Genomic DNA, 247,004 nt, shown 5'->3' on the forward strand with positions numbered 1-247,004 from the left:
TCCCGGTTCGAATGTTTACACGTTAATTAACATAAACTGTATTCATACGCGTCTTAAATAAACTATGGCGTTTTAGTCATTGTTTTGTCAGTTTTTGTTAAGTAAAAAATACAATTGTTAACTGTTTTCGTTAGTTGTTGTATATTAATAAAAGGAATATTACGCTAGTCAATTGTTCCAAGAGTTTGTATCACTCGAGTGATACAAACTCTTGGAACAATTGACTAGCGTAATATTCCGTATATATTTAGTAATAAAATTGACCGTTTGTTTTCGCGAATAACTGTTTAAATCTCGGTATTGAGCAAGAGTGCAAATAACCGGTTATTGGCACACTGTGCCAAAATTGGTTATTTGCAACCTTCCGGTTATCTCGCTCCTTTTGTCCATTAATGGCGGATCGTCGGCGCGCGTTGACGTTACGTAAATGGCGACCAGACCCTTTAAAACAAATGGCGTCCCAAACGGGTTTTAGAATCGCTTTTCTTCTCAAAACCGGCTCTCCGTACTTTTATTTTTCATGCAACTGATTAGCGCAATTTATGACGTATGTTTGTATGACCTAATTTCCTGACGAAACATACTAGTTTGAGTTAAACTATATGTATGTTAAGGGAATGTTGGACGTGTTGTTTTTAACAGTAAAATATTTGTTTAAAGCATCGAACAAATGCAAAACGTATTTCGCATTGCGTGTTTATCGCGCATAATTGTAAACTTTAATAGGAATACAATAAAATAGTGTGGTTAAAAATAGGTTTCGATAAAGAGATGAAATAATACAAAATGTAAGTGCAACTCGTTTTAATTTCATTGTTATAAATATTGATATAAAGTTGTCATTTAGGTAAGCGTGTCATTTATATATTTTTTTTATTTAAAATATTGATAATTAACTTTGATATAAAGTGTATACGATATTAATTTCGATAAACACGACATATGTTTACACACGATGAACATATGCTATAAACAGGTCATTATATGGAGGAAGTGTGCCTTTATTGGCTATTTGTACATTGAAAGTTAATAGATAACAGACCGGTTAAAAAGAACAATTGTTTCAATTTAAATTGACCATATGAAACACCACTGCAGGCATCCAACGCGAAAAAGAATAAACAAAATCAATGAAAGATAAATTCGCGCTTAAAGTTGAACCGAACCCAGAACAACATTAAATGTTATTGAAAACAATAGTGAACAACGCTTTTCAATTAAAATTGTTCTCAATGCAATAAAAACAAGAGATGATGATTGCAGAAACACACTGACCCCTACTGCGCCGCTTTGAAGCCATATATTTGGCTTTGACCTTGAATGATGACCTTGATTTGACCTTTTCACCCACTCAAATATGCAGCTGCATGAGATACACATGCATGGCAAATATCAAGTTGCTATCTTTAATATTGCAAAAGTTATTGCAAAACTTTAATCAAGGTTAAAGTTTTGCTACAGAATGACAGACAGACAGACAGGCCAAAAACAATATACTCCCGATCATTCGATCCGGGGGAATAAACATCTATAGAATGTAAACAAACCACGAACACTTTGGACGCTTCAAAGTGCTGGTGTTTATTGTATTGCTCAGACAAGCGTCTGCAGTGTTAATAATTTATTGAAATTGTATTATACAAGTAATTAATTACTAACACTTTAAACACAAGATAGAGATACACATTGACAATCGACATTTCGTACGTTGTTATGCAATACAAAAATATGCATCGATTCATTATAACAATACTAAAAATTCCAATTATATAAACATTTGAGATATATTTATGAGTGTTTTGAAATTGTCACTTGTGTTTAGATCGTTTCCTCTTTTTAAACGTGTGTGTGGAATATGTATCGCAAATAATATGAACATTATTATGTATCCGAATATTTTTAAGTTAAATTTGGTCTTTGAATTTCTGATTGTCAGTGCAATTTATTGTTTTATTTATATTGTAGCTGTTAGTATAACATAAATATAAAATATATTCTTTGTGTAAATACATTTGTTTCCGCAAGAAATAAATAGACCGTTGGGTTTCATCTCATCGAGATAAAACTCAGTACACCGTGTGTATCATCTTTTTGAATGAAAATGGAACAATATGCCGTTGACGACTTCTGAAATTGTGATTTTTCTGCTATTTTGTTCTGAAAAGATTGCTCTTTTATTTGTATACCGTGCATTCAAAAGTGGTAATTTGGTTGTTCTATGAAATATGAAACAAATAAATAGTAACATTATAATTCAATGTAACATTCTATTGCAATTTTTTAATGAACATAATTATTGAAGATAATAATAAACATAAAAACTAATGAAAACAAACATGCATGACTTCATACCTATAAATGTTAAATGTATTTATTGCGATGAACTTCTGATTTCATACAATTATGATGAAGTGCTTCTTTATTTTAGAAAATCAACATATATAAATACGGATCATAAGAAGGCCATAAATTATCGGTCCATAGGACTGTTACTTATAAGGTACCACATAGCATGCTGACAGGAAATCATGACGAGTTTATTACTGACAATATCCCTTCAATTTTACAACCAAAGAGAAATATTCTAGCATCTATTTCGCATCATCTTGTACTTAATAAGCCGACAGATACTAAGATATTAAAACTTTATAACCGCCATAAATAATTCTTAAATTATTGGGCCTTAAGCAAACGAATTGTAAAAATATTTTTTTTAAACGCAACGGTAGGGCGTTCAGTTCAGACGACCCTTCATGAAAGTTCGGAACATTTCTCGAACGTTACCTTACCGAACAGTCGTTTCGTGTAGAACGCTCACGATCAATACAAGATACAAGATACAAGAAAAATTATTTAACGTCGGACATGATAAACACAAACATAAGCTAATAGCTGTTTACCGACAATAAGTGAGCGCATTCAAGAGGATGTTCTCTGACGAAACCAATTCTCTACGTTGTTGCAGAATGAAATTATGGTATTATATTAACGTCTTTGTACATTCAACAACATCGTTTTTTCTATAACTTCTAAAATACTTTCCTCAAATTGCATATTAAAACGTAATTGCATATATTTATTAAGCAATATTCGATCCCGCAATGCGTGTCGCCTTCTTAAACATTCACGGCGAGCAAATAGTTAAATACGGTCATTGGCCGAAGGTTCGGTGTGACTGAACACACTGCAAAGCAGTATGTGATCTGAGTGGCCCATATTCGATCAACTTACGTGACGTTCGAAATATTTGCCGTATAGCAAACCGTATTAACACAATTAATATTGTCTCGCATAAGATCAGACACGTCATTTGACATTGGGATAACGTCATTAACATCTAGTACATCGCTATTCAAGTATTTCTAATTCTAGTCGAAATGATCGCGTTCCACTAGACACGATAAGCCGAGGTACAAGTAGACCTTAACCATCAATTGCTTAACACATATCAACACGCACGGGTTATGATTATTTCTTTTTCACAGATGATTTTTTCACGGGTCTGGACAAATGTAACGTGTACACAAGATTTACTATTTTTTATTTAAAATGTTGAAAACGTAACGTCATTTGATTAATTTTTCATTACAAAGTACTTTCACTGCTTATTGTAATGTTACACATAACACAATTACACATAACACAATTACACATAACACAATTACACATAACACAATTACACATAACACAACTACACATAACACAATTACACATAACACAATTACACATAACACAATTACACATAACACACTTACACATAACACACTTACACATAACACACTTACACAGAACACAATTACACATAACACAATTACAGAGTACACAAATTACACATAACACAATTACACATAACACAATTACACATAACACAATTACACATAACACAATTACACATAACACAATTACACTAAACACAATTACACATAACACAATTACACATAACACAATTACACATAACACAATTACACAAAACACAATTACACATAACACAATTACACATAACACAATTACACATAACACAATTACACATAACACAATTACACATAACACAATTATTATAACGAAATTAAAATATAGTTGTTGTTGTTTTTTTATGATTTAAACTAAAATTATTAAGTTTATTCTTTCTTTTACTAAGTTTTTATTCTTTTCTTAACTCTAAATATTGAATAATAACAGTTACTTCGAATAGCGTGTAAACTGTTATTACGATCTATTTTGGAATTGGCATTGTATAAAGTTTAAGTAACTTCAGTCATTAATTATTTTAGAGACTTCAATTATACATATTCATAGGACAAGAACGCGTCGTGAAGTACTTAAATAAATTAAAACTGTTATTTGTTCTATTGCCGTATTTTATGGTTGACACTTTAAGATATATTTGAAAAAACAATCTGTCTCGCTTATTTACGCTGCATCCGTTTTGCTATTACGATTTACCCAAACGATAGAACAAATACGATGCATTGGTAAGATGGAACATACCGAGTGTACTCTTTGATATTTCTTCCTAATGATATCAATTAAATCCAAGTCATTTTATAAATAACAATGTGTTGATATCTTTATGATCTAGGGTTTTGGTTTATAAATATGTCGTTTTATACAAACCTAACATCTTTAAGACTGGTTGTGTTAAGACATCGTGTATTGCTCCCCGAGTATTTGTCAACTGAAATTTGTTACACACGTGTTGACGGAATATAAAGGCACCCTTGATAATATAGGAGGCGATTGCTCTTGCTGATACATATTACGTAGAAAATGTATACACAAAAGTAGAATCATTGTGTTTTGTTTATAGTATTCAATACATAAGGCACAACAGAACATATGGGCAATCAAGTTGATAGTCGTGTATCATACTATACTACTATGCTTTGGTCCCAAAAAGTGAACATTGTACCTTATGGCACATATTAAACTTGACTCAATATTTATACGAATCATCGCTAACATTACATCATCGTCATCAATAATAACATACACAATTGTTGTTTATTTCGAATTCATAAAAAACGTATAAAGAAAATCTGGCAGTTAAAAATATGTACACAAACCCGTGATTTGGTTCTCTGGTTTAGGATTTTAAAACAACTACAGTTGCATATGTATTTCAATAAATGTCAATATACTAACATTCAAATATTTTTAATAAATGCTAATAGGTTACACGGTTTGCTTAAAGCTGACATCGCTTTCCTGCTTGACTGACTATTTAATACACAACTTCAAAAACAATACGTTGACGTAAATTATCCGATCTATGTAAATAATGTATTGAAACGCGCATTTTTGAAATATATAAGTAAACTCACACATGATCAATAAACTGTAAAGTTTAATTATTTTAATAAATATAGAACTCGTGATAGTCAACTTGACACGGTTGTGAACATGTATGTGCGATCAGATCTTGGTAACATTGCTTCTGAATCTTCATCGGATTCGATCCAGATAAAAAAATAGATTGAACAATAAGTGTGCACTTAAATATATGTTTTTAAATCTTCATATTTGTATAATTCTGCGATAAAAGAATGAATTTTTCAGCCGAACTGTTCAGCGCACACTTCTTCTTGGTCAACAAGAGAGTATTCGAATATATTACAAATTTAATTGTACATATTAACACACTGTTGAAACACTTTTGGTCTATCACACTTACAAGAATTTGCGTTATGCTTTTGCTATGTCTATACAAGGTAATATGACACAATGTTTATAGTTATCAGTCAATGGTAATACTATTTTATTAACCAATTCTTGTTTTATAATAACGATGGTCGCAAGCAATATATCCAGCACAATATAGCACATATTATCTACACACCTTCACAAATGCCAATAAGAAGCAGTCGGTTGCCATAACATTTAATTTGACTGAAAAACATTGGAAGAACGACCCATGTCAGAAAGTATTAGCTCAAACGACCTAGATCTGTATGCAAGCATCTTTACCTTTTCACTTGACGTTACATGATGTGTAAATATGTTTTGCAAAAATATATATTATACAGACAAAAGGTTATTATTTATGTTAAGCTACAGCGGATGACAAATCGATTCGTAATGTCTTCGGTCTTTACTCACCCGGTAAGAGTATATTGATTTATTTTAAAATAACATTCATATTGCGATATAGACAGACGTCAAATACTCTTGGAGACTTTTCTAACGCAACACGTATTCAAATCAATATTTCAACCCTATTTTTTTAACGGATGTTGTTTCAAATTTGGACTCAGAATAATTCCAACACATATATAACACTTCTTTCAAACTAATTTAATATTGATTAACATAAAAATATAAAACTTAAGAATAAGAAATTGAAAACATCATAATTACAAAAGTAAAAATTATCAAAATCATACAACGTAAAATAAAAACAATCTTAAAAGTAAAACGCATTAACTGGCATGTCTAATGTACTGACCGGCTTACATTATGCCAATTGATCGGTTGCGTTTCTTAATATTCATACGAGCGTTATTGCTTTTACGCCCCCGGTAGGGTGGCATATAGAAGTCGCACTGTTTGTCCGTCCGTCCATCCGAAATGCGTTTCCGGTGTTTTTTTCCGTAACGCATTCAGATGTGTACCTTAGTGTTGGTATGTCGGCCCGCCTGCATGACTAACAGTCCGATTTCAAGTTTCGTTTGGGTCTATTGACGTTTGACGAAGAAACGGGCCCTGGAGTTAACAATATTCTCTAAAATAGCTGCTGTGCGGCTTGAAAGCGCAGAAGGAGTCATTGCGTTTCACAAACACAGCTCTTGTTAGAATAAACCCACACATAATGTTCAAAAGTTGAAATTTAATTAGAATTATATCGCGTTTAACAATCTGCACGTGCATAAAGATGAAACCACACCCAGCCCTACTGCTCAAGTGTCCGATCATCATGGATTAATTATTTTATCGTGAGTAAGCACAAAATGTAGTCAAATGATCACATGTACAATTTTAAATCAAAATTTTTACAACTAACTTAAATATTCAAGCGTGAAAAAAGTTGCTTTAGAAAAGTCTCTAAGTGTAGTAACACATGGACGAACTTGTGCTCCCGAATTCAGGTCAATATAACTAATGCATTCTCCTTTAATATCATAATGCTACATATAAGTGTTTGTGCGTTACATATTAAACCACTAGCATATATAAAGAGAATGTTAATTCAATTGAGCAAGAATTCCGTAGCTCAATATTTCATTTGTTCAAGAGCAACAAAATTGCTTGTGGTAGAAGAAATGAAGTGAAGCAATTAAGCAAACATCAGCTAAATCAATTTTCTTTGATATTTTTTGAAGAACAAAATAAATCTTGATCGTCTTGCATCCCAAGCAGATGCCATTAGCAAAAGCAAAATTACAGCGCCTTAATAGAATATGTAATATTAAATGCTTTGATGTCAAGATTGGAAAAACAATATCGACATGCGCATGAACTAAGCTCCTTGTTAACACATTATCAGGCATTCATGTTTTAGCACAAACACCACACACCCATCGCATAATCAAATATTTGTTCGAGTGAAGGAATTCTCCCGTACTTTATGATTGAACGAAATGCACAGTGAGTGTTATAATTAACCGATTAATTCAATACCATAATGACATACTAATTTCAAAATTTCTACTTCTACTTATCTTGAACAAGACATGTCCTTAATTCAATGGTATATATAAATGCCACAAATATATAATGTAAACTTGAATTCAAAGTGATTCTGTGTTTTGTATTTCAAGTTGAAACATATTTTAAAAAGAAGTTATACTATATGCATTGACAACGACTCTACTTAAGTCAGACAAATAAAAACCATTTGAGTAAATAAATTCCATAACTCAGAGCAATATATGCTTAATCTCATATTTCGACTATATCACATAATTTATCAGCGATGTACTGGTCAGTTAAACGAGTCAAGTGGCGTAGGATGGTCACGTGACACGATGCGAGAATTGTACACAGGCGGAACAATAATAAATAACAACCAGTTGATTCGGTTGACAACACTGTTACGTTCTTTTGAAAGAGATGCAATTCCATGTGTGTTTATTCTTAGGATTAAGAAATGTAAAAAGCTACAAAGTGTTAATATTGTATAATCGGATTAATTGATTCAGGGATTCGAGTCTGAATTGAATTATTCATTAGTAGGTTAACGTATTAACGAAATTGTTTTCCTTATATGATGTTGTTTGAAATATGCAGCAGCATATTCAGTCACCCGAATGAATTAGTAATGTCGATATCATAAAATTAATAACATCGACCGAACTTTTTCTTAACTGACAATCGCCTGAACATGTTCATCTGTACAGCAACCGATCGTCTGTAAAGCAACAAATTACCGTTATAAAAGTTGATATTTATTATTGGTCGACGTTTACTTATCTCGAAATATGGAAAACGATTTGGAAATGCAACTTTTTTATGAAAAACGCATTAAAACCATCTCGTTCTAAATACCGTACTCAGAAACCAATATTTATGAACGCATAAAACAAACTCTCGGAAGAAAATTAAACGAAATGAATGACAAAATCCATTACTTTGTCAAATAAAGATGTCTTGCAAGCAATAAGAATTGTTTATATTGAATTCATCTAATATTGTCTATAAACGATCACATATTTTTTAATTTGTGTTTTGTTGTATACGAGGAAAGTATGAGAAAAACTTTTCGAGTTGTCTTGTGTTTTGCAAAATAGTTCAGATTTAAGAAGTATTTAAATCAAGACATGGAATTATTTTATATACATTGTATACTTTTGTTTCATATTTAATTTTATTTTGTTTATCATCAATGAAACGACACATTATTGTAAGATCTATTAGCGTTGTTAATATTACCAAAATAGTAGAAATATAACATTGTTTATAAGGCGATATCGAAATAAGCAAACAGATTAATTTTTATACAGAAGGATGAAGATCTTGCATAACTATTTAACAGATTGTATACAGGCTATGCAAAGTTAATTCTGTTAATAGATACGATTTCGTTTAATTACTAGACTTCTTTCACTGCGAATCGTGCTGGAAGAAATTTGTAACATTCATTTAAATAATAAAACTAAGGAACGTTATCAGAGGAAAATAGTCTCTTTACTATATATGTAAGCTAGTTTTTTAGGCAAGTGACCAATTGGCTGAAACAAAACAGAACAATACATAAAAAACGGATGATACAACAAACTAAAACTTGGGTCACCTTTTTGATAGGGCAATACAAAGAATCGCGATTTTAAACCGTTTTACGTCTAGTAAACATCAAACATCTTTAAAAAAAAAGAAAAGAAAAGAAACTTATAGCAGTTTTAATGTCACCAAACTTATAATATATAACGAACGGACATTTTATTTATAGGAAAAACATTATTAATTCGATATATTGACTCACCTTCAGTATTCGCATCGAACACTTGTACATGTAATTAAATAACCATTCCCAAACGGAAAGCAATGAAAAAGTCCTATCAAATCCCAAGTGATTATTGGATTAGATCTCTATTATTTGGGTAGCTTTTTACTTTTTAATCTGCGGTAGAGTAAATTATTAGGTTAGTGCATGCTTCCTTGTTTACTTTGATTAAGCGACATATTGCATATATTATTGCAGGGAATGAGAATAAACTACATTCATCATCATTTAACAAATAGACAGTTACAAAAAGCCTAACCTAAACGCTAACATTATTTTGATTTAAGTCATATTGATATTTTATGCAAAAATGTACATCAAGAACATCAGTTTTATACGTGGTTACCATTGTGTTGTTTTAATTTGGATAATATTTTTTATCCATTACACCACTTAACATTGACCATTGTTCCGCTTTTTTATTTAATGCTTTCTGGTGGTTTATAGAAAAATATCAGTGAATTAAAACTGATTATTTCACTGTTTTAAACAGTGAAAATTAACAGTGAAAACAATCGATAATTTGTGACTGTTTACTGTGAAGTGACGTTATTTTGTTTGCGAAATGACGTCATTATCCCAGCGAAATTCTTTAGTTTACATCTTTAACAATGTATATTAATTGTGAAAAAAGAATACAATTAAAAGAAAATTTGTTGGATTCGGTGGAATATCGCTTTTAATTCACTCGTGATCATAGAAAATATATTTGTTCCGCTATTTTATTTAATGCTTTCCGGTGGTTTATAGAGAAATATCAGTGAATTAAAACTGATTATTTCACTGTTTTAAACAGTGAAAATTAACAGAGAAAAGTATCGATAATTTTCACTGTTTACTGTGAAATGACATCATTTTGTTAACGAAATGACGTCATTATCTTAGCGAAAATCTTTAGTTAACATCTTTAACAATGTATATTAATTGTGAAAAAATAATAAAATTAAAAGAATATTTGTTGGATTCGGTGGAATATCGCTTTTAATTCACTCGTGATCATAGAAAATATATTTTGTTCACTCGTGGCTGCGCCACTCGTAAAAATATTATTTTCAATGATCACTCGTGGATAAAAACCGATAATCCACCGCATCCAACAAATATCCTCTATGTATTTAGGTGCATCCCCACCTACAAACGTGCCGCATGTGCAAATATTGTTTTAACACATTTACCTAAATTTTGTAATAATGATTGGTTTAAGGCAGTCTTACAAACAACACACATATGAATATGCGATTATTTTCAGGACAGTTTATTACCAAATTCCTCTCAAAAGTATTATTAGGTCAGTCAACAGCTTTGTTCAGAATACGGTGTTAATTGGAGACGTACACAGCTGAGCAAACATAAGAGGATTCCAATGTCAGTAGGAAAGCTGTGTACGAGTACAATCATATATCAGATCTCATTTTGGAAGGATGAATATATCATACTTATTGTTATGCTTAACATAAATTCTAACATGATATGAACACTGTTTAAATGTACTTTAAAAAGATGTCTGTCATTCTGTTCATTCTTAATGACTAGTGTTGTATCACTATATTAGCGAAGTGTATGTGTACATAAAAAGATGAACTAGTAACATTATATTTTATAATTTCGATTACACATATAATACCAGCGGCAAAAAAGATCCGTTTGATTCAGACACATAATAGTGGCGAATATGGATAACTTTTGTTTAACTTAAGATGGCGTCCTATTAAAATGGCATTTTAAATATTTTATCAAACAGAAGTGCTGCATTGCTTTGTTTTATTTTAAATTATTGAAAGTCACTTCCGTTAATAGTTTAACGAGACAATTTTGCGTATTAAAAAAATAGTGTAATGATAGAAGATCATGTTGTAGTAAATACACACACATATACAAGTTAATGTCGAGCATTTACTGTAATTAATATCAAATGAAACTGAAACTGATACTGATTTATTTGATTAAACGCCTATTAGTATGCGAGCATATTTAATGGCGTTGTACATGTAATTATAACATAAAATTCATAAAAGTTATGGGGTGAAAAGCTGACATCATACAAATATAAGTAGGAACTAAAATCTGATAAACATTTTAAAATAACAAAATTAAACAGATAAAACAAAACATTACGTAAATTAAATTAAAATAAATAAGTAGATAAATAAATAATGAATTAATGAATTACTGCATGGATTGTGGGGTTTAAAACGGACATTAAACGAGCACATTTAAAAGTTAAAACAGTTTAGAACAGTGTGTCGAACTTCCTAAATTAATTGATTCTTTAATCAAATAATACCACTTTAAATTAAATAACATCTACAAGTCATAAAATTCTACAATGCTGTCGTTTTTCCAAGACAGCGGAAACAAACTTGAATGCGGTAATAGAATCAGGACAATAACGGTGTCAGTCAAACAATCCCACGTAAAAGCTTTCAATTAGCTATTTTTTATATTGTTGACAGAACAGATTTCAAGTGCTTTGGGATTAACGAATCGCATACGTTTATATAACGTCAGTGAACCATCTCGAACACACAGAAACATTTAGGCATGCATATTAACACTTATTTAATTCCGTGAAAGAAATTAATGTGACTACAAAATACTGGACAATTAATATATTTAAATTAACTGAATTAAATCGATAACATTAATCACGAAATGTCATCATTTATATATCCACAGACCAATAAATGTATCGACATTACTAAAGACAATTCTCTAAATCAATAAAGCACGATGATATACCGATAACAAAACCCAATATTTGTTCAATAAACGTTTTGGATCCAAATTGTTTGTTTTGGCATCACGATCTCACAAGGTACACTGTACATGTAAGAAACCCGTTATTGTTTTAAAGAGCCAGTTTGCTTAGCGTATTGGCTTTGTGTTATGAACTTACTACATCAAGCTTTTACGTTTTGATCGTTTTGACCTTGCTAATTAATGAGCAATTCCCAGGGTATGTTTAATGATAAAATGTGGGTTATAAATGCGACCTAAAATAAATAAATAAATAACATAAATGTAAATAGATTCTAAATAGCATTTAGTTTGTTAAATAGCCATTATATAAAACCAGAAGAGTACGTTGTCTTATATGGTGATAGTGTTCATTAAAACACAATATATGTGCGTAAGTGGACATGCCATGTGCTACATTGATACGATAAGGTATGATATTTAAAAATCGACGCCTAGAATGTAAACGAATTCCGTTTTAATAAAGAAAGTTCAAATGTTTTGAGACATGTATATGAGGTTGTATTAAGAACACCATGGATCATGCAGTTGTTAACAATATATTAATAGTTTTCGTCAATTTAATACATTTAAACTAGTTTAAGTACTGCCTAAGTTTAAGTTTAAGTTTGAAGAATTTTCAAGTAATACACTCAACAAGAGATTTAACAAATGCACTTTCCAAACAGATGATTTTCTGTGTTTGTCAATAACATAGTATCCGGTATGTTTTGATAAGTTCAAGTTTTATCAAATTGAATGCCAATCAGCGACCATATTATACTTTAAACACGCTTCAACAACATTGTGAAGTTTTGCCTACAGCTTGTACATAACAAACGTTGCGCGAAATACTGCGCATACGCCGTGTTTCATTAACGTTTTTATAAATTTATTTTGTTTTTGACTAACTCAATTTTAACAAATGTTTCAATAATTAAATTACTGCATGCTTAAATTGTATCTATAGTCTTTATCATGCAAACTATTAAAAAATTGAAATAAATCAGTATCATGTATTCGCATTATAAGACTAACAATGTTCTAACAAATTCATAAACGGTAAAGCATACATTTTAAATGTAATTCTCTCTTCCATGAAGCAAGTAAATAGATTCATTCCAGCTTATAGTATAGTAAATATCAACAATATTTTTATACAACTGTAAGAAATTGTTAAGGGACGAAACAGTCTGAGTAATTGCTTCCCGTTGCGTTTCGTAAGCCATTACTATTGACATGTCTTTTCTGGAACGTTTGCAATATTAAAATGTGTATATTAAGGCCAGGAAAGTTTTTCTAATACCGATGCATGGTATCGGTATTAAATAAGATTACCACAATTAAAAATTAGTTAAATGATTCTTCCCAGTTTGCTTATATGAGACTATAGTATCTTCAAAGGCGTATCAAATGGCAACATGGCATCCGTGAAATACTGACGTGAAGGTATTTTTATTTCCGAATGAAGCGTCATTCAAGCAAGTAGCCTTTTGGAGGCTTAGGTGGGCGTCGTTGAGGTGAAAAACCTTTAAGAGGCATACTTGGATTTTGTTGAAGCCAGAAGCTTCTTAGACCAAGATCGTTCGTTGCATTAAGAGGCTTTATTAAGGAGCAAATGGTCTTCCCGAAAGTTAGGAGCCTCGTTGAGGCAAATTTCCATTACGTTAACGGCAGAAGCTTCCTTTTTGCAAAAATTGGCGTCGTGAAGTTAGAAGCCTCCTTAAGGAGCCTTTGGGATTCATTAAAGCCAGGAGCATGATTGAGTCATTGTTGAAGTTAGGAAGCTCATTCAGGCATATGGCGGCTTCGTTTACGTTAGGAGACTCCTTTCGGCATTGGTCGGCGTCAATGAAAGAGGGAGCCAAGTTCAGGATTAAGTAGCGTTATTAAAGAACGCGTGTCTCATTGAGTCATAGGTCGGCAACAAAAATTCAAAAAGCATCTTATTAGATACACAATATCAAACACAAATAAAACAGGAAATATTAAATACAGTTCAAAATAATAAAGATGCAAACCCAAACACCTTATGGGAAGTAATTAAAGGAAATATACGTAACACAACAATTAGATACACATCATTTAAACAAAAAGAAACATACAAACTTGAAACTGAAACCATCAAAACCATTGAAACCCTTGAAAAACAATTGCATCAAACAAACACAAATGATACCACCGACATTGAAAACGAAATAACATTAAAAAAACAAATATTAGATGGAATTTATCATACACATCTCAATGGAATAATACTAAGAGCGCGTGCACAGCATGTTGAACACAATAAATAAAAATACAAAATACTTCGCAAATATTGAAAAACGTAGAAGTGAACAAAAAACTGTACACAAATTAGTAGTCAATGGCAAAGATATAACAAACAGAACACAAATACTAGAAGAACAACGTTTATTTTTCGAAACCCTCTATAAACGAAAAAATGTTGAAAATAACACCCTTTTTAAAAATACACACCACGCTTTAAATCAAGAAGAAAAACTATTGTGTGACGGATTACTAAATGAATATGAATGTGGATTAGCACTAAAAGAAATGCAAAATAACAAAAGTCCAGGATCTGATGGCATCAGCATTGAGTTTTATAAAATTGTGTAATGATATCAAAACACATTTAATTAAATCACTAAACTATTCATATAATAATGGAAACCTAACTACGCTACAAAAACAAGGTATAATATCACTCATTCCAAAACCCGGAAAAAAATTAGAATCCTTATCGAACTGGCGCCCAATTAGTTTACTAAACAATGATTATAAAATTGCAACTAAAAGTATAGCAAACAGAATTAAAAAAATATTACCATCAATCATTTCACAATCTCAATCTGGTTTCATAAAAGGACGTTACATTGGTGAAAACGTTCGTCTTATCCAAGAATGCATAAACTATTTCAACAAATCAAATAATCCTGGTCTAATATTCTTTGCAGACTTCGAAAAGGCATTCGATTCGCTTGATCATTCATTTATGTTCTCTTGCTTAGAAAATATGAAATTTGGTAAAAGTCTCATTCAATGGGTCAAACTATTCTATACCGATATTAACAGTTTAATCATTAACAATGGCTTCTTTTCAAACAGTTTTAACATCGAACGAGGGGTTCGACAAGGATGTCCACTCTCATCATCGCTATTTATTATTTGCATCGAGTATCTATCACATCACATCCAATCAAATAAACACATAAAAGGCATATCACTAGAACCTGACGAAGAAATCAAACAGTCCCTATTTGCTGACGATGCAACTTATATTTTAAACGACAATTACGATTCTTTCCATAACCTAATAGAATCGCTAACACTTTACGGAATGACATCGGGTCTTAAACTAAACAAAAGTAAATGTACTGTGCTACGAGTAGGTAAATTAAAACAAAGTAATGTCCAATATAAAAAAGAAATGAAATTTCATTGGACATCCGATGAAGCCACAACGTTAGGAATTACTTTCACAAATAATGAAAAGGATACAGTTCTTAAAAACATACTACCTAAATTACAGAATTTTAAAAACTGCTTAAAATCATGGCATCACCGTAAACTTACACTAATCGGAAAAAACACAGTATTAAAAACGTTTGCACTCCCGAAATTAATTTATGTATTAACAGTCCTCCCAAATCCACCAAATGATGTTATTAACGATATAAAATCAGCAATATTTAATTTCATATGGGACGGTAAACCTGATAAAATAAAACGAACTCAGTTAATTCAATCTGTAGAAAATGGAGGTATCCAATTAACGAACATTGACTCATTCTTGAATGCAATCAAATGCAGCTGGGTTAAAAGATACCTAGATAATACCAATACGAGTAAATGGAAATTATTCTACCAGAAAATCCTAAAAAAATATGGTGACTCTTTACTCTTTGAATGTAACATCAACAATACTATCCTACATAAATTGCAAACGAAAACATATTTCTGTCTGATGTTCTATCAACATGGAGTGATGTCACTCATAACCTAGAAACCCAAACCAGCAGCAAAACTATTTTATGGAACAATAAAGACATAACTTCAAACAATAAGACGTTTTTCTATAAAGATTGGTTTGAACGAAGCATTAAATATGTCGACCAATTATATGACTACAGAATTAAGGATTTCTACTCTTTTGATGATATATGCTACATATACGGAATACCTTCAAATAATTTTCTGAAGTACTACACACTAATCAAAAGCATACCCATACATATTAAATCTGAAATCAATACAAATAATACACCATTTACTCAAACAACATTCGTAAAAAACATACTTGGAAGAAAAAACAAAACGAACAAAATATTTTACACATTACAAATTAGAAACCCTACAGAAAACTCCAAAACCCATAATAAATGGCAAGTTCTTTTCGAAGAACATGAACTTAATTGGAAACACATATTTACCATGCCATATAAAGCAACTATGAAAGCACACTGAGAAATTTTCAATATAAATACATACATAGAATTATAGCTACAAATAAATATCTCTTTAAATGCAAATTATCTGACTCAAATCTGTGTGACTTCTGCAGTGAAAACATCGAAACTATAGAACATCTTTTTTGGGAGTGCAAACACATCCAGCCTATTTGGAATCAACTAGTATCTTTTCTTGTACAACAGCAACTAAATGTTAAACTATCTTTCTTAAATGTAAGCTTCGGAATTTACTCATTGAAATCAATAGACTGTAATAATATTGTGAATTTTTTTCTTATAATGATGAAATATTTTATCTATAACATAAAGTACAAAAAACAAGTACCAAATTTTAATTGTTTTATCCATAGTCTTAAACTAAAAATCCAGATTGAGAAAGAAATAGCCCTCAGTAATAATACATTACAAATCTTTGAACAAAAGTGGAATCGGATTAAATTCTCATAATGTTTGTCCACTTATAAACATTTCACTCTAATGTTAGTTTATCTTTCTAAAATATTTTTGTATATTTTTTTCAATCTTATAAGATCATTGTGAATCTACAACAAAACACACAAATCCAGTATGCTTTCTTCCGACTTTATACAACTCATCATTTTTCATAACTATTCTTATGTTGTTCTTTTCTTTTCTCTTTAAAAAAAGATATATTAGCATATTTTGTATAACATGTCTGAACTTTATTGCTTTGTACAATCACTATGTTGTATGAACATATACATGTATACATTGTATGTATTATATTGAATTAAAAAAAATAAAATAAAAAAAAAAAATCAAAAAGCCTCATTGTACCACAGGTCATGGACATTGAAGCCTGAAGCCCCATTGAGGCATAGGTCGGCTCCGTTAAAGTTAGGATCCGCCTTAACCTATTGTCTAATTGAGACATTGGAGGGCGTCGGTGAGGCAGGTGCCTTTTTGAGACAAAGCTCGGCGTTATTTAAGCCAGAATCCTAATGGAGGCATAGGTCGGCGTCATTTACGCGAGTGATTTGATTGAGGTGTTTATGTCCTGTATATCGCACGGTCCGTGTCTAACAATATCCATTTTGTTTTAAAATTTAGTAATCAAATGGTAGGCATCTTAAGAAAAATCAATTTTACTGATTTAAATAATATTCCCTCCGAAATCATCGGTGATCACTCTAGTTTTGTATTGTACTATTCATAACGCTTGGTGGCTTTCCCAAAAAGCCGAACACGCCAAAATAACAACGTAAAGAAAAAGACAACGGTAAGAAAAAGCTTTTAAACAAACGGTGTATTTGCCTTACATAAACTTATTCTAAAAGTCGCTCACCTGTTTTCAATATTTTTATAAATAAATGTTGTCTGATTAAATATATCTATCCGAAGTGTTCGGAATATAGTGCGCGCCTTTACATAATTTGAGTGTTTTCATATGTAAGGTTTATTCATTTCTTCAAGGCAACAAATGCCACCATATCCACACCCATATTTACAAACGAACAAGTTGCTTTCGCTGTTTCAACTATTTGTATTTGTCAACTATTCCCTACTTTTGATAGTTTTCATTAAAGGAGCTAATTTTTACATAGGAAATGCTGAATAATACATTGAATACTAGTATAAATTATTGGAAAGGTAATAAGTTTAAATAACATGGCTTTAACACTCGGGAAAGCGTATCAAATACAATGTTCTATATAAAGAGCAAAAACTAAATCAATGTTGCTTTATTTGATTCACAATACTACTACACTTTCTATATAAAGAAGTGAAACTCCAGTTGCTGGAGCAGTATTGCAATCTCATTATATTCAATTAGTTGGTCCTTTATTTTAGGCAAGTGACCAATGCCAAAACAGTATAAAAAAAAACAATACAAAACAACATAAACACATATAATACTAAAGCTGGGGTCACAACCTTGGAAAGGGCAATGCAAAGAATTGGGGGTTTAAACCAGTTTTAGCGCTCAACCTCACACTTGGCCCAGCAATATTCATGATACATATCCGTGTAAATCAAATGTAACCTCAAATCATTGCAACTCAAATTAAACAATGATAAAGGGAATTAAAACGCAATCAATTTAATTACCATTTAATTAATTAGGTAACACCGTATCTAAAGGCGGTTGATTTATATACTTTTGTGTTCCGTTTTCAACAAAGACAGGATAAAGACATAACAATGCGATTATAATGCAACTGTTATGACAACGAACCGATTACACATGTCTTATATTTTTTTAGAAGACAGATTTATAAGTACAATCCGATAACGACCGATAACGCAAACTATTGGGTCGCCTTCCAAGAACACGATTTAAGCCGCACCCTCATTTGATATTAACATGCATATGTGCAGTTTTAACAGATTTTTAAGTTACAACCACTTGAAGCTAGCTTTGGTTTGAAGGAATGTTGTTGTTTTTTTTATCGATTTTCGTAAGATGCTCAAAAAGCTGAATAATAACGAGTGTTGTGACTACTCTGCACTTCTTACGAGAAAATAAGCTAACAGAACAATTATTAAACATGCGTAAAATAGTGCTTAAAAGAAAAAGGAAACGTCATAAAAAACATGTACAACTTCTAGTTCAGCAAGTGCATATTAACAGTATACGGTTAACACAATAAAAGGTACACGATTAAATGCATTGTTTAACATCTTTAAAATTAAAGAACCACAATCATCCATTGTGATAATTAACGAGTTAATCATTATCAGGTTTGTTGTGCTGGCAAAAGAGTAACACGTCTTGATACACTACACAATCATATTATCGATGTTGCTTACAGCAATACATTTCCGACACCTTTGGAGCTTGACCATATGCAATGCAACTTTACAGATTTCGCCATGGATTTCCTAAAAATCATTAGCGTTGCTTCATCAAAGGCGTTAATAATGGAAAATATAGTGCGTTTTCGGCTAATACGCCGAACAGCAGATGACCGAACCTAAATATAAACATTGCAACATGCTGAAGAAACCGAGTATTCCTCTTGAAAATGACAACAAAACGACCATATAATTATATAAAAAGTTGTATGATATTGATAAAAATGCTTGTTCTAGAAGTTTAACTTGCACTCGATTGGTAACGAGCAACTTCGGTAATTCTGTATATATATGTTTTAATATTCCCAAATCACGTTTGTTTGAAAATTTTGCTCAACGTAGTGCTGTAATAGTGAACAACGTAAACAGGTATATTTTCTTTTTTTGCATTTAGTTTCCTTATGCCTCCTTTTAAGATTTATTTTTGAAGAAGGAATTTTTATTTATTACATTTGGAGAAGCATGCTGCAGTTTAATCTAGTATAGTTCATTTGATAGCTAAACCTTTAACGACAATACACAGAACAAACCGTTTAAACAGCCGTGAAAACTATCTCAAAGTGATATTTTGCAGTGAATGATAAATATCACTGAAATGATTTACATTGTATGTCCTTTCTCTAGCAAAGTGCGATTTGTCACTGATTATATGTTTTTGAAAATCAATGTGCACGAATAAGTATTTGTATAAAAAATGTAAGCATGTTTCCTTTTGCTGCTATTATGACCACGCATGAGATTATGTCTAATGCATTAACTTGTGTATATGTTTCTTATTGAAACACATAACAAGGGTCCATTGGATATCTTATTTCATCCTATTTTCAACGCGACATTGACGGTATAACACCTTATGGAATATACTAGCCGGTATTCAACCTTGTGGGATATACCTGTCGCGTGCACGGACTACTTTTTACTTTACCACTGAATGATTTTTCATAAGAAATAAAGTCGAGAAACCTAAACTTTAGCTTCAAAATTATACGACCTTCAACCTTTAAATCTAATCATATGACATAATTTTCCGCCGTCCGTATAATGAATCAGCTGATTGATGGCGTCATAAAATGACATACATATTGCGTCATTTTTCCCAAAATTTGTTCATAAACGCGACTTATTTCACATGTACTTGTACTGTATATCGACATATTTGAATTGTCAATTTATCACATGTTCCTTATTTCGTGTAATATGCATTGTTTATAATCCATGCATATACTTTTGACATTTAAGAATGTACAACAAGCCATATAAATATCGCACAATTCATAAATAATCTGCAATATTTGCTTTCCTGCGAAACCCAACTTATTCAACTTGACGATGAACTGGCTCGCAACCTTGCAAATGGTCATCAAACGGATCTTATACTTCTAGACTTCAGCAAAGCTTTCGACAAAGTCAGCCACCTTAAATTACTTTTTAAATTACAGCAACATGGAGTGAACAAATCTACAATTTCCTGGATTAAGTCTTTTCTCATAGGCAGATCGCAAACAGTTGTTCTGGAAGGAGAATGCTCATCAGAAGTCCCTGTAACATCGGGCGTGCCACAAGGCTCAGTACTTGGTCCCTTACTCTTTCTTTTAAACATAAATGACCTTCCTAACTCTATCTCTTCTCAAGTTCGTTTGTTTGCAGATGACACTGCTGTATACTTGGCTATTAACAACTTGCAAGACTGTGCCTCTCTTCAAAATGATTAAGAAAAATTAGTACATTTGGAAAACCTGTGGGACATGGAGTTTAACCCTAGTAAATGTGTAGTCATTGTTATTTCTAAGAAAAAAACATAAATTCATCTTCAATTACAGGCTACATGGACAAATCCTTGAAGTCGTAGACAGTGCTAAATATTTAGGTGTTTCCATTTCAGATGATCTTTCTTGGAACAAACATATTACCAACATTTCAACGAATGCTAATAAATCTCTTGTTTTCATCCGCAGGAATATACAGACTAAAAATGAAAACATCAGAGGAGTAGCCTATAAGACCTTAGTTAGACCCCAGTTAGAATATGCGTCCTCTGTCTGGAGTCCACATACCAAACAAAATAGTGACAAAATAGAAAAAGTACAACGTAGAGCAGTCCGCTGGGTGAAAAATGACTTCTCATTCTACAGCAGTGTTACCGGTATGCAGACTGAACTTGGCTGGCAGACTTTGAAGGACCGACGAGACCTCTCCCGACTGACCCTTTTTTACAAAATTGTGTATGGTAGCCATTTCGCCGCCATCATATCTTGAGAGGCCTAAGAGGATGACTCGTCATATGCACCCACTCTCATTCAGACAAGTCCATACATCAGCCAACTACTTTAAATATTCCTTCTTTCCTTACACCATAGTTCTTTGGAACGGCCTACCAGCCTCAGTTGTACAGCAGGCAGACCTAGAGGGGTTCAAGCGTTGCCTTAGCCCCACTCTACTCCCCAGTCGTCCCTGAATGCACAAAACAGTGTTTTTAAACAACTTTTAACCTATAAATATGTTTCTTCTTGTTTAAAACTATCACACTTTTATCTTCACCTCACTTTCATGCTTTGAAGTCTCCCTTTCAATGCTTTTAAACCTTTTTATTCTTGCACTGACACCCGCACCTGCCAATAGTACCCGCAAGGGGGTTCCGGCAGTATTGAAAGATAGATAGAATACACGTTAGGCATAGAGCTGTGTAAAGTATAAGATGGTAAAAATAGCACCACACTGGATTTCGGAACGTCCCATTTTGTACACGGGTATTATGCACTAATTTATCTGTTGTGTAATGGAATGTTTTCCATTCTTTGTGTATTTATATATAAAATTATATTCTTGTACAATAAGGGCATTTACCATAGACATAGAAAATCTTGTGCAAGTTTAAAAATAATTATGTTTGTATGCAGAAATCTGCAAATGCAACCGAGTTTACCAACGGCTATTATTTGATAAACTGCTCCGATTCATTTTAACAGCAGTAATGTACATAGAGTAGGCTACATGACGTAGCGTGTGACGAAGAAGAACGTTTATTGAGTTCATAAACTCATTTGAATATAGTGATAGGATGGCATAAGGGTCTTTATTTAACTATGCTTACATAATTATTAAAGACCCTAGATGCAAAATCGTCAATTATTGAGTTAAATGGATTAAAATAATTATTAAAGACCCTAGATGCAAAATCTTCTATTATTGAGTAAAACGGATTATAAGATGGATTTTAAAGGATAATTAAAGGTAAGATACTAGTTCGAACGCGTTTTGGTTTTTGTTTGTACTTTTGTCGTTACCTGTTCTCGGGGAAATGATTTTAACATGGGCGCCATTGATGCATCGGATCACACACGGCATACCCATAACATAATATAAAACACGTCCTGCGCGTCCTTAAATTCGTCGCCCGAAATCGGAAAACGTAATACCCTATATATTAAGTCAAATAAAGTGTCAGTCGCTGCAATTGTCTGTTTACTCGTCGAAATTGTAAAGGTCGTCGATGGTGTGCATGTATGGTGCCATCGACATCATTTTGTCAGGAGCAATCGCCGCCATATTGAATTTTGATCATTTTCTTTCGAAAATAAAATGAATTATAGTAAAGTAAAATCTTCTTTTCGCGGTCGTAATGTGTTACAATTCGCATACTGCGTAAAATGGAATCGAGGCATATGGTAATATGTTAACTTGTTTTACAGTTTGTGTGTTAATTATTTTAAGACTATTTTGCGTACCAGAACAAATAAATTTATATCACTACGCATGGTTGCATTCGTTAGATTTAAGGCGCTTTTAAAACTGAATTAAAATGATTGTTACGGTCATTAGATCTATTTATGTTAAATGTCACGTTGAAAAAAATCAAATGGGATAAATAGAATACTAGGATAAGCGTTGAATATAGAGAAGTTTATGTTGCTCGGCTCGAACACCGAAAGCGCTCGCAAAGTTCGCGCTCCCGGCGTTCTAAGCCACGCAACATAAACCTCTCTGTCTTCAACGCTAACCTAGTATTCTCTATATCTTTAAAATGTGAAATTTAATAACGTTTAATCTGGACACATTTGGCTTACTTCTCACATCATACGCCAACTGTGGTCAAATAATATTATTTTGAAGTTTGTTATGTGCTACGGCTGTTCTGTGGAATACGGAGATGAATAACACATATCGTTTAAATCACACAACTAAAGTTGCTTTCTTTATTTCAGACTTAATAATGTTAAACAAAGAGGCACATGAGTACATAAAAGCCATTTGAAAAATAATATTATGTCTGCACGTGTCATTTATTGGATTTTTAATTGAGTATGGCATCTGTTTGAAATATATTGCAAATAGTAAATGCCATCAACAGTGATTATAAATCCTCTGTACAGGCCTATTTATCAATAAGTTATCTCCTAATATACTCGTCATGTACTTAACTATAATTTGTCGGACAATGTTGTTATTTGAACAATCGGGTTTGCGTTCCTAATAAGTGCCTGTTAATTTTCGAACCGTTTATTTTATTTTACCAGAGTTGTGCATTGTTTTCTTTGTCTGGTAAAACTTCGACGAAGCGATTTTACAACAGGATTGCGGTAAACAAACTGGCTCACAAATGCATTAAGGCCATGGACCATTACATTTATTCAAAATAGAAAAATACCTATGTATTCCGGAAAAAGACAATTGTTTCACCCAAAAGATTAACTAAAACATCTATACAAGTAGTTAATATTATACAATTTTTTTAGACAATTTTTAATCATTATGCGGTTACTCTTAATTGCCGAAAACCTGAATGTTTGTTATATATTTTGTATCTTTATTTTCTTACACGAATATAAATAATTATGGTTTATCCGAAAACTGATCCTAACGGTAATAACGATACTATTTAACGCACTTTCTTTTAGTAGTAGTATATGTCTTCTTCAAAAATGTAAAAAATATACGTAATGATTCAAGCTCATAAACTAAGCTTGAATGTCTCAAACATCTTTTGCAAACGTCTAAAAGCATTATATAAGAGCAATGATGGGCAACAAAAATATGCAGACCAAGATTTATATGGTTTTAAGAGCTTTTTATGCAGAAATAAATGTCTTTCTTACTGTTCAGATATCTTTTCCGTCTCGTTATCTCACATTATTTAGTTAAGTTTCTTAAAAACGGTAGGAAGTGATCGTTCAATCCATCGAAGGTACATCGGAAATACATTTACACTGAGAAAATCGAATTATCAGTTTCCGAAGAAGTCACGTTCTGGCTGGTTGTATCTGATTTCAAATTGTGTTGTCAGTTGATGTAAGACAAGAGAAATAAGAAACTTTCATATGTGTATCCTCCCTGCCCTATATTACCGGTCTAAGTCCTGAAATATAATATACGACTTGAAGAGTAAATTCATTGGTTACTATTTTTAATATATGTCTGTTCGCGGTTACTTTTAAAGCATGACCATCCGGATAATACATACCTGCTAAACTATAACGCATTTGTTATTCTACATAAAATATTGAAGCAACTTGCGCAGTGTCAATATTTAATGCCGCCAGTGACACTTGTGTCTGTCAAAAATGTATTTGATTTTAATAAAGTTATGATTAAGTAAAACACAATACTTCTTAATTTAAAGACATTCTTGATATTATTATAGTTCGAGAGAACTTGTCAAGTTTGGTGCTGCTTTAACCGATTATTCACAGTAACGATATTAAAATATCGGTACAATAAAAAACAATTAACACACCACTTTGGACCTAATTCCAAAATGCTGACTGGTCAGGCAGCCAAAACAGAATATGGTCATCTGTCTTCCACTACGGTCTATAATACAATAATAGCTGTCTGGATGGTCGTTATTCTGAAACAGGAACTTCATTGAACTGTCTGTGTCTTTTGTATGTTTATAAAGGCGCTGTTGTTTAATCACTATAAGGCAACTCGTAATGACCTGTCGTGGTCTCATGCCAAATCATATTACGTTTAATCGTGCTTAAGACAAAAATTCCTATATCTCATTTTTTTCAACGTGACATTTAAAATTAATAGATCTAATAACCTTAACAATATTTTTTAATTCATTCTTAAAAGAGCTTAAAATCTAACGAATGCAACCATGCGTAGTGATATACAATGTATTTGTTCTGGTACGCAAAATAGTCTTTTAAAAAATCACACAAAAACTGTACAACGAGAAAAAAACATCACCATATGCCTCGATTCAATTTTACGCAGCATGCACATTTTAATACATAACGACCGCGAAAAGAGGATTTTATTCATTTTATTTTCGAAAGAAAATTAACAAAATCAAATATGGCGGCGATTGCTCCTGACAAAATGATGTCAATGCCAACATACATGTACATGTAGATTTACACACAGAGTCGTTCTAAACATAAATTATCAAAAATACTACTCGCCTTATTTGTTCATGGACGCTGCAGATTTTGATGGCGTTTTGATCTAGTCTTCACATCCTTTAGTTTGCGATCCAAACACAAGATAATCCGTAAAACATATATTAAGCTTTGAAACACTTGTTGCAAACGGGTTATTCTTACTGAATAGACTTTCTTTGATAAAATCATAAAGACAAAGTTTATTCATCAAAGAAAATACCCTTACGTTTACTTACTACCAAAAGAAAAAAACAATTCGAATAGACTACTTAACCAAAATAGACACCCATCAGTATGCTCTACACACACAAATTCACATCAAAATAGGCACGCTTATTCTGAAAATCAATAACACGAATAAGCTAGATCTACATGTAGATCTAAATCTTTCGTCTCGCCGGTTCCATCCGAGGTAAGTAGTCCATAGAATATTTTCATAATTACATCCACGATACATAAACACGAAAAAAGCGAGTCTTCAATGTTTTATTCCCAGACATCGCATACTTGTTTCGTGTACACCTAAAGATGACATCACACAAATGACGCAATAAGTATGTCATTTTATGAGGCAATCAATCAGCTGATTCATTTTACGGATCGCGAAAAATTATGTCCCGCGACTAGATCTAAAGGTTGTAGGTTGTATTTATAATTTTAAAGCCAAAGTTTTCTCGACTCTAGAGATTTCTTTCGAAAAAATCATTCAGTGGTTGAATAAAAAGTAGTCCGTGCACGCGACAGGTATATCCCACAGTGTTGGAGACAGGCCAGTATATTCCGTAAGGTGTTATACCGTCAATGTCGCGGTGAAAATGGGATAAATTGAGAATACTAGGATAGCGATGAATACAGAGAAGTTTATGTTGCGAGGCTTAAAACACCGGGAGCGCGAGCCTTGGCGTTCTAGGCCTCGCAACATAAACTTCTCTGTATTCAACGCTAACCTAAGTATTTTCTATTTTTACGTGGTTGATCGGTAAGGTTAATCCTGTTTATGGTCATTTTCATATAAAGATTTGTACGACTAATTAATAGCGATTGATAGGTTTCATGACAGTTTTGTGTTGGTTATCGGTTTCACAGAAATGTTTATACCTGTTGTTGAATGTTGTATTATAGACCTCGTAAATGAGGTAAATTTAAAATGGTCTATTTTTTAAGCAGAATTTACCACGTCAAGAATGCATTGTAATTAGATTTAATTCTATTGACGAGCTTCTGCGAGTTTATTCAAACAGTAGTTGATCGTGAAAATAAATATGGAGATGTCTTTTTTTTAAAATATTTTCACTCTGATGGGTGTTCTTGTTTGATTCATTTTTATGCAGTCACATATACAACCAAGCTATGTTATATGGATCTTTTTCACCCATTACTGCTGCTTCTTCCTGTATATGCGCGATGATGATCTGAAATTTTACCTTTATGATGCTATATTTTTTAATCTTTTTCCAAAAAGAAGGGATGTAGTTGACATTCGTTCGTAGTTTCATTTCATCGTTCCTCAAAAAGTTGTTGCTCTGTTCTCTTTGCTACCATTGATGAATTAAATGGTAATTAAATTAAATGTGTTTTAATTCCCTTTTATTATTGTTAAATTTGAGTTGCAATGCTATGAGGTTAAATTTTATTTACACTTATATGTATCAAGAATATTGTTGGGCCAAGTGTGAGGTTGAGCGCTCTAAAACCGGTTTGAACCCCAAACGCTCTGCATTGGTCGTTCTTAGGCGGTGACCCCAGCTTTATTCTTATATGTGTTTATGTTGTTTTGTATTGTGTTGTTTTGTACTGTTTAGGCAATTGGGCACTTGCCTGAAACAAAGGACCAACTAATTGTGTAGCAGGGTTCGGTATTAGGAGAACTTATACTGCCTTGCTATATGAGCTAGCTTTTATAGCGACACGGTAGAGTGTCTGCCTGATTTGGAACCTGGAGGTCCCGGGTTCGATGCCCATGGTGGTCGGGGATTTTTGACCAGGAATGTCTTCAGAAGTAGAGCAATACGTGTATAAGTGTGACAGATGTTTAAGAAGGAAAACAGCAACTAACACAAGATCACCTCTGGTAAATGTACACACAACCTACCCACTAGAGCTTGTTTGTTTTGACTATCTCTCATTAGAACCAGCAAAAGGAGGATTCAACAGCATATTAGTTATTACAGATCACTTTACCAAGTACGCACTAGCTATTCCGACCAGAAACCAGACAGCCAAGACGACAGCAGAAGCTTTCTACAACAATTTTATCATTCATTACGGTATCCCAACAAGACTCCATTCTGATCAAGGCGCAAACTTTGAATCTGATTTAATCAAAGAACTTTGTAATATCACCAACATGAAGAAAACCAGCAGATCTGTGATAAATTGAAAATAATTCTTACATCTCCACCTATTTTAGCTTATTCTGATTTTCAGAAACCTTTTGAGCTTCACACAGATGCGTCAACACAAGGATTAGGGGCAGTATTATACCAACAACAAGATGACAAAAGGAAGAGAGTGATAGCATATGCCAGCCGTGACAACTAACAAAGTCAGAAAAGAATTATTCCGCATTTAAACTAGAATTTTTAGCGTTGAAGTGGGCCATTACGGAGAAATTTTCAGAATATTTATCACATAGTCATTTTACAGTGTACACTGATAATAATCCACTAACTTATGTTTTATCTTCAGCTAAATTAGATGCCACAGGTCAAAGATGGGCAGCAGCAATTGGAGAGAGTATAATTTTGATATTTTTTACAGACCATGCGTTCAAAACACAGATGCTGATGCTTTAAATGTAACCCAGTCAGAAAAATCCCCGACCACCATGGGCATCGAACCCGGGACCTCCCGGTTCCAAATCAGACAGACACTCTACCGCGTCGCTATAAAAGCTAGCTCATATAGCAAGGCAGTATAAGTTCTCCTTATACCGAACCCTGCTACAATTGTATATTATGAGAATGCAATACTGCTCCAGCAGCTGGAGTTTCACTTCTTTATATTAAGTTATGTAGATTATTGTGAATTTCATTTCAAACAGAACAGTACTTTTGCCAGTACAATTAAAGTGTGTTTAAACTAACAATGTGTGGATATAATCGTGTTACACATATTTGGGAATATTCTGACGTCTACAGATATTGAGTTACCTATGGAAATGAAATGTGCTTCAACGATAACACGACTTGGAGTTGTACGTTTGCACACAAAACTAGTGTTGTTTCCCGAAGCATGCACGTATTACCCCGATTGTACGATTGATTAGAATATTTAAAGGAATGTTCTTTTAGTTTACGAAAACATCTCTGTTACAAATGATGTGAAGCATAAGATAAACACACATATATGTAAATAACCATTCCTTACAGAAACTCCGTTGGAAAGATATTGATTTTCATCTACGTTTGCTATTTAATTGTTATCATGAATTAATTTTGACACAGTGGATGCATCAATATAAACTTACTTAAATTAATGACTTCTGGTGCAAATGAACATTTCGACCTACAGTAATGTATGTGTCCTCGTTTGTAATATAATATTGATAGTCCAAGAAATAAAATGTGTTAACATGTTGACAAATGGCCTTAAGTAAGATACATATTCTCAATTACCTTACATAGTTAACACAGCTGAAGGCTGTCCATTGTTTCACAGAAAAGTAAAACATATTGCTTAAACATAAACTTGTAAACTTATGTAGATTATTATGTTCGTAGTCATGTGTTTGTCTCCAGGAAAGCAATTGCATTAATCATGCACATGTATTTATCTAAACATACACTTGGACACAACTTATTATTTCTGTGTTTGTTTCCTAAATATTTTGTTATTAAATTTAGTACTACGCCTTATATCAGTTCGAGTATATAATAGGACTCTGATTCGTGTAAAACTTTCTATCTGTTAAAGTACATCTTTTACATGAACCTATCAAGTTTCAATGTATGGCTTATCTGCATATGAAAATGAACAAAATGATTATGACACACATTACAGACACGGGCATTTAACATTTGGAAAAATAATGCACACGTGAATTAATGTAAATTCACATAACACTTTATTTGCAACATTCCAAGAGGATGAATGAAACATATTGCAAATGATATTACTTTGGAGGTGCCAATTAAAAGAGAATCACAGGAAAGATAGACTCAATACATATAGATGGGATATGTTCCCCAATGAATTAATGCACCACAGGCGAGTCTAATGAAATGCCAATCAAAGGCAAGATTATTTATACAATAAACTGATAAAACTAAACACAGGTTGCACTATTCGGAATTTCACAGATTCATATCAATTTTTAATTAAAGAGTGATATTCAAGCCTGCAAGGGAAAATGCAAATGTTTATCAGCATAAATTGTAGGTGCATCTATGAAAGTTGTTTTTTACAATTCGTATGCACTGTGTGTCTGATTCAAAACTAATGAGATTCTTCGGTGCTTGTTTAACTTAATTACTACATTAACATATCAAAGCGATTTTAAAGACAGTTTCGTTTTAATAACTACTTGCCATTGAGGGAATTCAGTAAAACAAATGTAATAATTTTTTTTTATTTATAAAGTATTAAAGTTACAAAGGAAAAAATATGTTGTGAAAAAGTGAATGACCAAGGGTCGAACCCATGACCTCTAGAAGCTAAAACTTACGCACAATCACTAGAACACGACGGCTTTCGAATTATGATGGTAGTTTAAATGATAAACGCTACATTATCGACGATAAGCGTTACCGACTCTTTTTAAATTTGTTTAATTTCCATTAAAAATATTACCTTAGATATGCTAAGCATTTGTTTTAATTACGAGAATTATGTTGCTTCTGTGCAGACAATGCATACCTTATTAAGTGAATATATAACGATTTTTCTCATGAAAATTGTCATTTTGCATACCAGATAATAGATCACTTTTAACATAAAGTGTGTGGTCCCGTCGTTAATCATTTTATATTATACACTACTATTAAATTATTACATAAATCATATGCACATTCTTATATTTATAATATGAAGCATTTCGTTAAGTTAGCGTTACACAAATCGAATCAGAGCGATGGCTGAAAAGATATCACAATACAAAAATGCACATATTTTAACGTTAAAGACGAATTTCATTTTCATTCGAATTAAATTATTTATATCGTTTTATAATACTGTTTAGAAGCATGCTAATGTATAAAAACATATGGTTACATTTGTGTAACTAACAAATCGATTCCTCCGCTTGGATGGGAACTCACGACTACAAAAATAGCAAACATCCAAAAGGATTTTACTACAATATTTTACGGAATACCGTTAGTGCCATCGTGGTTACACATTAAAATCCAGAGGGCGACAATGCGATAGTGCGATAGTACGATGGCGACAATGCGATAGTACTATGGCGACAATGCAATAGTACGATGGCGACAATGCTACAATCCGACGGTACGATGACGACAATGCGACAGTGCGACAATACGATGTCGACAGAACGATAACGCGATAGTACGATGGCGACAATGCGATAGTCATATCGTACTGTCGTCATCGTATCATCGCATTGTCGCCATCGTACTATCGCGTTATCGTACTGTCGTCATCGTATTATCGCATTGTCGCAATCATACTATCGAACTGTCGCCATCGTATTGTCGCACTGTCGCATTGTCGTCATCGCACTATCGCATTGTCGCCCTCTGGATTTTAATGTGTTAAATTAAAATAAAATAAAGTCTGATAAATAGTTTGAAGTTTATAAAGTTTTTATGTCGTGTTTTATGTTTTTGTATCTTTTTACGATTAAGTCACTTGATTTTAACTCCTCGTTTGCCATTCATATAAATTGTAAAAAGTGACCGTAAGTTACAATTCAAAATATTATCCGATTATTTAATTATATAGTTATTATTTGTCACTTTATGATGTGTCTTCTAAATTTATGATGTGACTAATCAAGAAAATATCTTCAATATCTTAACTGTAATTGGCTGTTTGCATAAACCATTTTTCGCAGACTGTACTCTCTTTCCGTATTCGGTGAAGCATTTCCTATCTCTTCTAGAAAACTCTGTACAAGTGCAAATTATCACCTAACTCAGATTTATTAGACGATCATATTCATCAATGTTCAAGTACTGTCTGTCACTCAGCTTAAGGCTGTCTCGGTAAACCTTCAAATTACCAGAACGATCCCTGATTTGTAGATCAATTCACGATATTTCCGACGGAGAAAATCCTCAGTGCAAACTCCAAAACGCTAAGTAAGATTCAAAGGTACGGTGGCATAGAGATGACATTCACTCATCTTTTTTTTAATTGCACTCCTCTTTATTCTATCTCGTGGCCTCGACTTAGTAATTCGAGGCCACGGCTTACTAACTCGTGGTCACGAGTTAGCTATGTCGTGGACACGAGATAGAAAAATGAGGAGTGCAAAACTAAATAAAAGAGGAGTGCAATTAAAAAAGAGCGGTGCGGTAAATACAGGAGGGGTACATGAAACAAAAGAGGAGAGAATTTTAGCTATCTCGAGGGAAAGAGTTAGTCAGCCAATCAAATTTTGTCTTACATGTGCAAGTATTCTGTACGCATATATATAGCTGACTAACGCGGGCTTGTACTGTGATGATTACTTCCCCATTGTATAAAGATCACCATGGATGACCACATGAAACAATTTGATTGGCTTACTAATTCGTGACCACGAGTTAGCTAAGTCGGGAACTCGAGATAGCTAAAAAAGATGAGTGAATGTCACCTCTGTGCGATTTAGAACGAAAAAAATGTTTGACTGTGCTATTCTATGTTTTACCAACAAAACTGTTGTGTAAAAGGGATTAATCATTATATTAACAATGCAAAATAGATGATTGAAAAAAATAATGATTCAGGAGAAAAAGCAAACACGCTTCCACTCCACCTCACCGACTTGTATTTAAGTATGGATAAGAACAGAGGTAAAACCGCCTTATGTTTATGAAAAGAACGTGGTAGTTAAGTGCTGCCTAATTTTTATTTATCAAAGCTTGACATTTTGGCTAAAAAGATTTACTGCTAATCGACCCATTGTACTTATAATTAAAGAAACAATGTACTTTTGGCTCTTAATGAAGTGCAACTTATTCGTTATTTCTTTGATTTTCATTTCGATTTGCTCACGATCACAAGACCTAAATAGCCTTTGATGGTATGTGGTACGATATAACTTAAATAAGGGATATTCGCAAATTCCTAATATATGCTATTCTTGTTCGAATAAAAATACGCATGGATTATTTATCCACGACCAGATAGAGAAATCTCAACACTGTCTTTGATAAGTTGTCGTAAATCTAATTCTGTCACATTTTCCCAGGGCGCGAATCTCGCCTAGATGACACGGGTTCAATCTTAAATACCCCATCACGTGAGTTTGGTTGGGGATCATCATACCAGACAGATGCATTCTTTCTGGATACTCCGGTTTCCTTCCACAAGCGCACGGAAATATTGAATATCTGTTAGTAAATAAAAGCATAAAATGCAGCTTTAATTACCAAATTGGATGAGTCCTGTAAGAAAATTAAGAAGTATGACTGGGAAATACCCCCACTCCTCGCATAATGGAGCGTCATGTGCCGAATGACGTCATTAACCTCTAATTACACAAAACGGCACAACTCCGTAATTAATATTGGAATGAAACTTAATATGTACCTTAAACTTGTATATCGTATCAAAAATATAATAACAATTTGCTTACTTTATCTAATTTAAATAAAGGTGTGTGCTGCTATAGAAGATACATTTGTCGTTCACTAGTTACAAAGATTAATTTATATCGCAATAACGGTAACTAGATGGTGGCTGATTACATACGTACAGGCCGAAATTACGTACTTTGTCACCATCCATTATCACTCATGAAAATATTATTTTCTATGATCACTCGTGAAATAAAATCAATATTCCACCGAATCCAACAAATATCCTCTATGCCTTTATAAACTTTGGGAATAATGTATTTTATTGAAATGTAAACGAAATGAAAATTGCCCGTGCGAAATTAAGAGCATTCAAACATTCAATTACGTGTGATTTGCAAAGAAGTGATAATTATTTTATCAGATTTATTTGACCATGATTTGCATCAATGTTACAATTAGCGTCCGTCACCTGACGTAAGGCTGTCTCAGACAATATAATTATCATCACGAAATTCCTGCTGCAAATTATCTTGGATATGGAAAACATATTCATTCTGGAATAATCCATATAAGATTCACGTTAACATTTGAATATAAGCAGAATTATGCACTCAAAATATAGGATTATTAGAACACTCACATATGATTTATTTTTATTGGCACGTTCGTGTACTGTATTTGTATAATAAAATTAATGCACCATTTAAAAACTTTTTTAACAAATAAGTGGATATAATTGGCAAAGAAACTAACTGAAGCATATACGTAAACAAATAACAGAAACCCGCTATAAAACAAGAGCTGTCAGAGGACAGCGCGCTCGACTATTCGAGTGATTGACAGTATAACGTAAGACATTATGAGGAAATTGTTCAACTTATTCAATAAGGTCAAGGTCATAGTTCAGGTATATTTTTCACAATTTATTGAACATTTGTAAAGACATAAAACGCACTAATAAGATTTTATTTCACGTTTGATAGCAATAGCTTGGGTGGGAAGTTTGGACGGTCTTTTAAAAATAAAGTAAATAAATATTTTTTTTTAACCATGTTTCAAAGAAAAAAATATTCTTTTTGGATTGTGTAGGGGGTTGAGAGGGGTTATAATGTGGGGTTGGGTTATTTATAAGACGATCTTTCAAAATTAAAAAAGGACAAAAAAATATTGATTTATTTTTTATTTTATTTTTTTTGGGGAGGGGGGGGGGGGCAAGGATTCTGGGTTGGGGCGTGGGTTATTGTTTGGGTGGAATCCATTGTGGTATTCAGGTAAGTGTTGATTTGTCAAAGTATTAATAAAATATGATCATAAATAAAGAAGTTATGGCAATTAAACTAAAATGCATTCGTTTGACATTGAGAGTCAAGGTCATTCAAAGGTAAAGGTTAAACTGAACTTGCCAGGTACAGTACCCTCATGATATTAAGAAAATATTTGAAGTTCGAAAGCAATAGCTTTGATACTTTAGAAGTAAAGTGGATCTAAATACAAAATTTAACAAAATATTCAGTTACTTAGACTAAAAATGGCCATAATTCTTACAAAATGCTTGATACAGTTGTCTGCTCTTGTTTATAAATTGGGGTCATGTTGGTCAAGACGTTTGCACAATATGAAAGCAAAATGTAAAGGGACATTGACAATATTTGAGGTGGTGCGCAAACTTTAAAATAGATTTATCAATAATATGCATATTCTAAGTGAAAAATGGCCACAATTCTTACAAAATGCTTGATACAGTTGTCTGCTCTTGTTTATAGGTTGGGGTCATGTAGATTTATCAATAATATGCATATTCTAAGTGAAAAATGGCCACAATTCTTACAAAATGCTTGATACAGTTGTCTGCTCTTGTTTATATGTTGGGGTCATGTTGGTAAAGGAGTATGCAAAATATTTAAGCAATATGTCAAGGGACATAGCAAATGTTTGGGGTGGTACGCAAACTTTAACATTTGCACGCGCACACCGACGCCTGTGTGAGTAGGATAGCTCCACTATATATAGTTCATATATAATAGTCGAGCTAAAAATGTTCGTAAAAAATATTTAAAATATGTTTACCCGGCTCCATCCAAATTGATGCAGCTGGAGTTGTGCATTATAAATACAGCAATTATAAATACAGCCATTATTAATACAGTCGAAACTTCGAAGACTAACTAGTAGCCACTGGAGACTGCGGTGCGGTCGTACTACCGCGTTTGATCGTAATATCGCATTCTAAATGTGCAATGTTGTAGCATTTACAAACATATTTAATGTAATTCCACATAAAGGATATGACTTGACACTTCTCTCGTAATAACGCACCTCCTGTAGTAAAGCATAATAACATAATAAACATAATGTACATACAAGGACAAAACCGGCAGCTTTATTCGCACGTCCTGTTCTTCACTTGTAGCGCGATTTGAAAAATCGCTTTGGGCTGTTTTAATTAACATATCCATATTAAAGCATTACAAAACAAGATATTCATCTAAACTTGTAACAGCAACAGTGGTTCTAGTTTGATCATGTTAACTTGGTTTACAGTTTGTTACATGTTTTTGTTATAAAAAGACATACAATCTCAGAATAGTAGCCGCAAAGTCGGACAATAATGTATTCCCGCATTTCGTTTATGTTTAAATCCTGGTGCTCCATCTGACAAATAACAGATGTTACAATTGTGAAACAATGAACAATAGCGAATATTATAAAGAAACAATAGTTGTCATTTATGCCACCCAATGGGTAATTCTGAATAATAGGCTTTCCGCGAACTTGGGAATTTCTTCTCGAAGGCGTTTAAAAAGAGTTTGATATTGGAACTGAACGACCAATTTTTATTTTAATAGAGAGCAGTGAGTGGTTCCAATGTGCGAGATGCAAAGTGCAAACGATCGTTACTGGTAAATGTATTATCTTTGTTATATTTGGGAAGTTTCCACTGAATACATGTAGTAGAACAAGTGCATGATGCAAGTTTAAATTATCCAGAGCATTATAGACATAGATTTAGATTGGTAATACAGTTCGATCTTTTCAGTGCATAGTCGAGCTAAAAATTGCTGTCGTATATTTTGCCAACCATCATAAAAATGCGTCGATGCTTTATTAACTGCCACTGCGAGGATATTTCTATTTTCATTAATTGCTACGTAATGTAGTTAGGTTCTTCGTTGTAATTAGATATTATGTTCCCGTAATCAAATTTTCACTAATTAAATAGACGATTGTTGAAAACAACGACGGTATGAGCAATACTGGAATAATGATGAAATTAATAGATTTTTTTAATACTGGAAATTCATTAACCGGTCCAAGATTTTGCTCATGAGAAATACTTCTTCGTTGCAATAAACACTGCTCACTTTTATTTCATTGCATGTTCAAGAACGCAATCGACGCGAAGCCGTTTCTAGTTTAACAGTTTAAATTTCGACACAAACGATGTCATCATTTTTGTAGACATAGTTCGTGTTTCGATAAATAATAACATTTGTAAAAAGCGGGCAAAAACGCAAATGTGCATGTACGAGAGGCGCCCATATTATATTTTAACTAAATCTGTACACACATTAAACAGCACCCCATGATAAAAAGATGGAAATTGCTTTTATTTTATAAGGTACAATCGTAGTCTTGCTGTTTCAACAGTGCAAATCAATACATAGGAAACGTGGCGTCGAAAGATTAGTGCTAAAGTAGGGGTAGTAGTTTGACTTTTGAAGACTAAACACACGTATAGGAGTATTGCAAATAAGTGAAGAGTCATTTGATTTGCTTGTGCTCAATCAAGAACATTCATAATTATATTGGACATCAGCTCCAAAATATCAATTCCGGCTTTCATAAGACAAAGTTAAGATATCGTCGAAATGTGGGAATACTGGAAGTAAACAGAAAAATAAATTGTATGATCTCAACAGTTAATCCATCGACCCAACGTGGGATTTCGTCAAAGTAATGCATCAGTCACAAATAATTCGGTCGCCGACATCCGGAAGACTGGACACGTCGGAGCCGTCCGCCGTCCGATGAGTGACAGAGTTTAATACCTCAGTCACAATTAGAGACCGATCACCGTCCGATCAGCGGACGACGTATTTTTCCGATCATCGGGCAGGCGCCCAGCTAATGATCGTACGATCAGCGGCTCATTTCGTAGCATCGGGTGGCTTCTAGAGCTGTAACGATTCGGTTCGATGCATCGAAAAACCGGCTCAATGCCGCCGATTCGATTTCGATACCAATACGGCCAATTTCGATTCGATTCACTGCAATCCCGATTGATCCGCATTTTAAACCTTACTTTCCACATCCGTCGTCAAAACGTACTTGTCATTTTTATACGTCCTGTGATTGGTCAATAGCCAATCATAGGCGCTCGATGTCAATGACAATGTGTTTTTTTCAAATTTATTTATTTATTTTTTAGTTACCCGTTGTTTATTATAATGCATACACATACTAAATTAATAACAATCTTCCGACAAAACGTCTTCTTAAAAAAAGATAGTTCGACTATGTATGGTTTAGATATTGACAAGGTAAATCACTCGCCATTTTCTAAAGCAACGGAAGTTCGTCATTATGCATAATTAAGTTGCTGTCACCCCGCTCGCTTATTGAAATGCGGGCATTATAATAAACAACGGATAACTAAAAAAACAAATAAAGAAAGAAATAAATAAAACATTGTCATTGACATCGAGCGCCTATGTAGCCAATATGGCATCCAATGAATAAATGAATAGCATGCTGAGTATTAAATCAGCCGGTTAAATGGCTCCTTCAATCACGCAAAAAGACGCACCGTCAAAATTAAAATCAAAAGTTTGCGAACATTTCGGGTTTCGCGAAGGTTCTGATGCAAAGGTAACTTGCGAAACGTGTTTTGTTGACATAAGTTACCCATATGGTTTGTTTACTAAACTTTGTGCATTCTGTTAAGAAGTCAACTGGAAGTTGTTTATATATTTACATGTTTTTTTTTCTGTTAAATACAGGTGCTACATTGTGCATGTTATGTTATTTAAGAATAATTCAACAAGAAGTTTTGTTCAATAAATATGTAACTTCTAAAACAATTTTGCGTTTTTAAATTTTATTTCGAAATTAAACACTTTAAATGTACAACATAATAAGTTAATAACAAATACCAACTATACAAATTCATGCTCTGGACAAACCAAACATGAAATTGTTTGCAAAATAACCAGCAAATAGTTTAATTTGAATCGAATCGAAAATAATCGAATCGGACCATTTGGTATCGAAATCGAATCGAATGATCGGTGAATCGTTACAGCTCTAGTGGCTTCCGTAGTAATTTTAAGTCTCTCTTGAAATTTTACCCGACGTCGGTCCCGGGAAGGAATCGAGTTGAGATCTAAAGATAATCGGACGATCAACGCACGGTTATCGCCCGTTGTGTGAGCATAGGCTATTGTATTCCATTTAATATTTGTTAACATACAATACAGTTCAACTGATTTAAACAGTTTGAGTGTAAAGAACCTGGAAGGGGCAGCTGGAGGGAGCCAAATATGGGACCTTTCCCTGTATTATACATTTACATGTTCACTGTTTATTGATATATTGATCGCTAGTTGCGCCCAGAAAATTTCGATTCCGCTTAGAACATATATTGCCTTTTATACATGCAGATTGTTGACACCTCTAGAACTATTATTGCAGATTTTAATAACATTCCTTTTTAGCTTTAACCATTCACATTATTTATTTGGTACACATAATAATGATTAACTTGTTTTCTTCTAAGTCACTTAGTAAACAACAAATAAACATATACATGTATTCATATATTTTATTATTTTATTAATACAACGGTAGACAAAACAACACATGTTATTATGTTATGTATATAAACATAAGTAACCGATTTTACAAAACAAAATAAGCTTTTTTTAATATAAATATAACGTAATAAATCAATCCTTATCATAATTGCAGAACATTTTGACAGCTCTAATCAATTATCATGGACAGTAATCGATAACAAGATAAAATGCATCGAAAATTCTATTACTTTTACAACATTTCCAGGGGAGTGGAATAAACGGCATTTATCACACTGCTTTAGAAAATATAAACAGCGTAAATGAGTTGCCGCATAGCAATCTACACATTTTGACACATTACATGGAATTCACATTCTCGAATATATCGACAAACTTATCAAGTATCATCATAGCTATCTCTACATTTGACACATAACATGAAATGCCTGCTTCTTCAATGAGGAATGAATGTCAGGGGCAACAGGTTGTTGCCGATAATATCAATATTTAGTTTTTACGAGTAGAAACTAAAAGGAATTCAGGATTGACGAGTTAAACATGAAGAGAACTCAAGCAGGTTATCGCAGGCCGCTCCTCGAAATGTTGCTCAATTCCTTCACACAGAGCAAAGATCTATAAATATTCATGGTAACTTATATATCTTTGCACAGAGCGGACACTAAACATACATAACACATTCTATAGTATAACACCATGACATTAGCGGCGATTACCTGGATGTTGTCCCATGAAGGTGAACGTTTCTGCAAACCTATTTCCAAATCGATCTGGAAAATACTTGCATTAAATAACCATGCATGCCTTCTACAAATCCAATCTATAGTATATGTACCCCACGATACTGTCCATCTTCGCTGGCCAACACAGAAATGTTGAATATTGATTCGATACTGTCCATCTTCGCTGGCCAACACAGAAATGTTGAATATTGATGTAAGTTCCTAAATACTAACCTACACCCTAACAATAAATAACATACTAATAGCGTCTTTTTATAAACAATGATTAGAATCAGTTTTCTTAAACATTCTTGCAAAATCGTTTATTATTATCTTAAAATCTATCACAGGGCAGTATTTTTAATCGGCCCTTTTGTTGTTCTACATCTTTACAGAGACTTAGATAACATCTACGTCTCTGATCTTTAATACAGAGATATTCTACAGCAGCTATTGGCATAAATCTTGATTACTTTCGCCAATCCAAAAGATAACCTTTATTTGGATAAAGAAAACCGAATTCAAATACCTTGGTTAAATCTTAACGTAATCGAAAACGTAACCAAAACAGGCACCTGTTCGTATTTCTATTGTAATGTGCAATCGCTAAACAAAAAAGATCCTAAAATTGCTGTGTAACAGTTATCCAGATTCTTACCATTGGCTGCTTGACCATTTAAATATCATTAACAAGGTACATAACCATAACAACAATGAAAAGGAAACCATACAGTAAGATAAGATTATCTAAATGTGGAAAACAAACACACTTACATTATACCAATTAGCAAAATACGTATAAATAATATATTTATGTAAAAACAAAACATTCACTATATAACAACACTTCAACAATCAAACCAATAAATCAAAGTTCAATAAATGCGCTGCGCCGTGTGAAAATCAGGCTTAATGCATGTGCGTGAAGTCTCATCCTAGATTAGCATGTGCAGTCCACAAGGGGTGTATTTGGATGTGAAGTCTCATTCTAGATTAGCATGTACAGTCCACAAGGGGTGTATTTGGACGTGAAGTCTCATTCTAGATTAGCATGTACAGTCCACAAGGGGTGTATTTGGATGTGAAGTCTCATTCTAGATTAGCATGTACAGTCCACAAGGGGTGTATTTGGACGTGAAGTCTCATTCTAGATTAGCATGTACAGTCCACAAGGGGTGTATTTGGATGTGAAGTCTCATTCTAGATTAGCATGTGCAGTCCACAAGGGGTGTATTTGGACGATGCATAAAGCCCAGTTTACTCAGAGCAAAGATCAAATGTACATTTAACAAAAAACTTTCACATGATTTTTTAATTGACAGTCTATGGACAAACTAGACAATTTTACAAAGAAGGTTACATAGATTTAACAGGGTTTAACATTTGATTGTAGAATAAATAGCATACTTACATACATTTAATAAGTAAGTGAATCTGCCGATCCCTTATGTTCTAAATACTCTCATCAGTAACCAGTTTCAATATATGGACCATGCTCTGTGAAAAATGGGTTTAATGCATGTGTGAAGTCTGCACAGGCTAATCAGGGACGACACTTTCCGCCTTAACTAGATTTTTCTTTAAACAGAAAATATCATAAAAGCGGAAAGTGATGTCCCTGATAAGCCTGTGCCGACTGCACAGGCTAACTAGGACGACACTTTGTGCACATGCATTAAAATAGAGCATGGTCCAACTCTGCATCCCAGAAAAGCAACCTTTTAAAAAATACCCACTTATCTGCTGGTACAAATTCAGCTGACCAATATATAATCCTTTCAAAATCACACATCATATCAACCATTATTATTTTAATAAAGCTATAATTGGTTGATATAATTTACCAGCGTTGTTTGTACAGCGGGATTAGTGGGTTTTCCTTAACTCGAGCAAATTACGGGATCCAACTGTTACAATATGACACAATCACACAAGTGCATGAAACAATATTAAAAAACAACACACAAAAATAATGTCATGGATAAAGTATTGTTTTGAAGACTGTTTCAATAAACCCCTGTAAGTTAGTTATGTCTTGAAAACCAGTGGCAATGAATTTTGTAAAAGCAACTGTCTTACGAGTCATAACTTACAATAGCATATGAGCTTCGTTTTGGAAAAACTGTGCTTTCTGCACAACCAATAAAGGACGACACTTTCCACCTAAACTTCACTTTCGTTTAGAAGATACTTCCTTCATACACACAAATCAATAAAAGCCGAAAGTGTCATCCCTGATTAGCCTGTTTGGACTGCACAGGTTTATCTGGGACGACACTTTAGGCGCATACATTTTCTCAGAACGCAGCTCATACAGAAAGGGTCCCATATAATGGGTGATAACCAGACATGTTAAGGTCCACACAAATCTCTCTCCTGAGGAATATCACATTTCATGCAACACACTTGGTCCTTGGGCACCACATGTCATCCTTCAGACAGTCCCCAGTCCCATTACACTGATGTCTATGTTGCCTTCCCCATGCCTCATACATGGGCCCCGCCAGAGGGATGCAAGACTGACCCTTCCAGCACTGTGTCTAGACTGGCCAGCAGGTGACTGACCTCTGACCTCTGGGCCGGGGTCAACAACTGGGCCATCTGCATCACTGAGTCCATGGCAACATCCGGGTTACTTTCCAGCAACCTGTAACATTTGAATTCCTTGTTCTTTAACAAAAAAATTTTGGTAAAAAATGTCTCATTCCATATTTTATCAGAAATGTGATGTACACTATAAATCTTGCTTAAAATTGTGAATTATATCCAACCCATTTATCAGATCCCATCTCTTGAGTTTTTCATCAATTGTTAATTTGAAGTGCTAATCTGCAAGATCTATTTTCAAAAATTATGTTTCTATCAAAAGATTTTTGTGCAATTTGATTTGACATGTTTATTTATTCACTTAAGGATAAATCCCTGTCAAATTTTTTTTTCCCAAACATATTTAACTGTCTCAAAGTTCATTTCAAATAAATAAATCAAATTTAAATAAAATACAAAGCACAGTTAAAATAAACACATTGTACTTAAAGACATTTATATAGTCCCATTGCATTGTAATTTCACTAACAAATGTCTGAAATTGTGATTATTTATATCTATCATACTAACTTGGATTACTTATGTTTAATTTTATCTTTATTTCAGAGTATTATTCTTAGGTCTGGGCGACTTCTAACTTGCATTGGTTGTCTATATATTCATGTTTAATATTCTGCACATGTTCAAATACAGCCTCCAGTCATCACAGCTGAGTCTCCCAATGTGTGACCCACCTAGTGACCTGTCTGATCACATGGTCTCTCTGCAGACATCTGATGTTCTCCTGCAGCAGACTGGCACTGGGGCCCTGGGCCAGGTGACTGGACAGCCAGGACACCACGGCCTGGTCCTCCTCCCATTGGTAGGCCTAGAAGTGAGACATGGACGGGTTCAGTATGTTTTTTGTTTTGTGTTTTTTTCTGCTTAAGAAGCGTGGCTAACATGGACAGGAGACAGGAACTGGATCAGTGTGTTGTTTCACATGGACATAAGACAGTGACAGAGTAAGAATGATTGTAAACATAAATAATAACACAAGAAAATGGTAAGAATGGTGGTTACCATGGAAACAAGACAGCTATAGGGAAATAATGGTGTTTATCATAAAAAAAGCAACAGGGACAGGGATCAGTACTTTGGTAAGTGTAGAAATTAGACAGGGATTGCTTCAGAATGATGGTTACCATGGAAATGAGACAGGGATTGAGTCAGAATTAAGGTTACCATGGAAATGAGACCTAAAGAATGGTGATTATTATGGAAATGAGACAGACTTAGAATGCTGGTTAGCACAGATTGAGAAAGGTTCACAGGAAGAATGGTTGTTACCATGGAAATAAGAAAGGCATAGGATAAGAATGGTGGTTACTTTGACAATGAGACATGGAGCTGAGAAACCATGGAAATGAGACAGAGGTAGGGTAAAAAGTTCAAATAGTTTTGTTCATGTTTATTTTTTATAAATTATATTGCATAATTATAAACTTCTAAGGACTTTGTGCTTTTATTCTAATTATATTCTGAAATAAAAAATATAGCATTAAAAATAAATGAATTTATAAACAAAAATTATGCAATAACAGCCTGCTTTCCTTCTTATTATATTATCCCTGTCTACAAACATTAACTGTCCCCTTGCCTGCCCTTCCTCCTGTCTACATACATTGACAAGCCCTAGTCCTACACAAACCAGCAACTTAGCATAGAGTTGATCTCCCCCCTCTACATACATTGACCCCCCACCTGTCTACGTCCATTGACCCCCCACCTGTCTACGTCCATTGACCCCCCACCTGTCTACGTCCATTGACCCCCAACCTGTCTACGTCCATTGACCCCCAACCTGTCTACGTCCATTGACCCCCCACCTGTCTACGTCCAATGACCCCACCTGTCTACGTCCATTGACCCCCCCACCTGTCTACGTCCATTGACCCCCCACCTGTCTACGTCCATTGACCCCCCACCTGTCTACGTCCATTGACCCCCCACCTGTCTACGTCCATTGAACCCCCACCTGTCTACGTCCATTGACCCCACCTGTCTACGTCCATTGACCCCCCACCTGTCTACGTCAATTGACCCCCCACCTGTCTACGTCCATTGACCCCCCACCTGTCTACGTCCATTGACCCCCATATCTACGTACATTGACAGTGCCCTTGTCCTCCACAAACCAGCGACTCAGCATGGAGTTGATCTCCCCGTCTGTCTTCTCCTCTGTGTACTGGCGCAACTTCCTCTTTACACTCGACTCCAGCAGGCGACGACGGAGACGCCAGTAAAAGAACTTGCGACTCCTCCTCCACTCTAGAACACTCTGCAGATGGAATGATAACATTTTGTGACAAACATAATGACATTAAATACTGTGGCAAACCAAAGAAAATGTAAATACATTGCACCTAACATTTAACATATTGTCATGAATGCGATGTACAATGTACACGTGCTATATATGTTCTGCTGCTCAAGTTAGTTAACCAAACACTCTGGAAATAAAAGTGTTGTAAAATGCAAACCAATATATTTATTCCATTTATATTTTTATTTAATCATAACACTGTGGTTATGAAAGTGATGTAAAATTCAAACCAATATATATTCCATCTATACAACTATTTAACTAAAGAATGTGGTAATGATAGTGATGTAAAATGTAAACCTATATATTTCCCATCTGCACAATTATTTAACCAAACACTTTGGTAATGAAAGTCATGTAAAATGCAAACCAATATATATTCCATTAATTAATTAATTTAACCAAATACTATAGCAAACAAAAAATGCAAACCAATTTATATTGCATATATTTTAGATTTTCAAATTCAACCAAATTCCTTAGTAAATTGTGTCATTCAAAGTCCAGTACATGTTTAATATAAACAATTTTTTTACAATTCACAAGATATAAACTACAACTTAGTATATGCTGCTTATTCATAAATATTATTGAAAACAGAAAATTGAGAATTTTATACAGAGACTTTGATTTGAAATGTTAAACTATGTATTATTTATATTGGGCCTCATGAGTTTTGTGAAATACCCAACTAACCCTTAAAATATTCCTGCATTGATTTTTAGGGCTAATTTTGCACCTATATTGGTCCCATTCCCCTGCATAAAAGGCAAATATGTTTTCCTTATACTACCCTAAAAATTCTCCTAAGTTTTAAAAATATTATTGTAAAAATTTTAATCCAGATATTTCATAAGAAAACATCTGATCATAATCTCATTAGCGATTGTATTCAAGCATTTGATTAATGGTTTTTAATTAAGTACCATTAAAACTGTTAATCATGCTTATCTGAACAAGAGCTGTCACCATGGGGTGACATATGCCCCCTATAAACGCTTTGATAGAAATTATGAGCATTTTTCGAAACCTTAACGCAGATTTCAAACCTAAATGCGGACCCTAAGTTCAAGGTCAAGGTCACAGGGGTAAAAAATTTGTGTGCGTATGGAAAGGCCTTGTCCATATACAGATGCATACCAAATATGAAGGTTACATCTAAAGCGACATAGAAGTTATGAGCATTTTTCGAAACCTAAACACAAAGTTTGACAGACAGACAGATGGACAGACGGACGGACAAACAGTGTGATCACTATATGCCCTCCTTTTATGCCCCTTGTCATAAAATTTCTCATAAACAGTGCCCCAACCTTAAAGGTGAAAACAAAACACTCCTGAATAAGGAACAAAAAATTCCTGGAAGAATGAGATGCATATGTAGATACCCCTTCAGTTGTCATGATGCAGTAACTATTGGATTTCTCTTACACTTTATACAATATCTGTTGAAAATATCAATTTCCAAAATCTGTTTTAAGAGCGCAAGGTATGAGTACGTACCGAGATGACCGACATTTCCTCCATGCGCCCTGGCGTGTCGTGCAGATCAGCAAAGTATATGGCCACCTGGTGATACATGGGCATCAGGGATTCTTCACGTGCCTGTAATGGGGTAGAGAGAATAGGAAGCTTAAACCCTTTTACTGGTACACCCAGGTACACATTGGCATAACACTAAGAAACTGATGAGGAGCACACAGCTTAAAACCTGAACACACTGCGAGTCACTCGCAGGCTGGACTGATTTAACCCTTGACCATTTGGATACGTTATTAACCCTTTACCACTGAGATATGTATTTAACCCTTTACCACTTAGATATGTATTTAACCCTTTACCACTAAGATATGTATTTAACCCTTTACCACTTAGATATGTATTTAACCCTTTACCACTTAGATATGTATTTAACCCTTTACCACTTAGATATGTATTTAACCCTTTACCACTTGGGTACGTTATTAACCCTTTACCACTGAGATATGTATTTAACCCTTTACCACTTAGATACTTATTTAACCCTTTACCACTGAGATATGTATTTAACCCTTTACCACTGAGATATGTATTTAACCCTTTACCACTTAGATATGTATTTAACCCTTTACCACTGAGATATGTATTTAACCCTTTACCACTGAGATATGTATTTAACCCTTTACCACTGAGATGTGTATTTAACCCTTAACCACTTAGATATGTATTTAACCCTTTACCACTTAGATATGTATTTAACCCTTTACCACTTAGATACATATTTTGACGCATGTGTAGTCATTTAGAAAGAGAAATTTAATTAAATACCTTTCTTACTAGATTTTCAACCCATAGATACTGATGAGTAGCAATCAGCATAAAACCTGAACAGACTGCGAGTTACTCGCAGGCTGTTCTGGTTTTATGCTTTTTGCACTTAGCCATTTTCACTTTAGTTGAGTGGGAGAGGGTTATGCTTGTGGCATAATTTCCTTACAGCTCAGATAATGATAAATAGTCCATTCATATGCATCAACAAGTTCAATGATTACTTAGCAGTGATTTTTAACCTTCTTTATAAAGTACCTGTAAAAGGTACTTTTGCTAATGAGGAAAAACTACAAATTTCCCAATTGCGGTCTGAACAATTCCAACAATGAAGGAAATTTCGTATTATTTTTCCAAGATTGTATTATCTGCTTGTGAACTAATGAAATGATGCCTTGAGCTGAACATTTCAAGCCAAAATGCATGTAAACGAATATTTGAATTGGATTGTGCCATTTATACCAAGGTAAGACCCATAATTCCCAATCTGAAGATTTTATTGCGCTAATTGTCCTAGTTTTAGGGATTTTTTTGCAAATTTTTCCCAATTGCTACAGTACCAGTACTTTTCCCAAATTGGGCAAACAAAATCGCTGCTTACACGCAAAATTATTTGACTAGTAAAGGTGCAATATTCACAGATGACAGTTACACAATATGCAAATAAAATCAAAGCATAGGGCATGGATTTTATAAACAACATTCAAGTTTTACAAACAAAATAATTTCTAAAATTCTATAACAATACTCAATAGTTACTATGTAATCATCTTTGGACTGAAACCTCATCATCTTAATGCAGTTGTTATGTAAAAGCTTACCTTGAGCTCAGTTTCCAGCGCTGATTTCTCATCCAGGGTCAGCTGGGAGTTTGCTAGTTCCTCAGACAGCTGCCTGCAGGCCGGGTCCACACGCCGCATAGTCTTCTGTAGGTCTGGCTTACGGAACTTGATCTCTACTGTACCTTCCGGCTCCAACACTCCTCCCCTGAAATAGGAAACATGCGGTCAAGTATGGCTGCCGCACCAACATGCACATTTGAGCCTTGATCTTGGGGAAAATGGGCTTAATGAAGTCCGGGCAGGGTCATCAGGGATTACACATTCCACTTTTATGGTATTTGTCTTTTTAATTAAGTCTCTTCTAAGCAAATAGACAATTTTAGGTGAAAGTGGAATGCACAGGCTAATCTGGGACGACACTTCATGCATAGTTTCTCCAGAGCGAGGTTTCTTTTATTAACATCCAATAAAATATTGTTAATACTATTCATTTATAACAGCTATGTCCTACATTTTCTAACATCTCTGCAATCATTCATCTGCTCCATTCAAAGGGAAACAACCCAAGAACACTAGGCAGGAAAGTGTCTAGCACATTTTACGTTCATGGTGATAACATTTGAAAATTCATTCGCTTCACAAATTTGTAACATTTTATCTCACTGACCAACCAATAAACTTACGGGCAGAGTGACTTGAATATATATACCTTTAAACTTTGTTAGCGGGGATTTGATAAGTAGTTATTTTAATTATCAAATTATTTTAATTATCAAGTTAATCTACTCACAACCTTATTTCATTCACATAGAATCAAACTTTAATTGAACGTCCAGGAACAAACAACAAATGGAACACTTCAAACAAGGAGATAATCCTACCTCTGCTCAATAGCCTATTTCTAATTAGGTCTTGCCAGTATTAACCATGTTATACACATTTGCAGTTTAAAGGCAGGACCAAAGTTAAAAAGGGAAACATATCAAAACCCATATGAGCAAACCATGATGCAACAGCGTCTTAGCTTATTTAATTGAGTGACAATTAGTGATTAAACAATTTATATATCCATTCTTACCTGTCTCCAATTCAAGTAGGGTAGTTCTCAATTTCTGACCCTAAGAGCATGCACTTTATAGCTGTAACTTGCTTAGATTACCTGAGAACATGCACTTTATAGCTGTAACCTGCTTAGATCACCTGAGAACATGCACTTTATAGCTGTAACCTGCTTAGATCACCTGAGAACATGCACTTTATAGCTGTAACCTGCTTAGATCACCTGAGAACATGCACTTTATAGCTGTAACCTGCTTAGATCACCTGAGAACATGCACTTTATAGCTGTAACCTGCTTAGATCACCTAAGAACATGCACTTTATAGCTGTAACCTGCTTAGATCACCTGAGAACATGCACTTTATAGCTGTAACCTGCTTAGATCACCTAAGAACATGCACTTTATAGCTGTAACCTGCTTAGATCACCTGAGCTTTCCCATGAACATTTTGAGTACATTAACTGGCAGCAGTGAAATGACATGAAACTATGTTTAAAAGAAAATACACCCAATTAAATTTTGGCCAATGTAATGTAAATAGAATAGCACATCAATTTTAGTTGGACTTGATTTATCAACCTTCAAAAAAGCAAGAATAAAAATAACAACAACAAATCAATAATAAATAAAAGGTAACAGTAAGCGATGACGTAATTATGAACAATTCCAAGCCCATATCTATAATGTGTTACCTGCTGAGCTGATCTGCAAACATCTCCATGTGGTTTGGGTTGATGGTTGGATCCACAACCACCCAGGCCCCGCCCCTCAGTTCTCCGTACGGCGGGATGTAGATCATCACCGGCTGCTCGTACTCGCGCAGGGCGTCAACGATGTAAGCCCCAAACTTGAGCACCTGGTCATACATGTCTGTAAACAAAACAAACAGAAGAACAATGATTTGAGCAGGCTCTGTGAAAAGGGGGTTAAATTCATGTGTGAAAAGTGTTGTCCCAGGCTAATCAGGGACTACACTTTTTGCTATGAAGAGAATTTCTTTTTAGAAAAGTGGAAAGTGTCGTCCCTGATTAACGTGTGCAGACTGCCAGATTAATCTCAGAGGACTCTTTACGCACATGCATTAAACCCCTTTTTAACAGAGCACGGCCCAACACATTTCGCGGTTACCTGTTAACTAATGATAAATGTTTTTTAGCTGTTCAAATTGTCATAAATGGTTTGCAACAAAACAAACAGTGCATTTTATTAATGGCAATGAGAAACTCTCTAACCTATTAAAAATTTAATGTTTATTCTTGACCAAAACATACCTGGCAATATAACAATATGCTCATTATACATAGGAAAATAATGTTACCTGTAACAAATAGTGAATAAAATTTATGTTGTTCATTGGAATGATGGAATCAGTAACCAAAGGGGGTTTGAATCTTAGTTGTACACATGCTTATTACAAAATGTACATTATTTCCAAGAGCACATGAATATAATCTTGAGAAATGATTGCAAACATGTTAAAACAAATTCCAGCAAAGCAATCAACTGTAAGATTTCATAAATAGTGTTTTAAGAACAGTCAGTATTATAGCAAGTAAGACATTCATAGTAAAGTCAACATAGCAAAAATTAAGTACATATATTAATGCATACATTTTTATAAAAATACGCAAAATAATTTTTTTTTTTTTTTTTTTCAATGCCACTATTACGCTAGTGGATACTTCATTTTAACAGAGATACATATATTGGGTTTGTAAATCACTTTGCTGAATGCTAATTAACATATTATAAATCAAGGCAAAAACAAGAAAAAAATCAGAACAGGACTGTAGGCCACGTAAGAAGCATTAACTCGTATACAACTAGCGTGCTTTGTTACATTCAAGCATCACATTGCAACAGTTCCAGTCTAACTCTACTATACATTTCATGCCAACCAAGAACATATAAAGAAGTTTTTGTAGTTTCACATTTACCTGTCTCAGTGCCACTGTATCGTACCTTTCATGCCACCAGAGAAGCCTCTCCAGTTAGCAAACACAATGAGAGGGAGCTCCTCCTTGTTGAAGTCTTGTATGGCCTGAGCCGTCTTAAATGCTGAGTCAGGGAACCACACCTGCCCTGCCTGCTGGATCACCTGGGGAGGGGGGGAGGGGCAAAGGGTTTAGCATGAGGGCAGGGTACACATGAGCCGCGTTCTGGGAAAATGGGGCTTAATGCATATACGTAAAGCGTCGCCCTAGATTAGCTTTTGCAGCCTGCACAGGCTGATCAGGGACGACACTTTCTGCATTGACTTGATTTTCGTTTGGAAAATACTTCCTCTTAAGGAAAAAGTCCATAAAAGTTCAAAGTGTCATCCCTGATTAGCCTGTGCTAATTGCACTTTACGCATGTGCATTAAGCCCAATTTTCCCAGAGCGAGGCTCAAATAGTCATACACCTCATTATTGAATATTGATTCAGGCAGATGTTTGAAATTAAAAGCAATTTTGTAAGGATATATAAAAAAACTGAATGCACAAACAATGGTAAACACGGGCTGGCTTTAAAAAAACTCACTATAACTACATGGAAAACAAAGAGTAGAAAACAGAATCAATTGAATGCGCACACTGGATACAATACTATTACAATGCACAAGTAAATATATACCAACTGTTCTTCATTATTGACTTATTATATAGATAATTGACTTGTATTACATCTATAGAATACTTTATATGCTTGCATTAGATTATTGTCTTATTTTTCACATTGTATTTGTATTTGATTGAAATCTTGAAATAAAATGTAAAACAAAAAGTATTCTCCACAATAAATGTCTCCACACCTTTGCCTCGGAGTCAGAATTTGCCGGGTCAGCTGGCACCATCAGCTCTACGGTCCTGGTCTCCACGGCAACCACGCCCACAGGAACTCCCCCTAGACGCGCCCGTCCCACCACCACAGTCTGTGCCCAGGGCTGTAGGATCTCACAGAACGAGTCCTTGTCAAAGAAACCACTCTGCCACTCTCCCCGCCTCTCTGAAAATAGCAACAGTGAGAGCAGCTTTATTGGCAAACTTGGCATAATGCATGTGCATTACGTGTCGCCCCAGATTAGCCTGTGCAGTCCTTGCCAAAGAAACCGCTCTGCCACTTGTCCCGCCTCTCTGGAAAAAGCAGGCCCAACAGCCCTGTTATCAATTCTAGTCACTAGTAAATGACACTGTTACTGGAGGAAAAAGTTTTTGTGCAATAAGCAATAAACTGACATAAAACTGTTGCTGTTATTCAGTTCTTTGTTTTTTTGGAAAGGTTCAAGTTAGATAAAAGTAAACATGTAATTAAGTGATTCAAAGTGTCCACGAAATAATGCAGTACAAGTGGTATCTTAGTGATAAGAACAGCTTACAAATTAAAGCTTAAGACATGACGTTGAAGATCTTGAAATCTGTATAGGTTTTATCCATTTATAAAGTTTTAATACATGATGAAAACATCAACGTCAATCTTGTACTTGAAAGCCAAACACATATGGTTACCATGGTAACCCACCTGGCTGTGGTCTGCCATAAGAGCAGGGTTCTTGGAAAACTACCGTAGGCATAATGCATGTGCGTCCAGTGTTGTGCAGTCCGCAGAGGCAAACCTGGGACGACACTTTCCACTTGTATGGATTGTTTTGTTTATGGGAAGACTTGACATGGCAAATATCCAATTTGAGCAGAAAGTGTCGTGCTTTATTAGCCTTTTCTATCAATTCCAGTCACTTTTACAAACTTTTCAACTGAATGAATAAGTATTTTTAAGCAATAAGCAGCATTATTTTTATATATTGCTGTTTATCAGTTGTTTATTTTTTGGGAAGGTTCGGGTTAGAGGCTTCTACCCTCCTGGGTGTGGCCTGCCTGCCAGCCCCATAACATAAAGGGCTACTCACATGTGTGTGGTCCATAGACACAAGGGGTTACTAACCTGGGTGTGGTCTGCCAGCCAGCATCCATCGTGGGTCGTACGGAGCCTTGGTGGGCATGAAGTCCACATCTCTCTCTACGGGGTCACACATGGGCAGTATGGGCAAGGGACCTCCATGATGCTGTTGAATACAAAGGGGAAAGGTAGGTTACAAGCTGAGATAGGTGTGACAGATCATGCAACGAACATTTCATAGAATATGCCTTGTAAATTACAAAGCAGTGACAGATCAACGTAACATAATTTTGATTTAATTATACTTGGTTATACTTGAACATGTGCACTGGTAGTTTCCAGAGTTACTTGTTCAAAAGGCATTAAGCCAATGGACATGCATTTATAATTCCAGGTAAATAGGTGTGATAACAGTGACAGATCATGCAACAAGAATGTCATTGGATAGTCCTACTTAATGGCACAGATGTGTGTAAGATCATGCAAAAAATCTCAGCGAACTAAAAAAAAAGTTCATTTGCCGTCCAAAAAATTTCATCAACTTTGTTCCAAAAAAGCATTTTCTGAAAGTAAAGAAATAAAATTAGCACTGAAACTGAATATTTCAGCAACAAGGCATCTATTTTAATTGGGATAGTGCAATTAAGTACCAAACAATGAAACAAACAATTATTCCCAACCTGATTTTTCAGCGCAAATTAACTCATAGGTTTTTTGTGATAATTTTTCCCAATTGCGGCAATCATGTCAATTTTACCAACTGGGCGAATCAGGAATCACAGAATCTTACTTACAGCAGGTACATATGCCAGTGTAGACTGGTTTACTTACAGAAGGTACATATGCCAGCATAGACTGGTTTACTTACAGCAGGTACATATTCCAGGGTAGACTGGTTTACTTACAGCAGGTACATATGCCAGGATAGACTGGTATACTTAAAGCAGGTACATATGCAAGGGTAGACTGCTTTAATTACAGAAGGTACATATGCCAGCGTAGACTGGTTTACTTACAGAAGGTACATATGAAAGGGTGTGTAGTATCTTGTAGACCCCCTCCAAGTCATCGTGTGCCGTGGCATGGGAGACCCCGTTGTTGTGCATGATCTGGATGCCTCCCAGTTGGTTGTTACTGGTGTACACCTCACGTCCTAGCACCTGCAAGCAAAACAATGTTAGCTCATATACAGCAAGTGTTAAAACAAGAGCACCGCATAACGGGTGCCAACGCTCGGCTGCGAAAGCTTGTCAGAATTCATTTTTTTTAGAGGTCACAGTGACCTTGACCTTTGACTCAGTGACCCAAAATAGGGTGTCGCATGTAGAACTCATCAAGGTGCATCTACATATGAAGTTTCAAAGTTGTAGGTGGAAGCACTTTGATTTTAGAGCCAATGTTAAGGTTTTAGCAGGACGCCTACGAAGGACAGCTTACGCGGACGGTTAGCTGGCTATGACTATACCTCGGGTTTTCTCCGAAAACACCCGAGCTAATAACATTCTGGTTTAAATTTTACAGCAGTGATGCATTGAACAAGAAGAAATAATTTATAAACCAGAGGTAAAACAATATAAATTATTCTCTGCTCAAAAGTTTACAAAGATCAATAACATTTTACATTGAAATTTCATCAAGACATGTGGATTTATTCACAGCAAAACAAGCGGGTTGGGCATACCATGTTATCACTAGAGGTCCACAGATTGGGGCATAAAAAGTATAAAAAGCCAGAAAATTTGTTAAGTATTACCAAATAGTAGGTATTCATTAGCTTTCAAATAGAAGTCCATTATATGAATAGCTATTGACTTGACAACAAATGAATAGCTTTTGAAAAACTCTAAATTAGCTAAGGAAAGACCTAGTGGTTGATATTGAATGATGTGATTAGATTTTGGCCATCTTTCAAATAATTTTTTACATAAATGAATACCTATACACCAAATTCTGAATAGTTACTGCTACTTATGAATTGCCATTTATTAACTTATAACAAGCTAATGATTGACTTAATCACATATAACAAGCTAATGATTGACTTAATCACATATAACAAGCTAATGATTGACTTCACATATAACAAGCTAATGATTGACTTAATCACATATAACAAGCTAATGATTGACTTAATCACATATAACAAGCTAATGATTGACTTAATCACATATAACAAGCTAATTATTGACTTAATCACATATAACAAGCTAATGATTGACTTAATCACATATCCATTAAGCAGATTTGAGATAGCCTTATTAAGCCTCCAGACCAAGTTGATTGGCATTCTGGCAAAACTGGGCTTAATGCTTAAGCAAAGTGTCCACAAAGGCTAATCAGGGAGGATACTAAGCTTTTTTGGAATGTTTTGTTTAAAGGAATTTTCTATTTAACAAAAAACAATTCTAGGAGGAGAGTGTATTCCCTAATTAGCCTGCACAGGCTTATCTGGGAAGGTACTTACACATTTGCGTCTTGTTCTGAGAAACACTTTCCGCTTTTATGGTATTTTTAGTTTGAAGGAAGTCCCTTCTAACCGAAAACCAAGTTTAAGCAGAAAGTTTCGTCCCTGATTAGCCTGTGCTGACTGCACAGGCTAATCTGGGACGACACTTTACGCACATGAATAAAGCCCAGTTTTCTCAGAACAAGACACATTTACATTAAACAACATTTTTCCAGAACAAGGCTCAAATTAGTTTCTAGCCTGTACTTACCTTGTTAAGTGCTGCAGCTCCAGTGAGGATGATGTGAGAGTTTTCAACCTGAACAATACGCTGACCCAGTCTAACAAGGTATGCACCGATACCTATAGCACGGCATGTTACCTGGGAAACAGAAATGTATAATACAGTATAGATAGACAGATACTATGACCTTGTTGCACCAGGTACGCACCAATACCAATAACACGGCATGTTACCTGGCAAACAGAAATGTATAATACAGAATAGATACATAGATACGCTGCTCCACTTGCACCAGGTATACACCATACCTATAGCATGGCATGGATATATCTACGTAATTCTTTCGCATGACACACCGTCCAATGATTGTGAAAAAATGTACCGAGTAATTGTAAAGTCTCACAATAAATGAATAAGTTATGGCCCGGACAAGCTCATTTATGGGCAACTCCAAATGTGACCTTGACCTTGGAGATATCGACATACTTCTTTCGCATGAAACACCATCCCATTATGGTGAACAAATTTACCTTAGAGAAAAATGCCCCGCCCACTGGCGGCCATGTTTTTTCATCGATCCCGACCATTTTCAAACTCGTCCAAGATATCAATAAAACCAATGTTTTGACTAACTTCCATGATGATTGGGCAAAAATTGTGACTTCTAGAGTGTTTACAAGGTTTCTCTATAGCCAAATAGGGAAAACTGCCACTATATACATATATAGAAAAATGCTCCACCCACTGGCGGCCATGTTTTTTCACCGATCCTGACCATTTTTGAACTCGTCAGAGATATCAATAAAACCAATGTTTTGACCAACTTCCATGATGATTGGGCAAAAATTGTGACTTCTAGAGTGTTTACAAGGTTTCTCTATAGCCAAATAGGGAAAACTGCCACTACATACATATATAAAAAAATGCCCCGCCCACTTCAAATTATGAATCAAATCTGATCATAAATAAATAAGTTGTGGCAATTTAATTAAAATTTATTAATTTGACCTTGAGAGTCAAGGTCATTCGAAGGTCAAGGTCAAAGTCAACTTGCTAGGTACAGTACCCTCATGATAGTTAGAAAGTATTTGAAGTTTAAAAGCAATAGCCTTGATACTTTAGAAGTAAGGTGGATCTAAACACACAATTTAACAAAATATTCTTTGACATTCTAAGTTACTAAGACAAAATGGGCTATGATTCCATTATGCCAACCAGAGTTATGCAACTTGCCCTGTACAGTCCCCTTACGATAGTTAGCGAGTTTGAAAGCAATAGCTATGATACTTATGGAGTAAAATGGACCATAACACAAAACTTAACAAAATGTTAAATTATCTAAGTATAAAAGGGGCCATAATTCTGTCAAAATGCCAGTCAGAGATACATAACTTTGCCCGCAAAGTCCTCTTATGATAGTTAGTAAGTGTTGCAAGTATGAAAGCAATAGCTTTGATACTTTAGGAATATAGTGAACCTAAACACAAAACTTAACCGAATTTTCAATTTTTATAAGTATAGAAAGGGAACATTATTCTAACAAAATGCTTGATACAGTTGTCTGGTCTTGTTTATAGATTGGGGTCATGTTGGTAGAGAAGTATGCAAAATATAAAAGCAATATGACAAGGTACATAGAAAATATTTGAGGTGGTACGCAAACTTTAACATAGATTTATCAATAATATGCATATTCTAAGTGACAAAAGGGCCATAATTCTTACAAAATGCTTGATACATTTGCCTTCTCTTGTTTATAGGTTGGGGTCATGTTGGTAAAGAAGTATGCAAAATATAAAAGCAATATGTCAAATATTTTAGGCGGTACTCAAACTTTAACATTCCAATGCTCACGCTCACGCTAACACTCACACCGACGCCGGGGTGAGTAGGATAGCTCCACTATATATATTTAATATATAATAGTCACCCTAAAAATGAATGCTTTAAGAAAATGGTGCATGAAGGCTACCTTGAAAGACTGAAGCTTGTAAATTGCATCATTTATAATTTCCCAAACGTCTCCATCATTTCTGACAAATATGTCAGCATTTTAATGGACTTTAATCATCAAGCATATATTGTCTTTTAATAACCATAGCCACTCATCCCAGATCCACATACCATATGGTCTGCATCATACAAAAATGGGGCTTATGCCATGTGGGGCTAGAGAAACTAGAGCCTAGAGCCTGCCCAGTGAGTTTAAAGTGGACAGGGTGTGTGACTTAATAGCAGACAGGGTAGCTCCAGACCAGACTGCGCAACTGCACAGGCTTGTCTGGAAATGCACTGGCTGAATTTGAATAAGACCTATCTTTGTGTGACACGGCTTATATCACATGATATATCACATACCAGGTTGATGGTGACGATGTCGTTATATGCCTGTGAGGTCTCGCCCGCTATCATGCCTGAACCTCGCAGGTTCTCAACGCCCAGGCCTTCTTCCTTCCCTGAAAAACACAACTAGGTCGTATAGATTCATGTCAAAAGATAAATAATATATACATTCTGTAGAATTAGGAGTTGAAGGTTATGTTAACTGTGTTTCTTTACGCAATATTCCATATAAATATATCTACATTTGAACAATATGTGTTTGTCTCCTGAATGATAATGTTTCAGGATGTTTATTTATTGCCATATTTAAAATATTCATCTGATACGTCTGTTATTAAAACCAAACAGGTGAATTGTTTCCTATTTTATATACTGTTTAGTGAATAAGATTCATCCTCATTTGTAATGTACCTGTAACTTCTGTGTAATAATCTAACAAGAGATGTGTTCTTCAGAAACACAATGACCCCTATTGCGCCGCTTTGAAATAAAAATATTTTTTTGACCTTTGACCTTGAAGGATGACCTTGACCTTGAACTTCAACCACTCAAAATGTGCAGCTTCATGAGAACGCTGCTTTGAAGTTATTTTTTTGACCTTTGACCTTGAAGGATGACCTTGACCTTGAACTTCCACCACTCAAAATGTGCAGCTTCATGAGAATGCTGCTTTGAAATTATAATATTTTTTTGACCTTTGACCTTGAAGGATGACCTTGACCTTGAACTTCCACCACTCAAAATGTGCAGCTTCAGGAGATACACATGCATGCCAAATATCAAGTTGCTATCTTTAATATTGAAAAAATTATGGTCAATGTTAAAGTTTTCGGACAGACATACGCCATATATTTGACATTTGACCTTGAAGGATGACCTTGACCTTCACCTTTCACCACTCAAAATTTTCAGCTTCATGAGATACACATGCATGCCAAATATCAAGTTGCAACTTTCAATATTTAAAAATTTATGGCCAATGTTAAAGTTTTTGGACGGACGGACAGACGCCATATATTAGACATTTGACCTTAAAGGATGACCTTGACCTTCACCTTTCACCACTCAAAATGTGCAGCTCCTTTAGATGCACATGCATGCCAAATATCAAGTTGCTATCTTCAATATTGAAAAAGTTATGGCCAATAATAAAGTTTTCGGACCGACAGACGACATATATTTGACATTTGACCTTGAAGGATGACCTTGACCTTCACCTTTCACCACTCAAAAGGTTCAGCTCCATGAGATACACATGCATGCCAAATATCAAGTTGCTATCTTCAATTGTGAAATATTTATGGCAAATGTTAAAGTTTTTGGACGGACGGACAGACACCATATATTAGACATTTGACCTTGAAGGATGACCTTGACCTTCACCTTTCACCACTCAAAATATGCAACTCCGTGAGATGCACATGCATGCCAAATATCAAGTTTCTATCTTCAATAATGCAAAAGTTATGGCCAACGTTGAAGTTTTTTTCTGGACGGACGGACAGACTGACATACACACATCCACACATACTGACATACTGACTGACGGACAGTTCAACTGCTATATGCCACCCTACCGGAGGCATAACAAGAGATTGGACTCAAGTTCAGTACAGGAACTTCTGAATTATTCACCAATCATGGTCAGAGTCTGAGTAATTAGTCACGTCTTTCTTGGCATTGTAACCACCAGAACATGCAACCTATTAAAACCTTGTTATACATTAATTGGTCTTACGCCATACGCGGCTGTCATAGATTAAGACCAGCCTGAACAGTTGCACAGTCTGGTCAGGAGTTACCCTGTCAGCTATAAAATCACGCAATGTTCAGTGGTATCATAACAAACAGCGTAACTCCTGACCAGACTGAGCAACTCAAAGGCACGTCTGGAGCTTTAATAGCCAACTAGGGCATAAGACTCTGTTTTGGCACACAAAACACTACAGACTTTTCACCTATGATATCTGTTATGATACCTATGATATATGTGAGCTTGCATATGATGTCTGTGATCTTACCTATGATGTCAGTGATCTTATCTATGATAACTGTGATCTTAACTATGATGTCTGTGATCTTTTCAATGACAACTGTGATCTTACCTATGATGTCTGTGATCTTACCAATGATATATGTGATCTTACCTATAATATCTGTGATCTTACCAATGATATATGTGATCTTACCTGTGATATCTGTGATCTTATTTATGATATCTGTGATCTAATCTATGATGTCTGTGATCTTACCTATGATATATGTGTTCTTACCTATGATGTCTATGATCTTACCTATGATGTATGTGATCTTACATATGATATATTTGATGTAACCTATGATAGTTGTGATCTTACCTATGATATATGTGATCTAGCCTATGATATCTGTGATCTTACCTATGATATCTGTGATCTCACCTATGATATCTGTGATCTTCCCAATGATATCTGTGCTCTTACCTATGATATATGTGATCTTACCTATGATGTATGTTATCTTACCTATGATATCTCTGATCTAACCTATCATATCTGTGATCTTAGCTATGATGTCTGTGATCTTATTTATGATGTCTGTGATCTTGCCTATGATGTCTGTGATCTTACCTATGCTATCTGTGATATTAGCTATGATGTATGTGATCTTACCTATGATGTATGTGATCTTACCTATGATATGTGATCCTACCTAATATGTTTGTGATCTTACCAATGATATATGTGATCTTACCTGTGATATCTGTGATCTTATTTATGATATCTGTGATCTAATCTATGATGTCTGTGATCTTACCTATGATATATGTGATCTAACCTATGATGTCTATGATCTTACCTATGATGTCTATGATCTTACCTATGATGTATGTGATCTTACCTATGATATCTGTGATCTTACCTATGATATCTGTGATCTCACCTATGATATCTGTGATCTTACCTATGATATCTGTGATCTTACCAATGATGTATGTGATCTTACCTATGATATCTGTGATCTTACTGATGATACCTGTGATCTTATCAATGATGTCTGTGATATTGCCTATGATGTCTGTGATCTTACCAATGATGTCTGTCATCTTACCTATGGTGTATGTGATCTTACCCATGATATTTGTGATCTTACCAATGATGTCTGTGATCTAACCTATGATATCTGTTATCTTTACTATGATATCTGTGATCTTACCTATGCTATCTGTGATCTTACCAATGATGTCTGTCATCTTACCTATGATATCTCTGATCTTACCTAAGATGTCTGTGATCATACCTATGATATTTGTGATCTTACCTATGATATCTGTGATCTTGTATCGGGCCTCTCCCTCATCCTCTATCAGCACGGCTCTCACAGAGTTGAAGGCTGCAACCTTCTTGAAGTCATCTGGACGCAGGTACAGGTACGAGAATCCCTGCAAACAGGTACACCCAACGTGAGAAAAGGATTGTTAGGGGTAGGCAATCCTTAAAACAGGCTTACCCATTGTGCAAACAGGAGCCTCCTTTCTAAACAACCAGACTTAATGCTTGTGCGTAAAGGGACCTTCCAGATTAGCCTGTGCAGAGAGAACAGGCTAGTCAGGGACAACACTTTCTGCTTGAACTGGATTTTTGTTAAGAAGAGACTTTTATGAAATGGAAAATATCTCATACTGAAAGTTTTGTCCCTAATTATCCTGCGCGGGCTGCTGACCTAGGATGACACTAAAGGCACATGCATTAAGCTCAGTTTTCCAAGAAGAGGCTGAAAGGATTATAGGGAAAAACACAAAACATAACTAGAAAAGATCTCAAGTTTTTTTCTCATTAACTAATCTTGATCCTGTGGGTCATTCACTGCAACCCTGAAGCGGTGTTTCACCTTCTCAGCCAGTCCTATCCTGTCAACCTACCTTATCTGGGTCTTGTGGTTCATTCCATTCTACAGGAACAGGTATTTCACCTTTTCAGCCAATCCTATCCTGTTTTACCTACCTTATGTGGGTCGTGTTGATGATTCCATTCAACATGAGCAGGCATTTCACCTTCTCAGCTAGACCTATCCTGTTTTACCTACCTTATCTGGATCCTGTGGACCATTCCATTCAACAGGAGCAGGTATTTCACCTTCTCAGCGAGACCTATCCTGTTTTACCTACCTTATCTGGATCCTGTGGACCATTCAATTCTTCAGGAGCAGGCATTTCACCTTCTCAGCCAGACCTATCCTGTTTTACCTACCTTATCTGGATCTTGTGGACCATTCCATTCAACAGGAACTGGTATTTCACCTTCTCAGCCAGACCTATCCTGTTTTACCTACCTTATCTAGATCCTGTGGACCATTCCATTCAACAGGAACAGGTATTTTACCTTCTCAGCCAAACCTATCCTGTTTTACCTACCTTATCTAGGTCCTGTGGATCATTCCATGCCACTCTGAACAGGTGTTTCACCTCCTCAGCCAGTCCTATACGGGCCCCACTGTTGGCTGAGATGTAGACCCGAGGCAGCCCTCCAGCCCTTGCCAGCTCAGAGGCTTTCTGTATAATACATTACAAGAGAATATCTTAACTGAAGCTGGCTTCATTTGATATAACTTGTATTTTTTGTACAAAATGCATTCAATCAAATTACATGTGAAATTTGGTATTGAATTAAAGTATGTCTAATACCAATAATTTCTTTTTTATTTTAAATAAATGCTGAGTGACAAAGAGGTTCCTGATAAAATCGTCAATCATGAAGGGTTCTCAAGAGTCACCAAAACCCACAGAAAAACTAATTTAAGAGTGTCCCTGTACGTCCAAGTTTTTTATACATAAATCAAATCAACCGACCAACAGACAAACAAACAGTGTGAATCCTGTACACCCACTGTCAAAATTTACCTGTGGGTGATTCACAGAATATGAGCCATGAAAAGGGAGTTTAATGCATGCGCAAAAAGTGTCATCCTAGATTAGCCTGTGAAGTCTGCACAGGCTTATCAGGGATGACACTTTCCACTTTCATTGTGTTCTTCGTTTAAGGGTACACTCTTCTTGATGAAAATCCAGTTTAGGCAGAAAGTGTTATCCCTGATAAGCCTGTGATGCTGGCTCTACAAGCTTATCCGGGACGACACTTTATGAATTAAACCATCTTTACACAGAGGCTCATATATTTTCAGGCTCAACTAAAATCTTAGTTACCTTAAAGAGCATGTCCTCCTGGCATCCAAATGAGCCGATTCTGAAGGTGATGTCATTAGCAATCAGGATGATGTCCCGTCCGTGGGGGAACTCTGGGGTCTTCAAGGTCATGTTCCATGCAACCATACCTATCTGAAAAACGCAACCATAGCAACATACTTATCTGACATAAGCAATCAGAAAATATGCAAAACTCAAGTTATTAAGCAAAAAACATTTTCATATATCTAGTAACGGTGAGCTTGACACAACTGGCTCTAAATAAAACATTTTTTTTTAAGAAAAAGAGATGTGGTTGTCAGAAACACAATTCCCCCTACTGCGCAGCTTTAATTTATTTTTTTTACCTTTGACCTTGAAGGATGACCATGACCTTTCACCACTCAAAATGTGCAGCTCTATGAGATACACATGCATGACAAATATCAAGTTGCTATCATCAATATTGCAAAAGTTATGACAAATGTTAAAGTTTTGGACACACGCACCGTGACACAAACACACATACAATGAAAGACAGGCCAAAAACAATACAACCCCGATCATTTGATCCGGAGGCATAAAAATTAATTTTAATTAGTTAAATACTTACCTGCTATCTCCTAGCTACTACCTTCCAAGGTGGGTTTAGTATCCTTAATGATGTCTGGATGAAGCCATGAGTCACCACCTATATACTCAAAGTAAAATAGGTCGGAACATAGTATAATGTAACTTATGCAAACGACACCCTACAAAGAGAAATCCCACAAGTCAATATTCTTTCAATATATACAAAAATATTTAGTCGAATAGCGGGGTGGGAGGTGAGACTCACAGATAGCAGGTAAGTATTTAACTAATTCAAATGAATTTTACTTTAACAAGAGCTGTCACCATAGGATGACTTATGCCCCCTATAAACGCTTGATAGAATGAGCTTTTTTCTAAACCTAAACGCAGATTTCGAAACCTAAACGCGGACCCTAAGTTAAAGGTCAAGGTCACAGGGGTCAAAATTTGTGTGCCTATGGAAAGGCCTTGTCCATATACACATGCATACCAAATATAAAGATTATATCTCAAGGGACATAGAAGTTATGAGCATTTTTCAAAACCTAAACGCAGATTTCGAAACCTAAATAGTAAATACAGACCCTAAGTTCAAGGTCAAGGTCACAGGGGTAAAAATTTGTGGGTGTATGGAAAAGCCTTGTCCATATACACATGCATACCACATATGAAGGTTATATCTCAAGGGACATAGCAGTCATGAGCATTTTTTGAAACCTAAACACAGATTTCGAAACCTAAACTCGGACCCTAAGTTCAAGGTCAAGGTCACAGGGGTAAACATTTTTGTGCGTATGGAAAGGCCTTGTCCATATACACATGAAAACCAAATATGAAGGTTATATCTCAAGGGACATAGAAGTTATGAGCATTTTTCGAAACCTAATTGCAACAATGACGGAAAGACGGACAGACGAATGGACAGACAGACGGACAGTCCAATCACTATATGCCCCCTTTTCTTTGAAAGGGGGCATACAAATTTGTTTTTATAGCATAAATATGTTACCTGCTATCTCCTAGCTGAATTAGCAGCTGCGGCGGGATAGTTCGCATATCGCATATGAAGTTGACAGAGCTCGTAATTCATGCGGTCTGCTCTAAAACAAGGGATGAATCCCTAGATGAGAGAGAAGAGTAAGCCTTTCTTAGTGGAGGCTACCCAACAAGAAATAGAAGCCGCAGATACATCGCCCCTTTTTGGTGAATGAAGAGTCTCTAGCGAGAACCTCGAATGGATTTAAATCAGCTGAGATAGAACTTCAAGGCTCCGACTGGGCAAAGGAGTCTATCATCATCTTCATATCCACAAGTTCTAGAAAAACTTGGGACCTTGAAGGGTTAGAAGCCGTATAAGGGAGTTGATAATGAGCAAGGAATCCTTGCTGACACAACCAAATGACAGAGCCATCGGATCAAAACGAAGATGGCCGTCTTCGATAGACAGAGCATGAATTTCACTTCTCCGTTTGGCTGAAGCCATAGTAAGAAAGAAAACTTCCAGGTTAGGAACTGTAACGAAGCCTGCTGAAGGGGTTCATAGGAAGCCAAAATAAGAGACCGAAGAACGCAAGCCAAATCCCATTCAGAAGTAAGGGAGCGAGAAACAGGCGTTGAAGTTCCATGGCTCAGAACAGTTCCGAAAAAGATAGGTCAGCACAGACTTGTGATGATTTACGAAAAGCCAAGGTAAGTGAAAGCATAGTCTGTATCCATTGATGGAGATAAAGAAGTTTCTTATTATCAAAGAAATAGATGAGAAAATCGTCTAGCAGAGTGATTGATGGGATCAAATATTCTCGAATACACCAGTCAGAGAAGAGCTTCCAGAAAGCATCGTACACTGTTTTGGTGGACTTTCTCCTTGCAGAGGCAAGGGGGATTGAAGCCCTAACAGAAAAACATTCTTCTGTAGGTATTGTCAAATAATAATGGTCAGACATGTAGTGGACATGTCTGGATCCGTATGAAATCTGTCTCTCTGAGATAGGAGATATGACCTATGAGGGAGTTTCCAGGAACAGTCGTACAGGAGACTGAGAAGGTCGAAGAATCTCCTGGGCCACCAAGGAGAGACCAGGAAGATATGGCAAGAGCTCACCTATTTCTTCAAGATTAGGGGAATAGAATGGGTGAGATAAAGATGTAAGCTTCCAGTTGTTCTCAAGCAGACGAAAGCGCGACAATCGCCCATGCTGCTGAATCGTAAACTGGCCTCACGTACAGAGGAAGTCTGTAGTTGTCAATGGTCGCAACCAGGTCGATTAGTGGACAATCAAACGCGTTAATCCATAAATAATATAGATAAGCAATACATGAACAAGTTATAATATTTATCCAAATAATAACCCACGAGAACACTGTAGACCAATCAAAAAATTTATTTGATTTAACAACCAACAAAACGGAGTTGTTAACATGTGCCCTCTTGAATGAATATTGAATCGTGGGATTCCACTTTGTAGGGTGTCGTTTGCATAGGTTACATTATACTATGTTCCGACCTATTCTTCTTTGAGTATATAGGTGGTGGCTTCCGGCTTCATCCAGAAATCTTTCAAGATAAATAAACCCAACTTGGAAGGTAGTATCTAGGAGATAGCAGGTAACGTATTTATGCTATTAAAACTGCTTAAATATCTCCATATTTATATTAAGATACAACAACAAAGCGCAGTGCTTTGCATCAATACTTTATTTTCCTTCTTTAAGCTCATTTTTTACTTGATATCTCATTCTACCCATTTACACATCATTTGCCCTATTTTTAGCTCATTCTCATTCTTGATACAGAAAATTTCCTTCTTAATAGCCCATTCTTTCTCTTTATACTTTATTCCCATTATCAATACCTTAATCATCCCTCGTATTTATACCTTATTCTTGCTGATTTCAACTCATTCTTTTTTTATACCTACATTCTCCTTTTTTGTACATCATTCTCCCTCTTCATACATCATTCTCCTATATTTGTACACTATTCTCCATCTTTGTACATCATTCTTCATCTTTTTACATTATTTTCTCTCTTTGTACATCATTTTCTCTCTTTGTACATTATTCTCCATCTTTGAACATTATTCTCCATCTTTGAACATCATTCTTCATTTTTTACATCATTCTTCATTTTTTACATCATTCTGCCTCTTTGTCCATCATCTTCCTCCTTTAACATCATTCTTATTTTTTGTACATCATTCAACCTCTTCATACATCATGCTCCATCTCTGTATATTATTCTCCATCTTTGTACATCAGTCTCCTTCTTTGTACATCATTCTCCCTCTTTGTACCTCATACTACCTCCTTATACCTCATTCTCTCTCTACCTCATGGTCCTCCTTAATACCCAATCTCTACTCTTGAGGCATCATTCTACCTCACTAGGTCTCTTTCTACCTCATTCTCCCTCCTTATCATCATTCTCCTTTAAACCCTACTCTACCTTGTATACCGTATGTTCCCAGTGTACAGCACCATTCCCTCTCTTTATACATAATTCTACATTCTTTAAACAACACCCTCACCCCTTTGACTTATCCTCCCTATGACTGTACACCTCATTCTCTCCAGTCAGTTCATACCTCATTCTCTCCAGGCAGTCTATTCTGGGGATGTATATGTCCGTTCTTGTCCAGCACGAGTTCCCTACACATCACGCAGTCCTTGGGTATTGTGTCTGCTGACAGACCATACTGCTCAACATGGGACTTCCACAGCTTATCCACACCCTGCAACCAGCAGACTGTATATAGCCACAACGGTGGACAAACAGGACACAGTAGTCTCAGTAAAATATCATTATTGCATATTATCTTATTTAGCCACATTCTTGTTGTTCAAAGGATGATACAGAAAATAATTAATAAAACAAGTAACATATCAACAACATCAAACCAGGTCTTTAAGAATTAATATATTCATTTTATTTAATTATGATAATTAATGTGCAATCTCAATTTAGGTCAGCAGATCAGCTTTATAAAAACAAAATTTCATCATTTAAATTCCATGAATACTTAAGGAATTAAAAAGAAAAACTGTTTTTCTGTTAAAAAAACATTTACTTTGACCTTTATCATACTGACCCAAGATTCAATCCCAAGTTAGGTATACAATAAAGCAACCTACACACACAATTTCAGTGCACTACCTCCATCTAAATTCAAGTTATTAAGTGGAAACTGTCTTCGTATGTTTAATTAGTGATGCCTTACCAGCATCAAATGCATTATCATGCTAAGTAATCAATGTAAGCAATCTACATTTAAAATTGGAATGCAATATCTCCATCCAAACTCAAGTCATTGAGAGGACACTGTTTTTGAAAAGACCTTTAAATGGTACGTACCTGTGAGAACATCTCTGGGAAGTCATAGACATACGTGGTCCCATTGGACTGGGCCAGGGAGCGCTTCAGCTGCAGATGGTTCTTGGTCACGTAGGGCGTGGACGCCAGCAGCCCATCCATGGATCCCTTCTTGGTGCCGTACGCTTGCAGCATGGTCTGAAATACACCCATCAGTAGAATTGTTGGAGATGTAATAATCATTTAACATGTACCTGTAGATCTAATTAACAAATGGACTCCACCTAAACATTTCTAGCATTGATATATGATACTGTGAAACCATCATTATTTGTGGGACATTAATTTGTGTTGATGTGTGGGTTGACAGACCAATGAATTTAAGATTCCAACGTAATATATTGTCAGATGTTAAACTTTTAAGAATGAAAACTATAAATATGTAATATATACATATCCAACATAATTCACTCAAACAACCTTCATTTGTTTTGCAATCCTGATGAATACAGATACCTAACAGAGGTTAGTATATTACAATGTGTACTTAGCTGACACATCACATAACCTGTAAAACACTGATGCAGTAAAGCCATTGACATTTACATTTATTTTAAGATACAATAGTAAGAATAATGACTTGAAGTTTTATTGAAAACTAAGCAAAACAATCTGCTAAAATGTGATCAGTTTATTTTTCTCCATTTAGAACTGAAATGAACACATTGAGACAAGCAGGTGTTTGTCATCAAAATTAAAGGTCTGATCAGACAACAGGAAAGTATGCTAGCTTGGCAAACAATGCTCCTTCTTCATATAGGTTTACTTACCAGTCCTACTTCACATATGCTGATTTAGCAGTCCTACTTTACATACATGGAATTACCAGTCCTACTTCACATATGTTGATTTGCCAGTCCTACTTCACATATGTTGATTTACCAGTTCTACTTCACATATGTTGATTTACCAGTCCTACTTCACATATGTTAATTTACCAGTAATTATTCACAAATGTTGATTTACCAGTCCTACTTAACATATGGTGACACACCAGTCCTACTTCACATACGTTGATTTACCAGTCCTACTTCACATATGTTGACATACCAGTCCTACATCACATATGTTGATTTACCAGTCCTACTTCACATATGTTGACTTACCAGTCCTACTTCACATTCACTTACCAGTCTTACTTCATATAGGTTGATTTACCAGTCCTACTTGACATATGTTGACTTACTAGTCCTACTTCACATATGTTGACTTATCAGTCCTACTTTACATATGTTGACTTAACAGTCCTACTTCCCATATGCTGACATACAAGTCTTACTTCACATATGTTGACTTACCAGTCCTACTTCAAATACATTGATTTACCAGTCCTACTTCACATATGTTAACTTACCATTCCTACTTCACATATGTTGACTTACCAGTCCTACTTCAAATCCATGACTTACCATTCCCACTTCACATACATTGACTTACCAGTCCTACTTCACATATTTTGACATACCAGTCCTACTTCACACATGTTGACTTACCAGTCCTACTTCACAAATGTTGATTTACCAGTCCTACTTCACATATGTTGACATACCAGTCCTACTTCACATATGTTGACATACCAGTCCTACTTCACATATGATGACTTACCAGTCCTACTTCACATACAATGACTTACCAATCCAGTGCGTGGGTCAGTGACCTCCCTGTAGAGACTGATGTTCAGGTAGTAACCACTCTCGTTGGTCAGGTAGAACCGGATTGGAATTGTCTCACCGTCCACCCTGCCACAGACACAGATATTTTTTTAGCAAGTCAAAAATGCAGGAAGCATGGACAAATATTAATTATTGCAAGACCAAAATACTGCTACGTAAAGATTTCTGATTGCAAAAATCCTCCATGCAGATTTTTATCTTTCAGCTGGCGATTAAACTTAAAAATCTAAAAGAAAATTAATATTGTCACAAAATAGTTCTCTACTACAAGTCTCTATCATTATTTCCTAAAATTTAAAGGAGCTATCTGCACCTGCTTCAACATCTAACTACCGTAAATCTACGAATATAATACGCACTTTTTTACCTGCCAATTTTTTCTTCAAGTAGGGGGTGCGTATAATATACGAGTCTAAAGCAGAAATAAATTTTTCCTTTGAACTTAATCACTGTTATTCGCTTCGCGGCAGCCATTTTGAACTACACCATTACATCAAAGGGGTGCAACAGGGCTCGCGCTGTTGTTCGCCATTTGAGTCATTTGCGAAAATATTGAGAATTTGGCTCAATAAAAATTTTATTTGTTAAAATGCGAAAATCTAGTAAAATTTCATTGAAAACATCTGCCATTTATATCGGACTGGTTTTCTATATTTGTCTCTTTGTTTTAATAAAAATGTTTGCAATTCGAACAGTAAACGAAACCCGGTCTGTACCCGATTATGAGACATCGCTTGACCTTATTGTTACTGAAGTGCGCATGGTAGCTGGCCAATCAACATTGAGCTCGCTTACACATGAAATGAAGTTGTCGAATGAAACGTGAGAACGGGAGGAGCTATCGGATAATATTGGGTCATCCATGCGCAGACACTGTATACTTTGAATACACAGTTAATATCGTCGTCTGCCTACAAAATAGCGACTGGACGCTAAGTCGTATAAAGAGATTAGCAAATGAAAAAAACAACAACTGACAATACCCGTAAATAAATATTTCTTAGCTGACCACTATTTATCTTTCTACTGCATATTTACCATATCTGAAGTAAAGAGTGGTAATTAAATAATTAGTTTCATGATGCTAATAGAGTCTATTACACCTGTCTGCCGATTGCTCCCAAACTAGCCTTAATGAAAGCAGCGTATTTCTTTCTTTTGTAATTATGACTGCTTGACCCTGATGTCAGCAAGGGGCCCGTGTGTATCGGTAACAATCAATGGTAATACAAACAATAGACAGAGATATTTATTATGCAACTGTCATAACAACAGCACTATAACACATCCCAATCAATATACCGAGGTAACAGATAGTTGACAACACCAAATTGATTTGCTATTTTCACAGCACAAAAATATATTGACACATTTTTTCGGAAATGGCTGATTTCGGAAACTGATTTTTTTAGTGCGTATTTTACTCGGATTTTCAATTTTTACCGATAAATTTTGACCAAACTCGGGGGTGCGTATTATGCACGAGGGCGTATTATATTCTTGGATTTACGGTACTAACTATAAAGGCCACATGGGGTATTAGATAATCCACTGATAGGAGATAACATGACGTAGGTATCTAAAATTCAATCCACATTACACAGTCATGGACATGCATGCTGACACAGATGCAGCATGGGAATTCTCAGGTAATTTGTTTGTCCCAAAAGAATGATGTTAATTTCCAATTGGTCAAAAAACTGCTTAATAACGCTGGTCATGTGGCTACTTTGATAACAGATGACATTCAGTAACAAGGAAAATCAAAAGCCACTCGCAAAATCTATGTTCCTTTTTTCAGTTTTAAATTAATATCCTTAATATTAGTTTTTGAGACTATGTACATGGTGTAGTTGAAAAATGGTATATCATTATGTATAACAGTGTTTTGAAGAAAAAGTTTCAATGTGGAATGGTAGTTGTTTGCCCTTAAATGAGAAACATTCATCGGAACACAGCATAAACTGGATTAAAAGTACAAATTTCAACAAAATTAAAATACTTAGAAAAAAAGTGTAATACAGTGGTATCTGTCCGAGCATATAGAGTAATTACTGTGCTTCAAATACTGAAATTTTGATTGTACTCTATAATATATGAACACAGAGCATGTTTCAATAGGTGGTATGTATGATGTTGAGGGCACTCAGATATCTGAGTTTTATCTTCTCCTTGACATGCGTTTATTTATATTGTTACTATTCTTACGAAGATTCAGGCTATTCCAGCAAGTAGAGTAATCACTGTGATTAAAAAACTAAAATTTTGATAGTATTCAAGTAAATGTGAACAAAGATAGAGCATGTTATAATAGGTTATATTATGTAGGAAATGATCTGTTATAATAAATGTCTGTTATAACTTATGATTGTGTTAATTATATGTCTGTATTAAAAGTTTCTATTCAATTCGATTTGATTGATGGCCAAGGTGACACTGTTACTTTAAGATTGGTACAAATTATAGAATAATGTGACGTTTAAATTTTGTTAAAATATGGTTTGATAGATATTTTCATACAAGTGTTGTTGTTGACAATCAATTGATGATAATAATTCTGTTGTTACTTTGTTTGTTAGTCTCACACACACAGTGACTAGAAAACTCATTTATTATGTAAATTAGCTTCTGATGTGGGTCATTATTGTAGGCAGAAATTTGGGTACTACTTTTTCGTCCTTAGCGCAAACCTAGATACTCACAGTCTGTGTAAAAAACAAACATGCAAGGACAGTTCAAACAGGTGAATGCAGATTTTGAATAACAATTGCATTACTGTTATCCATAATATGATAAATTTGGACATGTCCAGAAGAAACTAGACATGATTCAGTAGGACACAGATGCCCCCAAATTAAACTTTTTAACGTATATTATGTCGAAAAAAATAAATTTACCATGGAAGTACAAAAAAAAACACAACAAAGGATGTGTTTGTCAGAAACACTATGCCCCCTATAGCGCTGCTTTGAAGCCATATATTTGACCTTTGACCTTGAAGAATGACCTTGACCTTTCACCACTCAAAATGTGCAGCTCCATGAGATACACATGCATGCCAAATATCAAGTTGCTATCTTCAATTATGCAAAAGTTCTTGCAAAACTTTAACCAAGGTTAAAGTTTTGGGACACGCACCATGAATGACTGACAGACAGACAGACAGACAAGCCAAAAACAATATACCCCCGATCTTTCGATCCGGGGGCATAAAAAACATAGGTGTGCAAATTCACATACTGATTAACATATTTGTAAATTTTCAGCTTTCTAGCAGCCATATCTTTTAAGTTACAAAAGATACAGGTTAAACAAGTTTGTTTTAACTAAAAAGGGACTCAACTCTGGTTGCGAGGTAAATATTTTTACAAAATATGGAGGAAGCAACTACCATGCTGTTTAACATGTTGTTAAAGAGTCATCTCTCTAGCATCAATACATTGTTAATTACAGCTGACACATGTTGAAAACTGCAATATTTTGTATACAAAGATGACTAAATGAAATGATTCAAAGCAAATCATGGAGGTTCCCATTTCAGGTGCCAAAGTTCAAATTTTGCCAAATAATGCAGAAAAAAATGTGCCCAAGCTCCTTGCTGATTAAAAGTGCAGTTTCAGCCCTCTTGTAGAAATATTTGTTGACTTACAGGCGACCCAAAAGTATTATGGACATAAAGAGTGCAGGACACAGTAGTCTCAGTAACGGCTGACCAACAAGGGCAATCCCTGACCATAAAGTGGAATAAACATGAATACCGTAATTACTCTATGTTTTCGGACACTTTAGATACAAAAAATATTCAAAAATTACGAGTGTCCGAAAATTTAGAGACATACATGTTATGGTAGTTTGACAATTATTGTAATGAAATAAAACCAATTATAAATGTGCAATAATTTTATTGAGTTGTACTCTCCTTTCCCTGCTTCAAATCAAGTACAACTTCACTTATTTGCAATCGCTTACCTGAAATGGTTTGTAAAAAACGTCATAAAAACAACCAAACTGCTTCCTGAATACTATAAAATTTCAAACGCTGTTGGGTGAAACCACTGTTTATTTTACAGGTATACATTGTAATCTACCCAATAACGCAATTGTAATGGTCCATTGCCCTCAGGGCATTCTATGCCAGGTTTTATTACGTTAATCCGATTGTAAAACTCCATGATCGAAGGGTCCCAGATAAGTGAAAACAGGACAGAAATCTAGTAAACTAGCGCTGTTAAATATACTGTCCGAAAAATTGGAGTCATTAATAATGGATGAAAATCCGTATGTCCGAAAATATAGTCACGAAAAATAATTATTTTGGCTAAAAAAGAGGGTGTCCGAAAACTTAATAGTAATTACGGTACATCTGGCGTCTATGTATAATGTACCATTGCTAAAGACCTAAAGCACTTCAAACATGTATACAATTTAAAGTCATGCAAAAACATCAACAACAACAAATCATCAAAATTAAGACTTAAAAGGTCTAACCTGATGGAAAATTTCAGCTCAGCACCCAGGACCCGCAGTTTCAGTAGTCGCATCCCATAGCGCATCACCATGCTGTGAACTGTCTCCTCGAGCTGGGAACCAGAATAGAAATATATAAAGAACAAGAGGGCCTGAAAGGCCTAAAGTCGCTCACCTGAGATTCAAAGGAACTGACCTGTTCCGTGCAGCCCAAGATGTCATTACAACAAATGTTCTAACCAACTTGCATGACTAGTGAACACCCTGGCAGCCACGTTTTTCAACAGACCAGAACCATTTTCATACACCTCCAAGATATCATTTAAAAAAATATTATGACAAAAGTTTCATAAGGATTCATGAAGCCATATAAGGAAAAATGCCCCGCCCCCTGGTGGCCATGTTTTTCAAGCAACTGGAACCATTTTCATATGTCCAAGATATCATTGGGACAAATCTTCTGACCAAGTTTAATAATGATCGGACAATAAATGTGGCTTCAAGAGTGTTAACAAGGTTTTACAACAGCTATATAAGGAACAAGAGGGCCAAGATGGCTATAGTTTGCTCACCTGAAAGGAGTCGATTCATTCAATCTTTACAAAACGTCCAACTTGGCCATGATATTGTCCAGACAAACATCGTAAAGTTTCATCATTATTAAACCAAAACTCTGGCGTATGGAGTTTTTGCAAGATTTGACCTGGTGACCTATATTCTGAGTTGACCCCCCCCTTACTGAACCTCAAACTTTGCTTACAAAAAATTAAATTTTGTATAATTTAAAGAAAATTTGGATGCTCATTATCAAACTCGACTGAGATCTTTCAGCAACTTTAATAAAGAATGCTTTAGAAATGTGAATGCTAGAATGTTTACAAACCAAATGTGGGCGGGCGGACGGCGGACAAAGACCAATCCTAAAACCTCACCTAACCAATCGGGTGAGCTAAAAAGTGTGTTCCACCGATCTGAGCCATTTTCCAACTTGTCCGATAAATATATAAAACCAATGTATTGACTATGATTAAGCAAAAAATGTGACTTATATAGTGTTTGATCACAAGGTTACTCTCTAGTCATATATGGAAAACTGCCCCCTCCCCCTGGCAGCCATGTTTTTTTACCGATCGGGACCATTTGTGAACTCATCTGAGATATATATAAAACCAATCTTTTCACCAAGTTTCATGATGATTGGGCAAAATCATGTGACTTCTAGAGTGTTCACAAGCTTTTTTTACCCCCCCCCCAAATGTTCTTACAATATTTCATGAAAATTGGGCCAAAAATGTGAGTTCTAAAGTGTTCACATGTTTTCACTATATACATATAGAGAAAAATGCCCCGCCCACTGGTGCTCATGTTTTTTCACCGATCTGGACCAATTTCGAACTTGTCCGAGATATCAATAAAACCAATGTTTTGACCAACTTTCATGATGATTGGGCAAACATTGTGACTTCTAAAGAGTTTACAAGGTTTCTCTAAAGCCAAATAAGGAAAACTGCCCCGCCCACTGGTGGCCATGTTTTTAAATGGACCGGAACCACTTTTGAACTCAACCAACATATCATTAAGACAAACATTTTGACAAAGTTAAATGAAGATTGGGCATGAAATGTGATTTCTACAGTGTTTATAAGTTTTTTCTTTTTTTTGACCTTGTGACCTAGTTTTTGACCCGACACGACCCAGTTTCGAACTCGACCGAGATTTCATTGTGACAAAGCTTCTGACCAAGTTTCATGAAGATCAGACAATAAATGTGGTGTCTAGAGTGTTTCCAAACCAAATGTGGACGACGGACGGACGGACAAAGACCGGTCACAAAAGCTCACCTGAGCAATCAGGTGAGCTAAAAATGCCTGGCCCCCCCCCCCCCTTGGCGGCCATTTTTTTCCACCAACCGGAAACATTTTTGAACTCATCTAAGATATCATTGGAGCAAATCATCTGGCCAAGTTTCATGATGATTGGACAATAAATGTGGCCTTTAGAGTCTTAATAAGGTATTACTCAAGCCATAAATAGCCATTTTTGGAAAAATGCCCCGCCCCCTGGTGGCCATGTTTTTGAAGCAACAAAAACCATTTTTGAACTCATCCAAGATATCATTGGGACAAATCTTCTGATTAAGTTTCATGAAGATTGAAAAATAAATGTGGCCTCTAGAGCGTTAACAAAGTTTTACTATAGCCATATAAGGAAAAATGCCCGCCCTCTGGCGGCCATGTTTTTCAACCAACCAGCATCATTTTTTATCTCGTCCAGAATATAATTGGGATGAATCTTCTGACCGAGTTTCATGAAGATCGGAAAATAAATGTGGCCTATAGAGTGTTAACAAGATTTTACTATAGCCATACAAGGAAAAAATCCCCACCCCTTGGCAGCCATGTTTTTCAAGCAAACGTAACCAATTTCAAACTCATCCAAGCTATCATTGAGACCAATCTTCTGACCAAATTTCAAGAAGATTGGACAATAAATGTGGCCTCTAGAGTGTTAACAAGAAAATTCATTGAATTGATATCCCCCGCCAATATGCTTCTGGACAAAAAAGTTTTCTGGACTTACGGACAACGCCATTTGACCTCAATGTGCGACCTTGACCTTAGCCCCTCGGATTATGGGTGTTGAATGTGAAGCACCCCCAGATGATTGAGAACAACTATGGCAAGTTTCATGGCATAGTAAAGGAATGACTTAATAACGAATAATTCATCAAATTTGTGACCTTTGACCTTAATGTGTGACCATCACCTTAGCTCCTAGGATTATGGGTGTTGAATGTGAAGCACACCCAGATGATTGATAACAACTATGGCAAGTTTCCTGGCTCTGGCTCATGTGTTAATGGAGATAGAGCTCTAAGCTTTTATTGAAACGCATTTTTTCAAGATAAAAAGGGCCATAACTCCATTATTAACAGATGGTGTACATTGCAATTTGGCGTGCATCATTCGCTTATCCACATATATACTCTTACCAAGTTTCAATGAAATCCGCCAAAGCACTTCCAAGATATGGCTCCAGACAGATGGACGGACGGGAAGACGGACAACGCCAAAACAATATCCCTCCGCCTATGGCGGGGGATAACAAGGTTTTATTATAGCCATATAAGGAAAAATGCCCCGACCTCTGGTGGACATGTTTTTCAACCAACCAGCATCATTTTTACACTCGTACAAGATATTATTGGGATGAATCGTCTGATCAAGTTTCATGAAGATCCGAAAATAAATGTGGCCTCTAGAGTGTTAACAAGATTTTACTATACCCCTATATAGCCATATAAGGAAAAATGCCCCGCCCCTTGGCAGCCATGTTTTTTAAGAAAACATAACCATTTTCGAACTCATCCAAGATATAATTGGGACTAATCTTCTAACCAAATTTCATAAAGATTGGAAAATAAATGTGGCCTCTAGAGTGTTAACAAGGTTTTACTATAGCAATATAAGGCAAAATGCCCTGCCCCCTGGCGGCCATGTTTTTCAACCAACCAGCATTATTTTTATACTCATCCAAGATATTATTGGGACAAATCTTCTAACCAAATTTCATAAAGATTGGAAAATAAATGTGGCCTCTAGAGTGTTAACAAGGTTTTACTATAGCCATATAAGGAAAAATGCCCTGCCCCTTGGCAGCCATGTTTTTTAAGAAAACATAACCATTTTCAAACTCATCCAAGATATCATTGGGACAAATCTTCTAACCAAATTTCATAATGATTGGACAATAAATGTGGCCTCTAGAGTGTTAACAAGATTTTACTATAGCCATATAAGGAAAAATGCCCCACCCCTTGGCAGCCATGTTTTTCTAGCAAGCATAACCATTTTCGAAGTCATCCAAGATATCATTGAGACCAATCTTCTGACCAAATTTCATGAAGATTGCACAATAAATGTGGCCTCTAGAGTGTTAACAGGGCAAATGTTGACGCCACATGACAGACGACCCACAAAAGGCGATCACAAAAGCTCACCATGAGCGCGTGAGCTAATAAAGAATTTGTGCCATGATGAAGAAAGTTTATAGGTGAAGCTTAGAAATTAAACAAAATAGGGTGAGAATAAGCAAGCCCTACCATATCTTCTTTTTTGGGCCAAACCGAATAAATTCAGTATTTTATTTAACCAGCAACTTGACCATTTTGAAAATGAATTAAAACATATTTAACCAATAACAAGAGCACCGCATAACGGGTGCCACGCTCGGCTGCGAAAGCTTGTCAGAATTTTTTTTTTTTTTAGAGGTCACATTGACCTTCACTTTTGACCTAGTGATCCAAAATGGGCGTGGCGTGTAGAACTCATCAAGGTGCATCGATATATGAAATTTCAAAGTTGTAGGTGGAAGCACTTTGATTTTAAAGCCAATGTAAAGGTTTTATCACGACCCCGGCGGACGTCGGACGGCGAGCAGGCTATGACAATACCTCGGGTTTTCTCCGAAAACAGCCTTGCTAAAAATAACTACAACCTTTTTATTATATTTTTAAAACAATTTGAATCAATCATATATTTGTACATTATGATCTGCACAAAATCTTCTCAATTAATAACTTATCCAAAACATATAAATAAGCCTATGGCTTTAGACACTAGACATGTGCTTAAAACAAGAACGTCCATACTAATGCGTACCTTTCCTAGCTCTGCCAATGTCAGAGAAGGCACAAAGTTCAGGAATATGTGGTTACAGTCTGTCTTTGAGGCCTGTAGGAGAAAAAACAAAGTTGAACTGACCTTAACCAATTCCCACTCCCAAGGAAAGTGTCAATGGCTTTATGCAACCAGCATAAAACCAGAACAGCCTGTGAGTAACTCACAGGCTGTTCAGGTTGTAAGCTGTTTGCTGCTCATAAGTATCTTTGGGTTTGAAATGAAGCCAATAAATTTAAACGTATTAGTAAAGGGTCTTTAATTTAATTTGTTTTTCGTAAGGGAGTACAAATGTTCAAAGTGGGTTTCTGAGTTGTAAAGCATTCAACTGCAGTTCTAACCTCCGTACCTTACACATATGTATATGTAATAATATGAAACATTATGATGGAAATGTCTATTAATTCAAGTGGGTAAAGTGTCCTCCTGGATAAGCCTGAGCAAACTGCACAGGCTAATCTGGGATGACACTTCATGCACATGCATTAAGCCCAATTTTCCCAGAACAAGACTCAACTCATTACGCACCACTGAGTGACTGAAGGCGACTTCCAGTGAGTCCATGGCCTCCATCAGAGTTTTCTCCCCTTCATTGTGCAGGTACTCAAACGAGGCTTCCTTAGTGATCAGGTCAGAGTGACGGATGATGCAGCGCACAAACAATCGGTAGTCTATAGCCTCCTTCTCCTGGGCAAGTTGCTAAAAGAAAGCAATACTTTATTTATTTTAAATGATAACCATACACATTTGATTACATTTGGTGAAATAGTGTTGAAAAATAATATGCAAGGATAAATGATGTATTAAGGGATCAAATTTTCATTCACCAACATAGGTTTTTCCTAAAAATATGAGATGCAATATAAATATGAGAGTTTTTTGGGCAAATTTTACAACATATAATGATTTGTGAGAAAATATCTTTATTAATTATGATGCACGTAAAACACATACACTGCGGGGAATCACGTGATCACAAATGCACATTGTACGCACAAAATGGTGGAAAAAGCTCTCGCTTAATGACGAAAATCAAGGTATTCTCATATTTTATAATATCTAAATTAATGACAACTATGCGCAAAGTACCCGCTTAGTCTCCTTATGTACTCTGGTAATTGTTTCATATTGAGAAATAGACAACAGTGAACAGAATGAAACAAGCTTCAGTAAGGGCAATTTTATAACTGCACTACCATGACCACAAATATTTGTGCGTAGGTACAGCTGGCTTAGTTTGGAAACGTCACTGGGCACGAATCTCTGTGCAAGACTATTATCCAAGGCGCATTATAGGGAGGTCGACGCCGAGGCCGTCAGAAGAAAAGCTGGATGGATAATGTAAGAGTGGACATCCCTTTCTATGGATGAATTACTCTAAGCAGCACACAACAGACCTGACTGGAGAAGGATTTCTGTATTGTTGCCCCTCATTTCCCCAAACAGCCGAACTGGTCAAGTGATTGATGAGAAAATTATCACCGTGATATGACTTTAATAAATCTTGAGAATGACTGTGATAAAGAATTTATTTAATCTAACAGTCATATATTTGAATTTGTGAACATGCCAATCTATGTTCTGCATATGAGCATAATCTTTACCTCTCTGACTATGACATAACCCATACAAAGCACTGGAAATTTAGTATAGTGCAAATAAAAATTACATTTGTTGTTATGATACATCGGCTTAATTCGAAAATTGTTACGGTCCGTTGAAAAACATGGCCATTAGAAAGCTTTTACAGTTTACCGTACATGGCTATAGCAAAACCTTGTTAACACTATCGTTTATAAAAATAATATTGCTGCACTGATGTTGTCTATTGGAACTTATATTTGACAATGAAGAAAATACACAAAACACTAGTTGCAATGCACCACATGCTGAAGTGTACAAATGCATAATTTCAACATTGCGATCGACTATCAACAGCAGTATTTTCTGATAGGAAGACATTCATGTACCGGTATAATAGATATAAAATAGATAATAAATATAAAAGTCCTCAAAATGCTTTAATCCAGTAGATTTCTCTTGAAGCATCATAACTTTTGTAAAGTGTACTTGCTGTTTTTTGCTAATGTCTTATATCTGCCCCCCCCCCATCAAATTGGGCACATGTCCGGTAGGAAGTTATTTTATCATTTATTAAGCTGCAATAAAATATTTTACTTCCTGCGTGTGGCAACTTCTGACCCCAGTCAAGATTAAATAACACATACATGTATTTGAGGGCCTCTATATGATGTTGCATATAAAATATAACGCTAGGTCATAATGACTTCTTTATTAACATTAAACTTTATTTCATGACATAACATTAACAGAATTTGTATTTGGCATAAAATAGCACAAAGCATTCTTAATGCATTCGTAAAGTCTATAACAATTCATACAAGAGCTGTCAGAGGACAGCGCGCTCGACTATTCGAGTGCTTGACATTATAACGTAAGCCATCATGCGGAATTTGTTCATATTCAATAATTTATTAGACGATCTTTCAAAATTAAAAAAGGAAAAGAAAAAAAAAAAACTTTTTTTTTTTTTTGGGGGGGGTGGGGGGTGAGAGGGTGTATAATGTGGGGTGTGGTCATTTATTAGACATTCTTTCAAAAATAAAAGGAAAACAAAAATGTGTGTGTGTGTGGGGGGGGGGTGGGTAGGGGGGCGAGAGGGGGTATAATGTGGGGTGGGGTAATTTATTAGATGATGTTTAAAAAAAAATTGGGGGGGGGGGGGTAGGGGGGTGAGAGTGGGGTATAATGTGGGGTGGGGTAATTTATAAGATGATGTTTAAAAAAAATAAGGGGGGGGAGGTTGGGGGGAAGGAATTCTGGGTAGGGGCGTGGGGTATTGTTTGGGTGGAATCCATTGTGGTATTCAGTTAAGTGTTGTTTTGTAAAAGTAATAATAAAATGTGATCATAAATAAAGAAGTTATGGCAATTTAAGCAAAATGTTCAATTATCTAAGAGTAAAAGGGGCCATAATTATGTAAAAATGCTTGATACAGTGGTCTGCTCTTGTTTATAGGTTGGGGTCATGTTGGTAAACAAGTATGCAACATATAAAAGCAATATGTCAAAGGATATAGGAAATATTTGGGGTAGTATGCAAACTTTAACATAGATTTATCAATAATATGCATATTCTAAGTATAAAAGGGGCAATAATTATCACAAAATGCTTGATAGAGTTGTCTGCTCTTGTTTATAGGTTGGGGTGATGTTGGTAAACAAGTATGCAAAATATGAAAGCAATATGTCAAGGAACAATGGAAATAAATGGGGTAGTACAAAAACTTTAACATTTGCTGCATATTCTAAGTGGAAAAGTGGCCATAATTATGACAAAATGCTTGATAGAGTTGTCTGCTCTTGTTTATAGGTTAGGGTCATGTTGGTAAACAAGTATGCAAAATATGAAAGCAATATGTCAAGGGACAATGAAAATAATTGGGGTAGTACGAAAACTTTAACATTTGCACGCAGACGCAGACGCTAACGCCGACACCGGGGTGAGTAGGATAGCTCCACTATATATATTTTATATATAATAGTCGAGCTAAAAATTGGTATTAAATGGAGGTGGTAGAATCTGATAAGAGTTAATATTTGAGATGTAGATATACAACTATTTCATATCTAAGATACATTAGTAGACACTATTTTACGAATATGTATCTTGTTAAATTGGCTGCTTGTGTTGTAGCATTCTCATAGCTTTGAGATTCACACGATATCGATTCCACTTAACTGTTCGCTTTTCGTTTTGACTGATCCATCGTTAATGTTTAGAAGAAAATCTGATTCAGTAGCGTCATGAATGCCACGGCATAGTTTTCACAAGATGGCTGCTGCTCAAAAAGAGCCCTTGCAGAAATGATTTTATTTGCTCGCTTTTTGGGTGGAGATACTTTATACAATGGTGAACAAAATGGTGACTTAATGGGTGTTAGCAGAGGTGAAATTTGTTGCAGACAAACTTCAGTGTGACATGCAGTTGACGAAATGCATTTTGGTGTAACTAATCGTATTGTTTGCGATGTTTTCAAGCGCTTTCTCTTCAAGCGATGAAGCGATAGACTTGACTTTTGGCGCATTCTGAAATAACAAAATAGCTATATATAACAGAAATCTAATTATACCAATTTATTTTATGAAATCAATATTTTATCTTCACAAAAAAATTACATATCGATTACCACATATATGTAATTCAGACTAACATTTACATTTAATATTTTATACAACATATATTATTGAAGCTTGGCAAAATCACCGCAAGCTCAGAGCTGCCACTGTTTCGAGCCGATCATTATATTTTTAATAAGTTCTCACATGCACTAAGTATGTAAAAAGAAATGTCACATGCGCCAAGTATGTAAATAGAAATGTTAAGTTCAGTTTAGTTTTACTGCAAACTACATTTGGTCTTTTTAAATAAAAATATGTGAAAAGCCAAGGATCTTTCGTCCAAATGACATACCTCCTATTACATTATTTTCATGCTTTTATATATATAAATAACAACCTTTTTCGAGCGTGACTTGTATTTAATTAAACAAATTTAATTAAATAAAATTAAACACTATGTAAACATGTAAAAATAACACAGGATTTTGTGTTTTCTGATCATAGAACGGTACGTCATTTGGACGAAAAATCGCTTGGCTGATCACAGATGTTATTACAATTTTATTATGATAAACATCTCATTAAAAGTAAAAACATAAGCAGTTCAGATGATGTACTCAAAACCGTTCAGACGATGTACTCACACAAAAAATGTTCAGACGATGTACTATTTTCCAAATTTCTTGCCACATCTAAAAAGGCTTAAACAACGTGGAAAACCTTGTACGAAATATTCTAAGCATGTTAGAAAGCAAAAACTGTTGTATTTATTTGTTTGTTTGTCATCTTGAATAGCAAACACGTCAAAACAAAGTATGTTCAGACGATGTACAATTTTCATTGTTTATTGTGTCTGAATGTTTGAGAAAACTACAGAAATCTAAGAAAAACGACAATTACCAGAATACATAAGGAGACAAAGCGGGTACTTTGCGCATAGTTATCATTAATTTAGATATTATAAAATATGAGAATACCTTGATTTTCGTCATTAAGCGAGAGCTTTTTCCGCCATTTTGTGCGTACAATGTACTTTTGTGATCACGTGATTCCTCGCAGTGACATATGAACAAACGGCATAAATTATTTCACACAATTAATAAATTATTTTGTTTAACAAAGCTATGAGGATGCATCAATTATAGTTCAAACTTCACGATCTATTGAGCCTTGTCCTGGAAAAACATGTGTGTAAAGCATCATCCAAGATTAGCCTGTGCAGTCTTCACAGGCTAGTCAGGGACAACACTTTCCATTTTGAGTGTATGTATTGTTTGAAGGAAGTTCCTTAGCAAAAATACAGTTAGGGGAAAGTTTCGTCCCTGATTAGAACTGCACAGGCTACTCTTGGACAACACTCTTAGCACATGTATTGGTCCCATTTCGCTAAAAAACCAGGCTTAATAAAGAGTGACCCACCTTTGCCCGCCCCAGGTACACATGCATCCTGAAGTTTGCAGTTGGGATTGTCTCAAGATCAAAGTTGCGCAATCGGTTGATCTCGAGTTGAAAGGCCAGTCCTGGCTCAAGATGGCGGTAGATACGATCCTCGTAAAACTGCAACAAGTCACAGCATGGGAGATTATCTCTGATCTATTATAAGCGGCCAGAGAGTGGGACATAGTTCTGGCTTAATCAGAAATGGAGTTGGATATATCTCTGTCTTAAATTGTCACAAAATAAGTGATATATCTTCCTTCTACTTGTGTATGAATGCTAGAGATCTCAGACTTCATAAAATGGGTGACACCACAGACTAAACTGAAAGTTGAAGATATCTCAGTCTTAACTGGTCAGAAAGTGGAAGATATATTACACTTCACTGGTCAGAAAGTGGAAGATATCTCAGACTTTACTGGTCATAGAGTGAAAGATATCTCAGACTTAACTGGTCAGAAAGTTAAAGATATCTCAGACTTAACTGGTCATAGAGTGAAAGATATCTCAGACTTAACTGGTCAGATAGTGTAAGATATCTCACACTTAACTGGTCGGACAGTGGAAGATATTAATTTATTAATAGTCTTAATTGGTCAGAGAGTTTAAGATATCTTTAGACTTAACTGATAAGGGCGTGGAAGATATCTCAGACTTAATTGGTCAGAGAGTTTAAGATATCTTTAGACTTAACTGATAAGAGAGTGGAAGATATCTCAGACTTAATTGGTCAGAGAGTGGAATATATCTCAGACTTCACTGGTCAGAGAGTGGAAGATATCTAGGACTTTACTGGTAAGAGAATGGGAGATATCTCAGACTTAACTGATCAGATAGTCGAAGATATCTCAGACTTAACTGATAAAAGAATTGGACATATCTAAGACTTGACTGGTCAGACAGAGGAAGATATCTCAGACTTAACTAGTCCTATAGTGGGAGATATCTCAGACTTACCTGGTCATTGAGCAAGAGATATCTCAGGCTTAACCGTAAGAAAGTGGGAGATATCTCTCACTTAACTGGTCATAGAATGTGTGATATCTATGATTTAACCAATCAGACAGTTACTTATGTCTGAATTAACCTGTCTAATGGTGAGACTTACCTCTGACTTCACCGATCAGAGAGTGGGAGATATCTTGAACTTTAAAGGTAAAAGAGATATATATTGTTCTTTTTCTATAGAAATATTTAACAGTATTATGCTAGAATATGAGATATATTTCCATGACTGTATTGTCCAGACTAGGCCAACAGCATTTACAGTATACAAGATTTTACAAGAAATGTTCAACAACCAATTTATCAAGTCTTACCTTTCAAATGCATAACAATTACATGTTAGCTTTCTGAGATTTGCTTTTAAACCTTTATATAACTTATTTCCGGATTTAAGTCATTACCACTATTACATTGTAGCTTTATGAGATAAGTCATTTAAACTATAACATCCAAGCTTTATGACATTGGCCATTTAAATTATAACACATTAGCTTTATAATATTGGCCATCATGATTAGCAATCTTAACTTTTACATCATAGCTTTCTTAAATTGGCAAATATAACTATTACATCCTAGCTTAAAAGACTGGACATTAAAACTATTACATCCTAGCTTAAAAGATTGGACATTAAAACTATTACATCATAGCTTTGAAAGATTGGACATTAAAACTATTACATCCTAGCTTTGAAAGATTGGACATTAAAACTATTACATCCTAGCTTTGAAAGATTGGACATTAAAACTATTACATCCTAGCTTTGAAAGATTGGACATTAAAACAAATTTTTTAAATAAAATTCATTTTAATTATTAAATACTTACCTGTTATCGTATGCTTATACTTTCCAAGGGGAAATAACTCATCCGGAATTTTAACTGGGAATCCGCCACCTCAATACCGTAATACAGGCCAGGTTAAACATAGTGCAATGCAACATGGCCAAAAATCGGTAACCAACCCTCAATATTCTTTCAATATATATACAAAAATATTAATCGAATAGCGGGGTGGGAGGTGGGACTTACCGATAACAGGTAAGTATTTAATAATTAAAATGAATTTTATTTAAAAAATTTGTTTTAATGTCATAAATACTGACCTGTTATCGTATGCTGATTTTGCAGCTGCGGTGGGAAGGTTCGTATATATTTTCCCAACACAGTAGAACCCATAAACAGGGTTATCAGCTAATGATATCAAGTAATCTTTGTTAAAACGGTATTAATTATGACTTCTCGGACAGAGTAATATGTCTATGTCGTAAAGAAGACACTACCGTTAGTGAAACCACAACAAGCCCAAATGTATACAAATTGTATTGTTGGCACTTCAGAAAACGAAGATAAAAAGATGACAAGGTGGTCGGATTCCTCCAGTAAACAGCTTAGAGCACGTCAAAAAGTGGGGTGTGATTAATATATGCCCACAAAACAGACAGAGCTCTTAATTCATGCGGTCAGATCCTAAACAGGAATGAATCCTTAGATAGGATAAGATTAACTTTCCTTAGTCGAGGTCTAACCCCGAGAAATAGAAGCCGCAGACACATCTCCCCCCCCCTTTTTTGGGGAAATGAAGAGTGTCTTTGAGAACCTCGAATGGACTTCTGACTAACACTGCTGAGATAGAACTTCAAAGCCCTGATTGCCCAAAGAAGTTTATCCTCATCTTCATGACTACCAGTTTAAGAAAACTTGGAAACTTGAAGGTAGAAGCCATATAGAGGACTTGATATTAAGCAAGGAATCCTGGCTGACACAACAAAGTGAAAACGACAATAGATCCAACTGGAATTGGTCGGATTCAACAGAAAAAGCATGAATTTCACTTCTCCGTATGGTAAAAGCCATAATAAGAAGGAAAACCGTCTTAAAATTATATTGGAACTGTTAATAAGCCTGATGAAAAAGGTTCATAGGGAGCTCATTAAGCATCCCAACATGTTACACAAGTCAAAACCGCTTAAGAAGGTAAAGGAACGAAAAACATAGTGTTGACGTTCCATAGTTTGGATCAGTTCCAAAATAGGTAAGACAGCACAGAGTTGCGATGACTTACACAAAACAAGGTATACGAAAGCATAATCTCTATCCTTTGATGAAGAAAAGAACAAATTTCTTATCATCAAGAAAAAGATGAGAAAAACCTCTATGTATCTAGCAGAGTGATTAAGGTAATAACTATGCTCTCAATTACCCAGTAAAAATGAATTTCCATAGAACCTTTATACAGTTCTGATGGAATTATCCTTGCACAAGTAACAAGGATTGAAACTCTAACAGAAAAACGTTCTTCTGTAGAGATAACTAAAAGTTATTGATGGCCAGACATGAAGTGGCACATGTTTGGATCAGTAAAAATATGTCTCAGTGAGATATGATATTTGACCTGTGAAGAAGTTTCCTGAAAATAATTGTACAGGAGACTTAAAAGGTCGTAGAACCATAATCCCATGGTTCATTAAGTATATTTCATGAAATTATGGCAAAAACTCAGTTATTGCAAAAACTCACCAAGAAGGCAAGATATTCCAGTTTATGTCAATGGACGAATGTATAACAATCGCACACCCTGCTGGATCGATTTCTGTGAACTGCATTGTTGACGTTGTTCAGCATACCGGTATACACTGCGATATACGATCGCATAACGCTAATAACTAGCGTTTGATGATAAACAACATTCTTTGATATACTATGTACACCATGCAACTCGTCTGCAACTTCACTGCCGCGCATGCGCAATTACATTATTGAACCCAACGGAAAAATAATTCGAAAGAAAGAACTGCAGGACAAAAGGTCCAACAGGGCGTTGAGACAAACTGGTATGAGAAAGACGATAGAGAAAATTTGTTGTTCTTGTAAAGAACGAATAAGTTCCTGATTTCCAGTTACAAGGAGTGATAATATGATCACCTCCGTGTCTGTAAGTAAACCACGACCGATGTGTGATAGTTGAAACCATCACAAAGGAATCGTGAAAATGTGTTTTAAATGAAAAACAGCTAAAAAGAATTTTCGCTTTTCAAGATGTAGATGTGCAGGTGATATTCGTTAGGATACCACATAATTGAGAAAATCAAGATACGTTGTTCTATGTGATCGTCCATAACCTTATCTGCTCACATCTGTATAAGATGTAAGGAAGGTTGTGGTAGAATAAACTATATTCTTGCCAAGATAATCTTCTAGTCTAGACACCACTGAATAGTGGTAAATAATGACAAAAAGATGGAAATCTGTGTCATTAAATAATCCGGAGATTAATACAATTATCTTAAAAATAAAGCTGAAATGGACGTAAGAAAAGACGTCTCAGCAGAAGGACCGGTGACCGGACCGGTAAATACCGACCGGTGACCGGAACCATTTGTCAAGGATGGGTGGGCAAAGAAACCACGGCAAGCCGAACTTTCCCACTCCAAACACACTTGAAAATTGGTAGAATAGGACAGTGTTTAACACTTATAAGTTTATGACCTATCTACAGAATATAGCCTCTTCTTGAACCAATAACAGGCGCCTTTAAAATCCTGGATAATACAGGTCGCGAAGTCATCGATTTGCGAAGTACGGAAATATGATTGCTTGAAAATATGCACTGCCGTAGGAGCAATAGAAAAGCAGAAGTCGATACAAATGTCGTCTTGCTAATCCTGCTAGCGTCATTAATGTGTCCCAACTGTTCCGTGACACTGACTGCAAAGTCTGTAGCCGACAGGTAAAGGCGGTTAAAACAATTCATCCTTCGGGTCTCGAACATAAATTAATAGAGGTCAAATAGTAATGTTCGACCTAAATGCTAGTCTCCGAGCCCACTTCAGCCGATCTATCTGCAAGACCAGTAGTCTGAATGTAGCCGGTTGAGATAGAAGTACAAATAACAGATATAGCATGATTTGGTAACCGTCGCCAGTAGAACATCAGTATTGAAAAACACAAAAAGTCATGTAGATTGTTGAATCCATAAAATATAGTATTCAATACAATCATAGCCAGGGGTATACAACTATGTAATGTAGACGATACCCGTGATACTAAAAATTGACCGATGAAAACACAGTGGAATACCGGTAATTGGTAAGTGGTGACCGAACCGGACCGGTCAATGACCGGTAACTGTAGCCCGGTGAACGGACCAGTCATAATATGACCGGTGACGTTACCAGTTAAAGACCGAAAAATGGTGGAATCCATATGGTATGTTATCAATGTCAAGCACTGCTCGGAAAAGAAGATCATGCCAAAAAATCCAATCCGATGGCGATGAGACATCACTTATTCTGACCGGTGATCAGTGATCGGTGATATGACCGATGAATGGTGACCGATGTCCGGTGATCGGGACCGGTATAATATAACTGCGTCAGAATGGAAATATCTGGTGCAGAAGAATGACCATCCACGAAGTCATCTGATAATGTTAACCCGAAAAACAACGGTAGATTATCAGTATGAATAGGCATACTTGTCCTTGTAGTCGTAGTGGAGAAAAGAACAGCTTATCCCGAAGCCTGAATGTTAAACGAACTAGTGTTCGTATACAACTACGGCTCGGTGACTGCAACATGTGTGGATGCCATAAGAAGAACCATCACACGTGGAATGGAGACATGCTATTCCTAAAGGAATAAAATGGAGAACGTCGATATGACCAGTAGGTTCATTAACGCCTACGTGAGAAGTGGCGACATCCATATAACTTCGATGCCGAAATATTGTTCGGCTACGCTGGAAATATTGTCTTCTACAATATTGTCTCCGTGAGCATTGACATGATCGCTTACGAGCGTATCAACGCCGAGAACTGCTCAATGAAGGAGAGGTATGTTCGATAACTATCCAGTGGTGCTCAATGCAGTCCGCTGATGTCTACGTGAAGGTTGACGACGTCCTCATTTCCTGCGATGTCGAGATCTGGATCGGCCGAGATGTGGATCGGCTGCGATGAGACCGAGATCTTCTAGAATAACGTCTCCGTGAGTGACGACGTGATCGCTTACGAGAGCCGCGACGATGAGAACTGCTCGACGAAGAAGAGCGTGTTCGATGTCTAATCCTTGATGAAGACGATGTATTCAACGAAGAATAGGAGAATAATTCAATGAAGAAGACCGAGTTCTTCTTCTTGACCGGTGACTGGTGTTATCGGTGGCAGGCCTAACTGATGACTGTTGACCGGTGACCGGAGCGGTGATCAATGACCGGACCGGTGACCGGACCGGACCGTTGACATGACCGGACCGGTGACATGACCGGACCGGTGACATGACCGGTGACCGGACCGGTGACATGACCGGTGACCGGACCGGTGACATGACCGGTGACCGGACCGGTGACATGACCGGTGACCGGACCGGACCGGTGATCAATGACCGGACCGGTGACCGGACCGGACCGGTGACCGGCCCGGTGACCGGACCGGTGACATGACCGGTGATCAATGACCGGACCGGTGACCGGACCGGACACATGACCGGTGACCGGACCGGTGACATGACCGGTGACCGGACCGGACCGGTGATCAATGACCGGACCGGTGACATGACCGGTGACCGGACCGGACCGGTGATCAATGACCGGACCGGACCGGTGACATGACCGGTGACCGGACCGGCCGGTCAGACGTCGATCAATGGTCCGTGATCAACGTCCCCGGTGACGTACCGGTCATATCATGACCAGTGTTGTCACCGGATAATGACCGTATGGCGGATGCCAAATGGTCCGGCATTGGTCGATGTCCTTGACCAATGCCATCGGGCAAAGACCGGCTGACGGGTGTCGCCATATGGTCTGATGTTGACCGACTGTCTAAGAGACTTAGCATAGTACGGTCGCGATCGTGCCCGATACCCGGTGACTGATACTGCAACTATCATCCATGATCTGCGAAGTCACCGGGTATTTATCCACTCTTGTTTCTGCGACCATCATGTAGTCGAATATATGAAAAACAAGAGCAAAGCATATTCAACCATAAACTGGTCACAGACCAGATTATCATACGGCACATAAAATCATTATTTGACCATAATGAAAATTATAATAATACTGCCGTAGATCATAAATTAAACAAAAGTTTAATTCAAAACAGATGAAAAATAAAATGACGATCAATTAGATTGTCATACGGAACGTTAAAATCATTATTGCACACAATGGCAAATGATAAACAATCTGTCAATAGAAGAACACGCTTTGCACGATCTCGTAACACATTAGAAGAACATGCTTTGCACGTTCTAGGAATGTATTAGAAGAGCACGTTTTGCACGTGGTCGTTCGCGCCTGAAAACACCCAGCATGGTAGAAATAAACCATTGTTCGATAAAAACAAGCATGGCTTACCTTTTACAAATGAAACAAAATCCATTAAATCCACACAAATTAATCCGAATGAGAAATAAAAAGATAAATAACACAATTTATCTATTCAAAACCCCAATCAACCAAGTGAAAAACAATATTTTAATTCAGAGCCGTATAAGACACGTATACACCTGGTTGATCTGGAAAGAATATTGAGGGTTGGTTACCGATTTTTGGCTAGGTTGCATTGCACTATGTTTAACCTGGCCTGTATTACGGTATTGAGGTGGCGGATTCCCAGTTAAAATTCCGGATGAGTTATTTCCCCTTGGAAAGTATAAGCATACGATAACAGGTCAGTATTTATGACATTAAAACTATTACATCTTAGCTTTGAAAGATTTGACATTAAAACTATTACATCCTAGCTTTGAAAGATTGGACATTAAAACTATTACATAATAGCTTTGAAAGATTGGACATTAAAACTATTACATCATAGCTTTGAAAGATTGTACATTAAAACTATTACATCCTAGGTTTGAAAGATTGGACATTAAAACTATTACATTCTAGCTTTCTAAGATTGGCCATTTGAACTGTCACATCATAGCTATTTAGTCCTAGATTTCAGGACTTGGCTAAATTAAAGTCCAAGCTTTATGAGCATGGCTTCAGTCAACCACATTTTGTCTTCATTTTTATCTATTGATGTTAAGTATTAATACAGGTTACTTGCTCCGGGATGCAACAATATGGTTGGACAAACTTTGGCATGTTTTGTAATGCAGAAAGGTGACACATTTTTAAAATGTGTATGAGCTGTTAGAGGAAAGCATAAGTGAAAACAACTGGTGTTAACAGGGGTGTCAATTGTCCCAAATTTGAAATCCGGAAAATTAAGCCGTAAGATAAAGGGAAGAGAGGGCCCAACCCCCCGATCCCTAGCTTATTGTTCTTTTTTTTAATAGTCTTTCTAGGTGCAATTTCTGGTGAGTACAATAAGAAATATTATAAACCAAACCATCCATAACACCGCATGTGTATTTGTCATTCTAAACAAATGATATTAAGAACTTCGAAATTAAATTAAAATCGACAAACCAGCGTATCCGAAAACGACTGTCCGAAAACATGTCGCGATACATCATTTGCAAATGAAATAAAATATGCACATCGTTTGACTGCAGAAAATGAAAACCAGTAGCCAGTAACCTAGCAAATACGCAGTCAATATATAATTTGATTAACATATTGTTTTAAAATATGATATTGCAGTGCTTTACTTAGCCAGTTACTGCCCATGTCAGTGCCAGCCGCTTGCCAATCAGAAATCAATAAATAAAATCGGTACCAAGCGCAAATGTCCGGAATGCCGACGATGCTATAACAATATTCGTTCTGAAATGATCCCGCACTAAAAGAATTTTGTCCCTACCCCCACCCGCCTTAAACAAACTCATCGGATTTACATTCACCTCAAAATCAACCCTGGCCGGCTCAAATCCGGATTTCTGGAATAATCCGGAAAATTGACACCCCTGTGTTAACCTTGACAGTGAAACAAATGTCAGTTATAGTGGATACACATCTTCTGATTAAATGGTTGTGTTAGGCCTGTGGTAGGGTTTTATAATGGGCAAGTACAGCTACTTTTTTGGGATGAATAAAGATTCAACTAAGTGATCTACAGGTTTTAAAATCTGTGTTGTAAGTTGCAGGACATAATTCTCAAATACACGGATAACATGGGTGTGAGGTACTAGCAGGTACAACTTGAACTACGGCAAGAAAATGTTGCTTTTTTCATTTTGTGAAACTGGCCAAATGTTTTGGAATAACAGAACAAAAAAATGCAACACAAATTATATTAATTAATTGTTAATAAAATAATACAAAACATTGGTAAAATGTTTATTGATTGATGACTAATTGATTATAGATATTAAAAGACAATATTCAAATGAAGGTTTAAAAAAACAAATAGATCATGCCAATTTTTGTGCAGAATTATACTCAAATGTTAGCAAAAAAATCTGTTCATATGTTTTTCTTGGCCCCAAAATTACCCCTTCCTTACAGGGTTCAAACATATTTAAAACATCTGTAGCATAATACAATCATTCATCTTCTTAACCCACTAAAATTCAACTATTACCTCAGTTAATTTCTGCAAAAGTAATAAATAATCAAATTAATTTTAACAAGATAGAATAACCATTCTTGGCTAAAACTGGTATCAATATTTAATATGTACAGTTGTTTTCATAGGGAATATAACATATTTTGTCAAAGACTGCTTGAGGCTCACAAAAATCATACCCTTCAAAATTAAATATTAAAAAGCCTATAACAACATCAAACTATGTTATTTCATTCTATTCAACTCACTATGTAAAATATAAAAGAACTAACCTCAAACTTTGCTCTGAACGTGAAATATTTGGGTAACAGTTTCTGAAAAAAATAAATTAAAAAAATATATATAATCATGATATATGTACAATATTAGAAACACACAGTATTAAGTAAAGTAATAAAAAACATAACCATATCAAAAACAATTCTCTTTGAATATTCATAGAATTTACAGCAACGTCTAATAAAAATGCCCATGTTTACCTTTCTAAGAACAACAAACGTAATTCTTCGTATGCCACGCTCTGCCATAGTATAGTTCTGAAAGAATTAATTACTTAATTTAAATTAAAATAGTCAAAAATACTCTTAATAACAAAATATAGAAATTAATGCTCACATGACTTGATAGCGTGTCGGCCAAATACGATCCATAAAACAACGACTCATGTCATGCAAAAATAGGTCTTATGCAATGTGCCGACAGTGTATTTTCAGAGCAGCACACACATTAAGTGCAGTCTGGTCTTGAGCTACTCTGTCTGCTATAGTCACCCTAGCCATCATGGTGTCTGCTATAGTCCCCCTAGCCATCATGGTGTCTGCTATAGTCCCCCTAGCCACCATGGTGTCTGCTATAGTCCCCCTAACCATCATGATGTCATTGGCTGACATGGTAGCTACCCTGTCTGCTATAGTCCCCCTAGCCATCATGGTGTCATTGGCTGACATGGTAGCTACCCTGTCTGCTATAGTCCCCCTAGCCATAATTATGTCATTTGCCGATATGGTAGCTACCCTGCCTGCTATAGTCGACCGAGCCATCATGGTGTCATTGGCTGACATGGTAGCTACCCTGTCTGCTATAGTCCCCCTAGCCATCATGGTGTCATTGGCTGACATGGTAGCTACCCTGTCTGCTATAGTCCCCCTAGCCATCATTATGTCATTGGCCGACATGGTAGCTACCCTGTCTGCTATAGTCGCCCTAGCCATCATGGTGTCATTGGCTGACATGGTAGCTACCCTGTCTGCTATAATCCCCCTAGCCATCATGGTGTCATTGGCTGACATGGTAGCTACCCTGTCTGCTATAGTTCCCCTAGCCATCATGGTGTCATTGTCCGACATGGTAGCTACCCTGTCTGCTATAGTCCCCCTAGCCATCATGGTGTCATTGGCTGACATGGTAGCTACCCTGTCTGCTATAGTCCCCATAGCTATCATGGTGTCATTGGCCGACATGGTAGCTACCCTGTCTGCTATAGTCCCCCTAGCCATCATGGTGTCATTGGCCGACATGGAAGCTACCCTGTCTGCTATAGTCCACCTAGCCATCATGGTGTCATTGGCTGACATGGTAGCTACTCTGTCTGCTATAGTCCCCCTAGCCATCATGGTGTCATTGGCCGACATGGTAGCTACACTGTCTGCTATAGTCCCCCTAGCCATCATGGTGTCATTGGCTGACATGGTATCTTCCCTGTCTGCTATAGTCCCCTTAGCCATCATGGTGTCATTGGCTGACATGGTAGCTACCCTGTCTGCTATAGTCCCCCTAGCAATCATGATGTCATTGGCTGACATGGTAGCTACCCTGTCTGCTATAGTCCCCCTAGCCATCATGGTGTCATTGGCCGACATGGTAGCTACCCTGTCTGCTATAGTCCCCCTAGCCATCATGGTGTCATTGGCTGACATGGTAGCTACCCTGTCTGCTATAGTCCCCCTAGCCATCATGGTGTCATTGGCTGACATGGTAGCTACCCTGTCTGCTATAGTCCCCCTAGCCATCATGGTGTCATTGGCCGACATGGTAGCTACACTGTCTGCTATAGTCCCCCTAGCCATCATGGTGTCTGCTATAGTCCCCCTAGCCATCATGGTGTCATTGGCCGACATGGTAGCTACCCTGTCTGCTATAGTCCCCCTAGCCATCATGGTGTCTGCTATAGTCACCCTAGCCATCATGGTGTCATTGGCTGACATGGTAGCTACCCTGTCTGCTATAGTCCCCCTAGCCATCATGGAGTCATTGGCCGACATGGTAGCTACACTGTCTGCTATAGTCCCCCTAGCCATCATGGTGTCTGCTATAGTCCCCCTGGCCATCATGGTGTCATTGGCCGACATGGTAGATACCCTGTCTGCTATAGTCCCCCTAGCCATCATGGTGTCTGCTATAGTCCCCCTAGCCATCATGGTGTCATTGGCCGACATGGTAGCTACCCTGTCTGGTATAGTCAAACTAGCCATCACAGTGTCATTGGCTGACATGGTAGCTACCCTGTCTGCTATAGTCCCCCTAGCCATCATGGTGTCATTGGCCGACATGGTAGCTACCCTGTCTGCTATAGTCCCCCTAGCCATCATGGTGTCATTGGCTGACATGGTAGCTACCCTGTCTGCTATAGTCCCCCTAGCCATCATGGTGTCATTGGCCGACATGGTAGCTACCCTGTCTGCTATAGTCCCTCTAGCCATCATGGTGTCATTGGCTGACATGGTAGCTACCCTGTCTGCTATAGTCCCCCTAGCCATCATTATGTCATTGGCTGACATGGTAGCTACCCTGTCTGCTATAGTCCCCCTAGCCATGATGGTGTCATTGGCTGACATGGTAGCTACCCTGTCTGCTATAGTCCCCCTAGCCATCATGGTGTCATTGGCCGACATGGTAGATACCCTGCCTGCTATAGTCACCCTAGCCATCATGGTGTCATTGGCTGACATGGTAGCTACCCTGTCTGCTATAGTCCCTTTTGCCATCATGGTGTCATTGGCCGACATGGTAGCTACCCTGTCTGCTATAGTCCCCCTAGCCATCATGGTGTCATTGGCTGACATGGTAGCTACCCTGTCTGCTATAGTCCCCCTAGCCATCATGGTGTCATTGGCCGACATGGTAGCTACCCTGTCTGCTATAGTCCCACTAGCCATCATGGTGTCTGCTATAGTCCCCCTAGCCATCATGGTGTCATTGGCCGACATGGTAGCTACCCTGTCTGCTATAGTCCCCCTAGCCATCATGGTGTCATTGGCCGACATGGTAGCTATCCTGTCTGCTATAGTCCCCCTAGCCATCATGGTGTCATTGGCCGACATGGTAGCTACCCTGTCTGCTATAGTCCCCCTTGCCATCATGGTGTCATTGGCTAACATGGTAGCTACCTTGTCTGCTATAGTCCCCCTAGCCATCATGGTGTCATTGGCCGGCATGGTAGCTATCCTGTCTGTATAGTCCCCCTAGCCATCATGGTGTCTGCTATAGTCCCCCTAGCCATCATGGTGTCATTGGCCGAAATGGTAGCTACCCTGTCTGCTATAGTCCCCCTAGCCATCATTGTGTCATTGGCCGACATGGTAGCTACCCTGTCTGCTATAGTCCCCCTAGCCATCATGGTGTCATTGGCTGACATGGTAGCTACCCTGTCTGCTTTAGTCCCCCTAGCTATCATGGTGTCATTGGCCGACATGGAAGCTACCCTGTCTGCTATAGTCCCCCTAGCCATCATGGTGTCATTGGCCGACATGGTAGCTACCCTGTCTGCTATAGTCCCCCATGCCATCATGGTGTCATTGGACGACATGGTAGCTACACTGTCTGCTATAGTCCCCCTAGCCATCATGGTGTCTGCTATAGTCCCCTAGCCATCATGGTGTCATTGGCTGACATGGTAGATACCCTGTCTGCTATAGTCCCCCTAGCAATCATGGTGTCATTGGCTGACATGGTAGTTACCCTGTCTGCTATAGTCCCCCTAGTCATCATGGTGTCATTGGCCGACATGGTAGCTACCCTGTCTGCTATAGTCCCCCTAGCCATCATGGTGTCTGCTATAGTCCCCCCTTGCCATCATGGTGGCATTGGCCGACATTGTAGCTACCCTGTCTGCTATAGTCCCCCTAGCCATCATGGTGTCATTGGCTGACATGGTAGCTACCCTGTCTGCTATAGCCCCCCTAGCCATCATGGTGTCATTGGCCGACATGGTAGCTACCCTGTCTGCTATAGTCCCCCTAGCCATCATGGTGTCATTGGCTGACATGGTAGCTACCCTGTCTGCTATGGTCCCCCTAGCCATCATGGTGTCATTGGCCGACATGGTAGCTACCCTGTCTGCTATAGTCCCCCTAGCCATCATGGTGTCATTGGCCGACATGGTAGCTACCCTGTCTGCTATAGTCCCCCTAGCCATCATGGTGTCATTGGCTGACATGGTAGCTACCCTGTCTGCTATAGTCCCCCTAGCCATCATGGTGTCATTGGCTGACATGGTAGATACCCTGTCTGCTATAGTCCCCCTAGCCATCATGGTGTCTGCTATAGTCACCCTAGCCATCATGGTGTCATTGGCTGACATGGTAGCTACCCTGTCTGCTATAGTCCCCCTAGCAATCATGGTGTCATTGGCAGACATGGTAGCTACCCTGTCTGCTATAGTCCCCCTAGCAATCATGGTGTCATTGGCTGACATGGTAGCTACCCTGTCTGCTATAGTCCCCCTAGCCATCACGGTGTCATTGGCTGACATGGTAGCTACCCTGTCTGCTATAGTCCCCCTAGCCATCATGGTGTCATTGGCTGACATGGTAGCTATCCTGTCTGCTATAGTCCCCCTAGCCATCATGGTGTCATTGGCCGACATGGTAGCTATCCTGTTAGCTATAGTCCCCCTAGCCATCATGGTGTCATTGGCCGACATGGTAGCTATCCTGTCTGCTATAGTCCCCCTAGCCATCATGGTGTCATTGGCCGACATGGTAGCTATCCTGTTTGCTATAGTCCCCCTAGCCATCATGGTGTCATTAGCCGACATGGTAGCTCCTGACCAGACGGCCCTTAATGTCCAGGATTGTCTGGATCTACCAATAAGGCCCATTTTTGCTTTATGATGATAAAATTAATTAATATACTGTTGCCAAAAACTTTTATCCCAATAACTGGCAGTCTGTTCATGTCTTATGATATTTGCTGTATCATCAGTATTTCTATTAATTATGGTTGAAAATGGAGCCTCTAAAACTTAAATCTATTACGAAAGGTCTTTAATGTCATGAGATTTTCTAAGGGACTAAAAAAACGGGTAAAAATGCATATCTGAGTGGTGAAAGGTTAAATGGATGTCTATGACGTACCTTCTCAATGCAGAACTCCTGGAACTGTGCTGCCAGTGTCTCATCGTCCATGGTGGGTGTGGTCTGGATGGCCACGTTGATGATGTGGATTGGCTCATTCTCCACCGCGGACTCTGCCACACTCTGAATACAATAAAACTTATGGGACTCTGAATCAATTGTTACAAAGAAGAATGTATAACATATAAGCTGTGTTCTTGGAAAATGGGGCTTAATGCATATGCAACAAGAGATGTGTTTGTCAGAAACACAATGCCCCCTACTGGGCCGCTTTGAATTTGTTATTTTGACCTCTGAACTTAAAGGATGATCTTGACCTTTCACCACTCAAAATGTGCAGCTCCATATAATACACATGCATGCCAAAGATCAAGTTGCTATCTTAAATATTGCAAAATTTATGGCCAATGTTAAATTTTTCGGATGGACGCACAAACTGACAGACAGACAGACAGAAGGACTGACGGACAGTTCATCTGCTAAATGCTTACCTACCAGGGGCATAAAAAGTGTTGTCGTAGATTAGCCTGTGAAATCTGTACAGGCTTATCAGGGACAACACTTAGAGCCTAAACTGAATCTTCGCTAAGGGAATTATCTTACATCAAAAATACAATGAAAGCGGAAAGTTTTGTCAATGATTAGCCTGTGTGGAATGCACAGGGTTATGTGAATGCACAGGGATATGTGAGTGCACAGGGTTATGTGAATGCACAGGGTTATGTGAATGCACAGGGTTATGTGAATGCACAGGGTTATGTGAATGCACAGGGTTATGTGAATGCACAGGGTTATGTGAATGCACAGGGTTATGTGAATGCACAGGGTTATGTGAATGCACAGGGTTATGTGAATGCACAGGGTTATGTGAATGCACAGGGTTATGTGAATGCACAGGGTTATGTGAATGCACAGGGTTATGTGAATGCACAGGGTTATGTGAACTAAGCCCCGTTTCCTCAGAGCAAGGCTCATATGAGAATTCATAACTTGGAGCTAATAAGATCAAGCACTTATTTAGATATTGTAAATGAGAAAGGATTATGTAAATAACATATGCGTATACCTGCACAGAGATGGTGTCTTCCTTGCCTGGCTCAAACGTGAGATCTGAGGTTAGATCCACGGGAGAGCTGGGAAAGCTCTCCATTACAAATACCTCCATGATCGTGTCAAAGTTCCTGAAAGAGTGATATTCATTTAATTTCAAACATTCTCACCATAAGATACATTTTATAGGATTATCTCTCTGCATTACAATCACCACATTGATTGTGTTAAAGTTTGTGAAAACATAACACCTCCATGATTGTGTCACAGTTCCTAAAACAAAACACTTCCTTCATTATTGTAAAGTTCCTAAAACATAACATCTCCAGACCTGTCTTACTAGATTCAATTTTAAGGCTTCATTTTCAACCAAATGGCACTGATGAGCAGCAAACAGCATGAAAACCTGAACAGACTGTTAGTTACTCGCTGGCTGTTCTAGTTTTATGCTGATTGCATCAAGCCATTTCCAATGTGCTACTGCTTTGGAAAGGGTTAACCATGAATACAAGCGCCCACCTCTTGAACTCATCAAATGATGAGAAGGCGGCCATGATGCCCATCCTCTGGGCTATGGGTGGTTCATCCAGCTGGTCTATGTGGCTGCTGTCGTCCAGGCTTCCCTTCAGGCTCTGTATGCTGCTCTCAGTAGAGTCCAGGTTGGGGATGCTAGGGATACGTGTGCCCATACGCAGCACCATCATCCTGACAGCGGATATAGCAGCTTGTCACAGTTGTGAATGGTTATCCCTACCCATACCCCATACGCAGTACTATCATCTTGACACCAGATAAAATAGCTTGTCACAGTTGTGAATGATAACCCCTACATTCCGCCTAAACTGGATTTTTGTTTAGATGTCTTCTTTATTTTTATCCAAAAAAGCTGAAAGTATTACCTTGATGGACTGCACAGGCTGAAAGTATTACCCTGATGTACTGCACAGGCTGAAAGTATTACCCTGTTGGACTGCACAGGCTGAAAGTATTACCCTGATGGACTGCACAGGCTAAACTTGGGCACTACTTTCAGCAGCTGCATTAAGCCCAGTTCTTCCAGACCGCCACTCACACATTTATAAATAAATGTCAGGACCCCACTAATGTCGCAAGCGTATTGCAGTAATAATATGTCAGACAAGTCAAACTTTTCAATGAGGATTAACTATGTAGGTCAGTACTTACGACTTATCAATGCATACCCCTTATGATTCTTGAGCAGAAAAATGCATACACACATGGTTGGTCAAGTAAATTATAACAACCATGAGTATATGGAATACAATGGCTTCAAATGTAACCATTGACATGTATCTAAAGGTATAACAATCTTATTCAAGCGCAAAGTCATTACAATTTCAAAATCAATCAAAGTTCAAGGTCATAAAATGTTTAAACACAGATAAGGTTTTCATTCATTACAAGCTCAAGGGAATGTCCATTTAAGGATATAAACTGTCATACCTATTGGGGTGAGACCGGGGCAAGGTGAATCTGAACTCCACAATACACACACCGCCACATATCTCTCTGTGAACCAGGCAGTTCAACTCATAGGCGATGTAGGCACGCCGGATATACACCTGGGCAGAAACAAACATTTGTTAGAAATGCATAGTGAGAGGGCCAAAGATTTCTAAACAGAGACCATAAAAGAAATTAACTGTTTTGACCGACGAACAAAAGGACACATGAAAAAACACGGTGAATGAAAAAGGTTTCGTTGATTTCAGTACATTATTGTTACGCCACTTGTAACAAACAAATCTATAAAATAAAATTTATTTATACAACAAAAGCAACAAATATCCATACATCTTATTGCCATTGTAAAATTAAATGCACTTCAATAAATATAATTAATTTTGTTTTCAAATTTCCCTCAAGTCTAACTTGATTTGTAAACATCATACTCCATCTAGCAGTTTTCTTAAGGAACAATGCCAATAGTATTAATAGTGTAAGCATTTAAGTAAAATAACATAAAAAATACTAGCAAAAGAGACTTTGCTGTCTGGAAACAGATGCATGTGCATAAAATGTAATCTCAGATTAGCCTGTGCAGTCCCCACATGGTAATCAGGGATGACACTTTATTCTTTAAAGGAAGTTTTTCGTAAAATAAATTTTCTTCTTAATGAAACAGCACATGCTAATCTGGTACAACATTTTACACACATGCATTAAGCCCTGTTTTCCCAGAGCCTGTCTCATATATTGATTTTCCATATCCCCAATGAATGCTAACCTCTAGTGCAGCCACCCTGACAAAGGCGTTGTTGTGGAAGAAGAACTCTTGTAGAACGTCATAGATGGCAGACTCTGCGAAAATCAGCTTCTGTGAACAAGAAACCAGAAGACAGCTTCTGTGAACAAGAAACCAGAAGACAGCTTCTGTGAACAAGAAACCAGAAGACAGCTTCTGTGAACAAGAAACCAGAAGACAGCATCTGTGAACAAGAAACCAGAAGACAGCTTCTGTGAACAAGAAACCAGAAGACTTCTGTGAACAAGAAACCAGAAGACAGCTTCTGTGAACAAGAAACCAGAAGACAGCTTCTGTGAACAAGAAACCAGAAGACAGCTTCTGTGAACAAGAAACCAGAAGACTTTTCAGTATGCACTTCCTTTTTAAAATGTTTTGCAATTGTTGAATATATATCACTCTAATGCAAAAGTGGGACATTCATGCAAAGTCTACATACATGACTGGATTGGTCATCTAATTCAGGTATTCCAAACAATCAACTATTAAATGTTCATCAAATGTGCAACGTCTTAGTACTCAATGATTTAAAATGAAATTGGATCATACTAAATTCTTGCAAACCAAAACTGTGTCAATTTTGGAATTAAGAAATGAAGAACTAAATACAATATGAACTAGAAATGATGCGGCAGAGGCCGACGCGTATCCCTACGCCGCATGTTTGACCCAGGGGCGCCCCAGGGTTGGTAATGGGACCTTGCATAGTTGAGATTGACCGTATTGTCATAAGAGAAGTTCAGTATCAATTAGAAGTGAATCTGTGTAGAAATGAAGAAATTATAGTAAAAGGCAATTTTGGGTTGGCGTGGCCTATGTGGGCGGGGCACCCCAGGATTGGTAATGGGGCCATGCATAGTTGCGATTGACCGTATTGTCATAAAAGAGGTTCAGTATCAATTTTAAGTGAATCGGTGTAGAAAAGAAGAAATTATAGTAAAAGGCAATTTTGGGTGGGCATGGCCTATGTGGGCGGGGCGCCCCAGGGTTGGTAATGGGGCCATGCATAGTTGAGATTGACCGTATTGTCATAAGAGAGGTTCAGTATCAATTTGAAGACAATCGGTGTAGAAATGTAGAAATTATAGTAAAATAACCTAAAACAATGAGTAAAAGTCTCTGACCCGGCCCCACCCCCATAACTTTTGACCCAGGGGTCAAATCAAAATTCCAAATAGTGCAGGGTCGCACATATGCTCATAGCTACCATGTGCGTAAGTTTCAAGGTTCTAGTGCTTATAGTGTAGGAGGAGATAGTGTCCAGGATGGACGGACAGACAGACGCCGGAGATAACCATAATATCCCCATGCTTTTCAAAAAGCGTGGGGATAATCAACTTGAACTGTCACTGTCTTGCCCAAATAACCTCAATACCAAATCCACATTTAGAGAGGAAAATGTGAGGTAGCATATATTTCTTATTTTAGTAGAAGTACAGTTAAATAAGAATGCTACCAAAGGTATATTATAGAAGCAAGATTTTTTCTTGACACAACACTCCCACCAATTCCAACTCATGATTACAAAGAGAGATAAGTATGAATATATGGCGGCAAGTTTTTATTCCATGGCACAGCACTTCCCTTACTGACAACATTTCAAATTGATACCTTTTATAGTTTATGACATATGCTTAATTACTAACAGTGATCTTGACCCCACCCATCCCATTCCTGCAGGCTATTTTTAGTAACAGTGACCTTGACCCAAACTATTCCATACCTGGAGGCTATTTTTACTAAAATGACCTTGACTCCATCCATCACATACCTGGAGACTCTCAGGACAGAAGTCGTGCCCATACATGTCCACAGCAGACAGGAAGATGTTCTCCATCTGGTTGTGCCGGAGCTCGTACGGCGGCTGGTGTGCCTGGATCAGCACCTGGCGTGCCTTCAGGGCCACCTTGGCGTTCTGCGCGCGGTTCAGGGTGGTCAACTCCCCGAGAATGCTGGTGAGCTCGTCTGTCAGGTTGATCTCCTTGCAGCACAGCTGGTCCTGTAGGGGGTTTAATGCATGTAGATTAAGTGTTGTTCAAGATTAGCCTGTGCAGTCCACACAGGCTAATCAGGTAGGACACTTTCCAGTATTATGATATTACTGGTGAGCTCGTCTGTAAGATTTATCTTCTTGGTGATTCAAACAATATGTATGGCTTGTTTTTGTTGAGTCCTGGGTTATTTTTTAGTAGAACGTATAGACATTGAGTGAACACTCTTGATAGAACATTTCCACCTCACCCCATTGGTGCAAAAAGGTATCATGTGCCTTCTTATTTCAACCCACATAGTGCCTTTTTGCACCAAGGAAGCGACATGATGCAGTTTGTTACAGTTAACAGTTTTTCCACAGTCACCATTGTTTTCTTGACCAAAAATTGTAAAAAAAAAGAGGTAAATATCGCATTTCATCTTAACTTGATATGTTCTTATCAAAAACAAACAATACTTCTCCTTTATATTGATTATATGTAACACACAATCCATAAATTATTAGCATTTTCAATGTAACAGAGACTGTTGACATTTTTTAACAATGGCGGTCCTCAAACTCATAGAAAGTATCCCCTCCAGAGCATTAACAGCATGAAAATAATGACATTGGGAAAGCCAATCAGAAACCACAACTCAAGAAGGACTTAACTTTCAAGATGGCGGTTTGAAACTATCAACATAATTGATGATTTGATTTTGACAGATGATAAATATTTGAAAACAAGGCTATTGTCAAGCAATATGGTCCCCTACCGGCTCCACCATTGTCAGAAATTCCACCATTTTCAGAATTTATTTTTTTGGTTGCCATAGCAACAACAATTTTTGACGTAGGAACAAAATGAAATGACATGTATAATGTCCATATTGCCATCTATCCATGTTGCAAGTTTTATGACAAAATGTTAAGAACTTTTAAAGTTATCGCAGGATCAAGAAAAGTGTGACAGACATACAGACTAACAGACTGACAGACAGACAGACTGACAGACTGACAGACAGACTGACAGACAGACAGAGCGCAAACCATAAGTATCAAATCTATAGACAAAAGTTAAACAATTATGTTTATGATGATTCATTGACATATATTTTTAAAAAATTATGATGTAACATCTTAATGAAAATTACCCACTACTCAAAAGGGATATAGCATACAGGAATGTATCCATACCATATGCAAGACAAATAACTGTTATTGCAAAGTGTATTTATATTTAATTTATCCATATTTTAATGAATGCATATTCAGATATTTTCCATACATATTATAGGCAGAAAAGCATCTTATCAAATCCTTGTGAGAAAACTTGTCAGCAACATATCTAATATGCAAAGGCGTATGGAATAAACTCACTCAGTGACTGACTTCAAACTATAGCCATTATTTGTACAAACATACAGACAAACAGACATAAGGGCCAATAGCTATATGCCCCCTGCAAAATACGTATTGGGGGAATAAATCTCCACCATTCCAAACTCTCATTCGAGTCACTCTATGAGAAAACAGTGCTTAATGCTTATGCATCCCAGAATATCATGTGTGGTCTGAACCAGCCAATCAGGGAAAACACTTTCTGCTTTCATGGAATTTTTTGTTTAAAAGCAGGTCTATTCAAAACAATAATCCAGTGTAGGTGAAAAGCTACATCCCTGATTAGCCTGTGCAGTCTACACAGGCTAATCTGGGATGACACATGCATTCAGCACATGCATTAAGACCTGCGTTCCCAGGCATTTGTACATGTTTTATCTTCCCAGATTAGCCAGTGCTAATCTGGGATGACCGACACTAATCAGGGGAAACACTTCCAGCCTAAAAGTGGCTCATTTGATGGAGACTCAACTCACAATGAGCTGGATGACCAGTTTGTTTTTCTCCTGGACTGCCTGGCTGGAGAAGATGATCCCTGTGACGGCTGCCATGTCCTCCTTGTTACGCTCCATCAGGTGTGTCACACACTTGTCCCAGCTCCCTTGTAACCATAGAAACATCATTAAAGTGGTATCATAGCAACACAATAAGTGTGGTTACATAGCAACAAAATTAGTGCATTATAAGATCAGATGGGTCCCAGCTCCCTATAAGTAGCCATAGAAACACAGTAAGAGTGGTAACATAGCATCAGAATTATTGAATTATATGATCAGATGGGCCACATACTTGTCCCAACTCTCTAGTAACCATAGAAACATAATAAGTGTGGCAACAAAGCAACAGAATTAGTGTGCTAAAATAGCAACACCATAAGTGTATTATATGTAGGTGGTATCACCTAAAATGACAATTATACTGAGCCTCATTCTGAGAAAACAGGGCATAATGGATGTATGTTAAGTGTTGTCCCAAATTAGCCTCTGTAGTCCACATAGCCTTATCGGGGTCTATACTTTCCGACTAAACTGGATTGTTGTTTGAAAGAGACCTCCTAAATTTTAAAAAATCAATAAGAGTGGAAAGTCTTGTCCCTGATTAGCATGTGCAGACTGCAGGACTAATCTCGGATGGCACTTTACACACATGTATTAAGCCCAATTTTTCCAGAACTTTACTCTATTGATGATTAGGATATGAAAGAGCAATCCGGCCCACATAAGATCACGGATAGCTAGATGGTCTGTGCCTCTCCTTTTACCGTTTTGAAACTGCTGCTCCACTCTCAGGTATTGCCTCAGCAGATCCTGGATGATTGTCTTTGTGTGGCCACGAATACCATTCCTGTACCTGTAATAGTTATGAGAATGATGACATGTTATATTTTTTAATTAGCATGCATGAATTTGTTTATATGTGTGCCTCGTTCTGTGAAAACCAGGCTTACTGTATGTATGTAAATTGTTGTCTTAAATTAGCCTGTGCAGTCTGCACTTTATATAATTCTTTGTTAAAATGAAGTCTTTTCTCAACCATAAACCAGTTAAGGCGCCGAGAGCCTTCCCTGAATAGTAGTTGCAGACAGCACAGGCATCTGGGAGCATTTGTTTTATTTTCAAGCATTAGATCCAGTTTACCCAGAACAAGGCTCATTTTATATTTGTTTGTTATCACTCTGCATAGAAAAGCCCCAGGTGCAAATGTTTCCCCTTTATTAATGCAATCGTTAAGTACTAGAGGTTTTCCCTTGTAATCCACTGTTACAAACCTCTGTTATAGTTCCACTATGCCTGGTGAGTGTTCATAAAGAACGCATCCCTCACTAATATATACCTTAAAGCTCCAGATAAGGTTTCGGGTCATTTAGTTTTCACTACAAGATTTTTTTCGCAATAAGTTTTTTCCCAAAATTCATCATTTTCAATTAGTTTTTTTCTTACAATGACAAATATATAATAACAATGCTGCATAAAATACAGTGCCAAACAATTTCTTGTCATCTTCATCTACACTTCCATCATCATCATCATCATCATCATCGATTTCCACATGGGACCATATACCAGAAAGTGTTTTATTTACAGCTTCTCTATGTTCTGCACTTTTGTTGTGCTTGCCTATGGTGTCTCTTTGAACGAGCCCAGACAGACGCCACATTGTGTTTAATACAAGAAGATAATTTTAAATGAATATCGGCATCCAAGCCTTCAATCTAACAAGGGAAAGTCATGTTTGCATACGGATATCTGTTTTTGCGTAATACGGCTATGTTTCAGTTTGGAGATCTTCGATTCCACCTCATCAACCGCTTTTGACACTATATAAGATAATGGACTGTCAACTACAGACTTTAGACTTTGTTTTCACCACAAAATGAAACTTAGTAAACTTGGTTCTGTCGCAGAATGAAGTTTCTTTTGAACTCGTCCACACTTTTCAGCCGCCGTGTTTAATTTTGTAAACAGAAGAGCGGAAACGAAAATGTGAATATTATTGGATACAATCAACTAATTCACGGATCCCATATCGGAAATCTTGTTATCATTTAATTCCGTACGATCAAACGGCCGGTCATAAATCGGATCCGTCTGTCTCAATTCGATTTGATACGATGGATTTTGATTTTCTTAAAAAAAAAAAACTCGTAATAACGATAAAACGATGCTAATCTGGAGCTCTGATACCTCTGTATAAATTCCACTATTCCCTGTGTTTTCATCATAACGGCAACAGACCTCTGTATAAGGTCCACAATGCCTTGTGTCCGTGTGTGTTCATAAAGAATGCCTGGTACAAACCTCTGTATAAGTTCCACTATGCCCTGTGTGTTCATGAAGAATGCGTCCCTCTCTGGTCGACGTGTCAAGGTCGCTGCGTGCCCGTCGATCACGTTGGCGATCTGCTGACTGGGGAACTGACACAGTACAGAGGTCAGGTTGTTCTCATAGGACAACATCAGCTTGCGGATAGCCTTCTCAACTCTGGATGGGATACGACCTGACGTCACAGCTATCAGCTCCTACAAACATAGGACAACATCAGCTTGCGGATAGCCTTCTCAACTCTGGATGGGATACGACCTGACGTCACAGCTATCAGCTCCTACGAATAATCCACTAATAGTTATAATTATGAAACTGTAACAAATAGGGCAAATATTAAATAAAATTAAATTGTTTACTGTATAGAAAATATTTGAAAACAAATTATAAATTGCTATTGCTAAATGACATGAGAGAATTGTAAAAAATCAATTGATTTAGACAAGAAATGTACATCTTTGTTGGGAATATAAAGAGTCAAAAAAATGCAGCATTTCTGATTGGCTGATCATTGTTAAATGACTACTGGTGAGTGGTCAATTCCACCAGTGCTGCCCTGGTCCCCCTACCTGCAGCCACCTTCAAACAGTGCTGCCCCGGCTCCCCCTACCTGGAGCTCCAGCAGCGGCAGCCGCTGGTCCTTGAGACACTTGAGTAGGCTGTCCACCGCGCCGTGCAGTTTCTGTGAGAAGTACGGGTCAGGCAGCACGTAGCCTGCGAGGATCTGCTCCAGTTCCTCCACACTGCGCTGGTAGATCTGGTGGAGCTTCATGCCGTGGGTCGGGGGGTTCTCTGAGTTTGGCAGCTTGTCCTTGCATGGAGTCGCCTGCATGATTGTTATACAATTGAGTCGCATTTTGGGGAAAACTATACATGTGTGTGTACTGTGTTGTTCCAGATAAGCCTGTGCAGTCCACACAGTCTTATCAGGGACAACACTTAATGATACTAGTGAAAATAATTGTTTCAAGGAGGTCACTTCTTAGCAAAAAATAAAGTTAAGTTGAAAACAGTTGTCCCTGATTAGTCTGTGCAAACTGAAAAGGCTTATCTTGAACAACACTTTATGCACATGCATTTAGACCTATTGTCCCAGGGCCAGGGTTATATATTATTGGTATGTCCTTGTTGTTGCTATAGAGTATTAACAAAGTAACTAATGACAACGCATGACGCCTTGGGACAAAATGTTATTACAAAACGTCCCCATGACCAGGTGGTGCTCAAGTAAGTTAAACAAGAGGGCCAAGATGGCCCGAGTTCGCTAACCTGAGAGGAGTCGGTTCATTCAATCTTAACCAAACGTCAAACTTGAACTAGATATTGTCCAGAAAAACATCCTGGTCAAGTTTCATCATTATTGAACCAAAACTCTGGCATATGGAGTTTTTTTGTTTTTGTAATATTTGACCTGGTGACCTATATTTTGAGTTGACCCCCCCCCCCCTAACCAAACATCAACATTTGGTTACAAAAATAAATATTATGACCAAGATTCATGAAATCTGAAACAAAATTGTGACCTCTAGAGTATTTACAAGGATTTTGTATAATATAATGAAAATTTGGACAATCTAAGGGCAATAATTATGGCATTAATTATGTGATATATATAAAACCAATGTTTGCACCAAGTTTCATGATGATTGGGCAAAAAATATGATTTCTAGAGTGTTCACAAGCTTTTTTTACTATATAAATATTAGAAAACTGCCCCCCAGGCAGCCATGTTATTCAACTGACCGGAACCATTTTCAAACTCAACTCTCATATCAAGGAAACAAATGTTCTGACCAAATTTCATGCAAATTGGGCCAAAAATGTGACTTCTAGAGTGTTAACATGTTTTCACTATATACATATAGAGAAAAATGCCGCCCACTGGCGCCCATGTTTTTTCACCGATCTGGACCATTTTCGAACTCGTCCGAGATATCAATAAAACAAATGTTTTGACCAACTTTTATGATGATTGGGCAAAAATTGTGACTTCAAGAGTGTTTACAAGGATTCTCTATAGCCAAATAAGGAAAACTGCCCCACTGGCGGCCATGTTTTTCAACGGACCTGAACCACTTTTGAACACGACCAACATATCATTAAAGCAAACATTTTGACAAAGTAACATGAAGATTGGGCATGAAATGTGACTTCTACAATGTTTTTCTTTTTTTTGACCTAGTGACCTCATTTTTGACCCAGCATGACCCAGTTCGAACTTGATCAAGATATCATTGGGACAAATCTTCTGACCAAGTTTCATGAAGATCCCACATGAAATGTGGCCTCTAGAGTGTTTACAAACCAAACATGGACAACGGACGGACGGACGGAAGACGGACAAAGACCGGTCACAAAAGCTCACCTGAGCAATCAGGTGAGCTAAAAAAAATCATATAATTTGTACTAGCTACTGATATTAAACTTTATGTTGTCATGATTACCTGCACGACCCGTGTGGGATCATCTAGGGTCAGGTTGGCCACCAGACTTCCAGAATCAAGCACGGCACCAGGCCTCTTCACATAGTGGATACTGAAGGGAACCAGACACCACATGATTACATAGAGTCTGGTTCTGGGAATACTGGGCTTAATGCATGTCAGTAAAGTGTGGTACCAGATTAGCCTGAGAAGTCTGAAGAGGCTAATTAGGAACCACAATTTCCATACAAGAGACCTTATAATGAATAATACCATAAAAGCAGAAAAGTTTCATCCCTGATTAGCCTGTGCAGATTGCGCAGGCTAATCTGGGACAAAACTTTACACACATGCATTGAGCCCCATTTTCCCAGAACAATACTCAAATTGTTTAACAGCCTTAAACATTTCAACAGCATTATTTAACCTTAATTATTTCAATACCATTACTTCTAATTCTACTTAATTCATGGTCAGAAATATTTCAAAGCATACATGTCTGATCCCAATTTGTTTGTTTGTCAACAAACTTAACGTGTTAAACTTTAATTTTTATAATTTGAGTCCCAACCAAATGCTTTGCCCATCTCATATTTCAAAACAATAAGCTTATGTCAATTCAAAGTAGCACTCTGATGTAGGGCCAAATTTGTCAAACCTATACAGTGTTTTTTTTTGTTCAAATTTGGGTCCAGTAGGGGGACCAATTCCTAATCGAAAAAAGTATAGATTCTATATTTCCCAATCCAAATGGACTGGGCACCATTCTCAAAATGGTGGAAAAAAACTGCTATACTAACAAGAGCAGTCAGAGGACAGCGCGCTGGACTATTTGAGTGCTTGACATTATAACGTAAGCCATCATAGGGAAATTGTTCATATTCAATAATTTATTAGACAATCTTTCAAAAAAAAAAGGGAAAAAAAACTTTTTTGGGGGGGGGGGTGAGAGGGGGCATAATGTGGGGTGGGGTCATTTATTAGACGATCTTTCAAAAATAAAAAAGGAGATTTTTTTTTTGGTGAGAGGGGGGTATAATGTGGGGTGTGGTAATTTATAAGATGATGTTTAAAAAAAAAATTGGGGGCGGGGAGGTTGGGGGCGGGAAGGGATTCTGGGTAGGAGCGTGTTTTTTTTTTGTTTGTTTGGGCGGGAGGGTAGGGGGGGTAGGGGGGTGAGAGGGGGGTATATGAGAGGGGGGTATAATGTGGGGCGGGGAAATTTATTAGATGATGTTTAAAAAAAATTTGGGGGGGGGAGGTTGGGGGGGGGGGGGGAGAAGGGATTCAGGGTAGGGGCGTGGGGTATTGTTTGGGTGGAATCCATTGTAATATTCAGGTAAGTGTAGTTTTGTCAAAGTAATAATAAAATGTGATCATAAATAAAGAAGGTATGGCAATTTAAGCAAAATGTTCAATTACCTAAGTGTAAAAGGGGCCATAATTATGTAAAAATGGTTGATACAGTGGTCTGCTCTTGTTTATAGGTTGGGGTCATATATGTTGGTAAACAATTATGCAAAATATAAAAGAAATATGTCAAAGGATATAGGAAAAATTTGGGTTAGTACGCAAACTTTAACATAGATTTATCAATAATATGCATATTCTAAGTATAAAAGGGGCAATAATTATGACGAAATGCTTGATAGAGTTGTCTGCTATTGTTTATAGGTTGGGGTGATGTTGGTAACCAAGTGTGCAAAATATGAAAGCAATATGTCAAGGGACAATGAAAATAAATGGGGTAGTACGAAAACTTTAACATTTGCTGCATATTCTAAGTGGAAAAGGGGCCATAATTATGACAAAATGCTTGAAAGAGTTGTCTGCTCTTGTTTATAGGTTGGGGTCATGTTGGTAACCAAGTATGCAAAATATGAAAGCAATATGTCAAGGGACAAAGAAAATATTCGGGATAGTACGAAAACATTTGCACGCTAACGCCGACCCCGGGGTTAGTAGGAGAGCTCCACTATATATATTTTATATATAATAGTCGAGCTAAAAATGTGTGTGATTGTGTGATAAGCAGTACTGACAAAAATTGTGCCTCATAGGCTAAGCCTGAGGAATGGAGCCTGGTCATATGCAGCCAGGATTGCTCTCGACCAACCTGCACATTCACAGTCTAGTACGGAGGTACGGTGGAGGTATAAAGCTATAAAGTCAGGCAAGGCTTCATCGTCTCATAAGCAGACAAGGTAGCTCCTGGCCAGACTGCACAGAAGTGCAGCCTCGTGTGGAGCTACATTGGCCACATGTGAACCATTTTGGCATGACATGACTCAATTTGTCAATATGAAACATTTTAACAGCAGTTGCCAAAATTTGTTTGTTTATTACTTAATTAGAAGCAGATATGAGTTTTCTCAGAGCATCTAAAAACAAAGCACAAATTCTGTTGGCCAAGGCAAAGTAACTGGGGGCTCTGGCTACTTTATGTCAATGTATCCTCCGCATACATTCCCTCTGACCCCAAGTTCCATACCCACCCTGCTAAGGAAAATAGTGAAAATTGCTACAGCATAAAACTAGGACAGCCTGCAAGTTGCCAAAATTTGTTTGTTTATTACTTAATTAGAAGCAGATATGAGTTTTCTCAGAGCATCTAAAAACAAAGCACACATTCTGGTGGCCAAGGCAAAGTAACTGGGGGCTCTGGCTAATATATGTCAATGTATCCTCCGCATACATTCCCTCTGACCCCAAGTTCCATACCCACCCTGCTAAGGAAAATAGTGAAAATTGCTACAGCATAAAACTAGGACAGCCTGCAAGTAACTTGCAGTCTGTTAAGGACTAATGCTGTTTGCTGCTCATCAGTATCTTAGAGTTGGAAACAAAGCCTTTAAACTTGAATCTAGTTAAAAAGGTCTTTAATTTTATTTGATTTCCTAAGTGACTACAAAGGCAACACATAGCTTATATGAGCAGTAAGGGGTTATATAGGATGTCTGGTAAAAATACCAACAAGAGAATCCAATATAACAAGTTATTTGACCCAAATCAATGCCCTCTTACCATCCACTCTCTGTGACCCTCAGTTCCATCACCATCTTCATGACCTCTATCTCTGCGTAGACATCACCAGCAAACAGGTGCCCTCCGTCATCAACTGCGTAATTTATCAGCTTACCTGCAGAGGGAGACCTGGCAACAAAACCAGCAAAAACTGCTTTTATTAAATCTAACTTTCTAAGGGACTCACAAATGCGTCAAAATACGTATCTAAGTGGTAAAGGTAAAAGTATGTACCTGATACAAGTCCCAGGCTCTGATCTCTATACATTTGTGTAAGGACATCTGGCTTAAGTATCTACCTTTATTTATTAAAATAGCAATTTTAAACTGTATCAAATAACATAGGATTTTAATTATTTGGATCATCTGACACACACTTTTAATAAAATATATAATTTGTCTTTACTGAATCAGTAATGCCCACTCTACTGCAATGTGCAAAACGTATGCTAAAGTTTATCTTTTTTATAACAGACATAAGTAATGCAACGACATTGGGGTTAAGTATTCAATACAACAAACTTTATCTTCTACAAAGCTAGACGTACAAGTTTCCATTCATCCGAACTCACAAATATCACTACATGGTAATTTTGATATCACAAATACAGGAACTTTTTAGAATCAGGTGTTTGAACAGCATAACATGCTGACCACAAAACATGGTTTGACAGAAGTGAAGATTCATTTAACGATTTCCCCATCAGAAGCAAAGTGAAAATGGCTTTTGCAACCAACATAAAACCAGAACAGCCTGCGAGTAACTCGCAGTCTGTTCAGGTTTTATGCTGTTTGCTATCCATCAGTATCTAAGGGTTGAAAAAGCCTTTAAAACTTGAATCTGGTAAGAGAACTTTTTAATTTAATTTAAGATTCTAATGGACTACAAATGCGTTAAAATGCATATCTAAGTGGTAAAGGGTTAAGTATAATTACAATTGGTAGATGTGTTCATCATTCATGTGGTTTTACTACACAAAACAAGATCAAAACAAAACCATACAGCAAAGTTTAACATGCTTTAAGTAGCTTTATTTTTCAAACTAATAAATTCGAATTTTATAACATTTCATTCACAGATTGCATATAAACAGATCAGTTATTATATTGGTATTACATTTTGTTTAAAGTAAATCCAATTTCATTAATCATGATTGAAATTAATCAGGCCAGTTGAATTTGACATAATATATTTATAAAATAAATACAATACAAACTAGGTGTTGAGTCAAAACTATTATCTGAATGTCATTTTGTTGGCTTAACTCTTTCAGTGCTGGAACCGAATTTTGAAGGCCTTTGCAAACAGTTTGGATCCAGATGAGACGCCACAGAACGTGGCGTCTCATCAGGATCCAAACTGTTTGCTATTCTGATAGTATTCTTTGGAAAAAAATGAAGAAAATGCTAATTTTAGAAATTCTGCCGATGACATTTTAGCAGACGACAAATTTCCCAGCATGCAAAGGGTTAATGTGCCGACACTTTTTTCTGAATTTTTAAATAATGTTTTAGTTGAATTAGCCCTCTTCAAAATGAAAATCCACTTAAGACCTAAAGTGTTGTTCCTGATAAGCCTGTGCGGACTGCTCAGGCTAATAAGTTAAAACACTTTACTCCCATGCGTTAATCACAGTCTTCACAGAGCGAGGCTGCATACCTGAGTACAGAGGGATCGTTTTCCTTCTGCAGGACGCAGGTCTGGTTGTCAATGGTGATCCTGTAACTGCCCACCTGCGCCTTCATGTACGTGGTGTAGGAGAGGCCGTCAATGGACAGCAGCAGACCCCCATCTGACAGGCGGTGGGCCTCGAGCTCCAACGTGGAACCATTGAGGGCCAGGAAGTACCGCACAGGGCCTATCTTGACCACCTGTACAGGTAAAGGTAATAGACATGGGTTTATGGTCTTATATGGATACTAGGCGATCTTCAGTCTACTATCACTGGATTAAAAGTAGTCTGTTTACACTGATGGTGGAGCCATTGAGGGCCAGTAAGTACCACCTGTCAGTACAGATAGTGAACATGTGAAAAAAGATCTCACTGCAGATTTACAAAAGATCTCACTGCAGATTTACAAACATACAACACAGAAACATAATAATACAGAGTTTACACAATAGCTGTATTAGTCTTCATACTTATATGTCACAAAAACTTGAGAAACACCCTTATTTAACATTGATTTTCACTAAATTATTCATTTTTAACGCATGATTATTTAGTTATTTAACAAATACACAATTCTTTGATTAATTATAATTGTCAATATACATGATATATTTCCAGTCTTATCATGAAACACTAATTTACAAGAAAAGGCATGATTAGTGTGTTCATGTGCTCATGACAATTACATACCGTTGGCTACAGCATGTACTTCCCTATCCCGTATAAGAACGCAAAATTTCTAATTTCTTCACAAACTATCACAATTTTGGCTTCACCCTTTACCACATAGAAAGTTAAATTTATTTAAAGACCTTTCTTACTAGATTCAAATTTAAAGCTTTAATTTCCAACCCTTAGATACTGATGCGCAGCAAACAGCATAAAACCTGAGCAGACTGCAAGTTCCTCGCAGACTGTTCTGGTTTTATGCTGTTTCCACATAGCCATTTCACTTTGCCTCTGAGTTGATAAGGGTCTATGTATGTGCGTAAAGTGTCATCCAAGATTATCCTGTGTAATCCAAAAAGGCGAATCAGGGATGACAATTTCCACCTTCACTGGATTTCAGTTTAGACAAGACATGCAGCTTGTACTTGACCCCTCATATATAAACTCCATGTCCACCCAGCCATTACCTGCAGAGTGTACTTGACCCCCTCGTATATAAACTTCACGTCCACCCTGCCATTACCTGCAGAGTCTACTTGACCCCCTCATATACAAACTCCACGTCCCATTACCTACAGTGTGTACTTGACCCCCTTATTACCTGCAGTGTGTACTTGACCCCCTCATATATAAACTCCACGTCCCCCCTGTTATTACCTGAAGTGTGTACTTGACCCCCTTATATATAAACTCCACATCCACCCTGCCATTACCTGCAGCGTGTTCTTGACCCCTCATATATAAACTCCACATCCACCCTGCCATTACCTGCAGCGTGTTCTTGACCCCTCATATATAAACTCCACATCCACCCTGCCATTACCTGCAGCGTGTACTTGACCCCCTCATATATAAACTCCACGTCCACCCAGCCATTACCTGCAGAGTGTACTTGACCCCCTCATATATAAACTCCACGTTCACCCTGTCATTACCTGAAGCGTGTACTTGACCCCCTCATATATAAACTCCACGTCCACCCTGTCATTACCTGAAGCGTGTACTTGACCCCCTCATATATAAACTCCACGTCCACCCAGCCATTACCTGCAGAGTGTACTTGACCCCCTCGTATATAAACTCCACGTCCACCCTGTCATTACCTGCAGAGTGTACTTGACCCCCTCATATACAAACTCCACGTCCCATTACCTACAGTGTGTACTTGACCCCCTTATTACCTGCAGTGTGTACTTGACCCCCTCATATATAAACTCCACGTTCACCCTGTCATTACCTGAAGCGTGTACTTGACCCCCTCATATATAAACTCCACGTCCACCCTGTCATTACCTGAAGCGTGTACTTGACCCCCTCATATATAAACTCCACGTCCACCCTGTCATTACCTGAAGCGTGTACTTGACCCCCTCAGATATAAACTCCACGTCCACCCTGTCATTACCTGAAGCGTGTACTTGACCCCCTCATATATAAACTCCACGTCCACCCAGCCATTACCTGCAGAGTGTACTTGACCCCCTCATATATAAACTCCATGTCCACCCTACCATTAGATGTAGAGTGTACTTGACCTACTCGTATACACACTCAACATCTACCCTGCCATTACCTGCAGTGTGTACTTGACCCCCTCATATATAAACTCCAAGTCCACCCATCCATATCCTGCAGTGTGTACTTGACCCCCTCATATATAAACTCCACGTCCACCCTGCCATTACCTGCAGAGTGTACTTGACACCCTTATATAGAAACTCCACGTCCACCCTGCCATTATCTGAAGCGTGTACTTGACCCCCTCGTATATAAACTCCACGTCCACCCTGTCATTACCTGAAGCGTGTACTTGACCCCCTCATATAAACTCCACGTCCACCCTGTCATTACCTGAAGCGTGTACTTGACCCCCTCATATAAACTCCACGTCCACCCTGTCATTACCTGCAGCGTGTACTTGACCCCCTCGTATATAAACTCCATGTTCACCCTGCCATTACCTGCAGCGTGTACTTGACCCCCTCGTATATAAACTCCATGTCCATCCTGTCATTACCTGCAGCGTGTACTTGACCCCCTCATATTTAAACTCCATGTCCACCCTGCCATTACCTGCAGAGTGTACTTGACCGCCTCGTATATAAACTCCACGTCCACCCTGCCCTTACCTGCAGAGTGTACTTGACCCCCCCTCATATTTAAACTCCATGTCCACCCTGCCATTACCTGCAGAGTGTACTTGACCCCCTCGTATATAAACTCCATGTCCACCCTGCCCTTACCTGCAGAGTGTACTTGACCCCCTCGTATATAAACTCCACGTCCACCCTTTCATTACCTGCAGCGTATACTTGACCCCTCATATAAACTCCATGTCCACCCTGCCATTACCTGCAGAGTGTACTTGACCCCTCATATATAAACTCCACATCCACCCTGCCCTTACCTGCAGCGTGTACTTGACCCCTCATATATAAACTCCATGTCAACCCTGCCATTACCTGCAGAGTGTACCTGACCCCCTCATATATAAACTCCACGTCCCATTACCTGCAGCGTGTACTTGACCCCCTCATATATAAACTCGACGTCCACCACGTTCTTCAGAGAGTTGGATGGCAGGACCTGACCCTTGCTCAGGGACACCTGGAAGTCATTGAATGCCGTCTGCACCTTGCTGTCTGCGATGTGCAGGGCCCCACAGATTACACCTGTAGTAAACACAGATGCATCATCAAAACCCAATGTATACATTACTTATCACTTCATCATACACCATATAACTTGCTAAATTGCTGTCTGCAATGTGCAGGGCAACACACAAACACATACGACAGTGTTTTTTTTATGGTCAAATTTAGGCCAAAATTCAGCCCAATTCCCAATCCAAACAAGCTGCGTTTGTAAAACACTATGCCCCTCCCGCCCTTCATCAATTTGACCTTTGACCTTAAAGGATGACCTTGACCTTTCACCACTAAAAATGTGCAGCTCCATGAGATACACATGCATGCCAAATATCAAGGTGCTATCTTCAATATTGCAAAAGTTAAGGTCAATGTTAAAGTTTGACGCAAACAAACAAACCAACAAACAGGGCAAAAACAATATGGGGACATAAAAAGATCATATTTTTCCCAAATGATTGCCCAAAATTCCCAAGTGAAGGTTTTCTCACACACAAAAAAACACAGGACTATTTGTAAATAAATTTCAATATTTCTAATTAAGTGCATTCCCATATCTAGCATTTAAAAGTTGAAAGTATTTAAGTTAACATGGGTTGTGATGCTGACAATGACAGTAAATGGGGTTGATTAAGATTTAAAAACTATATTATTGTTTGTTTGCTTATTTTGCATGTTTTCGCTGTATTCAGTATTATTTGAGTCATGACACAGTGGTCAGCTTATCAACTTCCATTTTTCCTGTGTTAGCCGGTTAACCAGTGCAAAGTACATATACTTTTGGCAGTGACTGACAACTGCCCTACTCCAATCTGAGGTAGGAGAGGAAAGGCCGTAAAAAGGAATTTATTACAAATCCAGAGTAATGTGACGGGTCTGGGGATTGAATCTGTGATTCTGTGATGCTAATCAGCCAGAACACTTGTAGCCTAAACTGAATTTGAATTTAAAACAGGCTAACTTTATTGAAAATTCAATAAAAGCAAAAATAGTTAGGAGATAAGAATTGTCAATTATACAAAAAAAAAATACAACAGGTTTTTTTAAGTTGGAGTTAAGGCATAACAGGATAATCCCATGTAAAAAATTATTGAGCATGGTGTATAACCCTGCTGACTGAATACTATCTCACCTACCATGGTATTGGGTTTGGCTGCCTGCACTTTCTCGCTCACAAAGCATGGTATTGGGTTTGGCTGCCTGCACTTTCTCACTCACAAAGCATGGTATTGGGTTTGGCTCCCTGCACTTTCTCATTCACAAATCATGGAATTGGGTTTGGCAACCAGCACTTTCTCACTCACAAAGCATGGTATTTGGTTTGGATGCCTGCACTTTCTCACTCACAAAGCATGGTGTTGAGTCTGGCTGCCTGCACTTTTTCACTCACTCAGCATGGTGTTGAATTTTGGCTGCCTGTACTTTCTCACTCATAAAGCTTGGTTTTGAGTTTGGCTGCCTGCACTTTCTCACTCATCCAGCATGGTGTTGAGTTTGGCTGCCTGCACTTTCTCACTCACAAAGCATGGTTTTGGGTTTGGCTGCCTGCACTTTCTCACTCACAAAGCATGGTATTGGGTTGGCTTCCTGCACTTTCTCACTCACCTAGCATGGTGTTGAGTTTGGCTGCCTGCACTTTCTCACTCACCCAGCTTGGTGTTGGGTTTGGCGGCCTGCACTTTCTTCCTCACCTAACATGGTGTTGGGTTTGGCTGCCTGCACTTTCTCACTCACCTACCATGGTATTGGGTTTGGCTGCCTGCACTTTCTCAATCACCTAGCATGGTATTGGGTTCGGCTGCCTGCACTTTCTCATTCACCCAGCCCGGTGTTGGGTTTAACTGCCTGCACTTTCTCACTAACTTAGCATGGTATTGGGTTTGGCTGCCTGCACTTTCTAACTCACCCAGCATGGTATTGGGTTTGGCTGCCTGCAGTTTCTCACTCACTTAGCATGGTGTTGGGTTTGGCTGCCTGCACTTTCTCACTCACAATGCATGGTATTGTGTTTGGCTGCCTGCACTTTCTCACTCATCCAGCATGGTGTTGAGTTTGGCTGCCTGCACTTTCTCACTCACAAAGCATGGTTTTTGGTTTGGCTGCCTGCACTTTCTCACTCACAAAGCATGGTATTGGGTTGGCTTCCTGCACTTTCTCACTCACCTAGCATGGTGTTGAGTTTGGCTGCCTGCACTTTCTCACTCACCCAGCATGGTGTTGGGTTTGGCGGCCTGCACTTTCTCCCTCACCTAACATGGTGTTGGGTTTGGCTGCCTGCACTTTCTCACTCACCTACCATGGTATTGGGTTTGGCTGCCTGCACTTTCTCAATCACCTAGCATGGTATTGGGTTCGGCTGCCTGCACTTTCTCATTCACCCAGCCCGGTGTTGGGTTTTACTGCCTGCACTTTCTCACTAACTTAGCATGGTATTGGGTTTGGCTGCCTGCACTTTCTAACTCACCCAGCATGGTGTTGGGTTTGGCTGCCTGCAGTTTCTCACTCACTTAGCATGGTGTTGGGTTTGGCTGCCTGCACTTTCTCACTCACAATGCATGGTATTGTGTTTGGCTGCCTGCACTTTCTCACTCATCCAGCATGGTGTTGAGTTTGGCTGCCTGCACTTTCTCACTCACAAAGCATGGTTTTTGGTTTGGCTGCCTGCACTTTCTCACTCACAAAGCATGGTATTGGGTTTGGCTGCCTGCACTTTCTCACTCACCCAGCGTGGTGTTGGGTTCGGCTGCCTGCACTTTCTCACTCACCCAGCATGGTGTTGGGTTTGGCTGCCTGCACTTTCTCAATCACCTAGCATGGTTTTGAGTTTTGCTGCCTGCACTTTCTCAAGCACCTAGCATGGTAGTGTGTTTGGCTGCCTGCACTTTCTCAATCACCCAGCATGGTGTTGGGTTTGGCTGCCTGCACTTTCTCACTCACCTACCATGGTGTTGGGTTTGGCTGCATGCACTTTCTCACTCACAAAGCATTGTGTTGAGTTTGGCTGCCTGCACTTTCTCACTCACAAAGCATGGTATTGGGTTTGGCTGCCTGCACTTTCTCACTCACCCAGCATGGTGTTGGGTTTGACTGCCTGCACTTTCTCACTCACCTAGCATGGTGTTGATTTTGGCTGCCTGCACTTTCTCACCTAGCATGGTGTTGGGTTTGGCTACCTGCACTTTCTCACTCACCAAGCATAGTATTGAGTTTGGCTGCCTGCACTTTCTCACTCACCTAGCATGGTGTTGGGTTTGGCTGCCTGCACTTTCTCACTCACCTAGCATGGTGTTGAGTTTGGCTGCCTGCACTTTCTCACTCACCTAACATAGTTTTGGGTTTGGTGGCCTGCACTTTCTCACTCACCAAGCATGGTGTTGAGTTTGGCTGCCTGCACATTCCCAGTCACCTAGCATGGTATTGGGTTTGGCAGCCTGCACTTTCTCACTCACCTAGCATAGTGATGAGTTTGGCTGCCTGCACTTTCTCACTCATCCAGCACGGTGTTGGGTTTGGCTGCCTGCACTTTCTCACTCACCCAGCATGGTATTGGGTTTGGCTGCCTGCACTTTCAATCACCTAGCATGGTGTTGGGTTTGGCTGCCTGCACTTTCTCACTCACTTAGCATGGTGTTGGGTTTGGCTGCCTGCACTTTCTCGCTTACCCAGCATGGTGTTGGGTTTTGCTGCCTGCACTTTCTCACTCACCCATTATGGTGTTGGGTTTGGCTGCCTGCACTTTCTCACTCACCTAGCATGGTATTGGGTTTGGCTGCCTGCACTTTTTCAGCTATGAGTCTATCAAGCCAGACAGTGGTGATGCGATTGTTTTGGAACTCATCTGTCTCCATCAGCTTTATAAGATACTCCACTGTTGTGCGGAAATCACCTCGGATAGAAAGCTCCTTCAAGGCAATCACCATGTTCCTGCAATGTGCAAAGTAGCCCTGTGATAAGACCATTCCAGGTTTAGCCACTTAGATTTAAACCCTTTCACACTTAGATACGTATTTTCACGCAACTTAGATACGTATTTTCACGCATTTGTAGTCCCTTAGAATGTTAAATTTAAGTAAAGACCTTTTTTACTAGAATCAAGTGTTTAAAGCGTCATCTCCAAACCTTAGATACTGATGAGCAGCAAACAGCATAAAACCTGAACAGACTGCGAGTTACTCGCTGACTGTTATGGTTTTATGCTGTTTGAACATAGCCATTTTTACTTTGCTTCAGAGTGGGAAAGGGTTAAATAGTCACCTGTCATTGCTAAAACAGTCTGAGCAAGACAAATTAGACATTTGAATTGGTTTATCAGAAAACCAGGCTTAATGCATGCACGGGCTGATCAAGAACGACACTTTGGGCATAGACAGGATTTAATTTCAAAGATACTTCCTTAAAACAAAAAATTCCATTAGAGTGGAAAGGTCATCCGTGATCAGCCTGTGCGTGCATTAAGCTGGGCCGATTAAGAGTTCATTTACAGAATGCATACAGAGTGGGGACCAAACCCATGGCCTAGTGGATATGGTGGATATGGTGTCCGCCCAGCAACGGAAAGGTCACAAGTTTATCCCCACTTTGTGAACTTTCTTTATATCTCCCCAAAAAACACCAGAAAGACACCAAGTAATGGTTAAATCAAGGAAACAGACTTGAGAGAGTTTCAATATGCTATCATCTTTAATACAGTCGAGCTAATATAAATAGGTTTCAAGTAAATCCAGGACTTTCTTCACCATAGCCACTTCACTAATCACTCAATCTCTAGTATCCAACTGTCCTCTCCCTAGGAGAAGCAGTTACCAAATTGACTCACTGCAATGACCAAACTGACTCAATATAGGCAATGACCAAACTGACTCAGTATAAGAAATGACCAAACTGACTCAGTATAAGCAATGACCAAACTGACTCAGTATAAGAAATGACCAAACTGACTCACTCTAAGCAATTACCAAACTGACTCACTCTAAGCAATTACCAAACTGACTCAGTATAAGCAATGACCAAACTGACTCACTCTAAGCAACGACCAAACTGACTCACTCTCTAGCGTCCTCCCGATCCTCTCCCCAGGAGAAGCAGTGACCAAACTGAGAGTCTGCAAACTCATGAAGACCACCAGACGCTGTCACACTGAAATAGCCCCACACGTTCTTGCTGCTCCGGAAGTTCAACTCCTGAACGGTACCTGAACTGGGCTTGAATCCCTGCAGAGGAAATGAGAAAATATATCTAGTTCAAAAGCCTTTGAAGTGACAACAGACATTACACTTGACAGTGGCAGAATTTATGAAAATATTGCCAAGAAAACTTTATCACATTCCCTTGTATTTGCTACCTTAATACTTAAATCTAAATCAATTTTATATGCTTCTGTCCAGTTGAAGTCTTTTCTGCTTAAACATTGATTTTTCAACAATACACTTACACTTTCAGCCATTTTGGAAGCATTGATAGAACAATTAATACAATTGGTTGAGAGACCCACCAACTGGAAGGGGCGCTACATGATTGGTTGGATCAGTGTCGCTTAAAAATAAACGAATCATCACATGTTTAATGCATTCCAAAAGCAGACAATCATCAAATCCCCACCCATCAATTTTTCTTCTAGAATGTGCATCCATCTTAAAAGTGACCCTTAAGATGTAAGATACACTGCTACTCAGAAAAATCCCCATACCTCATCAGGGTTCTCACTGGTGATACGGGCTGCAATCACGTGACCCTTCGGCTGGGGCTTCACTGCCGGGCGCTCAAAGTTGATGGGCTTGCTTCCGAAAGGGTTCTCTCCGTACAGACACCGGATATCCTTCATGCAGTGGAGTGGGAGGCCCATTGCAATCTGCAAAAAAGAGGTGGCACATGATTTAAGGGTTTTACACAGGCTAATCCAGGACATTTGCCGCTTTTATGGAGAGTGCAGAGTCTTCCCTGTTTATCCTGTGGCGATGCACAGGCTTATCTTGGACAGCACTTTACGCACATCTATTACGCCCAGATTTTCTACAACCCAAAGTATTTAATTCAATGGAGAGGAAGGCACATAGCGATCTGCCCAACAGAGGTCAATATGATACAGAGGAGGCACATAGCGATCTGCCCAACAGAGGTCAATATGATACAGAGGAGACACATAGCGATCTGCCCAACAGAGGTCAATATGATACAGAGGAGGCACATAGCGATCTGCCCAACAGAGGTCAATATGATACAGAGGAGGCACATAGCGATCTGCCCAAAAAAGGTCAATATGATACAGAGGAGACACATAGCGATCTGTCCAACAAAGGTCAATATGATACAGAGGAGACACATAGCGATCTGCCCAACAGAGGTCAATATGATACAGAGGAGGCACATAGCGATCTGTCCAACAAAGGTCAATATGATACAGAGGAGGCACATAGCGATCAGAAACCTTCTGCGCCTCTTTGATATTTTTTTTAATTTTTACCGTGAAGGATGACCTTGACCTTTCACCACTCAAAATGTGCAGCTCCATGAGATACACATGCATGCCAAATATCAAGTTGCTATCATCAATATTGCAAAAGTTATGATCAATGTTAAAGTTTTGAACACACACACATTGACACACACACATACAATGAAAGACAGGCCAAAAACAATACAACCCCAATCATTCACGATATTCACTATTTCCATTCTTAATATGGTGATATTCAAATTGTTTTAATGTTGACATCAGGAGGAGGGAGGTACATCTCAGTACAGGAATATTCCACTTGCATGGTGGGGAGGGGGTACATGCATGGAGTTGTAGAGCAGGAATGTTGACCATTACCATTTCAATGCAGGATTGTTCCACTTGCATGGTGGGCAGGTACATACCTGGAGTTGTAGGGCTGGTAGGTTCACATCTGCTACCATCTCAGTACAGGGATGTTCCACTTGCAGACGGGGGTTCAGCTCCAGGAAGTAGAACGTTCCGTCGTCTGCGTTGTACAGGTACTCTACTGTTCCTGCACTCACATACCCAACCATCTTGGCAAGCTTAACAGCTGCCTGAAACGCAACAGCAGAAACTGTAGAAAAAAGGTAAAGGTTTTAGCTTGACAGTTCTCATTCTTTTGCATGTTGAATATTTGCAAAACTCTTAAAAATTCAAGTTATAAATAAGCTGGATTTTGGGAACACTAAGCCCTATGCCAAGGCGGAATGTGTCATCCAAGATTAGCCTGTCCAAAACACTTCCCGCTTCTATGCAATGTTTCATATAAAGGAGGTCTCTTCTTAATAAAAATCCAGTGAAACCGAAAAGTGTCGTCACTAATAAGCCTGTGCAAACTGCACAGGCTGATACAGGACAAAACTTTGTGCACATGCATTAAGCCCAGGTTTCCCAGGTGAATCTATAAGCAAGAAAGCTCGTGTTCTTTTGTTTCTTAAATATTAGCACACCTTAACAATTTAAGTCATGAATACTTTTCTCATCACTCAGTTTATGCGCCCTACCTCCTCCATTCTCCGGAAGGTCTCACTGGAGGCTATGGTGGTAGGGGCCTCCTCAATGATCTTCTGGTGCCGCCGTTGGATGGAGCAGTCACGACCGAACAGCGAGATGGCATTGCCGTACGCATCTGCCAACAGTTGGACCTCCAGGTGGCGTGCAGCCTGCGCCATCTTCATTATGAATATTGGCGAGCCTGGTACCTCCATCTGTACCTAGAGAGCAGCAAAGCAGGGAGGTAAAAAAGCTTGTTTTGAGAAATGCACAAAAAATCTTTTCAAGAATTTGGGTGATACATTCAGTATCTGATGTACAGTACAGCCAAAGCGGAACAAACGTATTTCGCGATCCGCGGCGGCAAGGCGAAACGAGTCGATGCCGCGTCAGTCGTTGAAGCCGCGTCAGTATGCGGCGGCAAGTCGCATTTCGCCGCGAAACTTCGCATCTGTCCGCCGAGGCATGCCGCGGTCCGCGACATGATGCCGAGTCGATGCGATCATGAAATATATATTTTTTTATTATTAGTTACATGTAGTTAACAAATTTTGAAAGAACAATTATAACAATAATTAAAATCATAATAAATTTATTGTGCGCGGATTGTATTAGCATATACATGTAAGCATAGTTAATGTGTCTGGCCAATTATTAAGTTTGTTTCCCGCGTATGTATTTCACACATAAACAAGGTCACGTAATTATGTTTTCGCACATACAAGTGGTCAAGGCTCAAGCATATGGTGGATTTATAAATTAATTGCATGTTGATTCCGCTATTATACCTTAGCTGAGAAAATTAGCAGTTTGAAGCCACATCAATAATCAAGACGGTGACGACGTATTTGTAGTTTTGTTAATTATCAGCTTATTACAACTATTGTTTGAATATGCGTATATAAACACGTTTTATTTTGTTCATATTATACAGTTAATATCGCTACTAATTACCCGATAATCCCGTATATTCCAGTTTTAAAGCAAATGCTGGTAAATATTTACGATACACCAGGGGTTTTTTTTAGAGAAAGGGGAAGACGCTGGACGCTGGGTGACAGGGGAAAAAAGAGTGCGAAAGAGACAAATTAGGGGAAAAAATAAAAACTGTTCATTTCAATGTCTATAACTCATTAAAAGAGGCTTGTCTCTGTCCTTTTTGTTCTTAAACACATTTAACACGTATTAAAGTCAAAGTTCTTAATAGATGGGTGTAGATCTTGATAATGGGAAATGTTTTCAACTATATTTCTGTACTGGGGCCGGGGGACGATGTCAATTTTGTGATTTCAATTTCATGATGAATGGGTTGATGATCTTGATCTGCTACAGTATTGGAAGGGAAAGGAGCGGCAGCTGCCGATTGTCTACTTTCACTTTCACAATGTTCGATGTTGATTACCTCAGAATCCTGCTGGGTTATAACGGTTTTCGATGATTCTTTCTTAGAAAATGCCTCGATGCGTTCAGTATCTTCCGAGTCCGAATGTTTTATTTTGTTTGTGTAAGAACGCCAATTGTGAGACATTTTTTTTCTGTTTTAAAATCCTAGTAGCATATTTTGCAAAGTTTCAATCGATCCTGCGAATAAAGACAACCTGTAAACAAAGACCACAACGACCAAATCCCTTAAGTGGTCTTTATTGACAGGTTAGACTGTACCTCCGAATCGTGCTGGGTTTTCAACGGTTTTTGATGATTCATTCTCAAAAAATGCGTAGACGCAATTATTATTTTCCGAGTCCGAATGTTTTATTTTGTTCGTGTATGAACGCCAATTGTGAGACTTTTCTGTTTTCACGTTTATATCTTGGCTTGCACATAGCCCGGATGAAAATTCAACTGGTTTCCGGTAATAAATTGACGAAACACCCTTCTCGCGCAAGGTATCCAGTAAAATAGTCACATGATTATTACGATTAGTTGCCCAGTTTACATGACGTAATTTAAGAGCTATATTTAGAATAACTGGGATTCCCAGATTTTTTGTGTTCGTCTGGAGAGAGAGAGAGAGAGCGAGATCGTTGTACATGGTGCAAATTGGATAATTGTCGAATGCCCAAAGGAAAAATAAACATTTCTTTGAGAGAAAATATTATAATTTAGTGAAAAATGATATTTTTGGTGGGGAAATTGTATTTTGAGGGAAAAAATTCTGGTAGGGGAAGACGCCGAATATTGGCGTCACTTTCTTAGTAAAAAAAACCCCTGTACACAAACATTCTCGATATTTCCTTAAGTATCAAATACATTTGGGCATTTGTTACTATTTATAGAGATGATGAAATAACGTCTAATCGGGGCGTTTTCCACTGAACACGCGATTTACGCCTGACGTGATGTTCATGTATTTATACAACACAAAATACACCCAAACTTTCCAAACGACGTTCTACATGTCTGCATAATTTTCGCGCGCTTTTTATGAAACAAAGGATATTTTAGCACTGTTTATTTGACGCTAGAATTTGCCAAAGGACGCGTTAGCATTAAAATTCTGAAGTGTGTTTCGGATTACAAATATAATAATGATAATCGAACGAAACATAAACAGTTGCGCGTAATTAATTCTACGCTACACATACATATATGTACATGTAGGTGGATATCTTTTAACTCGATCCGCCGCGTACGTATGCGGCGGATTTACTCCGCGAAAGTACGCGAGGTAAATACAGACTCGGCGTCGTTGCGCGGATCGATGCCGAGTGCCACGGCGATACGCCGCGTGAACACACGATTCGGCCGCCGCGGACTAATAATCTGGCCGTGGCGTAGCCGCGGATTATGTTTGTGCCGCTTTGGCTGTACTGTATAAATATCAAGCAGTTAAAACATGATCCATGCTTACATGTCAACCCTTTAACCCAGTCAAAAAAGTCGTGAATACACTGATCTGATATATAAATGTAGTGCCGACATGATCAACCTTCAATCCATTCAAAATAGTCAGGGACAATAGTGGTTCATATAGCATCTGAACACACACATTTGTAAAAGCAAAACACGACACACACAAAACCTATCAAAATACCAAGTGTAACCAATATTAAAAACAAGATGTGTTTGTGAAACACAATGTCCCCCTATATGATGTTTGACCTTGAAGGATGACCTTGACCTTACGAAGGATGACCTTGACCTTGTGAAGGATGACCTTGACCTTGACTTTTCACCACTCAAAATGTGCAGCTCCATGAGATACACATGCATGCCAAATATCAAGTTGCTATCTTCAATATTGCAGAAGTATTCATAAAATAAGTGATTTGGGCCACATATATTTGACCTCTGACCTTGAAGGATGACCTTTACCTTGACCTTTCACCACTCAAAATGTGCAGCTCCATGAGATACACATGCATGCCAAATATCAAGTTGCTATCTTCAATATTGCAAAAGTATTTATAAAATAAGCGATTTGGGCCACATATATTTGACCTCTGACCTTGAAGGATGACCTTGACCTTTCACCACTCAAAATGTGCAGCTCCATAAGATACACGTGCATGCCAAATATCAAGTTGCTATCTTCAATATTGCAAAAGTATTCATAAAATGAGCGATTTTGGCCACATATATTTGACCTCTGACCTTGAAGGATGACCTTGACCTTTCACCACACAAAATGTGCAGCTTCATGAGATACACATGCATGCCAAATATGAAGTTGCTATCTTCAATATAGCAAAAGTTATTGCAAAATGTTAAAGTTGGCGCAAACAAACCAACAGACCAACAGACAGGGCAAAAACAATATGTCCCCCACTACTATAGTGGGGGACATAAAAATTAGCAGTTCAATAAATTAATTGAAGATTTTAACATTCGAACCTTCATAAACTTATGGATGCTAACCTTATTTCCAAAATTACAAGCATGTTACAACAGAACTTCTCTCAAAGTATTGGAACCCTGTTCTGGGAAAACTTGGTTTAATGCATGTGCACAAAGTGTCATCCCAGATTAGCATGTACAGTATGTGCACAAAGTGTCATCCCAGATTAGCCTGTACAGTATGTGCACAGAGTGTCATCCCAGATTAGCCCAAACAGTATGTGCACAAAGTGTCATCCCAGATTAGCCTGTACAGTATGTGCACAAAGTGTCATCCCAGATTAGCCTGTACAGTATGTGCACAAAGTGTCATCCCAGATTAGCCTGTACAGTATGTGCACAAAGTATCATCCCAGATTAGCCTGTACAGTATGTGCACAAAGTGTCATCCCAGATTAGCCTGTACAGTATGTGCACAAAGTGTCATCCCAGATTAGCCTGTACAGTATGTGCACAAAGTATCATCCCAGATTAGCCTGTACAGTATGTGCACAAAGTGTCATCCCAGATTAGCCTGTACAGTATGTACACAAAGTGTCATCCCAGATTAGCCTGTACAGTATGTGCACAAAGTGTCATCCCAGATTAGCCTGTACAGTATGTGCACAAAGTGTCATCCCAGATTAGCCTGTACAGTATGTACACAAAGTGTCATCCCAGATTAGCCTGTACAGTATGTACACAAAGTGTCATCCCAGATTAGCCCAAACAGTATGTACAGGCTTATCAGGAACAACACTTTCGTCTTTTATGGTATTTAACATTTAATGTTAGTCTCTTCTTTAAAAAAATCCAGTTTAGGCAGAAAGTGTTGTCCCTTATAAGCCTGTGCAAACTGCACAGGCTAATCTGGGACAAACTTTACGCACATTCATTAAGCCTAGTTTTCCCAGAACAACACCTATTGTATACTCAGTTACAGTGTATACCTGTCTGAAGAGATTTTTGAAGTCGTTGGCGTTGTCAGCCTTGCGTATCCCCTTGCCTCCACCGCCCTCGCTGGCCTTGATCATCACTGGGAACCCGATATCCTGGGCCGCATGCAGGCCAGCGTCTGCGTCAGACACACACCCTGGAATCCAGAGATCATATAATAATTGGGAGCCAGATATCAGATACACAAACTGATATGGAGATAGTGTTCAGTAAGGGATATTTTTATCTATTTTTCCACCCCATCAAATGTACATATTTCCCCCCCCCCCATTAAAAAAAATCCCCTTCGAAAAAAAACCACAACATTATTTGAATAATATATTACATTTTAATAAAACATTTAAAAACACTCAGCAAAAATGCTATAAAATGATCATTCCCTGCATTTATTTTCAATACAGATACACATTTAATGTGGCTAAATATTGATTAATTTAAATTTAAAAGTATTCATATAATCTATCCTATTAAAATATTGAACATGAAAAATTTCCAGGCCTGTTCCTCCAAGAGTGAGAATATATGCAATATTCAAAACAGATCAGACATATAGGATCTGGCACGTATTGTCATATCATACCATATATTATTAAACAAGTTCAGGAATTTTGTTAGTATTAGTAAGCGAGCCTTTGGCGAGCTTACTGACGAATTTCCTCAACGAGTTGACCAGTGTCATATCTTTTTTATCACATGCTTTTAAATTAGCAAATAACAAAAAATATTTACGCAAACATAATGATAAATCCCAAATGTTGTTTACATTTTGTGACGTCATTTGACGTTGCAAGGTCATTTCAGCAAAATAACAAAATGCGATTGGTCAATCGAAAGAAAATAAGCCAATAAAACGCTTAAAAAGTATATTACACATGTGTCAGATAAAAATATATGTATTAGTAATATTACATCAATACATGGGAAACAGGGTATGGCATGTGATAAAATAATTTTCAAGCTGTTTTTGTTTGTGCCAAATTTGACCTTTGACTTCTAAGTGTGACCTTGACCTTCAGGAAGGTTGATGGGTGTTACAAGTGATATGGTGTCTTATAATGGTTTACATTTACAATTTATTTCAAAACCATCCAGATAATAGAAAGTTATGTTTAAGAAAAGTATTTTCAAGCTATTTTATGCCCAAATTTGATGTTTGATCTCTGAAGTGTGACTTGACCTTTAATGTAGGGAGATAGAAATTACATATGTCACGCTGTCTTATTATTTCAAAATCTATCAATATATGGCAAAGTTATTGCTGTGACAGGATACTTTTTTCAGTTAGATAATGCAGATGCTAATTGCAGCCTTCTTTGAAGGGAGACATTAAAGGAAAAAATATTAAACAATTGCAGGTTAGAGTTATGAAACATTGTCAGTGATCTAACACAGTCATGTGAATGTTTCAAATTAATACCATTAATCGAAAGACTGGTATGCAGATGTTGCATGTTTACTTTTATTAGAGAATTACGCAGACACCAACGCCAACAGCATCAGCTACCCCAACATTTGAGTGAGAAGTATAGCCCAGACTAATCAGTAAGTAGTCCAGCTGTAAGCAGTGAACACCTTACCTTTCTTGTACACATCCGGGCTCACTGTGGCTGGCTTCCCGCGGGTGTCTGACTCCTGCCACGGGATCTTGAGCCCAGAGCCACTCCAGGGGAGGGTGGGTACCCCCACGGTCTGGGCCAGGATGGAGGAGGCTATCTTGTCACCCAGAGCCCACATCGCATGCTCTGGGGGGCCTGCAGAACACAAATAGGGATATGACCTTTGCCCTGAGAAGACAAGGCTTAATGTATATACCTAAATTGTCACCCAGCGCCCACATAAAACAGTGAAATAAATTTTGTTGTTAAATTAAATTGTTTCATGAAAACAGCAAAACAAAACAAAATACCAGACATGGTTATTACTTGCAATGCTGACTTTGTAAATTTTGCTCATGAATAAGACTCACCAGTATCAAAGACGCAAGAAACTTTTGCCAGCAAAGAATTTATGACTTCTATTTTGAAAAATATGTTGAGTACTTTCTTTACAGGTATCTTAGCATTGAAAAGAAGGAAATTAGATGCAAAGAGAAGAAAACTCACCCAATGAATTATCAATTAGTTACCAATGAATGTGATGTCATTCTTGTGCAGCAGTTCAGGCAGTTTAGGGTTCTCGGAGGCGTGGCCCCACCCCGCCCATACAGCCTGGACCTGTGTGCGCTTGGCGATGTCAAGTATTAGCTCCACGTTGGCGTAGTTGTTGTTGTTGGTCCCTCCAGGTACCGGTACGTACTGGTCGGCCATACGGATGTACTCTGAGGAGGAGGTATGGGATCATGTTAGCGTACACTGTAACTGAGGATTACGAACACTTGGACGAAATAATGGACATTTTGATTATAAGTTGTTTAGAGTTCAAGGTCAAGGTCACTTTTATGCGCATGGAAAGGTCTTGTCCAGATACACATGCATACCAAATATGAAAGCAATATCTAACGGACACAGACGTTATGAGCTTTTTTTTAATCGCCGTCGCAGATTTCGAAACCTGAACGCGGACCCCCAAGTTAACAAGAGCTTGTCACAGTAGTGCCAAATCCCTGCCGTAATGTGTTTGCTTGTATGACAACATTTGTTTTAGAGTGTAGAATATTATTTGTAAAAACAAATAAAGGAAGATAATTCATTATGCTCCGGACAAAAATTTACTTTAAAATCAAATAAAAGGGGAGATAATTAAAAAACTAAGGTAGATAGAGTTGTGGTTCTTGGTCACTGCACTTCTCCTATTTGCCATCTGTTTATATTTCAAGTTTCAAGTAAATCCCTTCAGTAGATTTAGAGTTATGATCCAGACAAAAATTTACTTTAAAATGATATAAAAGGGGAGATAATTCAAAAACTAAGGTAGATAGAGTTATGGTTCTTGGTCACTGCACTTCTCCTTGTTGCCATCTGTTTATATTCTAAGTTTAAAGTAAATCAATTGAATAGATTTGGAGTTATGCTCCGGACAAAGTTTCAGCCGGACGGACGGACAGATGGTTTGGACCAATTACTATATCCCCTCCGAAAAAAATTTCGGTGGGGATAAAAAAAGTCATGAGCATGGAAAGGTGTTGTCCAGATACACATGCATACCAAATATGAAAGAAATACCTGAAGGGACACAGTCTGTATGAGCCTTTTTCGAATAGTGTTCACAGATTTCGAAACCTGAACGCTGACCTCAAGTTCAAGGTCAAGGTCACAGGGTCAAAAATTGTTTGCGCATGGAAAGGTGTTGTCCAGATACAATTGCATCAAATATGAAAGCAAGATCTGAAGGGACACAGTAGTTATGAGCCTTTTATGAATCGTGGTCGCAGATTTTGAAACCTGAACGCTGACCTAACGTTCAAGGTCAAGGTCACAGGGATAAAAAATTGTATGCCCATGGAAAGGTGTTGTCCAGATACACATGCATACCAAATATGAAAGGAATATCTGAAGGGACACAGAAGTTATGAGCCTTTTCCGAATCGCGGTTGCAGATTTCTAAACCTGAACGCTGACCTCAAGTTCAAGGTCACAGGGGTAAAAAATTTGATGCGCATGGAAAGGTGTTTTCCAGATACACATGCATACCAAATATGAAAGAAATATCTTAAGGGACACAGCAGTTATGCGCCTTTTTCGAATCGCGGTCACAGATTTTGCAACCTGAACGCTGATCTCAAATTCAAGGTCAAGGTCACAGGGGTCACAAATTGTATGCACATGGAAAGGTGTTGTCCAGATACACATGCATACCAAATATGAAAGCAATATCTGAAGAGACAAAGAAGTTATAAGCCTTTTTCGAAAAGTGTGACGCAGCAGACGCAGACACCACCGACGCAACTAACATCTATATGTCCCCTGACCATAGTCAGGCGACACACAAAAAAGTGTCGTCCCAGATTAGCCCGTGCAGTTTGCACATGTTAATTAGGGATGACCCTTAACACAAGATTGTGCATACCAGCATTGGCCTTGAGGTCCTCTGGGGTAACCATGACAACAAATCTGATTGCTCTCTCTGAGCGGAACATTTCATACGCCCAGCGTCGCACCGAGCGGATACACTTGACAGCGGCGATACCATTGTTGGCTATCAGCACCTGGATTAGACAAAGGATCTGCTGTAATCAGTTAATGATAAGAGTTTTCATGTTAGCCAACCATGAGGTTACTACTACAGTTAAACATCTCAAAAATAACAAACTCAAACCATTTTACATCTGTCTAGTAATTAATTATTTTTTCTCTTTAATTTTTCCTAAACAAAAAGTTTTCACAGACCAAATAACCTGTTTGATCATTACTAAACCTATTCCCAAAACAAGAGCACCGCCATGCCGGTGCAGACCGCTCATCTATTTTTCTTTTTAAAGGTGAAGGGACCTATCTCAATTTCAATCACAAAGGAGGGAGGGGTGGAGTGGAGAGGGTGTATAGTGTGGGGATGTGGTCATTGATTACATTATCTTCCGAAAATGCAAAAAAATGCAAAAGAAAAGTTTTTTGGGGGGGGGGGATTCGTGGGTGGGATGGTTGGACGGTATTTCAAAAATAAAATAATACAAAACAATATTTGTGTTTTTTAACCATTTTTCAAAACAAAAATTGTGTTGTTTAATCATGTTTCAAAAAAAAAAAAAATTTTTTGGGGGGGGTGGGGGGGTATAGTGTTAGGATGTGGTGGTCATTTATTAGATCTTTAAGATAAAAAAAACTTTTTTGGGGGGGAGGGCACGGGGGATGGTTTGGGTGGAGTCAATTGTGGTTTGTCAGGTAAGAGTTGTTTTGTCAAAGTATCAAATCAAATCTAATCCTAAATAAAGAAGTTATGGCAATTTTAGCAAAATTTAATAATTTGACCTTGAGAGTCAAGATCATTCAAAGGTCAAGGTAATGTTCAACTTGCCAGGTACAGTACCCTCATAAAAGCATGAAAGTATTTGAAGTTTGAAAGCAATAGCCTTGATACTTTAGAAGTAAAGTGGATCTAAACACAAAATTTAACCATATATTCAAAGTTACTAAGTCAAAAAAGGGCCATAATTCTGTAAAAATGACAACCAGAGTTATGCAACTTGTCCTTTCCTGTCCCCTTATGATAGTTTGCGAGTGTTCCAAGTATGAAAGCAATGTCTGTGATACTTTCGGGGTAAAGTGGACCAAAACACAAAACTTAACCAAATTTTCAATTTTCTAAGTATAAAGGGCCAATAATTCCATCAAAATTCCAGTCAGAGTTACATAACTTTGCCTGCACAGTTCCCTTAGTATAGTTAGTAAGTGTTGCAAGTATGAAAGCAATAGCTTTGATACCTTAGAAATAAAGTGGACCTAAACACAAAAGCGAAAGCTTGTCAGAATTTTTTTTTTTTAGAGGTTACAGTGACCTTGACCTTTGACCTAGTGACCCAACAAGAGATGGGTTTGTCAGAAACACAATGCCCCCTACTGCGCCACTTTGAAATAAAATTTCTATCTATCATTTGGCAGGTATAGAAATCATCTCCCTTAACAGCTTATTACTTCCCTTGGATTTTGTCCAATCCAAATTGGGGGGGGGGGGGTCTGTAAACAGTTAAAAAAATCTGTACAGTTACTGTGAAAAAAAAAATCAATTCTTGGTAAGGAAATATATAAAATGAGATTTATAATTATATAAATTACTTCCCTTGAAAACAATTGTCTCTAACAAATCTCTTTTTTTAGTAGCAAATAATTAAAAGCCACTACCGTGACTGTAGATTCACCACTCAAAATGTGCAGCTCCATGAGATACACATGCATGCCAAATATATAAAGTGGCTATGTTCAGTATTGAATAATTATCTCTCTTTAAAGCTTATTACTTCATTTAAATATGTATTTTTCACCGTAGACCTTGAAGGATGACCTTGACGTTGACCTTTTACCACAATATGTTTGTCAGAAACACAATTCCGCCTTCTGTGCCGCTTTGATTTATTTAACAAAAATATATACGTGGGCAGGTCAGATAACTATGTCCATTTAAAGCTTATTACTTCCCTTGACTTTGATTTTTCGACCCTAGACCTTGAAGGATGGTGTTCACCTTGAAATTTTACCACTCAAAATGTGCAGCTCCATGAGATACACATGCATGCCAAATATCAAGTTGCTTTTATCTTCAATATTTAAAAAGTTATGGCCAATGTTAAGGTTTTAGCACGATGCCTACGGCGGACAGCAGATGGCAGTCGGTGGACGACGAGCTGGCTATGACAATAGCTCGGGTTTTCTCAAAAAACAGCCAAGCTAATTAAATGGACCTAAACACAAAACTTAACCAAAATTTTCAATTTTCTCAGTATAAAAAGGGCACATAATTCTGTCAAAATGCATGCCAGAGTTATCTAACTTTGCCTGCTCAGTCCCCTCATGATAGTTTAAAGTAAGTGTTCCAAGTTTGAATGCAATAGCATTGATACTTAATGAAAAAAGTGGACCTAAACGCAAAACTTAACCGGACGCCAACGCCGACACCAAGGTGATGACAATAGCTCATAATTTTTTTTCAAAAAATAGATGAGCTAACCAGTAAAAAGTCTTAGTGACCGATGCCATTGCACGGTCTCCGTACCTTCTTGATGATCTAAATGTTGCGATTTCTTTTCTATTTTTAACATTGTCTTTTTAAAACCTTTCCATGAGAAATTATACGCAGTCATTTGAGATAAATATATACTCTTTGAAATTGGGATGTTGACTGAATTTCAGCCCACAATTTTGCCCAAAATAAAATAGTTAAGTATCATTATACACTTCCATCAGTGCTGTGGTCACCCTACCTTCTTGATGACACGACTCTTGGCCCCACCATAGGTCTTGACAAGCTCCTCGGGCGTGGCCATGGTTTGCTCCTTGGGGTAGGGAAGCTTGCGGCCCCGCATGTCAAAGTGGCCCGACATAGAGTGCCTGCAAACAGTACACCCTGAAAACATCAGCCCCTACACCACACAGAAACACTCTTTGACGGCATTGTTATCCTTTATTAAGTTTTAAAGCTTTCATTTCCTACACTAAGATACGGATTAGCAGCATACAGCATAAAACCTGGCCCCATGTTCACAAAACATTTTTTGCAATAGAAAATCGATTTTGCTTGTCATTGACAATGGATTTCCATTGTAATTGATAGGCAACAAGAGCTGTCACCATAGGATGACTTATGCCCCCTATAAACGCTTGATGGAAGTTATGAGCTTTTTCGAAACCTAAACCCAGATTTCGAAACCTGAACGCGGATCCAAGTTCAAGGTCAAGGTCACAGGGGTCAAAATTTGTGTGCGTATGGAAAGGCCTTGTCCGTATACACATGCATAACAAATATGAAGGTTATATCGCAAGGGACATAGAAGTTATGAGCATTTTTCAAAACCTAAACGCAGAATTCGAAACCTAAACCCGAACCCTAAGTTCAAGGTCAAGGTCACAGGGGTCAAAATTGTGTGCGTATGGAAAGGCCTTGTCCATATACACATGCATACCAAATATGAAGGTTATATCTCAAGGGACATAGAAGTTATGAGCATTTTTCGAAACCTTAACGCAGATTTCGAAACCTAAATGCGGACCCTAAGTTCAAGGCAAAGGTCACAGGGGTTAAAAATTTGTGTGCATATGAAAAGGCCTTGTCCATATACACACGCATACCAAATATGAAGGTTATATCAAAAGGGACATAGAAGTTATGAGCACTTTCGAAATCTAAACGCAGATTTCGAAACCTAAACGCGGACCCTAAGTTCAAGGTTAAGGTCACAGGGGTAAACATTTGTGTGCTTATGGAAAGGCCTTGTCCATACACATGCATACCAAATATGAAGGTTATATCTCAAGGGACATAGAAGTTATGAGCATTTTTCAAAACCTAAACGCAAAGTGTGACGGAAAGACGGACAGACAGACAGACGGACGGACAGACAGACAGTCCGATCACTATATGCCCCCTTTTCTTCGAGAGGGGGCATAAAAATGAAAAACGATGTCAGTTAAAATGGATTTTCGATTGCAAAATCGTTTTGTGAACACAGGGCCTGAATAGACTGCGACTCAATCGCAGGCTGTTCTGGTTTTATGCCCATTTTTAATTTGCTTCTGAGCAAGAAAGGGTTAATATGACTGAGTGATGTTCTAACATGTGCCCCCAGCCCACTTGTACACATGACTGAATGATGTTCTAACATGTGCCCCCAGCCCACTTGTACACTGAATGATGTTCTAACATGTGCCCCAAGCCCACTTGTACACTGAGTGATGTTCTAACATGTGCCCCCAGCCCACTTGTACACATGACTGAATGATGTTCTAACATGTGCCCCCAGCCCACTTGTACACTGAATGATGTTCTAACATGTGCCCCCAGCCCACTTGTACACTGAGTGATGTTCTAACATGTGCACCCAGCCCACTTGTACACTGAATGATGTTCTAACATGTGCCCCCAGCCCACTTGTACACTGAGTGATGTTCTAACATGTGCCCCCAGCCCACTTGTACACTAAAGAAAAATGTATGTTATAAGAAGATTGCTCATCTATAGGTTATAAACAATTTCAAGATTTGTATCACTATAACAAATTCTCCATTGCTATGCACCATAACTATGGTAACTGCACATCTATTGAAACTTATTTATCCTTAACCCATTTATGCCTAGTGGACTCTCCCAAATTTCTTCTAAATTGAATTAAATTTATTTCCAAACTTATGGATGTCAAGTATAATTATTTCAATATTTAGAATATTTCTTACAGAAATTCGTTTAAGCAAACAGCGCAGACCTTGATGAGACGCTGCATAATGCGGCGTCTTATCTGGGTCTACGCTGTTTGCCAAGGCCTTTTTCTAGACGCTAGGCATAAATGGGTTAATGAAAAAGACATTTTGTGATTTTGTAGGTTCATACAAAATAAATCAGATTATTGGCTATTGTATGTATGACAATAAATGTGTAATATATCCAATAATTATAATAATTGCCAACAGACATCATATTAAGCAGATGCATAATGACTATTCTAAATTAAAATATATTTTAACTAACAAAAGATAAAATGACAAGCAGCAAAATAAAACTTAGAAATAACAAGAAATAAAAGCTCTGTAGAGAAAACTAGAGACCATTGCAAAATAAAGGATGTTGATGAGATCATAAGTGTGTAACATTAAACAGAACATTTAGTAACATATTTAGGAATAACTAAAAATCACAATTTAACACTGACATGTATTTGTTTACATCATAGTGCTTAAAAAAAAAGAAAAAAAAACATTTACTTTCCCATGTGATATTATATGCCACCTTGTTATTGAATGATGCAAATGTAACCTACCATCAATCCAACGCCTAAGGTCACACACCAACATATTTCATGCCCAATAATCAACATCATCATTCTATAACCATTGATGCGTTCATGCAATAAACCATGCAAAACCCTTTCACAGGCAAAATCACAACTGATAACTAAGATGTGGAAGTTTTATAAATATCACATACTTGGCTTTAAATAATCATTAAAATTACCAAATTGAATGTGTAATGCAACAATCTGTCTAAAGTTGTTTTTGCAAAAGATTGAAAAGTATCTGGTATTTTCTTTATTTATAAGTTTTACTTAAACTTAACAATAACTTCACATCTAGAAAACCACAACCTACACACTTTGAATACAGCCAGGGTTACAGAAAATTTTGCCAGTGATAGTTTAAGAGGAATGTGTGATAAGTTTGAAATTTCCCTTTCAATAGTGTTGTGTTTTTTTAAAGATAATAAATCTGGCAAAAATTTGACTAAGAGTTGTTTTTTGTTCAATGATCCCAGCATTTTTTTCATTAAATAAGTTTGAGCATAATCTAATATACCATACGTAGAAAAGCATTATGTAGAAAAGCATTTGATAAATGTTTCATAACAAAGGAGAATATACACATGTTATCATGCTTATCAAGCCAACATTATCCCCGTAAGTCATAAAATTCCCATTCTGAATGTAATGTAACGGGTTATAATGGGTATATTTCAGTAAAATGTATATGCAATGTATTTTATTATTATGAGTTTATTTTATGAACGGATAATAGATATATTTCAGTAATATGTAACGAACAGAAAAATATAAGAATCGTGACTCGCAAAATGCATATAAACAATTAGTAGGTACATTAAGCGGGAAGAAGTGACATTCCGATAGGTATATTTCAGTAATATGTAACGAACAGAAAAATATAAGAATCGTGACTCGCAAAATGCATATAAACAATTAGTAGGTACATTAAGCAATACAAAGTGGAGATGTCAAATTAAATGGAGACCCGCGAGTACAGAGGCATAAAAGTCCGGTATGCACACGTTTGACGCCCATTACTTGATGACAGGCGTGGGTCATGAATTAGGCGAGTACGTAAGAAATTGGTATAAAAGCGGAGTAATTTTAACGGACCAGGAGCCATTGGAGCCATTTGACCCATTCGAGCCAATCGAGTAGAGTAGTTCACGCTTTCTTGATGTGGCGGCCAATAGGCCGCCGCGCTGTAAAATTGTACTTCATGAACATTAGAAGCGTTGTGTTAGAAAATATTCAACAGAAATAAATCTCGATGAAAACAGAAATGAACTTTGGTTGTTACTGTGTGTTTTCCAAGAACGATACATAATTACGTGACATGAAGTGCCCCAACATAAATCCAAACAAGAATGCCAAACTGTCACAAGATTTGCCCTTTTGAAGGTTTTTAACAATGAGTGGCAAAATGATATATTTTTGAAAATTAATCAGCACATATTTGAACTTGACCTATATATCACCTAGACACAACTTCTGACCAAATTTGGTGAAGATCGGATGAAAACTACTTCAATTAGAGAGCGGACACCATGCTAAATGCTTGAAATGCACTTAGTGACCTCGTGACCTAGTTTTTGACCCGGCATGACCCATATTTGAACTTGACCTAGATATCATTTAGACACAACTTCTGACCAAATTTGGTGAAGATCAGATGAAAACTACTTCATTAGAGAGCAGACACCATGCTAAATCCTTGAAATGCACTAATTAACCCTGTGACCTAGTTTTTGACCCAGCATGACCCATATTCACACTTGACCTAGATATTGTCTAGATACAGCTTCTGAACAAGCTTGGTGAAGATCAGATAAAAAGTACTTTAATTAAGAGAGCGGACACCATGCTAAATGCTTGAAATGCACTAATGACCTCGTGACCTAGTTTTTGACCCAACATGACCCATATTCGAACTTTACCTAGATATTTATAGATACAACTTCTGACCAAGTTTGGTGAAGATCGGATGAAAAGTACTTCAATTAGAGAGCGGACACCATGCCAAATCCTTAAAATGCACCGTGACCTAGTTTTTGACCTTGCATGACCCACATTCGAACCTGACCTAGATAAAGTCTAGATACAACTTCTGACCAAGTTTGGTGAAGATCGGATGTAAACTATTTGAATCAGAGAGCGGAAACTGCTGTGGAAACCGCAGCCCGCTGCCACCTGCCCGCCGCCCCCTGCCATGGTTGATCTTATAGTACGTCAGGTTTTGACAAACGGGCGTATAAAAAGGTTAAAAAACACAGTGCGCAATCAAGAGTTTTTTATCTGCACAGCAGCATACGGTTAATTCTTTAACCCTCTCCCTCATAAGAAGTGAAAATGGCTTTTGCAACCAGCATAAAATCAGAACATCCTGCGAGTAACTCGCAGTCTGTTCAGGTTTTATGATGTTTGCCGCTCATCAGTATATAAGGGTTGGAAACGTAGGCTTTAAAACTTTAATCTAGAAAGAAAAATCTTTAATCAAATTTAACTTTCTAAGGGATTACAAACCGTGAAAAACGTATATAAGTGCTGAAGAGTTAAAAGCTTTAACAGGGTGGAGATTTATTTCAAGCAGCATAATTTTAGATGCTAACTCTTCAAACTGAACATGAAAGAACTATAAAAGCAAGCAACTATTACCTTATTAAGGAGCTGTAAATGTAATAAGAAAAAAACTAAATATGTTGTTATTTAGCCGTTCAAAGCTTATAAGAGTTTGAAGATTTGCTGCCTTTTATCAACAAACTAATAGTTGTACAAACAATTAAATTTTTTGTCAATTCTAGTTTTTTGTCCACTATTTTCCGTGGCCATTTGGCTTGGGCAAAAATGTGTAGTTTTGATTAAAATTGAGATATAGGTGTTATTGTCTTTTTTTCAAACAAATACTTCAAAATTGATTAAAATGGTGTTGTTGTTTTTTTAAATTATATTAACTAATGTTCAAATTGTATTTTATTTTCCTGGGGATGGGGAGGGGAGGGGGGCTTTCAAATGGGAATTATAAGAAATCATTTGGAAAAAATACTTTTTGAGATTTTTGAGACCAAAAAACTTAAATCCTATAATTGATTAAAAATTTAATACTGTGAGACCAAACACTTGGCAACATAGAGCAGTTACAGGCTATTAAACGTGACAGCATAATTAACACAAAAATTAATGTTAATTTGTCCTTAATTAATGTTGTTATATATAAGGTGTTATTATAAATTACTATAAATAGCTTAGAAATAATTTATGCAAAAAATGTACATTAATGCGATGTTTCCATTGACAAACAATTAAACGAAAGGCATTACTAAAGCATGTAATATGGGAAGTTCTACATTTTGACCTTTCTACATGCATGCTCTCTATAAATATCTAATAAATATTCATTAAGTAAATATAGATTGATGCACAATACTGTAAATTGCTCAAGTAAACACACAAGCAATACTTATTAACAATAACTCCAAGTTCAAATAATGTGTATGATACTGACATGTCTTTCCACCAATGTCCGTTGAAAAGAACCAAAATAATATCATTTATTAAATAGTTATCACTAAAACACACACATTATTTAAAACAAGCTAGCCTTTATGGTTTCTTTACATGTGAACACTGTCATGTTCATAGATCTTTGTTTGTAAGGTAGACAGGCAGGGCAGAATATACAGTCAGTGTTTTTTTGTTCAAATTTAGGTCCGGTAAGGGACCTATTACAAATGGAAAAAAGTATATATTTTTCCCAAAGGGGACTTAACAATTCCCAATTGAAGGTTTCCAATTTATTTATTTTTTTAATAATTCTAAACATGTCAAATTATTTCCGAATCTTATAGTTCTTTGTTGAAACTTAGCAAATGTAATGTTGAAATCACTTTTATTATCAATATTAAATTATTTGTAAGCATAAAGTCAACAACATTAATTTCCCAATTTTAGGCAAAAGTACGCCGTATTTCCCATTCCAAATTTGCACCGAGTAAAGTCGAGATATACAGCGAATTTATATACAAAATAAACGCTAATCATCTTTTTACTGTGATGGCTGGAAAGTGAGTATCATTTAAAAAATAAACAGAAGTAATAAAGGGTATAAAACCGCGAAAAATAACTGTCTCAGTATGGATGTCGCCATCTTGACTATCACGTGATTACCCCCTCTGGCCCTGGGGAACCTGGTCTTAATTCATGTGCGTACATTGTCATCACAGATCAGCAATTTTTTTTCTTCTTTATTAAGTACCGGGGGTGTACGGAAGAAACCCCCTTCGGAAGAAACCCCCTTCCCTAAAAACAGCATAGCCGAATAAACCCCCTTTCACATTTTGCATACATGGAATAAACCCCCTCGCTAGTTTTGCATATGTGGAATAAACCCCCTTCCATAGCGGAACAAACCCCCTTCCATAGCGGAACAAACCCCCTTCCATAGCGGAACAAACCCCCTTCCATAGCGGAACAAACCCCCTTCCATAATGAAATCATGAGTATGAGGGATTCAAGCAATAATAAGCACGCTTTTGTCAAATATTTATGAAATTATATAAAATGCGTAAAAAACACTAGCTATTCTTACGACACAGGAACACTAACTCCGATCCTAATAAAAAGACGAATGCTTAGGTTATTGTAGGAAAATATGTATGTAATATCTTTGTCACGATCGGCTCGGGGCGTTAATTTGTCGTTGCTGCATTTTATTATGTCTTTTAATGTACTGGCTATTGTTGAAAGGGGGAGAAGACCATCCGCGAGTTCTTGCAGGCCATTGGATATAGCATTAGGCTATAATTGTGCATTTTTATGGAAGGGTGTTGAAGCTTCCTCACGCCTTTTTATGCATTAATTTTTGTGTTTTATCGTTAATAAATGAGTATGATCTCATTAACTATTTGTTTATTGCTTTTAAATATATGCTTGTTTGATCTTTGTAATTAAATAAAAATATTATATTATATTTTTGTTTATTTCATCCTTCAATAATTAATACTTATTATTCCCAAATCATAAATTAATCGTTTTATTACCATCTTGATTAATTCTAACTACCAAGTATCTTTCAAACACAGTGTTTATCGCGATAACGATGTTTGAGATTAACAGCTTGACTATTAAATGTGTATCATTAACAACTTGTGAACAAAAGGCCGGTACACTTCTTTTATCCGATTTTCGCACATTCATTTAAAATGATAATATGCGCTTTTTTCACTGTTGAATTGAGCTAAAGCTGAAAAGAATTAACAGGTCAATAGACTGTCCCACTCCTCTAAGCCGAAATGATCCGTTTAACAAAATTGTGTCTGTGTGTCGTATGAATGAATCATCACTAAAACTAAATTAAGATTCACATCGTACATCGAGTCATTTCTGTCGTCAGTTGTCAAAACGAAAATACGGTTTATATTCCAATGCACTATTTTCTTTTTCCAGGATATTGTTTAGATATGTTGATGCTGCATTAACAAATATAAGTATATATGAAGTGAAAACACCAAAAATAAACAACGGTTGCGATATACACTTTTAAACATAGCATATACTGTTAGATGCGCATAACACTTTAATAATGGATTTTGGATAACACTTAGGAAGGGAGTTTATTCCGCCTGTCTGAAAACTTGAAGGGAGTTTGTTCCGCTATGGAAGGGGGTTTATTCTGCGTATGCAAAATGTGAAAGGGGGTTTATTCCGCTATGCCATTTTTAGCGAAGGGAGTTTCTTCCGAAGAGGGTTTATTCCGGTAATCAGTACCAGGAAATGGCACTTTCCCAATTAGAAAAAAACTACAAATTTGCCAATTGCTGTCTAAAAATTCTCATTTGAAGGTTTCATTTTTTTTTATGAATAAAATGCAACATTTAGTTAGTTTTCCTATGCAGCTCTTTGTCTTGAACCTAAGTGAATATAATATGAACAACTTGGCAACACTTAGTTATCAATTTTTAAGTATTTGGGAGCAAACAATCAAATACACTTATTTCCCAATGTGAAGCACCCAATGTGGTGCTTATTTTTTCAAATAACTTTTTAAAACAATTTTTCTGAAGAATTTCAACTTTTGCATAAAAGACAATTTTTTATGTGGCTTATTGCAATCGGAAAAATATCGTAATTACTTTATTTAATAAGCCTGTGTTTCTTGGCAATAAATTTGATACACGGGTCGTATACATAAACAAGGTTATGCTTCACGCAACATGAAATTTTGGCATCGATTTAAGACTTATTTAATAATGTATTCTAAAATCTTAAGATATCCACACAAACTGTACGAAAAACTGTCTATGCACTTGAGAGTTTTGCAAACATCTTTCAATAACTTGAGATTATTTGCAAAAATAACGTTCTTAACAGTGTATTTTCATTCTGTCCAGCCCCTGTGTAAATCCCTGTGAACCGTGTTGATCCTGCACCCTGTCCAGCCCCTGTGTAAACCCCTGTGAACCCCATTGATCCTCTGTCCAGCCCCTGTGTAAACCCCTGTGAACCTGTTGATCCTCTGTCCAGCCCATGTGTAAACCCCTGTGAACCCGTTGATCCTCTGTCCAGCCCCTGTGTAAACCCCTGTGAACCCCGTTGATCCTGCACCCTGTCCAGCCGATGTGTAAACCCCTGTGAACCCCGTTGATCCTCTGTCCAGCCCCTGTGTAAATCCATGTGAACCCAATTGATCCTGCACCCTGTCCAACCCATGTGTAAACCCCTATGACCCGTTGATCCTGCACCCTGTCCAGCCCCTGTGTAAACCCCTGTGAACCCCATTGATCCTGCACCCTGTCCAGCCAATGTGTAAACCCCTGTGAACCCGTTGATCCTCTGTCCAGCCCATGTGTAAACCCCTGTGAACCCCGTTGATCCTGCACCCCTGTCCAGCCCATGTGTAAACCCCTGTGAACCCCGTTGATCCTGCACCCTGTCCAGCCCATGTGTAAACCCCTGTGAACCCAGTTGATCCTCTGTTCAGCCCATGTGTAAACCCCTGTGAACCCCGTTGATCCTGCACCCTGTCCAGCCCATGTGTAAACCCCTGTGAACCCCGTTGATCCTGCACCCTGTCCAGCCCGTGTGTAAACCCCTGTGAACCCTGTTGATCCTCTGTCCAGCCCATTTGTAAACCCATGTGAACCCAGTTGATCCTCTGTCCAGCCCATGTGTAAACCCCTGTGAACCCAGTTGATCCTCTGTCAAGCCCATGTGTAAACCCCTGTGAACCCACGTTGATCCTGCACCCTGTCCAGCCCACGTGTAAACCCCTGTGAACCCAGTTGATCCTCTGTCCAGCCCATGTGTAAACCCCTGTGAACCCAGTTGATCCTCTGTCCAGCCCATGTGTAAACCCCTGTGAACCCAGTTGATTCTCTGTCCAGCCCCTGTGTAAACCCCTGTGAACCCCGTTGATCCTGCACCCTGTCCAGCCCATGTGAAAACCCCTGTGAACCCGTTGATCCTCTGTCCAGCCCATGTGAAAACCCCTGTGAACCCGTTGATCCTCTGTCCAGCCTATGTGTAAACCCCTGTGAACCCAGTTGATCCTGCACCCTTTTTTTTTACCTTTTTTGCCAGAGCCAGACTCATATGTTGACAATGAGGAATATTTTTTTTCAGTTTTGAAAACAGAACAGCCATTATTGCCCTAACAGGCTCAAGGGTTCAAGGTAAACTAATTATAGAAGATTTTACCAGGTGATCTGGTTTTAGGCCCCCACTTTACCAAGATTCCAGCAAAGCTTTCATATTGTCAAGATTAAAGGGATCTTTTCACGGTTTGGTAAATTGACAAAATTGAAAAAAGTTGTTTCAGATTCGCAAATTTTCGTTTTAGTTATGATATTTGTGAGGAAACAGTATTACTGAACATTTACCATACTCTAATATAGCCATTATATGTATCTTTTGACGATTTGAAAAACTAAAAATAATAAAGCGTTGCAACGCGAAACGATTGAATAATTTGGAGAGTTCTGTTGTTGTCGTTAAAATTTACGAAACTACGAAGATTGCTTATATGATGTAAAAAATACTTCAACTGTATATCAGGTGGAATAGCCGAGAGGGCTAGTGCGTTTTTACTTCAGACTTACTCCAGGACTCCGGGGGTCACTGGTTCGAGCCCTGGTACCGGCTACTATTTTTTTCCTTTTTTAAATTTCATTCTTGATTTTTTACTGGAGATTTTAAGATCCAATGTTTACTGTTTACATTTATCAATATAAAGAATTTAAGACAAACTTCAAAATATGCCAAAATCTGTGAAAAGGCCCCTTTAAGATATCTGACCAAGTTTCATCAAAATTAAGTTTCTAATATGGCTTCTATAGTGGAAATATGGGCTTTCTAAGATTTTACCAGATGATTTAAGTTTGGACAAACGTGACCTAGATTTGAACTTGGCCTAGATATTGTTGATGTTAACATTCTGACCAAGCTCCATAAAGGTTTAATCATGACCAAAGGGTGATTCAAATATATGCCACTTTTCAGAATAAATCATATTTCTGAGAGCTTACCTAATGCTGTAAATTGTAAATCACACAATCATTTCCTTATAATAGAACACCCAAACCATTGACCCACAAACAAGCCCCCCCCCCCCCACCACCACCCCCACTTGAGCTTGATTGGTCATTGTCGGCTCGGGTACTTCTTACATGTACCTCGGGTACTTTTAAGTATACTTACATGTACCCCGGGTACGGTAAATATACTTAAACATACCTGGGAATTTTAACGCTAAAAAAATCGGTCGTTGTCGGCTATTTTTTTTAATTAATTATGTTCACATTTATATCATTTTTCTGTTAAATGGCATCTATATTATTGAAACTCATACTCAAAAAGTATGTTGATGCAGTTTAAAAAAAAAAGAGAAGTTTGTTTAAGATAAACAATATCGCTTTACGGTAATCGGTAGCGCATTTTACAACATCGGATTTTGGGCAGGAATACATCTCGGGTACAGTCTTATATCGACCGGGTACGTATAAGTATATTTACCCGGGGTACATGTAAGTATACTTTAGAGTATCCGGGGTACATGTAAGTAGTACCAGAACCGACAATGACCAATCGAGCCCCACTTGACCCATCAACAAGCTCCCCCATCCGCTCACTTGCTACAATGACGCGAGATACATTCCTGTAAGCCATTCCGTCTAGCACACCTTACCTGTGACCTGGCGGCGACCTTTAAACAAGAAAAGCAATAAAGAAACATTGCAAGACTTACAGCTCAAAGATTAAGATAAACAAGGCTATTGTCAAGCAATATGGTCCCCTACCGGCTCCACCACCATTGTCAGAAATACCACCATTTTCAGATTTTTTTATTTTTTGGTTACCATAGCAACCACAATTTTTGACGTAGGAACAAAATGAAATGACGTGCATAATGTCCATATTGCCATCTATCCATGTTGCAAGTTTCATGAAAAAGTATTAAGAACTTTTAATGTTATCGCAGGATCCAGAAAACCACCATTTTCAGCAGTATTTCTAGTCTATTTGTTGCCATAGCAACCAGAATTTTTGACGTAGGAACAAAATGAAATGACGTGCATAATGTCCATATTGCCATCTATCCATGTTCCAAGTTTCATGAAAAAATATTAAGAACTTTTAATGTTATCGCAGGATCCAGAAAAGTGTGACAGACTCACAGACTCACAGACGCACAGAGCGCAAACCATAGGTCCCCTCCGGTGAAACCGGTAGGGGACAATTATAACATGAATAGAAAGTCAGAAGCCAGAAAAGGCTATAAGCTGTCTTTATAATTTCCTACCATAATTATTCTGTTTTCTGACACACTCTTAATTTTAAGCCACTAGTAATAAGAAAATATTTGTGTGCATCTTAAACTTTTATAAAAAAACTTCATAGTAATTAAAGTATTTGATTGCGACTTCTTGCTTTCTCAAGAGCAATTTTGCAATACAGGCATTCATCATCTCACTCCCTTGTCCCTTTACCACTAAGATACGTATTTAACCCTTAACCATTTATTTAACCCTTTACTACTAAGATACGTATTTAACCCCCCTTTACCACTTACATACGTATTTAACCCTTTACCACTTAAAATACGTATTTTCACACATTTGTTGTCCCTTAGAAAGTTAAATTTAATTAAATACCTTTCTTACTAAATTCAAGTTTAAAAGGCTTCATTCCCACCCCATAGATACTGATGAGCAGCAAACAGCATAGAACCTGAACAGACTGCGAGTTACTCTGGTATCTCTCACTGGTTACTCTTGCTATTCTGGTTGTATGCTGTTTGCACATTTTAACTTTGCGTCTGAGTGGGAAAGGGTTAAAATATTCATGTTTACAAACATGAAATATCAGAAATGTTGTTGGAAATATTGTGTATAGTGTGAACATGTTATGACAGTGATAAAATATCACCTCAATGAATACAAGTAAAAGAAAAGATTGTATAGATATTTCTGAAGCAACACTTTTAAAGGGACTTGTTCATGAATTAGGGCAGTTATATAAGTGTCATTAAATGCCATAAATTGTTTAACCATGGAATTGACTGTAAAGTTTAACTTACATAAAAGAAGATTATTTTACACAAAAAAAGTTTTCCCCAACAAGGCTTGAACAAGAGTCCTGGGGAATATGATGCTATCACTGAAACCACTCGGCCATACAAACAATACAGAACAGCCAACGCGGAACAAACATATTTTGCGATCCGCGGCGGCAAGGTGCAACGAGTCGATGCCGAGTCGGCCGTTGAAGCCGCGTCAGTATGCAGCTGTAAGTCGCATTTTGCTTCGCATATGTCAGCAGAGACATGCCAAGGCAAGCCGCGATCCGCGACATGACGCCGAGTCGATGCGCATCTTCAAATCAAAATCTTTTTTAAAAAGTTAGTTAGCAAAAAAAAATATTAAAAGAAAAATTATAATAAAATTTAAAATCATAATTAATTTAATGTGCGCGGATTCAAAATAGATAAAATCATTAATAAAAAAGCATGCTGTTGTTTTGTTTTTAGTGCTTGCATTCCCGTTTTTAAAGAAACTGCTGTAATCCGGCTAGAAATAATTATTATTTTAAAAGAATGCAAATTTTTTTTTAAATCGAATTTATAAAAACAAAACACAATTATCACGGGCATGTATTAATAAAATTGCAATAATCATTTACCATCGTCATTTTTAGAATCAGCTTAAGTACTTTAAGTTACTTTGTGTGCGTTTATTGCGCCATATGATTATTGTCTTTATATTAAACGAACAACAAACATATTTCGAGGGCTGCCTGCAAGACTGTCTTAACTGCATATTTTTACAAAATTGACTTTTTTGCATTTTTATACCTGTTAGCATGTTTTACATCACTACAAGAAAAAGTTTTGCTTTATTCTGAAAGCAAATAGTGTATATGTCTATAATGCAATATAGTCTTATCTCATTCTGAAAATAAAAATTCCAGCAATACAGTAGTAAGTCAACTTACTGCATTATTGCACAGACATTTTATTGATCTTCATGGTATTTGTTCTTGCAATACAGTCTCAAGTCAACTCAATGTGATGTCATAATGTTGATGACATCATCAGTTTATCTTGAAAAATAGTTTAAAAGGTTTTGTACAACATCTTGATTTATTTTCAAACTCATACATTTCATATTATACCTACAAGATCAGATTTTTGATGCACCTTTTTAAAACCATGCCAAAGTTAAGACTATTATATTATTATTACGTTGTTTCTTTAATTTAATACTTTTTTATAATACTAGATTATATATGAGATTTAAGCATCACTTAATCTGAAATTATTAATTGTGAAGGTATAAAAGCATTGGTTCTTTTGCACATATAAAAATATAAATTGGTCACACAAGTACGCTGGGAATGTCCCAAACCACCACACGTAAGACACGATATGTCCCGCCATTACTCTCCCCAATTGGAGCCATTTCATCTCGCTTCGATCTCTAAGGAAATTTGAACATTGGTTCCCAATATGGTAACCATTGTTTCGCCTGTTTCCGGCTCCAATTTTGTAAGCATTAGGACCAGGACCACGTTCAAAGACCGTCACAAGGATCAACACCCAAACTTCCAAAAGAGTTGGACAATAGCTCCACAGCATCCAGCAGCTGCTCAACCACCTGGGTTAATTTGTCGACCTCCATACCACTGACCACATCTGGAGTGGGTGCCTTTTTCACCTCGTGAACCCACCTCGATTCTTCTTGCTCATCCTCTTGGGGATCCATTGGAGCCGCTGCGCAAGCGGACTGAACATGGCTATATATTTTCATCCTATGGTGCATTGCATCCACCATCGATGTGGGTAACTGCATGATTGTCGACCTCCTTGTCAAGCAAACCCTGAAAAAACTTAGCCACTGCCTGCTCAGCGGCGTATGTGTAGGGCATATCACGACACGAAGTGGTTGACAGCGTTAGCGCCCGATCTGACCGATCGTCTAGGGACTCGCCTACTTCCTAATGGGCAACATGGAACCCTTCCACAGTGACAGGTAGCTCCCTGGCGCCAAAGTGCTCCTGCAGCCGCTGAATAAGCTCATCGTACGGTACCGTCCCTCTCCATTCATTGAGCAATGCCTAAAAGTCAACCGCCTTTGTAACCTGTGAGGCACCAGCCCAGACAGTCAGCCTATCGCTTCCAACCAGCCATTAATCTTGGCGTACCGCTCAAGTTTTGCTTTAAATTAGGGATGGCAAAACTATTTTAATAATCGAATAGAATATTCGATTGAATCGTCAGTATTCCAATGGCAGAGTTGGCATTCGAGTATTCGCAAGTTTACTATTTCAATCGATTTTGTGCTTTTTAATTAATTACCCGCAAGTTGCTTACTAATTACAACAACAATTACAACTAATTGCCAACCGAAATCAAAAGGGATTAACATGTTTGATAAGACGCTTGTCGTGTCAAGCTGATAACGTGCTATTATCAGCATCAATTGTGCAGTCGCAATATACACACCCAAAGAAAGGGCGTCAACTTGTTTGTCAATTTGCTGCCAATTAGGGCCTTAAAATAACTAGCGAACAATAGTAAAAATGATGTGATCACAGTTTGAACAGTCATTAAATGTTTTAAGTAGTCAAAGTTGACAAATGATTTAAATGTGTGTTTGAACAAAAAATATGCAGTCATCGCTAAAATTATTTGCGATGAATTTTGCATTACCCTTTGAAATGATACTTTTTATACACACAGACATGTTATCGCCATTATTAAATTTATGGAAAATTCAAATGTAAATGATTACAATTCTATGACTTGTTTTTATCCTTTTATTTGTATCCCATTTGAGTGTCGGTCATATATTCAGTTCACAACAATAAGATAACAATAAGATAACAAAAGCAACAACCTTCTAAGTAATCAGCAAATGGTTATAATCAGGGACTAATGCAAATAATTTGAATACGTCCCTGTTATACATTGCAGAAAACAGAAGGTAATACATTCCAACTGTTTAATGCGAATTTTCGAATATTCTATTGAATGGATGTGCGAGTATTCGAATACCGATATAGGTATTCGATGCCATCGCTACTTTAAATACAAACCAATTGCTCCTCACATTATATAGCCCGAGATTTTGGCAGCCTTGTCAGGACATCCCGGTCCCACTTGGTCAGGGTGGTACTCAGAACAGGAAGATTGTTAGGGACAGGGTGGGGGTGCTTAGCCTCCATGGGAGTTTCACTGGATATCGCCTGCACTTCGTGACCGTCAACCGCGCTCTGGTGGGTACCTGACAAATGGGCCGTGGAAGGGGCCTCTAATGAAACAGAAACAGGACTACATGGACTAGATGGTAGCTCTCTACCGGGCCTTTCCAAGGGCAAACCTAGCGACTTGAGCGGGATGAGGACGCTTGATGCGACATCAGCAACATCAAACAGTATCGGCATGCCTGTTACCACCACATGGTCCGGCTGCAACAACCGACGCTTGGGGAACAAAGGCTTTACAAACTGCTATCATAGCTGGTCAACTCCTGCTGGCTGTTACCAGTGGGATTCCGATAACTAGACACCTCACAGCTGTTTACTGCGGTGCTATCAAAGCTGGACAACTCCTGCTGGCTGTTACCAGTGGGATTCCGATAACTAGACACCTAACGGCTGTTTACTGTGGTGCTATCATAGCTGGACAACTCCTGCTGGCTGTAACAAGTGGGATTCTGATAACTAGACATCTCACGGTTAGTGACCGCGGTGCTATCATAGCTGGACAACTCCTGTTAGCTGTTACCAGTGGGATTCCGATAAATAGACACCTCACGGTTGGTTACCACGGTACTACCATAGCTGGACAACTCCTGCTGGCTGTAACCAGGGGGATTCTAATAACCAGACACCTCTCGGTTGGTTGCCTTGGTGCTTCCATAGCTGGACAACTCCTGCTGGCTGTTGCCAGGGGGATTCCAATAACTAGACACCTCACGGTTGGTTACTGCGGTGCTATCATAGCTTGACAACTCCTACTGGCTGTTACCAGTGGGATTCTGATAAATAGACACCTCACTGTTGGTTACTGCGGTGCTATCAACCGGGACCACGTGGCCGGTGGTCAGGATGACCACCACTCGTGTCCATTTTGCTGACTTCCTGATCAGCGGCCGTCATGGGGCCTACTGCAGCCGTCTCCTGGTTGGCCTTATGTTTGTATAAATGTGTATGTGATAATTATCTATTGTTACCCCACCAGTAACTAAAATCTGTCATATTTTAGCATGGAAATATTATACAGAATGATACTGACGTTAATGTATGAATAATACTAACAATTATTCACCAGTGTGTTCTAATGGAAAACAATAAACTAGAATACAATCATGAATTTGCATAAGTTCTGTTGATTTGTATCTACAAACCTGTCAACTATACTTGCTGTTAAGTTGCTTATTGACAAGAACAATGTCTTGTTATATAAATGCTACATACATAAGACATTATTATTCTAATTTGAATAATACTTTAAACATTGTTTAGAAATTAGTTTTATTGTTATTTCTTAATTAATAAATTATTGTTTAACTTGATCAGGTATGTCTGACATAGTAAAAAAATATAGGTTTTAGTTCTTACAGAATCTCTGAGAACTACATCAGTTAATAAGTATATAATATTAAAATGGAGTTATAAATGTTATATTTTCTAACATTAACAAAAAATGAAAAATTATTATACAAAAGATTTGCCTGCTGTCAGTTACTATTGTTATTTTATCAGTTTAAGTTCTATCTAATGTGTGCACTGAATTATTGAAATTACTGGAAACTTATGATTTTATAATACAAAATGAAGCAAATCATGATATATTTAAGGTATGAAATGTTTTTGCCTATCTATTAAGATAATAAGGTTAATGATAATCAATTTGCAGTATTTTCCATGTTTATGTACTCTTGGATCAGGGAATTTGTATAAAAATATTGACAATACCATTCAACTTTGTTAAATTTATCACACCAAATGCCAAATATATGCAAATATGCATATTTTTAGAGTAACATGTGTTGAAAAAGTAAAAAAAAAAAAAAGTTCCCTTTTTAAGAATGTTAATGTTATTTCTAGAACCCTTACTTTTGTATTGCAGAGAAAAAAAAGTATTGCTTACCATTAATATTTCCTGCAATACTGTAGTAACTTGACTTACTACAGTATTGCAGGGAATTCAAAATCCCAAACATGTCCAATTTCAGCGCAAGAGTGTAGTAAGTCAAATAATTCTACAAAGTTATTTTATTTTTTAAGATATATGTTTTTGATTATATGAAATATGTTTGTTTCTCCATTCTGTAATAAAATGTGAAGTATTTTGTTGTTAACAATAAGAATGGAGAAAATGTGATGTTTTTTGCTTCTCCTGTAAAATTTCAAAAAAGACAGTTAAGACAGTCTTGCGGGCAGCCCTCGATTTGTTTTGGGTCTTATTTTTACGACAACATGTATTAGCATATAAGCATATTTAATGTGTCTGGCCAAGTAAGCTTGTTTCCCGCCCGTAGTTTATGTATTTCACACATAAACAAGGTCACGTAATTATGTACAATTATTTTCTCTTTCATATCGAGACATCAAGGAGACCAGGCAGCTGTTTTCGCACCTACAAGTGGTCAAGGCTCCAGCAGATGGTGGCTTTATAATTGCTTGTTGTTTTTGCTATTATATTTTAGCGGAGACAATTAGCAGTTTGAAGCCACATTAATAATCAACACTTAATTGTTGTTTTGATAATTATCAGCTTATTATAACTATTGTTTGACTATGCGTATATAAAGTCGTTTCATTTTGTTTATATTATACAGTTAATATCGCTAATCGTTACCCGATAATCCCGTATATTCCAGTTTTAAAGCAAATTCTGGTAAATATTTACGATAAAAGTGCTCAAGACACACACACAGTTGCGCAATTATTCTTAAGTATCAAATACATTTTGGCATTTGTTACTATTTAAGGATGTGATGAAATAACGTCCAAATGGGGCGTTTTTTTCCACTGAACACGCGTAAATCGCCTGACGTGATGTTCATGTTTTTATACAACACAAAATACACCCACTCTTTCCATGCTACGTTCTACATGTCTGCATAATCTTCGCGCCTTTTATGGAGACAAAGGGTATTTTAGCACTGTTTATTTGACGCTAGAATTTGTTAATGTCGCATATATTAGCATTAAAATTCAGAAGCGTGTATTGGATAACAAATTTAATAAAGCTCATTTGAGAATCGAATGAAACATAAACATTTGGCGTAATTAATTCAGCGATAATTTGTTTAAGCGCATTACGTGCCATATCGCTTATTAAAACGTGAAAATAATAACTATGAAAGTAGCGTAAATCTAGGTTTCTACACTACACAAATGTACATGTAGGTGTATATCTTTTCACATGGTCTGCTGCGAATGTACGCGGCGGAATTACTCCCCGAAAGTACGCGAGGTCAAAACAGACTCGGCGTCCTTGCGCGGATCGATGCGGCGTGCTTCGGCGATACGCCGCGTGAAAACATGACGCGGCCGCCACGTACTAACGATTTTTGCCGTGGTGTGACAGAGGATTATGTTTGTTCTGCGTTTGCTGTACTGTAAGTCTCATCATCCATTCAAACTTGAAATAAATTATCCAAATGTTGCACACACAATTTAACAGTAACAACAAAATCATTCCAAATTATTCAATCATTTTGTGTTTCTAACGCTTTACAATTTTATCAATTTTCAATTATTATCATTCATTAACAAATGTGGACTTTCAGTTTGAATTCCCGTAATATGAGGTATTTTGCTTCCTGTCATTAACAAGGTCCTTTTACAGAGACCTAACACAGATTTTGGAATGTATTGAAGTTTGTCATAATATACTTTATATTGATAAATGTAAACATTTAAATGTTACATTTTTCCATTGGGAAACAGCCTGTAATTTTGGGCACAAACAAAATACTGCTAAGTGCAACAATACATGAAACTAAGAATAACTCAAAAAATAATACACAGTTTTGCAAGACTTTTGAAATTTCCATCTTTGTAAACATGAACAGACAACCAAATAAAACTTAAGAAATGTTGGCATGCACCATCTAAATTCCAAGATACATAAAAAAAAGTACATATACACTTAACAAAATAAAAAGAAAGAAATGAAGAAAAGAAAACTAATAACTTTAAAGAAAATGTTGTATTTACTATAGACTTATCTTTTGTACAGAAAATGTAAAAAAAAAAAAAAAAAATATCTTTACATTGATGCCTCAAAAAATACCAGGCGAGATTTGTTAAGGTTTACAGAAAAAATAAATGATTATATAAGCAAGGTTAACATAATGGAGCCTATTCAGTAGCGACACAAGCATGTCACAGTGACCTACCTAAGCATGGAGCGTGGGCTCATGGCCAACTCTGGTCCCTGTCCTTGACCCTTGGGCGAGCCCACATTGATGTTGACCGGCTCTGAGCGTGATGGGCGGACGGGAATGGCTATGTTTGGGGTGGAGGAGCTCCCTGGTGGGGACAGGGGGTCAGGCCCATCCTCTCTGCCCTGGGGAGAGGCTGCACCCTCAACACCCAACACAAACTCCACCTCCTTCTTAGAGTCCGACATGTCCAGCGGGAATCTGCAATAAAGAATGCACTATTGTAGAAAAACTGAAGTATTAATTGGGCAACATTTTTACTAGAATGAAAATACAGTAAAAACTGAGAACAGCAGTCAGTCCAGGGAAATGACCAAAGTGGCCGCTGTCCACAGGTGATCGTTGTTTTCGGATCACAATTTTTTGATGGTAGGTAGTATTGCTATGTCGCTAGTCCCCACCGTGGCAGTCGTTTGAATGCAGTGTAAAAAGGCTCAATTCTGATAACTCAGCATAATAAAATAATTTACTTACATCGAATACAGAATAATATCTTCAACTAAATCAATGACTTTATCAACTACAGTACACTTGTTTACTCATGCATATCGTTCATTCAATAAATTAAGCTTGTCACATGCCATTGACGTCACGTCCAAACAAGTATAAAAAGCAGATTCGCTGTCATAAACCGAAAGCACGGTGTAACTGTACCGTTTTCATCCAAAGAAAATGACGCCAAAATGTTGTTAAAAACAAATTCTGACGCAAACATCGCACAAACAGCATTTTTATTCAACAACATCATACAAAATACAAACATGAACAAATCCTCTTTCATAAATGCCTAAAGTTTGTTATAAATGTTGCAACTCAGTGTATGTTTTGCCTTTATAGACGATCACTAATCCTTTTTGCCTTCTTAAAAAAACACTTGGTGGCTAAATGTTGTTTTTAACACTTAATAATAAGCGACAAAAATAAATTGACTTTTTCATGCGCTTATGCATTATGCCTGCAGCCTTTAATTGCTACTAATACACATTGTAATTGTTAATTTCACATGTTTCATGCAATCAAAATGCAAATTCAATAATAATGTTGAGACAAACTCTGACATTTTATTTTGAAGATACATCATAATTATCCCCTGAAAGCAAACCTCAACACCCTATTATTTGTGTACTCATAGCTCGGGCAGCTTTTATCATATCAAAGGCAATTGCCGCTATCACATGCTTTTCCCCGCAAAATGGACAGACAAATAATGTGCTGTGTTTTTACTTTTCGCGACTTGAAACGACTGATGCTTGACCGTTGTTTTAAGTTCAAATATAACTTTCGGAGTTAACTATACTGGCTGCTGGCTGTTATGGACGATTGACCGTTATTCTCAAGTGTAATATAGTGATTTTTGTCGGGGAATCTAAACTGACCGTTCTCTGCAGCTGACCGTTATTCTCAAGTGACTGTTAGGTTAGTTTTGATTTTACACAATATTTTTTTTTGTAGTACTTTTTTAGATTTTGACACATTAAAAGCCATCAAAAGCCTTAGGCAATAAATAAGATAGGTGAATTTTAAATGGTGACCCACACCTGTGTCAGGCTTATCTAAGGGTGTAGTAAATGGACCCATAAATGTGGAAAAAATTACAATATGAAAAAAAAATCCCAATTAGAATTTATTTATTTTTAAATCCAAATAAGGATCTTATGATTATTATACAGGTTTTTTTTTACCTTATATAACAGATGCCGAATATCGGCGTCTTCCCCCAGCAATCTTGACTGGTTTTTTCCCCTTTCGAGACCAAAACATTCCCCCAGCAGAAGCTTTTTCCCCTCCATAAAACAGTTCAAAACATTAGAATGTTACAACAAATAAACTTTAAATCGTAGAAAACATCGTTAGATACCCGTCCAATTATTGTTTCTATCTCGTACACGCCGTACTGTACCTTATAAATGTTAGGACAATTATAACCTCCCTTGGCCGATTTACGATAAGTTTTATACATTGCTTTATGTTGTCACCAAAATGTTGCACAACTGGAAAGGTACCAAATAACTCTGTCATTACATGTAAGGCTGTAGTCGAGCGAGGTTTTCCGCTAATGAACAACATTGCCACAGAGCTCCGTTCCTTGGGTCAACCAAAATTGGATGCTCTGATGCGTATCAGCAGTTTCCAAGAACTGTCAGGGACAGGCCAATTATTGAAAGAGGAAGACACATGGAAGCATTGGTGGACATGTTTAAGGGGAAGAAAAACAGGGAAATGCCACTGTAAAATTTCTTATGAAATGTAAATTAATCAGAAACATTGATCTATGAAGAAAATAACAGTCTTTTTTAAAACCATTTAACAGTAGAAGTAAGACTCTGAACATTTCTCCCATGAAGGAAAAAACGCGCACAATTTTTTCCCAAAGTGGAAAATCGCGCGTAAAATTTCCCCACGCAAGGGCTAAAGGCCCCATCCCCCCAAAAAACCTGTACACACTATCATTGTTTTACCCTATATCCCTGCCGTTTATTTCCCAAATTGTTTGTAAATCCATTTCTTAAAGCAGTCCATTATTCACAGATCTAGCAGATTGTACAAACTAACATCAGATCAACAAGAGGGTAAACGACCGAAGCGCTCACCTGAAAACTAAATAAACTTAAAAAGTTTTTCAAAACTGGCAAGGTCTCACTTCAGCCATATCAGGAACTCTGCCATCCCAATCCAAGCTGAATTTCTTTTTTCCCGAAGCAGAACCATTTTTTTCCTCCCCCAAGAAAACATTCGAAGAAATGGTCTGAGTGAGTGTCATCAGATTTGGCAAAACATTTGACTTTCAGATATTCACAAGGTTTAACTATGACCATATAATGAAAACTGTTGCATCTCCTGACAGCCATATATTTTTCAACAAACCAGAATTATTTTCAAACTAGGTCCAGATATCATAAAAAAAGTCTGTTAAAAGTTTCGTCAGGATTGCGCAACAAATATGACTAGGGTTTTCACAAGGTTTCACTACAGGCTGAGCTAAATATGGAAAACTCCTTTGCAACCTAACAGTCATGTTTTTGAACTGACCAGAACCCTTTTCAAACTAAGCCAGGATATCATTAACAGGGTTTTTTTACCTTATATAACAGACGCCAAATATCGGCGTCTTCCCCCACCAAACTAGGCTGGTTTTTTCCCCTTTCAGAACCAAAAAATTCACCCTTTTTTTAATAGAAAGATGTTTCTCATAATTATAATATCTCAATTCTATTTCATTGTAATCTTGAAAAACGAACTAAATTATGAAAAAAGCAATGAATTTAGTGCAAACATGTACAAATGTAATAATGAGAGAGTAAGTAAACAAATCCCCCAAAAAGGGAAACGCCGTGAAAATTCCCCAGAGAGGGCCCTGTCACAGTCAGCCATCATATAAGTCAATCCCAGTTAAGATAATCTATGAAGAAAATAAATCTCTTTTTTTCTTTTAAAACCATTTAACAGTAAAAGTAAGACTCTTCACATTTCCCCCCATTAACGAAAAAAACGCGCACAATTTTTCCCCCAAAGTGGAAAATCACGCGTGAAATTTTGCTCACATAAGCGCTAAAGGCCCCATCCCCCACAACCAAAAAAAACAAACGGATTTAATTGATATTCTGTGCAATTTTAACCATTAGGCCAAAAATGTAATTTCTAGAATGTCCTAAAGGGTAACTTTAGCCATAAAAAGAAAACTGAACCGCCCATTTGAGGCTATATGTGTTTCACATAACCAGAAACATTTTCAAACCTATAAGATATTATAAGTGCATAAGTCCTGAACAATGTTCTAGATGATTTGTTTAAAATTTGACTTCTAGAGGGTTCACAAGCTTTTGTCTTTCAGATGACCTAGTCACCAAGATTTATACCCTACATGATCCAGTTTTTAACTCTGCCAAGTTGTCCTTTGGGCAAATTTTCTGGCTGTGATTCATGAATATTGAATACATTTACATTTGGCCTCTTAATTAAGTGTTAAGAAGGTAAATGTTGACTACCGATGATGAATGACGGACAGAAGGTGATCTCATAAGCTCACCATGACCACATTGTGCTTAGGTGAGCTAAAATCTGGACCTGTGGATCCTTTTAAAATTGATAAAAAAAATGGACTATGTATGATACAATCAATTTAGTGTGAAATGTTTATCTTCCTTGAGTAAACAAGACAGTTTACTATCTGTCACAATCCAACAAGACATAATCAATATTATAATACGAGATTTAATGTTTCACTTGTAGGACAACTTTGTTTACAGAATTATTCAACATGACATGTAATGAATACGTGTATTTGCAACAACACATGTGAATTAAGCCCACGGTTTGGCAAATATGTTTTTAATTAGGAGATCACTAAACAATTGTGAATGTCCAGCTATACATTTGTCCCAGAGTCCAGCGCAATAAGTTGAATCTTAGAAAATATCATATTGAAATCACTTTTATTATCAATTTCAAAGAATTTTAATTTGTATGCATAAAATCAACAACACTAATTTCCCAATTTTGGTCAAAACGCCATGAATTTTCCAAATCCAAAGCGACCCGGCTCCATTCCCAAAATGGTTAAAAACAAGAGCTGTCTCCATCGGAAGACCTATGCCCCCAAAAAAAGCTTTTTCAAAACCTAAACACAGATTTCAAAACCTTAGTAAACCCGGACCCAGGGACTACCCTACGGGCGACTACAGGCGATAATTTCGCTCTAACGCCCGTTATATCGCCCTACGAGCCCAGAAAAGCGAAGATCAAGTTGCCCGATTTTTTTAGTAAACAAGACCGGAAAAGCGAAAATCAAGCCGCCCGAATATTATTGCCAATGCGTGCTACCGCCCGCAGGCGATTAGCAAGTTTATTGCTTGTTGTTTATCTAACGGTTACACAATTTACCCCCCGCACGGATCGTTAATTGACCGTGACAAAGCAGTCTCTTCATATTGGTTGCTATAACAACACACTCGTGCCTCTTCCCGCGTGCCGTAAGTTGTCTAATGATAACGTGATAATTGATTGACCATCCGATAATTGCAGTTTTTTCCGCAGACGGCACGGTTAAAGAAAGTCGGCAAAAATAATTAAAGGAAAACAAAATTGATCAAAGGTCTATTAATTACGTAGATCCACTATTAAGTCCAGCGAGTTTTGTCAGTTTGTTAATCCACCAATAATTACGAATATTAAACACCCGTCTAATATAAACTGGAATCACTGTTCATTTTTTATACTAACAAGTCATAATACTACACATAAGTCATAAACATTTAGAAAACACATTTCCTCGATTAGATAAAAATTATCCGAGTAGAATTAAATTGCTGCGTCATGACCATCAACATTGCAAATGGCGGACTTATTGTTACATTCAACCTGCGTTCAATTCAAAGCTGGCAATTCAAATTATAAGTAATGTTGATTAAATAATGGAGAAAGCATTAACTGGATTTAACAAACATTTGATAAGGTTTGTTAAACCAGATAACAACAAGGACAATTTGGATTATTAAAGTTAACAGGTAAGGCATTCTTAAGGGTACATATTTCGGACATGTATAGTATTCGGATAAACAGTAATAGATATACTAGATGTTCTATGCATTAAGATTGTGTTTTGTTACAAAACCAGTCATAGGGATGATGGTAATATAATGACAATAAATGTGATGAAAAGATGCTACTGGTGCATATCTTTTACGAGTTAAATGACTTAAATGTGTCATGATGAAGTATATTTCAATGAGAATTTATTGTTGTTCTTTACAAATAAACAGAGTATAATGATAGAGATAATAAAAGTTGTGAAATGAACATGTTTTGTTTTTGATATTGTTCGCACAAACGTCTCCCTGATTGTCCAAACTTCTCCCTGTTTCGGAAAAAAGGAGAAGTCACTTATCCCTATTTTTAAGGCCTAAGGTTGTCCCTGGGACCCTAAGTTCAAGTTCAAGGTCAAAGGGGTCAAAATTTGAGTGCGTATGTTAAGGCCTTGTCCATATACACATGCATACCAAATATGAAGGTAATACATCTGAAGCGACATAGAAGTTATAAGCATTTTTCAAAACCTAAACGCACAAGTGCGACGGACAGACAGACGGACGGACAGTGCGACTGCTATATGCCACCCTACCGGGGGCATAAAAAAAATAAGTTTTGATATAGGACAATAACAATCCAACATGCACAACTTCGTAACATAAGGAAAAAAACTCAATTGTTCTATGATTCAAGGGCCGTAACTCAGGAGTGTCCAAGTCAATTTGGCTGATTATCGAACTTGACCTAGATCATATGACCTTACACATTTTCATGAAGTGTGGCGGAGATCCTATGAAATGTGCTCGAGTTATTGGGCGGAAACAAGAAACAAGGGGGTCTGAAAGGCCCAAAATTGCTCACCTGAGATAACAAGATATTATTGGGACAAATCTTCTGACCAAGTTTCATGAATGTCAGAAAATAAATGTGGCCTCTAGAGTGTTAACAAGGTTTTACTATAGCCATATAAGGAAAAATGCCCCTCCCCCTGGCAGCCATGTTTTTCAACCAACCGGCATCATTTTTGAACTCGTCCAAGATATTATTGGGATGAATTTTCTGACCAAGTTTCATGAAGATCGGCCAGTAAATGTTGCCTCTAAGAGTGTTAACAAGATTTTACTAAAGCCATATAAGGAAAAATGCCCCGCCCCTTGGAAGCCATTTTTTTCAAGCAAACATAATTATTTTCCAACTCATTAAAGATACCATTGAGACCAATCTTCTGACCAAATTTCATGAAGATTGGACTATAAATGTGGCCTCCAGAGTGTTAACAAGGTTTTACTATTGCCATAACCATATAAGGAAAAATGCCTCGCCCATGGTGGCCATGTTTTTAAAGCAACCAAAACCATTTTCGAATTCATTCAAGATATCATTGGGACAAATCTTCTGACCAAGTTTCATGATGATCGGAGAATAAATGTGACCTCTAGAGCGTTAACAAGGTTTTACTATAGCCATATATGGAAAATAGCCCCGCCCCCGTGGTGGCATTGTTTTTCAACCAACCGGCATCATTTTTGAACTCATCCAAGATATTATTGGGATAAATCTTCTGACCAAGTTTCATGATGATCGGACTAAAAATGTGGCCTCTATGAGTGTTTACAAGATTTTACTATAGCCTTATTATAGCCAAATAAGAAAAAATGCCCCGCCCCTTGGCAGCCATGTTTTTCAAGCAAAGGTAACCATTTTCGAACTCATCCAAGATATCATTTAGACAAATCTTCTGACCATATTTCATCAAGATTGGACAATAAATGTGGCCTCTAGAGTGTTAACAAGGTTTTACTAAAGCCATATAAGGAAAAATGCCTCGCCCTCTGGCGGCCATGTTTTTAAACCAACCAGCATCATTTTCAAACTCTTCCAAGATATTATTGGGATGAATCTTCTGACCAAGTTTCATAAAGATTGGACAATAAATGTTGCCTCTAGAGTGTTAACAAGATTTTACTATAGCCATATAAGGAAAAATGCCCCTACCCTTGGCAGCCATGTTTTTCAAGCAAAGGTTACCATTTTTTAACTCATCCAAGATATCAGTGGGACAAATCTTCTGAGCAAGTTTCATGAAGATCGGAAAATAAATGTGGCCTCTAGAGTGTTAACAAGGTTTTACTATAGCCAGGGCTCGGCCGTGAGGGCGACGTGGGCGACATTTTCGCCCGGCACATAATAATGTCGCCCTTAAATTACATGAAGGAGAAGTTGACTTCGCCTTCTTTTTTTACAACATCGACGTTTTTTCTCTCTAAACTTTTTCATCTAAAAATTCTCTATTTTCACAATCATGTCATAAAGTCACTGACGACGCTTGTTATGTTATCAGTTTATTATCACAGCAAAAGATCGACTGCTGTGGAAGCTTATCCAGGCAACTAGCATACATGACCATTTACACCAAACAATAACGGTTTAGATCAAAAGATCATAGCGAGTGTCATTTCGCCGACAGTTTGGATAGTTCTCTGTTCTGCAAGCCCAATTAGTACACGCCTTGCAGGTGGAGTTAAGCGGTACATTAGCATCGATAGTTACATGTACCAATGAGAATGCGCGCATTGTATATACCGCCTGTTCAGCGCAACACTGTTCCAACTCTATTTTTCAAAATTGTTCAGGAAGTAGAAAAAACTTGCCTTTATATATACTATTTGAGATCCAACACATTTTTTGTCTTATATTACTTCAACATATCATTTCAATATGTTATTCAACATAAATGAAATAATATTACAAACCATAAAAAAGATATTTATCATTATTGGAGTTAGAACAGTTTTCCCACTATGAATTTTAGCAATTGGGAACTTTTGTTTGGTGCAAAACTGTTCTAACTCAAGTTAGAACAGTTTTCCACTTATAAAATAAGGTTGTTTGGTAATAACATTTCAGTGCAAAACTGCTTCTTGGTTATTTTTCTTAAAAAAGAAGTTCTCAAACATGGAAAATGAATAAACATTTTCAAATAATAAAATCAAGGGTAGAAACATTAATACATAACAATACTGTAAACATTTTATATCCTTAATTATTTATTACATGAACTAGTTTCTATTTGAATTTCATAAATCATATACTTAATATATTTTTTTTGTACTTTATATATCTATACCATTGTATTATGTGAATTTTGAGTAAGACATCAAACTTGGAATGGACATCATTTTTTGTGATTTTCTCAAACAAAACTGTTTATTTCATGTTATAAATGTTTTTGTTTTTAAATATTCTATCAATAGGTTTAGTATAATAAGAACTTTTCCATTAACAGTAATGGCATTTTTATCGGTTTGAATGTTTTTTAACCAGGTTTTCCGAAGGAAAAAACTGGTTATTAGATTGGCGAATGCGGGCGGGCTGGCTGGCGGGCTGGCTGGCTGGCGGGCTGGCGGAATAAGCTTGTCCGGGCCATAACTATGTCGTTCATTGTCAGATTTTAAAATCATTTTACACATGTGTTTACCATCATTGGACGGTGTGTCGCGCGAAATAATTACGTCGATATCTCCAAGGTCAAGGTCACACTTTGAGTTCAAAGGTCAAAAATGGCCATAAATGAGCTTGTCCGAGCCATAACTATGTCGTTCATCGTCAGATTTTAAAATCATTTGGCACATTTGTTCACCATCATTGGACGGTGTGTCGGGCGAAATAATTACGTCGATATCTCCAAGGTCAAGGTCACACTTTGAGTTCAAAGGTCAAAAATGGCCATAAATGAGCTTGTCCTGGCCATAACTATGTCATTCATTGTGAGATTTTAAAATCATTTGGCACATTTGTTCACCATCATGGGACGGTGTGTCCCACGAAAGAATCACGTCAATATCTCCAATGTCAAGGTCGCCACGACTAAAAATAGATTTAAAAAAAAAAAAAAATTACAAAGGGGGTTAATTTTTTTTGGTCATTTCAAAAGTTCAGTTTGAGTTTTCTCCCTTTATCAGATTTTTTTTTCACAATGAAAACCTGGTTTTGTGACAATTTTGTCCCTTGTTTTAAAATGCTTTCATGCTTGCATCAGTTTCATCTTTTTATGATAGCAAAAATCCAATGAAACACCTGTTTCAAAGTAAACTCAATTTATTTGATGCCAGTCGATTTGTGTTTATTTTACTTACATTTTAGTCTATGGTTGATGTCTTAATCCAACTTCAAATATAAATATTTTCTTTCATTCCTTTAATTTTAACCATGTTATAGATTCATCCACATCAATATATTGGAATTTAAGAAATATTATTCTATACATCTTTAGTTAGATGTATCAATGGTGTAAAAATTGCGTTCATTTAGGATAATTTTTTATACATGTACTGAAGTATGAACTACTTTTTTCGGCGTAGCTGTTTAACGTCACTTTTGACCTTAGATGACCATCTTTCATGATAGGTCCGAAATGAATAAACCCGAATTGTGCATTGGCTAATAATACAAAAATCACCTTAAACATTGGTAGTCTGGTTCCCAGACTAAAAAATTGGATGCATATCATTTGAACTGAAAAATGAATATATTGAAAATTACATTTAAATTACAATAAATTAAAAACTGTCATGACATAAAACATCCTCTAAACATTACATCGAAATGATTCTCCTTAGTTTACGAAGCAATATAGCATTAATCACATGTCTTTACAATTAAAAGAATCTATTGTTTACATGTCGTAGCGGCCACACTATGCAATACAAAAACAGGCTAGATTGCACTTTACCGGTACGCAGTTGTTTACCACTATCGACAAAGCGGTGATTTGGGGGCGGTAGCCCGCGATACTATATTCCAACATTATGTTCATAGTATTTCAGTGGCGAATATGTTTTCTTTTCCTATTGAAACTAATGTATTACTTGTTCAATTATGAAAACCTAGTCATTACAATCCTTATTGACAATAAAACATACAATTTCACCTCTTCTTGTTCTTCATTTGTATTTGTTAATACATTAAAATATATTATCTTATTATCACTCACTACCTTCATTAAAATACATGGTCGCTTCATTCCATCTCCTTTCACTGGTTGCAAACATTACAACATCAATGCCTTATATCTTTTTAAAGATATTTCTTGTTTAACTTTAATAAATAAGCTATGGACATTATGATTTTGTAGTTTGTTCTTGAGTCACTCTACATTTTGGGACATCCCAATTTTAGACAAAATAATTATGCTTCGTGACTTATTTTCCGGATGTACTGGTTTTCGTCCATAATTTTCAGACAGTTAATTTTAAAATGCCATTTATCAGAATTCTTCCCTTTTGCGCTTCTTGTGACACTTCTGGTGATCATGCGTTTTTACAACCGGATAAAGGTTATAAAACTTGGCAGACAAATGCCTTAATGCATTATGTCCATTACATTTGCGTTATTGTGTAAATAACTTTGTTAACCGGTAATAGATAATGGTTTCACCCAACAGCTTAAGTAAATCATATAAAAAATAATGTATACTTTGCGGCGTTGTATTTGACAAGAACGTGCTGTTATTCATTTAAACAATTGACTTTTTACACATTGCATACCGGTATCCGATCGTCAATTCAATGTTTTGAGAGTGTCTCTAAATTTTCTGAAACTTACATATCTGAATAATATATTAATTTAAATATTATTTTTAAGTGTCCGAAAACTTTAAAGTAATTACGGTATTTAAAATAAAACTATTTTTCAAATGCAGATAACAATTTAAATTACTGAACTGAGGCTACACTTTTTGTTTAGTGCATTGTTGAAACAATGTAAGTGAATGGTTAATTTTCCAAAACAGTAATGAAGCTAAATACTTGATCGTTTTTATCATCAATGAATCAAACCTTATTTCACATTAATTGTGTAGTCACAAGTGTTATTTTGCATGTTCGTCTATGATGTATATTTTCTCTAAGGAATCATACGACTAACTATTTGAAACTGTTATTTTGAGTCCCAAGATATAAGAAGTAACGCCCTGACGACTTCTGCGGATAACCCATTCACATTGGTTAACACAATGATAAAAGCATCATGATGATGAGGCTAGTGATCTTGAGCACCATATATGTTTTAATGTTTAATTTAACATGCAAAGTTTACAAAGTACTGTTGGTAATGAATGAATGCAATTAATATATTTGACTTAATTTATGGAATAAGCACAGGTTTATCTTGGTATGATGCTATTTTTCTCACTATCTATCTATCTATCTATCTACCATGCTCAACAATGTGACATAGATGTATTACAGTCAACAATATTCCTATGCAAATTTCTCACCAATATTGCTAATAATCAAGTTTATTCTTAGGACAATAAGTTGAAAAACCAAAATAGGAATTTGCATCAAGGACACAATTTTTAATTTAAAACAAGTATTGCAAGAATTATTTTGATTATTATTATATTATCCCCAATGTCCTTGGTCAGGCAATATTACAACTTGAGCAAAGCAAATCTTTTGTGAAAACTGTTTTTGAGAATAAATTGTGTACAAGCATAATTAGTTCATACCTTTTATATGACTTAATGCGACAGAATAAAAATGGTTTCTTAAAAAATGCCTACATAGGAAAAAAATGTGTGAACAAAAATTGAAGCTAACTTCAAGGTTCCATAACTCAAGAAACTGTCTGACTGCAACCTGCTCTTATTTAAAATAACGATAACCATAAAGACAAGAAATATTAACTAAATGTACTGCAAACCCAAAACATGTGATATAATTCAGACGTCTTCATAGTCATTATGTTTTGTTGATTTCCAGCCAGTAATTATGCAGAAATAGACTAGCAAGATACTACTAATAGTCCTACTTCTACTGCTACTACTTAACTACTACTACTTATAAAGTAATAATTATAATTGTAATAAAACTGATAATTTTTAGAATTAATTAATTTAAATACATGTAGTATTGTTATTATTGTTACCAGTATTGTAATGAGATACCGTTTTTAATGGTATTTAAAGGTTTAAAAAACACATTCAAAGTGTAAACAATTGCTATAGATATAAATGTCTAATACAAATTCATGTAAATAACAAAAGTGACACCATAGTTTTAGTATGATGTCATTATTCAAACAAAGTATACTGTAAAAATTAAATCAACGACAGTATTGCACTGAAAATGTAAGTGATTCTGGTCATTTTCTTATGTGCAACACTGTTCCAACTCAAGTTGGAACAGTGTTGCACTGATCATTACAGCTAAATTGAGTTAGAGCAAAATGCCAACTGGCCTTTTTTGGCCCCAATTTTAAGAATTTTGTTGAAATTCATTTTGAATAATGTGTATTTATTGAAACCAGTTACAAAAATATGAAAATGTCATTTTTGTAAAAAAATGGAGTTAGAACAGTTTTGCGCTGAACAGGCGATACATATGCAATAGTTTACCTGAGCGATGAAACGACTTCGTTATAGATATGTAATTACGCTCAAAAAAGTTTACACGCGCAACACATTCCCAACAGTAAATATGATTACGATTTATTCTAGTATGTTCTACTGTTTACTTGTATCGTGTTTCAAAACTCTTAAACACTAATTATCCAGTTGATGTGCAATTTATTTTGTCAGACATTAATTCATAACCATATAAACGAAAACTAACAACCCACCCGTGCAAACGGTAGTGCTAATTTCCATAATTTTATCTACCGTATCCATACTTAAACAACTTTATTTTATATCCCGCAACCTCTTTGCGCGTGCTGTAAGTTGTCTAATGATTACGTGATAATTGATTGACCATTCGATAATTACATGTTTTTGGCAGACGGCAAGGTTAAAGAAAGTCTGAAAAATTATTAAAGAAAAACGAAATTGATCAAAGGTCTATTAATTACGTAGATCCACTACTGTAAAAGTCCAGCGAGTTTTGTCAGTTTGTTAATCCACCGATAATTACTAGTAACACCCATCTTATATAAACTGGAATCACAGTTCATTTTTATACTAACAAGTCCTAATACTACACAATAGACATTGAGAAAACACATTTCCTCGATTAGATATAAATTATCCAAGTAGAATAAAATTGCTACGTCATGACTCATGACCTTCGACATTGCACATGGCAGATGTATTGTAACATTAAACCCGCGTTCAATTCAAAGCTGGCGATTCAAATTACAAGTAATGGTGATTCAATAATGGAGAAAGCATTAACTGGATTTAACAAACATGTACGTGTAATAAGGTTTGTTAAACCAGATAAGAACAAGGAAAATTTGGATTATTAAATAAAACAGGTAAGGCATTCTCAAGTGTACATATTTCAGATATGTATACAATTCGGATAAACAGTAATAGATATACTATATGCCCCATGCATTAAGATTGTGTTTTGTTAAGACTCGTTTTTACCACAATTTGGTGATTTCATGACACAAAGTATTCCCAATCGCAATGGTACCGGACCTGTTCCCAATTGGGTGAAAAAATTCACTGACTAATTATCATGTATCGATACATTATGATGTAAATAGGGTTTGGATTGTCATTGCATTATTAAAGTACTGTTTATTTTTATGATGCACATGGAAATCACAAGTTTTATTTGTATGAATTGATTTATGTGACTTAATATGTAAGGATTTATTGAATTTGAAAATAGTATTTGTTTGTCATTGATGATGATACTAAGGCTTGGTGTAATGAGGGGTATAAAACAAGCGAAGATTTTATTAAACACCGAACAGAAATCACTTCTCCTTCTAGTGGCCTCACTTCTCCCTAATTTCAGCTCAGGGAGAAGTCACTTCTCCCTCAAGTTTGAACCTAGGCTGAGCCCTGATAGCCATATAAGGAAAAATGCCCCGCCCCCTGGCGGCCATGTTTTTCAACCAACCGGCATCATTTTCGAACTTGTTCAAGATATAATTGGGGTAAATCTTCTGACCAAGTTTTATGAAGATCAGACAATAAATGTGGCCTCTAGAGTGTTATTAAGATTTTACTATAGCTATACACTACGCGGCCTGCGATTTTTGCCTTAATCACCGATCATCGCGTTTGAGCCAACGTGGCAAATCGCGGTGATTCACCGCAAATCGCGGTGATTCGCCGCAAATCGCGGTGATTCCCCGCAAATCGCGGTGATTCGCCGCAAATCGCGGTGATTCACTGTGATAACACTCTGTGGGTGATTCACGGTGATTCCGTCGTGATTTCACTGCAAGCATCTCGCGATAAAGATCAGCTGTAGAATCATCAGGAAACACCGCTAATCGCCGTGATTCATGGTGACTACAAGATTTAAATTTTAACTTATTAACTAATGTCAACATTATTGACGATCACGTTAGATCGCGAAAATGTATTTCAATATGAAAGTAAACACCGTACTTGCTGAATGTCGAATCCTGATTTCCAAACAATATCTTTATTTGTTGAAATAACAATTGTACAGTATGGCTCACGCAAAACCAACAAAGTTCGCGGCTACAGATTCTTTTGTTATCAAAGTTTCTCCGCAGCCACAACAAGTATTCGCTACGAATCATGCCAAGGCATTTGGCGATAATTCGCGGATATAAGAAACAGGTACAGATAATAACCTGATATTTTTACTTCTACGCGATTGTTTTAACATTTAGTCACCTTCTCTGCATACTTAATTCAATTACCATCGGATGTCATCTGTCAATGATTTTGTAGGTCAGTAACCATACCGAAGAAATTTACATAGTTTAATCTCGGAAACAAGATTTGCTTTAAACGTTGAAATAAAAGATATCTATTTGCTTAAGAGTTGCTAAAATACACAGACAACATAAATATTTGAATAAAATCAAATGTTGGTTTATTTGTACAATGAATACTTTCACTTCGTCCCGATTTTCAGAAAATGACTTTTACATGTGCATCTTAATTTAAATTTACACATTGCTTCAGGTGATGTACCCGTCTCCAATCGCCATTGGGCTGCTAGATCTATTTACATGTAGTAAAATAGTAGCGTGTAAAATTCATATGATGGAACATTAGTAAATGTTTGTCTTTACAATTTCTCGGGCAATGTTGAACAGCATATCAGACTTCCCGAAACTCAACAGCCTTCAGTCAGACATTTGGTCTGACTGGTCAGAATTTTCTGTCAGACCTTAGGTTATTCTGTCAGACCAAAGAACATACTGTATGTGAAATTCCAACAAAGCTGAGAAAAATGTAAATAATTAGAAATACGTAAATATTGCTTTATCATTTTATTGTTTATCATATTACTTTGAGTAACACAGTAAAGTAACAAAGACAAAGTTTGTTAACATCCACTTCCTCATTATTAAATTCACTAATAAAATCACTATCTGTATCGTATCTATTTAAAAGCTTAATGTCATCTTCACCACAGGTGGTTAGCGTGTGGCTATGATATTAATTAGTGAAAACATCATTTTGAATGATAAATAATCATATTATAACGAAAAATTAACTTTTCTGAAAAAAAAAATATTTCACTATCAAATATATATATAACAAGGTATGCAACTCAAAATCAGCCCAAAACGGGGTGCATCGCTTTGAACAGCCATATCTTCATAAATTTTGCAGCGATTTTCACGATCTCGGTCTTATTCAACGCAGAAATGAATTTCCTTTCTGGAAATGTATATGTCTTGCAATATTTTTACAAATGCTGGGTCAACTTTTAAGAAATAACACGATACACAACACGCATGACCCAGTTGACAGTGATCATGCTGTCTTTAAGACTGAAATCTTCACGGAGTAAAGGGCAACTTCCCTACAAAGTTCATGTAGTTCGATACCATAATTCAATAAAACGTATGAAAAAACATTATTACCGTTCTTGTCGTTACATTCTGCATCAAGACTAACTGTCCAGCGCCGTTTGAAACCTTTGTTTACATACATTTCAACTAACTGACATTTTAAACATACGAGTGATTTCATTGGTCCAATGCGGAGGTGTGTCTTTACAACTGGAGATTTCATTCATAAAGAATACATGATCACTGTCAACTGGGTCATGCGTGTTGTGTATCGTGTTATTTCTTAAAAGTTGACCCAGCATTTGTAAAAATATTGCAAGACATATACATTTCCAGAAAGGAAATTCATTTCTGCGTTGAATAAGACCGAGATCGTGAAAATCGCTGCACAATTGATGAAGATATGGCTGTTCAAAGCGATGCACCCCGTTTTGGGGTGATTTTGAGTTGCATACCTTGTTATATATATATTTGATAGTGAAAATTTTTTTTTCAGAAAAGTTAATTTTTCGTTATAATATGATTATTTATCATTCAAAATGATGTTTTCACTAATTAATATCATAGCCACACGCTAACCACCTGTGATCTTCACTGTCATCTTGTTCCAAGTCTTCTTCATCGTTCTGCGAGTGTCCAGGCTCGGGCTCCTTGGGAGTGATTGCTCTGTCTGGAAAGAAACGATAACATCAGTTTATTCTTAAATTAATCACATTGTTTTGAGTAACAAAGGTATTTGTTCAAATTATGGTCTGCCTGTCTTCCAAGACTCAACGAATTTACGAGAAGGTGCTTATCCTCGTATTTTTTCCACTAGCTCACGGGCGTTTGCATCTGCAACCCATTTTGGATTTTCAGGCTTTGCGACATTCAAAAACTTCCACATTATGTATATTTACTTATTTACTACAAATTTACTTAATTCAAAAGAAGGAAAATGAAAACGAAATCACCTGGTTATAAATCCCCGTTAAACTCCGTGCGTGCTCCTCGATATCGTTGATAACTGCAAGCTGTACTTTTGTTTAAAGTAAAAGTAGATCGAATGATGGTTAAATGTACCGATCCCGGCTTGAAGCATGCATTTATTTACTCGTCGACAATAAGCAGGGAACCAAATGTATTTCCAGAACATTTTTCACCGAGCACGGACAGATTATTTCCGATTTTTGACAATACGACTTTGGACCAATCAACAGCGGGTTAACTGACAGACGAATACATTCGAATTTCACAAAATCTCGTATTTCACAAAATCGGCAAAGTGCGTATTCCGCCGTATTTCGCCGATGTTCTATAAATACTTTTAAGTTCTTGGGAAAACCGGAAAATATTTTTGTCGGACATTTTGGGTCGACGAGTTAAGAATTTCGATCGGCCCTTGACAGTTTGTGTCGGACATGTCCGTAGGTCCGACGGAGTTTCGGGAAGTCTGGCATATACTTTTGAAAATGGAAGCAGTGATCATTCGGAATTATCGTTATGTTAAATGTTTCAAACATAGTTTATTACACTTAAAATTAGGTGGTGAATCGTTTGATTTGGTGGCATTCTGTTTCATTTCGGACCCCATGCAATTTTTCAGATCATAATCTTTGTGCTTTATTACTCGAACTTGTTAGTTTCTGACCACGTGTGCTACTGAATGTAACCATCTGACTGTGTACCGGTATTATGGGTTGTGCAAGTTGCTAGGACCCGTGTTGATGATCCCTAAATGTTAGATAAGCACTTGCACTATTGATTAAGTTGGTAAGTACAAAAGTTCTACTGAAAACCGCCTACTGCGTCTTTGTTTTACTATCCAATCAAGACCCGAACAACCAATACCCTGTGTATTACCAGAAACGAACTTAAGATAAGCACGTGTTGCTGTCAAAACAATGATTGTATAACTGTTAACATATTGAAGTAGCTCACACAGTTAATTCCCATATACATGTATGCTCTTGGAAACAGACTTGATTAAAACATTAAAAATAACGATTTTTATTTTCATAAGAATTGCTAATATATATACAAATTTGACAATTTCAATAAACAGATATTGGTTTATTTTCACAAAATTAAGTCCCTTTCTCGATTCCCATTAAATGATGTGTACAGGTTGCATTAAATCTAAATATAAATTTAGTTGTTTATTGGTTGTTAAAGAAGATTATGAACTGTACACGACACTTGTGTGTAGTCAGTATACAATACAATAATTGTTTCAATAATGAAAGAACTGAAACAGCATAACGGTTATAATACAGCGTGTTTTAATTATATTTTATTAAGAGGAAAGGTAAATGCCAAGTATTTCGCGAGGTACACCAGTAATTTAGTTAAAATTCACAACTAAACTTTTTATGGAAATTAAAATTAATGAAATAAATGTTTTACTTGCTATGAGATGTTTGTTTACAAATAAATACACCCACGCCAATTTTCGCGCGCTTTTTATCAGAACAAAGAAATTAATTTAATTCATTTGCACTATGCTTTTGAGGCTAGAATTTGTAACCGAAAATAGCTGTACACGACGCGTGCAAACCGTTTCAGGTGATTTACGCATGTACAATACAACTGATCTGATTAGGCGCTTATTTCATCAAATCTTTAAATAGAAACATATGCCTAAATTCATTTGATAATTTCAAACTTTTGTGTATGACATTCTTTAGGACTCTTATCGTCAATATTAACCAGAATTTGCTTTTAAAATGGAAATCAGGCATGTGCGGGATTATCGAGTAATGGATAAAGACGGAAGAAGTTGCAAGTATGTGATTGAGACAGTTGAAACGTATGTATCTGGGAATCGAGAGACTCGGGGAAAATACGCCGATTACATTACCATCAGTTATGATTTCTCCATGGCTTCAAACTGTTAATTGCATAATCAAAAACGCAGTTATCACTCCCACAGGTGCGGTATAATACAGCTAGGTGCGAACACTGTTTTGTTTTATACGCAGCATTTAAAAAGACAAAAATAACCTGTCAGGGACATGGGTGTGAAATACATGTTGACATTTTAAAAAGGCTACTCTCTTACATGTAATCTGCCAACAATGCTAATAATCCTATATTGCTATAATCTTTGTGAAGATTATACATGTACATGTAGGGTTTAATCCAGGCCGTTTTAGCGTGGCGCGGCGCCACGCCGCTTTTTTGAAGCGCCTCGCTGCCCCTTTCAAAGCAAATCAGCACCACGCTGCCCTTTTCAAAGGCCGCCGCCCTGTTTTCCGCCGTGCGTTACCTTATTGATAACATCTTAATTGCCTCTTAACCAAGCTTCTAAGCTGACTATTATCAGCGAAGATTCGCATGATGTGAATACGTCATGCGTGAATAACCATGTGTCAATATCAATCGATAATTTCAGTGGCTTTGTAACACTAATCGGTCCGGATACAATCGTGCACAGTTACTTAGGAGACTTGATGAAAACCTCGATGTTATTCACGTGGAAATTGTGCATTTCATGCATAATTCAGTTATATCAAAACATTTATTTTTACGCGTATTTAAATTAAAAAAAAAACACCAGTTGTATCTGTAAAATATTGATTGGATTTCAATTTAATGCAAAACAGTTTTAAGTTAATAAAAATTAATTTACAGGGCTTACACTAAGCGGCGTACGGCCGTATATTACGCCCGATAATTGTTTCCATACGCCGATTACAAAACCCCATGACGTCCACTGTACTTCCTGAAAATTGGCCATACGCCGAAAATAGCAACCCGTGACATATTAAAGCTGTCGATTAAAATAACGCTCCGCCTCCTATCCAATACAATTGGCGCAGGCTCATTTTAAAGCTGTCGATTAAAATAAAGCTCCGCCTCCTATCCAATTGGCGCAGGCTCACAGTAGATGTGTGTTGATGAATTGTAGCAGACGACAATCTTAACACGTTTGCTGTTCACGGTTAGGCAGACCGCGCTTAATTGGAGCACGTGCTTGTTTATTGTCACGATGTTTTGATTACAATAACGTGTGAATGTCGGCAAAGAAGTTGATCCCCCGCCTTGGACCCTGTTTAGCCAAAAGTTGTTTATTGTTGTAACAGTAGTAGGCCTGCACCATTGGTTCAATTAAGAACATTATGACCCGTTTGTAACTTGTCAAAATATGTTAATTGGCAAACACAGATATGAATTTTACAAAAATATTGAACTTGTACCACTTATCATTTGTGTTTAGAATGTCGCAACGTACGCTTTCTGATTTTGGCATTCCACTTTCGACGAAACGTAAATTAGAAATTGATGCAAATTGCTTTGTAAGCAAAAAATGTTTATATCGGAGACCAATTAACGTGTATTGAATTAATTGACAATGAACAAAAGACAGTACGGTGCCGTTCCTAGTTACACTTTTTGCGAAATAAAATGTACACAATTCAACACGTGGTCATGAAAACAATGTCATTACGCAGAACTTTCTGACTATTTAACAAAGTGTTAGTGTTTGTGAATCTCCATTTAAGATGCATATAAAGGACTTGTTTGTGCAATGTGTGTAACGTTTTAAATATAAATAATTGTTTAAGAGGGTAACTCATTTAACAGTATTCTAAGACTTCTTTGAAAAGCTATAGTTTGTATAAGATATATATCCTATGGTGTTTAATCTTGCTTTTTGTTACTACATGAAAATATAAAACACATAATAAAATATACATTCTGGATTTTGTTGGTTTAATTATTCAACAATAAATCTCAAAACTATACATACAATGTTTGTGTGTAACAAAGCTTGTTATTAAGTCACTATACAGATATATTTGTGCCCTTTTTATGGATGTCGCGCGCTAAAGTGCCCTTTTTTTAAATTTTGCACCACGCCCTTTTTCCTTCCTGTATAAAACACTATACATGTAACGTAGGAAAATCGTTCTTCACAACGTTGACCGTGAACGTGGTGAATCGCGGTTAATCACCGCGGATATTATATTCATAGCACTCGCGGTGATCATGGTCGACCTAGCATGATGAAACGCGCGAGTTCACGGTGATTTTTCACCCAAAATAAATAATGACCACCGCGTGTCGGTGATTTAGGCAAAAATCGCGACCGCGTAGTGTACATGTATATAGCCATATAATGAAAAATGCCCTGCCCCTTGGCAGCCATGTTTTTCAAGCAAATGTAACCATTTTCGAACTCATCCAAGATATCATTGAAACCAATGTTCTGACCAAATTTCATGAAGATTGGACAATAAATGTGGCCTCTAGAGAGTTAACAAGGCAATGTTGACGCCACACAACGCACAACGGACGACGGACAAAAAGCGATCACAAAAGCTCACCATGAGCACATTGTGCTCAGGTGAGCTAAAAACTGCAATTTTTCGATGATTCAAGGGCTGTAACTCAGGAGTGTCTGAGTCAATTTGGCAGATTATCGAACTTGACCTAGATGTTTTTGCCTTACACATTTTTATGAAGTGTGGCAAAGATCCTATGACAATTGCTCGAGTTGTTGAGCGGAAACGAGAAAAAACGCAATTTTTCGATGATTCAAGGGCCGTAACTCAGGAGTGTCTGGGTCGATATGGCCGATTATTGAACTTGACCTAGATGTTATTGCCTTACACATTTTCATGAAGTGTGGCAAAGATCCTATGACATTTGCTAGAGTTATTGAGCGGAAACCAGATAAAACCCAATTTTACGATGATTCAAGGGCCGTAACTCAGCAGTGTCTTTGTGAATTCGGCCGATTATCGAACATGACCTAGATGTTATTGCCTTACACATTTTCATGAAGTTTGGTGAAGATCTGATGACAATTGCTCGAGTTCTTGAGCCGAAACAAGAAAAAACCCACTTTTACAATGATTCAAGGGCTGTTACTCAAGAGTGTCTGGGTCAATTTGGCCGATTACGAACTTGACCTAGATGTTATTGCCTTACACATTTTCATTAAGTTTGGTGAAGATTTGATGACAATTGCTTGACTTATTGAGCGGAAACTAATCCAGAAGGACTAACTGACTGACTACATGTAACTAACTAACGGACGGTGCGACTTTAATATGCCCCCAGAACCTTTGTTCTGGAGGCATGAAAAATACTGGTACACAACACTTGTACTTCAAGTAGTTCTTGTACAGAGGATATTGGGGTTTTCTCAGAGAATCTAGGGGCCCATGCAGAACATTTTTTAGGAGCCAAACAGTATTGCAGTCATATTGCAAGGTTTATATAACCATCCTTCTTACACTTTTCGTTGGTTAAAGCAGGTTTATCAATGCAAGGTTCACAAACTTACCAGCTTTTTCTCCATACCAAGTTGATATAGGAAAACTGCACTGGTTTTTTCTCATTTTGATGCATAACCAAGATAAACTTTTATTTTCTGCACCGGTTTTTTTCTCATTTTGAGGCATAACCAAGATAAACTTTTATTTTCTAGTAAGTGTTTTGATTGAACAATTGTTTTTATAATTAATAAAGCTACAGTGTAGTTTCATTAAGACTTTAGATAATTTATGAGCATTATTACAATACAGCTAAACTTTGCTGTACATTGATGTGGTCAGATCAATAAAAGGGCATTTTAGGGGTCTACATGTAAGAGAGAGGGGGACAGTGCAACCTTGTTGGGGAGTGTGCCATGTTTAGGTCTAGCTAGAGCACATCTGTATATGTAAATGCTCCAAATACAGTCAAAACTGAGAATAGCAGGCAGTCAAGGGAAATTGCCAAAGTAATCGTTGTGGACCAAAGACCGCTATTCTCAAATCATTACTTTAGCAGGTTGTTTAGTTCGTAGTATTGCCACGTCGTTACCCCACCCAGTCATTCGCACACAGTGTAAAACAAAGGCACATTGCCGATAACTAGGTCTAAGCATAATAACATAAATTATTTCAATTAAATAAATAAAATAATACAGAATAATATCTTATAAATTGATTTAATTTCACATCTATTTTTAAATTGAACCTATGACTTTATCAACGATATTATTGTAGTTTACTCATGCATCTCGTTCATTCAGTAAATCCGATCGTTCATATTAAATTCATTGGGATTTATATTTTAAGTTAAGATTGTAATGTGTCATTGATGTCACATCCGAACAAATATAAAAGCAGATTCGCTGTCATAAACTGAAATTACGGTATAACTGTATTGTTTAAATTTAGTTTTTTATAAAAGTTGCAATTCAATGTATATTTTTCCTGAACAGACAATCACTTACTCTTTTATCACCTTCTAATAATAACTTGCCAGCTGATTGTTGTTTTAACACCTTATAAGCGATAAAGATCTATTGACATTGTCACTCGCTCATGCTTTGTGGTTATGCAGGAGATGAACAACAGAACTTTCCAAATTATTCAATCGTTTCGCGTTGCAACGCTTTATAATTTTCAGGTTTTTAAATCATCAAAAGATGCATATAATGGCTATTTTGAAGCTGTGATTAATCTAGGTGCGCGTCCTGTGTCTCTGACACATTAAAATCTGGAAAAAACGCATCGGTCCAAAGTACGAGCATCCTAGAGGACGCATTCAAAATCAAGTGGTATTTGTCCGAATTGGTAATACTCACGAAACATTATTTTTACAATGCTGCATCTGTCACGCGGTAGACATTCTATAAACAATGTTTCCTTTGGCTATTAAGGCCTAAAAAAAAATTGGTCAGTTTCTGGTCTCCTTGGAAAAAAACAGGGTCGGTAGGTAGGGATTTTTTTTTCTTAAATCTCAGATACTAGAATGGAAGTGTAAAAAACGTATACGTTTCTTAAATAATGTCAATGGGGTCAGTGTATGTAATTACGTGACGCGCCCTTTTTTATATTACGTTGACGTCATGTTATTATGACGCTATTGCTATTGTTGTGAAAACCGTTTACGGACAGGATTGAATTGGAACTTGGATGTTTTATAAGGACTTTCTGACACCAGTATCGGTAAATAATATTTATTTATCTATCAAAATGAATTAATAAAATTGATTGTTTGAAATATTAAGTTATTATTCAAGTCTGTATCGGTATTTTTTATTGTTTGTAAATTGCATTTAAATGTTTGTATAAATGTAAATCTATGTTACTTATTGCATGATTGTTTAGATCCGAATGTATGATTTAAATGTGTTTGCATGTATTTATTATTCAATCTCTGTTGTTTCAGAGAATCGCTACGTCGATCAATAAAGGTTTGAAATCAGCGCATACTCGTTATTAAATGATTGTCGCCCCCAAGTTTCCAACAATTCTCGATAACGTCAAATAATTCTTGATTATCTTCACGCAAAAATGGGGTCGGAGGATTATCAGAGACTGAAACGCAGCAGATCAGCGTATCAGGCACAACTTACGAAAACGTACAGAGAATTAGAAGTACAGATGAGTTCGCAGGAGAATGCTGAGTCGGTGACGGCGCTTAATGTCAAACTTGTTGGACTTTTCGGGAAATTCCGGGAAGTGCATGATGAAGTTCTTAAATGCTGCCAACCTGATGAAAAAGGGTCATACGAAGATAGTTTTGGCACTGGTTTAAAGAATCTAGAGGAGTTCAAGGATAGATATTCGCAATGGAGATCGGCAATACTATTGCTTGAGGAATGTGCCCAAAGTTCGATGGGAGACAGTGTCAAATCAGCGTCAACGACGTCTTCATCATCTAGGTCACGGTTAGCACAGGCCAGACTACGAAAGTTGTAAGCGCAAAGGCAACTGCGACGCATCAATGAACTGTTCGAACTCGAACAAGCCGAGCGCGACATTTTACGGCGAAAACAAATATTTTCCCAAAAGGCGGAAATACAAGATGCTGAAGACGAAGAGACGATTTTGGCAGAAGTATTAAATGACGATGACAGTGGAAGACATCATACAGTTTCCGGTGACTTTATACCACCAGGACACACTGTGACTTCCGGTCGAGACGGCGATCAGGCTGATGTGGCGTCCAGTGGTAGCAGGACCTTCCTGGCGGATCCGACTTCCGGTCGAGACGGGGATCGGCTGATGCGGCGTCCAGAGGAAGCAGGGCCTTCCTTGCAGATCAGACTTCCGGTCGAGACGGGGATCTTGCTGATGCGGCGTCCAGAGGTAGCAGGACCTGCCTGGCGGATCAGACTTCCGGTCGAGACGGGGATCTTGCTGATATGGTGTCCAGAGGTAGAAGGACCTTCCTGGCGAATCAGACTTCCGGTCGAGACGGGGATCTGGCTTATGCGGCGTCCAGAGTCGGCGGGAACTTTCTGGTCGATCAGACTTCTGGTCTGGAAGCGGATCTTGCTGGCGCAGGGACCAGGGGCAGGATGACCAACCTGGCGGATAAGACTCCCTGGCGGGACGTGGGACATGTCTACCCGGCGTCGAAGAGCGCATTGGCGGACAAGACTTCAGACGGAAGCGGCGAGCCGGAGACAGGTTTTACTATTAGTATTAGTAGCACTAGTAATATTGACATTGTATTTGAACGGTTAGTTAACACATTAAACGGTGGGTTCAATTTGCCAAAACCAGATTTGTTTACCTTTAGCTGTAAGGTGACTGATTACTGTAAATTTATCAAGAATTTTGAAACCAATATTGAGACTAAAGTGTCTGACAGTAGTCTGAGACTAAGTTATTTGATACAGTATTGTGTGGGAGAGGCTAAGTGTTGCATTGACGATTGTGTGTTGCTAGAACCGGATGTAGAGTATAAGCGAGCAAGAGAAATTTTGCAGTCAAGGTATGGAAGGCCTCATTTGATAGCTAGTGGATACATTGACACAATTGTACATGGACCGATGATAAAGGCGAACGACATTGATGGTTTGTTAAAATTGTCTCTAGAAATGCAGAAATGCAAAATTGCTCTATCCCAATTAGGTTTCGTGTCTGATGTTGACAATACGGAAAATCTAAAACAGATTGTAAGGCGGCTACCTATGCACATGAGAACAAAGTGGGTTGAAACAGCCCACATTATTAGTGAGTCCGGTAGAGAGCCATGCTTTGCTGACTTGTCAAAATTTGTTGACGAGCAATCACGCGTAGCTAGTTCGATGTACGGTGTGGATATGTTAAGAGAGCAACGCATGCATGATAGTAGACTTTCTACTGACAAACAAGTCACGAGTACAAACAAAGTCAAGGTCACAACACTTTCAACAAATAGTAAGGGTGTTAAACAGTATGTTGTAAGAAATGACTGTTGTTGTTTTCAGGTAAATGCATCGATTTGTCACAGTGAAAAAGGTTCGTACAGATGTCTCTCAGTGAGCGTAGAACATTTGTTAACAAAATGAGACTATGTAACAATTGTTTCAGAACAAAACACTTTGCCAAGAAATGTAGGATTGCAAGTGCATGTACTGTACCTGAATGTAATTTAAAACACCATTTTTTGATGCATAGTTGGCTGTCCAAACCATTCTCTAAGAAGGAAAGCCCTGGATGGTGTGTGTCGGGAGCCTGCCATTAATACCCGCAAGGGGGGTTAGACAGTATAGATAGATGGCTGTCTATTGCTCTGTTCGAGAGCAATATATTTACAGATTGAAATATACATGTACATTCCACAATTGCTGAGAAAGTTTAGAGAAATCATGAACAACAAGATGTGTTTGTGAAACACAATGCCCCCCTATATGATGTTTGACCTTGTAGGATGACCTTGACCTTGTGAAGGATGACCTTGATCTTTCACCACTCAAAATGTGCAGCTCCATGAGATACACATGCATGCCAAATATCAAGTTGCTATCTTCAATATTGCAAAAGTATTCATAAAATAAGCGATTTGGGCCACATATATTTGACCTCTGACCTTGAAGGATGACCTTGACCTTGACCTTTCACCACTCAAAATGTGCAGCTCCATGAGATGCACATGCATGCCAAATATCAAGTTGCAATCTTCAATTTTGCAAAAGTATTAATAAAATAAGCGATTTGGGCCACATATATTTGACCTCTGACCTTAAAGGATGACCTTGACCTTGACCTTTCACCACTCAAAATGTGCAGCTCCATGAGATATACATGCATGCCAAATATCAAGTTGCTATCTTCAATATTGCAAAAGTATTCATAAAATAAGCCATTTTGGCCACATATATTTGACCTCTGACCTTGAAGGATGACCTTGACCTTGACCTTTCACCACTCAAAATGTGCAGCTCCATGAGATGCACATGCATGCCAAATATCAAGTTGCTATCTCCAATATTGCAAAAGTATTTATAAAATAAGCGATTTGGGCCACATATATTTGACCTCTGACCTTGAAGGATGACCTTGACCTTTCACCACTCAAAATGTGCAGCTCCATGAGATACACATGCATGCCAAATATCAAGTTGCTATCTTCAATATTGCAAAAGTATTCATAAAATGAGCGATTTTGGCCACATATATTTGACCTCTGACCTTGAAGGATGACCTTGACCTTTCACCACTCAAAATGTGCAGCTTCATGAGATACACATGCATGCCAAATATGAAGTTGCTATCTTCAATATAGCAAAAGTTATTGCAAAATGTTAAAGTTGGCGCAAACAGACAGACCAACAGACAGGGCAAAAACAATATGTCCCCCACTACTATAGTGGGGGACATAAAAAGAGATTTGTGGTGGCCACATTTAAGGATTAAAATACCCAATTGTGTTACCAGACATTCCCTATACTAGGTCTTTCGTTGAATCATCGAATTACTATTACCGTTTGACAACGACAACTAGCGGTCCAACAAATTCACACATGTAAACAAATCGCGAAAACGTATGATAAACAGCTTGCATTGAATAAAGTAGCGGTACCTTACTACAATTTAGAAAGAATAAGCAGTAAAGCACTCATGTACTTGCCTGTTATTATTTCCGTATATAATCCTTGATATAACGTGTTATTATTTGTGCATGAAAGAATTATACTACATTTTCATTCTGTATCTTACGATAGTGGCGTGATGAAAACCAGATGCATAAATCCCGTCTTCAATCTACCGAAAAATACGCATAATCTTTCTAGTCGCATCGCGAAAGAGAAAACCAGCAGTGACCATTCGGGGTAATACTACTTTATGGTTCGAGGCCCTCCGCGGAAAAGAAAGATTGTGAACGTTCCAAATAGGATAAGATTCAAATGTAAATGCGTTGAATTCTGTTATTTATTGTGTTTACAGGCATTTTTAAAAATCTGATGCATGAGTATACTTATGCAGACAGTTTTATAAACAAATAAAATCAGTTTAAAACAATATTTATGTCGGATAGATATCAGTATGATAAGAGCTAGAGACAACGCGCAAACAACAGTTCCAAAGAAGCACAAAAAACATGAAAAGGAAATAGCTGAGATGGCTAAATCTTATTGAAAGAATTTCTGGGCATATATGAAATCTAAAAGGAAGACACATTTTGGAATATCAGAGCTGCGTGATACTTAAGATGGGGAATTATTTATACCGAGTAGTGACAAGGAAAAGGCAAAGATGTAAAAAAACTACAACAGTAAACGTATATACTTTAATTTTATGAACAGTAACAATTTATAGACAGTTTGGAATTCTAGAATCTCGATCAATTAACCTACAGTAAAACTTGTGAATAGGTACAAACTTGAATGGATATGGATCTTTTTAAGCCACCGAAAACAGAGAATCTAAGTCTAAGAGAACTATTCACAGGGCTCTGATCGAGGATCTTTACTTTTTGCGGTGTTTATGAATGATTTATAGAGAATGCGTGGACTCTAACGTTTTCATGTCCTTAGATGATACAAAACTGTATAGTGAAATTTCCACCAATGATGACCATTTAATGCTCCAAGATTATATAAATATATTTGTTGACTTGAGCCGTCAATGGCCAATAAGTGGAAAGTATTGCCACTATCTACAAAACACTAGAGGCGAGAGTCTACACTATGCCGAAATACGAAGGAGGTCAGGCATCTGTAGTACGCGTTACAAAAAAAAACATGTTGTTGAAACCATAGACACCAATCTAAAAGTTGAGGGACACATACAAAAACAAGTGAATATTCTAGTAGTGTTTGTTGTCCATCTAAAAAGTAAAATATAGAGATTCATAGTATTGAGAATGTTTAAGTCAGAGCCACCAAAATGTTACCAAAGCTAAAAAAAACATGTCACTTTAGGAAAGACTTAAAATTGTTAAACTACCAAATTTGAAATTTTGCCGACTGCGAGGAAATATGATAGAAGCCTATTTTGAGCAATATTATAAGAGAAAAGAACAACAGCTTGAATGTTTACTATAATTACCAAGACAAAAAGAGGCCATCCGTTTAAACTTATTATGATAAAACTTATCTAAAACACAGATGTATAGACAATCCCAGAAATCGAAAACTCCTGGATGAGCGCCGCTGAATACTCGCATGCGCCGCCATGACGGTATTAAAGAACAATTCAGGGACCTATATGTGTGTATAGGTCCATGTACAATAAAACGAAGTGACGTGATTTTATTAAATATATTTGAAGATTTAGTTGGTTTCTGTTATCGGTACGTTAATCATATAACAGTTCGTTTTTCGTTAAACAATTATTTTATAAGGTTCATCTGCATTGTTTTAGAGTCATAAAACCAGATCTACGTCGTTGATAGAACTCGGCATCAATAAAGCATTGATTGTCATTTGACATGTTATTAAAAGGTGACGCGCGGTATCTTATCTTAATAACGGCATCTTAACATCTGGCGACATATGGTGTCACAAACAATATAAAGTAGTGAAACTCCAGCCGCTGGAGCATTATTGAATTTTCATTAAATACAATTAGTTAGTCCTTTATTTAAGGCAAGTGACCGATTGCCCAAACAGTACAAAACAGCACAATACAGCACAATACAAACCAACATAAACACAAAATATGAATAAAGCTGGGGTCACCGCCTTGGAACGGTCAATTCAAAGCATTGGGGGTTTAAACCGGTTATAGAGCGCTCAACCTCACACTTGGCCCAACAATATTCATAATACATGTTAAGTGTAAATAAAATTTAACGTCATAGCATTGTAACTCAAATCAAACAATACTAAAAGGGAATTAAAACGCATTCAATTTAATTACAATTTAATTACTCAATGGTATTGAAGATACCAGAGCAACAGAGTTACAACTTTTTGACGAACGATAAAATGAAACTACAATTAAGTGTCAACTACATTCCTTCTTTATAGAAAAAGATTTAAAAATATAGCGTCATTAAGTTAATATTTCAGATAATCATCGCGCAAATACAGGAAGAAGCAGCAATAATGGGTGTACGAATTCCATATTACATTGCTTGGTTGTTTATGGGACTGCTAAAAATTAAATTAATAATAATTAAATCAAAAAAGAAACGCCTATCAGAGAGAAAATATAAATAAAATTGAACGTTATAAACCCAATGACCTATGCATGTAGCTTACATGTACCCAGGAACAGAGAAAGAGTTATGACGTAATTGACAGGCGAAGACACAATGACGTGAAAAAAATCCAGGGGCGGTAGTGTAAAGTAATAATAAAACTATTAATGGGGGGCTACTGCAAAATTGTACTACTAATAAAACAAGTTTAGTTGATTAAATATTAAGAATCAAATATATAAAAATAGTAATCCCATTAAAGCGACATTATTGGAATCAAACAGTATATAGGTGTTTTGACAACTGACGACAGAAATTATTTGATGTACGATTTGAGTCCAAAAGTAGTATTCATGCAGATTTGTTCATACGACACAAAGACACAATTTTGTTCAACAGTGAAAAATGCCCTAATAAAACATGTTTAGTTGATTAAATATTAAGAATCAAACATATAAAAATAGTAATTCCATTAAAGCGACATTATTGGAATCAAACAGTATACAGGTGTTTTGACAACTGACGACAGAAATGATTTGATGAACGATTTGAGTCCAAATGTAGTTTTCATGCAGATTTGTTCATACGACACAAAGACACAATTTTGTTCAACAGTGAAAAATGCCTATAATATCACTAATGATTCCAAATTTTAAGGAAAGAAAGATATAGTGAATCGAAAACCATCAAACACGTGTTTTTAAGTACGTTAGTATCATATCCTTTTGTTAAAAACGAGTTAATTAAATTGAAAAGTTTAATATAAACATTTTCTTTAACATATTGTAATTTGCGAATACGTTTCAAAACCTCTCCATAAAATGATGGATGGGAAATGCCATTAGTTAAATGCCATTTTAAGGAAACATTATATTTTGAAATTAAATCACCATACTTTGAGTGAAATTTAGCGAATTTTACTTCTTAGGATACAAAAAACCTTGTTTTAGCAATTTTGTCGTTAATATAAGATTACGATCATTAAAATCTTTAATACATGAACATGCTCTGGCTCAGTATCAACTGCGAAATGTAAATACCATAGGAAGGTCCTTTAGGGATGTTGCCATCTAGAAACGGAAAATTCACAATTTCAAAGTTAAAGTCGTCCCGTTAGTCGTATAAACTAGTTTGAATCATATTATTATTATTAATACTAAGATGTAAGTCTAAATACGCAGCGTCTGTATTGGATTGACACAATCTATTTAAGACTAATTCGTTTGGGTAGATTTTGTGTATATATTGTTCAAAGAATGGATTATCTAAATTAAGTATGTCATCAATGTACCTACTAGTAAGGTTAGGGTTAGTGATATTAAGTGATATTATGGGCATTTTTCACTATTGAACATAATTGTGTCTTTGTGTCGTATGAACAAATCTGCATGAAAACTACATTTAGACTCACATCGTACATCAAATCATGAATTTCACGGGCGTCTGTCTATAACACAATTTTAATATGCGTAAATAACAAAATAAAAAATAAAACGACACATAACTATACAAACAGGACTGAATGCCAAAAAGTTAACCTTAATTTTTACAATTTCATCAATATCATAAACACCGCGGGCGCCAGTCTAAAGCACATGGCATAAATCAGCGCGAAGTTGTTTCCTGTGGCTGCAGGTTTTTACAAGACAATGGTTCTATTGTGCATTCGCACTGGATAATCTTTAACTCATATCTGTATACACCCTTTAAGAAGTCATACGACCAACTTTCACAGTTGTAATCTACATGCACAGGTCATTGGGTTTATAGCGTTCTATTTTCATTTTATTTTCTCTCTGACAGGCGTTTCTTGTTTTATTTTTTAATTTTTTGCAGTCACATAAACAACCAAGCAATGTAATATGGAACTTTTACACCCATTATTGCTGCTTCTTCCTGTATTTGCGCGATGATGATCTGAATTATTAACTCTATGATGCTATAATCCTAAATCTTTTTCTATAAAGAAGGAATGTAGTTGACACTTGTTCGTAGTTTCATTTCATTGTCCTCAAAAAGTTGTAGCTCTGTTGCTCTGGTCTCTTTCCTACCATTGAGTAATTAATGGTAATTAAATTGAATGCGTTTTTATTCCCTTTTATTATTGTTTAATTTGAGTTACAATGCTATGAGGTTTAATTTTATTTACACTTAAATGTATCATTAATATTTCTGGGCAAAGTGTGAGGTTGAGCGCTCTAAAACCGGTTTAAACCCCCAATGCATAGCGTTAACCGTTCCAAGGCGGTGACCCCAGCTTTATTCATTTATGTGTTATGTATGCTGTTTTGTATTGTGCTGTTTTGTGCTGTTTTGTGCTGTTTGGGCAATTGGTCACTTGCCTTGCCTTAAATAAAAGGCCAACTAATTGTGTATAATGAGAATGCAATACTGCTCCAGCAGCTGGAGTTTCACTTCTTTATATTAAACATTACGTCTTGTCACTGAATATTGTTGCAGAAACACGTATGTTATAAAAGTGAAGTGTATTATTTTAACTTATTTTTTATTTTTTAATGATGTAAAATACAATTCATTAATGTTTCTTATCTTTTTTATTGATAGATATTTGAACGCTGAAGCAGCCAAAAAATAATGAAACATTTTAAGACCACCATATAAATTCTGGAGTAACAACCCCTTGATGTATGACTATAAAGTGACTATAATTCCATAATTTCTGGAAGTAGCACATAAGCGTTACAAGCTGAATGTGCAAATACATAGCTGATATAAAGATCACCAAGTCTGTGCATTGTATTCAACTCAGAACAAATTATATATGAAATAAAATCAATACTTAAAGTCTTCACGCACAAGTGTTCCAGAAGGGCAAGAGCATCGTGGACGAATATTTTTATGCACAAAATAATTTCAAACAACAGCATATGAAATTTAAAAGCAATATCATATAAAGGTTGGAGTAATTAGAATTATAGTTAAAGAGTTGCGTTAGAATTTAGTGTAGGATATTTTATACGGGCAAAAGCCCGCGTAGCGGTCGTTGACCGTTCATACATATGGAAATTTAGACCTAAAATATACAAGGGATGCATCTCAAAAATTTTCGTCACGCGACATATATTATCGCGATGCAATTATCTCCCTTGAATACTAATCTTGTCCATGTTCTACCTCCGTTTGTTTAGTTGCAAATGTATTTGATCAGATTAATTCAATATCTTTAGGTTATTACTATCCTCTTAAATCAATAAATAAAACTGTTTAAAAATTGATTCGCTGTAGCCATGAACATCGGCGTTGATTTCGAGCTCTCAAATGCTAAAGCGGAGCTAACCACTGCGCATACAGCGTCCGGTGAATAGCGACACCCTTCTGTGTACTTGTCAGAATTCATGACGCATGATTTACCATTCGCTCTCAGGAAGCAGTTTTACCCGTGATCATGAGCAATAGTTGAGTAAGTTGCGGTTGTTCTTCACGAGGAACACGTTTACTTACCAAATGTAACGTTATTGCGATTTAACTTTTCAACATTTTAGCTTATTTTAACTGGTTTTAACTTCGTCTGCACTCACTTTCTCAATTCTCATTTACATTGTATTTTTATATAAAAGGTTACACATCACTATATAAATATTAGACCACAAACAACTTAATTGATTAAAAATCGGTTGGTAATAATTGTATTTGGTTACATAAAATATCAATGTATTGTTAAAGATTACCTTTTATAAAACGGAAACTGCTTTCGTCACATAGCAATTTTTCGCCGATTTTGAGATTAGTTCTATCTAGCTATTCATTAAAACTATTGAAACAAAAATGGTATCCATGTATTTAACTTTTTGGTTATATTTCTTAAGAATATTCTACATGATTATTCAAAGATCCTCTCTCTTTGGTATGTAAAGATACACTGTAATTGTTTACAATATTTCAACTCGTACTCAATTGTTTTCGTACCAAACTGTGAATGATTGTAAACAATATTCAAACTTGTTCTCGATGATTTTGTACTACAGTAAACGGGATCATACTGGAAAAAAAACTGTGATTACATAAACATAGGATATTGCCTTACAAATGTGTATTTTATTGATTTGTCTTTTGTAAAATATTTTAGAAGATGGTCTGTCAAGCACTGGGCGTCACACACTCTATACATTATTCTGCGTAGCAAAACTGACTGGATGCTAAAATACTCAACAACGAATTACGATGCCATTCTGGATCTATCAAACTTGCCAGTGATGGAAATTATGCTATTGTGGCCTTGAGATATTCAATTGTTCTGTTGGGTTATTGTTATGCAATATAAGTAGACTGTAAAGAAGAGTGTCTGTATGTCATCAAAAAGCAGTTTCAGCCTAACACATATCAGATGTACAAACAATAGTAAAAGAGAAGTGAAATAAACAATTAGCAGGCAGCAAACATGTTAAATTTATGTTTATACAAATAGTGTCCATGCATTTATATAATTTTATGTAAGTCTAGTAGTTACTAAAAAGCATACCATAAAAAGCAAGGAAGCGCACTCAGTTTTGGGATCATTTTGTTTTGAAGAATTCTAGCAAGACATTAAACAATATTAACTAGCATGTTTTACTGTAGAATTTGTTATATATTGTGTAATTGAATGTTAAGTTTTCTGTCCTATGATATAGTGGCAAAATTGTTTAAATATTTTAATTGCAAAAATTCCTGTTGATCTTAGACATATATCTTGTTTATTCTTGCATAAATAATAATTGGACACATCATGTTGTTTTTTTATGTTTATGTTTTTTATGTTTCATCAGTTTATGCCATGAGCAATCGCTTTAAATTCTTTCTTCTACTTCTTCCCATAAATTGCATGGAGCATCGATATACCTTAGGGTAAAGAAAAAGACCACATTTAAGCTCAATGCAAACAACCCGGGAATAATTGTTGTGTATACTTTTTTGGCTTTTATTGAATACCAATAGTTTTCCGATTTACTTATGCAGGGTTTTCATTTAAATATGCGAATAAAATAAGGTAAACACCCGACTCCTTTTTTAAAGCTTAAACCGAATAAATAATTCTTTATAACTTTTTAAAAACAGATAAAACGTTGATGAATCCAAAACTATAATTAAAGTTCAGAAGAATAAATGAAAGAAAAGGTGAATTTAATAGTAAATAAATATCTGCTGTACAGAAAAAACTCCTTCCGTATGCGTGTTTACTTGCTTGTTTTACTGTAGTAAACACTATTTGATTTATGGTACCATATGAGGATTGTGAATTAATTTAATTCAACATTATACGGTCATATTAATATGTTGGGTTAGGAAGGAAGAATACAATGTTGACATTGAAATCATATAATATACTCGCTTTAAGTAAAAAAATGATCATTTCCCCCTTTCTACTTCATCTTCCGTCTTCAACTTATTAAAATCCCTGAATATGTTCAAGAAACAGGTTATTGCACTATTTGATTTATGGTACCATATGAGGATTGTGAATTAATTTAATTTAACATTATACGGTCATATTAATATGTTGGGTTAGGAAGGAAGAATACAATGTTGACATTGAAATCATATTATATACTCGCTTTAAGTAAAAAAATGATAATTTTCCCCTTCTACTTCATCTTCCGTCTTCAACTTATTGATCCCTGAATATGTTCAAGAAACATAAAACACAATTTAAATAATAAAATACATTTTTTTTTGACTGTTTAGAAATAATTTTCTTTTTCGGTGGACACCAATTTCGCATATGCATGTTTGTCAAAAAATGTCATTGAGTTATTCTTTTCTAGAAGGGTCTAGATGAAATCACGGATGTCACACTGCTGTAAATAGACACATGTAAAGATAGATAAAATATATGTTGTTATGCAAGTGATTTAAAGATGCCCAACAATTTATAATAAAATTTATCCTGATATTTAAACATTTATTTTACTTGGAACGCAGTTACTTTCATCTATTCAAGAGGTTTTTAAGATGGATATTTTAATTAAATATCGTTCATTTTAAAAGTGAACAACCATTAAACTTGATATTAAAACGTTTGTAAACAAGACTAGTGGTTGCTATATCCATTGCCTAAATCTTAAAATATGTTTTGGGCTCATTTCTCTAAAAACGAATTACCTTTTGGGAGCTGGGTTGTTCCATTTAAATGTGCAGGCTTTTATTTCTAATTAATATGCAAACTAAAATAGACATCTTTTAAGCTTTTGCCCCCAAATTAGGTAGCACCTATAATCATATTAGGGGATCAGTGCATTGTTAAGTTATCCTCTCGTAATGTGGACTGAATATATAAATGTACAAAAATTGACGGTAGATAGACAAAGCGCACCTGTTGGACTGTTTCTATCATATGAAATATTTAGAACGCAAGATAAGCTAATAAGATAACTACCAGTCGTGTGTATGTTACTATGCACGCCATGAAGAAATAATTTACTTTCACTTTTATTAGAAAATAGATCATATATTACAATGTTGCACGTAACTACCGAGATTGGAAAACCTGGGAAAATTGGTAACTTAATAAATAATGCTTAAATAACTGTTGAAAAATACAGTTAAGTATTGATTTCGATATGTCATATATATTCGCGATGTTATTTACCTTTTCAATGTTGATTTGAAAACATCATTTCATATTTCAGAACCACTTGGAACAGGTCTTGGTTTATATCTAACTCTTTGAAGCTTTATGTAACACATTATAAAAACAGCATAAAGTAATATGAAAACCCTAGGTAAAATTTACTATCATTTAACTGTTTATCAGCAGTCTCAAAACAGTGCTTTTTAATGCATACCTGTGTTACATAGGCAGCACATAAATGCATAATTTGTACATATGCACATTTACATGAGTAATAAAAATCACAAACTTAAAGACAACCATCATAGCTGTCACTTTGGGTAAGCTGTCAGTGATCATTCTGTATTCCTCAATACAAAACATATAAAAAAATCTATAATGATTACCTTTTTATCAATGTTCACCAGCTTAGTGCAGAATTAACACATGAATTTAAATATTGTGTCTAAATTTTTGCAGTGTTGTGCAGTAATCCTTGGTCAAACTGAATGTACTGCATTCAACTTAAACTTTATCCTGCCAAAAGAAAAAAAAAACAAGACAGGGGCATATAAGAAAGAGTATTATAAATTAAAAAAAATTATGAACAGACAAGGAACGTCTAATTTACAACAAATAAAAAACTTCAAAATTAAAAAAAAAGGTAATACTGGTTTTGTTGGATTGTGATATAGGGTTAGTCTGAATCCTAGTCTTGAGCTGGTTCTAGAGTGGTGTGTAGCCCATGTGAAAAATGGGTTTGTTATTTTGAGTGTGGCATTAAGAATTGTTTATTGTCTGGAGTGTGTGAAATGGTTGTGGTCCACATTCACATGGTTGTTTTCTTTTGTAGAACATATTAACCAGAGTGTCTGAGTATTTAAAAATATGTGTTTTTTTACAGAAATAATAAAATAGTAAAAGAACATGTAAGGAGCTCTTTGTAACTTTGTTCTTGTTGTTGGTTTCAGTTCTGAGAAAGGCTAACGCTTGCTTCTTGTTAAATTAATTGTTAATTATATAATTGTTGCTAAGCTATTTTTATTATAAAAGTATGTTTTATAATTATAGAAATTTTGAAATTGTATTCTGAATTGATTGAACACAGCATTCAGTTCTCCAGCTAGACCAAAATGGAAGGGCGTAGGACCTTGCCTCTCAAAGACCCACCCTGCCCCTTAAACCCTTGCAAAGCTTTATTGACTTGATGACATTATTAGACATCACATTTTATTTGATGTTCCAATTTATTAACTTGGTTATTTACAGTTTAACTAGTTATATTAACTATATAAACTATTGTTTAATATATAGGAAATTCTCCTATTAATATTTAATCTAACTGTAACACATGCTATATTGAAAATACTCCTAAGGATAGATATGACCATCCACTTATAAGTGCCCTTATGACAAAAGTTCATGCTTAGTCTGTGCAGTCTGCACAGGCTAATCGGGCACTACACTTTCCGCCTTAGCTTGATTTTCACTAAGTAGAGACCTCCTTTAAATTAAAAAATCCATAAAAAGCAGGAATTGTCCCTGATTGGCTAATCTGGGACAACACTTAAAGGTCAAATGCCGATTTTATAACGAAAAAAGCTATTTTATAAATATGTATATTCTAAAACGAGTGGTATCATCAGAAGCAATGGCAAAAAATATTATGATACTTAAAACGATGATATTGTTTTCCGTAAATCGCCCGGGTATTTCCGCCACCTTTTTTGGTTGTGACGTCACATTCACTCAAGGCGCATGACACGGGAACTTGTCAAATGATATTACGGATCAAAGCCTAAACACTTCGTTCTTAATGTCAACTTTTACACTCAATATCGTGCTATGTTAATATGCTTCTTTTTATACAAGTTTTATTATAATGTGTGCTTTTTCATGTGTGTGTTTTTTTTGCACTACAATTGTTATTCGACTGCCAGTGTGCGTTTTTTTTTGGTGCAAAGAATGTGCGGAAAAGGGAAACTAGGGACTTTTCGGTTTTGCAAAAGATGATGTTACTGGTAAGAAATAGATTAATAATATATTATACGCATGTATGTATTAACAGCTTAAGTTACAAACAATAAATTACAACCTTTCTCTTATTATTAAGGACACATAGGTTAATCAGTGGAACAGCGATAAAAAAAGGACAAATACATTCCATTTGATGAATAAATAAGGTGTGCCGGTCAACTCGTACCTAAGTCAACTTGCACGGTAGTCAACTCGCACGTTTTTTGGTCAACTCGCACGGCATTTCTGGTCAACTCGCACTTTTTGAAGTCAATTCGCACCCACAAAAAAAATAATATATAGAAATAGATGAAGGATGTAATATGATCAGTAGTTTATAAGTAGTTTATAAGTATTAATAATAGAAATTATGTCCTTTTTTTAATAATCTGAATATACGGTTGTCACATTTAATGGCTCTTTCAACCTTGTGATCAATGTTTTTCACGGGTTATATGAATGTGTGGAAGAGGTGTGACAGGTCTTATATACAACAAACAATAAATAAAATGGCAAAACATTAATCAATTAAACTTAATTGGTATGATAATTAATCAGTGGTAATTTAATGTTTGTCACAACACGGAGAATGTTGTAAAGGGTGTTGTATACCGCGCACGATTCAATTAAAGTTAATTTAACTTGTAATTAAAAAGTTTTACTTTTATAATCAGGTGTAAGTTAAATTAAAGAAAATTAAAACGAAAATTTGGTGATGTTTGTTGCATGCGGTTATATCATAATAGATCAAAGTTTCTTATTTAATATCTAAATTAAGAATAGGTTATCATTATCAACATATATGTGGTATGAAATACATACGTATAGTGAATTCATGCACATAAATACACCTTTGATTCTTGTAAAATTGTATTATGATTGAGTATTATTGTAAAATTAATCAATGTTTCGTACAACCATGTTTAAATACATGTAGGTATGATAATCATATATGCGCGGTTTATATGATACTAAGATATACGTATTTGTACTCACGTTGACATTATTGATATATGTTTTTTCCTATAATTGTGTGCGAAATAAGTTTTCCATACGTAGCGGGATCTTCATTAATTGTTGTATAACAAATTATTAAATTCTTAATAATTAATAGTTCTGTCCGTTTTTCAATTATCAGTCTTAATGTCCTATTCCTTAAATTACAAATATTATTTCTACCATATTTCTAGTTCAAAACAACATAAATATATGCATGCACACATATTATTAGTGATATATATATATTGAAATAAATATTAAAACAAAAAGTATTTAGATGTATGTCTACTTGTGTACATATTTCAAAGCTTTGATAATGTGTGTAAGTATTGAAATTAATATAAAAGGAAAATTATGTAGATGTATGTCTACTTGTGTACATATTGTAAAGCTATGATACTGTGTGTAAATTTATTGAAATAAAAATTAAAATAAAAGTATATAGATGTATGTCTACTTGTGTACATATATAAAGCTTTGATTATGTGTGTTAATATTGTAATAAAATTAAAATAATACTTAAAAAAATAAATATTTTAAAGTACTCTTACTGTCTGTTATAATGTGTTGATAATGTTACTATGGTGTAAACAATATTTTGTAAAAAAAAAAGTTATTTTGTGAAAATATTGCAATAAAAGGTATTGAACTAAACTCTAAAAGAATGTCTCATTTGTGTTTATGCATAAATAACTTATTTAGAACCCATTTACACATCAATAATTTGACTACCGTGCGAATTGACTTAGGTACAAGCTGACTTCCGTGCGAGTTGACCAAACAACGTGCGAGTTGACGACCGTGCGAGTTGACTTAGGTACAAGTTTACTGTAAACCATAAATTAGCTAGGCTACAGCTAACTAACCAACAAAGTATCAAAAATAACATTCTTGTACTGATATTTAACTCAAATAAATTACTGTCTATTACACAGATTATTAAAAGACATTTTAAATGGAATTGGAATACATGTAGTATTACTAAAAATAGTAATATTATTTACTAACACCATTCATTATGTTATATCGAAATATTCAGATAAAAATGTAAATTGAGGAGGGTTTTGTACATGAATTGTAATTATTAGTACAATTTATTGATTTTATAAACAAAAACAGCTTGGCATTTCTCTGTAATGGGTATCTGAACAATCGCTCCCACGGACAATCGCACTTAGGCTAATTTTGACAAGGCGGACGTTCGCTCCTACATAATTTTGACACCACGGTCATTGGTTCATACAATTAGATGCGAAACCTTGAACATAGTATACACCGATCAGAGGTTAACAGCTATAATTAGGTGAAAATTAAATTTACTTTGTGCGTACTATCATAAATACACGTTGAACAATATTTCAACTTCTCAAGCGGTTTTTATGTAAACAATGTAACGATCTTGAAGATCACTTTCATTTCTTACTTGAATGTCCAGTTTTTAATAGCCTCAGACAACAATATATACATAGACATTATGTTGATTTCTAAGTTTCAAGAATTCTATGACTAACAGACAAATTGACACCAGTTACCAATGTTGTGTACCGGTATTAGTCCATACAGAGTGTCATGGAGTTTATGGCTATTTGGCTGTTGAAATGTGCCTTATCTGTGGATATATCACAGTTGATTATTGCAGACACAGTATGGTTTCAGAGATAAGAGATTAGCCCAAGCCCAATTATATCCAACAAACAATCATAAAATGTTTTACTATCAGGCCAGTGCTATGGCTTAGCTAACCAAGTGCGCGGGTGCAGCTCCATGTCCCACAAATGCCCCACTCTGCCCACTTGGACCTACACCTTGCTATTGTTTTGATTATCGTGGGATTATAATGGAAGTTGTACAGTAGACTCTGCCAATACCGGACTCTCTGAATACTGGAACTCTCTCGATTCCGAATGGTCGGGCCAGTCCTGTATTTTCTCCTTCTATTTCTTTGTTAAAAAAATGTTGAATAAACCGAACTCTCTCAAAACTGGAAACCGAACGGATATCTCCGTGAATTTGGTCATTTTCAACGTAAAAAACATTGAGTTCACCGGACGGTCAAAATTCTCAAGATGCCCGATGCGTGAAAATTACAATACCTAGTCAGCACAGTGCGTGCCGTGTCACACATTTTGCTCGCGCAATCATCGATAATCGGATTAAACATATCATAAAGGTGTCAAGTCGTTAACGCGCTAAAGAAGTCTGATTAAATAATGTAAACCAAACTGTGAATGTCTATAATCGACGTGCGGTAACACCAAAAAGTGATTGACTCGATCGTTTTATTAAGCTTATGATAAACAATTTAATTACAAAATTAATGCATGCCGTTGTGACGATCACTTTCTTGTGATCTTCTCGGGTAGTTTAAAAGATCTTATAGCCATGTTTTTAACGCTTAAATGGTTGTTTGTTTGTTTGTCAGATAAAACTGTAAGAAATATGACCGTTAAATATCCATCCATCTGTCTGCAAATTCATTCATTGCCTTTTCTTAATTTCAAACGCATCTACAGCATTAATAGTCTCAAATCTACAAGTCTTCTCAAATCGCTATTCGTCAAAATTGTATTTGAGGGTTAATTAATTCAGAGCTATTTATAGCGAACTCGAACACGACTCACTCGCCTTTATTACAAATGTCATGTATGTACATGTATAAAGCACCACATTCACTTTGGGATTAATCAAAACAAGTCGGTATGGAATGTTTTTTGCTATTAATCGAATAAAAACACATTTTTGAAGAATGCTTTAAACATAAACCTTACAGGAGTACAGTTATCACATGGTACATGTAAATGTATATGGTTTGTTTTATTCTTATATGATTTTGTGCACAATGCATACAATGTATATTTTGGCAATATTCATACTCTTGGTAAACCAGAACTCTCTGAAAACCGGATGATCACGCCGGTCCCCAGACCGTCCGGTTTACAGAGAGTCTACTGTATTTATCAATGAATTAATATAATTGTTCACACTGAAACTCTTTTATTATTTCTGGAAACAATGTTTTAAATTAAAATTCATGTAATAAGAAATATTAACATTTCTTCCTTATCAGAACCGGTACAAGTATCCGTTCTAATTTTGTATTATTAACCAGTGCTTTGTGTAACCAAGTCATATTCAACAAGCTTGTACTGTAGAATAACAATCAAAAAGTATTTTTCCCCCGACACGTGCATCAAACACAGTTATGTATTTACTAATCACTATTCCCAACACGATGGTTGTCTTGAGCATCGACAAAATTAACCTCGCTGTCCGACTTAGAATTATAAAAAATCGGACAGACTGTCGCTAAATTCTGACTCATGCATGTACAGTTGAATGGAAAACTCATCATAATCTCTATCATATTCCATTTTCCATCAATTTTTCTAACTAAAGTTTGGAAAGATAATACATCCGAAGCTTTATAACGCCAGTTCGTTATTGAGAGCATGAACAATGGAAGATTTGTGAAGTCACTTCCGGTTTGAATGAAAATGGCAAGTACATCGGAATGTGTGAGAAATCGCAACTTTGTTCTATTCGTTCGCGCTAATAACACCGTAATTGAAATGAAGTGAGGTGGGAAATAGTTTAGATATGCACTAAATTCGATAAATAAAGTTTTTTTACGGGGTTTTAAAATCGTGGCACTTGATCTTTAACTCTCTTGCATTTAGCCCAATTTTTGCAGAACAAGGCTGATCTTATTTTTTAACAAACTCCCTTATTTTTGCATACATGTATTATGTTGATCTAGAGCGGGAGAGGAGACATTTTCCGCAATTGCAAAATCAGCCTGGCACGACGATATACAAGCCCCATGGCCGCAGGTACATCCCCCACGGCTATGGCATGTATGACGAATGGAAGCCACACCCACAGAACATCCAACCAAAATACACGGAGTAAGAGTGTTTTTTTAATTAAGAATTACGTATGTTAATGTTGAGAATAAGCTTACCAACCAGCAAAACCACATAAGTGTGTTAAATATTTAATCTACAAAAACATTTATTTGTATTTATGGGTGTACGGAAGAAAGCCCCTTCGGAAGAAACCCCCTTCCCCAAAAACGGCATAGCGGAAGAAACCCCCTTTCACATTTTGCAAACACGGAATAAACACCCTCGCTAGTTTTGCATATGCGGAATAAACCCCCTCGCTAGTTTTGCATATGCGGAATAAACACCCTTCCATAGCGGTATGAGTATGAGGGATTCAAGGAAGAATAAGCACGATTTTATCAAATATTTATGAAATGATATAAAATGTGTAAAACGCTATCTATTCTTACAACACATGAACACTAACTCCGATCCTTATAAAAAGACGAATGCTTCTGTTATTGTAGGAAAATATGTATGTATATCTTTGTCACAATCGGCTCGGGGTGCTCATTTGTCTTTGTTGCATTTTATGAATTTCGTCTTCAATGTATAAGTTTTATTGCCTATTTTGTGTTCTTATAACAATAATTTTAATCAATATAGTACATTTCCACACATATAAAAATCTTATAATCTCAGTTTAATGAGTGCAAGTCAAATTCACACGAGCATTTCATCATTAACAACTTGTGAACAAACTGCCGGTACACTTCTTTAATCAGCACAAAGCAGTTTGGAAATAGATTATCACACCTTCATTTAATTAAAACCAATGTCCTTTAATGTACTGGATATTGGTGATAATGTTGAGAAGTTGTGTTATGATCGGCGCCTTTCAATTATTTCCGAAAATGTGCGGCTCGTGTGAATTTATGAAGCATTAAGAATAACAAGGGCGGACAGAAGTTATGTTACCAGGGTTACTGCAAAGAAAGCAAAGTCATTGGTAAACCAGCTTTGGGGGTGCGACAGCCATCCAGACATAAGAGAAAGGCCCGAAGGAATCATCGAGCTACGCTGTTGACTTTGTGTCAGCAGTACACAAAGGTGGAGAAAACCATCCGCGAGTTCTTGCAGGCCATCGGATAAGGAATTAGGCTATAATTGTGTGTTTTAAGGGAAGGGTGTTGTAGACTCAGTCATACTCACACCTTTTTATGCATTAGTTTTTTTTATAATATGTCTGTTTTATCGTGAATACTGGTAAATGCGTGTATTGTTTCATCAACTATTTGTTTATTGCTTTTAAATATAGATCTATGCTTGTTTGATCTTTGTAAATAAATGATAATATATTATATTATATTTGTGTCTATTTCATCCTTCAATACTACTTATTTTTCCCCAATCATAAATTATTCGTTTTATTACCATAACGATGTTTGAGATTCACAGCTTGAATATTTAATGTATCATTTACAGTATACATTACAATTACTGTTTCAATAATTACTCAACTAATAGACCGTAACGATAAAGATACAGCGTGTTTGATTTGAAATTAATTAAGAGGAAATATCAAATTATAAGGATATATTTGTGTTAAAAAATACCAAAGACACTTTTAACCGAAATCGACAGAATTCAATGTTATCTGCGCTACACAGTTTGCATCAAAAACTAAACACACGCACGCTTGACCTTGTACATTGCCGTGAAAATTACGCTCTTTTGTTGGGAAAATGATGACTATATTGCAAGCATTTGTAAACGTCGTGTTAACATTAAAAATTCGGAAGTATGTTTCGGATTACTAATTATTATTCTCATTTGAGAATTTAACGGGTCAATTATCACGATAACGATGTTTGAGATTCACAGCTTGAATATTAATATTTAATGTGTAATTCATTAACAACTTATTAACAAACGACCGGTACACTTCTTTAAGCAGATTTTCGCACCTTCATATAATTATAGATTTTTAATAACAATTAGGAAGGGTGTTTATTCTGCTATGAAAGGGTGTTTGTTCCGTGTTTGCAAAATGTGAAAGGGGGTTTCTTCCGCTATGCCATTTTTAGGGAAGGGTGTTTCTTCCGAAGGGGGTTTATTCCGGTAATCGTATTTATGTTTGATCACCAATATTTTTGGCTTTTGTTATGACTTTTTAAGGATCATGTTTCGTTTGTTTCCTTTTTATGACTAATAATTATGTAATAATATTTTTTACATTTTCTGATTTTCTGTTAAATAAGGCAGGTGTTTATATAAGTGATTTTTTTCTTATTTAAAGTCCATTGTTCAAAAGTTCGCATTTTAATATTGATGTTTGAAGATCATTGCCCACCCAAAATAAAGTGAGTTGCTTACAGCATTATGCATGCAAATGTTACAAGATTTCCTTACATTTATTATTATTCCATTTTTGGGAACAAAATTATGCATAAAGCTTTTTGTTGCAGTAAGCACATTATTTCGGGTACTCTTTGGTTTCACAATAACGTGTAAATAAGGTGTGCAATAAAATTTACTTTTTGATTACAACATAAACTGTGATTAAGGTTGGTTAAAAAATATACTAGCCTTTCATGTCATTTTGCAGTTCAGGGCCTGATTGGAAATCGCGCATCAAGTATATCGCTGACCCAGCCAACCCCAAATATCCGGCGGCAGAAATATTTGAGACCAACTGGAAGGCGATGCGGCCATATCCTTGTAAGAACTCATTTGATGCTTCTACATCTTGTCTGGTAATCTAGGCATATCAATTGCTTCTACATACTTTAATAGCAAAAGCCTTTCATTTCATTTACTTTGAGCCACTGATGCTTTTTTACCATTTAGTATTAAACAAAATCACTTCAGCTTGGCTTGGATACTAAAGCAACTGTAAATGAGACACGTTCTGAGAAAACTGAGCTTAATGCATGTGCGTAAAGTGTTGATCCAGATTAGCCTGCGCAGTCTGCACAGGCTAATCAGGAATGACACTTTCCGCCTAAATTGGATTTTTGTTAAGAATAGACTTCATTTATGCGAAAAATGTCGTAAAAGGGGAAAGTGTTGTCCCTGATTAGCCTGTCGCATTGCACAGGCTAATCTGGGACAACACTTTATGCACATGCATTATGCCCAGTTTTCTATGAACACAACTCATATCTTGGTCAGTTTATTACTTTTTAATGTCACATAGCATCCTTTGGTAAGAAAGTTCTTTTTGGCAGAGGGAAATTCGCTCAAAATGGAAGAATAGGATTGTCAAAAGGTCAAGTGAATTCTGTTAATTCAAAAACCATCAAATTAAATTATTTATATAAAATGATGTTTAATATTGTTAACAATTTTATCATATATTTTCCTGGTTGTTTATCACCTGTGTATGTTTTTTTAGCTCAGAACATGTACATGATTCTAAGTGGTAATATGTGTTTGGGCTTTATTTGGTTGTTTCTATGTGATTTTCAATGATCCCAATCAATTTAAGCTTTTATTTGATCAAACAATAGAGGTTTTATTTCCTGATGAACATTTTTGTATGAAGTGATAATTAATTTTAGACTAAGTTACACTACAAGCAAAAACATAATGTAAATGTTAAATTATATAATTGCCAAGATCCAATCTGAATGAAGAAAAGAGACATTTCAGAATTTTAGGATTCATTAAGATTACCTGCTTGCTTTTTATATGTCAAAGTCATACACAATACGGTCTTATGCCCCTGCTTCTACTACCAAGTTAGCTTACTGTAACAGCTTTAACATAAGAAATAAATGCAAAGTGTCATGGTTAACCTTAAAATTAGGTATTTACATGTGTGATATATATGTGAATTTATCTTTGTTGTTTGTTTATTCTAACATTAATTATCAAGTATTTATTTGTTTAGGTATGTAGGCATTACTCACAAAAGGATTTCTTTACAACTCCAGACTTTTAAAAATTTTCATTTTGTCTTTTACTTGGCGTTTTCAGAAGTCTTTTTATACAATACCAGATCCTTTTAGTTCAAGTCGTATTTATATATTTTAAAATGCACCTACTATTGCCTGTGTTTTTTTCATTATTTCAGTTAAAAGTTGATTTCAGATTTAGTCAACTGAGGATTCCACATCATGTCATGGTAGAGATTTGTTAGTTGAACATCATTCATGTCATGGTAGAGATTTGTTAGTTGAACATCATTCATGTTATGATCCGGTTTAGTTCATGTACAATCTTACACATCTTATTTGGACATGTTATTGCATGTTTACAGAATTTTCAGCATACTATGTCATATAAGAAACATGCATGTTTTATAAGACAACACTCATCCTGATGTTTTCTTTTTAAGAAAAGCTATTTGGCCCTCCTTAAAAAATGTTGATTTGACAAAGCTCTGTATAGAATTTGATGTGGGTAATTAGGTAAATGTTGATTTGACAAAGCTCTGTATAGAATTTGATGTGGGTAATTAGGTAAATGTTGATTTGACAAAGCTCTGTATAGAATTTGAGGTGGGTAATCATGTTGATTTGACAAAGCTCTGTATAGAATTTGAGGTGGGTAATCATGTTGATTTGACAAAGCTCTGTATAGAATTTGAGGTGGATAATTAGGTAAATGTTGATTTGACAAAGCTCTGTATAGAATTTGAGGTGGGTAATTAGGTAAATGTTGATTTGACAAAGCTCTGTATAGAATTTGAGGTGGGTAATTAGGTTAAGAGTCTTTATACTTTACAAAAAGGGTTACATATATTTACGGCTGTGTTGGTCTCTCTGAATTCTAATTGATTTGTTATTTATTTTGCGAGCTTGTTAATTTAAAACAATTTTTTGTTATTACCAAATCATATTTCTACATTTCAACCTGCATTTGTGTGTGAAGCAACAGGATCGAGCTAATGACTTCAATCTGATGGATTAAGTTGATGTGTGATAAGTTATAATTAAAAGACAAGTATTAGAAGGGAAAAACAACTTAGAACAAACTTACAAACATAATGAATATATTTGTGTTGCTTCACTTTATGCACACATGCTTAAGTCATTAACTTTGATTTTACCTTTCCCACTCAGAAGCAAAGGGTAATTGCTTTGAGCAAACAGCATAAAACCAGAACAGCCTGCGAGTAACTCGCAGTCTGTTCAGGTTTCTTGCTTTTTGCTGCTCATCAGTATCTTAGAGTTGGAAATGAAGCCTTTAAAACTTAATCTAGTAAGAAAGGTCTTTTATTGAATTTAAATTTCTAAGGGATTTACACATGCACACAAGTGCGTATATAAGTCGTGAAGGGTGAATTCATTAATATGGTCTCTATGATAATTTGAAAGTGTTAATTCATAATGCTAAATACGTATCTTTCAGTGCGTCAACTATGTCTAAACAAATTGGCCAGTAAGATTTTTACATAATTATAATAGTTGACAAGTGTTTGAGGGAAAAGACTGGAACCACCCAGTAGTTTTGGCAGTAGTTGGGTACACTTTTTTGATAAGCATTGAGTTGCATGCAGCCTTGCTGATAAAATTGGTACATGTATAGTGCAGCCAATAATAATCCGGTAATAAATTAGATGCCCTCTGTGAAAATGGGGTTTAATGTATGCGGGTTTCTTTTAAAAGAAGTCTATTCTAATAAAAATCAAGTAAGGGCGTAAAGTGTCACCATGATAAGCCTTACCAACATGCATTTAGTCCCATTTTCCTAGAGTGTGACTCGAATATTTTGAATGTGAAATTTTTGTATATGATAAAGAAATATGAAGAAGGTACAATAATTACACCGTCATCCTTTGATTTACCATCTGCAATTTCATTCTATGCATTGTGGAAACCTTGCATGTGATATTTATTGTACCAGAATTATAAATGCATGGCTTTATAGTGGTTCTAGGAGTATCTTATATACAGATAGCTGCAATATATGCACCATATGTGTGTTGAAATTAATTAAGCCTTGCTCTGTGAAAACCAGGCTTAATGCATGAGCTTAAAGTGTGGTCCCTGATTAGCCTGTTAATTCTGCAAAGGCTAATCAGGGATGAACCTTTCGGTATTTATGGTGTATTTCATTTTACAGTCTCTTCTTCCAAAAAATTATGCGTAAAGTTTTGTCCCTGATTAGCCTGTGCAGACATATTCTAATCTGGGATATCACTGTACGCGCATGCATCAAGCCATATTTTCCCAGATCCAAGCTCAATTGAAATTGGCACTCACATTTCCATATTGATCTTCAGTTGTTATATTGAATGGTTTTGGTAATTTCCAAACATTTGTTCAAGACAAGCCATTTAAGCACATTAAATTTTGTAGTTTTTAAAAATATGATTAATTTTATATAAATATGTGTATATTTATATAATTTTTTACATCTAAATAAGTATATATTTATGTATACTTTTATATACATGATAATTTACCAGTTATTGATATTTCTTATACATTTTTTCAATGCATATTGCAGGCTTGTTATCTGTATGGGGCGATATTGCAAGGTGACAAGGTTTATTGTTTCACCTGTTAAGTGACCAGTGTTGGTACAATTAGTTTTATATGGTCAGAGGGGGTAATCTTAGTCATGATGGTGGCAGCCATGCCGAGACAGTTGTTTTTCACCATTGTATACCGTTTATTACTTTTGTTTAATTTTAAAGTGACGCTCACTGTTCAGCCATATCAGTATAAAGGTGATTTATAACTCAACTTTACTCCCCAACAATTTTCTTAGTGGAGCTGTAATTAGGTCATCTGGCAAAGAAATTTTGCAGCAAGTTAAGTCAAGATATGGAACAAATATTAATACAAAATAAATGTTACTAGCTTTCTTGCTGATGTGGCTGGAAAGTGAGTGGCATTTAAAAATTAATACAAGTAATAAAGGGTTTAAAACAGCGAAATATACCTGCCACAACATGGCCGACGCCATCTTGACTATCATGTGATTACCCCCTCTAATACTGTTATATAAAAATGAGATAAAAGTGATCAGTCACACACCGTCATCATTCACAGAATCTTCTTGCATGCATAGAACAGAACAGAGTTAAGCATTTAATTATCAAGTCACAAAACAAACAATTGTTATGATAAGCTTTGTTCCAGCAACATATTTAATATATTTTTTCTGTAATACAACAATTCAATTCTTAATGCAAATTTACCCCTTTGAAAAAAGTCATTTGACTGGAAAAGCTTATAAATAAGAGTAAAATTAATGTATAAAATGTGGTTGAATGTTGTTTTTTTTTAAATTTTAAAGAGATTTAATTTATTTAATTAAAACTTTGTTTTTTTTTCTTATTTTAGTTAAGTCCATCAAAGAGCAAAAAATAAATGCTTTTACAATTAAAAATACCATTTTACTCTGACTCAAAGACCAGATTGATGACCTTAGCTGGAAGGAATAGCGCTGATCACTCAGCTACACATGTACTGGTGTCAATTAGATATGGTCACATACCACTAATTTGTATTGTCCTAGAGGAAATCTGATCCTGCACAAAGCTTGAACCATGAGTATTGGGTGCCACCTTTAAGATACTAGATATCATATTTGATATCAGAGAACTCAAGGTATTGTGGTCCCAGTTTGTTACTTCGCTGTGTATGGAAAGGAATTTAAAGCTGTTGTGTTAGTACTGTTGAAGTTTTGTTAATTTAAAATATAATTGAGCAGCGCTCTGTGAAAAGGCGGTTTAATTTATGTGCATAAAGTGTTTTCCCGGATTAGCCTGTGCAGTCTGCACAGGCTTATCTCAGATGATACTTTCCGCTGTTACTTGATTTTTGCTAAGAAGAGACTTTCTTAAAACAAAAAATATTAAAGCGGAAAGTGTTGTGCCTGATTAGCCTGTGTGGACTTCACAGGCTAATCTGGGATGACATTTTAGGCACATGCATTAAACCCATTTTTCACAGAGCATGGCGCAATTTAATTATTATGGTAAAACCATAAATGAAATAATATTGCAGTTTAGGATCATACGTTTCTAAACTCTAAGGTTTTTTACTATGGTGTTTTATTGTTGACAATTGTATCACTGTGTAAAAAATGTGGATTTCATAACATTGGCATAACGATTATTGGTATCTGTACAAATATTTATCATAATGTTGTGCAACTTTGTTGTAAAAAACATGTTTTAATGTAATAATTAATTGCTTTTAAAGTAGAAGAGTATATTTTATAGGAAATTGCAATTGATTTTAACCTGAGATTTTTAGCTGAAAATGCATTTTAAAGCAAGTCATGTGTTGATATTGATATTTTCCAATACGTAAACATATTGAATAAAACATGTTGATAATTGAAAATGTGAAAACATTGAGTAAGTCATTTTCAAGCATTATAGGGCTTGGTATGAAAATCTGAACTACTTTCTAAGCCTAAAAGTTAATGTTTTAACCCTCACTTAATCATTATCCAACACTAACCATATTTCTCACTGATATTTTTCTGTACTTCACTTATTTGCCTACCAATATTAATCGCTCTCAGGGAAACCAGGACTTGATGCATGTGCAGAAAGTGCCTTCCCAGATAAGCCTGTGCAGTCTGCGCAGGCTAATCTGGGACAACACTCCATTTTATGGAATATTTTGTTTTAATGGAGTTTCTTCTAAACAAAAATTCAGAGAAGGCAGAAAGTGTTGTCCCTGACTTTCCGTGCAGACTGCACAGGCTAATCTGGGACAACACCTTACACACATGCATTCAGTCCACTTTTCCCAGTGTGAGCCTCATATATAAAGACGCCATCATAGACTGTCCTACTCACTGCAGTCTGTCCACTGTTTCCCCAGACACGTACATGAACTCAAGTAACGAGTGGCTTCTGGACCCGGGCCTTTCCAATCGAGGGATGAAGTGTCACTTCAACGGCCGCCACCTGGCAACACACACGTCGGCAGATGAGATCACACACAGCATGTTGTTTGGACGTGGAAGAAATTGTGAGTTACATATCATCCTTGTTGAAAGTCATAGAGGCTTATGAGTTACAGATTATCCTTGTTGACAGCCATAGAGGCTTATGAGTTACATATGATCCTTGTTGAAAGTCATAGAGGCTTATGAGTTACAGATTATCCTTGTTGACAGCCATAGAGGCTTATGAGTTACATATGATCCTTGTTGAAAGTCATAGAGGCTTATGAGTTACAGATTATCCTTGTTGAAAGTCATAGAGGCTTATGAGTTACATATGATCCTTGTTGACAGCCATAGAGGCTTATGAGTTACAGATTATCCTTGTTGAAAGTCATAGAGGCTTATGAGTTACATATGATCCTTGTTGACAGCCATAGAGGCTTATGAGTTACATATGATCCTTGTTGACAGCCATAGAGGCTTATGAGTTACATATGATCCTTGTTGAAAGCCATAGAGGCTTATGAGTTACATATGATCCTTGTTGAAAGCCATAGAGGCTTATGAGTTACATATGATCCTTGTTGACAGCCATAGAGGCTTATGAGTTACAGATTATCCTTGTTGAAAGTCATAGAGGCTTATGAGTTACATATGATCCTTGTTGACAGCCATAGAGGCTTATGAGTTACATATCATCCTTGTTGAAAGTCATAGAGGCTTATGAGTTACATATGATCCTTGTTGACAGCCATAGAGGCTTATGAGTTACATATCATCCTTGTTGAAAGTCATAGAGGCTTATGAGTTACATATGATCCTTGTTGACAGCCATAGAGGCTTATGAGTTACATATGATCCTTGTTGAAAGTCATAGAGGCTTATGAGTTACAGATCATCCTTGTTGAAAGTCATAGAGGCTTATGAGTTACAGATGATCCTTGTTGAAAGCCATAGAGGCTTATGAGTTACAGATGATCCTTGTTGAAAGCCATAGAGGCTTATGAGTTACATATGATCCTTGTTGAAAGCCATAGAGGCTTATGAGTTACAGATTATCCTTGTTGAAAGCCATAGAGGCTTATTATTACATGTTAAATGAAAGGATTAAAAAGGGACTTGTTCACAGTTTGGCAAAATAAGGATTTTAAAAAATGTCATAGAGTCAAAATAGATTATTTTTGAAAAAGCGAACTCACATTTCTAACTTAAAGGAAAGTTACAAGTAAAGGTTTGTTTATAAATAATCATAAATTGTAATTGGTAAAATAATAAGCATTGTAATGCTTTCCATTGATAATTTGGAGAATATGTGTGTTAAAAACATACTGTTAAAAATACTTTGTTAATAGCCTGCGTGATTTAATGGAAGCAAATTTGATTTCAATTCAAAGTGTTTCAGGTAAGAACCCCAGATCAGGCCAAACAATGTGTTCACTATTTTTTTAAGTTGTCAGCTCAACTGAGCACAATGTCATGTCATAATGCCCATTTAATTGAAAGGTTTTTTTTGTGACGTCACTAGCTTGCCAATATTAACCTGATATTGACATATATTGCATATATGAGTCACACTATGGTAAAACTGGGCTGAATGCATGTGCATTGTGTCATCCTATTTTAGCCTGTGCAGTCTGCACAGGCTTATTAAGGGACAACACTTTACGCCTAAACTTGATTTTTAGACTTTCTTGAAACGAAAAATATCATAAAAAAACGGAAAGTGTCGTTCCTGATTAGCCTGTGCAGACTGCTCAGGCTAATCTGGGACGACACTTTACGCACGTGCATTAAGCCCCCTTTTCACAGAGCATGGCCCAAATGTTCATGCTATCAGAGATCACAGGTGTCAGCTTAGTGCTGGGCAGCTTAGTTATTCTCTCTCGTTGTAAAAATGTTAATGCATGTGTGTAAAGTGCTGTCCCAGATTAAACTGTGCAGTCTGCATAGGTTTTTCAGGGACGACATTTTCCGCTTTTGTTGTATTTTTTTCGTTTAAACAGTGTCAAATTCAGGAAAATCCAGTTTAGGTTGAAAGTATTTTACCTGATGGGCCTGTGCGGACTGCACAACTGTTGTATAACTCTTGGATGCATTTATTGCTTTTGTCGCCAGTGGAGACGATAGACAAGCGTAATGGTATCGGGGAGAGTGCCCCTGGGGACAAGCCATACAAGACCCCGGAGTATTCCTCCCAATTCCACAAGCTGGGATCCACCCTGCCTGTCATTGACTTTGGGTTAGTATACACACAATTCCCAATTTGAAGATTTTGCGGGGCGAATTTTACATATTTTAGTGTTTTTTCAGCTAATTTTACCCAATTGGCTCGGTACCTGTACATTTTCAATAGGGCAAACAAAATTGCTGACTGCTAACCTTCAACTGTAGGTCATGTGTGATCTCAGCTGAATGTGGGCCATTCTGTCCAGAAAACATTCTTAAAACAATAGGGCTAGGCTTAGGGGTTTTCCTTTAGATCTAACCCTAGGTACCCAGATATTGTGGTTAAACATTTTGTGCAGGAACTCTTATTGGCTGTTTAAGCATCTTTTGCTGAACTTAAAAAGTCTTTAAATAAGATTTTTTTTGAAGTTCCACCAATTACATTCTCAGATTTTGAAATTGTCTCCAGGTTAATTGAAATGATACAAAACAAATTTGTTTTTAGTGTATGATTTAAAAGTTTCAAACCTGAATGGTTTTAAACTAAGATGTGAATGCTTAATGATAGTTCAGTCATTTACCTTAAATGCTTACTATATTTATATAACCGATATAAACTTCATCCAAATATGCAAACTTTCCTTTTAACCCTTTCCCACTCAGAAGCAAAGTGAAATGGCTATGTGCAAACAGCATAAAACCAGAACAGCCTGGGAGTACTCGGTTTGCAGATGAAGCCTTAAATCTTGAATATAGTAAGATAGGTCTTTAATTATATTTAACTTTCTGATGAACTGCATATGTGTCGAAATACTAATCTAAAGGTAAAAGGTTAAAAAGTTGAGACCCCTGTCTCAGTTAAACCTGTATTAAGTACGCATGCAATCAGCACATTAATCAGTATAACAATGGAACATGGTTACAGGCTGTTGACTTACCTGCATTGAAAAGAAGCCATTTGTAATCATTTCAGTTATAAATATTGTCAACATAATGACATTTATTATGGGCTTTAGACAAGATAGCTAGGATATTCAGAGATGGAAGGCTGGTTTACAGTTTGTAACACAAGTCTGGTCTACAGATGTTATAGGTACCACATTGTTTGATATCATAAACAATAATGTAATTTTGTGCAATATTAATTGTTGATATTTTCCGTTTGTAGGTTTTACACTGTGTGTAATACTGGAAGTTAATTTGTTTGTAGCTCTCTAATAGCATTCAATATTAAAATGTCTATTTGTGGGTATATTCAATATTGCGTGCATTATTGAAATGGTCTTAATATTGTTTGTCACAGGAACCACATGATGCTCAATATTGAAATATGTGTTGTTGTTTTACTTATTGGAATACTGCTTATCTGTTGGTAATGTACTTCATCCCATGAGATACTGAAATATTAATTTCATACCTATTAATATCATCCAATCAGCTGTCATGATTTATACCATGTAACCAGTCAATATTCTACCTTGTAGGACATGACTCTGTGTCCAACGTGGTGCAATCATTTTCATAGTCAACCCTTAAATGAAATTTCATAAAAATCAATAGTTTCTTCATGGTCTTGTAATTTGCCTTTTTTATATCATAAAAACAGTCAAATAATGAGTCCCACATGCACAAAATTATATTTATAATAATCCCAGCAGGTGTATTTCTTGAGAAAAATTATTTTTTTACTTAAAACTTATTTCTCACATGGTTATTAAGTGATGTTAGCGCTGCGCTCTTTTGTATGCATGACATAACAATTTGTACAATAGCACAAAACAACTGAAAGAAAATAAAGGTATATAATACAATGATTATTAAACGGCCTTGTGTACCAAACGGTGTTATATTTTAACTCGTACACAGCTGGCTAATAGAATGTTACATGCAAGTTGTTCTGTGGCTTTTAATTATTTTTAAATTAAATAAAACGTTAGATTTAAATCATATTTACAAGAGAGTATCTTACTAGATATCAGAGGAAGAAAACAAAACGGCCATATGAGGAAGATTGTCCTAAATTGTTCCAGTTATATTTTCAGGAAAGGTATTCTGATGAGTTGTGTCTCTATGCATGCATTTTGAAATGCTAATCTGCATGAACCCTTTAGTGCATAATAACTGAGGAATGAAGGTAAATGATGGCTAACTGTAATGTGATGAAACATCTCATTCAGAATAGTTTTTTCTGCGTTGAGTTTAACTGTAACATGGAATTACACTCACTCAAGAAATAGTGGCAAACACATAAATGCTTTTCATTAAATTTATAGTTTTTTTATTTATTTAAAGCTGTGTGTTGTATCTTGGTCCAAAATTAGTTCACCAAATGTAAAAATTGTGGATCAAATACTACAAAAAGTATAAGCCCCAAATAGATATTGAACATAAGGTCTGGGAAAACTGGTCTTAATGCCAAAATAATTATCACTTGAAAACATGATGATAACAACAAATCATCAGACACCTTTCCAAATGTTTGAAGTATACTAAAAGGCTTTATTACAAAAGTCGACTGCATTTGTGATTCATGGCCGAATCAAACCCAATTTGATTATATACCGGTAGATATATGTAGCTTTATATTAATATCTTATGTTATTGTAGTAGGTTAAAAGCTTGTTCTGTAATAGACAAATGTGGAAAATGAAACATTAATGTACAATACGAATATAATTTGTTGTTTCTTGCCTAGATATGTTCCTGAAGAGTACGTACAGCAGTTATTGTATTAGTCGTGCAACGTTCCATGCCTATTCATTGTTGTTGTTGTTGTTTCCCATGTCTCACGCCGTCAGTTTTGTCCACTTACCTTTGTGAAGTCACTGGTCCAGTGTTGTTTTTTAATAAATTGCCCATGTGTTGTCCACATAGTCATGTGTTTTCCACATATTCGTGTGTTGTCCACATGGAATTAATATGTACACAACATTGTAAGACACCCGGACACAGTTTGAAGAAGTTAGAAATTGGTTTAGTGTTTTATATATGGCAATTTGGACTAGTTTTATGCTCCAGGCATGTGCTGATGCTGAGAGGCAAAAAGTGCTAGGCCTGTCCATTGTTCCATCTATTTTTCTGTACAAGGGGAATCCTTGATGACACATTTTGTTTAACATGAATTGGCATCTATAAAGCTTTGATACCAAAAAGGATCTTGTATATGAACATTCTCAATACACCCACATCAACTGAATTCATTCTTACCTAGACATTTACCATATTCTGGACATAAGACTGTTTCAGAAGATCAAATGTTTTGCTTAACCAAAAATAACGCGTTAAATTTATTTTATTTTTTATTTTTTTGTATTCAATATAATACATACAATGTATACATGTATATTATCATACAACATAATGGTTGTACAAAGCAATAAAGTTCAGACATATTATACAAGATATGCTAATACGCGTTAAATTTAAATTCAATGCTGCATACTTGAATGCTTTGATAGTGGCCTGGATGTTATCTATGAACACTATCAAGAAACTCACATCACCTTTATCTCATTTTGACCTTGACATAGACCTTCGTTTTAACTTAAGACTACTTTAAAAGGGCAAAATATTTGGTTAACCTAAAATCACTTGTTTGGTCTGACATCAATAATGTTCCTTACTGAGTTGTAATACTTACATAAAGGATATTCTTTGAATACTTACAACACAAGGAAATCACCTGACCTTATCTTGTCTTAAACCTACATTTGTACTTTAACCAAATCATTTCGTTAAATTCCTTGTTGATCCAAATAACCATCAGATTACCATCTATTTTACTTATCAAAAAGCTTTGATACTACCATTCATCACTCTGCACATCCAAATCTTCTGACCTCATTTTGACATTGTCATTGACCTTCTTTTGAACAATGACTTATTCAAATTGACAAATGAATAAATACTTTCAAGGCTTCCACAAGGGACTATAGCATTAATTGAATGCATCATCTTGTTGCTTAGGGTTGTAGGCAAAATTAGGTCTTTTTGTAAAAAACATTGAATATGAAACATGCACAGCGCAATAAGTTCTCTCTATAATGAATAAAACTATTATTTCACCCCTGGGATTCTATAAGGGATTGGAGATAATAAGAGGAAACGTTCATAATGCTCAGGAAAGGGGAATATGGTGTATGTTAACCTTTAAGGATAGTCACAAATATACGTAAATCATCATCAGTAAAATTGTATTTACAATATACACTGATTATAATCAGGTTAGCAACCCAGGACCTCTTGAGCCTCTTGTTTAGTTGATGTTTATTCATTTTTATTGTGCTTAAACTATAAAACATGACATTCAATATTTATAAGAGTTATTTGCATGTTTGTTATTGAGTACTGCTATGTAATCAAGTGTTTGCTATTTTCTTTTTTGTTATTGAATGCATATGACATTGTATTTATTAACACAGTGTTCCAGTAGAGTGTGCAGGTTTTGTACATTAACGTAGAATGTAGCCTATAAACTGTGTGATGTTTCACCGTACTGTCACATTGAGCGTGTGTTCTAACCTTAGTGTTTCACTGTGAGGTGTGCTTGCAGTGCTAACAGCCCCTGGCATCATCAGCCAGACACGTTTGTACCGCTGCAGCCCTCCCTAAACGAGCCCAGGTAACATCACCTCACTTCATTGCAGTGGGGGGCATCATAGGATCCTTGTTCTGGGAAAACGGGACTTAATGCATGTGCGTAAAGTGTCATTCCTGATTAATGCAGTTAAAACAGGCTAAACTGTTACGACACTTTCCACCTAAAATCGATTTTTGTTTAGAAGAGACTTTTTTTAAGCAATAAAGACCATAAATTTAGAAAGTGTTGTCCCTAAATAGCCTGTTCACATTGCACAGGCTAATCTGGGAAATATTTTAAGCACAAGCATAACGTCCAGTTTTCTCAGAACAAGGCTCATAGGTCCCCTTTGTAGGATTAAGGTAACCCTGCAATGTTTAGGGTTTACACATGGAATCTGGGTGCCTTAGACAGGGGTCATGCACACCCTTGAAAGTCCAACTGGAAAATTTTGTGTAAGAAACTTACCTTCAGACATAGTTTGAAATTGCATGAGAAGTCAGTCAGTTTTAGGTCAAGGTCACTATTAATAAGAAACAAAAAACAGTTTTCACTTCATATCTTATGTTTGGATGGAGACATTGCATTGAATTTTTGAATGAAGGATGTTTGTGACAAGTAAGCATTCTTGTTTACAATTGATTATTGTGCTCTGTTATATTTCTGTCGACTTTTACTATTTTATAATCACACAGATTGACTGAATGTTCACACACTAGGACAGTATTTATAGAGCATCTGAAGTTATTGTTGGTCGGTATGTCGGTAAATAGCTATACATAGCTAATGTTATATTGTCATATATGCATATGCACCGACTCATATTGTATGTATGTATGGGATATGAAACCTAGTGTTCCCAGAACGCAGCTCATGTGTTTGTTCATTGGCAGGGAGCCATTCAGAGTAAAGGCACGGCTAGAGGAGAAACAGTCCGAGATGATGACCGTGGCGGCGCTAGATGAATGGCGCCCCGCCACACCACTAAAACCTGAGAAAATTGATGAAAAGAAGTAACACTCAACCCCCAGTGTGTGGCATGGAGCAGTCGAGACTCATTGGCTTCCAAACTTATGTCCACTTAAGTTTACAGCCTGGGAAGGATTGCTCGAAACTGTAACAGCCATTTAAAGTAACATTCTGTTAATTTAAGACCCCCACCAAAAAAAATGTAAAAGCCATATTGTTTTCAAACATATGCAAATTATTTGATGGTTAACAATAACTTGATTAATAAATAAGTGGCTGTTGCTTAACTGGCTGTTAAAGTTTTGAGCAGCCTGGCCAATATAAATTAAATTCAAATTAAATATAAAAAAGCATCATTAAACTTAGGGAATGAAAACACTTGCAGTATAAAATAAGAACTTATATATATATATATATATATATATATATATAGGCCCCATAGTAGGACATGTGAAGATGTATGAAGACATTTGAGGGCTGGCATATGAGGGTGTGTGTTTAGCAACAGATAACAGCCATAAGTATTCTTAATGTTGTTAATAAAGTAGACTTCACTGATTTTGCTTTATCCTTTGTTTCAAACAAACATTCAACAATGATTGAGTCTCACTGTGATAAGAACAAATATTTTGCTCAAGTTAAAAAGGTTACATTTATTTAGTTATTCTTAACCACACCAAAATTTATTGTATTAAAATGTTGTGATTTGTCTTACTAGTTTGTCAATCACATTTCAACTTATAAAATTCTCTTTCACTGCAAACTTGGGCTTGTTGGCAATTATTTATTTCTATTTGTTTTATTATTTTTCAATGAGTTGAATGTTTTGCAAGGATATCATTAATTGATAAAAATGCTGAAGGTTTAAAATTGTTTGGGTTTTTTTTTCTGACATAAAATGATAGGTTTTGGTATTCAGCAAACAATATTCATATTTGTAATGTAAACTGCCTTTTGTTTCTCTACCTTACTCATTTTTTACACCTGCTGTGTGTCTTTAGTTTATTTGTAAATCATGTTTATATTTTAGCCTTGATAATACTTTTTACTTCAGACCTGTTTATTTAATGTTGTAAAGATGTTATTTCAGTATTACATACATATGTGTGATAGTATGTTTTATACATTTTTAACCAGGTTTTCCGAAGGAAAAAACTGGTTATTAGATTGGCGAATGCGGGCGGGCTGGCTGGCTGGCTGGCTGGCGGGCGGGCGGAACAAGCTTGTCCGGGCCATAACTATGTCGTTCATTGTCATATTTTAAAATCATTTGGCACATTTGTTCACCATCATTGGACGGTGTGTCGCGCGAAATAATTACATCGATATCTCCAAGGTCAAGGTCACACTTTGAGTTCAAAGGTCAAAATTGGCAATAAATGAGCTTGTCTGGGCCATAACTATGTCATTCATTGTGAGATTTTACAATTATTTGGCACATTTGTTCACCATCATGGGACGGTGTGTCGCACGAAAGAATCACGTCAATATCTCCAATATCTCCAATGTCAAGGTCACCACAACTTAAAATAGATTTATTTTGAAACAAACTTACAAAAGGGGTTAATTTTTTTTGTTCATTTCAAAAGTTCAGTTTGAGTTGTCTCTCTTAATCAGATTTTTTTTTCACAATGAAAACCTGTTATCTTATTATTATATTTTATCTGTGATACATCGCATATTGTTGAAATGTTATTTTTTTACACCATGCTTTTCATTAAATAGCATTTATTGTTGGTGTGTGTTTTCTACTACTAATCATTTGTTATTATGCTAAAAATAATTAATTCCTTACCTGTAAAATGTTTTTAAAACTGTTTTTAATCGTCCATATTGAGCCTGTCTTTCTTACATTGAAAAATTACAAATGTATCAGTATTTTAAAATTTCTACCAGGTAATTTCATTGTTGGTCCATGAATAATGTGATTTCGGTTTCCAAAAAGAAATCAATGATGATATATTGAGCAAAATAAATAGTTGTTAACATGCAATAATAAGCAAATTATACAGATGAAGATAAATTTGTGGAAACATTCGCCCTTTTTGTGCCCCATATATAAGTTGTAGTGTGAATTGTACCGGTCTATTTCATTTTTGCTTAACAAATAATGTGTGTGCAAATTTTGTTTCGTTTTCACTTTACATAAATATGTTTATCAATTGTTACAAATAAATAAACATGCTATAAATCTAAGGTTTTCGTTTTGTGAATGATCACAAAAGTAAAGTTTATAAAATGACCTTGATGATTATCTGTGTGTGCGACAACTTATGCATTTCATTTATAATGTAAACACGTAAAGAAAGAAAAGTAAAGAAGGTGACATCGAATGCAAGACAATAGCACTTCTGGTTATTCGGTTATTATACACGTATCTTGAGGTTTTTTTTAATTCCAACGTCGATGTGTGTTCTGGACAATATCAACTTGGTAGACATGGAGGGGACATCACTGGTGTGTATTTGAGATTTATTTACAGGTCGTCCAGCGTCTTCTCGACTACAGATGTATCGACCTGCCCCTGTGACCCTTCAGGGGAGAAAATAAGGTCATATTATACATCATAGCACGATGGGCAATGAGACCTTAATGTGACTAGATGCTTTTTTTTTTTTTTTTTTTTTTTTAATGGATTATGTAGTGGTTTGCCTTTTATCAAAATGGTTTTTGCAGTATTCCTATTATCTCTAGATTATCATTATCCTTATTGGCATTAATGTTAATTCCTTAAAGTTTGTGTGTGGTTTTTGTGCTCTCCGCCCCAAGAGGTGTTAGTGGGGGTTCGAGCGGGATACAGAGGGCGCCCCGATTCCAGAGGCGCCACTGGTTCTTTTAAGTGCCCGGTGTACAGCACCGATACACTGCACCCCCGTTTAACGTCCCTCGCGGAGGACTTGTTAGTACATAAACATAGATTAGTACAGATATTACTCTATTGCCTTGTGTCTTGGTGTAAATTCACATGGGCTCTCTCTGTTGTGCTGTTGGATATTGTCAGGTGTTTAATGGTGTTGCAAGGGTCAGAATAGTTTTGAAGTTTAATATAGTAGAAAAGGGGCTGCGTTTGTGTGGTTGGACCGAGATGACTGATTGGTTGTTGGTGGTACAGGGAGGACAATATCTGGTTCTTCACTTTCTTTCTTTGGGAGACAATTTTCACGCGCCTTTTTTTGTTTTTGAGAGAGAGAGAGAGAGCGCGCACGTTCTTCTTCCTGTTTATATTGCTAGTGGTTACACAGATGGTTATTATATGTATTAGTGCATTTTGTTCAGGAGGGAATAGATCTGGGATGTTAATGCTGACCATCCCTCTAATTCGATCTGATCCTCATAGTGACAAGGGTAATACGTGCAGGTTAGCAATACAAGGTTTACAATTCAACGTCAAACGTAACAAGGCACAGGCATGCAAGGAAAAAACTTACACTACTCTACAAGAAAACATCACCTACGCTACAGTAGGGGAAACAACAACAACAAATACCGTCACCATTCTCTTTTTATTTTTATTTTTGTCATGTTGGGTATGTCATGTCAACGGGGCCAGAGTGCACGGATGTCATGTCAACGGAGCCAGAGTGCACGGGCGAGAGATATCTCTTCAGGCGCGCCCTCTGGCCCAGCCGACACGCTCTACTCAACATATTTAAGTCTTGTACATATGGGAAAAATGTTAACTAATCACATTTAATTACAACAATATTTACACCTATAGTGGTTGCACTGTGGGTAAATTTGCCCACGTACGCACTTACTGCGTCTTCCGATCCTGCGTGGAAGTATGTTGTCTGTGTCCCCTACCTTCGTCGTTGTTGCTGATTACAGCTTAAGAGAAGGAAAGCGAGGGTCTCGCGGAACCCTGGGTTTTGTTACCTAGAGCGCTATTTGGTTGTAAAAGAAGGCTTAGAGCTTATCCATAGTGGTCGAAAGGGGCCAAGTGACATATTTATTGGAGGGGGGGGGGGGGACGTACCCTTCCGTCGTTTTAGTATTATTAGTCTTCATCTATTTATTTATTGGTGTAATTTTCCCCTATATATCATAAAGCGCAGACGAGGAAACCGCGATCGTTCGTTATAGACAGCTCCCTTATCTTTGCCTTGTTTATAGTATTGTTTATTTATGTATTGACGTCAACAAGGTGTTATTGGACACTGCATTGTAATGTACTACCAATCCAAAGTACATTTGGACCCCAAATACAATTATAGGTTCTCGGCGTGCACATTACATGCAGTGTTTCTATATCTATTTATTTGTTGATGCAATTTTCCTCTTGTCATAAGTCATTATTAATTGGAATCTTTAAAATTACATATATCATGGATTGTTTTACGGACAGTTTTAGAACCAAATTAATTAATAATAGTATATAAGTTCGAGCCGGGCCCAGACGAGTGGCCATATGGACAACACCGGAGTGACCATCGTCCGAGACCCACCCGTCATTAGTACATAAAGTTGCCATTATTGATCTGAGTTTTTATTTATTTATTTATTTTAATTTTCCTATAGGGCCGGGATAATAGGGTTAGGTTCAGTTCGGGCCCAGACGAGTGGCCATATGGTGCACACCGAAGTGACCATCGTCCGAGTCCCGCCCGTCATTAGTACATAAGATTGCTATTATTTATTTGAATAAATGAAGCAGTATATAACTGACGGTATGTGTTGTTATTTCTATCTACCGCTAATAGTCCAACGGAATATTATATTTTATCTAAGTAGCCCGTGTCGCGCAAAAATTTAAACACGTGCAGTCGCACAACAGGAGCGATTCCGCTTGGAGGCATCAACAGTGAGTCGCGATTAATGATAAGTGGGTTTTTGTAGGCCGCTATTACCCCTGCACTTAGTTCTAGTCTCTGTTCAGCGTGTTTAGGGCATATAAAGAAAAGATGTTCAAAAGTGTTATGAATGTTGCACTGGGGGCAGAGGACAGTTTTGTAATAGTCGCCGTGCAATCTAGTCACCCTTAGGCGCATGCGCGAGTAAGCCCTGTCCTCCCTTTTAATGGGACTATAGATGTTAATCTTATGGCTAGGGTTGGTTAATATCGGTAAATTATGATCGGCGCAGTAAATTGACCATTTGTGATCCTGTTCATTATACCCTTTTTGGTTTATGATTGCAATTAGTTCGCGCGCGCTAGGCTTTAAATCAGAGGGTAGACCTTCATGGGAACCTATTCTGGCAAGTTGGTCAGTGTGTTCGTTACCCGGAATGCCTACGTCCATACGAATTGGAGAGTGATATTGTTGTTTGCTAGTTTTGTGATTCCCTTTGTTGCACATATAAGGTCGGGACGCGTTTTCGATGATCCTGCATTAAGTGCTTGTAAGGCGCTGAGAGAATCGGTTAATATCGCGTAGTTTGAGCGTTCGTGGGTTTCAAGTTCATTAAGCCACTTTATGGCGCTGTTTATTATAGCTAGTTCGCAAGCAAATATAGACAGTTCTTTATTGTATTTTACCTTGCACTGATGTATAATGACATTTTTGGGTTGATACACTACAAAAGCCGCGCCTGCTATTTCAAGTTCCTCATTTTTGCTACCGTCAGTGAAAATCTGGGTGTAATCCCCATATTTATCTGTTACATAGTTTTGAGCTATAGAGCCACTGTTTGGGTCGTGGTCGGATATTTTAATTAATGTTGTTTGATGTAAGTCAATATTTGGTTTTGATAGATTTCTTAAGCTAAAGTATGTAGGTTCCTGAGTTTTAATGTCAATAGTCTTAAATATTTGCCTAGCTCGAGCACGTTCTGCGCGTACGGGAGACCACTCTTCTTTTTCCTTTTTTGGTAGGCCGGGTCTTCAGTAACACTAAGGTTAATTGGGAGGTGTGGTCCCATAGATAGCGTGCGCGCGCGGTATTTTAGTTGGTTAATTTGCCTTTGTTGACCCAGTTCTATCATTCCACATTCAGCGTGCAGCAGAACGGTGCTTGTAGATTTACGTGTACCAGTTATAATTTTAAGTGCCGTATTTTGGATTACTTGTAATTTATTGAGTTATGTTTCACTGGCTGAATTGTACGCAATGCTTCCGTAGTTTATTTTTGCCCAGATAGTGGCTTTATAAATACGCATAAGGGCTTTTTTATCCGTACCCCAGTTGTTTCTTTGGATGCATTTTAGAAAGTTGAGGTCCTTTTGGCAGCGTACAACTAGAGGGGACATCACTATACATACAGTACATATATATAGAGTTGATGACGTCACACGCATGCGCTCCGAGTATTTTGATTCACTAACATTACTACGTTTGGAAATAAATACGAAACACAACAAAAATAAGGTAAAAGGTATAGTGAAATTTCAAAGCTTACTTCAACTAAAATAATCTAAATTTATGCATATTCCATACACGGTATTGGTCCTCTTCATTAAATTTCCACATACATTGCAAAGTGAAGCAGACATCTGTATTGACCTTATCGCGATGACGTCACAAAAGGGGCAGTACCTTAGCGACGGTGAAAACAATGCCCTAGATACGGTCGATTTACTACGCTGATTGAGCACCTCTGCTGATATTTCGTCAATTGCATTCATATTGGGAAGTCGATAGGTAATTAAATGTCCTGTAATTGGTGTTTAAAATGTCTTTTGACTATTATGAAGGGTTAGATTGCACTTCGAAAGCCCGATATGATCAGAAAATAAAACTGACTGGACTTAATGAATGTCCGTACAAATTGCAAGCCGGATGTTGTAAAAATGACCCGGGCAAGTGGCCGATGATCAAGTACGGCGACATTCATGATTAACTTTCTCACTGAGACACCGGGTAAATTCGTTTATTCTGTAATAATGGGAGTATCCTTGTAGATGTTGATGTAATGAGTATTGTCGTTCTTTTCAGGGTTCATTCATCTTCGAACATTATAATTATATTTCTACTATGTCAATTTATCATGCTAATGTGAAGCTGTTAATACGTAGGGGCATCTGGTACATGACTTACTGAAAGCCTTAGTTGTGTTCATTGTAATGAGTACGAGTGACAAATATTAAAATTAACACACAAATATCTGTATAAATATTTGTTTTTCAAACATTATTTACCCCCGTTGCTGTCAAACGTAATTTCTTTTTTATTATGTGGATCGTTTATTGTCGTAACATTAAATCTTAATACGGAATGACGTCTTTTTAATTAACTGATACACGCTAAATACGTTACTTTTTTTACGTAAGTTTTATAATTATTAAATCCTTTAATAAATTAATCGGGCTAGTATCTTTACGGTGTAAATTTCTGATAATCTAAATTGGACATGACTTTATATTTGACCATATGTCACATATCTAATTTAAGCAACTGTTAAGTGCATCGGCGTTAATTATTCATCCAAATGACTGCTTAATATGGAATGAGTGTTGTATTGGACGTCATCATTGATGACGTTCAATCGAACGAATGATAAAGGGGGCTAAAATTCGTTAAGCTCCAGCGTATAGCAGCGATTTGGGAGTCTTGAAAACTGGCCCAACACTTGTGCTGAAATTTGACATGTATATGGACCAGAACTCGATCTACACGATGGCGTATTCGTCATATCTGGGAAAAGTCCAGTTTTTGATAAATTTACGAAAAAGTGGTGTTTTTTATTGCGCAATCGCTATAAAATGAGTTCTCGCCGGAAGCGTTAATAGCGTTAATAGCAACCCAAACACAATTCAACCCAAGGAGGCAATTCACGCGATAGACACTTCAAATTTGATTTTAATTAATACATATTGCGATTTTATTCCCAAATTAATAAATAAGTTCATATTGTGTTTAACATACATAGCTGAACCCGTTTAGAAAATATTAACAAAACAAACAAAAACAAACAACAGTTAAATTTCATTGATGTAAATATGGTAACCTGATTACATATCCACTAGCGTACACATGAAAAATAGTTCGCAAGTAAACAACAAACAATCAAATTTAAACGCAAATAAGCGAACAAAATATATAAAATAAATCCGAGAAATCGATACTTAAAACTACAATTTCTGCACTTAAAACATTTTTGAGAGTCATTAAAACACATAATTTCGGAAGTATACAACCAACATTCAAAATGGCTGCCAATGCGTTCGAAAAGAAAGCGAGAAAGTATTTACAAAATAACATCATCAAAATAATTAAAGTGAACGCTACTTCGCCGTTTTTTAGATAAGTATACGATCTATTGAAAAACACTAGCATTTGACATAAACACACCCGTGGATATGGAAATAGACATCACGCGGCTCCCGCATTTTGCGCTGTGTACGGTTGTTCAGAAAACTTGGTAAGTGTCATTGTGTTCTTGAATTTGTCCGATGAGTTGAATTTTATATACCATTACCATACAAGAAAGTTTTCAAACACATTTATTTCTTACGAAACTTAACATAAAAAATAAACAACACAAATATAAGTGGCACGAACTGATAGTGGAACGAAACGGCAATCAACCGTTAAAGTTCAAGGGCATAATTTGAATGGAAATACATGTGTTGAATATTGGATAAATTAATTGTTTTGCCGTTAAAAGGGTAAGTTTTTTTGGTTTGCTTTGCTTATTTTTTTATCAAAACACAAGTTTTATAGTTTGATTTCTGTACAACAGTTAAGTTAACGTTACATCTTGAATTTATAAATATCGAAATAGATGTCGGAGTTTGCACATTTCGGACGTTGCTATGCAAGTTAGTTCTCGATAGAATATACTGTTTTACCTTTTCGCATACAGTTGTGCAGCTGTTTTCCATGTAATGATGCAATGTTTTACGTCTGGAATACCCCCCTCGATGATTATAAATCATTAAGTTCTCAAATTATAAGCATCGTCAACTTGACAAGGTTCTGTCAAGATTTAATTTTTTATTTAATTAATAATTAGTAGAATATGTAAAGCTGAGTAACATTAATTCAGACTGATTTCTGATTAGGGCAGTGGTTCACCTGATTCTCTCATAAGTTGACCACACCACAATATATAGCAGTACAAAAACAAATAGCTTGTAATTATAATTGATAAATGTGAATGTTTAATTTATTTGTTTGCAACAATTTGGAACCTTTTGGTTTGAGCATTGTAAGCCTAGTGTATAATTGCCCCTTTGTTCAGCACACATGAATTGATATGAAATACAGCTATATCTCGTGTGGCGTATTTTCATTTAAACTCTGGATTTTAATGACTACAAGTCAGTCGTGCAGTTAAATATGTTTTAAAGCATAGAAAGAATCCAAAATTATTTTGGATTTTGTGTTTGCCATGCATAATTTAAATTTTCATAGGAATAAAATAACTTACAGCGACAGGATTACGGCTTTGTTATGTTAAGCATCGTATACAAATGTAATTAAGAATTAGTGTGGTTGTAAATAAATTTTGAGAAATGGAACGCAAAAAAATCACAGAAAATGGAAGTGCGTGCATGTTACTGTATCTTGCAACTTTATTGTTTTTAGAATTGGATTAAAGTTTAAATTTAGGTAAGCGTGTTGCTTATACTAAATTTAGTTCTTTATGTCTCCTTTGCTCTAATATGGTATGAAATGCGTATCTTGTGTAACGTAATTTCATTAAAACTCTGGATTTTAATGACGACAAATCAGACGTGTTATTTTATTTAACAGTAAAATATTTTTTAAAGCATCAAAAGATTGTAAAATATTTCCGATTGTATTTTTGTCATGCATAATTTAATCTTCCATAAGAATAAATAACTCGCTGCGTAAAGATTTCGGTTTCCTTAATCATGTTTACGGTAAGAATGGTTAGCATTTGATACACAAATTTAAAAAAAAATAGTGTGGTTTTTAATAAATTTTGAGAAAGAGAAGGATGACCAAAATTGGAGGTTCATATCTTTGTAACTTTATTGTTTTGAGCAAAGGATTAAAGTTAAAATTGATGTACATGTAAGCGTGTTGTTAATACTAAATTTAGTTTTTTTATGACTCCTTCGCTTCTGTATATACAATGTATACACTACGAGACCCGTGATTGTTGCCTAATTTGCGGAGTCAAGGCGGACAGTTTGCTTTTTGAGTGGAAAATCACCGCGATTTCGTGTGATTCGTCACATTTATATCGGTAAATATGTCTGAGAATTTCATTAACAGAACCATGTGACTACGCCATTTTTCAGAAGTGTAAAGAGTACAGTGCATAATGCGGGACGAGCGTATTTAAAAAGCTTATATCATATTTCTCGTAAATTACCAAATTATTAGTTTTGTCTAAATCAAATACCATGTATAGAGAAACAAGGTATTTATAACCGACCAATGACGAAACACTATGCAACTTTCAATTTAGACAGTGCTACATGTATATGGCAACAATATGGAATTTGAAAAGTGGTAGTGTATTTGGGCCTGGAATATATTTAAATAATGTTTACATGTTATGTTCAATAATTATTGCATGATCATTCTGCGCTGTTATATTAATTTGGAGCCGTTAAAGCTTCCGACATTACTTCATCAAATTCATGTCGGAACGGGAGTATTTTAGCTAATACGCCCATTGTATACAACAACAACAAAAGCTTTATTATTGCAATGTATAATGTAAGTGTATACATAATATATGTTACATGTACATGCGGTGATGCGAGAATCGCGGAAAAAATAACGGGTCGCGTAGTGTAGTATGAAATACATATCTCGTGTAACATAATTTCATGTAAACTCTGGACTTTAATGACGACAAGTTGGTTGTACGGTTTCCTATATTGTGTTTAAGGTCAGAATGGTTAGCATTTTATACTTTTATAATTAAAAAATAGTGTGATTTTAAATAAAATTTGAGAAAGGGAAGGAAGAACAGAAAATGGAAGTTCATATCATTGTAACTTTATTGTTTAAAGCATTGGGTTTAAGTTAAAATTGAGGTAATTGGTTGTTAATAATAAATTAAGTTTTTTTATGACTCCTTCGCTCTTGTCAAGTATGAAATACGTATCTCGTGTATCGTAAATTCTTTTAAACTCTGGATTTTGTGATCGCCTTTTGTGTGTCGTCTGTTGTTAGTCGTAACATTTACCTTGTTAACACTTAAGAATGTAATGTATTGCAGATTCAGAGATGTCTGTTCTGTTTTGAAGGTCATGTGAAAAATAAACTTATGGGATGTTTGCATATTTTAATAACATATAAATATTGTTCAAATCTATTTGTTGATAGATTTAAAATAGCTAACTTTCCTCTTACATGCCCTTGTATTTCAAGATAGAATACTTTCCTTCACAGAGGAAAGAGGTCTGAGTTTGAATCTCAGTGGGGGCTTCAGAGGATGATTTATTTGTAGAAAAATGATTATATATGCTCAACTTTGTAAATGACTTAAAGCCACACACCTAAAAATTAACTGCATGGCATAGTAAATTTATGTATAAATAATAAACATATTTTTATCTTTGCCATTTAGAATATATCTGGTGATTACAAGGTAGAAATCAGTCTTTTTTGCGCTTTAAAACTTAAAAATAATTGCATTTGTCGAAATAGACATATATGTCTACAAATCCTACTTTCGGTTTAAAAGCGGTACCATTTAAACAATAATATATTATTTTCTAACTAGGCTATAGATTTAATTTTATCTATGCCAATTAGAATATACACATGTAAGGCTATAGATTTAATGACAATTTTGCACACTTTCAAATTGCATCTTTATGTATTGATTAACATGTATTTCATTTCAAAGTGTGTGGCTTTAGTCTAAGCTATGCTTAGCGCGCATGTCAGGTATTAGTCTGGTCAATACAGCCTAAACTTACAACGGCCTCGATAAATGACAACTGGCCTGTTTCACGCATGGACATTGATAGCCAAGATAATAACGGTTTGAATGACAATGATCATTATTATACATTACTATTGCTATTAAAACCACACAAATTGATTAAATTGTAATAATCAGATTTATGATTATCTTGTCAAGCGACTAGGCCGTCATGGATTTGGACCGTCCTGACCCGCATTTTAAGATGCACATAAATAGACCAATCAGGTGCCCTCGGAAAATTCCGTCAGCACAAAGAGCGTTGGTACGGAAAAGCACGTGTATAAAGACGCTATTGCTATTTTTGCACCTCAGAAAACATTCAGAGCCATAAACAAACCTATACAAACCTATGAATTTGTTTTTGTTTTTTTTTACCGGACAATCAGTCCTGTAAATTTGACAGACAGGCCGTCGGTCCGGCCATGTTTGGCCAAGACTGTATACTGTCTAACTCCCCTTTCGGGTATTATTGACAGGTAATAGATATGACAGATTACTCTGTAAGTATAATTGTGCACTCGAATTTTTTATGACAAGTTGAATTATTAGTATTGTATATACCATTTCCATGCGATAAATTTTAGAAACCCAGGCATTTATTTCTCACAAACTGGGGTTGAAAAGTAAACAACAACGGGGTTTGATTTTACATTCATGAGTTTTTTGGGGTGTTTAATACATGTATAGTCATTCAAATTACTAATGTTTGATAAGGTTTTATTAATTCTGGGTATAGTTAAAAATGTTCTGTCGGTTTAAAACCATGGCCGTTGAGGGCATAGCAGTTTTCTTTATATGGGCCAGTGGCTATAGTAAAATCTTGTTACCACTCTAGAAATCACATTTACTGTGCATCCTTCAAGAAACTTGGTCAGGTCATTTGTTCTAATGATGACTTGGCTGAATTTGAAAAACTGTTTCGCTTTCTTAAATTTATGCGCAAATCTTAATGAAGTTTGGTCAGAAGATTTGTATAAATTAAATCTCAGCCAAGTTTGACACTGGGTCATTTGAGCTAACAAAATTGGTTAATATATTAAACAAACAAAAAGCATGTTTATACCACAGAAGTTACACTGTTAGTCTAATCTTCATCAACATCGGTATGCATATTTAACTTCAAAACAAATATTGGACCAGCGATTTCAATAGAAGCAGAATCCTGCGATTTGACGCGAGCAAATTAAAAATGACTCATTTTTGACGCAACCCTTTTTTCTGCCGTGTGTCATTTTGACGCATCAAAAATTTAACCCGAGGGTCAGTCAGTTAACATCTCCAGTTCCATGGTAATATATCCGCCAGTGCTCCTTATCAAAATTAATGTTTCAGTATTTGAAACTCGGTCTATAATCGAGGGAATAGAGGTCTACCCCGGGCGTTGTTTTTTATACTCTCAAGTCATAATACTACACATAAACATTCAGGTTTTTTTTCCCACTTTTTGGGAAGATAGCCCATGGCTTTGGAATTGGGAATTTTATCGGCATTTTCATGAAATTGGGAAAATAAAATTCATTAGCCTTTTTATTCCAAACAAACAGTCCACTGATTAGGGAAATACTAAATTTGATATAACTCTTTATAATCATGTTTTTTTTTTGTTTTTTTTTGGAAATTGGGAATTTTTTGTCACATTTTGGGAAAAAAGTATCCTTTTTGGGATTGGGAACATAGCCGAATTTCGGCTATAAAATCGGGCCAAAAAAAACCCTGACATTAAGAAAACACATTTTCTCAATTAGATATAAATTATCCGAGTAGAATTAAATTGCAACGTCTTGACCTTTGACATTGTAATTGGCGGACGTATTGTAAATTAACATTAAACCCGCGTTCAATTAAAAATATGGCGATTCAAACAACAACAACAATTCAAATTACAAGTAATGGTGATTCAATGATGGAGATAGCATTAATTGGATTTAACGAACATTAAATAAGGTTTCTTAAACCAGATAACAACAAGGAAATTTTGGATTATTAAAGTTAAACTACTACTGGTAAGGCATTCTTAAGTGTATATATTTCCGACATGTATAGTATTCGGATAAACAGCAATAGATATACATGCATTTAGATTGTGTTTTTGTACAAAAGCTATCAAAGGGATGATGATAATATAACAAGGATAAATATGTGATGAAAAGGTGCTACAGGTACATATCTTAAATTACTTAAATGTGTTATGATGAAGTAGATTTTAATGAGCATTTATTGTTTTAACAAATAAACATAGTATAGTGATAGAAATAATAAAAGTTGTAAAATGAACATGTTTTGTTTTTGAAAAACTTAAAGTCGATATTGTTCGCACAAATTATTGATATTTTGTCCTTATCTTTGCGTACCAATTCATTAAAATATGCTGTGTTATGTATCATGGTATTTTTATTTAATAACGCAGTATAACTTTTTTAGATACATTTGTATTGTGTAACTCTTGGAGCATGTTTTTATCTAAAAAAATTGAATAATACAGACAAAAACACAATTAACGCACTTCAAAATTGACCCCAGAATTTTTCAATTTGACTCCTCAAAATTTCAGTCCAGGGGTCATTGACTCCTGGTTTTTATGGAATGAGTGCTATATTGACGTCATCATTTGATTTTAAATAGAAACAAATTCGTACCCATATTTCGTAACCATATTTTTTTCGTACCTATTTTTTTTTACCCATTTTTTCGTCCTTAAATTTTTTTCGTACCCTCATTTTTTTTTCGTACCCATTTTGTTCGTACCCAAATGTTTTTTGTACCCTAATTTGTTCGTACACAATTCTTTTTTTGTCCCCTTTTTTTTCGAACCCAAATGTTTTTCGTACCCATTTTTTTTTCGTACCCAATTTTTTTTTTGTACCCAAATTTTTTTGGTACCCAATTTTTTTTCGTACCCATTTTTTTATACCCAAATGTTTTTCGTACCCAAATTTGTTCGTACCCAAAGTTTTTTTCGTACCCATTTTTTTCGTACCCAAATTTTTTTCGTACCCATTTTTTCGTACCAAATGTGTCCGTTCCCAATTTTTGTCTTACTCAATTTTTTTTTCGTACCCATTTTTTTGGTTCCCAAATGGTTTTCGTACCCACATTTGTTCGTACCCAAAAAATTGTTCGTACCCATCTTTTTCGTACCGAAATGTTTTTTGTACCCAAATTTTTTCGTACCCAAATTTTGTTTCGTACCCATTTTTTTCGTAGCCAAATTTGTTTCGTACCAAAACTTTTATTCGTACCCATTTCTTTTGTACCCAAATAGTTTTTTTCGTACCCTAATTTTTTTCGTTCCCTATATTTTTCGTATTCTAATTTGTTTTCGTAACCAAATTGTTTTTTTTTCCTACCCACATTTTTTTCATACCCATTTTTTTTTCGTATGGAATGAGTGATGTATTGGACGTCATCATTGATGACGTTCATTCGAACGAATGATAAAGGGGGCTAAGTTTCATTAAGTTGAGGCATATAGTCGCAATTTGAGCGCCTTGAAAACTGGTCGGTAACTTTTGCTGAAATTTGACATGAATATGGACAAGAATGCGATCTACCTGTTGGCGTAGGCGTTATACCTGGGAAAAATCTAGTTTTTTTATTAAATCACGAAAAAGTTTCGCAAGTTTGACAAAACCGGAATTACAAAATGCGCTATGTGGATATACCGAATTCCTACCGAAATCCCCGAAATCAAACTTTGATATAAAACAATATTTCATTAGTGATTTCAGTGTATTTCGCAACAATCTATATTAAAATACGCAGTTTTTCGATAAATAAACAATATTAATGGGGATTTCGTGGGATCTCGGGGATTCCTGGGGATTTTGGTAATTGCGGGAATGTCGGTATTTTTTCACACCCGTCAAAATGGCCGACTTCTACAGAAAGAACGCTTAAAAAGTATTAACAAAATAACATTATCACAAACGATGTAAAGTGAACGCTACTTATCCGTTTTGTAGATAAGTATACGATCCATTGGAAAACACTAACATTTGACATAAAAAAACGCCAGTGGATATGGAAATCTTCAGCTTTCGAAATAGCAGACGGCGTCGACCAATGGCTGCGAAAAGAACGCGAGAAAGTATTAACACAATAACATAATTCAAAATGATGTAAAGTGAACGCTAATTCGCTGTTTTGTAGATAAATATACGATCTATTGAAAAACCATAACATTTGACATAAAAACACCCGTGGATATGGAAATCTTCTGCGTAACGAAATAGCAGACATCACACGGCGTCTCATCTGACTGAGTCTACGCTGTTTGCCAAGGCCGATAGTATAATGTAACTGGCAAGCATATATGCATAAGTAGGTTGTTTCGTGATTATTTACAAACGACTACATAATTCTTTTGGTTCAGCCAGTGCAACTTAACAGAAATAAGTATAAAAAGTTTCTACACCTGACAACAATATGCCAACTTAATACAAGGTAAGTTGTTTACATTATTTAAAATATTGCAAGCTTACAGTATAGAACAATAAACAGCTGGTACAATGTAATGTCATCGTTTTAATTTTAATAAGCCCGTGGTTAATTACCCTTTTTAATCTTATGGATCAATGCATCTCTTAACACCTTCAATTGACTTGTTTATGAAAAATATACACCCTCAGTGCATGTTATCCCATACACCATCACTCACTTACTAAGGCTCGATTGGTACTAAGGCTCGATTGGTCATTCTCGGCTCAGGTACTTCTTACAGGTACATGTACCCCGGGTACTCTTAACTTTACTTACATGTACCCCGGGTACGGTAAATAAACTTAAACATACCCGCAAATATTAGATTGTATCCGAGTTGTATATCCGCCAAAAATCCGATGTTAAACATGCTACAGATTAACGTAAAACAATATTGTTTACCTTAAACAATATTGTTTACCTTAAACAACCTTTTTTTTTTAAATCTGCATCAACATGCTTTTTAGTATGAGTGTTGAGAGGACGCCGTAGGAATAAGCAAGTAATCAAGAATACGTCTCTGTTTCTGCTTTTATTTCCTTCATGTATAATGATGATAAGGATTGACGACTCACATTGACGACAATGATCACAAACATTTACGACTAACACTGACAACAAGCATTGGCGACTAGATGTAACATTGACGATTCTCTACAATAAATGAAATTAACAATAAAAAATGAATAATAAGATTATAGTACAACAGATATGCTTTTCAAAGTATAATATAATAGCATACACTCATTAGAATAAGAGGTTTCATAAATAACAATTTGAAACATTTTCAATCAATATCGAAATATCTTATACAATATTTATTACACAGCATGAATTAATTGTTAAAACATAATATAAATACCGAATATGGTGTTCCCCATTTAACGGACCTCGCAAACCAAATAATGTTTCTTTAAAAAAATCTATGGCGTTAAAAAGTGAACGTGCAACGTCGCGGAAAATATTATACTTGACGACGTCATACAATGATGCGACTTTAAACAATTTAAGATTTAAAATTAAATCACATTTATGATTTTAACAATTAGTTTTGATAATATAAATGCCATTTAACAGAAAATTGACATAAATGTGAACATAATTAATTTTTACAACATAGCCGACAACAACCGATTTAGTGTTAAAATTCCCCGGTATGTTTTAGTAAATTTACCGTACCCAGGGTTTGGGCCTTACTAACTGTATTATTATTATATCTCACCGACTACCTTTACCTTGAAATTTATGTAAATTCCGGCTTTCTTTACTTTTATTTTTCATTCATTTGATTACACAATTGTTGACGTATCTCGTGGAAAATTATTTGAATCTTTGGATTTTAATGACGACAAGCTGGAAGTGTCAATTTATTTTAAAAACGAATCTAAGATGTATGTACATGTAAGTATTGTGTGTTTGTCATGCATAATTAAGTGTTTTCCAGAAAAAATTGAGTAGCCAGTTATATGGCCGGCAACTATGCAGTAAAACGAAAGCATTTGTGACATTTACTTGATATATTTGGGAAAAGTAGCCGGCATCAAGAGTAAATGTAACCGGCAAAATCACTGGCTGCCGGTATTTAAGTTAAGAGAACACTGATAATAGTAAACTAAATCTCTACGACAGGATTACAGCTTTGTAAAATTGTTTTTTGGGTGATAATGGTTAGCAATTCATACAAATGTTATTAAAAAATATTGTGGTTTAAAATTCATTTTGAGAATGGGATGGAAGAACAGAAAATGAAAGGGTATACAGGGATGAAAATTAGTGGTTTCCCGTGAGCCCGGGGCAAGTAGTTTTGGCCTGGACAACTCAATTTCCAAAGTTGATAGTCCGGCCGGGCAACTTGTTTTTTTTTTTTAAAGCTTAAAACAATTCAGTGCAATAAAAATTGAATAACAATTGACCACCATGGATCAATACTAGTTAAATAACATTCATTATTAAGGAATAGAAAATGATTAAATTCAGACTCATAATAAAACATCATTCATTGAGAAGTGCAATGTCAGCAAATTTATTTAATTATCTATTATTTTATTAAAAGAAAGTATAATATACACATGTACATAATTCTGGGCTGGTTATTCTTTATCTGGGCAACCAACATACTAAAGATGGTTGTCAGTGCGGGCAACCAATAGTAATAAGTTAGTTTTAATCAATGAAATATCTTTGTAACTTTATTGTTATAAGCATTGCATTAAAGTTGTGATTTAGGTAAGCTTGTCGTTTATAGTAAATTTACTTTTTAGCTCGACTATTATATATGAAATATATATAGAGGAGCTATCCTACTCAACCCGGCATCGGCATAAGCGTGCAAATGTTATAGTTTGCGTACCATCCCAAATATTTCCTATGTCCCTTGACATATTGCTTCCATATTTTGCATACGTGTTAACCAACATGACCCCAACCTAAAAACAAGAGCAGACAACTGTATCACTTGCATTTTGTAAGAATTATGACCCTTTTTCCACGTAGAATATGCATATTATTTATAAATCTACAGTGTTCGAAATTTGCACTAGCCCGGGGCTAGTTGATCTCGTTTTGGGCTACTGAATTTCCATGGGTACTAGCCCGATTGGCCTATTGATTTTTCAAACATTTGAAATAAAAAATGCTCAAAAATATTATTTTCATCCATCGCTTGAACCATATCTTGCGTTTATTTAGCGTCGTATCGCGTTTCCTCACCCTTCCGATTATGTTGACATGACGAGAGTTTGAATGACAAATTTTTTTTTGATACTGTGCGAATAAAATGCGGATCTACCCAGGTTGTTCAATTTGCTGTACTTTCAGCAAACCATACAAGTCTACAAATGTTTTTAATGTCCCCCATCTTGGATTTGTAATGATCTATTGACAAATCAACGCATTGAACTATCATATTTTAATAGAATATGTCAACCAAATTATATATTGATTGCGTAGTTGCTTGGTTACTTTTTACTGGTTTTCAGTTTAGGCAGTTTAACGATATGCATATTTTATTTCACGTGCAAAGACTTATATTGATATGTTTTTGGACAGTTGTTTCCGGATACGGTATTATCTGTCGATTTTAATTTATTTTCGACTTTCTTGATAAAAAAATATCTAGAATGATGAATACACATGCGATTTTACGGATGGTCTGGTTGATATTTTTTTACATTGTACTCACCAGAATTGGACCTAGAAAGACTATAAAAAAGAACAATAAGCTAGGGGGAGGAGACACTGCCCTCTATTCGCTTTATCATACGGCCTCAGACTTTAGGCTTAATGTTTCGGATTTCTAATTTAGGACAATTGACATCTAAAATTATTTACAGATTGGATAACAAAACCTTTGCTTCTTGACTGCATGTTAGGTATTGATTGACGAATATCGTCATACATAAATATTATAATCGTATTGTGTCATTGAAATATTATAATAACATTTCCTGCTAATTGGGATCAACTGTTAGTTGCAATCCTCATCATTACACCCTACCTGCAATAAAAACTATCCAGAACCGTCAAAAATATAAACTTATTTTAAAAACTTGTGATAAACAGTTCGGGCTAGTAAACTTTGGTTCGGGATAGTGAAAAAATCCATCTGGTAGCCCGAACGGGCTAGTGGTTTAAAAAGTGAAATTCGCACACTGACTTTATGTTAAATTGTGCGTAACACCCCAAATATTTCCTATATCCCTTGATATATTGCTTTCATATCTTGAATAATGTTAACGTGCATATTTTTATTAACGTCTTGTTATTGTAGTGTACATATTTTTCGGATTTCGGACAGTTCATTCATCGAGTATTATTGTTGTGGTTTTGTGAGTACTCTTCATGTAAAATACTGCTGTTTAGATGTTCAGTTTTAGTCGTATATCAGGATTCAATACCTATACCTTAGTGAAAATGGCATTGGAAGAACATTTGTTCATTGCATTAGATAGAATTAAACATTATTATTATCTATCTATCTTATTGTTTATTGCAGTTTCAGTAATATTCTGTCTATAAATGATTTCAACATGATATAATTATAAATCATGGCAGGCTAGGAAATGTGTATATATGAAGCAAAAATTAAAAATAGACAGTTCATTTTTTTCCCATTTACATGTATGTATATTTATCTATGTAGACATCTTTTGTGGTAAACAGTTATGCAACATGTCAGAAAACGCCCACGACAAATATATCGACATAATGATTTTTTCACTTATGTGGGTGTATGTTGGCTCCACTTCACACGATACAGTCATTGTAGTTTAATTGAAAAATGCATCTTACAATGTGAGATGAGTTCTGGGTTCAAGCCCCAGCAGTGGCCTATCAAGTGTGAAATACGGAGCCATTATCATTAAATATACACAGTTCTTTCTTTAAACAATACAATTAAATATAAGGAATAATGTTAAAGGGGCATTGCTGCTTAGCTATTTTTGGCATTGAATAACAGGGTTTATATACACCTCAAGGATAAATGCTTCTAAATTTGTAAAAAAACAAACCAGTCGAAGAGTGCAGAATATTAAACATTTGCAACTTTCTGATGTCTAAAATGTCTTAAATGCCACTTTAAGTTTGTTTTTTTTTGTACAAAATGACCCATTTTGTGCTGTCCATTATCGGTTAATGTTTTACGCTGTCAGGTCCAGAAGCGCTCATTCTGTAGCTTGTTTGGACCATAATCTATAATGCGACCAAGTTTCAGCAGATTCGGCCCAGTGGTTCTGATTTTATACCCTGTGCCTATTGAGTATAAGTACTATTACTCACTGATTTATGCATTATGAGCTCGGCTGTTTTCGGAAAAAACCTCAGGTTTTGTCATAGCCAGCTCATTGTGTCATGTCGTGTCTTTTCGCCATCCGGCGTCTGCCATGCTAAAACCTTAACATGAACCCATTGTACCCACAATTTTTTTTCGTACCCATTTGTTTGTACCCAAATATTTTTCGTACCCAATGTTTTTCGTGCCCAAATGTTTTTTGTACCCATTTTTTTCGTACCCAATTTTCTTTTTTCGTACCCCAATTTTTTTTCGTACCCAATTTTTATTTATCGTACCCAAATTGTTTTCGTACCCACATGTTTTCGTACCCAATTTTTTTTTTGTACCCACTTTTTTTGTAACCACTTTTTTTGTACCCAAATTTTTTTGTACCCAATTTTTTTCCGTACCCAAATTTTTTTCGTACCCATTTTTTTTCTACCCAATTTTTTTTCGTACCCAAATTTTTTCGTACCCAATCTTTTTATTGCCATTTTTCTTCGTACCAAAATTTTTTTCGTACCCAACTGTTTTTGTACCCAAATTTTTTTATTCGTACCCATTTATTTTTTTCGTACCAAATTTTTTTTGTCGAAATAATCGGCTTTCAATTTGATTTGATCTCCCCACTCATTCCATCCCGCGAAACCCTTAAGGTGTCGCAACTCTGGTACTACCAGAAAGAGGAGACATGGTGGCATCTTTCGTGTTAAATGGCACTGTCTGGACCACCCAGTGTGTTTTATGACACCTTTTTGTCAGTTAAGTTTGGACAATATTTGATCAAAACGAGATAATCGGCTAATGCAAAACAAAGGGGCAATTAAACACCAGAATACAAAAGCTTACACGATTTTAAGACTGATGCAAACAATCAAATGACAAATATTGCATTTAATTTAATTAAATGTTTATTTAAGGTGTCAACGTGTTTTATAAAGCAACTGTATATTCAATTATTTCGGCATTAAAAAAATTGGCTTAAATGACTGCTCAGTATGACAAGAGATGACATAGAGGTATAATAAATTGTGTTTAATGACCACATGTGGTTTATGCAGAGCCCCAAGTATAGGTCACCAGCTGGCTTTATGACACCGTGTTGTCTTTGTCTGGACAGTATCCGATCATAACGAGATAATCGGTTTGTGATGAAGAAAGGGGCATTCAAATACCTAACATGCGGAAACAAAAAGTGTCGAAATTGGTGTGAATTAAATAAAAACAATAACATTTTTCATGAGAATTTATTTAATACGTAACAAGGTAATAAGGTAACAAATATAGAGGTTCAAATCAGCTACTATATGTTGCATATATTTAAATTTTATTGGTTGTTTGTTTTCATCCTTATTTGTGTTCGTTCATTAAATTAAATTTATTATGAGAGAATTTCTATTTCTGGGTATTTTTATTCTAAAAAATGGTCGCGAAGATGTGAATTAACTTAAGAAAATTGCGAGCGGTGTTAAATATTTCAATGCAAATAAAATGGCGACAGCGCTTTTGTTTTCACCGTCGTCAAGGTCAATTAGTGTAAAAATACTTTATTATTTGATTTATTTAAGAAATACTTTAACTTTCTTGCAATTTTCACAAAATGTCACATTAAAAATTATAGCGTCAGGTGATTACAGTCATGTTCAGAGGGAATACCCCGTCCCGTTTGGACGTTTATTCAATAAAATCTATTTGTACAAATGCCGAACGTTTGTATTTATGAAATTCTTGAGCATTTTTTCTAACCCATGCTACTTAAAAGAAGAATGACCGATAGAACAGAAACGCATTAAATTGTTAATCGAAGTGATGCAAACAGAACAAGATAAGTATTGATGCAAAGCATCAAAGGGCGTCGGGAATTTCAGTGTAAAAGGCACTCAATGAAGTTACATGGAACGATTTTTTTCTACTGTAAATATTAATATATTGGCCGATTAATTTAAACAAAATAGAAAAAGATACTGGTATAACCATTATCTACGATTTTGTGTTATAACTCCCAAATAACCATTATCTATGATGCTGTTTTATAACCCCCAAATAAACATTATCTATGATTTTGTGTTGTAACCCCCAAATATTTCATAGTTCATTATATTTACATTGGTTTCCTTTTTTTACTGGCATCCATGTGCAGTTTTCATGAATGGAACAGAACTGTGTAGGTTTTAAAAAATCTGCTTCATCTTGTAAGCGTAATTTCATATTTTTCTCAACTTCAAGGGGGGATGATTCTGAAATTATTCTTACGTTGCTCATTTATGATAGGGGTTGAGTACTCATTGATATGAAAACACTGTAAAAGTTTTAATGTGTTTACGCACCCCCACCCTCTCACACATATATTTTATGGGCATAATAAAAAAAATGGTTACAATAAAACAGCATATTTATTTAAACTAAAATGTCTACATCAAAACAAAAAGTTAACATAGAACACAACTAAAATAAATTAATTCTACTGGGGCTCGAACCTTGGGCCTCTCACATGTGAAGCGAGCGTGTAACCACTACACTACGGAACCGCTTGAAAAATCACCTTCTAACTAACTAAGCTATTAAAGGGGCCTTTTCACAGATTTTGGCATTTTTTAACTTATTCATTAAATGCTTTATATCGATAAATGTAAACATTGGATCGTAAAAGCTCCTGTAAAAAATCAAGAATAAAATTAAAAAAAGGAAAAGAATATTGCCCGGACCAGGTTTTGAACCAGTGACCCCTGGAGTCCTGCCAGAGTCTTGAAGTAAAAACGCTTTAGCCTACTGAGCTATTTCGCCGAGTACATATCCATGAAGTATTTTATACCTTATATAAGCAATCTTCGTAGTTTCACAAAATTTAACGACAAAAACAGAACTCTCCAAATTATTAAATCGTTTCGCGTTGCAACGCTTTATAATTTTTTGGTTTTAAAATCGTCAAAAGAAGCATATAATGGCTATATTAGACCATGGTAAATGTTCAGTATTACTGTTTCCTCACAAATATCATACATAACTAAAACGAAAATTTGCGAATCTGAAACAACTTTTTTCAATTTTGTCAATTACCCAAAGCGTGAAAAGATCCCTTTAATAAGTGACTGTAGTGTAACGTTTATCAATAAAGCAATAAACCGTGTTATCGCTGTCGTCTTGTAAAATTGAAGAAAATACGCGTTCACCAAAACTCGAACAGCAAAAGTTTCTGCGCTATTGTTAGAAAAACCACAAAATAAATATATTTTGATTATGTTTTGTTTTTATACAAAACCAGAAAGTTTCACCGGTTCGCCTATTTGCCCAGTCCCTGAGATCTTTTATTTTTGCCCAGTCCCTGTGATCAGTTATTAATTAAAAGAATTAGCTTTGCATTATTGGCAATAAATGTTGTAGTAAACGTAATAGACACACATGCAGTACTTATTTACACTAATTTACACAAAAAAATCACCACTATGCAAGATATTCTGACATCAAAAATATATACATTGATCCGTAAAATAACTTCTCCTTCCATAAGCGAAAAAAAACGTATTACAGTGTGTATGAAGGTATCGGCTTTGCGTGGTTACACACGCTGTTAATAAACAAATTTTCATGCATTTAACGGGAACAAAATGAACATATGAAGTTAATTTTTTATTGTTGCATTGCTTGCATTAACTCAGACATTCTAATACTCGTTTTCTTATCCAATCTATACCCACATGAGAGTAAAACTAATCATCACATCGTAGCTCGGGACAAAATACAACATCCTGTACAGCGACCTGAACATATTTGCGAATAATGCTGTATGGCCCAAAGCAAAATTGTTTTAATTTTAAGAGGATACGCCATTACTCTTAGGGCCACATTGCTTCATACATTTGATATCAAGCAATCAACATACACTTGACAACCGCTTTATTCTACATTACACATGCAACTTTAAATGATACAGCGATTGAATGCAAACGATGCACTTCATTATACGAAAGCGCCGACGGAGTTTAAAGTCTTTTGGCTAGATATAGGGAAGTTTCTGCTGAAGTAAATGTTAAAGGAACAGTTCACTGAATAAAATATAAAAAGCTATCAAAAATAACTGTTTTTTTTTATAAGTACAAATAAATAAAACAAGAAGTGGTGAAAGATAACAAACCATCCTATATGAATCGGAAAATCGAAAAATATGGGAGCTTGGTATTTTGCGAGCAAGTAAATGCCCGGATGTAAATGTTATTTTTGATTGGCAAGACGTTTATTTATGCCCTTGTTTCAATAAACGTTATCATAACATCATTACTATTTACGAGACTGAACGACTTTTTCATTCGGAAGATGAGGTCAACGTTATATCTTTGTTTTTCTTGTTTTGTGTGTGTTACTAATCATTATACTGTTACGATCGCTTTTAATTTTATTAAGCAAAAAGTAAATATTTGTCGTTGCTGCTGTGGTGTTGTTATATTTATCGACTTTGTAACATACGCAAAATATTACATGGCCACTTTATTATGGAGCACACGTTCTGAAGTTTTTAATTCTTATTCAAACTATTTAAATAATTTCAAATAATATGCAGCATACTTTGCTGATTAGTATAAAAATACTTTAAATTGACCCCCCCTCTCTTGCCACTCAAAATCGCAAGGCAAATGTTTGCCGTCTCAAAGTTTAACGATATTACGTCCCAAAAAAAACTCGTCAGTCTTCTGCAAGAAACAAGAACATTATTTATCCGTAAAAAGTATTTAAAATAACGTACCCCATAAATAAATACATTGAAAAGTATGTCATCTAAAATCAAATACGATGAGATTCACTATTTAAACACATATAACCGAGTATGCAAAAAGTTAGCAAAAATGTTAGGAACATATTTATTTGATTTATGGCAAGTATGAAACAAGTTGTAGAACTACGATAATTTGATTAAAATCTCGTTCCAATCCACGTTTAAAGGGAATTGTTAATTTATTTTGGTATTTTTTCAAGTGTCAGTAGATATGATTGCTTACAAATCTTTAATGTTTTTAATAGACTTCACAAATTTTTATAGTAAACAAAAAGTTGAAAAAAACCCCCTGACGTCGCCGGTTTTCGAACACGTGTCGTCATGATCCATAAGCGGATGTGCTACTGATGTGCCACGCTAACTTTCATAAACTTATGCGAAACGTAATACCTATTGTTATCGTTATGAGCTTTTGCCAATAACATAATTGATTAACGAACATAATTTGTTTTTATTTCTATAAACGTTTTTACACTTAAAGGGGCCTTTTCACAGATTTTGGCATTTTTTAAACGTTTTCATTAAATGTTTTATATTGATAAATGTAAACATTGGATCATAAAAGCTCCAGTAAAAAATCAAGAAAAAAAATAAAACAAGGAAAAGAACATTGCCCGGAGCAGGTTTCGAACCAGTGACCCCTAGAGTCCTGAAGTAAAAACGCTCTAGCCTACTGAGCTATTCCGCCGAGTACACATTCTTAACGTTTTTTATACCTTATATAAGCAATCTTCGTAGTTTCACAAAATTTAACGACAAAAACAGAACTCTCCAAATTATTCAATCGTTTCGCGTTGCAACGCTTTATAATTTTTAGGTTTTAAAATCGTCAAAAGATGCATATAATGGCTATATTAGAGCATGGTTAATGTTCAGTATTACTGTTTCCTCACAAATATCATAACTAAAACGAAAACTTACGAATCTGAAACAACTTTTTTCAATTTTGTCAATTTACCAAAGCGTGAAAAGATCACTTTAATGTTTTCTAAGCAAAATTCACAACAAAAAATCTTAAACGAAAATCTTAAAAAAAAAGTTTCTAAGTGAACAATTGTAAGAATTAGAAAATTCTATAACATCCCACATCCGGGCATGTTTATCCCTTATGAAACACACTGCGAGACGTTTTTTTCTGATTTTCGGTTAACAAAAGTCAATTGGCTAAAGACAATAGACTAAAAATGAAACGTTTTTGTTATTTGATAAAGATAGGAGCTATTTGTGAAACCAAACGGTCAGCAGAGCTGGTAGACAGGCCTGCTGGCTGGCGACACAAAAGAGCTGTGAACAATCTTTTCTTTTCTTTTTAATAATATACCTTTAATTTAAGTCTATCTCAGGTCAAACATGGTGTGTCGTGTGCAAGATTCGTGTATTTTAAAATTTCAAAATAGCTTAAACCGTGTTTACGTAAATAAAAAGAAATGCTTAAAAGTCCATAAACACTCAAAATCAACGAATATTTTGTAAAATATTTCGCAGAAGATTTTTTTCCAGTGCACAATTTTATTTTTTTCGTAGAATATTGCATACATATGTAGACAGTACATACTGAAGCTTTTCACATAGTACTAACAATTTCATAAGCAAAGTATTTCATGTACAGCTATTTGATGGGTACACACATATAATTGTCGTACATTGAACAAATCTAGCTGTGTTATATTACAAGTAGTTTACAACAGCAAAAAAAAAATACAAACAAACT

The 247,004-nt window shown here is 36.2% G+C and overlaps 2 protein-coding genes and 1 long non-coding RNA gene across 9 annotated transcripts; 2 read left to right on the forward strand and 1 right to left on the reverse strand.

The window, feature by feature from the left end:
- Nucleotides 1-39,341: 39,341 nt before the first annotated feature.
- Nucleotides 39,342-187,117, reverse strand: LOC127852855 (acetyl-CoA carboxylase-like). Of its 3 annotated transcripts, none has more exons than XM_052386865.1 (51): nucleotides 186,996-187,117; nucleotides 158,859-159,104; nucleotides 150,131-150,148; nucleotides 138,409-138,535; nucleotides 135,564-135,702; nucleotides 133,684-133,875; nucleotides 133,136-133,309; nucleotides 131,552-131,694; nucleotides 126,797-127,006; nucleotides 126,173-126,346; nucleotides 125,001-125,162; nucleotides 124,361-124,524; nucleotides 123,063-123,238; nucleotides 119,178-119,338; nucleotides 115,985-116,196; nucleotides 114,325-114,453; nucleotides 111,322-111,412; nucleotides 109,488-109,703; nucleotides 108,854-109,074; nucleotides 107,317-107,405; nucleotides 106,532-106,656; nucleotides 104,454-104,681; nucleotides 102,665-102,754; nucleotides 101,881-101,999; nucleotides 100,936-101,121; nucleotides 100,433-100,547; nucleotides 99,367-99,489; nucleotides 94,492-94,548; nucleotides 94,285-94,326; nucleotides 84,527-84,664; nucleotides 79,494-79,664; nucleotides 78,948-79,019; nucleotides 74,308-74,399; nucleotides 69,780-69,885; nucleotides 68,129-68,284; nucleotides 67,362-67,508; nucleotides 63,226-63,357; nucleotides 62,437-62,574; nucleotides 61,344-61,464; nucleotides 58,059-58,156; nucleotides 55,728-55,838; nucleotides 54,027-54,170; nucleotides 53,056-53,176; nucleotides 51,929-52,122; nucleotides 51,097-51,232; nucleotides 49,827-50,004; nucleotides 48,114-48,279; nucleotides 46,489-46,590; nucleotides 44,770-44,940; nucleotides 43,355-43,488; nucleotides 39,342-42,720 (listed from the first exon to the last, which is right to left on the reverse strand). In XM_052386865.1, exons 2-51 carry the CDS (start codon nucleotides 159,089-159,091, stop codon nucleotides 42,561-42,563), a joined length of 7,104 nt encoding a protein of 2,367 aa, XP_052242825.1. In that variant the 5' UTR covers nucleotides 159,092-159,104; nucleotides 186,996-187,117; the 3' UTR covers nucleotides 39,342-42,560. The 3 variants fall into 3 exon arrangements, with proteins under 3 accessions (XP_052242825.1, XP_052242823.1, XP_052242824.1); XM_052386863.1 differs by lacking the exon at nucleotides 186,996-187,117 and adding an exon at nucleotides 161,363-161,477; XM_052386864.1 differs by lacking the exons at nucleotides 150,131-150,148; nucleotides 186,996-187,117 and adding an exon at nucleotides 161,363-161,477.
- On the forward strand, nucleotides 167,902-168,365 carry LOC127852856 (uncharacterized). The gene is made up of 2 exons (XR_008036299.1): nucleotides 167,902-167,956; nucleotides 168,119-168,365. It is a non-coding gene; the product is annotated as an uncharacterized LOC127852856 (long non-coding RNA).
- An 8,741-nt stretch (nucleotides 187,118-195,858) lies between the features above and the next one.
- On the forward strand, nucleotides 195,859-221,673 carry LOC127853980 (spermatogenesis-associated serine-rich protein 1-like). 5 transcript variants are annotated; one of them, XM_052388879.1, is made up of 9 exons: nucleotides 195,860-196,008; nucleotides 202,832-202,979; nucleotides 205,507-205,619; nucleotides 206,977-207,027; nucleotides 209,358-209,388; nucleotides 211,697-211,846; nucleotides 213,879-214,002; nucleotides 218,482-218,550; nucleotides 219,402-221,673. In XM_052388879.1, the coding sequence occupies exons 2-9, from the start codon at nucleotides 202,895-202,897 to the stop codon at nucleotides 219,523-219,525; spliced, it is 747 nt and encodes a 248-aa protein (XP_052244839.1). In that variant the 5' UTR covers nucleotides 195,860-196,008; nucleotides 202,832-202,894; the 3' UTR covers nucleotides 219,526-221,673. The 5 variants fall into 5 exon arrangements, with proteins under 5 accessions (XP_052244837.1, XP_052244836.1, XP_052244838.1 ...); XM_052388877.1 differs by lacking the exons at nucleotides 206,977-207,027; nucleotides 209,358-209,388 and adding an exon at nucleotides 206,296-206,322 and having other exon boundaries at nucleotides 195,859-196,008; XM_052388876.1 differs by lacking the exons at nucleotides 206,977-207,027; nucleotides 209,358-209,388 and adding an exon at nucleotides 208,257-208,286 and having other exon boundaries at nucleotides 195,859-196,008.
- The last annotated feature ends 25,331 nt before the right edge of the window (nucleotides 221,674-247,004 follow it).

This window comes from Dreissena polymorpha, chromosome 12 (genome assembly GCF_020536995.1).
Source record: "Dreissena polymorpha isolate Duluth1 chromosome 12, UMN_Dpol_1.0, whole genome shotgun sequence".
In the NCBI taxonomy this organism is placed as follows: domain Eukaryota; kingdom Metazoa; phylum Mollusca; class Bivalvia; order Myida; family Dreissenidae; genus Dreissena; species Dreissena polymorpha.

What these genes read in the sequence shown, in the direction of transcription:
- LOC127853980 (XM_052388876.1), top strand. Translation starts at nt 195,966, where the DNA reads ATGTTGCACGTAACTACCGAGATTGGAAAACCTGGGAAAATTG. An exon ending in GGCGATGCGGCCATATCCTT is followed by an intron (nt 205,620 to 208,256) that starts GTAAGAACTCAT and finishes CGTATCTTTCAG; the next exon opens with TGCGTCAACTATGTCTAAAC. An exon ending in GTTTGGACGTGGAAGAAATT is followed by an intron (nt 211,847 to 213,878) that starts GTGAGTTACATA and finishes TTTTGTCGCCAG; the next exon opens with TGGAGACGATAGACAAGCGT.
- LOC127852855 (XM_052386863.1), bottom strand. Translation starts at nt 161,406, where the DNA reads ATGGATTTACAAACAATTTGGGAAATAAACGGCAGGGATATAGG. An exon ending in CCTTCCGGAGAATGGAGGAG is followed by an intron (nt 126,347 to 126,796) that starts GTAGGGCGCATA and finishes GTTGCGTTTCAG; the next exon opens with GCAGCTGTTAAGCTTGCCAA. An exon ending in GACTGCCTGGAGAGAATGAG is followed by an intron (nt 63,358 to 67,361) that starts GTATGAACTGAC and finishes TGCGTTTTTCAG; the next exon opens with ATAGGTATGGTTGCATGGAA.